General features: G+C 41.7%; 4 protein-coding genes across 9 annotated transcripts; 3 read left to right on the top strand and 1 right to left on the bottom strand.

Annotated features, from left to right (window-relative positions):
* The first annotated feature begins 76,627 nt into the window (after window positions 1–76,627).
* Window positions 76,628–93,981, top strand: vax1 (ventral anterior homeobox 1). Its single transcript, XM_031755032.2, has 4 exons — window positions 76,628–76,739; window positions 87,828–88,088; window positions 89,278–89,465; window positions 92,102–93,981. The coding sequence occupies exons 2-4, from the start codon at window positions 87,875–87,877 to the stop codon at window positions 92,642–92,644; spliced, it is 945 nt and encodes a 314-aa protein (XP_031610892.1). The 5' UTR covers window positions 76,628–76,739; window positions 87,828–87,874; the 3' UTR covers window positions 92,645–93,981.
* Window positions 93,982–108,097: 14,116 nt separating this feature from the next.
* Window positions 108,098–150,837, top strand: atp6v1ba (ATPase, H+ transporting, lysosomal, V1 subunit B, member a). The gene is made up of 14 exons (XM_031755017.2): window positions 108,098–108,311; window positions 124,613–124,668; window positions 124,927–125,025; window positions 129,553–129,646; window positions 130,036–130,113; window positions 131,837–131,976; window positions 137,380–137,481; window positions 142,672–142,769; window positions 142,904–143,027; window positions 146,140–146,290; window positions 146,767–146,849; window positions 147,729–147,833; window positions 147,942–148,071; window positions 149,649–150,837. The coding sequence occupies exons 1-14, from the start codon at window positions 108,203–108,205 to the stop codon at window positions 149,789–149,791; spliced, it is 1,512 nt and encodes a 503-aa protein (XP_031610877.1). The 5' UTR covers window positions 108,098–108,202; the 3' UTR covers window positions 149,792–150,837.
* A 260-nt stretch (window positions 150,838–151,097) lies between these two features.
* On the top strand, window positions 151,098–186,129 carry shtn1 (shootin 1). Of its 5 annotated transcripts, none has more exons than XM_039621519.1 (17): window positions 151,098–151,217; window positions 154,818–154,870; window positions 155,309–155,389; window positions 156,137–156,197; window positions 161,750–161,844; window positions 167,099–167,267; window positions 169,980–170,077; window positions 173,414–173,495; window positions 174,281–174,375; window positions 174,457–174,603; window positions 176,241–176,394; window positions 176,638–176,752; window positions 177,886–177,968; window positions 180,546–180,649; window positions 182,646–182,696; window positions 183,043–183,160; window positions 185,831–186,129. In XM_039621519.1, exons 1-16 carry the CDS (start codon window positions 151,112–151,114, stop codon window positions 183,151–183,153), a joined length of 1,605 nt encoding a protein of 534 aa, XP_039477453.1. In that variant the 5' UTR covers window positions 151,098–151,111; the 3' UTR covers window positions 183,154–183,160; window positions 185,831–186,129. The 5 variants fall into 5 exon arrangements, with proteins under 5 accessions (XP_039477453.1, XP_039477455.1, XP_039477454.1 ...); XM_039621520.1 differs by lacking the exon at window positions 151,098–151,217 and adding an exon at window positions 151,826–151,972; XM_039621518.1 differs by lacking the exon at window positions 151,098–151,217 and adding an exon at window positions 151,830–151,972 and having other exon boundaries at window positions 180,549–180,649.
* Window positions 186,130–198,510: 12,381 nt separating this feature from the next.
* Window positions 198,511–240,199, bottom strand: eno4 (enolase 4). 2 transcript variants are annotated; one of them, XM_031755028.2, is made up of 13 exons: window positions 239,989–240,199; window positions 230,440–230,568; window positions 227,113–227,270; window positions 226,603–226,718; window positions 225,172–225,341; window positions 224,969–225,097; window positions 224,713–224,781; window positions 223,488–223,652; window positions 223,212–223,334; window positions 222,929–223,103; window positions 215,978–216,039; window positions 199,439–199,556; window positions 198,511–198,928 (listed from the first exon to the last, which is right to left on the bottom strand). In XM_031755028.2, the coding sequence occupies exons 1-13, from the start codon at window positions 240,154–240,156 to the stop codon at window positions 198,804–198,806; spliced, it is 1,707 nt and encodes a 568-aa protein (XP_031610888.2). In that variant the 5' UTR covers window positions 240,157–240,199; the 3' UTR covers window positions 198,511–198,803. The 2 variants fall into 2 exon arrangements, with proteins under 2 accessions (XP_031610888.2, XP_031610889.2); XM_031755029.2 differs by lacking the exon at window positions 230,440–230,568.
* Window positions 240,200–248,487: the final 8,288 nt, after the last annotated feature.

Raw genomic sequence — 248,487 nt, 5'->3', positions numbered from 1 at the left:
ACAACCATCCTCTCATATTCATACCTGTACAATCACAAATAACTGCATATCTTTGGCCTGTGGGAGAATGGCATCAGAAAGGCAAGAGGTGGCTCCCAGCAGCACATTCAAAACACTGAGGTTCAAACAAAAACTATTAGATTTACAGGGCAAACTGTGACGAAGTGAAAGACTCGATGGTTGTGGATTTACATGACAGGATCTGAAAGAGGAAGGACATCAGATTTGACCACATGAGGTGGCTGAAAGTGAAACCAACTAAAAAAACGAATGTGCAAACTGTTGTACAAAAATGGGGCGGGGGGCGGCTGAGGGAGGCAAACTGGAATATGAGATGACTGTGGAGAGCAGGCGGGCAGGTGAGCGGGCAGCAGGTGAACAGGGCTGCCAGGCGGGTTAGTTCGGGGAGCAGAGAGCTGCCACATGACGTCCTTCTGAGAGTCTGACTCTGCGGCTCCCTGCTCTTTTGCGCTGCGGTTGTGAATCCAGCATAGCGGACAGAGGACAGTGGGAACGAGACCTCTTGGTCTTCTGCTTTCTGAGTGGCTGTCCTCCACTCCTGTTCCCTCCACCCCCAAAACTCTCACCCCCTTCAGCTACAAGTGTGAGTTCTGCAACACATTCACCACAAAATGTCAACAAGCACAAATTCATGAATTTATGACTTGAGCTGAGCTTTTGTTCTCTGATTCCAGAGGTCACACCTGTGGTTGTAAGCTGTAAATACATTTTAATTTTAAAATTTTAATTTTAATTGTAATAGATTATAACTTTAAATAAAAGTCTTGCATATTCAATAGTTCTTTACTGTTGACATTCTATTCACATGTCTAAATGTAATCCATTACATTTACATATTGTGCAAATGTAATGGATTACATTTCAGAAATGTCCAGAAAATGTCACTGCAATTACAATACACCGTTAGGTACAGATCACATCAAGTACAAATTATTCAAATATGTGTTGTATCTGTAGTGCTGTATTTCATGGACATGAGCCTCGAACGATTTATACGTACAAAAATACTACAATACTTTAAAAAAGTTATAAAATGTCCTAATACTGCTCAGTACAGTTCAACTTCAAATCCTCATTTCATGTTAATAGAGAGAAGCAGAACAATAGACTTCCATGCCATTGCATGAAAGAAGTTTTTGATCCACAAGCAAACATGATCCATCATTTGGTGGAGAAGCCGGTAGAAGCCCAGTGGTAACACATTTCTTGTAGTTGGTCACCAGGTTTGCTCACTGCTCACGAGGGGTTTTGGCCCACTCATCATCACAGAAACTCCAAATCCATCAGGTTTCTTGGCTGCAGCTGGCAGCACAGTCCCTCTACAGATGATCTACAGAGTTCTTGGTGACTCTGGCCCTAACTGCTCCCAGATACTTAACAACCTCCTCCTGTGTGTGTTTGGGCGGATCCACCAACACTGTCGTGGTCAGATACTTACAGAAAACTTACAAATTTGTCAAGGAATCAGATAATTATATTCTGCACTGTAAGCTATTGTGACACTCTCTCTTTTTTAAACTCAGATGTACGGGGCTGTCTGCAGCTTGGTAGGTAGAGCAGGGTAGGAACTAATTAGAAGGTTGATGGTTCGATCCCTGGCTGCTCTAGTCCAAATATCCTTGGGAGATATAATGGCACCCGTCCATGAGTGTGAATGCTCGATAGAAAGCACTTACAGAAACCAAACACTTGAGCGTAGAAAACAGCGCTGGTATGAACAGGTGGGTGAAGGTGAACACAAACGTCTCCTGAGGAAAAAGCTCTAAAAAGTACTGCATTCTTTGATTTTTTTCATTTAGACAGTCAGGGTCAAGTTACGTACCCGCCACTGTTTGAATGAAACAGTGTGCGTTTCATACATGTAACACTCACCCTTACTTATGCTGCAATAGGCCAAGGCTGCTGACGGCTTCCCATGATGCACTTTGTGTTTTTTAATCCATTCATCTCTTTTCACTCTCCGTGTATTTATACACGCCTTTTCATTTAGTCATTAGTTATTACTAATCTGTACCACAGCAGAGAGCTGTCTTTGTCCTGGCTCCTCCCTCGGCTGCTCCGCCCTGAGCCAGGTTCTGCTGCTGGGTTCTCGTGGTTTGCTGTTCCTTCCCACTCCCACTTGTTGTCCCTGGTTGTTCACTGATTGCTGAGGTTTTCTCTGTATTGTTGGAGGGTCTTTACCCTACAATATATCACTCTTTGAGGCGACTGTTTTCATGATTTGGTGCTATAAAGATAAAATGTAATTGAGCAGCTATGGTAGAGTGGGGTTTTGTTTTAGCAACAAACTCTATGGGCACATGCTCAGAAACTGTAATATGTTGTCTGTCCTTCATTTTGGCGGTTCTGTTTCCTGTTTTGAGCGTATCCCCCCGAGTGTCCCAAACTGGAGAAAATGTGATAAAAAGTGAAAATGAATGTATTACCCTGAACGTCTTGCCCTGCGAGGGTCTTTGGTGGATGTTAAGTAAAAGCACTGTCCTTTGCAGGTGATGACTGATTGGAGCTATTGCACCTATGTTGATGTTGACATTATTCCTGTTCCTGTTTCAGGATTTAAGACGTTTATTGTGTTTCCAAGTGTTGAAGTAGCGTGAGAAGCAACAGTATGTAATGGGGGCCCTGTGAGACAGTATTATAACAAGCTAAACAAGTAACAACTGAAACAGTGATAAAATGTAAAATACAATACAAATTCAAGAATATGTATGAGATAATTCAGAATAGTCCATTTTTAAGGTGAAGTGGTTGTTAGCGTGTAAAAGGGCCTCGATACATATGAGGATGAATATAAACTCATGTTAAAGGTTCAAAGCACAAACATCACAGCTGTCAGATGTGATGTTTGGATGTTTGAGTTCCCTTCCTCCCTGGAGCACAACTGCGTTGTTGCATTATTAACGTCACTGTAAATAAAAGCACTGAACTTTGAGTCCAACCTGCCTCGCTGGCTGTAACACACAGGTGTCAAACTCCAGGCCTCGAGGGCCGGTGTCCTGCAGGTTTTGGATGTGACCTTGATCCAACACAGCTGATTTAAATGGCTAAATTACCTCCTCAACATGTCTTGTAGTTCTCCAGAGGCCTGGTAATGAACTACTCATTTGATTCAGGTGTGTTCACCCAGGGTGTTATCTAAAACCTGCAGGACACCGGCCCTCGAGGCCTGGACTTCGACACCCCTGCTGTAACAGGATGATCTAACAACAAAATGGACTCATCAGCTCTCAGTGGTTAGGTGTGCCCTTGGATCATAAGAAGTGCTGCTGGAGCAGCAGATGCTTCGCTACATAACCGGAGAACTCGGCGCGATCGCTCAGTAGATCGCAGAAGTTAAAGGTCCCCTGGAGCACAGTCCCACCACTGTCTTGTTGTATCATTAACATCACTGTAAATAAACACATTCAATTTTGATGTTCCAAGTCCTGAATCAGAGTCCAACCTGCCTCACTGGCCGTGTCAGAAAAGCTGTATATTAATTAAAAAGTACAATAAAACAGAAACATTAATTTAATGGAAAAAGAATCCAAAGTTCAGCATTTTAGGCAATGTTTCCTGGAAGTACGAGCTGCCACGAGCAATGCGAGCAGATGCTGTGGGATTTCTATATTTAGTGACCCATGTGAGAACCAACTGTGTGTCACAATCAGACACCAACTGTGGCCTCTTTCTGTGATAGTCTGTCAAACACAGTAAATACTACTTGGAGTAAATTTACGCAGTTGAGCGAATCACAATCGGGTATGAAATATTCATTCCTATAAATAATCAGAATCAGAATACTTTATTATTCCCTAAGGAAATTATGTTGCTCCAGTACAGTAACATTAACACAAACAAACTAGACTATTTATCAATACAATATGTTAAGAAATGAGGAATAGCACAAAATATACAATATATACAAGTCACCGTGTCATAAATATTCAGGGTTGACAGATGTGATTATAAATAAATATCAAGAAATTGACAGCAACATTACAGAGTAAGAAAGAGCGTGTGTAAAAAAGGTGTAGCTATTGCAGTGTTTACAGTGTATTAGATGGATGAGTTGCACAGGGAGATGGACACAGGCAGGAATGACTTCCTGTGTCGTTCAGTGGTGCTTTTTGGTAATCTCAGTCTCTCACTGAACATGTTGCTGTGACTAGTCAGCACCTCATATAATAATGACGTAATATAATAAAGGTCGTTTGTAATTTAGGCTTCATTTTTTCTTTTTTTTGTGCTTTAACACTACAGGGAGTTGGGCCAAAGCTACTTTCTGCAGACCCTCACAACTTCAGCCACACCACTGCCTCAGTTTATCAGTATTTTACATTCATTATGTTTAAAAAGAAAAATCACATTTCTGAGCCACAGCTCAGGATTTATTTTATACACAATTTTTATGTTGGGAGGTGGTCAGATACATTTGTTTAGAAGTAGTTGGAGCGGATGGTGGTTGCACAAAGCACCTGACCTTCATGCAGGGGTCAAACACATCTGTGGTTTAGGGAATGCAAATGATTCAGTGAAGGTGAGGATTTAGGGGTTAGGCTCCAGATGTAATGTTTGGGAACAGATTGATGGTCTTGTGTTGTTGTTACACTGATTATCAATCACAGTGACATTGCAAAAGTGTAAAAGGATTACATGATAGCCACGGAGAAACCAAATGCTAACTATAGCTAGGACACAATCTAGTTTAGCCAAGAGGATCTATTGAATCTTGATTTTAAACATCTTTAGATTTGATTTGTGTAAGTACAGTTGGACAGATTGTAACTAAGCAAAATGCATCATGTGCTAGTAAGGCATGTGAAAATGTGGTTACAATGTCTGGTTACAGAATGCTAGTGGTGTATGGTAACACAAAGACAATATTCAATTCATTAAAAAACATTTATGAACTTTAACCAGGAATGTGTGTAATTTCCAGGGAAACAGTAACGGATAAGTCTTAACTGATCATGATGAGGGCTCTGTGTTCACTGCTGCAGTGACACGATATCATTAGGGCAGCTACACAATTCATTTATTACTCATTTATTTTCAGTTTTCATGTTTAAGCATGCTCAACTATGTGTCTGACCAAACTGACAGAACGATGTGTGTGTGTGTGTGTGTGTGTGAGTGACAGAGAGAGATTACAATAATAATAAACCCTTGGTAGACATAATGATACCAGACTTTTGCACATGTGCTGCCACCACGGGTCTGTCACTGAGTCGCCTTCGCTGTAGAAATGACTCAGGGTTCTAATACCGAGGTGACTTAGTCCCATTTGACAATAAAGTAACATTACATGTATATATTCATTTTTCATGTCAACAAATAGTTCAAAAACTGCTTGTTTATATATAAATGACTAAAAGGTGTTTTAGTTTTAATGTTAAACTCAGGTTGCACTGAAGCCCATGTCTTTATTATCATCTTGTGTCTCTTGTGATTATTATTTGTAATGATCCCCAAAGGTTGCTTTGATCTCAGAAGATGATGATGATATCTGTCGTCTATTTTGGCTGGACAGTTTTAGTTAATGTAATAATTACCATAATTGGTGTACGACTGGCAAGCTACAGCACCGGGGACGTCCCGGGAATGTTGGCTCCTCTCTATATGATGCTGTGCTCGGACGGCCCTTCTATCTGCTTAGGATCAGTGTAATAAACATTTGACTGGGATCTGACAGGTTAAAAAAACACCAGTCAGAATGCCATGGCCTCTGCTCATTACAACACTGAATAGTCACGCCATACCAAAGTATGCAAACAATGAAGCAGAAGCGCACCGTCTGGGGTCAGACTCCACATCGTACACAAAGCTTTTAAAGGCAAGCGAAGTCAGCTGTGTTTGTGTTAATGTGACTTATTTTGAGGTAAACTTGGAGACATCCTCAGCCATCCTAAATCACTGGTGAGTATGTTTATAGTGAGGCTAATCTTAAAAGAGCGTGCTCTGTGTCTCAGCATGAGCCATGTTGTTCATATTGGAAACTACTGATCTAAGAGTTCATGGCACATTATGAGTGCAGATAGTCACTGAAGATCACTGGCACCATATCTTCACGGTTAAAACAGAGTTTCCGAGTCATCCTTCTGGCACACAACATGATGATTTCATTCTCTCACCTGCCAAATAAGGAGAAGGAGAGAAGCCAGTCGTTCATCAAAAAATAAAAAGATTAAAAGAAAGATTTTAAAAAGCCTGCTATGCTGGCATCAGCCTTTTCAACACTAACACTGGTCCATAGGAATTCAGACACTGTTCCTTGATTTGCCAGTTGCCAGACACACAAGTCTGCAGTAAGTTCTGTCACAGGTCACCAAGAATCTGGACTCAAATGCAGGACACTGACAGAAAAACTCCAGGCAGACGGAAGCAGGGAGTGAGGGTGGGACAGAGGACTGGATGGGAACGGCTACAGCTGGGAGACGTGAAAATCCTCAAACATCTAGGAAGCATTAAATGAGCAGACACAGGATTAATCATGGAGTGAATTTTAAAATAAACAATAAAGTTTGGGGAAAACTTCTTAGACTCAGTATGTAATTGGATATTTCTAGTGGAAATCCAGATCTTTTGACCAGGATGGTAAGTGGAAGGTGGAAACCAGCACTGGTCAGCCAGACGCTGGTTCTCTTCCAGTGTCCTCTGCCTCCAGCTCCTGATTTGCCGCCCTGTTTACCCATTAATCTCATTGTGAAAACCAGAACAGAGACTGATTTGTACTTCAGTGGTGGAGCAAAATTCTTTCCATACCTTAGAAGTAAATTCTGGTCCTTGGTCAGAGACGCTGTCCAGAGTTATCCTGAGGAGATGGATTATGTGGTCTATGAGGAGGTGCTTGGCCTCCAGTGGGTATTTTTATTTTAAAACTAAGCCGCTGGAGGTGAATGAAGGGCAGCAGGAGTGCGCAGGCTAAGGAGGTGAAACACCAGAGAGTAGAGGAATGCAGGCAGTGGGGCTTGGAAAGCACTCAACAGTGGGCCAGCAGGTAGGTGGGTGATGAGCAAGCAGGGTGACACTGGAGAGTCTGAGGAACAGGAACCATGGTTGGAACAGTGATGATCACACAGAACCAATCAGGCCACAAAGTTGTTCTCGGTTAGAAACTGCCACCGTTCATGCTTGTTGTAATGTTGGCTGTAAATGTAAATCTATAAATTAATAGGAGGGTTTTCACCTCAGCAGGTCCAGTGATGGTGGAAGATGGTTTTATTTTCAGTAACAAGATAAAACAAGAAGGATAAAGAAACCTGGCAAACAAAATGTTTCTGTGAAATGTGCTTTAAGCTGTGGAAAATCTCTCTTTAAACTGTGACTGGAACGTAGAAATAAAGGTGCAGAAGTGGGTACCATGTGTGTAGTGTAGTAACAAAATTCAGTGTTGGTTTGAAGTAAGTATGTAGTAGACTATCAATAAAAACTGCACCTGTAACCAGGGGGTTAAGTGGGATCTGTGGGTTCTGAGGTTTCCTTTGAAGATGTAGCACATTCATTGTAACACATTCACTACACCATGGGGTATCGAGCGTAAGGCTCGTGGACCAGAAATGGCTAGCAAAGACTGCTGGACACATTTAGAAAATGTGAAGGAAGTCACAAAGTTTGGACTTTTAACTGTGTTTTTGTAAGTTTTGTCGCTTTGATAAAGACTTTTCACCATGGCCACGCATACTACAAGGTAGTTACAACTTACAGAAAAGTTCAGTATTTACAGAAATTTCAATAAAAAAAAAAAAAAAGTTTCTGTGAATTAGAAAGAATTAAAAAAAAAAAAACACTGAACAGCTACCAGAACCTTTGCCGCAGTTGTATACATGTACACATGTGTAGAACAACTGAGACGTGTTGTCGAAATCTTTAGCTTATATTAGGGCAGAAATCATAACTCCTGTTCACAATAACAGTCACCTCAGTTTGGTCTTTAAATATGTCTGATTAAAGTCTCCAGCTATGATGTTGGCTCCACTGGGATATGCTGGGTGGCATTTGTTCACAGCACTGTACAGGCGTTCAAGGACTGTGCTAATGTTAGCATCTAGAGCAATGTTAACAGCTGTAACAGCCACTACTGTTAGCTCTTTCAGCAGAGTCTAATGGTTACTAAATGTATGGTCACTTCTATGTTCAATAGCTCTAGCTATGTGCACAGGACAAAGCCAGAATGTAGCACATGAAAAATGAACTTGGACAGTGTGTGGTATTAAATAATTAGGGAGTATATTAGAATATTATAGTTTTGTGTTTTGTGTCAGATACAAAAAGCAGGAATGGTCGTATAGAATCTGATTTATTCTCATTTAAAATATGAACCTTAGCATTAAATTCATTTTAAGAATAATTTCATGGGGATCACAGACAGTAAACCATTATTTCATTTTTATGACAATTTTAATATATATTTATGAATTACTCGTGGTTTAGATTGACAGAGAATGACACATTGCAGAGAGATGGCTCATAAACAATGTTTCTAAGGAAAAACTTAATCATGTTACAGTGTAATTCTAGATTTGAATGCAGAGGGCACTGATAGCAGATCAAGCTTTATGTTAATGGCTTCAGGGTGTGGCATAATCTAATTCTCAGTTTCTTCTCTTCACTTAGTGCTAATATCCTGTCCTTTACCACTCCAGGTCCGGTTGACTTGGGACAAATGTCAGACGCTTTAATTTTGTGTGACTCTTGGCATAACCTTTTGCTCCTAATGGTTTCTTGATAGTGTGTCTCAGCCTCTTGTCTGCCTTGCAGACGACTATAGGGGAGGAGAAATAACATAGTCCAGCATCTGGAGAAATACCAGGTGTTTGTTATGTTTTTGCACATCTAGTATGGTGATAAGCCCTCACTGTCCAAAATCCTGGGATGTGATCAAGTTTTGCCCGTGAATCTTGCAGGAGCGGTGTCCTCTGTACGAGTGACGGAGAGACGAGTTATTGGTGAGCACAGAGAGAATGTGAGCATGATTAATGCAGGGAGGAGCGTGGAGTGAATGCTTGCGTGTAAGACGGTGAGCAAAGGACCCTGGAGGGAAGCAGAGTTGCCAGGTGAGCGCCAGTGAGAGTAACCGAATGAAGAAGGATTAGATTTCCAACAGCAGGCAGCAACAGTGGATGCGTGTTTAACCTGTAATGGACCAGCGTCAGTGTGACAGTCCTAAGTACAGCCTGGTTGATTGCTGCTGATGCACTGCAGGTGAAGAGAGGCGGACACGGAAAACAGGAACACCCAGGGGTGGAACTGGAGCGTCAGGAGCCAAGGTGGAAAAATACACCAAAAGCACTGAACACAGCCTGAACCATGACAGGGGCCTGGGTCTTTATTCAATGAATTTCTATTGTATCTGTGTCTTTACTTGTTCTATTGTCTTAATACAGTGGTTCCAAAACTTTTTTTGCCAGGCCCCCCTTTGTTTTACAAGAAAAATGTTCGCGCCCCCCCCCCCACAAACGCATCCTCCAAACACACACACCCATATTTTGTTTACAAACTCCATTGCGGTTTATTTCACACCTCAAACATTTAGTAAATGATTAAGCAAATACAAGTAAACAGCAATAAATTACAGGTAGTAATAAAATATACTACTAACTCCTTTACGCTGCGTCCACACCTACACGGGTATTTTTGAAAATGCAGCTGTTTCTATGCGTTTGGGCCTTTCGTCAACACGTAAACGGCGTTGCGATTCACCGAAAACGGAGATTATTTAAAACTCCTTTTTTGCGTTTACGTGTGGACGAGGATTACAGAGTTCGTCACGCAACGTCAAAGGTATGTGCCTCTTTTCACGTCACGCTGTGCGCCACGTTATTGTTTACATGAGATGAATGGCAGATAGAGACAAAATACTGTTAATCTGAGTATCTGCAGGTTTTACACGCTTACATATACACACGCAGTTACTGTCCCTCCATTTAGAAAGGCAGAGGCGTCACGCTGTGATTATTTTACGTGTAGTTGTTTTTTTTTCCTGTGTAATAATTTTCAACATTGATGTCAATACATTTTTCAAAAAATGTCTCTCTGTGCAAAATGGGTTTAAACACAAAAACAGCCGTGGGATCCTGTTTGTCCGTGATTTGAACCGGGGAACAAATTACGGCAGGATCAGCCTGATATTATTTGTATCCCGCTGTAACTTTACTGCATAAACTAATTTTGCAGGGGATCCTACCTTGGCACTTGTGCAGGTGAAGCCAAAGGGAAGATATGCTTCACCATATTTTCCTGTCTTTGGCTTGGAAGGAAGTTGGTTTGGAAACATATTTGGCGATGCTTCATCTCCTGCTTTGCGTTTATGTGGGAGCCCCGTCAACAACCTGTCCACAGTGTCCAAGCGCTCTTTTTTTTTTTCTTTCTTTTCATACCGCGCCCCCCCTGCAATGGCTCTGCGCCCCCCCTAGGGGGCGGACCCCACACTTTGGGAACCTCTGTCTTAATACATGCTCAATCATCCAGGTAAGGAAACATTTCCTTATTCATCCAAATGACAGGTTTCCCCAACGTTATTAAGAATACATTTACATAATGACTGAAACTAGCACCACTGACGAACAATGGGCTGGGAGGTCATGGTCATTGATCAATGGTCATGATGAGTTGAACATTCAAGAACTTGAGCCCCATTCACAGAGAGTTGGGGAATGGTCGCAATCACAGCAGATGGAGTAAGATGGTGAATGGACCTTTCCCCATGAGCTGTATTTTTAGTAGCTTCTGCTGCCCTCTTGTAAAAGAGATTTTTATATTAGTGAGACTTTTAGATTAATAAAGGATGACTAAATGAAAGAAGGTTATTATACATAATACACCACTGGTAGTTCATAAAAAATACAATCAAAGTTTAATGTGACACAAATAGTTGCAGAGATAATGTGACAAAGAAGGACAAGATAACAGGTCATAAATACAGTACAATAACATACACGTCTTCCTACCGGGAGACTTACATGCTCATGTAGGAAATGGATGGACGTGACTGGGAGAAACGGCCTGCCTGATCTGAGCCTGAGCAGTGTTCTGTGATTGGACTTCTGTGTTCATTTGTCCACAAACAGAAAACCTCTTAGAGAATATTTGCGGATGTGTGGGGCCGAACCAGCCCACATTTGTTTTGTGGACCTGGAGAAGGCAATCCTTGCGTCCTCCAGTAGTATCCTGTTGGGTGTGCTTCAGGATTGTGTTATAAGCCACTCGCTGCAGGATCTTGGTGCTTTGGTGTTAATAAGTCAGACTCGTTCCTGGTGTGTGTTGGACTCCAACAGGACTGAGCTTTGTTACCGACTCAAAGGTTTTATGGGCAGACTTTCTAGGGATAGCCAGGTGGTGGGAGGCTTCCACTTTGGTGGCCTCAGAATCTCATCACTGCTTTTGCACATGATGCATTTCTGCTTTGCTTCATCAGGTTGTGGCCTCCAATTGACGATGGAGCGACTTGCAGCTCCGTGTGAAGCAATGGGAATGAGAATCAGCACCTCCAAGTCTGAAACCAGAGTGGAGGGGACGAGTTGCTGACCCAAGTGGAGGACTTTCAGTATTTCGGGCAAGTGAGGGGAGAGAGGAGCCTGAGACTGACAGTCAGATTGCATCACTGCAGCCACGATCAATTTACATGGAAAGGACTGTTAGTGGTAGAGCTTTGAAAATCTCGTATTTTGGTTTTAAATAATAAATGATGGTGTTGTGCTTACGTTCCTGGAGTTTATAATGATCATCTTTTCTCTCTGACTAGTTCAGTCGACGACAGGTTTGTTCATCCTTGTTTGCATTTCCATTTTGTCCCTCCAAAGTCGTCTCCCCGTTTCACTTTTTGTCTGTGTGTCACGTTATATATCTCACTCCTGGTCTCAGTGTTAGTCAGTTCCTGTGTTATTTTTTGGCGACCTCTTGTCCCCTGTGTGTAGTTCCACTCCCCTCATTATTCTGTGATTAGTTTCAGCTGTCCTCCCACCTGTTGCCTGTTCCTTCATCATCCTCTGTGTGTTTACATTGTCTCAGTCTTGCCTTGCTCTGTGTTCCTCCTGGTTTTTCTTGGTAGATTGATAGTTTCTGATTTCCATGTTTTGACCTGTATTATTTTACACTTTGTTTAATTTCAGCAATAAAGCTTTTAGTTTATCACTTGTTTCTGAGTTCTGCATTCTGGGTCCTCCATCTGCCTGCCATACAGCCAGCATTGACAAATAGATGTAAATAAAAGCTTTTACTGCATTAGACTAATCTTCAGTGATTATTAGGTAATTTAACTTAATTTTAAAAACACCATGCTTTATAGAAGCAAAATAAGAGAAAAATGATAAGATTGTAATGCAATGAAATGGGAGCAACAGTGAACTGGAACAAAAAACATCAATTAGCATGTACAAGCCTACCTACAGAGTACATATAAGCTTTGTAACACACTCTGAATGATCCTGTCTGTGTTATGAAAAGACACAGGTTAGACCAGGGGTGGGCAATTCCAGGCCCCGAGGGCCGGTGTCCCTGCAGGTTTTAGATCTCACCTTGGGTCAACACACCTGAATCACATGATTAGTTCGTTACCAGGCCTCTGGAGAACATCAGGACATGTTGAGGAGATAATTTAGCCATTTAAATCAGCTGTGTTGGTTCAAGGACACATGTAAAACCTGCAGGGACACCGGCCCTCGGTGCCCACCCCTGGGTTAGACTCACACAGGGCTCCGGGTCAAAGTTCACTGTGTCTATTCACAGAGAAAAAGAAATGTTTCAAGAGACCAAAACAATTACACCACTCCCACCATTGCCCTCCATAGTTTCCAGACAATTTCCAGATTCTCTCCCAGTCCAAAGACTGCTCACCACTCTGTGGCAGGGAATTCTGGAAAAAGCTTTTAGCTTTGAGTATTTTTTCTTCACTCACTGTGTGTTAATAGACCTCTCTGCATCGAATCATATCTGTTATTAATCTCTGTCTCTCTTCCACAGCATGTCTTTATCCTGTCTTCCTTCTCTCACCCCAACCAATCACAGCAGATGGCCCCGCCCCTCCCTGAGCCTGGTTCTGCCGGAGGTTTCTTCCTGTTAAAAGGGAGTTTTTCCTTCCCACTGTCGCCAAAGTGCTTGCTCATATGATTGTTGGGTTTTTCTTTTTAAATGTAGGGTATGTAGACATTTTCTCTCTGGACACTTTTACTGGGTCTTGGCCAATGACCAGAAAGACAGGTTTCTGGACTATTGCGCTCCTGGGATTATTATTTTGTTCCACGTCTTTCCATCCTGATCTCATGGGTTTGCCTGGGAAGCCTGGTGTGAACAGTTTTGTTCTGGGGACCCAATTTATTTGTTGTCATGGAGAGCACTACTCAGTCAGTCCCTCTGTGGAGTCTTTGCTGTTCTAGGGATAATTACTGGTATAAATATAGTCACTGGTCTAGAGGGCACCCCAGCTGTTAAATGTGTTACACTGTTTGACTTGTGTAAAACAATTAAGCTTTAGATTTTCTATGTGTGAAATTCTGCATTCTTGCCACTGTTGAAACTCATCTAATTACAGTGTTTTCCACTCACTGGTGGAAAACACTGAAAACAGTCATTAGTCTTCAGAGGAGTAAACATTCCAGCGAGGGATGTGGGTGTTTTTTTGTGTGTAAATAAAAACTGATTCATATTGGTTCATATACTGTCCTGATATTTAAAACCTTATATTTGACAGAGAATGTACATCTTTTTACCATTACTATATATGTATGCATGCATTTATAAGAAAATAAAAATTGAAAATCTTCTGAATAGAGACCTATGGATTAGAATTCAACTTTACTGTCATTACACATGAGTGCCAAATAACAGCAACAGTCACCTCAAGGTGCTTTATATTGTAAGGTAGACCCTACAATAATACATAAACATAAAAACCCAACAATCATATGACGCCCTATGAGCAAGCACTTTGGCGACAGTGGGAAGGAAAAACTCCCTTTTAACAGGAAGAAACCTCCGGCAGAACCAGGCTCAGGGAGGGGCGGGGCCATCTGCTGTGATTGGTTGGGGTGAGAGAAGGAAGACAGGATAAAGACATGCTGTGGAAGAGAGACAGAGATTAATAACAGATATGATTCGATGCAGAGAGGTCTGTTAACACATAGTGAGTGAGAAAGGTGACTGGAAAGGAAAAACTCAATGCATCATGGGAATCCCCGCAGCCTCACGTCTATTGCAGCATAACTAAGGGAGGATTCAGGGTCACCTGGTCCAGCCCTAACTATATGCTTTAGCAAAAGGAAAGTTTGAAGCCTAATCTTGAAAGTAGAGATAGTGTCTGTCTCCTGAATCCAAACTGGAAGCTGGTTCCACAGAAGAGGGGCCTGAAAACTGAAGGCTCTGCCTCCCATTCTACTTTTTAAATACTCTAGGAACAACAAGTAGGCCTGCAGAGCGAGAGCGAAGTGCTCTAATAGGGTGATATGGCACTACAAGGTCATTAAGATAAGATGGGGCCTGATTATTTAAGACCTTGTATGTGAGGAGCAGGATTTTGAATTCAATTCTGGATTTAACAGGAAGCCAATGAAGGAAGCCAAAACAGGAGAAATCTGCTCTCGCTTTCTAGTCCCTGTCAGGACTCTTGCTGCAGCATTTTGGATCAGCTGAAGGCTTTTCAGCGAGTTTTTAGGACATCCTGATAATAAAGAATTACAGTAGTCCAGCCTGGAAGTAATAAATGCATGAACTAGTTTTTCAGCATCACTCTGAGACAGGATATTTCTAATTTTAGAGATGTTGCGCAAATGGAAGAAAGCAGTCTTACATATTTGTTTAATATGTGCGTTGAAGGACATGTCCTGGTCAAAAATGACTCAAGGTTCCTCACAGCATTACTGGAGGCCAAGGTAATGCCATCCAGAGTAAGAATCTGGTTAGATACCATATTTCTAAGATTTTCAGGGCCGAGTACAATAACCTCAGTTTGATCTGAATTAAGAAGCAGAAAGTTAGCGGCCATCCAGGTCTTTATGTCTTTAAGACATTCCTGCAGTTTAACTAATTGGTGTGTGTTACCTGGCTTCATGGACAGATAGAGCTGCGTGTCATCTGCATAGCAGTGAAAATTTATGCTATGTCTTCTAATGATGCTGCCTAAGGAAGCATGTATAATGTAAACAGAATTGGTCCTAGCACTGAACCCTGTGGAACTCCATAATTGACCTTAGTGTGTGGAGAGGACTCTCCATTTACATGTACAAATTGGAGTCTATTAGATAGATATGATACAAACCACTGCAGTGCAGTACCTGTAATACCTACAGCATGTTCTAATCGCTCTAATAGGATATTATGGTCAACAGTATCGAACGCTGCACTGAGGTCTAGCAGGACAAGCACAGAGATGAGTCCACTGTCAGAGGCCATAAGAAGATCATTTGTAACCTTCACTAAAGCTGTTTCTGTGCTGTGATGAGCTCTGAAACCTGACTGAAACTCTTCAAATAAGCCATTCCTCTGCAGATGATCTGTTAGCTGTTTGACAACTACTCTTTCAAGGATGTTTGATATGAAAGGAAGGTTGGAGATTGGCCTATAATTAGCTAAGACAGCTGGGTCTAGAGATGCTTTTTAAGTAAAGGTTTAACTACAGCCAGCTTGAAGGCCTGTGGTACATAGCCGATTATTAGAGATAGGTTGATCATATTTAAGATTGAAGAATTAATTAATGGCAGGACTTCTTTGAGCAGTTTTGTAGGAAACTGTGTTTACATATGTACAGCAATATAGCACATCTGTATAGCATACAGATGTGCTATATTGCTGTACACACGGGCAGATATACAGGTGTACCATGAACAAATATACAGATGTGCTATATATATACAGATGTAGTGGTGTGAGGTAAACAGATCTACAGAGTGCTATGAATATATCTACAGCAGTGGAAGCGTAGCGCTCTGAACAGACTATAATAGTGAACAGTGTAGGCACTATAACAGAGACTATACTATGTCAGTGTCCTAAAACTATAGCAGTAACCAATGTGAGCATGTGGTGAATGTTGAGAATGAAATGATCACTGTCACTGGGAGGAGGCGTGTAGAAGGGTTAAGTGAGTGTGGATGGAAAGGCTTAGCGGGTGACTGAGTTCAGTAGGGTGACAGCTGTGGGGAAGAAGCTGTTCCTAAACCTGCTGGTTTTAGTCTGAAGGCTCCTGTAGCGCCTTCTGGAGGAGAGGAGCTGGAAGAGTTTATTGGCAGGATGAGAGGAGTCCCTGAGAATGATGCGTGCTCGGCATAGACATCTCTTCTTGTGGACATCCTCAATGGCAGGAAGTAGAGTCCCTGTGATGCGTTGGCCTTGTGGTCAGCAACAGAGCAGTTCCCATACCAGACTGTGACACAGTTGGTCAGGATGCTCTCTATCGCACAGCGGTGGAAGTTAACCAGTATTTCAGTAGACAGGTGGTTCTTCTTCAGTGTCCCCAAGAAAAAGAGGAGCTGATGGGCCGTCTTCACCAGGCTGGAGATGTTAGTTGACCAGGCTAGATTCTCAGAGATGTGGGTCCCCAAGAACTTGAAGCTGGAGACCCATCCAATCATGATGTTGTGTCTGGGGAAACCACTCTTCATGTTTAGGGGTTAAAGCGGCTAATCCTCCTATTAAGACATGCTATTAAAAGAAAAAAAGAGGGAGGGTTCTTTACCTCTGTAACCAAGTGCTAGGAGTCGTCTGATTGTTGGGGTTTTTCTGTATGCAATACAAAGCACCTTGAAGCAATTGTTTTTGTGATTTAGTGCTACATTTATTGAATTAAACTGAACTGAAGTGAATCAAAGCCTCTATGTTCTCCTTTGATATTTAGTACTTCAAGCTCAGAGTATTCCCCCCGCTAGTATTTTACAAATTTATTATTTCTAATGAGCTTTAAATAGTAATGTCATTAACATCTATGACCACTTATGGTATACTGCGTATACTGGATTTAGGTTTTTTTTTTTGTTTTTTTTTTGTTTCTTACGTATTTATTCTGTTGTGTTAGATGATTTTAAGTCTTGCTTTAAATGCCCAAGGTGATCTACACTTAATGCTAATTACATTGACAACAGTTTATGTCAGTTTTAAAAGAAGTGTGGCACTTGGCACTCACCATAAGTGCCTTTTAAAGCAAGATAAAGAAACTTCAAATAAAAGAGAAATAATAAATCCTATCAGCTACTTCCTCAGCGTATTCTCCATGGCCTTGCACAGCAATTCAAGGATGCTCTCCTTGTTATTTAAGATTGTATAGGTGGTCAGCCAGAGACTCAGAATCCTCTCTTGAGCAGGTCATAGTTTTAGTACCGAATAGAGTTTTCACTGCTCATATGCACCACAGTGGCTCATTTGCTTCTTGCTTCCAATGATTAAAGCATAAAGAAATACACAACAGAAAAATATGTGTTAGTCTTAATGGATCCATATATATTTATGAGGACTAGTACATGTACATCTATTTTCTATTATACTGTTGAAAGAATCCAAACATTCCTTTTGCCCAAATCTACAGTTTTGTCCGTTTTATAACAACTTAACAGTTTACACATATGACTCTGGTCAGCCTTAAAGCCAGGAGAGTGGTCAGTCTCGTTGGTAGGTATGTTGACATGGACAGCTGAAACCAACAGCTGTCAGCTTGTCTAACATCTGATTGGTTACCGTGCACAATAAGTCAAGATGATCCTAGATAATAGATTGCTATGAATTGGTGGTAGTGTGGACTTGGGGCAGCCAGGTATCCCAGAATGCATTTCAAATCACAAAGGTGGTGGCGCTCTAAATTGTCAGCAAAGTCTTAAAATACCCTGTTTTTCTGTCTCAAACTACACTTTTAATATTGTTTATTAAGGTTGTCAACGCATGTTTGCAAAAGCGCTCTGATGTTTTCTGAGATGTCGCTAGCTTCACTAAGTCAGCTGACAGAGTGTACACCGAGCTCAAGTTTCAAGTTTTATTGTCATGTACAGATAAACAGTGTAGCCACATTCAATGAAATTCTTTGTCTTGTGCTCCTCAGTTTTACATGAACATATAGAAGTGTGCAGTTATATTAAAGAAGACAATAATAATAATAACAACAATAATACAAAAACAATACAAAAACAATAATACAAAAAACATAAAACAACAAAATAACAAAATACTAAAGTATAAAGATTATTAGAGATTTTAAGATAAGTTGATTGGTATTACACTATTGTATTATATTGGTATTGGTATTGGTACAAAAGTTCCTGAGATAGGTGTTTATCAAAGCGTGCGTAGAAGGTGTTAAGCTCATCAGTGAGAGAAGCAGTTGCCTCCCTCACTCTGCCGCTCTGCAAGTATTCCAGGACTCTGGAATACTTGGCACTAATAAGGATCATTTTCTGTGGAAGAATATGGATATGACCAATGAATTAGATTCATAAATGATCATTAGATCCACTGATTTGATCCTGGCGACGCTTTCATCTGACCGAGCTGGGAAACCCTGGGTTCACTTAGAGAGCTGATAACCAGCGTGTGACGGTTTATCCTGGTCTCAGAGTTAGGGTCAGTGATTCCAGAAAACGGAAAGATATCCTGGATATGTTGCCCGTGGTATACAGGGCTCTGAGACAGCAGCTGGACTGCCTGTTTAGCCTTATGATTAATATTTACAGTGAAAATATGAGTTGAACATCCTGTTTCGTAGTGTCTAACAAACCTGGTAGAGTTAAACTTAACAGTTACTACATGATGGAAACATCAAACTAAGTAAAGGAAGTCAGTGTTGAACCTCCAACAGGTGACAGTCAGGGATGGGACCTGGACTTTGTCGGCTGTACATGAGTCCGACCGCTTGTGATGCAAGCAGGTCAACCACACGCTTTGCCACATGATGTCAGAGAGTGATGTCAGCACTCTCTATCATCACAGCAGATGTCAGAGAGTGCTAAAGTGGGGAAACGTTGAAGCCAGCCTGATAATTATAAACGGGAAAAATATAAAAATGATACTTACAGAAGCAAATTGTCATGCACCAAAAGGATCCAAAAGCAGACTCAAATGCGAGCAGGAAAAAACACTTTATAATTATTAACAAAAGGTGACCCGGGATAACCAGAGAAGCAAGCAAGGAACTGAAAAACCCGGGGATGATGCTGGGATGATGGGATGGGATGATGCTGGGAAGCCGAAATCGGGACCATGGGAGGGATGGGAGTGGAACCGTGGGACTCGGGAAGGGAGTGTGAAAGTCCGTGGAAAGGAAATCCGTGGAGTCAGTGATGAGGCCAGATGATGCACCGGGTGGTCCATGCAAGCAGGAGGACAGGCAGGTGGCAGATGCAGGATGCCGGATTGAAATCACAGAGAGGTGATTAACGGACTGGTGTGGAGCATCCGTCAGCGCGGGGTTAAATAGTCCTACAGGTAATCGCCCCGGATGGAAAGCAGGTGTGCCAGTGATGGCCCAGCCCTGGGGTGTGGCCACCAGGGCATCCCACACACACACACACACACGCACACACACACACACAAACACACACACACACACAGACACCTCAGACACAGGACCATGGACCATGACAGTACCCCCCCCCTCAAGGGTCGCCCCCTGGCGACCGACCGGACTGCTGCCTGCAGAGAGAAGCATGGAAGTCAGCGATGAGAGATGGGTCCAGAATGAAGGACCGCGGAACCCAGAGACCGTACCCCTCCCAGTCCACCAGTTACTGCTACCCCCGCCCGCGCCGGCGCGCATCCACGACCCGCCGGACCATATAGGCCGGATGACCGTCGATAAGCCGGGTGGAAGGAGGGGGCTCGGACGGAGGGCACAAGGGACTGTGGCGGACAGGTTTAATCTGGGAAACGTGGAATGTGGGATGTATGCACCACGAAACAGGGAGCTTGAGCCGAACTGCCGCTGGATTGATGACTGCCTCAATTTCATAAGGGCCGATGAAGGTGGCCAGTTTCTGGGATGACACACGCAGAGGGACATTTTTGGCAGCTAGCCAGACTTTCTGCCCCGGCTGGTATTTGGGGGCAGGGGTGCGCCAGCGGTTGGCATACCGTGTGTGTCGCTCCTTCCCCTGCAGGAGAGCTTGGCGGACCCTGCGCCAGATCCGCTGGCAGCGCCGGAGATGATGCTGTGCGGAGGGGACTGCGAGTTCGAGTTCATTTTCAGGGAAGAGCGGAGGCTGATAACGAGGGAATCTTCGAACGGGGACAAACCAGTTGAAGACGAGGTAAGTGAGTTATGAGCGTATTCCACCCAGGGTAAATAGGTGACCCAGGAGGTGGGGTTTTGGGACGCTACGCATCGCAGCGCAGCCTCCAGCTCCTGGTTAAGCCGCTCAGTCTGACCATTGGATTGCGGGTGGAAACCGGAGCTTAAACTAACTCTAACTAACTAGATTCTTATGGTCGGTCCATATGAGAAAAGGCTGGTCTGCTCCCTCCAGCCAGTGGCACCAATCTTCCAAAGCTAGTTTTATGGCCAACAGCTCCCTATCTCCTACATCATAATTTCTCTCGGTAGGAGTGAGCCGGTGGGAGAAGTAGGCGCATGGCTGGAGCTTACCTTGAGGCCCAGACCGCTGAGAGAGAACAGCACCGACTCTGGTGTCGGACGCGTCCACTTCAACAATGAATTGTTTGGTGGTGTCAGGATGAACTAGAACGGGCGCCGAAGTGAAGAGTTGTTTTAACCTAGTGAACGCTGCATGGGCCTCCGGAGGCCAGGTGAAGGGTACCTTGGAAGAAGTGAGACGAGTGAGAGGCGAGGTTACTTGACTGTAGTTTTGGATGAAACGTCGGTAGAAGTGTGCAAACCCGAGAAAGCGTTGAAGCTTCTTCCGCGAATCTGGGATTGGCCACTCCAGAGCTGCCTTGATCTTCACCGGGTCCGTCTTCACCTGCCCTCCTGCTAATATATAGCCTAAAAAGGAAATAGATGAAGCGTGGAACTCACATTTCTCTGCTTTGACATACAGTCTGTTCTCCAGTAACCGTTGCAGCACACTCCGAACGTGAATGCGATGCTACTCCATGGTCCTGGAAAAAATGAGGATGTCATCCAAATACACAAAAACAAACACATTTAAGAAGTCCCGAAGCACATCATTAACCAGAGTTTGGAAGACCGCAGGGGCGTTTGTTAAGCCGAACGGCATAACCAAATACTCAAAGTGACCCAGTGGAGTGTTAAACGCGGTCTTCCATTCATCCCCCTCTCTTATCCGAACCAAATGGTAAGCGTTTCGCAAGTCCAACTTCGTGAAAATGGTGGCTTCCTGGAGAGATTCGAAAACTGAGTTAATTAGTGGAAGAGGGTATTTGTTTTTTACTGTAATGTCATTTAAGCCCCGGTAGTCTATGCACGGCCGCAATGAACCATCCTTTTTCCCCATGAAGAAGAAGACTGCAGCGACTGGGGAAGAAGAGGGCCGAATAATACCTGCCGCTAGTGATTCTTGGATCTAATGCTCCATCGAGTCCCTTTCGGGGCGAGACAAGTTATACAATCTACTAGAGGGCAGCGGGGCTCCAGGTAGCAGGTCAATGGCGCAGTCATACGGACGGTGAGGCGGTAGGGAGTGAGCCTTGTCTTTGTTAAACACTTCCTGTAAATCATGGTACTCGGGTGGGATGGAGGAAAAATCAGGTGCTTGTGAAACGGGTGGGGACGGATTCGCTGGTGGAGCGGGGACTGCCGATCTCAAACAATTAGCTAGGCAGAACAAGCTCCAACTGGCGATTTTACTCCCCGCCCAATCAATGTGAGGATTATGTTTTTGTAGTCACGGGTAACCTAAAATGAGCGGGGTGTCGGGGGACGGAAAAGTGAAGAATGAAAGTGATTCGTTATGGTTCCCGGAACTGACTAACTTTACTGGCGCAGTCTGATGGGTGATGAAAGCAAACACTTGGTTATTCAGAGCAGAGGCAGGAATGGGAGGTTCTAGCAGAGTGAGTGTTAATTCTAGCTCTTTAGCCAGCTTCTCGTCCATAAGATTCTGCTCCGCCCCGGAATCCACTAATGCGCTGCATGTAACAGTCCTATTGTTAGTCACTATGGCAACAGACAATACTAATCGGGGTCTGGTAGAACTTAATGTGCTGCCCACCCGTATCCCCGAACCTACCGGTGGGCTGATTAGTTTGGGCGAACCGGGCAGCTGGCGATGCGGTGTCCTGGCTTCCCACAGTACAGGCAGTCCCCGGCCCGAAAACGGCGTTCCCTCTCCTCCGGCGAGAGCCGAGAGCGCCTGATCTGCATCGGCTCCGGCGGAGGAGGTGACGGTGAATGAGCGCTCGCCGCTGCGGGCCCAAATGGGGACAAGGACGGTAACACGCGGAACTCCGGGTGCAACACGGGTTTCGGCGGTTTGGGCCGCCGTTCGGCCTCTCTCTCCCGTAGGTGCTTATCTATTCTACGGGCAAAGGAGACCAAATCCTCAAAGGATTTAGCTTCCTCGTGAAATGCGAGCTGATCTTTCATTTGATCATTCAGAGAGTGTAAAAAAATTCCCCTTAGGGCCGAATCGGGCCAGCCCATGGCGGCTGCCACCAAATATTCCGCAATACTATGCCTGCCCTGGCGGAGCGCCAATAGCTTTTGAGCGGCATCATCCTCGGAAACCGGAGGAGAGAAGGTTGCTTTAAATTCTCCGAGAAAGTCATCGAAGTCGCAACTATGTATTGGATTGGAAGATAAATATGCTTCATGGGGAAGGCCAGTGGCGTGTGACTGAAGAAGAGAGTACACTGAAAAAGGAACCCCCCACACTGGTCCAATTCGCCGTGGAAGAGTTCCGGCGGCGGAGACGTTATACCATGGTACGCCGGGTCGGGTTGTTTTTTTGGGTTTTTTTTGGTTCTTTTGCCATCAGAATTATAGTCTAAAGGCGAAGAAAGATGCCCAACGGATTTACTTTACCAAATGGACCATCCCAGCCTTGCTGTAATGGTCTATTTGATTCACCTTTTATTGTTTATTTTAAAAAAAATTTTTATTTTCACTTGCTAGATACAGGACAGACTTGAATGAGGAAAACAAAAGGGAGAAAGAAAGAGGGGGAAAAAACAGCGGAGAAGAGGCACGGGGATAACGGGCAAAAAACAAAAACCAACAAAATAAGCAGGCAAAAAATACATATATCGATCACCTGGATCACCTGTTGAGAAAGAAAAAAGAAAACAAGCAGAAGAAAACGAGAGCAATAGAATAAACAACATCATCGCGATGATCTATGTAAATATAACAGTAAATACTAAATGTTAAATATTATTGTGCAGCACGTAAGATCGACAGCGCACAGTGTGCTCTGAGGTAGGAGCCAAAAAGGGTGTAGTATGTGTGTGTGAGCACCCGTGTGTACACCTGTGAGCATGGACGCGCTTGTTTTTAAAACGTTCCTTCATGTAATGGTCTGCTAGAGGGTGTGGGGGGGCCACAGCCCCGTCTTCCAGGGCATGAAGCAGGTATGGAGGAGATCCAGGCTCCAGACATCCAGAGGCCCCCAGAACACAAGAGACCAAAGAAGACCAACAGAGGGGCAGCCGCGCCACTATCCCAGAAAGAGCTGAGGAGAGTCCCAGATGAGGGGTCACTCAGCAGCCGCAGAGCAGAAGCCGGGGGGTGGGGGTGGGGGGTTGCAGTGACGTGCCCGTGAGCTCCGCCAGCAGCCAGCTGTGCCAGAGTGGACCGAGCCCCGGGCCGAGAGGCCGAGGGCACCCCACTCCCGAAGTGGCCCGAGCGAGCCCCAGGCTCCAGGCCCCGACAAGCAGCCACCAAGGAGTGAGCCGGTGTGTACCTGGACGCCAATCCCCGGACACAAAGAACCACCAATGCACCGATGTCTGAGGGCGTCTGCCACTGGCAGGGGAAGTGGTGGGGGGAGATAGGCCTCCATACCTTGGAGGGCCTGAGATGTCCCCAGAGAGGTGGCGTCTGATACCCAACCTGACATATAGACACAGACATACAGGCACACACAGATACAAACATCCAGGTGATTAATGGACTGGCGTGGAGCATCCATCAGTGCGGGGTTAAATAGTCCTTCAGGTAATCGCCCTGGATGGAAAGCAGGTGTGCCAGTGATGGCTCAGCCTGGGGGTGTGGCCACCAGGGCATCCCCCCACACACACACACACACACACAGACACCTCAGACACAGGACCACGGACCATGACACAAATAATCTGCATTATTTGTTTCAGCTTTCCCTTTTCTGTTGTTTCAGATTAAACATTAGATAAAACTTTGTCCAAGAAACAAATTATAAAGATGAGCAATTTTAAAAAAAAGTTTACGAACAGAAGAATGATAAAGTAAACGTCTCTCATATTGAAATGAAAATCAAAACAGAAAATCATCAAAAGCAAACTTAAGTTGTGCAGAGCCTCACACACAAAACTGTTGTTCTTAGTGACACTGTAAACTATGTGTGGTAAATACAAGTGCAGAAAGAAAGGACCTGGTTTTTGGACATATTTTATCTTCGGTGTTCTTTAATGCTATTAAGTCAAAGACAGTAACAGTACTAGTTTGGATGGCAGAGTCATAAAAACAGTCTATATAGAAACTAAGCATCCTTGGTACCTGTTCACGGTCACTACATAACAAGGTGAACCATGAAAAGAAAAGCATTCAACTGGAAAACTATTCTTCTTAAAACATTGGCTAGACTCTATAAACTTTATTGAATACTGCAAATAAAATCATCACTGCTTGCAGCTGCGTTAGCGAAGTGTTCTGTAATATTGATTGATTGATTTTTATTGATTAGCATACAGAATACAAAATAAAGATTACCAAAAAGCAAAAAAAAATCATGAGACAAGGCTAATCAAAGGGTATTGGCTGAAGCATTTGCTTATTATGCCAACCCTTTTAACAAAAAATCTTTTGCATGCAGCTCCTGTACACAGGGCTCGAAGCAAAGAATAAAAGCAAAGCAAAAACAAACAAACAAACAAAAATTTTCCACCTTAGATAATTACATCAAAGCAAAACAATCAAGAGTTTCAGAATTATTATTTTTGCTCTTTTCATTCTTGATTAATATATTTTTCTAATACTCTATTTTTAAACATGTTTTTAAACAAGGAAAATGAACTACACCTTTTTAAATCATTGTCATAACTATTCCACAGGTTAACTCCTCTAACAGAAACACATCTTTGCTTTATGTTTGTCCTTATCTTGTTTGTTTTAAAGACATCTGTTCCCCTTAAGTCATATTGACTCTCTCTGACTTTAAACAGCTTCTGAATACTGCGGCAAAGCAAGTTATTTTGTGCTTTATACATTATCTGTGCCATTTTATATTCGACTAAATCATAAAATTTCAGGGTATTCAGATTAATAAACAAAATGTTAGTTGGTTCTATATAGTTTGATTGATTTATAATTCTTATAGCTCTTTTTGTAACTTGAAAATAGGAAGAGTATTTGTTTTATATGCATTACCCCATATCTCCAGACAATAAGTCATATATGGAAGCAACAGAGAACAATAAAGTGTGTATAATGATTTTTTGTTCAGGACATGCTTTGTTTTGTAGAGAATAGCAATGGTTTTTGACATTTTTGTTGTCACATGATTTATATGAGACTTCCAGCTCAGCTTATCATCAATTAGCACTCCAAGAAATTTATTTTCGAACACTCTTTCAATTTCAATTCCATTAACCCTGATTTTAGATACATTTTTCATTTGTCTAGTGCCAAAAATAATCAATTTTGTTTTCTTTATATTTAATGATAACTTATTTACATCAAACCAGTTTTTAATATATTTAACTCCTTTTCCACTGTAGTCAGAAGCTGTTCTAGGTCTTTACCTGAGCAATACAGAGTGGTATCATCAGCAAACAATACACATTTTAACAGTTTGGAAACACTACATATGTCATTTATATATGAATAATTTAGGGCCCAGCACAGAGCCCTGAGGAACACCACAAGTTACCTTCAACTGATTAGATTTTACATTATTGATTTCAACATATTGATATCTGTCATCCAGGTAACTTTTCATCCACTTATATGCTATCCCTCTTATACCATATCTCTCTAGTTTATTCATTAATATAGAATGATCAATTGTATCAAACGCCTTTTTAAGTCTATAAAAACACCAACGGTATATTCCTTATTATCTATTGCATTAGATATCCCTTCTACAAGTTCCATCACTGCCATCGAAGTGGACCTTTTCACTCTAAAGCCATATTGGTTATCACTTAGGAGATTATGCTTTCTATATATTTATCAAGTCTATTAACAAATAACTTTTCTAAAATTTTTGAGAACTGTGGGAGTAGTGATATTGGCCTGTAATTGGTAAACTGACATCTCTCTCCATTTTTATGGATTGGAATAACTTTTGCTGTGTTTTCATTTGTGAGGGAAACACACCAGTTCGAAAGGACAGATTACAAATGTATGCTAAAGGTTGCACTATATATTCTATAATACTCTTAACTAATTTCATGTCAATACCAAAACAGTCAGTGGACTTTTTATTTTTGAATGTCTTCACAATGTTAATTATTTCTCTATGAGTTACAGCACCAATAAACATGGAGGACACATTCTGAGTAATATGTTTATTTAGGTCGTTATTATTTCTTGACTCTGGAATTTCTTTTGCTAAATTAAAGCCAACATTTACAAAGAAATCATTAAATTCATTTACAATGTCTTTAGTTTTATCAAGCACAATATCTTTATCTTTTTAAAATAGTCTGGATAATTCTTATTTTTGAGCCCTTTTGATTATACTATTTAATATCCTCCATGTTTCTTGTGTGTTACTTCTATTTTGCTCCAATAATGTTTGGTAATATTCTTTCTTACTTGTTCTTATAATATTTACTAATCTATTTTTATATAACTTGTACTTTATTTCAGCATCTTTTGTCCTCAGTTTTATGAATCTCTTATATAGATTATTTTTCATTTTACATGCATCTTCTATCCCCTTTGTGATCCATGGCTTATTTGATCTGTGATGCTTTCTGGTGATTTTCATTAAAGGACAATGTTTTTCATATAGTGAAATTACAGTTGATAGGAATGCATCATATGCACTACTTGAATCTTCATTTGCAAAAACCTCATTCCAATTGTGTTCCTTTAAGTCCGCCTGGAGGGCAGCAATGGCTCTTGTTGTTCTATGTCGTATCATATCAAATGTTTGATTCTTTTTTTTTAGTTTTAATCCCAAAATAATTTTGAAAAATTGCAAAAACAGGAAGATGATCGCTTATATCAGTTATAAGAAGTCCACCTACTATTTCATGGTCAATTTTATTTGTGAATATATTATCTATCAATGTAGCTGTATCAATTGTTATTCTACTTGGTTTTATAATTACAGGAAAAGGCAGTTACTATACATTGTACTGATGAAATCTGTTGTTTTCTGATGTCCATTTGGGTTTAGCAAATCTATATTAAAATCACCACAAATTATTTGCACTTTTTTATCATTTAGGTTGCTAAACATAGCAGCAAGTTTTTCATTGAATGTGTCAAGGCATGATCCTGGTGTCCTATAGATGCAACTTATAATTATATTGCTAGCTTTTTCAACATGGATTTCAATAGTAACACATTCCAATACGTCGTCTATGGTGCTTGACATACATTCAATCAGACTACATTTCAAAACTTTATCTACATATAAAGCAACACCGCCTCCTTTTTATTCACCCTGTTCATTGTAAATAATTCGTATCCTTCCAGTCCCATTTCACTAACTTTCTCATTATCGAGCCATGTTTCTGATATTGCAATTATATTAAACTTTTTAACTTACTTAAACATTCCGTAATTTTAGAGAAATTTTATACAGGCTTCTACTATTGAAATGTATGACTGACAATGCATTTGCCATTTTAATATTCATATTAAATTGGTCATCTGTATAGTACTCACAAGTACTATTATTGTTATTGTAGAAGTAATTATCTGGGTCAATGTTAGTTTCAGGGTCATGCATGTTGTGCTCTGCATAGTTAAACATTTTGAAGTTCATCTTCTCAGCGTGTGTGGCAAAATAACCTCCTTGACAGTCCTTCTCATAATCAAAGTCTTCCTCTTCAATATCTCTGAATGGAAACCTATAATCTGTGTCCAAACTTGTCATTTATGTGTTTTTGTTGTTGTTTTTCCCATTGTTTTTTTGAGCCATAAGGCCAGAAACACTTTCCATACCCATTGTTCATTATCCAGTCGTCACTTTTCCAATAGATTCCATAGCAGATTCCTGATTATTTATATTGCTCCAAGTCTTTGAGTTCTCTTATCATCACAACTTTCGCTTCTTCTGGAGTGCCATTTAGTCTTATCATTACTTTGCAGTTCCTCGTCCATGTCGCTTGTATCTTATTTTGTTTTCTCAGGCTGCGTGCCTGTCTTGCAATTTCAGCAGTCTTTTTGTTAAATGTTCATTTAAATACACACCGGTCCCTTTTAGCTTCTTACCCTGTTTCAGTAACTCAATCTTTGTTTTTTGCGACTCACAAACCGAAGAATAATTGCTGGCTTTGTTTTACTGTCTTTTCTGGGGAGCGTGTGACATGCTGCGATATGATGGCTCTGAATACTTACATTCTTCGTTTGAAGGAATTTTATCACTTGCTGTTCAAGCGTTTGCAGCTCCTCAACCGGGCATCTTCACCGTCTTTACCTCCGCCAGCTGTTACTCTGGCATAGGTTCGGTGTTGCGTCTCCAGTCCACTTATGACTAAGTCATCCATTCTTGTGTACTGTTCAAGATCCTCGAGTCGCCGTTCCAAGTCGTCTATTTTCTTGTCCTTCTCCTTTATCAAGTTTTTTAGTTGTTTTATTTCATCCATTAGGTCATGTAGCATACCTTGTTGTTTAGCCACTTTGCTCAGTTCATCAGACATGAAATTAAGTGATTTCCTAATCTCCTCCAACTCCTCTTCAACTCCTGGGTTTGCTTTTTTAGGCGGCATTTTGACAATGGTGAGATTGGTATTACCTTGTGATGGCCCGTTGAAGTCACTGTCGATTTACTTGTTGGTGCCTTGCTAGAGGAGCCTGGGCCCAGCGGTTGCTGGAGGATCCCGGGCCTGGTGGAGCAGGAGGATCCTGGGCCTAGCAGCTGCTGGAGGATCCTGGGCCTAGCAGCTGCTGGAGGATCCTGGGCCTAGCAGCTGCTGGAGGATCCTGGGCCTAGCAGCTGCTGGAGGATCCTGGGCCTAGCAGCTGCTGGAGGATCCTGGGCCTAGCAGCTGCTGGAGGATCCTGGGCCTAGCAGCTGCTGGAGGATCCTGGGCCTAGCAGCTGCTGGAGGATCCTGGGCCGAGTGGCTGCTGGAGGATCCTGGGCCTGGTGGAGCAGGAGGATCCTGGGCCTAGCAGCTGCTGGAGGATCCTGGGCCTGGTGGCTTCTGGTGGATCCTAGGCCTGGTGGAGCAGGAGGGCCCTGGGCCTAGCAGCTGCTGGAGGATCCTGGGCCTGGTGGCTGCTGGTGGATCCTGGGCCTGGTGGCTGCTGGTGGATCCTGGGCCTGGTGGAGCAGGAGGGTCCTGGGCCTGTCACTGCTTTTTCTCCCGTCAATTCGAGCCTGTCATCAAGGTGATGTTTGTTTTTTTCAGAAGCTCTTCATCCTCCTCATCAGCCTCATCTTCTCCACAGTCAGTTGTTGCTTCTCAGTAACTGCTCAGGTGTGTTTCCTCTGTGTGTTCATTACCTGTGATCAGTGAGGAGGCATTCACTGTCTGTCGGGTTTTCCTCTTCCTGCTTTTAAACTTCTTGATTTCAAACGTTTAAATATAGAAAACCTGCTTCACTTCCTGTTTCTGTGAACAAGGTGAGATAGACACACACACACACACCCCCCATGCTGAAACATGGCTTTAGAGTGTTCATGTCTTTATAACCTGTGAAGGGAAGCGAGGAGATTCATTATTCTGTGTGAGAGAAAGTGCAGGTCAGTCTTAGAGTTTCACGCGCTGATTGTAACACTCTTATTTTAAGAAAAGTCCTTCAACTGAAGTTTTCATCAAGAAAAATGTTATTCCAATAAAGCACACACACACACACAGAGTGTCTAAGGGAAAGTGTGTATTCTAATAATTCTGTATGCAATGGAAACCAGTGGAAAAGTCATAACAAGATCTGGTGGAAGTTTAGTATTTACATTTAGTAACAGTTGAATGACAGCACGGCACTGAGTGGCATTATAACCAGGAGTGTTTTTAGCCCATTTTTAGGGGGTGCTGAAGCACCCGCAAAAATGAATCAAAGCACCCCCAAAGATCTCTTACTTTTTTGACGATATTTGCTGTTTGTGTGACACACTACTAAAAATAGTAAAACCATACAGGACTTGGTTGAGACGTAATAGTTTAACAAAAGTATAGAAATCAGCGACATCTGACCGTCCTGTTGCTCCCAGTGAAATTTATACAGCCTATTTAAAATCTGAAACTTAAAATTGTCCGTAGCTGCTGTTGTTACCACCGTCCTGTTTGAAATGTAATGAGAGAAGCTGCTTATTTTGTCATATGTTAAACCCAAGGTACTAACTAGCTAGCTAACTGGATTCCCATTAACCTTATAACACCGTGTGTGCGCGCGCACACAGAGAGACAGCATCTTTTATTAGATGTTGTTACGTTCCCCTGAGGGGTCTAGGCGGCGAGGGGGAAGTAACAAAAAGTGTCCGGGTCAGAAAAAGGAGTCAAGGAGGCAAAGCGGTTAAATTAAATAATTTTATTAAGGTAGCTCAACTAAAAGAGACAGACAAGCCGCTATCACCATTTAAGGAAAACAAACAGAACTCAAGCGTTGGTCAATAAAGTAAAAAGTAAGTCAAAAAGAGAGAGCAGCTCGCTAGCTGCAACCACACAGCTCGCTAGCTGCAACCACACAGCTCGCTAGCTGCAACCACACAGCTCGCTAGCTGCAACCACACAGCTCGCTAGCTGCAACCACACAGCTCGCTAGCTGCAACCACACAGCTCGCTAGCTGCAACCACACAGCTCGCTAGCTGCAACCACACTAATGGCACACTGGCCCAGAGCTCACCTTTCCCTGGGCTTAAATACTTTTAATTACTGATGAGAGTCAGCTGCACAAAAGAAAAAAGGTGGCAGCTAAGGCAGGAGAGATGGTCGGACACGCCCACACAGACAACTTCAGGAGGCGGCCCTGCTAGGGCCGTAACACCCCCTCCCATAAATACAAACCCATGGTTTGTCACATGATTATGATAACCAAAACAACTAGTCAAGTCCGTAACCGTTGCATCACCAAATTGCAGGCTTTCCTCCTACCAAACCCCATAGCAACGGTTAGGCATCGCCTGCGGAAGCTGCCAACCCCATCTCAATGGGTTCAAAATACTGACTGAGGGTGGCCGCAGACCCTCAAAACAATGTCATGTGACAGCCAGGGCTTTTTTGAGCCATCACATGTGGAGAACACAGCAGGCAGTCAGAAGACCTTACTGCAACAGTTTTCAGACGATTGCTCAGGTCACGGGTACAGGCGTGTTTGTTAGTCAGGGGTGCAGGTCTGAGTGGTGGTGTTATACATGATCTGGCCACCTGCAGGTCATTTTGAGGAACTGGGACATTGTCAACCAGCAGCAGCTCAGGGCTAGTTGACCTCTTACACTGACTACAGGGCGCTACGGAGCAATTGTGCTCCAAGTTTAGCCTTTTAGTAGGCCTGGCAACCTTGTCGGTTTGAGAACCACGACTGACCTTTCTCAAAGCAGGCCCTTTTTGCTTTGAGTGGGCTTTCTGTTTGAGTATCAACTTCAAACAGTTAGCAACGAGGTGTCCAGGTTTGTGGCAGAAGAAACAAAGCTTTGTTTTGGGTCTCGAAACCATAACTTTTTCACCCTTGTTAGCCGGCCCACTCTTACCTCTCCAAGATGTACTATGGCACAGAGGGGTATCACATTCTACAGCATTTATTTTATGACTTAGGGTAAACTCATCTGCCAGTGTGGCAGCCTGCTGTAATGTGGAAACCCTTTGCTCACTTAAATAACAAGCAATAGACTCAGGAACAGAGTTTTTAAAGTCCTCCACCAGCACAAGCTCACGTATGGACCCCACATTGTTAACCTGGCTTGCAGAACACCACCTATCAAAGAGCTTTGCCTTCTCCCTAGCAAAGTCAAGGTAGGACTGACCCTGTGCCAACTCCAAACCCCGAAAATGCTGCCTATAGGCTTCAGGTACAAGTTCATAGGCCTGGAGGACAGCACTTTTAATCTCTTCATAAGCTAGGCAGTAATCCCTAGACAGACTGGAACAAGCTTCCTGAGCCTTACCTGTCAATTTACACAGCAACATCACCCCCCACACGTCTTGAGGCCACTGCAGTGCAGCTGCCATGCGTTCGAATACACTGAAAAAGCTTTGAACACTGGATTCACAGAAGACTGGAACCAGGTGGAGGTTATTGCTCACAAACGAGCCTCTAGACACCTGTGCACTAATAGCTGTGTCACCCATTTTGGGGGCGGAGAAGGCTCAGCAAACACACCCTAATTAGGACACCACCACACCCCTCTGCCAACTCAGACTACTCAACAATAACCAATTAATGGAAAACTACAAAACTTACTTTAACTGACCAACTTACCTCTTGCAGCATATATATTAACAAATACAACTTACCCAGTTCCTAAGCACACCAAACTATACCTACCTATCTTTTGGAGCATGCTGGGCAAAGGCAAAGCTTCAGCGACCGGAGCCCTGAATTGCCTACCCCCAACAGGGAACTTATCCCCGCCCAGGATTACTCCGAAAATAAAAAAGGCAAAACAACAAAAGAGTGCCCGATGGAAGAACTTAAAAAGCTCAGCTGGACACTCACCTAACCTAACCTAACTTAACTGGGAAGTTGTGGTTCTCAAAAGGTGACAAAGCAAGATAATCAAAAACCAAATCCAACTTGAAACTCCCTTTTCAAAGATCCCGGACGAGCCCCCACTTGTTACGTTCCCCTGAGGGGTCTAGGCGGCGAGGGGGAAGTAACAAAAAGTGTCCGGGTCAGAAAAAGGAGTCAAGGAGGCAAAGCGGTTAAATTAAATAATTTTATTAAAGGTAGCTCAACTAAAAGAGACAGACAAGCCGCTATCACCATTTAAGGAAAACAAACAGAACTCAAGCGTTGGTCAATAAAGTAAAAAGTAAGTCAAAAAGAGAGAGCAGCTCACTAACTGCAAATACACCAAACACACAGCTCGCTAGCTGCAACCACACAAACACACAGCTCGCTAGCTGCAACCACACAAACACACAGCTCGCTAGCTGCAACCACACAAACACACAGCTCGCTAGCTGCAACCACACAAACACACAGCTCGCTAGCTGCAACCACACAAACACACAGCTCGCTAGCTGCAACCACACAAACACACAGCTCGCTAGCTGCAACCACACAAACACACAGCTCGCTAGCTGCAACCACACAAACACACAGCTCGCTAGCTGCAACCACACAAACACACAGCTCGCTAGCTGCAACCACACAAACACACAGCTCGCTAGCTGCAACCACACAAACACACAGCTCGCTAGCTGCAACCACACAAACACACAGCTCGCTAGCTGCAACCACACTAATGGCACACTGGCCCAGAGCTCACCTTTCCCTGGGCTTAAATACTTTTAATTACTGACGAGAGTCAGCTGCACAAAAGAAAAAAGGTGGCAGCTAAGGCAGGAGAGATGGTCGGACACGCCCACACAGACAACTTCAGGAGGCGGCCCTGCTAGGGCCGTAACAGATGTACATGTGGTTTGGTTATTTGCCTTTTGGTTGAAAGTAAAGTGGACTTTTTATTAGTGATCTTAATAGTATTTTTTTTCATATTAATGTATTTTTTTCATTAATTGAATACAATCTATTTGTGTATGATTGTCAGTCCAAAGAGGGAGGGAGGAAAGAAGGAACGTGAGGAGAAAGTACAAGGTCAGGAAGAACCAGGTAAGGAAACAGACAGGGAACAGTGACAGGCACAACAAACTGTTAACCTGGCAAAGAAAAAAAACCCTTTTTAGTCACACAATCTGGAAGTTGTGTTCTCCCGATATTAAAGCTGCTATACAGAATCTGCAAAACAAGCTGGGTTGAAACATTTCTGACCCTCTTTAACAACATTCCAACATAACATTATCATTGATTGGGGAAAATAAAATTAATGATATATTTTTATGTGGTTCAGCCACAACTCTACTAAAACCTCAGCCAGTAATAGGTTAGCCAACTTTCGGACTGTCCAGTTGTCTGTATGACTGCCGCAGTACGTGCACCACATTTGCTCATCAATTTCCCTGCCATCATTGAGTGCCTCTCCGCTATCAACACACCTATTGCGGTGGGATTGAAGGCAAAACTCAGTAAATTCTCCTCAGTGTATTTGCTGATTGTTTTAAATGATCTACTGTCTATAACTGCACGTTTACACAGATACCTACAGAAGGAGACCATACATATTGCCCAGACACAGACATACAAAGATGCGGTGGTTGAGACTCTGAAGCAGAAGCGCAGTGATGCCACTACTATAGATCTTCATGCAAGAACAAAGGCTATGTGTGAGGCAAACCAGATAGCTGTTGTGGAGCAGTCTCCTGGACAGAGGCAGAAAAAAAGAGAATGGATGGATGTGTTGTTGAGTCAACCTGTGGGGCAGGCAGTGAAGTCTGTGGCTCTTCTGTGTCAGAAGAGCTTGAAAGGAAATTGTTGTTTCCTTGTCTGGACAGAATGATCTCTGAACTTGAATTTTTTTTTTAAAATATTTTGTACATTTGTACATTTCAAGGACTCTTCTATTTTTGGAGTGTATTTTTATGTATCTGTATTATATTATACATACACATTAAAAGTGAATCTCTGTCCAAAAATGCACTCAGTTTACTTTTACTCATTATTTACTCATTATTCTCCCCCAGTAATTAAGGTTAGGATAAGTATTTTTTTTATTCCAATCCATTGTTCTTTTGCAGCATTTAAATAACCTTTATCAGATTTGATGGTTTTGTTACAGACTTTTCAAAAAAGTGTTTTGCTTTTACAGATGTGGGATTAAATTGTGTTAAAATGTACAAAACAGTGATGTCATGTTTTGAGACGAGGACCCAGGCACAGAGAGACTTGATGAATTTAAGAATCTTATGATTTAATAAAGAAATTTGCAGACTTGCACAGAGAAGGTAAAATTATGATGACTGATAACGAAGATGAAGACAACAGAGGATGAGGACAGGGAGGAACAGGGGTTTAAATGCACCGAGGAGACAGTCAGAGAGAACTCGGGACAACTGGAGACAATTAAGGATGCAGGGACTGACAGAGACGGGGAAGAAGTCTCATCGTGACGAGTAAAGTTTATCTTGCCTGGCTGTGCAGCTCTCTGGGTGCTCAGCACCCCCAAAGCTCTGATCCTAGAATCGCCCCTGTCTGCCATGCATTGCTTACACTGGTGCCGAAACTCAGGACTGGGGCATGGCAGAACCACGGCCGGGCCAGGCAGGGGAGGCACTGGCCTAAATGGTGGCTGAGCTCACAGCCATGCGGATGGAGCAGGGGGTGATGTTTTGCCACCAGCGGGAACAGCTGCAGGACCGGTGTTCTGACAAACCATCCTACTTTGGCAAAACGTCCTACTTTAAGTAGTTTATGCATATGTTAATTCTAAAGTCTTTCTGATTCTGATTCTGACATTTCTGCTGTCACAGAGTAATTCCAGCAGAAATTTAAGTAGGTATGACGGTTTGCCACTTAACTTTGCCCATCAGAGAATACTTGTAGCTCATATTCATAAAGCCAGGATGGTTTGCCACTTCATTTTACCCATTAAAGTATGCTGGTAGGTCACATTCACAAAGGTAACATGGTTTGGCACTTAATTTTACCCATCAGAGTATGTTTTTAGCTCATATTCACAAAGGTAGGACGGTTCGCCACTTAATTTCGTGTTGTGCGCTTGCGTAGAAACAACAGGTAGGATGGTTCGTCAGGTAGGATGGATTCCCAGAACACCTGAGCCTCGGTGTTCTCGTTTGCGACTGCTGTGCTGCCACCGCTTGCCACCGCTTGCCACGTGGATCAACTGGGTCCTGACGTTGTTGTTGGTGGTGGTAGTGGTGTGTGTGGCTGGCAGCTACAACGCTGCAGCTGTGTCTTAAAGTTACAACAACCATAATAAAGAGAAGTGTGTAAGAGCTAATATGTGCTGAGGTCTGCCATGTATTGTTTACAAGGAATCTATGAGACAATTTGATATATCATGGATGCACTACAGAATCGATCAATGACCAAACATATAAACTGATCAAACTGTGCTGACGTGCAGTTTTTTGTCTCTTACTCATTTCATTTAGAAATGCTTACTCAAGTAAGTAATTTAGGACGTTACTCAGTTAACGTCCTAAACGTGCTCTTTATCAGGTAAGACTGATAAAGAGGTTGTATGCTATAATGTCAAGTTGCAGGTAGAAAGTGCGGGTTTATACTTAGCTGCTGCTGGTCTTTATTGTAAGTTCAGAGAGCAGCAGCCTACTGTTTGGCCAAACAAAATGGACTGTTTGTGCTTCCTGTCTTTTATTTTGACAGCCTTCTGTAGTTTGATGCACTCTACCTGAAAGTCTTCACCTTTCTGCACTCTTGCTGAAGAATTGTAGAATATTATTACTTCTGTAGTTGTCATCTAATTATGTTGTGCTAGAGGAATTTGTTAGTAAAAGTAGAAATAAAAAACTATTAAAGCACCTCATGACACATACAATTGTTTTATTGGCAAATTGTACATAAGTCAGTGGAAATCTCCTCACCTGTCAATTAATATGTGCAGTTTGAGGGGATAGGTTAATTGGATAATCCAAATTGTCACTAGGTGTGAATGTGTGAGTGAATGTGAGCGTGAATGGTTGTCTGTCCCTGTGTGTTGGCCCTGCGACAGACTGGCGACCTGTCCAGGGTGTACCCCGCCTCTCGCCCTATGACAGCTGGGATAGGCTCCAGCGCCCCCCGCGACCCTGGAAAGGATAAGCGGAAGCGAATGGATGGATGGATGGATTACTGTGAACTTGTGGCTGTAGTTGGATATCGTCATTTAGAGCTCACCTCAATCTAACGGAAAACTGAATTTTTTAGGGTCTTCTCTCTTTAACAATGACTGAAGCTGGACAAGCTTAGAGGCCAGTCACTTTTTCTGGTGGTTTGTGCACTGTGTGGATAAACTGCAGGTCTTTAAGGGTAAACTGAGAGAGTGTGAGCCAAGCTGCCACTGACTCTTTCTTTACTGCTCGAAGATCCATCATGATTTGCACTTTGTATGGAAACAAAGCTAACATGAGCAATTAAATGAGCTTCAGTTTTCCTGTTGTGAACAAGTTTGGCCAGCATGTGTGATCCAAAAAAGATTGCCTTTCTGTAAAAGTCACTGTATGTCACATAATTATCAAAACTAAAAGTAAGTGGAAAAAATGTTCCCCACCACTGTTATATGGGTCAGTATTACAGGTGCAGATGTTCAAGGCTGACCTCATTTTAAATGCCTCATATTCTCTTTAACATGTGCTTTGAGTGTTCAGAGTAGAAAAGCGCTATATAAGAACCAGCCCGTTTACCATCCAGTCATAGTCAATGAAATCATGTTTGCACTGGCTATGTGTGAGCTGTAACAGTCACCACACACCACTTACATAGGTTATCAAAACTAAAAACAACTATTCTGCAGCAAAATGTTCCTCACCATCATTGTGTGGGTCGGTATTACAGGTACAGACATTCAAGGCTGACCTCATTTTAAATGCTTTATATTCTGTTTAATATACAGTCATATTCAGTGAAATCATGTTTGTACTGCTATGTGAAAGGTACACAAATACTAAAAAAAACAGCAACAATAAGTTCAGAAACTCAGGCCTGCATCTTAATTAGAAAGAAAATAAATATATTTATAGTGACTTCCTTATATTCCTTGATCATTGTTGTTCATGGTTTTGATTCTCATTATTGTTTCCTGCGTATGTTATATTCTCAGTTCTAGTCTTTAGGTTTCTGTTAGCTTGCCATCCTGTGTTCCACGTTTCATGTTTAGTTACTCTTGTCTGTGTGCTCCATGTTCACTCGGTCTTCCCTATCAGCCGTGTCTCCTCGTCACGTCTGCATCTCCGTGCCTGTCTGTATCTCCGTGCCTGTCTGTTACGGAGGACCCACACGCAGGACTCCGAGGTCAGATGCACACTAGAAAATTAATTTACAAAGCTCACCGGGTGTATATGCAACAGGTGCAGGGACAGTGCTACATACAAAAGGTGAGGGGACAGGGCTCCAGGGAAATCCAGGGGAAAAGCACTTCTTCTTCTTCAAACAATCCACACATGCGACCAGTCTCTTTCTCCAACACTCACCACACAGGAAACAGTCCAGGGACTCTGTACACAGAGAAACGCACGTTAATACAAAGACACAAGAGAAAACTTTCTGAGGCTTGACTTCACTAATGCGAGTCACACACAAAGATCCAGCGAAGAACTGCAGTCGCTCCCTGGCTTAAATGCTGGCCATACTAATGAGGCTCAGGTGTTTCTTCCTCCGAGGGGTGTGGGAGAGAGAGAGAGAGAGAACGAGAGACAGAAAGGCAGAAATTGCTTATCCTCCAGACCATGACACTGTCTTGTATTTCCTGTTTTACTTTGGCGGTCTTATGTCCTGTGTGAATGTAATCAGTTTTGCTTCCTCCCTGTCTCGTCTTGTCAGATTTGGTTCAGCTGTGTCATCCTTCTGTGATGTGTTTCCTCGTTACCCTCTGTGTATATATAGGGTGTGTTTTCCTTTGTCCCTTGTTGGTTTGTCTGTGTATTTCCCTCATGTTTCAGGTTTCTAGTTTCATGTACTGTTTAGTTCTCCCAGGATAGGTTTTGTTAGCTCAGTGTTAGTTGCTCTATGATTTTGTTTGTTGTTCTGTTCCGCTAACATAAAGGCTCACTTTCTGTTCAACATCCACCTTCATCTCCATTGTCTGCGTTTCAGTCCAGTGTTACCAGCAGACCAAAAGAAATGCACAGCGACAGGGATTGGGCACATAAAATAGTTGTGAAGGTCTTGGCTTTTTCTCAGTATGCGTAATTGTGTGTACCTGTGTTCTTGTGAAATATCATCAGTTGCTGCCCAGGTACTGTTCCCATTCAAAGTACGCATCAAATCAAGTACGCTCAGCATGCCCAGATTTGATCTCACTCTTCCTGTGTATCCTAGGTGCAGCCAAGTATCCCAGCATGCATTTGGTCCGAAATTCAAAAAGCAACAATGGTGGATAAAGCTGTACGTGAAGTTTGAAATACTGTTTTTGTGACTCAAAGTAAACTTAAGATGTTCTTAGTCAAGAATATAGATGTCTAAACTTGATTGATGAAGACATTGGCTAGTTTCTAGTTACGGGCAAATGAAGCACTGATGCTTGTTTTGAATTTAAAGAAAATTATTATTAATCCTGATGAAAAGGTCAAATCTCATTTCCAAGAAAGACCTGGCATCATGGCTGCAAAAGTCAAAATGCATACAACACACAACATAACAATTAAAAACAAACACAAAATTCTTTACAAAGATGTGAAAAATGTACAATAGCAGATCATTAAAAACAGTCACACTGACTAAAAGAGTTTTTCTCTCCTTCTTTTAAAATGGACTTAAACTCCAACACACTCCCCTTTGGTGACATCTGGTGGCCAAAAATATGAAGAGCAGCTTGAACCTACGAGTTAAAATGAACTTTGTCATAATTGCCCACTCTACAGCGCTCATATTGTGTGATAGTTCTGTCTGATATTGGGATATTGGTCCCCTTTCTTAAAGATGGGGAGTATTCCTTCCACTGCCCGACAATTTTCTCAGTCGAAGTCAGCAGCACTCCACCCGCACTATACACAGTGCAGGTAGAACACTGCTTTCCCCTCCTGAGTTGCCTGACAATTTGCCAGAATCTCTTCAAATCTCCGTGAATCGCTATCTTATCGTGGTGGAGGGGTTTGTGTGTCCCAGGGATCCCAGGGGCTATGTTGTCTGGGGACTTTTGCCCCTTGGTAGGGTCTTCCATGGCAAATTGGTCCTCGGTGAGGGACCAGACAAAGAGCGATTCAGAAGACCCCTATGAAAAGACCATTGAGGGAACAGTTCACCCTGCCCGGGATAGGGTTACCGGGGCCCCGCCCTGGAGCCAGGCCCGGGGAGGGTGCGCAAGGGCGAGCATCTGGTGGCCAGGCCTTAGTCCATGGGGCCCAGCCGGGCACAGCCCGAAAAAGGGACATGGTCCCATCTTCCTGCAGGCCCACCACCCGCAGGAGGCACCGTAGGGGTCGGGTGCAATGTGAGACGGGCAGCGGCCAGGAGCAGAGGTCCTGGCGGACCGATCCCCGACTACCCAGACTGGCAATTGGGACATTATATAGCCATGTAAAAAAAAAAAATGTATTTATGAACAGGCAGAGAGTCCTCACTTGCTTCACTGGCTCCTTATCCCTCGCACAAAATCACCACCTAAACACACCACAAATCCTGCCACTTCCTTATAAACCATTGAATCAGGTACTGAAGCAGTGATGTACCAAATGAACGTCACTGCTTCAGTACCTGATGAACCAAGCCTCCACATGGTGTTTCTGAAGCGCTGGACTATTCCTAGTTTTCAGTGATGTCCGTTAACACTGATCTAACAGCTTTGTCTAACATTTCAAAGATGTTCAGCTATTTTCCAACTTTGAAACATCTTCTGTGTGAATTTCAGCTTGTGGCTTCAGAAACACCACCTGTAGCCTGTAGTCATAGGACTACAGAGGAAGCGTAGCGGTCTAAATAGTGGCGCCGGTGTGCATGGCTCACCTTCCACGGCTGTCCGATCCACTTTTGCTCTGCATGTTTTTATTGTTTTTGTCACTTTTATTGAACCACGCTGACTCTCTACTGACCTACGATCATGAAACTCTCTTAAATATTCGACTTGCCACAGAGAATCTGGTAAGGACTAGTGTTGATGGACAGGACTTTTTCAACCTCCGCTACTATCTGGAGTACCGGATCACCTGGATTACACCTCTACCCCATCTCATAAGAAGAAGGGCTTTAAACGTCAGGCAAAACACAGTGGACTGCTCGTGAAACTGAAATCATATTTGGCTCTTTCATCTGGCAGTAACAGAACAGTTTCCCAATGCACTGTGGCTGAATTCAGACCTTTGCACCGACGTTTTGCCTCCCGTCGCTTCCTGGAACCTATTGGCACCTGGCTGGTACCTGTTGTCGGCTCGGCTGAGGAGATCCAGCATCCCCGCCTTCTCTTACCTCGTCTTCGCAGCAGTGGAGCGAATCCGCGGAATCTCCATTGAAACAGGTTCCTTGGATGACTGTCACCGGTCCGATGGACCCTACCAGGATTGCCTTGGTTAACGCTAGGTCATTAGCAAATAAAACATTCATATTGAAGGATTTTTTCACTTCTCATAATCTGGATTTCCTCTGTGTGACAGAAGCCTGGCTAAGTGACGGTGAGTTAAGCTCTTTCTCAGAACTATTACTGCCAGACTGTTTGCATTTTAACTCACCGAGGACTATGGGGCGAGTTGGAGGAGTGGCAACAGTCTACAAAAATACTTTTCACTGTTGCCAACTGTCACTTTCTCCAGTTTTGAACTGAATATGTTTGAGCTTGGTAGCAGTCATCCTGTTCTTTGTGCGGTGATTTACCGTCCACCTAAATAAAACAGGAACTTTGTTAATGACTTCTCTGAGTTCTTGGCTGAAATAATGCCAAAGCATGACAAGGTCTTAATCCTGGGTGATATGAATATTCATGTGTGTTGTCCTACTAAACCATTGGCAAAGGACTTTTTAAACCTACTTGATGCTTTTAATGTTCTGCAGTCTGTCACTGGTCCCACTCATAAATATGAACACACTCTGGATCTGGTTTTGTCTCATGGTTGACCTGTTTATAACCAAATTTATGATGTCGTCTTTTCTGATCATATGCCTGTATTGTTTAAAACTTCTCTTCCCTGTAATATCACTACCTGTGGCCCTCCTACTGCTTCTCGCATGTTTAAACCATCAAGTGCCGCTCAGTTTTTTACCGCCTTTAATAAGGCCTTTAATGTTGATGCACAGCTCTCAACCTGTGCCGACACTGAGGAACTGACTGCAAAATTTTTCTCTACTTGTCAAAACAGTCTGGATACTGTTGCTCCTCTAAAGGTCAGGCGGCCTAAATTGAAGTCTGAGCCGTGGCTGATTGACATCACTCGGGCTGCTCGAAGAGAGTGCAGAAAAGCAGAACGCAAATGGAAAAAAGACAAGCTACACGTGTCTTATGATATCTTAAGAGATAGCTGGCATAAATATCAGAAAATTGTCAAGAACCAGAAATCTGCCTATTTTGCAGGTGTTATTAACAACAACTGCCATAAGCCCCGTGTTTTATTTAGTATTTTAAACTCTGTTCTTAACCCTCCCCAATCCAACTGTACAGAAGCTTCTGCTGAAACTTGTTGACAAGATTTTATCTATTAGAGCACATATTTCACCCCCTTCTTATGACCCTTCTGTTATTTTTACGCCTTTAGCAGTTTTTAGCCACTTTGAACCTGTGTCTCTGTCGTATCTGGGTAAAATTGTCACCCAAATCAAGTCTGGCTCTTCCACTGATGTCCTTCCCCCTCGCTTTTTTAAAGAAGTTTGGGGCACTATTGGACCTTATATTCTAAGGCTAATAAACAGCAGCCTGACTTTAGGCGATGTAACTTTTAAACAGGCAGTGGTCCAGCCTCTGCTGAAACGCCCTGGCCTGGATGCCTCTTTGTTGTATAATTTCAGACCTATTTCAAAGCTTCCTTTTGTTTCTAAAATTTTGGAAAAAGTAGTGTGCTCACAGCTGCAGACTTTTTTAAAGAGTCAAAACATTTTTGAGGTATTTCAGTCAGGTTTTAAAGCCCTTCACAGCACAGAGACTGCACTTTTGAGAGTTTTTAATGATATCTTACTAACTGCTGACTCTGGAAATTCTGTTTTAGCTGTTCTTTTGGATCTCACAGCAGCTTTTGATACAGTAGATCACAACATTTTAATTTCTCGCCTAGAACATCATGTCGGAATTAGAGGCACTGCCTTGGACTGGTTTAGGTCATACCTGTCTTACAGAAGTTTCTCTGTCTCACTTGGTAAATTTTATTCATCTTCCGCCCTCCTCCCATGTGGAGTGGGGCCCCTTCTTTTTAGCATTTATTTACTTCCCCTTGGACATATTATTAAAAAGCATAAAGTTTCATTTCATTTTTATGCGGATGACTGTCAAATTTATCTACCCCTGAAACACAACAACCTTAACCCCCTCAGGCCTATTTTAGAATGTCTTAAGGATATCAGAGCATGGCTGGCTCTGAATTTTTTAAATTTTAATTAAAAGAAGACTGAAGTCATTATATTTGGGCCGAGTGGACCTGGTGTCCCTCCATCTGGCTTGGGTCCTCTTACATTATGTGTCAAAGCAATTGTCACCAACCTTGGAGTAAAAATTGACACAGCTCTTAAAATGGACAAACAGGTAAATACAGAGGTGAGAAATAGCTTTTTTCAGCTGAGGCAGCTCTCTAAAGTAAAACCTTTTATTTCTTTTTGGGACTTGGAAAGAGTTTTGCACGCATTTGTGACCACTCGCCTTGATTATTGTAATGGACTTTATATTGGTATTGATCAGGCTTCACTATCACACTTGCAAATGGAATTCATTTTAAAATGTTATTGTTTGCTTTTAAAGTTTTAAATGGCCGGGCTCCTTCTTACCTGTCAGACCTTCTACACCGATACACTCCACAGAGGTCTCACAGATCAAGTGACCAGTCACTCCTTGCTGTCCCCATGTCGAGACTGAAACACCGGGGGGACCGAGCTTTCGCTGTTGTGGCCCCAAAATTATGGAATAAACTGCCCGTCCATATTAGGTTGGCCCCAACACTTGAAATGTTTTATCACTTTTAAAAACACACTTTTTTTCCAAGGCTTTTTAGGAGTAGTGCCAGAGTCCGCTTGTAGTCAGTTTTAGTCAGCTGTTGGTCCCCCCTAATCTTTTTGTTAATTTTATTCATTGCATATCTTATTGTCTATGTTACTCATGTTTTCATATTTAATATATATACTGATTTATTTTTATGTTCTTTTTCATTTATGTATTTATTTTATTGATATTTATATTTATTTCTTTGTCTGTTTTTTAACTGTTTTATTATTGGAAAGAACTTTGGTCAGCTTTGTTGTTTTTAAAGTGCTATATAAATAAAGTTGGATTGGATTGGGATTGGAGGATATGCGCTCTCTGTTTATAATATCCCATTCTGTACGTTATTCACCAGCCATCTCCTTCAAGATCGATCAACTTAGAAAAACCAGTCAACTAACATTAGATTCCTCTTCCTGTGGACGTGTTTGATTGTATTTTTCTCATTTAACACTTCTAGATTTTTTTTTAATATTCAACTTTACTCAACAAAACATTATCATGTATTTCAATGGGGAGACTCTTCCAATCATTATTCAACGTAGTCCTCTTTAAACTCAAACTACCTTCACATACATTCACCTTCCTCAGTTCCAGTTTAAATTTCATGCTTTCTTTCACCCATTTCAGAGTTTATACTGAGTGTCTATGGGACGGAATGTTGGTCATTTCAGTGAGAGGGCCAGCTGTCAGAAATAAAACAAAAATATTTTTCAACTGCTGCTATGTCCAAAGCCATCATTTTACCCTCAAAACGTAGCCATTGTTGTCCACTCTCCACCGTGTGTGTGTGTGTGAAAGGGCCCCAATCGTGGGGTCACCCAGCAGCCACGGAGCAGAAGCACTGTCAGCAGCCAGTCGCAGCAGAGCGGAACAAAGCCTCGGTCCCAGATGCCCGAGGTCTGAGGGCTCTCCACCCCCTGGAAGTGGCCCGACCCGGCCATGGGCGCCAACCAGGTCCCGCCAAGCAGCCACCGGGAGTGAGCCCGGTACATATCTGAGTGGCCAGCCCCAGACACCGAGAACCACCAATGCGCCAATGGCTGAGGGCATCAGCCACCGGCAGGGAGTGTGGTGGGTGGAGACAGGCCTCCACACCTGGGGGGGGGGGGAGCGCTGAGATGTTCCCAGAGAGGCAGAGGCAGAGACTCGACCTGACCCATAGACATAGACAAACTGGCACAGACAGACACAAACATGCATTCCAACCCTCATGCACACAAATACAAATACTCAGCACTCGCCCAAAATGAAGACAAATAGAAATGAACACTATACACCCATTCACACTCCCCAAACATACTCTATACTCCCAGGTCCAAGTATCACCACCCCCAGGGGGGCAATCAACCCCCACACCCAGGAGATGTTACCCTTTTCCCTGGAGTGGAGGCAAGCAGACTGTCCCCGGCTCAGCAGCCACAGGGAGGCCTAACGTCCCAGACCCCGGAGTCAGACTGTCAACTGCTCCCAGCCCCCTTCCCCGATGCTGTACAGAGAATGGGGGTGTGAGAAGGGAGTGTCTTCTAACCAGCCCATAAAGATAGGTTTTCAGCAGGAAAGACCCCACTTTTTAAATCGCTCCTGTGACCCCCACCCATCACCTTCACTCAATACCAGGTTCAGATGCAAATGAAGAGACTCCACTCAGGCAAGTCTGCTGGACCAGACGGAGTGAGTCCCCGCGTCCTCAGGGCCTGTGCCCCCCAGCTGTGTGGAGTCTTTCATAAACTGTTTATGCTGAGTCTGAGTCTGCAGAGGGTACCAGTGCTGTGGAAGACATCATGCCTCGTCCCTATTCCAAAGACGCCACGTCCCAGTGGCCCCCAGGACTACAGGCCTGTGGCACTGACCTCCCACATCATGAAGACCCTGGAAAGGCTCATCCTGGACCAGCTGCGACCCATTGTCAGACCACATCTGGATCCCCTTCAATTTGCTTATCAGCCTCGTCTCGGAACTGAGGACGCCATCATCTACCTGCTCAATCGTGTCTACGCCCACCTGGACCAGCCGGCGAGCACTGTGAGGGTCATGTTTTTTTACTTTTCCAGTGCTTTCAACACCATCAGGCCGACCCTCCTGGGTGATAAGCTAACAGCGATGCAGGTGGAATCTTCTCTGGTGTCCTGGATTGTTGATTACCTGACAGGAAGACCACAATATGTACGTCTCCCACAGTGTGTGTCTGACAAGGTAATCAGCAACACAGGGGCACCACAAGGGTCCTCTCCCCCTTCCTCTTCACCCTCTACACCACAGACTTCAGCCACTGCACAGAGACCTGCCATCTTCAGAAGTTTTCTGATGACTCTGCGGTGGTTGGATGCATCAGCAGGGATGATGAGACAGAGTACCGGGCTCCTTTGTCACGTGGTGTGAGCAGAATCATCTGCAGCTCAATGTGGCAAAGACCAAGGAGTTGATCGTGGACTTCAGGAAGACCAGGAAACACTTGACCCCTGTTTCAATCCAGGGGGTCAGTGTTGACATTGTGGAGGACTATAAATACCTCGGAGTACACATTGACAATAAACTGGACTGGGCTAAAAACACCACAGCACTTTACAGGAAGGGCCAGAGTCGTCTCTATTTTTTGAGGCAACTGAGGTCCTTCAACATCTGCCAGAAAATGCTCAGGATTTTCTACGAGTCTGTTGTGGCCATTGCGATCCTCTATGCTGTTGCATGCTGGGGGAGCAGGCTGAGGGTCGCAGATGCCAACAGACTCGATAAACTGATTCGTAAGGCCAGTAATGTTGTGGGGATGGAGCTGGACTCCTCAAGGTGGTGTCGGAGATACTGTCCAAGGTAAAGACAATGTTGGATAACACATCCCACCCACTCCATGACATGCTGGTCAGTCACCGGAGCACGTTCAGTGAGAGACTGAGAGTACCGAAAAGCAATTTAAATTCAATTCAATTTTATTTATATAGCGCCAAATCACAACAAAAGTCGCCACAAGGCGCTTTATATTGTACAGCAGATCGCACAATAATAGGTACAGAGAAAAACCCAACAATCATATGACCCCCTATGAGCAAGCACTTTGGCGACAGTGGGAAGGAAAAACTCCCTTTTAACAGGAAGAAACCTCCGGCAGAACCAGGCTCAGGGAGGGGCGGGGCCATCTGCTGCGACCGGTTGGGGTGAGAGAAGGAAGACAGGATAAAGACATGCTGTGGAAGAGAGACAGAGATTAATAACAGATATGATTCAATGCAGAGAGGTCTATTAACACATAGTGAGTGAGAAAGGTGACTGGAAAGGAAAACTCAATGCATCATGGGAATCCCCGGCAGCCTCACGTCTATTGCAGCATAACTAAGGGAGGATTCAGGGTCACCTGGTCCAGCCCTAACTATATGCTTTAGCAAAAGGAAAGTTTGAAGCCTAATCTTGAAAGTAGAGATAGTGTCTGTCTCCCGAATCCAAACTGGAAGCTGGTTCCACAGAAGAGGGGCCTGAAAACTGAAGGCTCTGCCTCCCATTCTACTTTTAAATACTCTAGGAACAACAAGTAGGCCTGCAGAGCGAGAACGAAGTGCTCTAATAGGGTGATATGGTACTACAAGGTCATTAAGATAAGATGGGGCCTGATTATTTAAGACCTTGTATGTGAGGAGCAGGATTTTGAATTCAATTCTGGATTTAACAGGAAGCCAATGAAGGAAGCCAAAACAGGAGAAATCTGCTCTCTCTTTCTAGTCCCTGTCAGGACTCTTGCTGCAGCATTTTGGATCAGCTGAAGACTTTTCAGCGAGTTTTAGGACATCCTGATAATAATGAATTACAGTAGTCCAGCCTGGAAGTAATAAATGCATGAACTAGTTTTTCAGCATCACTCTGAGACAGGATATTTCTAATTTTAGAGATGTTGCGCAAATGGAAGAAAGCAGTCTTACATATTTGTTTAATATGTGCGTTGAAGGACATGTCCTGGTCAAAAATGACTCCAAGGTTCCTCACAGTGTTACTGGAGGCCAAGGTAATGCCATCCAGAGTAAGAATCTGCTTAGATACCATATTTCTAAGATTTTCAGGGCCGAGTACAATAACCTCAGTTTGATCTGAATTAAGAAGCAGAAAGTTAGCGGCCATCCAGGTCTTTATGTCTTTAAGACATTCCTGCAGTTTAACTAATTGGTGTGTGTTACCTGGCTTCATGGACAGATAGAGCTGCGTGTCATCTGCATAGCAGTGAAAATTTATGCTATGTCTTCTAATGATGCTGCCTAGGGGAAGCATGTATAATGTAAACAGAATTGGTCCTAGCACTGAACCCTGTGGAACTCCATAATTGACCTTAGTGGGTGAAGAGGACTCTCCATTTACATGTACAAATTGGAGTCTATTAGATAGATATGATACAAACCACTGCAGTGCAGTACCTGTAATACCTACAACGTGTTCTAATCACTCTAATAGGATATTATGGTCAACAGTATCGAACGCAGCACTGAGGTCTAGCAGGACAAGCACAGAGATGAGTCCACTGTCAGAGGCCATAAGAAGATCATTTGTAACCTTCACTAAAGCTGTTTCTGTGCTGTGATGAGCTCTGAAACCTGACTGAAACTCTTCAAATAAGCCATTCCTCTGCAGATGATCTGTTAGCTGTTTGACAACTACTCTTTCAAGGATGTTTGATATGAAAGGAAGGTTGGAGATTGGCCTATAATTAGCTAAGACAGCTGGGTCTAGAGATGCTTTTTAAGTAAAGGTTTAACTACAGCCAGCTTGAAGGCCTGTGGTACATAGCCGATTATTAGAGATAGGTTGATCATATTTAAGATTGAAGAATTAATTAATGGCAGGACTTCTTTGAGCAGTTTTGTAGGAATGGGGTCTAAAAGACACGTTGATGGTTTGGAGGAATTAATTATTGAAGTTAACTCAGAAAGATCAATTGGAGAAAAAGAGTCTAACTTGTGTTCTGGCTTTGCGGAGGGCTTTCTTATAAAGCAGCAAACTATTTCTCCAGGCTAAATGATGATCTTCTAAATTTGTGACACGCCATTTCCTCTCCAGCTTACGAGTTATCTGCTTTAGGCTACGTGTTTGAGAATTATACCACGGAGTCAGGTACTTCTGATTTGAGGCCTTAGTTTTCACAGGAGCTACAGTATCCAGAGTCGTACGTAGTGAGGAGGTAAAATTATTAACAAGATAATCGACCTCTGTTGGAGTAGCGTTCAGATAGCTGCTCTGCTCTATGTTGGTACAGGGCATTGAAGATGATAACAGTGGGTGGATTATATTCTTAAACTTAGTTACAGCACTTTCAGAAAGACATCTACTTTGATAAAGTCTACTCTCCACTGCTGTGTAATCAATTATTGTAAATGTAAATGTTATCAGGAAATGATCAGACAGCAGAGCGTTTTCAGGAAACACTGTTAAATGTTCAGTTTCTATGCCATATGTTAAAACAAGATCTAGAGTGTGATTAAAGTGGTGGGTGGGTTCTTTTACATTTTGAGAGAAGCCAATTGAGTCTAATAACAGATTAAATGCGATGTTGAGGCTGTCATTTTTAGCATCTACATGGATGTTAAAATCACCCACAATAATTATTTTATCTGAGCTGAGCACTAAATCAGATAAAAGTCTGAGAAATCAGAGAGAAACTCTGTGTAAGGCCCAGGTGGACGATAGATGATAACAAGTAAGACTGGTTTCTGAGTTTTACAGCTGGGGTGGACGAGGCTAAGCATCAGGCTTTCAAATGAATTAAAAGTCTGTCTGGGTCTTTGGTTGATTAATAGGCTGGTGTGAAAAATTGCTGCCACACCGCCCCCTCGGCCTGTGCTTCGAGGTTTCTGGTAGTTAGAATGACTCGGGGGTGTTGATTCATTTAAACTAACATAATCATCCTGCTGCAACCAGGTTTCTGTAAGGCAGAGTAAATCGATTTGTTGATCAATTATTAAGTCATGTACTAACAGAGACTTGGAGGAGAGAGACCTAATATTTAATAATCCACATTTCACTGTTTTACTCTTTGGTTCAGATGTGGATACTGTATTGTTCTTTCTTTGGGATTCTTTATGTTGAAGTTGTTTGTTGCTGGTTTTTAGTTTGTTTTTTGTCTTTTTGGGAGCTGACACAGTCTCAATGGAGATGGGTTTTTGGGGGGGTAGCAGGAGGAGAGAAGCTGCAGAGAGGCGTGTAAGACTGCAACTCTGCTTCCTGGTCCCAACTCTGGATAGTCATATTTTGGGGGGTTTAATAAATTGGTCCATATTTCTAGAAATGAGAGCTGCTCCATCCAAAGTGGGATGGATGCCGTCTCTCCTAACAAGACCAGGTTTCCTCCAGAAGGTATCCCAATTATCTATGAAGCCCACATCGTTTCTGGGACACCACTCAGACAGCCAGCAATTTAAGGAGAACATGCGGCTAAACATGTCACTCCTGGTCTGATTGGGGAGGGGACCAGAGAAAACTACAGTTTTTCAAGCACCACTGAATGACACAGGAAATCATTCCTGCCTGTGGCCATCTCCCTGTACAATTCATCCACTTAACACACTGTTTACTGCAACAGCTACACCCTTCTTGCACATGTTCTATTTCAGCTATTTATTAATAAGTGACTTTTATGTATATAAATGCCTGTATATATTGTGCTATTCTTAGTTAGTGTATTGTCTGTCTTTGTTAATGTTTGTTTATAATGGAGCACTGTAACGAAAAATAATAATTTCCCCTAGGGATAAATAAAGTATTCTGATTCTGATATTGAGGCCACAGCTCCTTGTAGCAGCCTCAGGAATGGAAGTCCAGAAGACTGTCATTCAGACTTAATGTTCTCATCCTCCCTTGAAATGCTGTCAAAGTTTTGCCTTGGGTGGGAGTTGAAGATCTCCTGGACCAGGGCCTCTTCCAGGTAGTCCTAGTGCACCCTGACAATACATTTGGGGGTGGCAGGTCTGTCCAGCATCTTCCTCTGCCACCTGATCAAACTCACCAACATCTGATCAGTTGACAGCTAAGCTATAGAAACTACAGAGGGATGAAGTTGATGAGCCATATTGTGAATCTATCAGAAAGAGTTTTTTGCATCGCCAAGAAACACTACCATTGGACTACCGAAGACTGGAAGAAGGTATTATAGACTGATGAATCAAAATTTGATTCAAATTTGATGTCCCACGGTGAGTAGGGGACATTGAGTGCGAGTGCCGACGTGAGCGTAAATTACTCGCCAACTTGCCACTTGGGGAGTAATTTAGAGCTAGAAGAAGGGAGTAATACAAGCACTTTGTCTCCAGGTGAAAATTGCCTGAGTCTAGCCTCTGTTATACAGGCAATGCTGTTGAGCCTGGAGCAAATTCTCCCGTGATAACCTCCCCAAAGTTTGGAGTTTTGGCCTCAGGTCCAGCACTTACTGTATCTCATTATTTGAGGGGCTCAGACCATCCTCCCAGCTTTCTTTAATCAGGACGAGCACCCCACGTGGTTTCCTGCCGAACAGCAATTCAAAGTGGGAAAATCACTTGGAGGCCTGGGGCACCTCCTGAACTGCAAATAACAGAGGGTCTAACCAGCGATCCCTATTGCATTTGTCCTCATGAATGAACTTCTGAATGATGGGCGCAGGAGCGCTTTTGGAATGGCCCGCTGGTTAACCAGCTGACATCCCGGGCAGGACACACACCATTGGCGCACATCCACTTGGATGTGTGGCCAATAAAATTGGGTCATTAATCGCTCCAGAGTTTTATCATATCCCATATGCCCTGCCATGGGGTTGTAATGAGCCGCCTGGAAAATTATTTCCCTGCGGCTTTTATGAACCAACAACTGGGTGTGTGTTTCCTCTGTGCGGACCCATTGCGGTATTTCCACTGGCAGCCCCTCCACAAATTGCTCCAGCACAATCTTGTCCAATATCCAAGCCTCCCCTTCCGATGGTCCAGGCTGCAGCCATCGCAGTATAGCCTCTACAGAAACTGAGTTTGACTTCTTCTCTAACCCCTCTCTTTTTATATCTTAGTGTATGTGTGTCAGGGCATTTTGAATTTATTTTGTATTTTTTAATTCCTCATGATGCATTAATTTAAAGTTCTAGTGTGTTATTAGCATGCCTTTGTTAGGTTTTGTTTAGTTAAAGTTTCATCCTTGCTCCCTTGTTAATGTGTCGTTTTCTGTTTCCTGTGTCTTGTCCTCTATGTTTTGTCTGTGTCTCGTTCCCCTTACCTGTTTCCATGTTCCTCTCCTTCTGTATCTTTCTGTTTGCCCAGGCTGTTATGCGTTTCATGTCTGTGTGTTCCTTGTCTTATTGTCATGCTTGTGTTGTCACAGTCTACGTTTCTCCGTGTTTCCTGTTTTATTTTGAAAGTCTTGTGTTTCCATGTTCAGTGGGCGTTTATCAATATGCGTACTTGTGCGTACTTGCGTTCTCGTGTACTCGTGATACGTCATCAGTCGGAGACCAAGTACTGTTCCAATTGGCACGCATCATGCCGAGAACGCGAAAAAGTCCCGGATGTGTTCTCGCCCGCCCGTTTTATCGAGCATGCATCGGTGTAGACTTGGTACAGCTATATATCCCAGAATGCATTTCGTCCAAAACTCAACAGCGGACTCCCGGCACATCGTTTTCAACCCCCGCTCATGGGTCTTCTCACTACTCAGGTTAAAGAAACCCCAGCAGCTGTCTATAGTATTGAGTGTCCACTAGAATAGAAATAAAAGCGTTCTAACATCTCACCTGCTTGTTTTATTAAGGTATGTACACGTATGTACATGTACACTATTTTTATTAATAGAGGTTTCACTACTGAGGTTAAAATGATATATAAGTCACTTAGATCACTTCTAAATGTTAATGTTTGGTTTATTTCAGTGTTTTATTTGTTCCTGAGTAAACCGGTTTGGCTGTGATTAAAGTTAAGCTTCATCACGTTACTCACAGTTAAATTAGGAGGGGACGGCAGTAAAAACTCCGGACCTGTGACATCATCACATACGCAGGTGTTCCAATTGTACATATCGCGAGTCCGTGCTCACGTTCTCGGCGGGTATGCGTACTCCCGTGCGTTCTCGGCGAGTACGTACTCACCGAGAACGCGAGTACGTACTCGCGTACTTGAGAATTGAGAAAAGGCCAAAATGAGGGTACCACTTTAAGAGGTGATAAATATGAGGAAAGATGGACAGCCTGCCCAACCAATCAGAATACACAGGTTGCAGTATGCTTTGACCAATGGGAAAGCATGCTGCCGCTGTGTGTCCCACCCACCTGCTCTTTGTTCGTTGCTACTGGATGTAGTCGCGTGCTGGCAGGAGAAAAGAGAGACTGAAGTTTTTGAGTTGGAAAGAGTGTTAGATATAACTTTGCAACCAACTGTGCTGCACATAAGTTCGCTGTTGTGTAAACAGGCGAGTGCAGTGTTGCCAACTTAGCGACTTTGTCGCTATATTTAGCGAGTTTTCAGACCCCTTAGCGACTTTTTTTTTCTAAAAAGCGACTAGCGACAAATCTGGCGACTTTTTCTGGTGTTATTGGAGACTTATTTATGACGACTTTTTGACGTGAAAACGCGTATCGCTCTTACTCTCAACAAGCAGCGGTGCTGCCGCGGGCACCTCGCCTGTGCCAAAGCGCTCACAGGCGGAGGATAGTCCTCCCCCAGCTGCTATCAGGGCAGGAGATGTTCACACCTATGCCTCCAAACGGCAAATAAATTGTGCATGAGCGAAGCCGCTGCTCCCGCACTGACTGTAACGCAGTCAGTTCTTCTTTTACTGTTATGCTGTTTTGTGGATCACAAGGTTTAAAACTACTTATAAACACACACACACACACACACACAAAGTAACTCCACCAGAGTGCCAATTTCGGGTCACTTTTGCCGGTCCAAACCCGGATAAAGGAGCAGGGTTGGAATTGTGACATTAAAAAACAATAATTACTAAAAGAAATTTAATTTGTAGTTCTAAATAAATTCTAACTGCATTTAGGACGTTTTTTACTCACTTTATGTCTCTTCCATGATGTTATTTCTCTCTCCAACAACATAGGTTACAATTACATTAGCGTGACCAATTATGCAAATTAGGCGATGACGTCATTTAGCCACTTCTAGAGACTTTTAGGACAGCCAATAGCGATTTTCCTTACTGAGGAGTTGGCAACACTGGGCGAGTGCTGCAGTTTTCTGGTGACTTTAAACAGTACCGTGTGGAGCTAAACTGTTAGCCTTCATTAGCTCTAGTTGTTATCAACTGCCTTAAAGTTCATCTCAGTCTGCTTCCAGAAGTAACGTAACACTTAAAGCACAAGTTATGTTTATTTTTCTTCACGTTAAGATGCCGGATTACTGTCATTAGAGAAAAAAAACAAACATATCCTGTTACATTATTTAGAGCCCCGCATTTTTCGACCGAGAGACACCATACCATTGTCTTCGGCCGTGATGCACTGAGATCGGTGAGCACATATTGTATGTCTCAGTTTTAGTCTGTTTTGCATTTTATTGTTGAGAAACCGAATTTATCGGAATTGTTTGATTAATAATTGTCGCATATGCACTAACTTAGTTGTATTGTAAGTTTGAATGTTTTCATAATGTATTTAGAAAAATGTTTGTATTACAATTTTTTTTAAAAGCGTGTTGACAATGTATTGCAGTAGTGCATAGTTTGTGTAAGAGAGATGTTTTATTTTGCAAATTTGAGTATTTTAATTGCAAATTGATGTTGAATATGGTGTCAACAAAATTCAAAGTTGTGAATTATAGCTGGAAGAGCATAATTATTTTTTGAATTGCTCTTGTGACCCTGTCTGTTGACAAGTCAGGGGTTTTTTTGTATGCCGGGTTGTTCCTGAAGTGGATTCCTCCAGTGAATTAGATGACGAGCCTTCCCACCTGGACTTAGAGAGACTGAGAATCCCTTCTTTTCCACTTGATGATCTGCTGCACCTTGTGGTGTGGTAAGACTGTAACACTCAGACATATCACACACAGCTGGTTATACATAAGACCACTGACTGACATTTTCTCACCCGTATTTTCTTTTACACCCTGGGAATTTTTTGGACTATACCCCTTGGACATTTTTTATTTGGGACTTTGAATAATAAGCTGTCGTGTAGAACATACTCCACATGTGAAAGGAGTGTGAGATTTTCATTTGAATCGACATTGAACTTGTGTAATCTGTTTTCTACAAAAGTTAAGGAGTCAGGTTACTAGGGTGCACCCAGTATTGAAACCCAACATTGAAACCCAACCTTGAAACCAAAAGTAACACTTGGCCATAGGGCTGTGCGATATGACCAAAATCTCATATCCCAATATTTCATTTCATATCCCGATATCACGATATAGTACATTTTAAAATAAGTACATTTTCTTTGTATTCAGTGAATAGTTTATATAATCACCACTCCTTTTTTTTATTTAAATTAGAAAATCAAAAATGAGAAGTACTCATCAATTTGTAATTATTTCTTTTCTTTTATTTAGGACATTTGAGCAAATGTTTGACTTAGAATGTAAACATAAAATGTTAATGTATCAAATATAAAACACTTTTCAAAAACAAATGACTAAAGGCCCAATATAAAATACTGCTATATAAAATACCTGACATAAACAAAACGTGAACTGTAGCAGCAATAAAAGTCTCACAACATATATTAAATATAAAAAGAATCAAAACACTAACAACTAAACTATATAAGGCCAATAAACCCTTTAAACAAAATAAATACAAGCCTAACATTAACTGTCAAAACCAAATGTAAACATTGTACTTCAAACTGTAGCAGCAATAAGGCTTACGACAAAATTATATTAAATATATAAATAAAAGAAATTTCCAGGTTTGAATTTTAGCATTATATGAAAATAACAGTAAAGACAATTCAAACAAAAATAAATACAGGCCTGTCATATATATTAGTGTATAAAACCCAAAATGTAAACATGATTTTTTTTCACGCTTAAACTATAGCAGCAAACTGAGGTTGACAAAATAAATATATATAACCTATAACAAGCAAACAATACATCCCAAGAAGGAATTACAGCATACAAAACTAACTTGGCAAAACAGTGCTTCAAAATGTTTGCCCCATCTTGCTGAATCTCAGGGAATTGCCTTTAAAGGTTGAGAGCCAGGAGTACAAGTTGATCTACTCTTTCTGGTTTAAGTGCAGACCTTTGGCATGTTACAGTGTTTCCACTTGGACTGAATGCCCGCTCTGAGGGTGCACTTGTGGCAGGAATACACAGGTATTTTTTAGCCAGCTTAGCCAATAGTGGGAAATGTGCCTCATGTGGCTTCCACCAATCCAGAGGGTTTGTTTCTGGGCAAGCTTCAAAGGTTCGGAGATATTGATTGAGCTCCTTTTCAACTGAATCTCTAGTTGACAGAGGGGCTGTTTGGCATTGTGTTGTTTTTTTAAAGTAGCTGCTCAAACTCTTCCTTTGTCTCTTAGCACAAACCTCTGGATCATCTTTAGAAGCTCCAGCTGATGGAAGGAGGGCTGCCTCTGCTGATGATGTCTGTTCAGCCACCAGGTTCTCCAGTTCTGACATAACTCTGGTCTTCATGTTCGCAACCTTCTCCTCTTTAATATATGTTGTTTTGAAACGAGGGTCAACAAAGGAGGCCATGTCAAGCAGCTCCTCTGTGGTTTGGTCATCATGTTTGTCTTTTAAATAATTCAGGATGCCCTCTTTGATGGTGGTGGTCAGCTGTGTGTCGTCATCCTGAGGCTTAAGCACTTGAGTCTTAAAAAGATGGAGGACTGCTTTCAAGTATGACACACTGGTATAATGCTCCCCAGATAAAGCATCTGTAAATTCCGTGAGAGGACTCAGTGCTTTATTCAAGGATTCAAGAACATCCATGTCCTGCCATGTTAGGACTAGATGTCTTGTTTTTTTGTCTGCACGGAGAACCTGTGAGAGTGCTTTCTCTTGCTCTATAACTCTGTTAATCATCAGTTGTAGGGAGCTCCACCTGGTAGGGGTGTCTGTGATAAGCTGATGAGCAGGTAAGCCCACTTCTGCTTGAACCTTGGCCATTTCACGTTGTCTTTTCCATGAATTGGAGAAGGCACTCACCAATTGCTTGGAGACACCAACTGCTCGTTCCACCTGAGGTAGTTTCAAATTCCTCTCTGTGTAAAAAAAATATAAGATACATATATTTATCGGTTACACTTTAAGGCAGAAGTAACATTTTTTTTAGGCTACATTCTAGTAAAATGTTAATTTGCACATCGTAGTGCGGCAAATCTCCGTTAATGAGTTACAGCGGATCGCCCTGTGCGTGGGGCTGGACCGCGCTAACGTGTTGACGCCGTCCAGCCCCACGCACGGGGTGATCCGCGGTAACTCGTTAACGGAGATTTGCTGTGTTAATGCAGTTGTGGTTTAAACGTCATGTTAACGAGATTAACGCTGACAGCAAACGCTGCAGGGAAAATTATGCCTTAAGCAAATTTTTTTGGTAGCAATTAATCTTCCAAGCTTTTAACATGCTCGTTTAAATAGTACCTCCAGAACTGTAAAATCCTACGTGGCCTGCTATGGTTTATTATTACTGAAATATAATTTTGCATTTAGACACTCACCAATGGCTAGGTGGAGACGGTGACCAAAACACTGTAAGCGTGTCCACTCATTCAGCTGAAGTGCAAGGGTGTTGTTTGCAGCATTATCCGTAGTGACACACACTAGACGATCCTCATGCAGTCCCCACGACTCAAGAGCTTCCCTGAGGCCTCTGGCTATCATTTCTCCTGTATGGTCATGAGGAAAACAACCTGTCTGCAAACATCGACTGTAGAGTGTCCAGTCTCGGATGAAATGCACTGTCAAGCTCATATATGGATGCGTTGTGCGGCTCGTCCACATATCCGTTGTTGCAGCGTAGTATGGAATGTTGCGGACTTCATCCTCTACTTTGGCCCTACACTTGTAATATAAACGAGGCAACTCAACTTCTGTGAAATGTTTTCGGCCGGGAATTATATACCTGGAGTCGAGCAGTTTTATTAATGCGCGAAACCCCTCTTTCTCAACGGTGTAAAAAGAGAGCATATCTTTGCACATGTAAGTTGTAATGGCCGCTGTTATGTCCTTCCATCTTCGCGAGTCTTTCTTATAAGCCGTCCCATGGGTAAAAGCCTGTTCTAACGTTTGAGTCCGTGGTGTATTTTGAGCACCTGACAGCTCTTTTTTGCTTCTCAGTTGTAAACTCTCTGCATACTCGCTCACGTGCTTTTTGCGGAGGTGGTAGAAAAGGTTTGGCGTGTTTGAGTCTGTGGTGGCGATCGGTTTGCAGCATAATTTGCACTGTACCATTTTCTGGTCCGTGTCAGACTCTTCAAATCCAGACCATCTCCATACTACAGAGGTAGCCCCTCGTTTAGGAACAAGGTCCTTCTGTTTGGAGCTACCTGGTGTTGCCTCATCTTCATCAGCCACGCTAGTGTGTCTGCATCCACGTGGTGACCATCAAAACAATGAAAAAAATATTGCCGTAAACAGTTTATTTTGCGACAACACGAAACAAACGATAGCGTAATGTGCAACGATAGACGTTTTCATATTGTCATCCGATATATATCGTTATATCGAACAGCCCTACTTGGCCAAGTCATTATCTTAGTAGTTTATGTGGTTTACTTTTCTTTCATTTTTTGTACGTTTCCTTTCTACCATTGTAAAGTGCCTTTAACCTGTGCTTGTCAAACTTTTGGTTTATTTCACTAAAGCCGGCTGGTTCTTTTGAGTTGCATTCTTGTCTCTGTGTCTCATTTAAACACTCCCCTGTGCTCCTAAACTCGAACATATTGGCCCATTGATATATTCTTTTCAACAATTTCCCTTACTGTGTTACAAGTGTGTTTAGTTTTGTTTCCCTTGTGTCGTCATGTTCATGTGTGTCAGCTGTGTTCCCCATGTGTTTCCACTTCCCTCGTTACCCTTCTGTGTTTTTAAGTCCTCTCCCTCCTTCTGTTCATTGTTGGGTCATCTGAGTCTTTCTGTTCCACGGATTTCATGTTGACGAATCAAAACCTGATGAAACCAGTCTTGGTTTTGTCAGCTTCTGATTCATGCTCGTGTTTATAGTTAGTGTTTTCCATGTCTAACTTTAGCTTTGCCCAGTTCAGCTTATAGTTTTGTTTTGCCTCAGTTCACCTTTGCCTTTTGAGTTTTTCATCAGCCTGAACAAATGGCTCGCTTTTTCTTAAACATTAGTCTGGTGCCTTGTGTATTGTGTGCTTTTGGGTCTCCTCTTCAAACGCACCGGCCATCCCAGCCCTGACAATGTGTCCATGTCTCCTCAAACGCCCACCTCCTCTACCACCTGTAGTTTTTCTCATTAGTCAGTGGATGAAAATAAAGACTATGTAAACCCAGTTTTTCATGATCTTTGTCTATTAGGTTTAGCTTTCCTCTTCTTCTCTTTCCTAAATGTGTGAATAACACAGTTAAGTCTTGCCTTGAGTTCCTTGAACTTGTGTCTATGAAAATTTCTTGTATCTACAATGATACCTGTTCCTTCATGGTGATGAAGATGTAATGTTTTTAATTTTTTCTTTTTATCTCAGTGTCTGTATTGTTCGTCTGCTATGTTGCTTTTTTTGTTCAGACAACATCTGGCTTGGAAAAGAAAGCTTTGTCTTTGTCTTCTTGAAGTTTCTGTAATATTTTCTCTTCATCTGAAAGCATCTAAGGACTTAACGTGCTGTACAGGATGTGAGGCTTCTCGAGAAGCATTGGTGATTTGTAGTGTTGGGCTAAAAAACTAATTTCTTGAAGCAGCGTGGCTGACATATTTCATATGTGTCTTGATAAAAGCAGCTACTGCCCAGTCTCAATAAAACAATGAGCTGGTTTAACCTTTCACTTCTCTTTGCTATTTGGGCTGATTGGGACCTGATGAATGTAAAAACAAAGAATCACCAGATTTTTTTTGTTTTTTACCTGATTTTTGTTTCTGAGAAAAAGGAGATCCACATATGAGGACATTCGTTTTGAATTTTGATAGAACAGTGGCAGTATAAAGTCCTATTTTGGTCTAGACAACCCAAAATATGATGTCCACATAAGTGGACGCCAGGTCCTAGGAGGCTAAAATAAAGGATGCTAAAGCTTGCAATATCATTTAGCTGAAGTCCTGGTTTGGAGTCTTATTTAGTGTGACTGTGTAGCAAATTACTGACATGTGTAATACATAGCGTTAAATGTTGTGCACCTCCATAGGCTGGAATTGGATGATTTTCAATTTGAAAAAAATATTGAAATTCATTTGTGCATAATTGGGCACATAATGATTGTTGTGGTCAAAACATTTTGAGGAAAACGTGTAATTAAAAAACAAACGTTTATACTATAGTTATCTACATGTTATATAGAAATTATTTTGTATATTATTTAACTGACTTGAAGCTCAATTTCAGATTTAATTGTTCCCTCAATGTTTGTTTTCTTTCAAATAAATAAACACAATTGATTGGAAAATAAGACTCAGAATTTTACAATAATTTAAAAAGAGTTCATCTCAAAATGTTTCATTACTCAAAAATGGCTTGAACACAAATTTTTCATTTTGCATTCAAAATCATACTCACAGGGTGAAGAAAAGATTGTGAAGTTGAGCTCAGTATACAGAAGTTTAGTATTGTGGTATTTGTAGTGGTTTTACATGAGCTATTCTTTATCTGTATTAAAAACTGTGTTAACAGGCATTTCATTCTGTAACATTTAATTCTACATCTATCAGGCCTCCAGCAACCTTCCAGGGTCAAAGGCTCCTGGTAAATTAATACACAACAAAGCAAATATGAAAACTCCATATTTAGCTATTCTAAGGTCACTTGCAACTATTCCACCACCAGCTCACTTAAATACAGCTTCACTGCTGAGCATTCATGAACGCACACAAAAAACTGTCAAGACATCTTTTCAGAACATGTTAGACAAAACTATTCAGCTGCATTTATACTCAGATCCTGCTTTATTGTTGTATATAAATTAATTTTCTTAGAGACGAAACAACAACAAATTAATCTTCACTGTGCAGAGGTTGTGTTTTATCTAAAGATCTTTTCCAAAAGCTTCTGGGAGCAAATTTTAGCAAGAAATTATCAATTCAAGCATGAACAAGTTTGAGGGTTCAGGAATAACAAGCATAGTTTGTTGAAGCTGAAATCATCAGTGGTACAAATGAATTTTACTGGCGTTCCCTGCACAGAGTTCTGTGCTCAGACCACAACACCATTGGTCTGCATGATAGCAACATACTGTTTAAACACAGCATATTGAACATCAATACAAATATACATAATGAAAATGGAGCAATTGTACAGTACAGCTTGATCACAATGCAAGAGCCGTTTTTTAAACCAATATACACACGTGTGTTTGATCAGCTTTAACATCACACGTCTGTTCTCTGTTTCAATGAAAGCAACTGTTGTTTGAGATTTATTAGCTCCACGTCCAACATGAATTATGATAGTAGAGAAATACAGCATCACCGGGACACAAAGATCAATGCAAAAACAACAGTTATTATTTTCTCCCAAGACATATTCATTAATGAAACTACCTATCTAAATAGAAAATATCTATAATTACAATTATTTAAAGTTACTGAGAAAAAATATAATTGTTGAAAATGCAGTTTGACACGGTAATGCCCCGGAGAACATACAAAGAGCCATCGTTACATCAAAGTGGCTGGGAACATGACGGACCCCAAATCTGCTTCAAAATCTTAGAGCCCAATTTAGGAATTCAAATGGAAATCAAATGTACTCAGTTAAGTGCAATGGTTACATTATGTTTTAGACTTTTATTTTATATTTTAAAGCACCCTAACACTACTGGGTAATTAAATATTATTCTTTCCGATTGATTAATAGTTTGTTCTTGATGTTCTGGGGCTTTGGCTGACCTTTGCTAATATACCTGCAGAAACCACATGGGGGCCTCAGAGGCTTAACAGTCACAGCAAGCGGCGCTGACAAAATTTCCCAAGGATTTAATACTACAGAGTCCAATACTCTTCTATCTAATGCCCCTGGCCCAGGCTTCATATGCTAATCTGTGACTGACAGCACCGTAATTCCCGGTGGTGAATTGGGCTTTTGATTATGGACTGGAACAATAGCAAATCAGAATATGATTACATGTAAATCAAGCAAGATGTTTGCTCAACCACTGCAGACTTAGACGGAGCATGGAGCAAAGGTTTAACCCTGTAACAAAGTACCAGGTTTCTGTTTCAGAGAATATTGTGCAACGCTGTGTTCAGGGAGAAAGGATAGGGCCAATGAATCTGGTAGGCAGGAAGATTTCACTATCTTTATGTTTTAGGGTCAGGGCAGCAGCTGATACTGATGACATTTCATCTTCCATCTTAAAATCTTCAAATATATATAACTATAAACATTCCCCTAGAATTATGTGCAGTTAGTGGTAGAGGTAGTGTGGAGCCGCTAACACAGCAGATTTACAGAAAATACAAGAATACAATAGCAAAAGGGAACTGCCACTCTGCTGTGGCCGTGGGTTTGTGCGGGTTTGTGTTATATCTGTCATCATCTAAACAACATCATTTTAACATAAAGAGCAGTCACATTGTTAAGAACACATCTGGCATTAATGTAATAATTATGAACTTTAATATTGGTTCACACAATACGCCTTTCTAAATGGTTTGATATGTTTGCTGGTAACAATAAAATGTACAAACAAGAAAACATCCTGTTATTTTGGAGCTGGGACAGCAACTATAAATCACTTTTATGTAATTACTCATATCGAGGGATTAAACAACGTTCTTTGTGTAAAAGTGCCTTTTAAATATGAAACATATATTTTGTTACTTGTGTGTCCTCACTAGCTGACTGAAGAACAGGCAGTCGTTTACATTTCAAAGATTTTCCTGTGAATGCCTGACCGGACATTCTGCTACATAGATGCTGTATGCATTACTGGCATTTTCATAATAATTCTTGTTTGTCTTAATTATCATTTATAAAAAATTTTGAATCAGCCAACCTAAAATCATAGCACTGTTTGTTTTGTAAGGACTAAAAAATAATCTGAAGCTTTACCATTTTTAGTAGGCAAAAAACTACCAGCCATTTAGGAAGTGACACATGCCTTAAACTGCTAATTAGGGATTCTGAAATAGTTATTAGGTAGAGTAGCTTTCAGATCAGGAGATAGTTATTTAGATCATTGTGAATAATGAAGAGAAAGAACATGAGCTACCATCTAAACTTTTGGAATCATGCCTAAGTGCATAGTCTTAATAAGAAATACATGTCAAGAGGTACTTAGACGTTATGCACACAATGGTTTATCACATCTGCAAAAACAGATTTTTTTTTCAATACTGAAAGTTAATGAAGCTCCAAGGGCATTTTTTTGTATGGCAGAAGTGAAATGAAATGGGTGTTTTGATTAGATGAGACATTACCAGACTGAATGACTTTCTTTTGTTTTGGCTGTATGAGAATATGTGAATACTTTAGCTTGGAGATCGACGACAGTCTAAAGGCATAAAGGATAATAAATGTGAAATACGTTTTAAAGCAAAGTCATTCACATCTGCTGACTGTGACTGCCTCAACCTTTTCTTTCTACATTTCCAAGTATGATTCCTTTTCATCTCTCGGTAAAACTGTGATTTCTCTTTGATGCAAGCAACCTGACAGAAAAAAAGAGTCTTAAACGTCCCGCTGACTGAGGAATGCCATCTTGCAAAACACTTGTCAAAGAAGTTGCTCCAATTGAGAAAAACAAAAACAGGAGAGATGAAGGGCAAAATTCTTCTCATACCTCATTTATTCATCTGGGTATTCATTGTGCCTTTATATGACTGCTCTGTTTTGTTTGGTGACAATGTGCTGCTGTGTACCTTTATTGACTATCTCGCTTTCATATGGGAAGATTGACCGCTAGTGAGCCCAATTATATGATGCTGAAAGTACGATCATTTTTTTAAGCAGTCCTCATCTTTTTTAATTGATGTGTAGCCTTCTATCTGGGCGTTGAGATGCTGCAGCCTTATTATTGGTGCATACAATATAAATCTCTTCACACAAATTTCAACACTTAGGCGTAAAACATGCCCCTACAAACACTGAGCCAGCACCATTTTAAATTTGTTTGCATGTGGCTTTGTTTTCATTATCTATGGCTCACTGCAGCTCATTGTATTTATCCCATTCTCTCTCTTTAGATTTGCTGTGCAGCTGTGTTTGCTTAACACATAAGACACCCCCTCATTAATTGACTGTTGATGTTCTGGGAGCATACTTAAAGGCTCCAAAAATGCAGAGACAAATCTTGATTTGCTTCAACAGCAGAGGGTTTGGGATACATATTCCTGATTGACATCTTTTCCCTAGTTTCTTACAGCCTGGACATATGGCAGTACTGTAGCTGGCCAAACAAAGCCTAAAACCCCGTCGCATATAACGAGTACTCCAGTGGTGGTCATCGCCGTTCATTGTTCACCGAGGCTTTTTTCAACAGGATATGTGCACATTGCCACAAATGAAGGCATTTGACACTTTATTCAAGACAATATGGACCAATCACGGTCAAGGAAAACAGGTTGTTCTAAAATATTTTCAGAAAAATTTTGTGCAAAAGTAAACACTGAGGCTTCAAATAAAACAGGAAGATGGCATAAAACTGTTTCATTCAATGACATGAGTACATTGTGGAGGTCGGTGGCTCCGCTGCAGAGCAGAGGCTGGCAGGGCAGCTGTGACCAGTTCCCTATGTCAGTGTCAGTCCCTAAGTTTTGTAGTGAAATAAATAAATCATCACTCTTCCTGCAAACACACTGTGGATTACTGCTGGCGGGTCTGTGCAGCAAGATGACGGCCCATTTTTTCTGAACTCTCTCCTCAGGTCCTGGCGGCCCCTGGTGCTGCCTCTGCAGGGCGCCACACAAAGACCAAGGCAAGAGTGTGGGCTGCCGTGACACCTGTATCGGGACTGCCTGTTGATGGAGGAGGGGCATGTGTTCCATGTCGATGGGGCTCTGGGACCTTTCCTCAGTCCGGGAGGGACACACGGTGATCCGGTAAGGTGCCAAGGGGGTATACACTATGGTGGACTCGGGCTGTTCACAGACCATGGTCCACCAAACCCTGATATGGTCGGGCATTGCTGTAGGAAGACTTGATGGAGGTTTGGTGTATGACACCCACAATAATCCCATAGTGCCGCTGGAAATTTAATATAAGGGTTTAATGCTGCAGTTAACCTCCACCTGACACCTTGCTTCATTCTGGGAGCAGATTGCCCAGGGTTATTGGGGCAATGTGTGGGGATGCATTCATGACTGCTAGGGACTGTCTAGGCTGTGTTCAGTAGTGACGCGAGATCATCTGATGCTGTTACCATAGCGTACATGGGATGGGGTATGATAAAACCCTGGAATGAATCATAGCCACATTCTTTTCAATCTACATTTGGAGGGATATGCACCAGTGGTGTGCATCCTGCCCGAAATGTCAGCTGGTTAACCAGCTGACATTCTGAAAGTGCCTTTACATCCATTACTGTTAATGAAGGGTCCTCTTTGGTGCCACTGATGATGAATAGGCGATATCACTCTGTATTAGTTCTGGTGGCTTATGCCACACAATATCCCGATGCATGATGTTGCAGAGGTGCTGTTTTAGCCACAGGCATTGTTTCAGGTCATCTCCCCAGGAGGCGTGCCAAAAGAGACACTGACTGACCTGGGCCTTACACATTAAAGGAAGTGTATGAATTATTGGGTATTAAGTCTGTTTGGACGAGTGTTTATCATCCTCAGACTGACGGGTTGGTGGAGCGGCTGAAGAAGAGTTTAAAATCCACCATTCATAAGTTCATTCATGATGATGAACGCAACTGGGAATGCTGGCTAAACCCTCTGTTGTTTGCAGTGTGGGAGGTGCAGCAGGCCTCCCCTCAATTTTGTCCCTTTGAGTTACTGTTCAGCAGGAAGCCACAGGGGATGTTCGACCTGATTAAAGACAAATGAGAGGAAAGTCAAAGCCTAGGTAAGAATGAAATTCAATACATTCTGGACCTGAGAGCAAAGCTTCACATGCTGTGGAGGTTATCGCGAGAGAATTTACTCCAAGCCAGGAATGTCAGCAGTGCCTTTACAGCTAAGGGCTCAGACAGTTTTCACCTGGAGACAAGGGCTTGTATCCAGTTCAGAGTTATTCGACAAGTAGCAAGGGCCCTTTACTGGAATTGGCCCATCTAATTCCAGCACGGAATTGGCTACCATGCTGGAAATGGGGGTGAAAGACAAGTCACGCAGTTCCATTGTTCTTGTGGTGGAGAACGACTGGTGGATACAGTTCTGTGTGGACTATCACAAGGTGAATAAGGTATCTTAATGTGATGCTTATCCCGTGCTCGGGTTGATGAACTTCTGGACAGACTTCCCCACTCTGTGTAGCCACAGCAAACTTTAATTTCAAAATTGTAAACAAATACAGTTTGAAACAGTGCTTATGTTGCTGTGACACTGTGACACTAAGGAACTGGAGAAAGACTTACATTGTCTTGCTATAGGCAGGGGTCTAGCTGGATAGGATGTGCAGCAGGATACGTTAATTAAGGACAGAGATGGAAATGTACTAATGAGTGAAGAGAAGGTGTGCAGAACACGGACTTTGGAGTTGAAGAATGCAGAAAATATGAGGGAGGAGGACAGATGCAGGAAAGTTAGTGAATCAGGAAGTACAGTGGATTAGTAAGGAGGAAGTTAGAGCAGCTATGAAGAGGATGGAGAGTCGAAGAGCAGTTAGTCAAGATAACATACTAGTGGATTTATGGAAATGAGCCAAGTAACTCCTCACACTATCTCTGCTGGACCGGCTCTCCTGAACCTGGGAAGGAGTAGTCCAAACATAGCGAGGAAGAGCGAACCCATTGCTGTGGCGAGGTGACAACTGGAGAGCTGGAAGGCTGGTGAGTCTTGCGCTGGGAGGAGCCTCAGGGTGCTAATCTTAATCACCTCGGGACCACGAGGCCGAGGAGGTAATGCTAGCTTGCGGGGTTGTCGCTGATGTGGCTGCTGCTGTGGCTGAACAGAAGTCACAGTTTCCGCAAACTGAAGCTCCTCAGGCGACTGTCTAGAATAGCGCTCTCTTTTCCTGGGAGCTGGCTGCAGCGCCGACTGGGAGGCGCTGGAGGACATCATGAGACACGCTAGTTCCTGGGCCCACAGCCCATTATCTTCCTAAAAGCATCGATTATGGCGGGTGAATCCACGGACTGGAGGAGGTGGAGATCTACATAATAGCCTCGGCTATGTTAACCATAACTGCCATGCTCTTCAAGTCGGGAGCCATGAGGGCACGGTCGAAGATCGCTTGGATCCTGCTCACTTCCTCCTCACCTCCGCACTCAGACAGAGATGAGTCCGCTGGATCCATTGTACGGTCGCGATCTTCTGTCATCTTTTGTTAAATGACTGAGGGTAGCGGCAGTGGGTAACGGTTATTTCAGTGACCTCTCCACTACAGCTTTAAATTTATCCAGATTAAAGCCAATCACAGTACTAATCAGTTTTTTGATCTACTGATGTAACCAATTCCAGTGCTGCTCACAGACCACAACATACTACGTTGTAATCATCACAAATAAATATAGATAGAAAATTTCCAAAGTTTTCAAACACTTTGGTTACACTGGGAAAGAAAAACTACCTTTTAACAGGAAGAAACCAGGCACAAGGAGGGACAGCCATCTGCTGCGACCGGTTGAGGGTGAGGGGATGAAGACAGGACAAAGACATGCTTTAAAGAAGGGCCAGAGATAAATAATAACTAATAATTAAATAGTGAGTAATAATGAGTGACAAAGGTGACTGATGACGAAACACCCAGTGCATCATGGGAATCCCCGGCAGCCTACGTCTATTGCAGCATAACTAAGGGAGGATTCAGGGTCACCTGGTCCAGCCCTAACTATATGCTTTAGCAAAAAGGAAAGTTTGAAGCCTAATCTTGAAAGTAGAGATAGTGTCTGTCTCCTGAATCCAAACTGGAAGCTGGTTCCACAGAAGAGGGGCCTGAAAACTGAAGGCTCTGCCTCCCATTCTACTTTTAAATACTCTAGGAACAACAAGTAGGCCTGCAGTGTGAGAGCGAAGTGCTCTAATAGGGTGATATGGTACTACAAGGTCATTAAGATAAGATGGGGCCTTTCTAAGATTTTCAGTAACCTCAGTTTGATCTGAATTAAGAAGCAGAAAGTTAGCGGCCATCCAGGTCTTTATGTCTTTAAGACATTCCTGCAGTTTAACTAATTGGTGTGTGTTACCTGTCTTCATGGTTATCTGGCTCCTGTCTGAGAAATCAGACAGATAATAATAATAACAACAACAACAATAATAATATTATAATAATAAATTAATAAATAATATAATAAATAAATTTGTCCATATTTCTAGAAATGAGAGCTGCTCCATCCAAAGTGGGCTGGGTGCCGTCTCTCCTAACAAGACCAGGTTTTCTTCAGAAGATTACCCAACTATCCAGATTTTTGGACACCACTCAGACCAGTGAAAGCTATAGAGTCTGACATTGTTTTGTTACACATTGACTCAATATTAATTTTAGTGGCCTTCAATTGTTGGAACCAGGTGTCATTACTGCTGACTTTAATCATAATTTTACATTACATGGAGAAACCTTTTGAATACAAGGGCGCTCATGCACACAGGTGCTCACAGGTGCTCACAGACACAAACTATTTCTTTCTTGGCTGCTTCCTCAAAGCACATTGTGCACTGTCAGTCTTGCATGCTGCTCAATAACATTCAATATTTAGTATTTACTGTTACTTACACGTATCTAGATTATTGCTGTGGTGTTGTGTTTATTGTGCTGCTCTCTGTTTGCTTGTTTTTTTTCTTTCAACAGGTGATCCAGCTCATTTTTTGTCTTCTCTCACTCTCCCTTTTCTTTCCCTTCCTTCCTATCCCCCAGCCATGTCTGTCCTGTCTGTAATAACAAAATAAAATAAAACAAATTAATAAATAATAATAACGAAGGTCAATCAAGTGGACCAGTACAGCAAGGCCAGTATGATCCACTTGGTGAGGTAACTCCGTTGGATATCTTTCTTGGCCTTCAGACAAAAATTCAAAAATTCAACAATTTTAAATTTCCTTCAGTGTCAACTATCGCTCCTCAGACAGTCACCTGTTTGCTTTCTTTCTTTCTGTTTTTTTTGCTATACTGTCTTCTGCTCATACAATAAGTCATCCTTTGAAGACCTGGAGGGTGTGCATTAAGGATATTCAGATATTGTCATAATCAGTCCCACTTTTTACTTTTTACTTACTTTTCTTGAGCAGGTAAGTTTGAACCAAGCTGTTACTGATTGATTTAATGATGTATTCTGTCATTTTCTCAGAAAAAGCAAACTAAGATTGCTAATCACTGTCTCCATGTCAGATGTTGTGTTGTCAGGAAACCCCTAATAGGGTTATAGAACAGGAACAGCCTACTGTCATGTCAGGTGCAGTGTGTTTTGAGTTGCTGGCCACCTATATAAGAAATGAGACGTATTTTAAGTGTTAACACTTGTCTTTTTCACAGTTTCTATAACTTATTCAGAGAAACTTCAGAGAAAGAAAAATATGGAGATTGAGGATTTAAGCATTAATACACATGTAGGTCTTCCTTTACAACACGCTGGTGTCTAACAGGTGTCAACACTGTATGCTACAGTTGTTCCAGCATCAATATTTGCTGTATTTCTGTTGTATTTCTGGCATCATAATCAAGGATGTTAAACAGAGAGAGGCACAGCCTGCTGTGTTTCTAACCACTCCCAAAAGATTTGTCCTGGTTAAAAAAAAAAAAAAAAACAGTCCATCTGTGTTTTGACAAATGGTGGGCTGAGTGTTGAGAGGGGAAACGATACAAAAAAACCCCACATGATTTATTTTCAAAGCTTTTATGATGCTTTTCCATTGTTCCCCGCATGCTTTAGTCTGGATGCACACTATGACTGCCAATGGGGACGAAACTGTTGCAGAGATACAAAGGAACTGCTCAAATTACACCTGTGACAATTACTACAGCAAGGCCCGCTGTCCATGGGACAAAAGAGTGTTATCCAAAACTACTCACAAAGAATGTACAGAAAAAAATCAATTACTGCTAAGGCTTTGTTAGGCTGTCTGGTATGTCAACAGCAGATTAGTACAACAGCACTGAGATATTTTCAGTCTATAAAATGGCAAAACGTCATTTGGTGCCAAAAATACAAATGACCTCTGAGCTATACATTAGTAACTTTGCTATTAACATTCATTTAACATCTTTATTCCACACAACTATTGAATAAAAATGAGATAAATGGCCTGGGACTAGCTGAATATACCTCTATCTCTCTTTGTGGTGAAGCTGAAGAATGTTGAGATAGTCTTTCTTCACTGTTTCAGTTTCACCAAAATAGCCTCAGAGCACGATGCTGCCACTACCATGCTGGACAGCTAGTATAATGGTCTTTGAAGACCAGCTGGCTGTTACACCACGGTGTCCCAAACTGAGAGGAGGAAACTCATCTGCTGGTCATCGCAATATGAGGAGTGTGTGTGTGTGTGTGTGTGTGTGTGTGTGTGTGTGTAATATCTGTGTCCCTGCAGTTACTAATTACCCCTCCTTTGCCACTTGTCCTGGATGTGTTCATGCCAAACTCGCATTCATATTTGATAGCATGATGTCATGGCTGGTTTCAGTTCGTTTTTAGTATTTGCTGAAAAAATATATATATTAAAAAAACAACATATGACTCCAAAATGCAACCACCAGAGATCTGGTCTCTCTTCCATAGTTTGTCTATGCTCCCTCTTTATGTTTTTGCAGATCTCACTGGCTCGGGATGTGGATGTTTCTTATCTGCAGGTACTGATCCTTCTTTGTTTTTCCCTCCTCCCTCCTAAACTATTGTAGTCTGTCTGCTTTATTGTGCAAAGTGCTGATGATACGGTGCTCTATAAATAATACTGAACTGAATTACTGAGCTGTATCATCTGTTGCACATCAGTCGAGAAGTTAACAATAAAGTTGTCATGGGCCCATGAGCTCCAGCACCACGCACCAACCCGCAAAACAATTGATCCTAATTATTAATTCAAGTGTCAAACCTGCTCAAACTTAGGTTAATTAATTAGTTGCAAAGTTTGTTTTTTTAGAATACCATCAGTAAGCAGAAGCACTCCATATTTAAAAGGTGCAAGGGATTTAAACAGAATAGAAAAAAGAAAAAAAAAATCCACACACAGTATAAACAGGGATTAAAAAAAATTGAGCTCAGCTGCCAGCATAGCCCTCTGCCATAGATAGAAACAAGCTCTTTATCTGGAAGGTTCAAGAACAGCTTGCTCTCTTACTGTGGAACATAATCACCACATTTGTAAACGTAAAGCAGGGCTTTCAATGCAGCCATTCATCTTGAGTTACCATGTTGTCATTCAAACATCAAGGCTGCACTCTTCACAGCAACCTACCGTGTGTTAGAGAACCAAAAAGGCTTTGCCATAAAGTGCCAAGTAGTTCTGAGTCCTAATAACAGGACCGCTAAAAGCCAACTTATAGCAATTATAGTGAGGATTAATAGAGCCATAAGCAAAGGGTTGTTTCTCCAGTTTGCGGTACTGTGTTAAGTCACTCTGTGTGACACAGTCATAGAAGAAGAGCAGGCATTATAAACATGCTGGTATCTCAGCAGGACCCATTACTAAAGTAGCCATTTCCTCTGTAGACATAACTTGAAATTTCACCCCCTCATTCTGTCTGGCTGCTCTGAACAGTTAAGGGTGTCATTTTATTTCCACAAATGTATTGCTCACAACACATTAAATATATTCAGAGAATAACTCTAACTTCTAGAGGTGAAACAATGAAAAGGAAATGACTGGTTTGGCAGGGGGGTCACATTAAAACACAACACATTTCACAGCATTTTAAAGAATGTCAGTGAAGCCTGCCATGTTAAAGTGGTAACTGGAATAGTGAAATCACCACTGGTTTTTGGGATTTGACAGTGTGTGTGTGTGTGTGTGTGTGTGTGTGTGTGTGTGTGTGTGTGTGTGTGTGTGTGTGTGTGTGTGTGTTCCCCAGCAGTGATGGTCTGATCGTGTTAAAAGCCCTAGAGAAGTCTAAGAACATGACCCTCACAGTGCTCCCAACAATGTCCAGGTGAGAATAAGCCTGGTCCAGCAGGTAGATGAGGGCGTCTTCCACACTGATACCACTGATGTCCCACAAGTAATGTTAAATACCATCATAAAAGCTGCGTCTGGGTCTCTGATAACAATTTCTAAAGTTGGAAAACTATTTTCCACTATTCTAGGTTATGTATAGATAAATAAATAATGTGATTAATTTCATCATTGTGATCAATAAAGCCAAGAAATTTTGTAACTTTTTGTGTGTTAGTCAGATTATGTTGTGACTTATATGAAGTTCAAACTAAACGTAAAGTGAATAAGTTATTATTATTATTATTATACAGATATGATAATAATATTAAATTAAAGTCATACTTTACTTCATTACTTTTACCTCACTAGTACACTGGAACCCCTTTTGCCTACAGAGCTGCCTTAATTTCCATCCATCCATTTTCTTCTGCTTATCCGGGTCTAGGTTAGCAGAGAACCATTGACCTTCTTCTCCCCAGTCACTTCCTCCAACATATCTGAGGGAACACCAATGTGTACCCAGGCCAGCTCTCCAGCATCAAACCACTCCAGTGCGAACTGGAGGCAATCATCTGATGAAGCCAGAAGAACAACATAATCAGAGGCCAGTCGACCCATACTCTTGAAGCACCCCCCACAGGAGTTGGTTAATTACCTCAATGATCTCACTCCCATTGATGGGAGTCAACCTTCTTGTCCCAGACCCTGCTTCCTCTACAGAAGGTGTGTTTGTGGGATTAAGGCAGTGCTTAAAATATTCCTTCCACTGCCAGAATATGTCCTCAGTGGAAGATAGGACTACTTCTACAAATTGATGGCTTCTTTCACCTTTGGTGTCCACCATCTGGTTTGGGGATAACCACCACGACCTGCACCAACCATGATGAAGCTGCAGCTTTTTGTGGCAACCTCAACAATGGAGGTGCAGAACATGGTCCATTCAGACTCAATGTCCTCAGCCTTTCTTGGAAGCTTTCAAAGCCCGAGGGGGACTGAAGATATCTCTGGCTTCTGCCAGGCATTCCCAGTTTACCCTCACTATACATTTGGGTGCGCAATTCTGTCCAGCACCCTCTTCCACCACCTGATCCAACTCACCAGGTGGCGATAAGTGGGCACCTCAGCTCCTCTCATCACTGGAGTGGCTGGGCATTTTGTTTGCTTCGTCTGGGGATGTGGTCCAGGATGTCATCGGTAACTGCTATCAATCCCTGTCCGCCTCTGGTGTTGTTGCTGTCCCTCATTTTCAAGTGTATTTCATGACAAACTCTGAAGCACAGACACTCACATGGTTGCTCTCTCCCTCTCTCACTCACTCACACACACACACACACACACACACACACACACACACACACACACACACACACACACATCACAGCAAAATTGTTTCTGTTTGTGTACGCACCTCTGTTTTGTCTTGCAGCATCTGGAGAACCACCACAATAAAGTAGCAGTCCTCAGTGTCACGGCCCTGGCTCCTGTGACCCAGCGCTTTGAGTTTGTATATATTTTGATGGTTTATGTTTAAGTTAGCTCTTTCTATTTTGCCTAGGTTGCCGTTTTAGTTCAATATTTGTTTGATCCCTTTGTGTCATCACCCTCTGAGTTTAAGTCTCCCTCATCGGTTGGACATGTCTGCGTCTCATTGTGTTTCACTTCCCCTGTGGTGTCATTATGTTAATTCTTATCAGCTGTTTCTCCATGTGTTTCCACTTCCCCTGATCACCTCCTGTGTGTCGTTAGTCTGTGTGTTTTCATTTTTTCCTCATCTGGTCATCTGCTATGTTCATGTCATGTTTCTAGGTTTTCATGTGTCCATGCCAGGTCTTCATGTTCATGTTCTTTCATGTTTTGATCCCAGTCTAGGTTATTGTTTAGTTTCACCTTTGCCCTTGTATTTTGTATTGTTTTACCAGCTTGTGAAAAACAGCTTGCCCTTTGTTTAAATCAAGTTTAGTCTTCGTGTGTCAGCACTTGGGTCCACCTTCTCACTTCCACACAATCTGCTTCAGCCAGACTGTAACAGTACGACCGGAACATGATGGACCCAGCGACGCCATAACCCCTCAGACGAGTTCTGGAAAATTAGTTCAAACAGCCTATTGTTCATTCAATGGGCTGATTTTAGTTATTGTCCAAATGTACTGTTTATAAGGTTGGGGAAACCTGCAGTCAGCTGAAGAAGTCACTTGGATGAGTGACGAAATGTTGCTCCTGTGGAAAACGCCACGTCCAGATGAACAGAATCAACCTTTTGGGATTTACTTACCTGGATGATTGAGCATGCATCAAGATAGTTCACACAGTGGTGGATTTATGCAGTGTGTGGTTAAAGCTCTCTGGAAAAGAGGCCCTGGAGGAAAAAGTTTACCAGCTGCAGGGATGTTTTGATGCATTTCCCTGGGTATGGGAGGCAGTACACCCTCTAATAGCGGACTTTCTCCACACCACCCTCCAACTCCATCCACAGCAGCAGCTGCCCAGCATGCAGGCTGGATCTCCCCAGCCCTGCTGTGATGCATCTCTCCCTTCACCGGAAGTCGGCGCATTAAGTCTCTTGCTTGTCCCCATGCCCAAGCGGACAAGTGCTGCGTTTTCTCCACCGCAACCAGTGGCTGCTTCCAGCACCACGTTCACCTCAGCCATGGTGGCGCCTGCCTCCATCACTATGACTTCCAGGAGGAGGCGGTGTCCGCATCGCCAACATGCCTTACAACAGCTTGAATCAAGTGACTGTGTTTTTGCGCCTCATGTTTTTTCTATAGAAGAGATTAAATCAAATACTGATTTGCAAGTTTATGGGCTATGAAAAGACTGTTCATGTTTATGAAGTAGCTCAGACTAAAATAGTCCTGCCAAGACACTCATGGGTGAAAGAACTGTTAATGGGTCAGCTAGCAGAAAGTCACAGAAGACGCCTTCCACGGGCTGTTTGGTTCCTCAATTACCTAGCTTCCCTGTGCATCGCTCATTCTATGTTCGACCGCTGAACCAAATTTTCAAACTGTTTCATTGTGTGACTTGGAATCAAGTTATGAACATACTGAGAATGATTTCATTGAAACTGACTATGAACCTTTAAGTAATGTGCCCAAGGATGATGATGTTAAGAGTGTTTTCCATGTGGCCAAACTGACTCATTCCGAGACTGAAACTCTGTCTGAATCATGCTCCAAGGCTGAAAAAACTGTGTCTAGCTATTCAGAAAGAGATTCTAAGAACAGTTCCAAAGATTCTGTGAAACCAAGGAGTGTTTCAAGTGTTCTTCACCCCAGACTCTGTTGCTCCCAATGCAGCTTATTCAGACACTGCCTGTGTTAATACTCCTGTTTTTGAGATTGTGTTTTCTGAACCTGCTCCTCTGCCTCACTGTGTTCCTGTTCCCAGGGCAGCTGTGGTCCAGTCTTACCCTGCGCTCGTATCAGTTTCCCGGGTGAGGGGGGCAGGGGCTCAGTTGGTCTCTGCTCCGGTTTCCAGGTCTGCTGAGGTTCTGCTAGTCCCTGTATGCGTACCAGCTCATCAGGTGGGGACAGCAGCTGCTCAGCCATTGCTGGTGCCTGTACTGTCTCCCAGGGTGAGGGTAGCCGTGAACCAGCTCGCTCCTCCAACTGTACCTACTCCTCGTCTCCACTGGGGTCTCTGGTGAGCCGCTCCAGCACTCAATGGCTTCCATGCCGTTGTCTGTTTCTGCTGGTGACTCAGGAAAGCCCGTCCAGCCATCAGCTCCACCTACTGCATAACCACCAACTCACCCGCCTGTGGCAGCCACACCACCTTTGGCACAGACACCAGATCATGCACCACAAGTTTCCATGTCACCTCCAGCTCAACCTAAAGCTTGCGGCTGCCACACCGCCAACTGCTCAGCCGTCTGTGGCTGCTACACCATCATTTGGTCGAGCTACATCGCCTGTGGCTGCCAAGCCGCCACCGGTGCAACCACCTGCGGCTGCCATGCCGCTGTCTGGTCCTGTCTTGTCTGATCCTGCGCATCGGCCACCTGCCATGGTGCCCGGAAATCATCATACGTCCATGACCTGCACTGCCTGTCAGTCCACGACCAACCGCCAAGCCCTGTCCAGCGCCTGCCAAGCTTTGTTTGCCGCATGCCGAGACAGCCCGTCCATGGAAACCCACCAAGCTACTAAAGGCTCCTCTTCCACATCCATGCCACAGTAGTCCACCCACCACGCTGCCCCAGGGTCATCGTCCACACCTGCTGTCACCGCCTTCTGCGCAGTGGGCCTTCTGATCTGCTCCGTCACCGGAGTCGGCCCTCTGATGGGCCTGATTATAGACTCTGTGCAGTTAACTGTGTTTTCGGACTTTGTTCACCTGGAATCCGGGTTGGCCACCTGAACTGCTTCGCCCTGAACTCTTGTGCCATCGAGCTCCGGGTCAACACTGCGACCTCCAAATCGACACTTACAACACTGCAGCGTACAACAGCTTGAGGTGAGTGACTGTAGAGAGACCAGACAGACATGATCACAAAAGAAAATCTACAATATAGACCACCAACAGGTGGCATGATGAATAGTTAATCATTGTCAGTGTTGGGAAGGTTACTTTTAAAATGTATTCCATTACAGAATACTGAATACATGCCCCAAAATGTATTCTGTAACGTATTCCGTTACGTTACTCAATGAGAGTAACGTATTCTGAATACTTTGGATTACTTAATATATTATCGTGCTGTTTACAACTACGTGAATGTACTATTGCTGCGATTTATTACTGTTACTCAAGGTCCGCGGCTCCGAACCGTAGTAAAGGGACCTCTGGCTAATACGGTGGGTTCCGTGTCGGGCTGGTAGCCGAAAAATAGCTTTACTTTGTTGTCTGGGTCAACTTTGCTTGCCAGAGACAGAGAGAGGCGTTGAAAGGCTCCAACGGAACTTATTTTTTCCGGAGGAAAACACGAACACAGCGTACAGTTGAGTCTTAATAGCTTACTTACAAATGGGCTCGTCAGGCACTCTTCTTGGCTGCAGTGGTTATTATTATATTTACATGCTTCCAGCTCCCGTTTTTGCCCCGTGACAGCTCGGACTTTTCCTTTCTCTCCCTCCCTCGCTCACAGACACATAACGTGTATGGTAGTCCATTCTCCCTGCAGCACGGACTACACTGCCCATCAGGCTACATTCTTTAGGGCCATGCCTGTAGCATTCTGTCTATTAGCTTAGCACAACAACAACAACAAAAAAGCGCTCTCTCACCCAGGAAACACGCAGAGAGAGAGAGCGTCACCCTGTAACCATGGCAACCGTAACGCTGCCGCCTGGAACAACAGAACATAGCTGTCAGACAAACCCAAATAATCCTGACCCGCGACAATATGAAACAGGGAAGTACCGCCGTGTAATCCATTTATTTCAACAAAGTAACTGTATTCTGAATACCACCTTTTTAAACGGTAACTGTAACGGAATACAGTTACTCATATTTTGTATTCTAAATACGTAACGGCGGTACATGTATTCCGTTACTCCCCAACACTGATCATTGTTATTCAAAGCACCTGTCTGTAGTAATACTGTCATGCCTAATCTGTGTATATGTCTGTATGTCTGTGTAGATATGTTTAAATTTACTGTATTTTGTTTTTATGTCAACATATTTTTTTCTGTTATTTAAATTTTATGCCCCATGTGAAGGAGTACTGCCATAATGTCATTGCTAGAATAATGACAATAACAGTCTTTAGTCTTTAGTTCCCAAAAGGCATTCTGTCTGACTGATTTTTCAAGCCCTGCCAATCCTTTTGTATGGCCTTTTTGGTGTCAGAACTCATTTGACAGAACCAAGACTCATTTGTGCTCCACTACTGGCTGCCACTGATTTTGGATAACATTGTATTTGTTTCATAAAATTCCTCTCTTGTCCCTACGGGCGGTTTATCCTTCAAGCTCGGGTCCTCTACCAGAGGCCTGGGAGCTTGAGGGTCCTGCGCAGTATCTTAGCTGTTCCCAGGACTGCGCTCTTCTGGACAGAGATCTCCGATGTTGTTCCCGGGATCTGCTGGAGCCACTCGCCTAGCTTGGGAGTCACCGCACCTAGTGCTCCGATTACCACGGGGACCACCGTTACCTTCACCCTCCACATCCTCTCCAGCTCTTCTCTGAGCCCTTGGTATTTCTCCAGCTTCTCGTGTTCCTTCTTCCTGATATTGCTGTCATTCGGAACCGCTACATCGATCACTACGGCCGTCTTCTTCTGTTTGTCTACCACCACTATGTCCGGTTGGTTAGCCACCACCATTTTGTCCGTCTGTATCTGGAAGTCCCACAGGATCTTAGCTCGGTCATTCTCCATCACCCTTGGGGGCGTCTCCCATTTTGACCTCGGGACTTCCAGGTTATACTCGGCACAGATGTTCCTGTACACTATGCCGGCCACTTGGTTATGGCGTTCCATGTATGTCCTGCCTGCTAGCATCTTGCACCCTGCTGTTATGTGCTGGATTGTCTCAGGGGCATCTTTACACAGCCTGCACCTGGGGTCTTGCCTGGTGTGATAGACCCCAGCCTCTATGGATCTTGTGCTCAGAGCTTGTTCCTGTGCTGCCATGATTAGTGCCTCTGTGCTGTCTTTCAGTCCAGCTTTGTCCAGCCACTCTTAAGATTTCTGGATGTCAGCCAGTCTGCCGGTGGTACATACCGTGCAGGGGCCTGTTCTTCCATTATGGTTCCTCCTCTTTCTTGGGTTTCTGCTGCCTGAGGTATTCACTGAGCACTCAGTTAGGGGCATCTTTCTGATGTATTCGTGGATGTTCGTTGTCTCATCCTGGACTATGGTGCTGACACTCACCAGTCCCCAGCCTCCTTCCTTCCGCTTAGCGTACAGCCTCAGGGTGCGGGACTTGGGGTGAAACCCTCCATGCATGGTCAGGAGCTTTCTTGTCTTTATGTCAGTGGCTTCTATCTCCTCCTTTGGCCAGCCTATTACCCCAGCAGGGTACCTGATCACGGGCAGGCGTAGGTGTTGATAGCCTGGATCTTGTTCTTTCTGTTCAGCTGACTCCTCAGGACTGTAAGGGCAGGGATAGCCCAGTAGGTAGAGTGGTCCCCCCATGAACCACTACCCTGAGGTACCCTGATGTACCCCTGGGCGCTGGATTGGTGGCTGCCCACTGCTTCACTGAGTGAATGGGTTAAATGGGTAATTTGATTACGGGGATTAATAAAGTATACATTACCCTCTGCAGGTACTTGGTGGTTGCAGCTTTCCTAGCGGCCTCTTCATGGTTCCTATTGCCCTCTGGGATCCCCAGGTACTTGTAGCTGTCCTCTATGTCTGCAATGTTGCCTTCTGGTAGTTCGATCCCCTCAGTTCTGACTACCTTTCCTCTCTTTGTTATCATCCGACTACACTTCTCCAGCCCGAACGACATTCCAATGTCATTGCTGTATATCCTGGTGGTGTGGATCAGTGAATCGATGTCTCGTTCACTCTTGGCATACAGCTTGATGTCATCCATGTACAGGAGGTGGCTGACAACTGCTCCATTCCATAGTCAGTATCCGTAGCCAGTCTTATTAATGATCTCACTGAGGGGGTTCAGGCCTATGCAGAACAGCAGTGGGGACAGAGCATCTCCTTGGTAGATCCCGCACTTGATGCTGGCTTGTGCTATGGGCTTGGAGTTGGCCTCCAGTGTTGTATGCCACATCCCCATTGAGTTCCTGATGAAGGCTCTTAGGGTCCTGTTGATCTTGTATAGTTCTAGGCATTCCAGTATCCAGCTGTGGGGCATTGAGTCATAGGCCTTCTTGTAATCAATCCAGGCTGTGCACAGGTTGGTCAGTCTGGTCTTGCAGTCTCAATTTACTGCTCGGTCTACCAGTAGCTGGTGTTTTATTCCTCTGGTATTCTTGCAGATTCCTTTCTGTGCCCCGCTCATGTATTGACCCATGTGCCTGTTCATCTTAGCCGCTATAATGCCTGACAGGAGCTTCCATGTAGTACTGAGGCAGGTTATTGGTCGGTAGTGGGATGGGACCGGTCCTGTCTTGGGATCCTTGAGGATCAGGACTGTCTGGCCTTCGGTTAGCCATTCCGGGTGTCTCTTGTCAACTAGCAGCTGGTTCATTTGTGCTGCCAGACGCTCATGGAGTGCAGTCAGCTTCTTTACCCAGTAGGCGTGAACCATGTCGAGGCCTGGTGCTTTCTAACTCTTCATACTGGAGACCCTTTCTTGGATGTCTGCCACTGTGATTATTACTGGACCCTGTTTAGGGTGGTTGCTGTGCCACTGAGCATTGCTGTTATGGGTTGCGTCCTTCTCCCATATGCTCTTCCAGTATTGCTCCGTCTCCAGCCTTGGTGGTGCTGTTCTCATATTGTTCCCTTGCCACTGAGAGTACACCCTTGCTGGTTCAGTGGGGAACAGCTGGTTTATTCTCCTGCCTTCTATCTCTCTGGTGTACCTCTTCAAGCGGCTGGCCAAGGCTGTGAGTCTTTGCTTGGCAGTTTCCAAGGCCTCAGGTATGAACAGCTTGCTCTACTTCTTCTTCATTTTTCTTCATTTTTGTGACTAAGAAATAGGGATGGGTACCGGTTTCCGGTGCCATGATGGCACCAGTTCTGACATAAACAGTAGTAACCAGACTGAAAAGCAGCGCACATTTCGGTGCTTTATTTCGGTGCTTTTTTTTTCTTGAGATGTCATACACTTTGGATTCTAGCCAATCATTTTACCTTTACAAGGATAGTAGGCGGGCCCAGGTACGTACGGTCTTTTAGAGCAGAGCTACAGATTAAAAATGCCCAAGGCAAAGCGGTCAAAAGTCTGGCTGTACTTCACAGCAAAAGATGCAAACTCAGCAGCCTGCAACAAGTGCTTTAAGCCCCACGCCCGGTACCGCATGAGCAAAAGGAGGAGATCACGTTTAATCGGTTATAACACAGGGTGAGAAATATAAGTCCAGACATGTGTGGTATCCACAGAAACCTCTGAATCTCAGCTAAAATGTCATATAAACCATTTCTACAACCACCAAACTCACCGAAAACAAGCCATGATTAAACGAGCAGTTATGTGAATGCGCAGAAGTCCGCTAAACAAACAAGGTGAACCAGAAATTCTACAGACTTCATGTAACCAGCTAAAGAAAAGCTGGTTATCTTCCAGAGCTATCACCAATTCCAAACACCAAGTTTCACCACACTCTGACCAAAATTCACTGAATGAGCCGCAAAAGAAGACCACAAAAACACACAGCGGCGCAAATGTGCTAAGACAGAAATTGGCTTACCGTCCAGATTTCCTCCGTTATTTTCGCCGGTAGCCGGTAACCACGTGATTGCCGGTAGTTACCATGCCTACCTAGCCGCATCAGAGTCATTTTCCGTCAACAACCTCCATTTTAAACCCACCTATAGACACGTGACTGGACAGACGTCACATGCAGTAAATTTGGGCCCACGTGGGTTTTGGCATTACAACGTCTGATTGGTTGACGTAACGTGAACGTGGCATCGTTACTGTGATTCTATTGGCTCAAACAATTAAAAAGAGGTGTCAATCATGCAAATTGACCAAAAGAAACCAAAGTTACAGCCCCTCAGAGTTTAAAGGGCCAGAGGCCAATTAAGCGCTCCATGGCAGAAAAGGCCCATTACCATGTAAATGTGTGGTTAATTCTTCAAAAATGCATTTAAAAAAAAATCATTTTTAGGCATGTTAATAAAATTAATTAATGACTGCTCTTAAATACCTAAAAAAAATCAACTGGCATGGTGTCCAATTGTGTGCAAGAATTGGACATTTTTGTACAACGTCTGGATATTCATGTATTGACAGCGCTGCAATTTTTCACTGTTTCACTTTAAAAACATAAATCTTTGCACAGATGATGTTTATATGTTGTTACGGTTCTTATCATTTTGCAGAAAAAAAGAGACTGCTAAAAATAAAAACATGAGAGGTTTTTGGACGAAGTTTGTGTTCTCCATTCTTTAAGCACCGGTTCGAGCACCGTTTAAGCACCGGCACCATTTCAAAAGTACCAATTTGGCACCGGTATCGGATAAAACCTAAACGATACCCATCCCTACTAAGAAATTCATGTTCAAGTATTCTACATGCTTTACTTTGCAGTTTTGCGAAATTCAACTATAAGCTATTCAGAAATCATTGCTAGTTGTCATTTGTATTTATTTATTTATTTATTTTTGCAGTTAAAAAAATAAAAATAAATGAGTATTCAAATAGGGGAGTTCTCAAAAGCCAAATGTGTATCTGAGTCTAAAAATAGATTAAATGCTGTGTTGAGGCTGACAATTTCAGCATTTACATGGATGTTAAGATGTGATTATTTTATCTGAGTAATCTCACCACTAAATTAGTTACAAAGTCTAACAAATGAGATAGAAAATCTAAGTAAGGCCAGGTGGACGATAGATAACAACAACAACAAAAAATGGACAAGGTTAAGAGTCTGGCTTTCAGGAGTCGGGAGTGTTGAATCATTTTAAACTAAGACATTTATCTAGTGGTAACCAGGTCCTCTAAGGCAGAATAAATCAGTAGCTGGGGGAAATGTTTTTGGCTATACAAAAAAATGAAATATGTAAAGCCAGACCTACCAAATTTTCCCCACCTCCAGGAGAAGTAACAGATCATTTAAAACAAATGCTTGACAGTGGCATTATTTGACCTTTTTGTAGTTGTTTCTGCAGGAAAAGTGGTGTGGTCTCAGTTTCTGTGTTGTGTATAGAAAGTTTAATGATGTCACCAGAAAGGATATATATGCCCTTTTAATGAAAGATATGAGATATGCCTGCTGGTTGTCCGCACTTGATTTGGCCAATGCAACAGAAGGTTAATCCAAAATGCTTTGAAAACATTACAAGGATTGTTTGAATTTAATGTTTTGAATTTCTGTACATGAAATGTACTTTCTAAAGATGGGTGGATTTCATACTTGCAGATTTGCAGTGGACAACGTGTTTGATGTACTTTGATGATATTATGTGTTTGGACGCACATTTCAGCAGCAGGCCAATTTGAAAATCAAACCCTGTAAATTTGATTTTGTTTACTAATTGTCACATGTCATGTCCCATGCAGAGGGGTTAAGGTAGACCGTGCTATGTGGGCTGCAGTCAGTGAGTTGCCTTCCAAAGCAATCAAATTCAGGCCCACAGCTATCTCAGTTTAACATCCTACTGAAGGTGTTTTAGAGAAAGTGGAGTGTTTTTAATGGACTGATGATTGTCAACAAGTAATAAAAGGTAAAATGAAGGTGGTGAAGTGAAGGTGGATGAGTTTAAATATCTGGGGTCAACTATCCAAAGCAACGCACAGTGCACGAGACAGGTGACAAAGAGAGTGCGGGCAGGATCAAGGGGGTGCGGGGTGATTTGTAACAAAAGGATACCAACAAGAGTGAAAGGGAAGGTTTACGAGATTGTAAAGAGACCTGCTATGATGTATGGTTTGGAGATGGTAGCACTAAGAAAAAGATGAGAGGCAGAGCTGGAGCTGGACAGAATAGCTTGCTAATTTTCAGTATAAGAAAATACATCGTCCAGGCAAATTAATGCAAAAGCATCCAAAATGGGATGGATGCTGTTTCTGCTAACAGGACCAGGTCTGTACTCGGAAGTTTCCCAATTATCTGTAAAGCACATATAGTTTTTGGACACTACGCAGGCAGCCAGCAATTTAATGAGAACAAAGCTTATTAATAACTAAAAGACTAATTACTAACTAGTTTACTAACTACTGACCAGGCAGATTGCATGCAGATGCAATCCTTTCAAGGTTACCTGCTTATGGTGATCCAAAGAAAGTGAGGTTGGAGCCACAAGTTGATGGCTCGTGCCTATCCCAGCCGCCATAAGGCAAGAGGCGGGGTACACCCTGGACGGGTCACCAATCTGTCGCAGGGCTAACGCAGAGACAGACAACCATTCACACCTATGGGTAATTTAGAATCACCAATTAGCTAACCCCAACTAACTGCGTGTTTTGGATGGTGGGAGGAAGCTGGAGTACCTGGGGAGAACATGCAACCTCCACACAGAAAGGCTCGGGCAAGATTGTGGAGTCAAACACAGCACCTTTTTGCTGTGAGGTGACAGTGCCACACCCCATTCTGACCCGGCAAACCAAATATAGGTGTTTTGTTGCCTAAGGTTCTGGTGCTGTTGCCGTCAGAAATGAATACCATTTAGGTATTTAGAAGTTGCAATGAAAGGTAAAAGATAGGCTTCATTGGCCAGGCTGGTTAAGCAACAGGTTAAAAGTGGTGCAGGTTGTTCTTCCCATAAGGCCTCTGCTTGCTCCCTTGTAGCCATCCATCACATCTAGGCCCAATGAATGGGTAGCATTGGACATATCGGGGCCTCTCTATGAAACTCCTAATCTGAACAGGTACATCTTACAAAATGGACTAATCATGAAGCTAAGGACTGTATTGTTTTAGTGTTGTTTGCAGTATCCATTCAGATCAAGGCTGAAATTTTGATTTGACTCTGTTTAAGGAACTGTGAAAACTTTCACATATTTGTAAGTTAGGTACCTTAAAAGTATAACTTAACTGCATCTCATTGTCTGTGTTCTTGCTTTGTGTAAACTGCAGTCACTTAAACTTTGAGACTTTGGTTAGACATTGTCCAACAGAAAAGTCTTTATGACTTTAAGGCTAAGTTCTAATTTTATTCTGAAGGAGAACTGGTCTGGGTACAAAAAGCTGTATTACTCAGGTTAATGCCTCTCTATGAAGGCCCTGAATGTGTGGCCCATTTAGATTAACCCATGTATATCTTCTGTGGTAGCAGCTGACCTAAGGTCCTGAAGGTGGACCACCACATGTCCCCTTAAAGAAGAAAGACCAGCATTAAGCAGTTCAGCTGTTGCCACTGGAAACTCCTCATGTCATCAGAGGTCTCCTATTTCGTCTCAGGATGATCAGATGTAGTAACTTGTAAAGAGGGTAATGTGACTGGGATGAACCCTGAACTCACCATCATTGGGATACGTTGGTCCAGGGCTAATGACTTATATCGAGCGTGGCTATCTGCGTAGCTAATGAGACTACAGATTTTGATTATGGATGAGCAATGGGCATTTGGTGTGTGTATGTGAGGAGCAGGACATAACGTGGCATAGGTGTGTTCATCATTCGCGGCTGATTTGTGCTGCCAGGAACGTTGACAGTTAGCGAGGGGGTTAGCTATTCCTGTGTTAGGAGGGTTTCTTTAGCTAGTCCAGCTCAATCAGAGGAACGCGAGACGCTGTCATTGCTCCTCAATGTGCTGCGGCCTCGAACGCTTCAAGCATTATTTAATGTGTGGCTTCCTGTGCACGCCAGTGGAGTGAGAGGACCCCACGAGCCCAGACCCTGGGATGGGGTCTCTTTTCATTTTAGGGATGGATATTTTTATCCCCCCCACCTCCACCCAATGAACCCTTTTATGAAGTGTAACAGTTGGAAAGTTTAACATCACATTCAGTGTAATCACTGTTTATTTTGTCAACAAATACAACCCAGCTTTAAACCTGGAAACTGCTCATTATAGCACCTAAACATTTATGCTGGTGTAATTCTCGGGTATAATTATCTGGTGCTACGTTGCTTTTAAAGTCTTGATCTGGATTAATAAAAGACGCATTTTTGAAGGAAAAGATCCACAAATGAAAAATCAGATTGTTCAGATTTTCTGTGGACTGCAGGGTGTTTGCAAATTATTATTAATTACTTACATTATTTAAAATACAGTCTTGTTGACTGACTACTGGACAATGTGTTTTGCTACATACGTTACCTGAATTCTCTTTTTTTTTGGGACGTTGAACAGTTGCTATTTTTGAGGATGTGTAAAACTCCCCTCTTAGCCATTGTATGAAGCTGAGAGGCCAAGACCATGCATCCTCAATCAATTTCCCAGGCTGTAGTTCTGCAACCCAGCTTGCAAAATCCAGGTCCCCTTTAGTCGCTCCCTTTTTATCCTCCTTTTACCTTTGTCAAACAATGGATCCTTCCCTATTTCACACTGAATCCCCTAAACACTGTGTGAATAAAGTTAGTCCAACATGCGGCCCTAAACCCACCCTGAGACTGCTGCGGGCAGCCACACTCACAGAATTGTGTGTTAATAGTCCAATTAGATAATTGCCATCTTTCACTCCTTTTCCTCTCTGTTTCCCATAAAGGCATGAATGGCACTCAGGGAGGGGGGCAGCCTGAAGAGGGCTTCTGGCCAGCTAAGGTGACAAGAAGGGCCAGAGAATGTTCCTAGCACTAGCCCGCTGGTTTGAATTGAATCTTTGTGGCCTAATCAATGGTCTTATTGGATTACTGGCCACTGCTGTGTTCAGAGATATTGTTTCACTGACAATGAAAATAGCAAAGAGTTGGTGGTTGGGTGGGTGGGTAGTGGGTTGGAAGGCGAGTGGTGGAGAGAGGTAGGGGCCATTTCAGGGGTATGCGTGCATGAGAGAGAGTGTAGGCAGCCGAAGCACTAATGACAAGTTTTGTTCCCCTTTTTTGTCTCCTTCAAATATGCAGGTTAAGATTGCGAGAGCTGAAGATGGCTTTTAGGGTGCAATCATTTGAATACTGAAGGATGTGGCATTAGCGTCCGGGACCTCGCTGGGGTTTTCTCTTTGACCGAATCACATGATGACACAGGAAACTTGAACACAATTCTCATTTAAGAAGAGCCCAGCATTGTTGTGGTACTCCAGCTGGCTAGGTCATCATTGCCTTCATAAATTTTGCTATGTGTGGATTTTTTCATTACCCTTTGTTAGCTATCTCTCTCACACTCTGTCTCCCTCTCTGGCTCACTCCCAGTTTCTCTTGCCTACAATAGCGTAGTGACAAGATCTGCACGTTGCAGAATTCCATTGATTGGAGAGAAAGCCAAAGGGAAAAACGAGATCAAAGTTCACTGACAGGCTGCAACAACACGGTACGCTGTAAAAAGTCAGTGGGACAAAATAACTAGCCGTGTTCTGGCGCCGGAAGAACGACGTGCCCGGGAACTTTTTTGGGCTCCGGTCGACTCGTACCTCTGCGATTGTGTGCGGGAGGCTTGGTTGCGAGACAAGACCAATCATTTGTCTTGATACCCTGCACTGAGAGCAGGCAAACTGAGGGGGACGGAACGAACAAACCCCTCTATCAAGACCTGATCTATTTCCCCAAACAATTTTGTGTATTCATGAGGTTACGCAAATGTGGAGGCAGCAAAATTACCGTAATCAATTGAAACAGCGAGTGCGCATCCATGGCTCTGATTATTTGGAGATCATCTATCAGCCTGATGTCTGTGTAACGAGGAAAGGGGGGCATTGAATTACTATTGAGATTTACTGAGAAGTCCATGATCATTGGGCAAGGGAGTTTGGTCAGTGATAATAGGACTCCTTGGTCTGGCGGCGGCGGAAGTATTTCTCCAAACATTAGATAGCTGACACTGCACTGCTGAAAGGTGCTGTTTTGAAACTAAAACCCACAGTGTCCGGACAGGCTGGTGAGCTGCATTCTCCATAATCTCCTTTTTTTCCCCCACCTGACAAAGGAAAATCAGAGGTGGACAAGCGGCGGCTCTAAGAGGATAAACTGAGCATGGAGGTCAGATACAACCAAGAGACTGAAGGGATGGTGCTGAAGAATGGACTAAAGGAGGGAAAAGATGGCAAGGACTCCCAGGGCAGCCTGACCAAAAGCTTCCTCAAGGACCAGCAGGACTCCTTTCCCCCCTCCGGGACCGTGGACACTTGTGACAAGAACAGGGGGAGCACAGGGGACCCAGACTACTGTCGGAGAATACTTGTTCGAGGTAATGTCTGTCCTTTGATTTTTAAGCTGTTATCAGTCTGTCGCACTCAGCTGCATTTGACAAATTTGAAATATGAGATTATCTTGAAAAAAGTTGTAAAACGAGCTCCGTAATGTCACAGTGTGGTCGTTTAGTTCATAAAGAGGAAGCTGACCGTTCATCAGCCTTTGTAGATTGGAAGCACTTTACTGAACTTTAAAGTTAACACCAAAAGGTTTTCCTTTTTTAAAATATAGTTTTAATTAACAGCCCTTTAATAAACTCACTTCTTCTTATTTTATTGCTCCAGAATTACAGCAACATAAAAATGTAAGATAACTGAATTATCTGCTGTGTTACGTGCACATGCTTTTTAAAGACAATGACAAAACGTTTAGAATTTATATTTTAAGATTAATTATTACAACAATTTTAGGATTTACTGTTAAAATAAGCAGATTTAAAAGTGCTTTACCAGGTATATCCCCTATATTTTCAGAGTTATAAAGATCATTAATCAGAGGGAAAATACGGACACACTTTGTTATTATTGCTGTTTAACATCAACAAATGATGCATCGCATTAAATGCGTGAGTGAACAGCTGAGTGTGTCATCTGTGTGTTTTCTGTCACCCATCACGAGTGTTTGAAAACAAATTATTAATATAATAGCTACACAAAACCACTTGTTTAATTACTCAAAATGTAACAAGGAAAATGTGCATCAAGGTTTTCAATTAAAATATTTTACTCTAATATTGAATAAAATTATACAGTAATTATTCATTCATGTTTTCACAGCATAATTTAAAATAATAGCAAACATAAGCAGACTGTAAAGATATAGATATAACCATTAGCATTTTATTCATTTGTCTTTTGTGCCAGGTCGTGTGAATGAAAAATAAATAGGCTCACTTTGATTTAATGTTTTTTTTATTATAATCTTCACTTAAACTTAAATTGAATTTTCAGTTTTCTGCAAAGCATTTCACAGTCACACTGATGAAAATAAATCATTTGGAGTACATCACGTCACACTTAAAGGTTACTCAGAATAGACCTCCACTACTGTGGCTTTATAAAATATAATTCTAATAATAATAAATTTAATTATATTAATAATTGAGATGAGATCAAATTTGTCTACATTGTGTCCTGGTTGTGATGTTGCCACTGTGGTTTGAATTATTTTGCTTCTTGTTGCAGATGCTAAAGGCTCCATAAGAGAAATCATTCTGCCCAAAGGTTTGGACTTGGACCGGCCGAAGCGTACCCGCACCTCCTTCACTGCAGAGCAGCTCTACCGTTTAGAGATGGAGTTTCAGAGGTGTCAGTATGTGGTTGGAAGGGAACGCACAGAATTGGCCCGTCAGCTCAACCTCTCTGAAACTCAGGTATGCACTCAGCAACATCGCCATGAATTTAAACAAAGTGTCTTTCTGCACGAAACCATCATCTATTTGGATTTCACATAATTCTGTTAGTGTTTTAGCCAATAGGAAGGTGGATATAACCACATAATTAAATTAATTTCAGTTCATTTTGAAGCACATGAATAATTATGTAGGACTCAGAGGAGGCCATTTACTAACTGTTTATTTAAGTTGGAAATATTTTGTGTTCACAGAATTTTAAGGAGATATTTTTACACATAATTACACTTTGATTTTGAAACATGATTTTCATGCTGATCACTGGTTTGCATGCTATATGGAAAAAAAATCCTCCACCCACAGCAATCATTAAAAATCATATCTCAGCGGTTGTAACTTACTGTTTTAGAGAGACCCCAAAATATTTGATTTGAGCTTCTAATAAAAATTTAAATTGAAATAAAGCAATCATGTGTTTACTGTCTGACTGAGATGTGTGCTGGCCATAGAAAAGCTCAAAATTTGTCTTCATGCTGTACATGTGGGGTCAGCACAGGTTCATGTAGTGGGTGAACTGTGTTTGCTCTTTGTACCAGATTCCACAGCGAGTCACTCCAGTGATCCCAGCTGCCTGTTTCAGCTCCTGTGGCCCGTTGGCTTCTCTGTGATTTTTAACACTGGTGCTGTCGAGACCTCAGTTTGCAGTTTGTGTTAATGTGGGTTTCGCCACAGATGAATGAACTTGACCTTGAGAAAAGGCCTGCAAGAGGTCATCTAAAGACACAACTAACAGCAACGGCTGTGCATGTTTTAACCTAGCTGTGTGTTAACATTTTAAATGTTTTACATTTTCATTAGAGCAACACAACCGCTGTTTCCCCCACACTGCAACTGTTCATTTAAAAGTCGGACAGAAAACCAACTTTTCAATGTCTAGTTTTCATCTGAAATGTAAGTAGTTGGATTGAGACTCCTCGGCCGTCATGTGTAATCAGCAGTTTGAAGATACCAGTTTCACATCGTCAACTTTGCACTGAGTCCACTCAGGAGACCACCTCGTTCATTTTTGTAGTCTTTATGTTGCGGACAGAGATTATTGGATAGAGCAGTGGCGTTTCTTCACTTTGTGTGAAGAATATAGCGAGGAGATAAAAGTATTCAAATGTGATTGGAGTCTTTTTTAAATCTTTTTTCTTTTACTATATATTATTAATATTTTGCTCTTTACTAATTTTTACTGTACCATTCTGCTGAGTGACTGTCTTCTGCTCGTCAAATAAATTTCATTGCAATGTTGATCCTGTGCTAACTTGCATATGACAAATAAAACTGAAAACTGAAAACTGAGTAGCCCCCGGACTGAGCTGCTGATGATTGGTACATGTATATTTTGTTCCTTATTAAAATAGTCCCGTGTGTCTAACAACGACAACAGCAGCTATATTTCACATAAAACCTCTTTCACTTTTGACATATTTTAAATTATACCGCTAATTAAAATTGAACTATTAAAATGTCACATTAAATAAAATGATGGATAAAACATGTAAATATAATAAAAATTTACTGTTTCTGATGAAAGGTACAACATCGAGCCTATATTAAGCACATCGAGGTAAATGTTGCGCTACATAAATAAAACTGAATAAAAATTGAATACTTGTGCTAGTTTAATCAGTTACAGCAGTAATATCCTCAGGCATGGAAATAATTTCTTCCCTGCTGTATATTTCACTTTCACAGTTTTCAATAAATCTCTAAAATGTTAGAAATATATTTTATTATGACTAATTTATTTAATTCAATTTAAGTTTAATATTTTCTGTTCATCAGATATTATTTTTAAGGAGCAAAAAGTGTCAATGTCAAATATTACATTTAAGATTTTTTAAATTTGTCTGAGGATATTTTGTGAAGTTTAGCCTTCATTTCCAGGGTCGGTAAATCCTGTGTTGGTAATTTAAAAAGTCATTGCAGTTATTTATCACCACTCTGAATGAAGATACGTAGAATACAAATATGGAATAGACCAGGTTTACTGTGAATGTGGTATTCAGGGTTTTGTTTCTAAAGAAATATGTTGAGATTTTAAGATCTTAATGTTAATAGGAGGCTATTTAAAATAACACAAATGCTGGCGAGTCATATTCAGGATAAAGCAGCTGGTCATTAATCTTTGTGGATCATTTAATTTTCCAATAAATAACATCACACCACAACAATCAGACATAAAGTCCAGATTCCCATGTTTTTGTTTACTGATGGCTCTGTTGGATCGTGTGTGGTTTGTAACGGGTTTGACTGAACTACTTTGCTGTCAGTTAGTCTACATGACTTAATGAAATCACTGTATTTTATGGTCAGTCTACTCTTATTAAAATGTCTGCACATATATAGCTGTTAGTACGGCTCTGAAAGAACGCTGCATCTGCACGGGGGAAGGGAAGGCAGCTGTCGCTGTAATCTGTGCAGACGAGCTGAAGCAGCAGGTATCAGTGAATATAAAATATTAGTCTTTTCTTAATTTTATACCAGCACACAAGATTTATATATTCATACACAGGATTTGGATCTGTGAACACGCGCTCTACGGCAACAGAGGAACTACATATGATTATTATTTCTCTGAAGGCTCTCTCTTATGTGTTTGAATCTAGGTGAAAGTCTGGTTCCAGAACCGCCGTACTAAGCAGAAGAAGGACCAGGGGAAGGACTCTGAGCTGCGTTCGGTAGTTTCAGAAACAGCAGCCACCTGCAGTGTCCTCAGACTGCTAGAGCAGGGCCGGCTGCTGACGCCTCCTGGCCTGCCGGGCCTCCTGCCTCACTGCGGCAGCAGCACTCTGGGCTCTGCCCTGCGGCCACCCTCCATGGCCATGGCCAGCAACGGCAGCAGTAGCAGCAGCAGTAGCGGAGGAAGCACTGGCACAGCAGGCGGCAGCCCCCCGCTACCCGCCGTCACCAGCTCAGGGACAGTGGCAAGCTTGCAAAGCTCACCGGCAGCTCACAGCCTTTTCAGCTTCCCTATGCCCTCCTTACTCAGTGGCGTCGCCACCCGCATTTCCTCCAACCCCCTCTCCATGGCGGGCTCCCTGGCTGGAAACCTGCAGGAACTTTCTGCACGCTACCTGAGTTCCTCTGCCTTTGAGCCTTACTCGCGGACCAATGGCAAAGAATCCATGGACAAGAAAATCCTGGAATAATGCTTTGTTTTTACATAGATGGAGTCCTGTTTCCTCAGGACACGTGCCGGTTATTTTCCTTGGCTGTTATTGTCATTTTTTTGTTTCGAGCTGTCTCTTTCATCTGTCTGTGTCATGTTTTGTAGCAGTTCATGTATTCCAGTTGCGCATCTGGCGCCTTGTACGAGGAAGCAAACATAAGCTCGTCTTAACAAAGAAAAGGTGGCAGTGGGGAGATTTTGCACAAGAAGTTCATAAAGGACTTTATAAAAGAGAATTAGAGAGATATACACTGAGGAGAGTAGTAACAGATGTCTTTCTGTTAATAAACAAATATTTAGTCCAAAAACCAACTATATACTAAAGCGCCTAGAGAATACAGCTGCTACTGTGGTGCATACAGTCTACAGCAGGGCGCTGAAGGCTGGTGACAAGAACTGTAAAGTTATGGTAATGTTGTTGAACTGTGTTCTTTGATTGTGATGGGTAGGTGCGTGTCAGAGCAGTGAGTAGATATAGACAAACAAGATGAGACGTCAAACACCTGAGCAGCAGTTTGTGTCATCCGACCGGTAGATCAGTGCTTTTAAAATTTAACGTTAGCAAGGCCAATTTCCTGAAACAGAACGAAAGAAGGGGTCGAGTCTGCGATTACAGGCCAGAGTCAAACCCAGCGATCAGAGACGTGATTACAGTTTGCATATGCAGATGTTTCATAAGAGCATCTTTTGTAAATCTGTATTATGTTTGAACCAAACCAAAACAGAATCCAGAACAATGTCGTCATACAGTATGAGAGTTGAATTGTTCCGTGTTCACACACACACACACACACACACACACATATGTGTGTGTGTGTGTGTGTGTGTGTGATTGTAATTCCACTACGAGTTCTCCAGGTTTTGGTGTACAGTTTCTATTGCGTGTTGGAGCTAAGCACAGGTACGAGCTACTGAAAGGGAGAAAAGCCTTTTCAGCTGAAACTGTTTGCTTTGTTGAACGCTACAAGGTAACAGCTTTTTCAATCATTAAGACAACCTTTCCTGTGCAAAATTTCTTAAATCCACAGCCTTCAGAAAAGATTAAGGCCGATGATTCTTGTGGAGACTGAATGAAATTATTGTAGTACTCAAGTACTGGAAATGCAAAATGTACCTTAAAGTTGTTATTTTATTGTAAATTATTTACTTCTGTAATTAATAGATTATTAGTATATCTGGAAAATAATGAATGAATGAATGTATTAGCAGGGTTCAATCAAAAGCTCTTTGGTGCTGTTGTTGTGAAATATCTTGAAATTTGTGAAATGTGTGGTTCAAATGTTGATATATATTATGTATACGGCTGCAGACAAAGACAAGTGTGTTTTTTTTTCTTCCATACATGTTGCTATAAATTAAGTTATGATAAATTTCATGACTGTCATGCCTCCTCTACACGCGCCTGATGTGTATGCTTGCTGATGTTATTCCCACTCATCCTTTGACTGGAGGGAACAAAAGCTATGAAGCAACAAAGTGGACTAACGTGTTGCAGTGACAGCGTAATTGGTTTAAAGGACATTTTATTAGGGCTGTACAGTTATTTATATAAGCAAACATTTTATTCATTTTGTACTATAAGAGACCAGAAACAGTAGGAAAAAAACTGCCTTTTTTGTTCCTTTTTCCAAAATCTAAAACAATGAAATCGACAAAGAAAGGCGCGAGCAGATGGTGGAGTCAAACTCAGGATCTTCGTGCTGTGAGGCGACAGTGCTAACCACTATCCCACCATGCTGCCCCGGTTCGTACGTTCTCCCCGTGGGTTCTCTCCGGGATAACGGTGTAAATTCAGTTGAGACATTCGTTTCAGTTTTCACAAATCTGAGTTTCTGTATTTTCTGACTAAAATCTACACAACAAAAGACAACAGTTGACTACAGCGTTGGTTTCCACATCTGGTTCGCCCTTTTGTTTTCCTATGAACTCGAAACAAAAACCTTTAGGGCTAGCAGCCAGTATTCTGTTTTTTCACCTGCTCCACCAACTAATTAGTCGGCTGGACGAGAGGCCTGCAGCTTCCACCCAGTCCTCCAAACATACTTTAACAAACTCCTCCTAAAAGTTTCTGTCAGTCTAATTTCAAGTTATTTTCAGTAAATTTGAAGAAAAAAATTTGCAAAGAATCTTGTTTTAAGTCATTTAACACATTTACATAAATGAATATTAGAAATAAAAGTAAGACTTCCAAAGACCTCTTGTAATCATTGGTCTCACTCTCTGTTGATGAAAACATGGTTAAACCGTCTTGAACCTCTACAACTCCCAATAGCAATGAAGACTTATAATAATATAATAGTCATGTTTTCTGATATAATGTTAACATAGCACTGCAGCACACAGTGGAGGTTTGTCAGACTGCTATGAAAACTCTTAGTTTGTTTGTTCTCTTCTGAGTTTAGCCCTGCTTGTTTCTGCAGAATAATAACACCAGAAATGCAAAACTGAGGCTTTTTTGTTCACAGAACCAAAGAAACCAATCCTTCCCACTGTGTCTTGGGAATCTCCCAGAGGAAAAAATAAAGGTTACATTTATGCCTCCTATGCCTCTCAACCCCATTCTGGAGGCCCCCATCCATTCTCTCCCTTCACCCTTAGTCCAATTAGAAGAAGGTCGGGGAGGTTTTTGTAAGTGTGCTGGGTTTTTGAAGGGGTATGTGTGTGTGAGTGCATGTATGTCTGTGTTTTTTTATGTGCAGACCACCAACATATTTTCTCTCATTACATCGTCCTGTCTTTAAACTCAGGTCTTAGGAGATGACAGAAAGCCTACATTCTGTCCTGTATTTAGTATCTGTATTTTGCCTTCGGTGAAGCTAGTACATCTCACTATTCATCACTCACTGAAGACAAAAAGAACAACCCCTGGTTTCTTTTCAGGCTGGCGAAGAGTCAGAGTACTAGCCAAATATTTCTATAACCTTAACTCGGAATGACTCCTTGAATTTCTTTACAAATAAAATTTTAGATTATTCCTACCTGTCCCACACACGTATCATTAAGTACAACTTTAAAACTACTCATATTTATTTAGACTTTTTTTCTCTCTGATTGATGTTCCTCAGTTAACCTCAGTTATTATTTCCTCCAAACCATCAGCATATCTGAAGCACATTTACACTCAAAGAAGTCCTACCATTAATTAATGCTTTGATTTTAAACATGATTAATCTATCTCTGTTATCGGGGGGTATGTACCACAAGCCTTTAGGTGGCAGTAAATAAAACAATACTTAAAAACGCCAGCCTTTGACCCAGCTGTCTAGCTGATGATCTGCAGAGGAATGGTTCATTTGAAAAGTTCTGTCAGCATTCAGAAACAGCAGCAGTGAGGATAAAACATGATTTTTTGATGGCCACCAGATCCCCACAAATAAGTCCAGGCCTTTCTCCAGTGTCTGTGTTCCAGGACAGGTAAAACAATCCCTCGTTAAACTCACAGCAGGGGTTTGCTGAGTCTGGATATGTTCATGTGGCGTCTTGCCAAACCACTTCAATCTATGTAACATCAAGTTGAGCGCTGTGATTAAGTTGCACTTCTTCAGGTTATTCAATTTATTTCAATTCCATTCACTTTTAATGTCATAGCAGCAAAGCACAAAATTGCCTGGAGGTGCTTTAGACCCTACAATAACAGAGAAAATCCCAGCAATCACATGACCCCCTATGAACAAGCACTTAGCAACCGTGGGAAGGAAAAACTCCCTGAGCCACCAGCTGGGGGTGAGGGGAGGATACAGGACAAAAAACATACTGTGTAGATAGATTAATAATAACTAATGATTAAATGCATGAGTTATTGTTAAAAAGGTGGGTGAAGAAAAAACATGCATCATGGAAAGCCCCAGCAGGGCCTAGGCCTATTGCAGCATAACTAAGGGAGGACTCAGGGTCACCTGATCCAGCCCTAATTATATGCTTTAGTAAAAAGAAAGTTTCAAACTCAGTGTTGAAAGCAGAGGGTGTATGTCTCCCAGTGTCTCCTGAATCCAAACTGGGAGCTGGTTCCACAGAAGAGGGACCTGAAAAAGTAAGTCGAGTAAGCCAGCAGTCTGAGAGTGAAGTGCTCTATTAGTGCGATATGGTACTATGAGGTCTTTGAGACAAGCTTGTGCGTTATTATTGAAGACGTTGTGTACGAGGAGAAGGATGTAGAATTAAATTCTTGATTTAACAGGAGCAGCCAATATGGGAGAAATATGTTATCAGTACTCTCGCTATAGTCAACAGAAGGCTTTTTAGGTTGTTTTGGGGCAGCCTGCTAAAAATGAATCACAGCTGTCCAGCTAGAAGGAATAAATGCATTTTTTAGGCATCACTCTAAGATAAGACATAAGATGAGATAAGATTTTATTGATCCCACAGTGGGGAAATTCTTGCTGTAGATAGGTTTTTCTTTGCTATGTCTTCTAATGATGCTGCCTAAGGGAAGCATGTATAATGTAAACAGAATTGGTCCTAGCACTGAACCCTGTGGAACTCCATAATTGACCTTAGTGTGTGAAGAGGACTCTCCATTTACATGAACAAATTGGAGTCTATTAGATAGATATGATACAAACCACTGCAGTGCAGTACCTGTAATACCTACAGCGTGTTCTAATCGCTCTAATAGGATATTATGGTCGACAGTATCAAACGCAGCACTGAGGTCTACAGTGATGGGAATAACGGCGTTACAAGTAACGGCGTTACTAACGGCGTTACTTTTTTCAGTAACGAGTAATCTAACTAATTACTATTCCTATCGTTACAACGCCGTTACAGTTACTAACAAGGAAACGCGGTCCGTTACTATTTTTCAACAAACAGACGGTTGAAACTGTGTTCAGCTTACAGCATCTTATATCAGCTGCAGGAAGTAGCTGTAAGTAATCTGGGCGCTACAGCTTTAAGCAGCTGCGCGCTCCCGCGGACGGTAATCACGAGCACTGTCTAGCACAACACCTGGAGCTCAGGAGGCAAAACAATCGAGTGCTGCTGTTTGACTGAGGAAGAATAAAGTAGTCGTGGTAAGTCAATCACGTGACCACTTAAAGACAAAGCAACAAGGTGCCAGTTTTTAAATTGTGTTGATAGGCCACGTAAAACCAGAGTCATGATAAACAATGTGTACGCGGCGTTTTTTCCTCAATAGTTTCGCCACGTTAGCGCTAGCAAGCACTCTCTGCTTATGAGCAAAAAACAAAACAAAACAGGGGAAGTTTTAGGAGTGACGTCGAGAGAGAGAGAGAGAGCAGAAAAAGAGAGCGAGTTTTGAGATGTGAGATTTGTGACGTTTAGCGTGTTTGGAGTGTGTAGTTAATGTGTTGTCTTGTGTAGTTAGTGTGTAGTGTTGTGGATAGTCTTGTGTTGTGTGTCAGAACAATGAGGCGACTGCTGTCTCCAGGTAGAAACAGCAGTGATACACCTGCTGCTGTCAGACCTGCAGGTATCAGGCTGTGATGTTCTCCTTTGTAGTGGACAGAAATGATTTTTTTGGAGTGGCACAAATAATTTGTGTGGCATCTTATTGAAGAACAGCTGATTGTTCTGTAAATAGTTTGAAATGGTTGTTTAAAAAATCAAGGTAAATGGATGCAAATAAATTTGTTGTTTGCAAAACTTGTGCATAGGATTTTAAAATTGACAATTAATATTTGCATTTAAAGTTATGAAATATGATTCATTAAACATGTTTGTGGTTGTTACAGTAAAAATATAACTTTTTCTACTCTGATTTTATGGTTTTTGTCTGATTTTAGATCAATTCTGGTTATACAGTATGACAAAATGAGAACGTAACTGTAAATTCAGGCACGCGAGGTTGCGCTAAAAAGAATGATACCAAACAAGGCAAAGCAAATAGTTTTTAAAGGTAAAATGTGGAGGGAAAATCAAGAGTAGTAAAAAAATGGCCAATTATACCCTGGACCCCAGGGGGTTAACTGTTCTTTGTTTTTTTTTAAGTAACGCAATAGTTACTTTTTCAAGTAATTAATTACTTTTAGAATATTGTAACTCAGTTACTAACTCAGTTACTTTTTTGAAGAAGTAACTAGTAACTATAATTGAATTACTTTTTCAAAGTAACTTTCCCAACACTGGAGGTCTAGCAGGACAAGCACAGAGATGAGTCCACTGTCAGAGGCCATAAGAAGATCATTTGTAACCTTCACTAAAGCCGTTTCTCTTAAAGACATAAACAGCTGGATGACCTAATTTCCTACTTCTAAATTCAGACAAAATTGAGGTTTTATCAGTTTCAGCCCTAAAAATCTTAGAAACATGGTGTCTAACCAGGTACCAAGATGCTGCAGTGAGAGTACTGACAGGGACTAGAAAGAGAGAGCAGATTTCCTTTCTTCAAGACTGGCTTCTCTTCATAAGCTCCCTGTTAAATCCAGGATCAAATTTAAAAACCTTCTCTCCACATGCAAGGCCTTGAATAAGGCCCCAGCTTCTCTTAAATGGGAGGCAGAGCCTTCAGCTTTCAGGCATCTCTTCAGTGGGAGACAGACACTCATGCTGTGAAGCTTTGTGGGTGTGTATGTATGGTGCTGCTCTCTCCAGGACCCTGCGTTTTTGCACCAGCACCTGGGCTCACTGAGCAATTAGTCCTCAAACATTATGAAGGCTAGGTGAGGTCCACTTGCGAGAGTTGTGGTTGTTTATCTGTCTTTCTCTTTTCTCTGTTTTCTAGAGACTCAAAGAGTCCTGCATTTTTGATTTTGGGAGCAGTGTGGATTTTTCTGCTACTGTGAGTCTGTGAGACACAGAAGTGCATTTGGTTGTTGGTTACATTTTCCCTTCCTTCAGATAGTTTGTGGTCCGATGTTTCTCTTTTTGTTCTCTTATAGATATAGCAGCATTGCCTTGTCTTTGTGTTGAGACCTTTTAAAATAAAGCTTTTTTTAAAAACCGTTTCTAATGTTTTGCTCCTTTTTTCTTTTTGAGGCTCTACTTATTGTTGCTCCCCACACCCGTGTACATCATCTTTGGGACATAACAATTTGGGGGCTTATCCAGGATTTGCAAGATGCTGAAACAGCTGTGCTAATGGTTGTGGTAGCTGTCACTGATGTGTGTCGTTGATCATTTGCTTCTTCTCTGGTGTATTTGAAATATTCTTCCCAGACAGCATAGCATATCTCAGGTGGTAAGGAAACATATCAGAATGTTGCCCCATCGACAGATCAGACTGTAGCACCGTCTGTGTCTACACCTGTCACTCAGGTGCCTGAGGACAGGCCGGTGACACTGCCTCACTTGGATGTATCTCATTATGGTGCGAAGCAAAAAATTCATCTCCAGAAAGAGAGGAACACAAAAGGGAGTTTCATCTGAAGAAAGAGATGGAGGCACCATTTCTCTAAGCTGTGTTTGGGTACAGAGCGATTTAGTAAGTGGCTATGTGCTCATTAGGGGTGTAGACTTCATTATGGGGAATGATACTACAACCTGGTCTACCTGTTGGAGCGTGCTCACTTTTGCCTGGATGATAGAGGTGGCATTGTGAAAACCATGTTTTTTTTATTTTTCCAGTGCCTTTACTACCATCCAACCACTTCTGCTGATTAAGAAGCTGCTCAGAATGGGTGTCACCACTTCTACTGTCTCCTGGATTGCTGTAATAAGGGTGGGAAGGAACTGAAGTATAGGGAGCTGGTGAGGAACTTTGTGGAGTGGTCCAGAAGAAATCACCTTCTTTGTAATGCAAAACAAAAGAGCTGGTGGATGACTTCTGGAGCAAAGAAACTGCAACTAGGTCAGTCACCCTCATGGAAGAAACATTGGAAAGGTACTTGAGCATTCATCTGAATGACAGACTGGACTGGAGGACCAACATGATGCTGTGTACTTTCTATCTATCTGTCTGATTGAGCCAGCTGCTACGTCCAGAAGGCACTCTTTACTCTCACTATGCACTTGTGCTCACTACTCATTCATGAAGCAGATGTGAGGAAGCAGTTCAAGAGTCTGAATGCTTGAAAAGCTCCTGGCCCAGACGGTGTGTCTCCTGCCACCCTCAGACACTGTGCAAACGAGCTGGCCCCAGTGTTTTCTGGCATTTTCAACTCCTCACTGCAGGCATGTCATGTGCCTGCCTGCTTCAAGTCCTCCACCATAATCCCTGTCCCCAAGAAACCAAGGATCACTGGACTAAATGACTACAGACCTGTGGCTCTGACATCTGTGGTCATGAAGTCATTTGAGCGCCTGGTTCTCTCCTACCTCAAGACACTCACGGCCCCCCCCCTGGACCCCCTGCAGTTTGCATACAGAGCCAACAGGTCTGTAGACAATGCTATCAACATGGCTCTACACTTCACCCTGCAGCATCTGGACTCCCCAGGAACCTACGCCAGGATCCTGTTTGTGGACTTCAGCTCTGCCCCAGACCATCTCCAAGGCAAGCTTTCCCAGATGAATGTGCCTGATCCCATCTGCCGGTGGATCACTGACTTCCTGACGGACAGGAAGCAGCATGTGAGGCTGGGAAAGAATGTCTTGGACTCCCGGACCATCAGCACTGGCTCCCCTCAGGGCTGTGTTCTTTCTCCTCTGCTCTTCTCCCTGTACACTAACTGCTGCACCTCCACCCACCAGTCTGTCAAGCTAATCAAGTTTGCAGATGACACCACCGTTAATGGACTCATCTCGGACGGGGATGAGTCTGCCTACAGGAGGGAGGGTGAACGTCTGGTGTCCTGGTGCAGCCACAACAACCTGGTGCTGAATGCACAGAAGACAGTGGAGATTATTGTGGACTTCAGGAAGCACACAGCCCCACTCCCCCCCATCATCCTGACTGACACCCTCATCACCTCTGTGGACTCATTCCGCTTCCTGGGTACCACCATCACCCAGGACCTGAAGTGGGAGCCCACCATCACCTCCGTCATAAAGAAAGCCCGGCAGAGGATGTACTTCCTGAGTCGGCTGAAGAAATTCAACCTGCCAACACGGACGATGATGCAATTCTACACCGCAATCATCGAGTCCATCCTCACCTCCTCCATCACCGTGTGGTACGCTGGAGCCGCTATCAGGGACAAACAGAGACTGCAGCGTGTTGTGCGCTCTGCTGAGAAGGTGATTGGCTGCAGACTCCCATCTCTGCAGGACCTGTACACCTCCAGGACACTGGGGCGTGCAACTCGGATCACAGCTGACCCTTCTCACCCTGGACACAGACTGTTTGACCTGCTCCCCTCAGGCAGGAGGCTCCGGTCCATTCGCACCAGAACCTCTCGCCATAAGAACAGTTTCTTCCCCTCTGCTGTTGGACTCATGAACAATAACCACATGACTGTTCCCACCACAATCACATGACCCTACACTGTGTTCACTGCATCATTCCATGTTTGGCACTGATCACCACCTGCACTCATGTATATATCTATCTACTTAGCACTTTTAAGTTTTATTTTTATGTCTATTTAAGCATTATATGACAGTATGTTTGCACTAAGTACCGCAGCAATTTCCTAATGTTGTAAACCTGCTCAACATTTGGCAATAAAACCCTTTTCACGCTTTTCAAACCCTGGCTCCAATACTGTGGAATGGTTTACCCTCCCCACTACGCACCATCGACACTGTGGCTTCTTTTAAAAAACAGCTTAAAACTCATCTGTTTAGACAGGCATTTGGGTAATGTTAGTGCGTAATATGTTGTTTTATTCTATATTTATACTGTACTATTGCTTTGTTTGATATGCTTTTATACTTCCTTTATGTTGCTATATTGTTTGTTTGACATGCCTTCATGTGAAGCACTTTGTAACAGCGTTTTGTCTTAAAAAGTGCTATATAAATAAATTTTACTTACTTACTTACTTTCTGATTCTGATTCTACTCATGTTACTTGTGGTATACCACACAGTTCTACTGTACGTCCTTTACTTTTTATCCATCTATGTTAGTGACATGTCTCAGGCTGTTTGTGCTGACTGTTTTCTTTATGTGGATGATTCTGCTCTTATAGTTAGTAGAAAAAATCTTTTTAGGAATTATAATGTTTTAGCCATCAGCTTGAAGAAAATAAACTTCCACTTCCTGCACACCTGCTTTTCATTAGATGGTACAACACCAAGCTCCCTCTCAAATGAGCTGTGACCAGGACTAATAACAATAACATCCAATCAAGAATCAGAGCTTATACAGGACAAACAATCGATAAGTGAAAATATACAAATGATGTACATGGCCTAGAAACAAATCGGGAAAACAAATGCCTGAAAAGAAAAAAACATCTACACAAACCAAACTGAATAAAAAAGAAAAACACAAAATAAAAATACAATATCCCAAGGAGTATCTAACAATGGACACACACACAATAATAACAACTCAATAACTTAACTTAATAAACCCTTTAGTACATTAGCAAGGAACGCTGTGACGATGATAGAGAGGGGACAGATGATTTTTCCAAATCCAGTCAAGGAAGCTGACAAAGCACAGGCTGACGAGCAGTTTCAAATGATCATTTATGAGACTATGTGAATATTATTAGTTGCACCTAACTGCACATTCAGCTAATTTTTGAATTCTTTATTAATATATTTTAACATACTAAAAAAACAAGTTATAGGCCTGTGTTTCTGAGCTCATGAACAACAGATTGTGTTCATGGATTTGTGCTCCTCACAGGACAGCAACTATAGACATGATTTATAGAATATGATCCTGGACACTGGACATGCTTTTAAAATGAGCTAAAAAATGAACATCTGTTAAACAGTATTACTATTAATGCATTTAACACTGAGAGAAAAGTAATTAGTTTTACTTATGATGGTATGCCCAATTTACCAATAATACAGTTTCATATGCAGTGGGGTGTTTTTATGATGTTTTATTTAAATCATTTTTTTATCCTATGGCGTGTAACTTTTGGTAACGTATTTATGTAATTATATCTTCTATTTGAGGTGTGTATGGTCAGTCTATCATCTCTGCACATCACCACACACACTACTGCTCCAAGGGATATATCAGAAGGTACTTGGGGTTAGGGCCAGGGATTGAACCGGCAACCTTTCAGTTAGGAGACGCCTGCTCTACCTCCCGCCCTGTCCTACCTTAATAAACTCTAAGATTATGACAAACGTGGAAAACAAAGTGACAACAACAAAACATAGCACAGCATGACAATGCACAACATAAGGTGACAGAGTGAATTTTGGTTAACTTTATTCTCCAGTCGCAGCATGTGAGGTTGACGGGACTGCATCAGAGCACTGGAAACAAATGTTAGTGATCATTTCTCCATTTGTTAAAAAAACGATAACAGTAAGATTATTAGATACAACAGTAACATAGTTTACCACATTATTTGCAGTAGTTTGTTACAATGCAGTTTACAATTCAGGACACTGTTTGAGCCCTTCAACAACATCAACATGCAAAATAATTGCATGAGTATTTTGACACCTATTTTCCTAGATGGGTAGATCTGAGGAGTTTGAGGGAAATCATAACACTCTGAACTCATCATAAAAGACTCAGGGGGGGAAAATGGTATTTCTAAAATGAGGGCAATGCTCCTGTAGGCAGAAGCCCTTCACTTGCATTAATTTGCTATTTTTTGCATGCGGCCTGAAACATTTTGATGAGCTCTCTAGGGGCTGCTGTCAGCCTCACCATGGCAGTACTTACCACTTCAATCTGTAGTGCTTTTCTACTGTGAGAGAGCTGTGTAGATGTGTATGCTCTGTGCAACTGCCGGTGCGTTGATTGTGAAAGGGCCATGGTTAAAAAAAACACCTTCAGTTATAGCTACTGGACAGGACACACAGTGAAAAGGAGAATGGATCAGAGCTTCCAAAATGAGAAAACAGCAAAGCAAAAAATTTTAAAGAGAAAATGTGTGCAATCATGTCATTTTAGCTTTCACTCAACAGTACACTCAGCAGGACATTGTGCTGCCGAATATGTGTTTGTGGACGTGAGTGTGTATAAGAGAGAGAGAGCGGTAGGGAGATGAAACACACGAAGAGCACATTAGAAACAGCTGTTCTTTAAGCTGCGAGCCAGTTTTCATCTCTATCACATTTTAAATATCTCATGAACAATGTCAGTGCTGGAGGGACAACTGTGACACTGAGGTGAAATAAAAAAGGAATCCAGTAAAAACGGTTAAAAAACACAAGAAAAGGAAAACCAGAACCCACTGCAGCAAACAGTCTTTTTCTAAATGACAGAAATCATTAAAAGCTTGCAGAGGCTTTTTGTACCAAGCTAACACTCTGTTTTTAGTGGGTGTAAGAATCGCACTGAATATAGAGTGTTTTGGCCAAACGCGATCTCTGCTCACATCCACGTGGGCTTCCATCTGATCAGCTTCCCAGGACACACTGCACATTTGTGATTACTTTGGTTTTAAACCTACATCTGGGTTGGACAACAACAAGGATAATATGCTTCACCACTCTACTTGCGAGTTCCTATTAATGCATCCTTTTAAGATGAGTTTTACTTTCAAGGAAACAAACCATTTCATTAGAAAAATAAGATGTCAAAGACAAATGGTGGTTAAAAAAAACACATGTATATAAAAACATTCCCCGCTCACCCCTGTGGGCGGTCTATCCTCCAAGCTCGGGTCCTCTACCAGAGGCCTGGGAGCTTGAGGGTCCTGCGCAGTATCTTAGCTGTTCCCAGGACTTCTGTATCACTACAGCTGCTTCTTCTGTTTGTCTACCACCACTATGTCCGGTTGGTTAGCCACCACCATTTTGTCCGTCTGTATCTGGAAGTCCCACAGGATCTTAGCTCGGTCATTCTCCACCACCCTTGGGGGCGTCTCCCATTTTGACCTCGGGACTTCCAGGTTATACTCGGCACAGATGTTCCTGTACACTATGCCGGCCACTTGGTTATGGTGTTCCATGTATGTCCTGCCTGCTAGCATCTTGCACCCTGCTGTTATGTGCTGGATTGTCTCAGGGGCATCTTTACACAGCCTGCACCTGGGGTCTTGCCTGGTGTGATAGACCCCAGCCTCTATGGATCTTGTACTCAGAGCTTGTTCCTGTGCTGCCATGATTAGTGCCTCTGTGCTGTCTTTCAGTCCAGCTTTGTCCAGCCACTGGTAGGATTTCTGGATATCAGCCACCTCCTCTATCTGCCGGTGGTACATACCGTGCAGGGGCCTGTCCTTCCATGATGGTTCCTCGTCTCCCTCGTGTTTCTGCTGCCTGAGGTATTCACTGAGCAGTTGTCAGGAGCTTTCCTGTATTGCAAACACATTTAGATAATGAAACGTACTTTTAAGCATAACATAATAAAAATCCCAAAATCCTAAAAAATCTCTTCACAGCAGTGTTGGGAAAGTTACTTTGAAAAAGTAATTAATTATAGTTACTAATTACTTCTTCAAAAAAGTAACTGAGTTAGTAACTGTGTTACAATATTGTAAAAGTAATTAATTACTATGGAAAAGTAACTATTGCGTTACTTTAAAAAAAAGGTTAACCCTCTGGGGTCCAGGGTATAATTGGCCATTTTTAACTACTTTTGATTTTCTCTCCACATTTCACCTTTAAAAACTGTTTACTTTGCCTTGTTTCGTATCATGCTTTTCAGCACAACCTCACGTGTCTGAATTTACAGTCATGTTTTCATTCTGACATACTGTATTAACACAATTGATCTAAAATCAGATAAAAAACATACAATCTGAGTAGAAAAGTTATATTTTTTACTGTAACAACCACAAACATTAATGAATCATATTTCATAACTTCAAACGCAAATATAAATTGTCAATTTTAAAATCATATGCACAAGTTTTGCAAACAACAAAGTTATTTGCATCCATTTACCTTTTACCCTTTTTTAAATAACAATTTCAAACTATTTACAGAACAATCAGGTGTTCTGCATTCAATAAGATGCCACACAAATTAGCAGTCACCTCATTGTTCTGACACACAACACAAAACTATCCACAACATTACACACTAACTACACACTCCAAACACGCTAAACGTCACAAATCTCTCACATCTGAAAACTCAGTCTCTCTCTCTCTCTCTCTCTCTCGCCGTCACTCCTAAAACTTCCCCCTCTTCCTAAACAACCAAATGTCATGTTGCCATATCATTTTCTGATTGGTCGACATGGTACAATTTTCCACCAACACAAACGGGCAGTTTTTTGTTTTGTCTTTTTATTTTTTGCTCATAAGCAGAGAGTGCTCGCTAGCGCTGTCCTTAGACAGTAAACGTGACGAAACTATTGAGGAAAAAACGCCGCGTATATCTTCTTTATCATGACTCTGGTTTTACGTGGCCCATCAACACAATTTAAAAACTGGTATATATCACCTTGTTGCTTTGTCATCTTAAAGTGGTCATGTGATTGGCTTACCACGACTACTTTATTCTTCCTCAGTCAAAGAGCAGCACTCAGGTGATTGTTTTGCCCCCTGAGCTCCAGGTGTTGTGCCAAAAAGTGATTGTCTGAATGTTGCCCGTACTGAAAAAAGTAACACCATTACTTATAACACCATTATTCCCATCACTGTCTCTGATCTGATGTATTTGTGGATGTTCTTTGTCTCATCCTGGACTGTGGTACTGACACTTATCAGTCCCCGGCCTCTTTCCTTCCGCTTAGCGTACCCAAGTCCCGCAGCCTCAGGGTGCGGGACTTGGGGTGAAACCCTTCATTCATAGTCAGGAGGTTCCTCGTCGTCATGTCAGTGGTTTCCGATGGAATATTGAGTCATTACAGAAACACATGAAGAACCAGGCAGGTTTCTGGCTGTGCAGAGTAGTTGGGGAACCACAAATAAACCTAGTAGAGTCCAGAGTTTGGAGAACTAATCTGAAAAATATGATAGCATGAATAGTAAAACTAAAGAGGTTAAGAAATGCAGACTGAGGAAGAGTAGTGTGATAAGAGAGGCTGCTGGCAGATATGGATAATATGATAAATTTGAACTTTTTCCCTTTTACAATCATTTATTAAAATCTTTTTCATATTCAGTTGTAGCCAGCCGTCAGGTCAGTTTTACAATGTAGGCAGTGATTTCTTCATTCCTTCACAGTGAGCGCTGTTTTTATAAATAATAACTAATATCACATTTTATCCTAGTTTATTTTTTAACTTTTTCATAATGTTTTTCTTCTGCAATAATTATTTTAGGTATTGGATTTGTTTCCTAGTAGGTTGTAAAATATATGTTACCTTCACGATCTGTAATGACATGATCTAAATTTAATCTTAAATACTTAACGAATCCAAATATCCCACTGTGGAATCCTACACCTACAAAGAAAATGCTTTCAGTTCAAGTTAAACAGCCTTGCTGTTAGCTTTTCTTTCCTAATCGTTTGCTACTTACTGTACATTCATTACGTTTCTGTGAGAAGCAGCTACTTCTCACTGTTTCAGCTTTGCGCGCACCCGCTGACTCCATGGCCTTTACCAAACATCCGTTTCCTGTGTGTCACATGACTCGCGCTCTGCTGTCATTCAGTAGCTCTTAGCAAAGCACGTCAACCAGCGTCAGATTTCTTAGGTTTCCGTACCTTATCCGACAATGGCAACACTGGTGGCAAACAGGGCGATGGATGTGAACGGCCTGGCAGCGGCTTCGAGGACACATACCCAGGCTGTGACCAGGAACTACATCTCTCAGCCCAGGCTAAGTACGTTGCTAATGCAAACTAGCAGCTCTAAAGGTGTAGTTGCGGTAGGATACGGGATAACTGTGACCCAGTGAATAAATGTAGCCTTTAAAATGGCACAAGGGACAGTATGTTGACGGACTCGTGCAATAGGTGAATGTGTAGCGTGAAAATATAAACGTTTAAGATTGTGCTTAATCTTGGACATCCCATTGAACGGGGACGCAGCATTAGAGGGCATTAGCGTTAGCTAACTATCCACCTATGGTGCTGTACACAGGCTGTTAAACAAACCAGCTTTTGTTTTATAAATATTAATAATTAAGTGCGAGTAATTCGGTAAATGGGCCTAACTGCTGCTGTACATGCTGCGTTTGAGAATATGTCATTTCTGTCAAACAGCAGTGTGCCACGCTAGCATGCTGCCTTTCACTAATGTCTCGGAACTGTATTCATTAGATGAAATGAGCGTGTGCGGAGATATGTGGTACACTCAACTGGTCACGAATTTAAAATGTCATATTTGCGTCTTTGCAGTGTTTTACAGCCAGTATATTACACAGCTTATTGGTCGTATGGGCCAGATGGATGATCTGTCATGTGATCGGGTCACATGAGTGAGGCAGCCCGTGGTTAGGGAAGCTGACGTTCATGCTCTCATGACAAGAATTTCGACATTGCTTTGTAATTTTTATGACATAAAACTGTAGAAAATGAAAAGATTTACAGAGATTTTCTAAAACATTGACTCTTATTTGTCACCTGTCTGTTATGGGTAGGTGTGGTAATACAGTATCTATACAGGGGACCTAATATTGATATGTTTTCATTAAATTAAAATACTGTGAGAATGTTACAGACAGGAAGGCAACTGCAAAGAGATTCAGTCTGGCTTGGACTGACTGCAGTCACTGTTGACATTGTCAAAGGTTTGCAAATGATTTCAAAATCATTTTTCCATCCACACATTGTTCCCATTAGTCTGAGGCTCAGCTGGCTGTCAGCTGGTTGTGCAAATGTTAAATGTGCCTGATAAATAGTTAATAGTTAAATGTAAATTTCTGTTAAATGTAAATTTCTGTCTATGCAAACAGCAACACATTTGTAATTTTCACAGGTTTATGACAGACGATTACTGTATTATTAGAAACAGACTGCATGTAATTGCCAGCTTCACCCCATATAATTGATGAGTGATAGCAGACTCTGTCTGTGGCAGGTTTTAGTCACAGTCTCTCGATGTTTGACAATCTTATTGTCAGCAAAACACTAATTGAAGTAAGATAACTTGACCTTATTGGCTAAAACAGATATCAGCAAAGTTTACCTTTGAAGAGATCATTTTCAGTGGAAAAAGGTGATCAATACCAATTATTACAGCACGTGGCATATCACAAATGTGACAATAATGTCATATTGTGAGTGAAATATGATTAAAAAATTTTATTATTGAGTGTCTGGTGATTCCCATCTTTAATGTGTATAGTTATTTGCTCTTGTATGGTTGTAACTAAAGGTGAAATTTTTATCAGCAGCACATCTGTTGCATATTTAGTTGTTTTAAGTTATTAATCTCACAGAAAGAAAATGGAAACAATTGAACTGTCAGTCCATTTGTTGGTAATTCATTTTTGCTAAAGTCAGGATTTTGGTGGAGGCCTATTTAAAGTGACAGCTCAAAGTTATTAAAAGTGGGATCGTGTTCTTCTCTTTGTGGAATTTCCCCCTCAGTCACCATCCACCCGGCTGGCTGTGGCTGGCTGGGCTGTAGAGGAAACACAGGGACAGTAGCACATGCAGGTTGATGTCGTTACTTCATCAGAAGCTAAAGAGGACAAATCCAATATTACAATAATTGATTTCTAAACCAAGTTGTGAACTTCAAGTGTTCTGAAATGCTGCTTTTAGTCATCTTCATTAACATAGTTGAATTAAACAGGAGTGGAGGGTGAAGGTAACTGTCACAAAACGCTAAGAACGTATAAGAACATTTAAATGATAGCAGAAATCTCTATGAACACATTAAAGTATGGGGGTTGGTAAATGCTTTAAATTAATTAATTAATCGTTTACATCAATACTTGATATGTTAATATTTAAAAAGTCTGTTTTCCCAAACAAAAGTGCATTTAACGCACATGTGCTCATATTTTAATAATATTAACTGAGAAAAGTTCATCTACAGTACAATAAGTCATTTGAAACGATACCTGGGCTTTACCTCATTATGCTGGATTTCCTTTACGTTAATGTAGACATTTCCTCTATAATGTGACACACAAAAGCTGCAAATGGGTGCATAAAACTAAGATTCCTGAACAAATGCCTCATAAGGACGACCTAACCCACACTAACTCTTATTATAAAATGTTGTCACAACTGCAAAATGTCAGTTATTGATCATATACCTATTGTCTTCTGCTGATCCGTATCAGGGTTTGGAATAAACTACTCGGGGTTCTTTGCTGTAAGTCCAGGCCTGGTTGACAACGGTTAAATTCTGTGAAGAAAAGCTTAAAATGTTCCTTGTTCTGTTCTTGTTGTTGGCCGAGCATTATTAGAGTTAGGGCAGCAACTATCGATTATTTTAGTAATGAAGGAATCGATCGAGAATTCCGTCGATTAATTGAGTAATCGGATAGCAAATACTTGTCTCTTATTAATATTCAGTCTTTCAGAATGAAAGACAATATTTATTATTTATTACTGCTCATTGGTTTCCATTTTAGGAATTGCAATGTTTTTAAGTTTAACTTCATACAACATCTATAAAAAAACAACTAGAAACTTTAATTGCATGTACTTCCCATATTGAAATGTAATTTTATTTAAAGAATAGTTTCTTAAATGCACAGTATATATATATATATATATATATATATATATATATATATATGTGTGTGTGTGTGTGTGTGTATAAAAACCCAAAACACCCAGCGCGCCCCTGCGCGGCGGTTTATCCTTCAAGCTCGGGTCCTCTACCAGAGGCCTGGGAGCTTGAGGTCCTCGCAATATCTTAGCTGTTCCCAGGACTGCACTCTTCTGGACAGAGATCTCCGATGTTGTTCCCGGGATCTGCTGGAGCCACTCGCCTAGCTTGGGAGTCACCGCACCTAGTGCTCCGATTACCACGGGGACCACCGTTACCTTCACCCTCCACATCCTCTCGAGCTCTTCTCTGAGCCCTTGGTATTTCTCCAGCTTCTCGTGTTCCTTCTTCCTGATATTGCTGTCATTCGGAACCGCTACATCGATCACTACGGCCGTCTTCTCCTGTTTGTCTACCACCACTATGTCCGGTTGGTTAGCCACCACCATTTTGTCCGTCTGTATCTGGAAGTCCCACAGGATCTTAGCTCGGTCATTCTCCACCACCCTTGGGGCGTCTCCCATTTTGACCTCGGGACTTCCAGGTTATACTCGGCACAGATGTTCCTGTACACTATGCCGGCCACTTGGTTATGGTGTTCCATGTATGTCCTGCCTGCTAGCATCTTGCACCCTGCTGTTATGTGCTGGATTGTCTCAGGGGCATCTTTACACAGCCTGCACCTGGGGTCTTGCCTGGTGTGATAGACCCCAGCCTCTATGGATCTTGTACTCAGAGCTTGTTCCTGTGCTGCCATGATTAGTGCCTCTGTGCTGTCTTTCAGTCCAGCTTTGTCCAGCCACTGGCAGGATTTCTGGATATCAGCCACCTCCTCTATCTGCCGGTGGTACATACCGTGCAGGGGCCTGTTCTTATACATACATATATATATATATATATATATATATATATATATATATATATATATATGTATGTATATATATATATGTATGTATGTATGTATGTATGTATATATACACACACATATACATATACATATATATATGTACATACATACATTCACTGAACCAGCATAGTGTACAGGAACATCTGTGCCGAGTATAACCTGGAGGTTCCGAGGTCAAAATGGGAGACGCCCCCAAGGGTGATGGAGAATGACCGAGCTAAGATCCTGTGGGACTTCCAGATACAGACGGACAAAATGGTGGTGGCTAACCAACCGGACATAGTGGTGGTAGACAAACAGAAGAAGACGGCCGTAGTGATCGATGTAGCAGTTCGAATGACAGCAATATCAGGAAGAAGGAACACGAGAAGCTGGAGAAATACCAAGGGCTCAGAGAAGAGCTCGAGAGGATGTGGAGGGTGAAGGTAACGGTGGTCCCGTGGTAATCGGAGCACTAGGTGCGGTGACTCCCAAGCTAGGCGAGTGGCTCCAGCAGATCCCGGGAACAACATCGAGATCTCTGTCCAGAAGAGCACAGTCCTGGGAACAGCTAAGATACTGCGCAGGACCCTCAAGCTCCCAGGCCTCTGGTAGAGGACCCGAGCTTGAAGGATAAACCGCCCGCAGGGGCGCGCTGGGTGTTTTTTTTTAAAAATATATATGAAAGTCCATATAGGATTTATATGCAGTCTAAACTAAGGCATAAAAATATATCTTTATATTTAATATGTCTTTACTTTGTTTCTGGAGGTTCTGTTTCTGCTGAAACAGATGTTATGATGGTGCAGACATTAATTAATATTCATGATAAATCAGTGACCAGCCTAAAAAAAGAAAAAAGTGTACCTGGCCAGTGGACATTTTTAATGGCTTCTAAAAGCTTTTATTTTTATATTTACAAATATGAATGTAATGTAATTAAATACAGTATTTTATATTATTTGACTTTTAAGAATGTTACGAAAGCCTCGAAATGTTGATGGTCTGGTACAACCATGCCCCCCTTTAGACTCAGCCCTGTTTCCTGCAGGTATGGCTTCCATGTAAAATTGGACGGATGCCATCAGCCTTTAGCACATTGTAGAATTTAAAGGTGGTGTCACATTAGGTTAACAGTTCATTTGCATGTTTGAATACAACGTGTTGTTGGTTACTGCGGGTTTTAACACACAGTGGTGGATGGAGCAGCTATAAAGTTTCCTTTCTTCAAGTCAGTTTGTTGATCAGGAGCTTTGATGAAGGCGTCCCGCATCGAGTTTATTTATAATCATATTATTGGAATGACTCGATGAATAGTTGCAGCCCTAATTAGGAGCAGAGCATGGTGTTTTAAAAAGGTTTGTGCTTCTTCCACTTAGCTGTGTGATGTTGGGTCTTGGCTGGGCTGCTGCAGAAGCCCTGAGCCATGAGGCCAGTGATGGTTTTTTTCTTTCCTGCTCTTTATGCAAGTGTCAGAGAAGCAAACATGGACTAAAAGCCTCTCAGCAAACTGGAAGGAAATGACTTAATGGCGCTCAGGCCATCTGAGAGCTAAGCAGAAAGGATGCAACATGTGATAAAACCCATCTTCTAAAAACATTGAACAATCCTGCTTCTGAAATACTCTAATTTTGCCGTCTTTTTTGTCTCATCAAACACATTACCAAACAGCAGCAGTCCACACTTATGATGAGGCAGCAATTTAGAGCTAAATGATAATCTCAAGTAACTGTTTGGAAAAGTGTGTTTCTCAAATAGTGCAGGTGCTGCATTCACAGTGTGTAGTGTGTCTGTGTAGCCCTGCTGGGGGCTGGAGGAGATATGTGTTTTGTTTCCGTTTGTCTTCAACATACTGCTTATATTTGGGAAAGGCAAGGCCTTTGTCCCAGTCTAAAGGTAGTGTGTGAGATTGACTTTAGTACAAAACCATTGAATTTATACATCATTTAATGTATATGAGTTCCAGTAATATAGGCCCATAAAATAAACCTTTAGTTTCTGGTGTCCTCTGCAGTTCATTTAAAATCCTGGAATTTGAACAACATGATAGTGGACCTTGGACTCAAGAGAACAAAGAAGCAAAGAAAGCATAATTGGCGGCATGGATGGGCCAACTGTAACTTGGTCTGTTGACGAGCTTCAAAATGGTGTCGAGATGTCTCTAAAATAACAGTGAAGGTCTTTCATGTCATCGTTCTTCACTTTGCTACACAGAACTATCTGAGAAGTCTTTGAAAACTGCTGAAAATTGGAGGTGCTTTCAAGAAAATACTTGGCAGATGATGGGATTAAACATATGTCCCTTTTTACCATGGGCTGACTTCAGCCAATCGGATAAGCTAAAACATGGGCTACAGACATTCAGTTTCAGGACTTACGACAGTTAAATAAAGCCATCAGTATACTCAACAATGCAGTTGGCTTGTCATTAAATTATTTTTTGTCACTATGTAAGGAACATTAACTGTCACTGTGTAAAGCGTTCGTCTAAAACATGTCCATGAGTAGTCCAACTGTGAGCACATGGCTACCTGGTAAGACGTAATCAGTGTACTGCAACCTTTGACATCTCACAGATTCCGATGCTGCAGGTTTCGTCTCTCTCTGACCAAAATTCACTGAACCAGCAGGAGAAGATCCAAACTATGCTTCACGTTTGGATGAATTCCCTCTGACTTTTGCTGTTTTGCTTCCACCACGATAAAATCACACTTCCTGCACAGCTCTCTCTCTCTGTGTATGTGTGGGTTATGCTTTTATACTAGAATATATTTTACCATGGGTATTGGTAAATTGGATCTGTGTCTCAAGCCAGTTTTGACCAAGTCTGTAGGAGGGAGCTAAAGAAAAATCATTTTTGTCACTCTGCCATAAAAGCCTAATGGGGTATTGTCATTATCTCACTGGGTGGGTGGGCAGTGTGGATGCTTGCGTTTGTAAATATGATGGGAGCAAACCACTCCAGTGTGAGCTGGAGGCCACCACTTTATGAACCCAACAGAGCCACATCCACATAAGGCAGAGATGGCATCCTAAGGCCACCGAGGTGAAAGCCTTTCGCCATGTAGCTTTGCTACAGCCTTCAGAGGTACAACACCCACTGATAATGAGTCTGACTTACCAGAAATGCAGACCAAGCTCTTACTATGGCTGTACAGTGACCAAATAGCTTGCACTAACTGGATACCTCATACTATCGAAGCACCTCCCACAGGAGACACAGTTGAATGCATTCTCAAAGTCTGCAAAAAAAACCAAAACCAAAAATAGACTGGACAGACCCCCATGCACACTTTTTGTCCTTAATACATCCTTAGGGGTGCAGGAGCGCAGCATAAAGGTTAAAAAAGGGTGTCCTGTCTCAATCCTCAATGGCCAATTCACAGATAAAGGTGAGGTTATTGTTACACCAGTCGTACTAAAACTAAAAGCAGAAACTTCTCCGATGAACAGTATAAGAATATATGGGCACTTCACCCCTTTGAGGCCCAGGGCAGGTCTGCTACTTCTGCCAGTTGCCAGCTGCTGCCAACTGCTGAAGGACGGGGTTTTTGAAGTGACCAGTTGAGCCAGTCTCCATTAAAGATGGCAACCACTACCCAAGTGGTCATTCTCATTTGTTGTTGCAAAGCCATGTGAATCAGAACAGCCCTACAACATCTAGGGCCGTAAGGAACTCGGAGTGAATCTCATTTGCTTGAAGGACCCCAGGAGTCCTTCAAGCAAAACGTTCTTTAACCATCCTAATGATGTCGTTCACAGTGATGGGCGAGTCATCTCCTATGTTTCTATACTCTGGTATAGGAAGGCATGTTGGTGGGATTGAGGACATCCTGAAAGTATTCCTCACATCACCTGACTACATCCTTTGTTGAAGTCAGTAGCACCTCACCCACACTATACACCACGTGAGTCGAACACCGCTTTCCTGCTTGGAGTTGCCTGATGGTTTTTGCCAGAATTTCATCTACAGGGACTGAAAAGTCATCTTTTGAGGTTTTGCTTCACCTCAAGAACTTCACTCCTCTTGGAACGCTGGTACTGGGGCTGCCACAGACTAACCAAGCCTAATAGGGCTCCCATAGAGCCTCCCTGAGGTGTCTGGTGTCCACCATACCACTACAACTGGCACCAACCATCTTGCAGACACACGTCTGTTCAGCCGCCTCACTTTGAAGTCAATGTCCCCAGCCTTCCTCAAAATGCTGTAGAGGTTCTGTTGACGATCCTAATTAAATATCTTTTGCACCGGGGCCTCTGCCAGGTGTCCCTTCCCCCAAAGCACAGGGGTTCAAGAATAGACTCAAGAATAGAGTTCAGTTCCAAACCGGAACAGAGTCCAGCCCCTCTACTGGAGACTGATTCATTCATTGAGCTGGCGTTTCTTCCAGTGACCCAGTTCAAGGTTCGTACTTGGCCACAGTTGAGCTTTGTTAGTATTAATGGTAAATGGTAAATGGCCTATATTTGTATAGTGCTTTACTAGTCCCTAAGGACCCCAAAGCGCTTTACACAACTAGTCATCCACCCATTCACACACACATTCACACACTGGTGATGGCAAGCTACATTGTAGCCACAGCCACCCTGGGGCGCACTGACAGAGGCGAGGCTGCCGGACACTGGCGCCACCGGGCCCTCTGACCACCACCAGTAGGCAACGGGTGAAGTGTCTTGCCCAAGGACACAACGACCGAGACTGTCCAAGCCGGGGCTCGAACCGGCAACCTTCCGATTACAAAGCGAACTGCCAACTCTTGAGCCACGATCGCCTCTTGAGCCACGATCGTTACTGAATCTCTGTCAGTAACCGTGGGAACATCAAGAATGATACCTAAGTTGACAATATTATTGAAAATAGGAAAAAAATCATATATTTTGGCTTTTTTTATTTCCTGCTATTCCAAACAGTTACTGAGCAGTAACTCCAAAACGTACTGTACTCACCAAATCTTGAACATACTCAGAATCACCCTTGCTCTTAGTTTAAAGAAAAGTCCAACATCACTATACTTTGAACAACGTCCAAGCAGTTTAGGTTAGCATTTCAAGCCATCAAGTAGTCTATAAGATCACAGTGTTGAGCTGGTTTTCCACTGCGATACCGACGTGACAGAGCTCTAAGAGAAGCAGCTATTGAAAATCCACTCAGAGATGGAGCAGGAAAATAAACAAATAAAAAGGATTTCTCATCAGACCAAGTCCTTTCTTTTAAGAGGCCTTTGTCTCTCTCATGTCAAATGCGACAAAAGCTATTAGCCCATGAAATGGCTTGTCTTTGTTTTAGTGGTGCATTCTGTCATTTAGTGCTATGAAAAGACATGGAGCAAGGCACTACATTTCTTTGTGAAGATTTAATTATTGGTAATAATGTAGTCACGATAAACAAATGTCTCATCTGTCACTATGAAAGTAATTTCTATAAAATCAATGTTATTTTTTGCAACAGTTCTATAATCCACATTCTAATTAGGTTTAAGCAGCTAGCTTGTCAGTAGGAAAAAAGACTCTTGCGTGGGCGTTTGCCATTCTTTTCATGAAAGAACATTAAAATGTACGCTAAGGATCTGACACCATTTCAGTCTGTTGCAAGAACAGAAACCAATCAGCACACACTTGTTTCACTGACCACTGATGGCTCACTTCCTGAAATTCCTCACCTTAAGAACTGGTGGCTCTTGTTAGAAGAAATGCGTTTCCTAACGCAGGAAATTCTCCATTACAGAACTTCCCATAAACCTAGGACTGTAAGATTAGTGTGATTTTGTTTAGTTTTAAACACCCTGATGATTAAATGTGCACTGACTCGAGTATCTTTGTGCCCCAGGTCACAGCAGATCTTTACTGTTTGCAGGTCCTTCTTTACGAGTGTGGCCTCCTTTGTTCTCTACTTGCACTCGACGTTTTCTGTTTATTGATCAGTTCAGTTTCTGTTTCTTTTTGGTCATCACTCATTTTATTGCACATGATTGCTTTTCAAAATACTTAGAGTTTTGAAACACGCTGCTTCTGTTTCTTGTTATTCCATAGCAAGGTCATTTGTTTTGACAGAAATAGTAAATGTGTATATTTTTCATGTAATGATCCCTTAAAAGATATAGCCTGGGATATGACAGCTGTCATAGAATAAAGTATATTTGGCTTAGCTTGATGTTATAAAAGCGTGAGGGTGCCGCACATAATTAGCATTGAATTCTGTGGGAAACCCGTCTTTGTCTACAGGATGTATTTGGGGAACAGCTTGTGAGGGCTTCTTTGTTGGACCGCTCTAAAGCCTCTGTCCCAGACCCTATCTTGAGTCTAGTATGGGACTACCCCGCAGGATGTGTTGATGTATTTTAAATCTTTTAATTCATTAATGCTTTTTTAAAAAAGGATTTCTTAAGTTTGTGTAAATTGTCATTATTTGTACCTGCTTATAATGATGAATTGAATGGATAAGCTAGCACAATAAAATGCTCTTCATCTGCTCCAAATAGCAAGAGGCTGTTGCTCTGTCAAAGCCCAGGCGTCGAGCTATTGTAAGTAAAGCACTAGGCTATCTGTGTAATAACCAGCTGCCTCTCTGTATAGTCACTGTTTTTCCTCTACTAGCAAAAAGACCCTGCATACAAGAGACCCCACTCTGTTAGAAAATTTGCTCCTGGTTCATGCCTGATTACATTTCCTCCCAATCAGTGCAGTGTGGTAGGAAGTCATCTTTATATGGAGTACCTGTGCACCTGCAATGTTAAAAGCCTGGCTCATTTTCTAGTGGTGTCAAACCCAGGTGCTGCCGACATGTCAAAACACAGATTGTGTGCTGATTGGTTGGTGAATATGTGCCTGTGCCTGCTGCTGTTTCTGACACCCCCACCCCCTGATTTTAAAATGTTTGTATTTTTTTTATTTATTCCAAAAGTCTATCATTGGTTAACAAAACATTCAACTTGTCCTTCATCTGTTTGGTTCATTTTAGTTGCACAATTTCATTTTCCCTCTCTCTAATGTTGAAAGCACAAAGTAGTTTGTGCAGGATAAAAATAATGTCAGGATATTTTTCCAGTGCCATAACTGCATCACGGCACAGTTGGATGAAACATCACATTCAGATCTATAGAAGCAGACGTTGATTCTATTTCATGATGCAAAAGCCAAGCAAGGCTTTCCTCCCAATGTGAGGACTTGTAGTTACAGTGACTCCTAACTCTCAGCTGGTTGTATTATAAAGGGCATAAACAATGTCAAGTACTAATTTTGGCAAGATCTACTGATTTGGGTTTTCTCTTTTTGTTTGTTTTTTTTGTTTTTTTAAATCAAAGGGATAATGTGCCAGTTATGCTAATCGTCATGCTAAAGCCCGAGTCGCTCTCTGATGCCTCCGTCAGAGTGAATGTTAGTGTATGAATGAGGCAGAATGAGGTTTGGCCTGAAACACGAAGACAGGAAACACTGCGTCAATTCGGCTAATAAAGTGTATTTTAATGAAAGTTCAGCAGTGTTGTTTTTTGGTCTTTGATATGCAGTTCCATGATCAGCGGACAGGCTTGAGCTCCACCGTCTTAGACTATGGCTGGCAAAGGTAGATTGCACTCTGCTCTACAGTCTCGGTGAAGCCAGCAGGACCACCTGTAGCACGTTAGGCTAACCCTCCAGGTCACAGCTGATCTCTAGAGCAGGAAGAAGACTGCTGCAGCTGCTGTGGACCTGAATGACATTAGCAACTGTTAACAACAGCAACCTCAGAATAAGGCATTCAGCTGTTTATTTTGATGTGGTCCATCAGGTGTAATCTACGTCTGTAAACAACAGGTCAGCTGATTCAGAGTGACAGATGTTTTTGGTAGATGTGCTGGCAGTCTGCGTCGGGCCTACTTGTATAAATACCATTAGCTGAGGGTTGTCTTGTCATTTTGTGTGTGTGTGGGAGAGCTGGTCGTAGGTTTTAATCAACTAGCATTCCTATGTCCAGTGGGGCTGTGGGAATCCCGTGAAGTAGAGGCTAAGACGTGATTGTGAGAGTGCACATCACAGCAGCCACTGCTTTGTAGCCCTCGTTTATTGTCAGAATGATGATGCTCCCCCATTTCCATCCTAGGCCAGACTCCCCCTTTCCTCCCTTCTCCTCCCTTGAGTTCCCCCCTCTTTCTGCTGGGAAATTGAATTGTGTTGGAATGCTCTGTGCCTCTTTTCTCTGGCACTTGAATGGGCTCTTTAGTATTTCACACCAAGGTGTCCTTCAGGGTGCGAGGTCAGGCTACCAAAACAGCTTCTAGTGGCGGATTAGGACCAATTAACATCTTTGTACACAAAGGGCTCTGGCAGCTGAACAGGCTGCAGGGTGACCCACGCTGCTGTTGCATGCCAAACCAGGGGAACGCTGTACTTGAGCTGAAGTAGCAAAAGAGGGGTGGAGAAAGTTTTCTAAACCTATTGGGAAATGTTGCTACTTCACACCTCATGAACATATAGCCCATTGATGAGTCGTTACCTTGTGAAATGAGAGAGCAAACCACTTATTTTTTTTCCATCATCACAGTTATACATAAGAGTGTTCCCTGAACTGTTGTCTTTTTTTTCTTCCCCTTTCATGTAATGATGGGTTAGCGTGTTGGGCCAGGGTTAGGCCTTTAATCCGACTGGAGCTGCTCATTCAGAGCCTGTACGCACTTTAGACTTTGTGCCACCGAGGCATCCATTTGTTGTGATCGATGAACGCCAAAAAGGCTCATTTTAACGTTATGTTAATACTGATACAATTTATTTCAGCACTTGGTAAAAATATAAATTTGATTAAAATACTCTGACTTGCAGTAACAGCTGTTTAACTCTGTCTAAACAATGTAGGTTGAGGTGAAATAACAGGATCATTCCTGGATCGTTACTCTTTGACACGCTGTGTAACTCCAAAATGTCTCTGAAACAATGCTGTGATTGTTAAAGAACGATCACAGCGAGCGACTGTTTTACCTGATATGTCTCAGTTACTTTCTGCTCCAGACATCGACCATGACGATGACCAGACATAGTAACATTTTCCTTGCACCATTATTATTACCTCTCAGTATAATTACCCTGATGTATCTCTTTTGAGCCCTGTTAGGAATTTCTAGTTTAAGTGTATGCAGCGTGTTCATAAACATGGCGAATCTGTTAGGGTAATCCTGATGCTATGAATATTCACTGGAATTGTCAAATAAAGCATTTTTGTTATGTAACTGTTTGAGCTTTAAAGTATAAACATGCCAATTATTCCAGGAATGATAATCTAAAATCATTCTTGGAGCTGTCAGTCGTCCTTGTCAGGCTACAGATTCACCTTTTGATGTGCTCAACAGTTGTACACATTTTAATTTTTTTCTCTCTTTTTTTAAAGTTCTGGCTGTGTAGTTACACACTCTGCCATCATGCATGTGTTTCAGAAAAGCATAATGACTATACATAGATCCTGCATCTCTGTAAACAGAATATTATTTTCTGCTGTCAGATTATCTAGACTCTGCGTGAGCAGCAGGTTGTTATCACAGATACATGGTGGCTAGTATGCACTGGATGCAGCAGATGAGATTCAAATAGTTGGTTAAATGAGGCCACATGTTTTAGCTATAAGGGTAATGAAGAATGCCTTTAAGAGACTGTGTGCAGACTTACACAGAGTATCAGCGTTTTGGAAACCCCTTCAGTGACATATTTGAGCATTTGGAAGCATTCCTTATATTAGTGTTCATTTCTATGAATGTGTGTTATAACTTTGCCTGAATATTTCTCTTTATTTTCTACACCAAACAATATGAGCTGGAAACCTTTCCCACCTAGAAAATATCACTGCTGTTTCTTTGTATTTCAGTTCAAGTCTTTTTGTGTTATGTGTCAGGTTTACATGCAGATATCAGACTTGGTTGATCAGCTGCAAACACCTGTGCTGGCTGTCAGGATGGCGGGGATATCCGTGAGGTTTGATAATACTGGTATTGTTGGTATACTGGTTCAGTGTTCTTTTATTACTTGGTCTTTGGCAGAGTGGTGCTTTTTCATGTTGTTTAAGTAAAGCTGTATGTTAAATGATGAAACCATGAACTTCCTGCCTGTCAGTGGAAAATGAGCAAAGCAAAGGTCATCTATAAATGCCCCCCCCCCCCCCCCATTCGCACCGCAGAGCAAGGCCTTGTAGAACAAACAGAGACAACTTGAGTCATTCACTGGAAAGTGGACCCTGAGGCAAGAACTGAGATAAAGGCTGTTTAGAGTAAAACACATTTTATTTTGGAGAGGAAATTTTATTTATTTCTTTATTTTTTGTGTTTGTCCTGCCCTTGGTTTTCATCATCACACTTGAGCCATCTTTTATCGCGCTAACTCAACAGTCTGTGCCCCATCCTCCCAGCACCACCTCCCATTCAAACCTCGCGTTCAACACACAGACGCACACAGTGTGTGTCTGACTAATAGAGGGTAAAATGCAGGTGTGTGTGGGAAATGGCTGCAATACTGTAGCGCATTGACAGGTTATTTTGTTGGCCCCTGCCTAATTAGTGGCATAGTGGATGCACCCCGCTAAGCTTTAGTGCTTTATGTTCGTAGCAGTCTGCTCTAATTTCCCCGAGCCTTTGATATCAGCCCAGAGATTGACAGTTCACACATAAAGAAGAACAGCAGACCCTGATAGAAACAATGCCGCCACCTTCAGTCCCCCACTCCAACGCGCCCTGCATGTCTGCATTTTACCACCCAGCTCTACAGATGTTCACAGCTGAGGAATGGCTTTGGCTGAACATTATTTGACTTTAACATTTGCAATGCACATTTTATTGCTTACTTCACAGAAACCAGGACACTGTGCTGACCTGCTGTTCTTGTTTGGTCTGAAAGCAGTTCTGTTCAACAGAGACTGAACCTTCTTATTTAGACTTTTTAATATTACTGTCATTTATGGCTTTCTTTAACTTACTGTCTGTTGCCACAGCTGAAACAGCAGTTTAGTATACTCCAGGTTAGAAGGACAGGAAGGGCACCTATAAATAGCTATAAGATGAATATGATGTGGTGACAGCAATTTAAGGAAGGTTGCTGATGGAGTAGAGTCAGCCTGCTTTTGGATTTTTAAATCCAGTGATCATTTTTAGGTGCAGCTCTGCAGGAGAAACTGAACGACTGTAGTTTTAATGAACTCGCTGCTTCCAAAAATATTCCTTTATTGGGTGTTTTTGATAATAGTGATGGAGAATAGTTTGCAGCACAGTGCAGAGGGTTTCACTTGAAATTAACCGAGTCTAAAGGGCGTAGAGTACAGTGAATATGTGGACAGTTATGCACAATCTGCTGTTGTACGTGACTGCAGTGGATATGTTTTTATTACATTATTAATTTATTGTAATTTATTATTATTAATTTATATTATTGATTTTGTTTTTATTATATTATTAATTCTGATTAGACTGAATTTATAGTAACGACATCAGCCCTGCATTTGCTCTAAATGACCTGGATTCTCAGTCACATTGACCTTCATCATTATCATTATTATTATTATTAGTATTAGTATTGTTGTTATTATTCAGGGGCACAGCGCTAACAGGTAAGCACCTTCATTCCCACACCAGATGGAGACCCGTCCTTGAGTCTGTTGGAGGTTACTTCCTGTTAAAGTTCCAGATGCTGCTCACTAATATTCTACAATCGTCTTACGCTGATGAGATTGTTATGATAAAGATAATGGGTAATTGAATTAATTACAGGTGAGAAAGTGCTTGCGTGAATGTGTGAACGAGGTATGCTGTGTACAGTAAAAGGCTTGAGTTCAGCATTGTCCATTACTGTTGTACTGATGTTACTCTGCAGTCGCACACATTCAGGGATATTGCATTTTTTTTGTTTTTATAGGATACTCTGATGACTTCACACATCACCGTTGCAAACAGGCACACAGCTCCTCACCTCACTAACAGCTGAAGTATTTGTATCACACTTTAGGAGGAAAGTATTAAACACTTATCATTAATGTTTACCTGTCCAGTTTAACTCTAACAGCTCCGTGAGCCGTCTTCTTTCGTTAACGTAGTGGACTGTAGTTAATAACTGGAAAAATTAGTGCGGGTGTTTTTGAGATGTTTGCTATTCTCATGTTGCAGGATGGGATCAGAATCTTTCTTATGGTATCAAAGATGGTATCGAGTATTTTTGCGAATATCAGTATCGAGTTTGAAATTCTAATATTGCGATAACCTAAATATCAAGTATTTAATGTATATTTTTGAACATCTGCTCCAGTTCCCAAGAGTCTTTAGTTTTGATTGATTTGTGTGATTGACTGTGTGACGGTGTAATCGAACAATGTAAAATTCCTCCATTTCTTGACCTGACATTTGGCTTTTTGTGACATTTTAGGGCTGAAAGTGCAGTAAAGTTGTTCTCACAGCAAAAGGTCAGCCTGTGGTGATTAGCAGTTTTGGCTGTGGAGAAGTCTGCTTATTGCACTGCTGATAGGTGGCTTGCTCGCTGCAGAAGGAAATTGAAGTATTGTGTGTTATTTTCCTGTTCTGCTGCCTGTTGAGGTTCAGAAATGAGTAACCTGTCTCTCTCCTATTTCAGCCTACTCCACTGTATCGGGTGTAAATGGACCCCTGGTGATCCTGGATAATGTGAAGGTAAGGCTGCAAAGAAATTCTGTTTTTATCAGGCTTTCTGTCTGTGGTGCTGCTAATACTTGTTAATCTATTGTGCAGATCCTTTTACAATATGTATTAATTAGGTTGCAAATAGTAGCGCTATCGCACGGTAAACTCCAAATCTTTGTAGAAGTCAGTATAAATCAGCACTTTACTGGCCGATGTGCTCATTTATAATAACGATAAAAATGTGTTTTTCTGTTGCTGTAGTAACAGTGTTGAATTTCTTTGAATTAGTTCCCCAGGTATGCCGAGATTGTTCACCTGACCTTGCCAGATGGTACCAAGAGGAGCGGGCAGGTCCTCGAGGTGATTGGAAGCAAGGCAGTTGTTCAGGTAAGAAATAGTGAGTGGAAACTAAAACGTATCATTGGAGAGCCTCTGTGCTATAAGCTCTGTGCACTGTGTAATTGCATTATGCTATCCTTACTTGTGCCCAACCTTATAGAAGAAGGAAATTTTCTATGCAGAGACCAATAGCACCTCATACAGCTTTGCATGGTGGTTGGTTGGAACCAAACAATCAGCAGATATAAAGAGGTTATGGTTGGAGGTATCCCACCAAATAAACATAAAACTGAAAAAGAGCCTGGCACAGCCACCACATAAATCTAGAAACACAAACATGCACCGTGAGTGCACACAGGCACACAAAAGAAGGGATAGCAGACAATAGGTCAAAATTGCTAAACTGCAATCTAACTTACCATTGATAATTAGAGCAGGAGATAACAGTTGTAGGTCTTTGATCAGTGTGCTGCAGTTTCATTTTAGCAAATATGTCAGTGTAGAGCAGCTAAAACAAAGGCTGCGCATATTTATTTGTTCAAGCAAACAGTGACTCTGATAAACCAGCACTGTTTGCCTAAAGTGAGCCTTCCTATCCATTTTTGTAGTATTTGCATTTATTTATTTATTGCCTTTCCTGTCCGGCACTGTAGCAATCAGAATTATTGTCTGAAGGCCAAGAAACATGCCCAACAGATTTATTTTCCGAAGTAGACCATTACGACTTTGCTATACTGGTCCACTTGATTGTCATATTTCATTCGACCTTTATTATTTATTTATTTTTTTACTTCTACATTAAAAAAAAAAAAAAACAAGCAAAAAGAGAACAACGCTGTAGGGAAACCACAGCAACAACCTAGATAAGCATAAGTAACAGTAAATAATACATATTGAATGTTACTGAGCAGCACACAAAACCGACAACGAACTATATGCTTAGAGGCAGCAGCCAAGGAGTTCACAAGGTTTCTCCATGCAACTGTGTGGGGAGCCATAGCCCTGCCCCCAATGACATGAAGCAGGCATGGAGGAGATCCAGGCCCCAGACGTCTAGAGGCCACCCAGAGCACAAGAGCCCCAGGAGGACCACCGGAGGGGCAACTGCAGTACCCACCTAGAAAAGAGCTGAGGAGAGCCGCAGACAGGGGGTCACCCAGCAGCCACGGGGAAGAAGCTAGCTGGCTATGCCGGGGTGGACTGAACCCCAGGCTTAGAGGCCTGAGATCTGAGGGCCCCACACTCCCCAAAAGGAGCCCGTTCGAGCCACAAGCGCCAGGTCCCGCCAAGCAGCTGCCGGGAGTGAGCCAGTACACACCCGAGCCCCGGACACCAAGAACCACCAACGCACCGACGGGTGGTGGCATCAGACGCCAGCACGGAGTGTGGTGAAGTCGCAGCAGATGGCCCCGCCCCTCCCTGAGCCTGGTTCTGCCGGAGGTTTCTTCCTGTTAAAAGGGAGTTTTTCCTTCCCACTGTCGCCAAAGTGCTGCTCATAGGGGGTCATATGATTGTTGGGTTTTTCTCTGTATGTATTATTGAAGGGTCTACCTTACAATATAAAGCACCTTGAGGCAACTGTTGTTGTGATTTGGCGCTGTATAAATAAAATTAAATTGAATTGAAAATTCCTCCTCCCGGCCCCCCGCCCCAGATTGCGAACAGAGAACGGGGGGTGTGAAGACCCCATACCTCACTCCGCCCGCTGATATGTGGCGTTGCTCATGGTACCCTCTGCCGCTGGTGTCAGCACAGGCTCTCCCGAGAACTCTCAATGTCTACACGTATTTAAAATTGAGAGGTGGGCACCGGCACTGGCGGTGAGGCTGAATAAACAGACCGTCCTCCGGACGCCGTTTGCTGTGCCCACTCCCAAAGCCCTATATGTGTATGTGTGTGTCATGAGAGTGTAAGTAATGCAAGTGTGTAAGTTGTAGAATAAAATTGAGGCCCAGGTGGCCAAGAGGGGACAGAGGAGGAATGCCTTCCCTGCACCTCAGTGACGCACCTGTACCTCTGCATGTGTGGTGGTGTGATGGCAATTCCGGATGGCGAGGGAAGGATTGGGGGGGGGGCACAGTTCCCCATCTTTGGAGACCGCTCCTCCGCTGATCCCGGTTGGCACCCCCAACATTCAATCAGCTCCCAGACTACATAAGACTATAGACACCCAGGTTGAGATTATCCTACACCTCAGCTAGACCGTGCCCCCATGCACGCATCCACCCACAACCCCGGCAACACACCAACCAGGACCCAAGCCCCCAAAGCCCCAGCCAAGAGGCGGAGCACTCCCAGAACCCCAAATCCCCAAGCCCACCCCAGACACACCCAGGGGCAGCTAGGCTACCAGGTCGGTAACCTATGTCTGCTGACACAGACCCTCCCCCAGCTGTGCTGCACGCAGGTGCCAGAAAAACACCACTCAAGAGCCACCAGAGTCCCATCCAGGTCATGACCACAGCCCCTGGGTTGTAATTGTCGGGTGTATTGCCTTGACAATGTGAGCAGTTGTTAGAAGCCCATTTTCAACATCCATTGACTGTATAGTGCACTCTATGTAGTATTTTGTATTGTATTAATTGTAGACTGGGATTTCTAATCAATTTAAATTCAAAGGGAACTCGTCCCTGACTCGGAGTGGGCGATCCATCCATTTCCGGCTGAGGACCATGGCCTCATATCTGGAGGTGCTGAATCTCATTCCCACCGCTTCACACTCGGCTGTGAACCATTCCAATGCGAGCTGGAGGCCATCACCTGATGAAGCCAACAGAACCACATGATCCGCTAAAACGAGAGATGAGATTCTGAGAACACCCTAGTGAAAGGCCTTCGACCACTGAGCTACACCCATAAATTCCATCCATAAAAATTACGAAGAGAATCGGTGACAAAGGGCAGCCGGGCAGAGTCATCACACACCAGGAACGAGTCCGACTTATTGCTGGCTATGCGGACCAAGCTCTTGCAACGGTTGTATAAGGACTGAATGGCCCGTAGCAATGGGGCAGACACCCCATTACTCCCGAAGCACCTCCCATAGGACACCCTGAGGGACACGGTCGAATGCTTTCTCAAAGTCTACAAAACACATGTAGACTGGTTGGGCAAACTCCCATGCGCCTTCAAGTATCCTTGAGAGAATAAAGAGCTGATCCAGTGTTCCACGACCAGGACGAAAACTGCATTGTTCCTCCTGTATCCGAGGTTCGACTAACGGACGGACTCTCCTCTCCAGTACCCTGGCATAGACTTTTCCAGGGAGTCTGAGGAGTGTGAGCCCAACAACATCCAGAGCCTTCAGGAACTCAGGGCGGACTTCATCCACCCCAGGGCTCTGCCACCAAGGAGTTGTTTAACTGCTTCAGTGACCTCGCCTCCAGAGATAGGTGAGTTTCCCCCTCGTCCCCAGACTCTGCTTCCTCCATGGAATATGTGCCAGTGGGATTAAGGAAGTCCTCGAGATATTCCTTTCATCACCTGACAATGTTCTTAATCGTCAGCAGTGCTCCACCCACACTATACACAGTGCAGGTAGAGCACCACTTTCCCGTCTGGATTTGCCTCACGGTTTGCTGAATCTCTTCGAGGCAGTCCGAAAGTCTTTTTCCATGGCCTCTCCGAACTCCTCCCACACCCGAGTTTTTTGTCTCAGCTACTACCGCTTGGCCTGTCGGTAACTATCACCTGCCTCCGAAGTCCCACAGGCTAAACAAGCTCGATAGGCCTCCTTCTTCACCTTGGTGGCTCCCTTCATCTCTGTTGTCAAAGGACTGTTGCTGCTACTACGATGACCTGGATGACTGAGAACCTTCACAGACTTCATCTCTGTTGTCTACCATTTAGTTCAGGGGTTACCACCACCACAGGCAACAACCACCTTGCGGCCGCAGTTCAGTGCAGCGGCTTCGGCAGTGGAGGTGCTGAATATGGTCCATTCAGACTCAATGTCTCCAGTCCCCCTCAGACTGCTGTTGAAGCTCTGCTCGAGGTGTGAGTTGAAGATCTCATGAACCGGGGCCTCTGCCAGGCATTACCAGTGCACCCAAACGTATACTGAGGGTGCGTTGTCCGGCATCCTCCCCCGCTACCTGATCCAACTCACCACCAGGTGGTGATCAGTTGACAGCTCACCCCTGTCTTTACCTGAGGGTCCAGAACATGTGGAATTACTCATTGATTCTAATCTTATCATTCTCTAATAGCAGCAGGCTAAGATTAATGTGAACCTAATGCATAATCCTGAACATTTCAGCATGTAGCAGCAGCTTATTTTGAACCATGTATCAACCTTCAGAGACTACTGTGTAGTGTCTGGTTAGTGAGGGGAGGAGCTCAGCGCCGGACTGTCTGCAGCTTAGCCATGTAAAGTCCCATGTTGGCTGACGGGGGCAAATACAGCACTGTTGTATTAATTCATATATTGATTAATATGGGAGCATTGAGGGATTTGTTAATGAATTAATTTTTTTGACAACCCTGATAATCACTATCAATAAACATGTAACTAGACGTGCTGAGGATGTGTGTAGACAATGTGTCAATCTTTGCTACCTTTCTATGTTGCTTTAGGTGTTTGAGGGAACATCAGGTATTGATGCCAAGAAGACGGCGTGTGAGTTCACTGGTGATATCTTGCGTACCCCGGTGTCAGAGGACATGCTAGGTATGATCAGCATGATTTAATGATTAAAATCCTATAGCACGCTGAATTAATGTAGTCGGCATTTTTTCTTGTTACGCTAATTTCTAAATAAACTGTAAAATCAAATAATTAAATCAAAGCTTTTATTTGAATGTTCTTGAATCTCTCAATCACTGTGATTTTCTCAGTACAACACAAGGTTACATACATTTGAATAGAAGCAAAAAGTAGAGCTGATTTTGTTTTTTGAAGTATCCGTCATCACTAACATTAGTTTATAATTGCTGGCACTTGTTACTTCAAAGTAGCTAAAGTAGCACAAAGTAGACAGAATGTTCTTGCAGGTCTCATCTCATTAAACAATGATGTAATGTCTAAATGCCTCCTTACCGAAATATTTTCTTTTATAGGTCGTGTGTTCAATGGTTCAGGCAAACCTATTGATCGCGGGCCGACTGTTCTGGCTGAAGACTACTTGGACATCATGGGTACGTTAACCTCATATTTTCCTGCTGCTAAGTCATATAAGAATGCAATGTCATAAACTTATGAAATAACTTATGAAATAATTCAGGTACAATGTCCTAAAAAATCACCAGATAGTTATTGTTAGGGTTTTATTTTTATTATTATTACTTAATCTTGACCAAAGCTCACTCAGCAGTGTATTCTGAACTGTTTTACTATCCCAGGTGTGAACTTGAGTGATGAGTGAAATACACAGTGAAATACCACAATAACATTAATAATGTCTTCAACAGGAAATGTTTTTATTTTGAAGTACAGGAAATGATCCTAGCATTCTGCTACTCGCAGAATAGGAAGTAAATGTTCAAATGTTGAGTACACAACAGACATAAATGTCAGTCTGCTCTCATTCTGCAATCAATCAATTTATTTATAAGCACATTTAAAAACAACACGGGTTGATTAAAGTGCTGTACATAGTAAAAAGGTAAAAAGTAGAACAACCACACACAAAGAACAATCCAAAGCCAGTGAGTAAAGCTGTTTCAGACAGGTTTTAAAGATGTCGAGTGTTGGAGAGATCCTGATATGAGGAGGCAGACTGTTCCAAAGTTTGGGGCCGGTCTCCTCTGGGCTTTAGTCTTATCAACTTATCAGCTGACCCATGTGTGTCAGTTTTGATGGCTGTTTTGGCTGAGCCAATGTATTTTAAGTTGGCTCGGCTAACGTTATGTCAGGTTGGTGCATAAGATGAGCTATCGTGTTTATGAAATTCCCAGAGTATTTAAATTTATGTAATAAAATATCGATACTCCGTGTCCGTGTGTTGTGTTCATAGGTTGGATAGCAGCTCGGTAGGATTAACCCTAACCCCGGTCAACAGGACAACGCCCAACCACTGCTTTTCTTAATGGTTTATATTTGGAGCTGTGCTGCAGCTCGTGGTCACACTAAAGGACCACAGTGGCTCTAATCCTGTGGCAGCTACACGGTTTGACATGCTGTTGTGAAATATTGATAGATTAGTGCCGGTGAACCACATGAGTGAGAGTTCCTGAGAGCAGGTCTCTGTGCACATCCTTGGATAACCCCATTCAAAGTCACTAATGAGTTGTGACTAATTCTCTGCACCCCTCATTGCTCACGACGGTAGACCAGGTTATCCATTAATTGAAAGGCCTGTCAGATGTTTTCTGTGCCAGATACTGACCGGTGTAAGGTGTCTGTCTTTGACTTTAAGCAGGCAGTAGGACTATGAAAGTGCTCTATAAGTGCAGTTACCCTTTGGTCATATAGTAAGCAAGCAACGGCTTAATTGGCAGAATTCCTAACAGTCATTTGTCTAATGTAGCTGTTGTCCTTGTACTATTATTTAATTACTGCACCTCAGAAGAGCGTGTTGTAACTGTAATAGGAAATATTTTCATTGACTCAGTATGTAGCCACTGTAACTAGAATGTAAACTATGCTCAGCAGTTTTATTAGAGCACATGAATGTGCAGTGTAAGTTAGCTTCCACAATAACATGATATAATTGATTCTGATTGTTCATGTCAAATTAATAATCTCACTTTCCATTTAAGCAGTTGCACAGCCTTTTGCTCTCTATCACCATTTTCTTATTACGTTTTTTCTGTTGCGTGTTTTGTCTGGTCAAGTCTGTGGGACTGACCTGTATGATGAACAGTGAAGTGTGCTATTGCTTCCTTTGTGTCCAGCTGAATACATGTTTCTGTCTCCCAGGTCAGCCCATCAATCCTCAGTGCCGTATCTACCCTGAGGAGATGATCCAGACTGGCATCTCGGCCATTGATGGCATGAATAGCATTGCTCGAGGACAGAAGATCCCCATTTTCTCTGCTGCTGGGCTGCCCCACAATGAGGTGAGATCAGCATACCATTTTATTTCTTTAGTGACAAAGCCAAGAAGTCTCAATGCTGGGCCACTAGGTACCATTGGAAGCACTGAATATCTCTGTTTATCTTTATGGAGGATCAATCCCCATCGTAAACACCAGAGCATACCTGAATATTAGCTGATATAAGTGTGTTCAGCATTATGTTCCTGTGTAGTGTTTGCTGTGTCTGTAGTGGCTTCAGAGTGAACTCTGATAGCATCTTCACATGATGCACTCGAGTCAGCGTCAGTTTAGGCAGAAGACTGAAAATAAGGTGACCCTTCCCATTGTATGTAGTCTGTTGTAACAAGAATAACTTCATTAAACCAGTTGCATTACTTCCTGTTCATTTGGTATTGCAAGCAGATTTTGACAAGGAAGAAGTACATGGAGTAAAAAACAAAAGTAATCTGCCTCTATCTGGTCTGTAAGTCTGACATCATTAGCTGTTTCTGGGTCCTAAACTCCGTCCACTTCAGGTCCCAAAGTCAAACGAACACTGCAGCATCACTGAGAGTTAAAAACTGTCTAAATTCTTTAATCTTTAATAAAATGATCAGTGTTGCTGCTTTACCAGGTGTAACAATTAAGTACTTACCACATTTAACGGAGTTAGAAGTTAGCAGGAAGTTAGCTCGCTAGTTTCCACCTAAGCATGATATATCATGTTCTGACTGAGAGATTTCTGACAAAATTCAAACGTACAGCTCTGCTATCACTTCCAACATAAATGAAGACAGAAAACTAAACAGGAGTGATGTTTGTAGGGTTACTGAAGTTGGGCTAGCTGGTATATAATGATGTGCTACTGGATCGCTAGTGACACAGCTATGTTAGCGTAATATAAACAGTGAAGCTGGAGGATGAACGCTAACTTTTTTCCACTCGATAAACGTTAACATGAGGGTTCCCGATGGTTAGGGACAAATGCAATCGCATGGCAGGATGCTGTAAACGGACCAAACTTCAGTCAGGAGAACAACTGAGATAATCCATCCACAATAGAGATTGACAGACCACGTGACTTTCGCGCATTGCATGCCGGGCAATGGTGGCAAAACAATCAAAGCAATGCATCAAACGCAAGCATTTGCATCACCGCAAAACGTTCATTCTCCGGTTCCAATACCTTCTTGCTTTTTCTTTGCCCCCCAAAAAGGTATGTACAAAAACGAAGGAGAACAATGTCGGTCCGTACAAAGACAGACTTGATGAAAAGTCAAAAAAAAGATATGAGGAAAAGATCAAAGGAGTGAGAGGGTCAGACCCTTACGAGCACACAGAGTGGACAAAAGACGTCAGCGTGCTGCCCAACTTTCACCACGCTCAGATTTATAATTATACGGTTCTTGGAGTGAGTGCATACACTCATGAAGGTTTTAGTAACTTCAGGTCACTGCAACAAGCCCGGGTACAGTTTACCGACGGATGGGTACAGGACCTTGAAATGCACCGTGTAGAACGAAAGACCATCGTACGTATCGTAAGTTTACCAGTCTCACATATCAGCGTCATAAATACACATTCGTTAACCGTTTATTAATAGGACCTTTGAGCTCAACGGTAATTAATTAGTAGTGGAAATAATTTCTGGTAGGCATTACAGAAATGTAGCAGTGACAATAATATTGTATGCTGTAATCGTACTGGGCAATTAGTGATACAAAAAAACTGTTTTATCCTGTGAATAAAATGTTTTTGTCAATGTACCGTGGTAATAACAGAAGCGAAACGCTGATTCTGTCAGGACAATTCACTATTTATGCACAATAAATAAAGGAGCATAGCACGACAATTTCTGTTCAGCGCCAGACTTGCTTGTAACCTATATCACCAATTATGTTATGAAAAATGACGTATTAACTACTACAAAACACTGACCTTTGTGGGAATGCTTGGAGCAGACTAACATGTGAGCTGGAGTGTTCTGGGACGTTATATTTGGTCTTTGAATGGCTGCAATCCAGGCCGTCCGTCAGCTCTTTGTTACTTCGGAAACATGGCTCGAACAATTTCTCTTCCACGACGTAATCCGATAACAACTGATCTCTTTACCCGTCGGCTTCCCGTGGCTGTCATGCGACCGGCTATTGCAGTTAATAATACAACAGCTTCTTGCCATTTTTTGTGTTTCTTTTTATCGCTGTGTGACTGATTTCAATTGAAAGCCTGCGTGCGCTAGTACCTTCTGCCCAGAGTTCCCAGAATCCTTTGCGGTTTTACCCCTGAATGACGTCACATTTTCAATCTCTATACGAGGTTAGTCATTAATATACTGCTGCATGGGCTGGGCTGTAGTTACATCAGAAGGTTTTAAAAACTGGGCTTTAAAATGAACAGTGATGATAAAAACTGAGAGAGGCCGACAGTGATCACTGACTGTTTTTAGGGGCTTGTTCAGATTAAATAGAACAAGATACAAAACATTAAAACATGTTAAAAACACAACATCCTTATTAAACTCAGAGAAGTTTGGTTCATACGTCATCACTTAAAGACCAGATATGGTTCGGACAGTCTGCTCCTTAGTTTGCCAGATCACCAGAGACCAGAGGGGGTTAAAGTAGTGCTATCCACCCACCTAATTCATGCTCTGTGGTCCAAATAACAACTATAAAAAAAACCCAACCCACACCAGGGAGTTTATGTCCCACTTCCCGCATACAGAGAAAGAATACGATACTAGTGGGAGAGCACCATTTATATACAGTGATGGATGGTTTATCATGGAGTGGACAGATATTACAGATACATTTGCAGCCACTTACATAGTTTTTTATTTAGGTGTGTAGTTGCACCGACGCATTTTAAAACTGTGTTCGTGTGTAAAGGCTGAGGAGAGGAGATAAAGTAGAATTTACTTCAAACAAACAGAAACAGCACTTTGTGTTTTCTTCTCTTTATAGATGAGAGTAATGGATCCTCCTCATCCTCACTCATGTCAGAGTTCAGACGTGGATGTGACAGCTTGTGTATATGAGCACTAGCATGTATGCTGACATTAAACCATAGCAGGGCAGATTACATTTGTTACAAATGTAATGATAGTGATTATTTATTACATTACTGGTAAAACAAGATAAAAAGAATTGACCTCAGGCTCCTGGTGAGCAGTCACCAATCATTAGTGCAGCCCTCGTCTTTAGGCTGTCATTTTAAACCTTTGTCTCTTAAACTCATAGCTTTAAACTAAACCTTTTTCATCCCTATACTCTGGGAGGTGATACTCTTACTAAACTGTTGTATCATACCAAGAACTCACAGCTGCTCTGGAGCCATTTTTGAATACACCAAAAATGTTTTGCTAGCTCAAAGGTTTAAGCTACATGCTCTGGGATATGTTGAGGTCCAATTTTGTGGAAGTCTTTCAGTGGAAATGTTTAACATGAGTGAGTGGGATGATTCATGAGTGGTAGCTGTGGTCCTTCTGTGTCATATGACAGCTGTTTTGTTTCCTTTTTGGAAGTTTTTGTGCCTCACAGTGGAAATTCATGACTCAGTGTGTTCAGACACTTTACAAATGTACTACATCCCCAAATATCCCTCGGTGTATAAAGCTGCGTCAGGTTCAGTGTGTTCAGCTCAAGAGCACCAACTTTATTGTTTGGATTTGATCATCAGCCTAATTTCTGCTCTTTGGATATATGAGCTCTGTTTTCACCAAATAAACCCATCATTCAGAGCCGTGCTGCGAAACAGGTACAGCACTTACCATAGCACAGCATCTACAGCGTCTACAGCGTCTGCAGCACCACAGCGTCTACAGCACCACAGCATCTACAGCAGCGGTCCCCAACCTTTTTTGCCTCACGGACCGGTTTATGTCCGACAATATTTTCACGGACTGGCCTTTAAGGTGTCGCGGATAAATACAACAAAATAAAACTAGTACCGGTACCGAAAAAAAAGAAGATTTATTCATAACACACGTGAAAAGACCCAGGAAAACCGAGTTAACGATAGAAACGATAACAAAATAACGCTGAAAACCATACATTTCACACCTGAGCCTCAACTCTCGTGTCCCGGTACCAAACGACTCACGGACCGGTACCGGTCCGAGGCCCGGGGGTTGGGGACCGCTTGTCTACAGCACCACAACGTCTACAGCGTCTACCGCATCTACAGCACCACAGCGTCTACAGCACCACAACGTCTACAGCGTCTGCAGCACCACAGCATCTACAACGTCTACAGAATCTACAGCACCACAACGTCTACCGCGTCTGCAGCACCACAGCATCTACAGCGTCTGCAGCACCACAACGTCTACAGCGTCTGCAGCACCACAGCGTCTGCAGCACCACAGCATCTACAGCGTCTGCAGCACCACAGCGTCTGCAGCACCACAGCGTCTACAGCATCTACTGCATGTACAGCACCACAGCGTCTACAGCGTCTGCAGAATCTACAGCACCACAGCGTCTACAGCATCTACAGCACCACAGCGTCTACAGTGTCTACTGCATCTACAGCACCACGTCTACAGCGTCTACAGCATCTACAGCGTCTGCAGCACCACAGCGTCTACAGTGTCGACAGCATCTACAGCCAGACGCCCTGTCGCTGTGCATTTCTTAAAACATAAAGAGCAGCTGCTGCTTATGGCAATCCTGTTTATCTGATATTCATAACCATTATTATTGTAGAACAGATCAAAGTGTTAACAGTTCAAACCAAAGCAGTGCTAGAGTGAGCGAATGAATCATGTGACCACAAACGCACAGATGCTATTTTTTTTCTAAATCTGTCAGCAGGTACTCTTGGAAATATGTTCCAACATTTGTTTCCACTGTGCCCACAAAAGGATCAGCTGTTCATAACTGCACCCCAGGATCATTTTACATGATCAACGTGCTGCAGAAGCGACCAAACTAACATGCAATGTGTTCTCCACCTAATTATGGCCTGTTTGGTGTCATTGTGTCATTAAGCACACGTGACAGAGCTCATCCATCTAGTCCTTTTCTGTGTGGCCCAGGTGGCTGAATTCAAGGTGCACAGAGAGGTCAGGGCCGTGATCATTTCACACATTCACTACAGTGACACAGCGTCTCTGCAGTCTTATATGTAATGTAGTGGTTTATGTAGGGATTGAATGTCAGATATGAAAAGGTAATAAGACTGAGTCCTGATGGAGAGGCAGCTGCAGCCATGCATGCTCGGTCACAGTGTGAGTGGCTTTAGTTTCCTTGGTGATTGTCTCTTCATTAATAATGGCAACTATAGTCTGTAAATAGCACGTGATAATTTTGAACCTCAGGTGAAGCTTTCGTAGGGATTTGACTCTGCATTAGTTTACATGTTCTTTGAGAGCCTTTTGTTGACTGTTAGCCCTCCTGTCCGTCCGTCTGTGTGTCTGAATCTGTTTCTTGTTGGTGCTTTCAGATTGCTGCCCAAATCTGTCGTCAGGCTGGCCTGGTGCAGAAGTCCAAGGATGTGATGGACTATAGCGCGGACAACTTTGCCATTGTCTTCGCAGCCATGGGGGTAAGCAGACAAATTGCAGCATTCAGCTTTTCAAACTCTTCCCAGCCCATCTGTGGCTTTAATCCCCCTCTTAACCTTGATGTGACACCCTGTTCCCTCCTCCCGCCCTGCATTTTGTCCTTTATTCACCAGGTGATTTAACCTTTAAGTTCCTCTTGTTATTTCTGCACCTCTGAGCATAGCCCCCAGCCATGTAGACAGCTTAGTAATTCAAAGGCCACCGTCAGCCTCCCGTATCAAGTTCTGTGTTCCTCAGCTGCTCCTTCCATCTGTTGTAATGCTCAATTGTGATGGCTTGACCTCCGAGGAACACGTACACGCACACACTTACACACACACTTGCTTCACTTGCTAAATGTAATCCTTCATCCTTTCACCTTGCACAGTTCACATCCCACGGTGGTTGGTGTGTGACGACTGTGGATAAGCAGTGTTAATGGCAAATTCTATAAGGCAGTATTTTAACACACAGAGTGCACCATCACAGCATCAGAGTGAATCCAACTGAGACTCTTGCTCCAGGTTGTCATCCTAAAGCACGGTCGGCGACCGGCTGCATGGGACTCATTGTTCGCTGTGACGTTTAAATATCAGGAGTTATTTTTATCTTGGTCTGTTACTTCTTAAAATTTCACTGTAAATTTTTAAGATTACGGTGATTTTGTAACATTAAAATGGACCACTCAAACGATGTGTGCTAACTGCTGATGTGTGATGCCTGGGTGTGATTTTCACCATGGATGAATCCAGGAAAAGCAAAGTTTCTGAAAACACCTTTAATGCCACGTGTGCAGATTGATTTGTTTTCACTGCTGATGAAAGTGGTTTCCCAGTGTGCTAAACAACAACAAGTTTATGTTGCAGAACATTCCCAGCACAAACACAAAGCCTTTGCTGACAAATCTGTGGAAACACCTGATTCAGAAGGCTGAAGGACTGGAATTCAACTACGTGTGCTAGTTTGGTGGCTGCTCAGGAAATAGTCAGGAAGCTGTTAACAGCAGGACAGTATATAAAAGAATCACTGATCAAGATTTCAGAATATCCTTGTCAGACTTAAAAAACAAGTGAGATTGTGCAGAAAATGAGAGATGTGTCTCTCTGCAAAGACTGTAACAGACAGAAGCATGAAAATAGCAGAAACGTCTCCAGACAGCAAATTAAAGACATCAGCTTTGGCAGACTCAGTGGTCTGTGATGAGTCCAAAGACAAATCACAGTGTTCTGCTGGTATGTGAGCTCTGCTGGGCCACAGAAAGAATCCCACTGACAGACCAAACACAGGTGGGGGGCTGTGGTGGAGGGTTCAGAAACACCTGGTGTGGGTGGCTGCTGATAGGACACCGAGTGTGACAGAAGAGCTTTGTAGCTTCACTGCAGAAGTCACTGGGCAGAACATCGCTGATGTTTCACTACAGCCTGCAGTAGAGCTGGGCGATATGACCCAAAATTCATATCTCGATATTTTTTAGCTGGATGGCGATATAAGATATATATCTCGATATTTTTTTAAAGCCATAAAGTAAGAACAAAAAGAGAGTTCTTAGTCAAAGCTGTGTCCCAGATGTCACACAGGCACTTTTATTAACATACAGCATAGATGTACATGAATTATGAGCATTTATTAAATAATGATGCTCTATAAATAAAAGAAAACTATGTTGTTTTTGTGCATAACAAAGAGCAAATTGTGCAGTCAAAATGTAAACTAACAGACGCTGAGCATAATAACAAAGACAGATTTCACAGCTGCTCTGTTCCCAACTTCTACTGCGTGACTGACAGCCTGGAGTTTGAAATCCGCTTCGTAACCGTGTCTCTGAACAGGAGCCATTTATGGTCCTTATACACACACAGTACGGTAATATTACGTTGAAGCACAGTACGTATCACTCCGCGAGGCTCCTCGGTAGCCGTAATGCTCCGACAATCCATCAAGCGGTGCGGCTCCGTAGCTTAGCAAAGTCGAACTAAAACATTTATTGACAGATTGCTGAGCGCTGTGTATCACATAAAATCGGTTCGCGGTCATCAAGCACAACTAGAATTCATACAAAAGGCGCGCAGTCAACTTTTGAGAAGATGAAAGGATTTCAGGCCGTGCATGGCGTTAGCGTGGCTAGCTCGTTAGCGTGGTTAGCTCGTTAACACGTTGACGTCGTCCAGCCCCACTCACGGGGCAATGCGCAGTAACTCATTAACGGAGGTGAGGTCGCGTAACGTTGCGTAAAGACAAAAGTGGACGAAAGAGAAGCAAACTTGCGGCTCCGCAACTATAATTATAACGTAACAGACTATATCGATATAAAGGATATTGTCACATCTTATATCTCGTATAAAAATATATCGATATTTTTAAAAATCTCGATATATCGCCCAGCTCTAGCCTGCAGCTTTTCCCTGAGGATAAATGTTGTCATTCAGATTGTGACCAAAGTCATGGCTACAGGTTTAAACCACTGTCAGGTCTGTTTCTGGACGACATGGACATCCTGCTGAACAACAACATCTGACCACGGGGGAAGTGCCAAAGCCCTTTGCTGCGTGTCTGGAAGAGGTGAAAACTTTCCTGGGAAGCAAAGGGATCACAATGAGCTGGAACAGCCAGAGTGGTGGAAAGCTACACATGGTAGATATGGCAGTGCAGCCCGGCACAGGCTGGAGGAGACTTTGGCAAGTTGGCAGTGTTTGCCAGAGACTTACAGTGAGGTGCACTGTGTCACTCTGTGATAAGTTCAGAGTATCTGCAGTGACCACAGTGCAAACATGGATTCTGTGAGTTCAGAGAGGAAAACACCACATCATCCTTTCCTGTCCCTGACCATCCATCCATCCATCCCTGTTCAATACGACTGCATTTGCAGGTGTAACTGGCCGACATCGCCGACAAACATATGTCCAAGTTCAAACTCTGGACAGCTGATCTTGAAGATGCTGCCTGTCAGAAGGCCATTCTTACTCAAGAACAGGGTGATACTGAAGACTTTCCCAAACTCGTGTTGAAACACGGAACGCCATCCCCGACGCTTATATGAACATGAAAAAATATGGATTAGGAGTCCTGCTGATCTTTGGATCCACACACATCTGTGAGCTGCTCTTCTCCAACATCGCTCACGCCTCACAGACGCCATCTTCCATTCCTGTGTGTGTGCAGACGCTGTAAGCTGAGGTTCAGGAGCAAAAATCATATTAACTAGGCACAATAAATGTTTTCATTGGCTATTATTTTGCAAATATATATTTTACATTGTTCAGGGACTTTTTAAATTCCGGTTGACGGCTGACTGCACGCTGAACGTGCGATAAAATGCTGACGTTGCACAGATGCAGACACATTATTGTCAACCCAGCGTCTTTTTTTCCCTGTTTGTTCCTGTTTTTGTTGTGTGCAGAAATAAAATGTTTTCTCTGTAGCAGCGGATTGATTTCATAAATGCAACACACCATAGGTTTTAACACACAGCATGAAAAACACTATATGCAGTGTTGACTTCATTTTACATGTCAAAGGGGTTTGGTGGTTCCCAGTGTTTTCTTCTCTGTGGGAAACTGGTCGAAACAGCTCTTTGAGTACTCAAGGTTGCCGACCCCGTCCTAGACTCGAGACCTTACTAAACAATATTAACCAATCAGTCTATAAAGTGACAGACCATCTGAAGATTTCTATGTTGTTGTTTGTCTCTCTGACTTCTCGATCATAAACCTTTTTGCTGTACTTCAGCTCCTTTCAGACACGACTGTAATACACTGTTAAATAAGTACTGAAGTCTGGGTTTTAAAGTAAAACTCTTAAAGTGAGAATATTCAAACTGTTACTGAGACATCTGTTCCTTTCACAAAGCTTGATTCTGGTCCAGACGTGTCTGTGAAGTTCTTACACTTTGTTTTAGCTCTTACTTCAAGGCGGTTACTCCATGACACAAAGTGTTTTTAAATATTTATATAAATACTTTGTGGCAGATCTGGAATATTTGAATGAAATCAATGTGACATTTACCTGTATAAGACACAGTTAGTTTAAAATCTGTCTGTGGCATCAGTGAGAGTTAAGTAGCTCGCTAATTTCAACCTAAAGATGACATACCATGTTCTGACTGAGGGATCTCTAACAAACTCAAATGTATGGTTCTCCTGTCACTTAACAGACAAATGACAGCAGAAAACTAAACAGCAACAATGTTTGTAGGCTTATTAAATTTGGGCTAGTTGGCATATGTTTAGCTACGAGGTGGCTACCTGCAGCTCTATGGTTAAAATAATATAAAGACATTGGTGTAGTGAAGATGAGGACGAGTGTCAACTTTCTTCCATACAATAAGAGTAATTGTGAGGATTTCTGATGGGCAGAGCTAAAACAATCTTATGGCAGAAAAAAGATGCTGAAAACGGGCCAAACTTCAGTCAAGGGAACATCTGAGGTGGTTTACCCACAACACAAGGTTAGTCATTAACATGCTGCTGCGTTGTTTGGATGACTGGCCTAAGATTCAGCTCAGCAGTTTGTATGGTGCCCACGTGCTTGTATGCATGAATAACAGTATGAGGGCGTGCTGCTAATGACATGACAAACATGTTATTAGGAGCACGGCCCGCCGGAGGGCGTCCTCGGCACTGCCCGCCGGAGTGCGTCAGTGTGTTTCTGATTGTTTTGGTCAGGCTTTGCAGTGATCTGGTTACGGCTCTGGCAGTGCTCATCGTGTCTAACAGTATAACGTCAAGTCCATTAACGAACTTTGACTCAGTCGTGGTTGAATGTGGTCCTCACAGCCATTAGTCTTAGTCACATGTGCTGTATGGTAAATAAAATGTCTGTGTATTTTGCTGACAGTGAACTACTCACCTGGGTACTAATGTTGTGAACCTACCACATGAAACAGCATTCAAATTTCCATTTCTGAGTTGAAAATGTAACTGAAGGAAGGCGGATCATGAACATGTTTATATTAACGATGTAAACTGAACTGTAAGTCTTTATGTGGAATTTTATTTATCCACCTCGTTAGCTTGCATTACAAACATCACTTTCCCTTCCTTAATGAATGGCTTGCTCCTGTTCTTTTCAGTATCTTTCCTTCACACCTTTTCTGCACCCTCAGACGTTCTTGCATCTCTCTAGGACACCTCACAGTTTTGAAGCCACTAGTGTTCCAGAGATGATTTCTGAAATGCTTATGGCATCTGTTTCAGGTCAACATGGAAACGGCCCGTTTCTTCAAGTCGGACTTTGAGGAAAATGGCTCTATGGACAATGTCTGCCTTTTCCTAAACTTGGCCAACGACCCCACGTAAGATTCAGAAATGATCTCAAGTAGTAGTCTGGCTGATGTTCTACATGTGGGCTGCTGTGTTTACTCGTAATTGTTTGTCTCATGGACTGAGAGCTACTAAAGATCTTGACCTTTCTCTTGCGGCTAACTAGCATCGAGCGTATCATCACTCCCCGCCTGGCACTGACTACAGCAGAGTACCTGGCCTACCAGTGTGAGAAACATGTCCTGGTCATCCTCACTGACATGAGTTCCTACGCTGAAGCTCTGAGAGAGGTACGACTGCTCGCCTTTACTTTCTTTGGCTCTGCTAATGTTTAGGTGGGTGGTGTTTGTCAAAATAGCATCAGCATAAAAGCCAAATCCCAGTGATTCCAGTCACAACGCTGCAATATAATGGTCTGTATTAAGGTCATTTACTCTACCGCTGGTTTGGTTTTGTTTTGTTGTTGTTGTTTTAATGCAAGTGTGTTAAACAAATCCAATGACTCCTTATACCCGGGGTCACAGTCGTCATGGTTACGGGTTTTTCTTTTCTTTATAAAAGAATCTACTCATCAAAGATTGATACATTTTATTCTCAACCATTACTTATACCATTCTGATCTGAAGTGTCTTTGGGCGAGAACACTTAAACACTGCTTACATGGTGACAACATAGATAGCAACACATTTTTCTGGCACAGCTTCACTTCCGAGGTGCATGGAGAAGACAAAGAGCTGATGTCGTGGACACTCCAGTGACACTTACAGGATTAGGGAGCAGCTCTTTATTAGGTGACCAATGTGTTTCAGCTTGTGTCCTCATTGCAAGATGTCAGACTGTTTGTGTTTAAATAAAGGTTAATTGGTCAGCTGGTTTATTTGTGAAGCTGTGATTGGTCCACTTGGATTTTTTCTGTTTCCTATTTTTTATTTAAAGACAAACTGTTTGACATCTTGCAATGAGCCAGATGAAGGACACAAGCTGAAACACGCTGGTCACCTAATAAAGAGCTGCTCCCTAATGCTGTAAGTGTCGCTGGAGTGTCCACGACAGCATCAACTCATGTCATCATGCTGCTGTGCATAAAAAGGGGAACATTTTGCCTTTAGGTAATCACATTTCCATGGCTGATATTTGTTGGCGGAGGCAATAAATGCCTCTGAAGGCAGGCTTTTTACTGTGTAATTGCATGCAAGTTGTACCTCTGTGGGTGAAAACAAAAGCCAGATCTTCATGGCTGTTGGTGGATTATATATCCATTGTGAAAGAGGCTTTGCTGAGCAATGTTCTGCAGGAAACCTGAGATGCTGCCATATCCCAGGTAAATATAAATGAGCTGAATAATCCCTTCAGGCTCAACGTCATCTGTAGAAGAAAGCTAACGTGGGCAGGGAGTTCTAGGATTTAATACTGAGAAGAAGTTGTTTTTAAATGTGTCCTTTTCCATCTGCTCTCTCACTCTGCCACACACATATATATATATATATATATATATATATATATATATATATATATATATATATATATATATATATATATATATATATATATATATATATATATATATATATATATATATATATATATATATATATATATATATATATATATATATATATATATATATATATATATATATATATATATATATATATATATATATATATATATATATATATATATATATATATATATATATATATATATATATATATATATATATATATATATATATATATATATATATATATATATATATATATATATATATATATATATATATATATATATATATATATATATATATATATATATATATATATATATATATATATATATATATATATATATATATATATATATATATATATATATATATATATATATATATATATATATATATATATATATATATATATATATATATATATATATATATATATATATATATATATATATATATATATATGTATATATATATATATATATATATATATATATATATGTGTGTGTATATATATATATATATGTCACATATTCAGCAGTGTATGGTAAATACTGAATCCTCTCTCAAGCAGCACCCAATTTAAAACCTCAGCAACATTAGCACAAAGGTGATAGACTCACTAAAGTCGTGAGCTCCTGCTGAAAGGGAGAATAATGTGTCCTTCAGTCTACTAGGAAATACCTTAACTTCATTATTGTAGGTCTGGCTTTAAAAGGAAATGGACCCCCCCCCCGATCCCCACTCTCCTCACACCCACTGCCCTCCTTTCTCCTTGTTGCGAGGAGTCGGGTCCTCTCGACTCACTCTTTTGTGTCTCCGTAATAATCCTTTTGTGTTGCACAGTTTGCTGTTTCAATATGTTGGCACAGCACAGTGTGGGTTTTTAAAGGGTGCATGTGTGTTTGCTGTCCATAACCTTGGCACATGAACGGCTGCACCAATAGTCAACTGAGCCTCGGGCAACTCGATGAGTAATTCAGCATGTACAAAGAGCCGGGACATTAACATTTAACTTCTGTTTCCATTCACAAGCGTGAAGGTTGAATTTTGCATTGACTCTGCTGTTCAGAATAGTGTAGACTGCCCATCAACCTTTGAATCCACAGATGAATAGGATCCATTTTCTTTCCCTCTTGCTCTGAATCCGGTTAACTTTTAGAACAAAGATTTGCTTTGGTCATTTTTGTAGAGGGTCTCAAAGAGAATGGCAACAATTCCAACCAGCTCTTTGCCTCTTTTGTAACCAAAATGGAAGAGTTGGCATCACTTGACTCTGCAGAAGTAAAGGCTAGTGTTTATGTCTTTGTTTTGAGTCTTACAATAATTTTATGTCTTCAGTTTGAATGCCAAATCCTGTTTTGCAGCCCCTTTACCCTAAGGATGAAAGCTGCAGAATGATGACGTACCAACCCTGAATTTGTTTCAGACCAAATTTAAATCAGGTGTGTGTGAACACACTCATATAGCAGCTATCAGTTTTTAGAGTTTCTTTTTCCAAACATATTGGACTTGGAGGGGATCATTCCCTGACCTTGGTCCAGGGTCACAGTGGTGAGCAGCACCACCGCCTCACACCAACAGCGTTTCAGACCTTGGAGTTTGTGTGTTCTTCCTCTTCCAGTCTACTCCAGCTTCCTCCCATAGGCCAAAGACACACACATTAGGTCACCATGGATGTGTGGTAAATAACTGCAGATCCATGGTTAACTGTAACCAGTCTAAAGTGTTTGGACTGGCCAGTAAGACCAGTAAAGACTAGACTATGTCCAATACCAGTGACCAAAATAAATGACACAACTTTAACATTTTTCCCAGATGTGATTCAAATATAAAGCAAATGGGAATGTGTATTTACAGCCTTTGTCTTGCTTCCCCCAACTCCTCCTCACCTTTAGGTCTCTGCTGCCCGAGAAGAAGTACCCGGGCGTCGAGGGTTTCCTGGCTACATGTACACCGATCTGGCCACCATCTATGAACGCGCCGGCAGAGTGGAAGGCAGAAGCGGCTCCATCACCCAGATCCCCATTCTGACCATGCCCAACGATGGTGAGAGCACACCGCCTGCAACAAAAGCTGCCATAGCTCTGAACCTGAAGCGTATTACTCATTTTTCTACCTGTGTGTGTTTTGTGTGTGGTCATCACAGTCACCCACCTTATATGATAATTCCCTGTCCTTAAATGAATTAATCTGTCCACGAGGCGACTGAATTAATGGAGGAGGTATCTAAAATGGAATGAGTAGACATTTTTGATGCCTTCAGTTACCATGGGAACGTGTATGAAGAGCCTGCTCCTGTCTGGTTGAACACGAGCCCCCCCCATTACAACACTGCAGGGAGGGTGATGGTGTTGGCTTTTACAAAACACTGCTGGTGTTTCCAAGGGCTCTCTGCTCTGGAGTAACACAGACTCTGTGCTGGTGCAGTTTGAATGGCTGACAGTCAGCGAGTTACATATCGTCTTCATATTCATCGTGTTCCAGCGAGTACGTTCAACAAATGCATTTGTCTCTTTGAACAGACATCACTCATCCAATTCCTGATCTGACTGGATACATCACAGAGGGCCAGGTGTATGTGGACAGACAGCTGCACAACAGACAGGTATGTGTCAGTCAGGGCTTTGAACCTGTGGTTTCACACGTGCCTCACTTTAAAACCTGAAAAACTATATCAACATAATGATAACTGGCCATAACTGGTTCTCAATATTATTCTGTCAGATACATTTGGCCAGGTCCTCCGTGTCCACCTGAGACGGCTCTATCACATCTGTCACTACAGTAATCAGTCTTTGTACCAAGAGCACATGCTCACTACACACATGTAGATCTACATGTTTGATGGACACTCGACCAAACAGAAACATGTTTTTTTTTTAAGTAAAAGTTGTTTTTTAACGTTGTCTGACAAAGTCAGTATGACAGGAAATGATAACCTGCCAGAAGGAGAGTCTTTGATCCATGTGCTGCACATGTGGTTTTTCCTCAAACGTTGATGTGTTTCACGTGAGTCGGTCTCCTCTAAGGTTACGATCCAAGCTCATAAACCTAAGCTAGACTGAAGACTCTTTAGTTTAGGGGCAGCTGTTCCAAACTACATGATCCTGTACATTTCAAAGTGAAGACTCATCAAACTGTAGCTCTGCTCTCCGTGCTGTACCTTTCTCAGGTGATGTGTTTTTGGACAGCAGCAGGGACACTTGGGACTATGAGCCGTGAATGTTAGAGCACAGCTTGCTGAGGAGTTTGTCCATATCTTGTTCCACACCCAGACTTTTCATCCCAGTTAAATCTGACTTTGGTCAGAGTTGTTTGGACAGGTCTGACCAAAGACATCAGACTGCAGTGTGGACACAGCGCAGAGCCTTTGAAAGAGCCGGCCTGTTTTTCTCTCATTTGGAACTGAACAGTTGCTACAGTTGCCATTTGTGCTTTTCCACAATATCCAGTAACACCTGTAACCTCATTCTACGTCTTTCAGATCTACCCACCTATCAACGTGCTGCCCTCTCTGTCCCGTTTAATGAAGTCTGCCATTGGAGAGGGCATGACCAGGAAGGACCATGCTGATGTGTCAAACCAGCTGGTAAACAGTCTCACACGTTGCACCATGAATAATGTGTATGAAGAGGGCAGCAGTGTTTGGTATGCAGCAGTAATAGTTCACACAGTGAGTGTGTGTCTTTGTCTGCAGTATGCCTGTTATGCTATCGGTAAGGATGTGCAGGCCATGAAGGCCGTGGTGGGAGAAGAGGCGCTCACCTCTGATGATCTGCTGTATCTGGAGTTCCTGCAGAAGTTTGAAAAGAACTTTATTGCTCAGGGTAAGAAAAACCATCTGCACACCTACAGACTGGTTTACAGCAGCTTTGTATTCACACTGTGTGTAACAGGAATGTGTCCGTGACACTGTAACACAACATTTCATATACAGCATTTTATTCACATTGTTTTCTCCTACTTTCCTTCATCTGTCACCTCATTAACACCTTTATTAGGTTCAATTTATGGGTTCGGTCAGGAGTTTAACGTATTTATAAAAGGTTGATTAGAACAGCTGAAGGAGGAAAGCAGGGCAAGATGAACTGCTTCAACTAACTGATAGCTTTTATTTTTAAAGTTTCACTTATTTGAAGCATCTTGAGAGACTAAGGGCCTTTATTTTGAAGGTGTGTCTCCTCCCTCCTCCTTCATCGTGTGAGTCAGCTTCCTCGTAGTGCTGGATGGTTTTTGTGACTGCACTTGGGGACACATTCAGAGCTGTTCCTCTGTCCCTTCAGTTCTTAAACTAATGATGGACGGTGGTTTGTCTTTACTTGGCTGGTTGGTTCTTCATGATCACCACCTGGGACCCTCAGCCTCGTGTGGAGGATCAGCTGTGCTTCCGGTCCATTGGACCCTGCTATGAAGCTCAGCTCAGTGTTTGCACTGCAGTCACAGTGAAGGTTGTGTTGTTGCTCAGAGTTATTCATTTTGAATATGATTTGTAACATTGTTACGTTTTAGCCAACAACAGATATTAAGTTATTATCTCACAGCAGTGAGGTCAGCCTGTAATCAGCATGTAAAGTAATCTAAGAATGAAACTATGGGCTGTTTTTCTTCTCTGTCAGAGCGCTCCGCTGTGAATACCTGCAGTTATTTTGGCATTTATTGTATGTCTGAGGTTACGTTTGTTCCTGGAAAATATTGATCTGCGAAGGTTCCTTCTTTTCTTCCCTTTGAGTGACTAACATGTTAAAATGGCGTAATCTTCTTGGTAAATACTGTACATACAGAGCCTGATTCCTCTTTTCAACACTAATAGATTCGAGTAGTGCAGCAGAGAGAAATATGTTCCCCTGTGCGTCCCGACAGCAGTATCCAAAGCATGTGGGAGACATAAGAGCAGAAGCACACGTCAGAGTTTATATGGAGGTGACGACGGCTCTGCAGATGTCAGTGATGGGGCTGAGACTGCTGCAGGTTACTCAGGGCTCACTGATCATTTCAGCACAGACACTTTCAGTTATTAGCTGCTGCTGAGACGGTTTGGATAAACTGAACTTTGGTTAAAAAATTAAAGCACGATGAAAAGGCGTGTGACATTCTCCAGAGTACTTCATCATGGAGTACACACCACACATTACATTTCCTCATGTCAGTGTTTAATCAGCGAGTAACTGACGTGCTCTTTGTGTTATTGTAGGGTCTACCTTACAGTATAAAGCACCTTTGTTTCTCTATAAATACACCTGACATTAATAAGAGGCATTTTCATTGTTGTGTTCACGTCACGTTTCTATTTTAAAGAAGAAAACTGCACCTTCTGATAAAAGCTACCTGTAGGGTTACTGCAGTTATAACACTGGATGTGTTGGTGTGTTTACTTTTTGCTAACTGTGATTGCTCTGTGTCTCAGGCCCATACGACAACAGGACGGTGTACGAAACCTTAGACATCGGCTGGCAGCTGCTGCGAATCTTCCCCAAGGAGATGCTCAAGAGGATCCCTCAGAGCACCCTGGCAGAGTTTTACCCCCGAGAGTCTGCTGCTCGTCACTGAGGCACACTTCACCATGCTCTGGTTCTGCTAACACACCCTGTTTCCATGTCTCAGTAATAATATCCCCCTTCTTTAGATTCACTGTAGTGTGTTCGTGTATGAAAAGTGTCTGAGTAAAGAGTAAGCGTATCCTAATCGGTCCTTATTTATTGTGCTGTTATATATCGAGATATCTTCTTTTTCAAATAAAGCCCAACGAAAGCAAAGCAACAGGTTTCCTGTAGAGACCCATGATGATACCACCATGTTCTAAGAAATCCCTTAAATTACAATCATCTTTATGACTGATATTAGCACAGATTTAATATCATAATTTAGTAACTGTACGGAAACAAACGTTCAGGTGCTGGAGTTTGTTTTAAGAGCGGTCAGTCCTCTTTACTCTCCGTGTTACGTGGACCTGGATGCGTTCTTGTCTCTGGACCTTCTTGCTTCTTCTCTGCATTTACATTTTGGTGGTGTTTTGATTTGTCTTGCAAAAACATGAGTGAGTGTATTTTAAAGAAATCACATCTGTCTGCAGAAACAGTTTATTGTGCAACCATGGTTCTGTGAGTTTACATTAAATTATATGACATATGAAATTATATGTTGTGTGTCCTGGATCATTGTCCCCTCCTGCCAACATCTGAGCTAATATATCTGTTACTGGCTGTAACAAAAGTATAAATATGTAACTACAAGGCTGCTGCATACTTTCTTTGTTAGAGCTGTGAACTGTAAATCAGCTCTCCTAGTTTCTGCTGAGACACCCAGTGTCCTCTCTCACTGCCTTCATCAGCTGTTAGCATCAGATGAGCCAGTGTGACAGTTAAGCTAACATCATCCTGATACAGGTCACAATGTGCTGCACACAAGAAGAGCCAGAGATAAATGAAGGCTTTCTGTTTAATGTTGGTCTGGTTTCTATTTAATTCTTACAGAATGTGTTTGAATAGAAAATTAATATGCAAAGAAAAAAACCAAGCAGCTGTGTGAGGTCACTCTATGATAGTCGAAGCCACGGTTCATTTATTGTGACTGAAGTGAATAAAAAGTGGACTAAACGGGCAGCATCGTTATTCTGTTGCATGTGTTTGTTTACTTCTGCTGTTGATATGTCTTTGTTTAATGTTGATGTCCGCGTGCCAGAATATTTATGGGCCGGGCTGAAATCGGTCACCGAGTATTATTATTATCATCATTATTATTATTATATTTGTTGTTTTTGTTCTTTTTAATCATTTTGAGATTAAAGTGGAGATTCTGGTTGTCCGGAGACGAAGCTCCACGGTCAGTGAAGGTCGTGCTTCAGAGCCGGTTTTTATTACAAGGAAGGAAATGATTTCTGTTCTCGCACATAAACACAGTGAGGTGATAAACACAAGGATGTTCAAAAGGAGAGCTGCTCAGGTCACACGGAAACCCACACAACCGTTGTGCCAAGGTAGGGGTCTGTGGAAAGGACATTTCTATACAGACGAGCTTTTAAGTTCTGTTTTCATTGTTTTATATTATTATTCATATTTCTGGTTTTATTGAGGAGCACTTTGTGACTTTTATCTATGAAACGTGCTGTATAAATACATTTGAGTTACATTTAACTAGACGTGTGAGTAGTGACGTTTAGCGAAACAGCGAGAGATGAGCGCCGTTACGTTACCGACAGAAATGACACGTTTATCATTGTCACGTGGTGTCGGACGTTTTGCCTGATTATTTGTATCCTCTGTATCTTTACTGCATCTTTACTGTATAAAGAGCTAAGACCTCCAAAGCTGCAGGAGTAATAAGTCCTTGTAGGAAGTGTTTGGGAACTAAAAATCAAGAATGACAGATACAAGGTTACATCCTCGTACAATAAAGACGCCTGTTTCATGAAGCCATCTACACTAAGCTTGTTGTAAAGGGTGCAGCAGCCGTGCAGTTTGTCTTCAATCAGCTGTAATCCGCACATTTCGACTTTATTCTCAAAATAATCAATAATATTGTTCCTAATCCTAATGTGGCCCTTATGCTCACTCCTAGCGTCTCTTGTCTGTGCTATCTCAGCTGCACTCTTATCTCGTGCCGTGCGCCAGTGTCCACCTGGGCAGGTGTGTCTTGAAAGAACACTTCCTGTTGAACTTTGGACAAGGATTTTTGTCATGGCTGCGGAGGAACTCGACAGAATTAATGTTATTACAAACCTGTCGAATCAGGGTAAGTTTCTTTTCTGTTCCCTGCCCTGTAACAGTGTTTCCAGTAGTAACACTGCATTTTACTACAGTGACATCACAGCCCAGCAGTTGTAAGATCCTGAAGAGTGTCTTTAAGATTTACTGCTTGCCTAGTGTCGAGGGCTGGATTATCACATAGCTGCTTATTTGCCTTCTCTAAGGATTTTGTTTCTATGGCCAAAGGTGTGTGCAGTAAGATGCTGCTTTAACTTGACATAACAACTCTGCCAAAGTCTAACGTGGCCTGTGGATTAAACACCTAATCTTAAAGCAAGCCTGTGGTGAAAAAAGAGGTTGGACCCCTCATGTTATACTACGTAGAGCATACTTTGGTTGTGACAGCAAGAGAAGGACACATGTTAGGCAGGATAATCCATTTAGATGACCTCCTTTTGGGTTTTGCGCACGCTTGCTCACTGTCGTGGCTCACTGGGCTACTTGATGAAACTTAAAATGGGTCCCAGTGGGAGAAACGTTTCGTCACTCATCCAAGTGACTGTTTCAGTCACTAAATGCAGGTTTACCCAACATTATAAACAGTTTGTATAATGAATGAACAATGGGCTGGGAGGTTATTGATCAGTAATCTGCACTTTGTCATGAACACTGACCAACGGCCATGAGTACCATTCACAGAGAGTTGGGGAATGGCTGCAATCACAGCATTGTAAGATGTACCCTTAGGCCCCCTCCTCCATTCAGAGATGGTCTTTCCCTTTTCACGTAAATGGCCTCCTTGACTCCGCCCTCAAACCAGCGTTCCTCCCTGTCCAGGATGTGTACATCCTCATCGTTGAAAGAGTGTCCACTGGCCTGTAGGTGTAAATAGACTGCAGAGTCCTGGCCTGATGAGGTCGCTCTTCTGTGTTGTGCCATCCTCTTCGCCAGAGGTTGTTTGGTTTCCCCGATGTATAAATCCTGGCACTTAACAGCGTACACCATGTTACTCTGTTTGTGTCGGGGGACCCGATCCTTGGGGTGGACCAGTTTTTGGTGCAGCGTATTTTGGGGTTTAAAAGCCACAGAGACTCGGCGATACTCCTGACACGTACAGGATCACTACAGGTTTTCGCTTAGGCAGCGGTTGTCCTTCTCTCCTGGATCGGCTGGAGCTTTCTTTAGGAGCTTTCTCTGCTTTGACAAAAGTCCAGCTGGGATAACCACATTTACTCAGGGCCTTCTTGATGTGCTGTTCTTCTGCTTCGCTGGCCGCTGTGTCTGTGGGGATGGTGTTCACTCTGTGTTGTGTTGTAATCTGCAGTCAGCTCTGACTCAGCTCTGATGCTATCTAATTATGTAACATATGTGGAGAATGACTCTAGACAGGCTCAGCTGGCAGTTGGACGTGCTGCTTTGTTAGCCCGGAGATCATCGAGATGTCAGAATCAGAACACTTTCCCAGAGCAAACACGATAAGAACTAACTAAACTAAATAAAAATAAATATATTACAAAGTTACAAAATAGAACTAATAGCTCTAATTATAAATATGCCAGTACAATACACAAAGTGAAATGTATAAAGTTGACATTGAGGTGCCCCTCATATTATATTGGCTTACAGTTTGTGATATTAAGGGTGTGTAATCATTACAGTGCGTACTTGTGCTTTAAATGGAGGAACTGTACAGAGAGAGATTCACAGGCAGGAGTGATTTCCTGTGTCTGTGAGTGGTGCGTTTGGGTAATCTCAGTCTTTCACTGAACGTGCTCCTGTGACGACAGCACACGATGGAGTGGGTGGAGGTATCCAGCTTTGTCCTTAACCTGGACAACATCCGCCTGGCTGACACCACCTGTTGGATGGCCTGAATCCAGTGATGGTCTTCATGCAGACCGCTCTCATGCCGCTCTCTCGAGTTCCTGCTCCAGCTTTCTCTTATACTTAGCCTCTCTGAACATTCTCACCTTCTCTCTTCTTGTCCTTGAGGAGGGCTGTGATGTCCGTAGTCACCCACAGCTTTTTATTTGGGAGCAATGCACAGTCCAAGCTGGGACAACGGAGTTGGTGCACAGGGTTATGTAATCATTACGACCAGTAATATAACCTGGCCCTTGTCAGAGCAAAGATACATAATGATGTTTGAGGCATGTTCTGAAAACACTTGGGTTAAGTGTGTTTTTTTTAGTATAACTAAAGTTAAAACGTGATGTTGTGACAACGTCACTCGACATAATTCTGCAATCGGCTCTGTGACTGATTAACGGGACAAAATAAAAAGGACGACGTTCCTTCTGTTTTCACGTGTTTTTACTGTCCGACTAAGAGAAAGTGAATCAGTGAGTGAATCAAACTCCTTACCTGTGTGATAATAAGCTTTCCAACAAGTGTATTGTACGGTTGTGGTCAGACGTTTATGCGCACTCGTCATGAGCACAAATGTCATGGTAAGATTTTTCCAGGATGGAATGACTGTACTGCACACATGTTTGATGGCTGTAAGAAAAACAGGAATAGGATGCACACACAGAAGACCGTGTTGTACAGATCAGATGGAGTAAAGCCTTCCTTTAATTCCTCTTAAATATAGTCCTATTACAAAGTAGCACAACAATCTATTTCATTTTTTTCTTTAACGCAATTTATCTACACATGTATTATGGAAGGTAGTTTCCTGCACTACGTACACGTAAGCCAGTTATATTTAGACGGTACTATATTCGAAATCGCGTGCTATAATAGTCCTGTGACACGACATAAGCGTGACAGGATGAGACGTTATCACATGCTAGAGAAGCTTCCACAGGACTCTTGAAGATGAAATGAGCACGTTCTTTACTGTGACTGAGTGATGGCGATGGCTTACTGGCACCCTTTGCTCCCCACAGCCCTGCATGAGTATGAGGACCTTCAGAGAAAGCAAGAGACTACAGCCATGGAAGTAAGTGTTACAATCTAATATTCACAGTCTGCAGACCTGGATCAGCTCTGACCATCTCTGATCCAGGTCACCTACAGTAGCAACAAGTGTAACAGCTGTGATAGATGAGAACAGTTGGTACTCGCAGTAATAGAAGCCGGCCGAGCAGCAGGGCAGCAGGGTAACACTTCTTTCTTTGTTTATTTGAACAATAAAAACACCATTAACAAAAATATTTTGGTTTCAAAGTGATTAAAAAGCGTCGAGCTGATAATAACCTCGAGCAGGTCCAGTACTCAGTGTTGTGTTAAATAGCTGCCATGATCACATTTTTGTTATTGTCTAAAACTAAGCAGATTGATTAGCAGATGAGAGGTCAGTGTGTGTGTAATATTTGTCTTTAACTGTTTCTAACACTGAGAATGAATGATGGCAAAAAATCACTTTTATCTCTCCAAGCTTACTTCCTCTTATCATTGCTGCAATATTTTTGTGACTGTTGCACACTGGAAACAATCACAGCAATGGAGCTTTTCACAGGTGAGCCTGAGTCACCTGCCAAGCTTTTGTTTCCATGCTCCATTTCTTAAATGTTTTCACACTAAGATTATCCTTCAAAGCCTGTGCGATTCCTCACACAGAACACGGATCATGATCAGGAATGGGAGAATTAATATAGAATTAGAATCAATATTGACTTCCATCCTGTTGTGAAGCTAATGTTGGGCAACGTAGTTAGACCTTTAGTGGTTAGGCCACGTTTGAACATTTCCCCTATTTCAGCAAATAGCATGGCGTCCAGTACAGGAACAATACTTGTTCATGAACATTTTAATCTACACAGTGTTCCAGGAAGTAATATCACTAATGTTGTACAGTACTGTTTTATTATGAGCAGTGACGGATTAAAAAATGAACTAGCTGCTATAATGGTGTCCATATCCTCCGTAAACACCTCAGTGAACTTAAGCTGAATACACCGTGTTGATCTTTAGCATTAAAACCAAACTGGATCATCTGTAAAGCTGAGTTTAGAAGAAAGTTTGACCAGATAATGATTTACTGATATTTAATGACAGAAACAACAGTGACTGAGGACTAAACATGGCTGCTAAACCAAAGGTCTGAGGTGCTCACAGAGACCATCAGGGGTTTTTCCCTTCATGGTCTTAATATAAACATAGTTTTATATATTTTCATTACATGACCTGCTTTTCCAGACTCTGAGCTGTGGCATTGCATAAAGGTTAATGATGAACTGAAGCTACTCTATGTGTCTTACATAAGTTCAAGAGGCTGGAAGAGGAGCGAGACGAGGCGATGAAGAAGCTCTCTGAGTTCCAGCAAGGTAAGTTCACCTGTGTCCAAAAGTGAGATCCCCATTGCACCAACACGTTTAACTCACTATTGTTTGCACATTAATGCTTAATACACATATCACAGATCTGAGCATGTGTCATACGTGTCCATGACGCTAACACTGGGTAGAACACACTGCATACAGTAGGTAATCCCAATCTAAGATTATGAAATTGTCCAGCATCTGTAGCTTTTTCTTTAGCACTCTTCCTGTTCTACATGTCAAAGTCTGTTTGTTGGCCAGAGAGTAAACGATGAACCTGGAGGCTCTTTGGTTTGGATTTATGTTTCTGTGAACAGTTTGAAAGACATGCATAGCTGACACATACGACTAACAGGAAATGCCTTTGGGCTTTTTGACAAATCCATATTCATCAACGTGTCATTAATGAATTACTTACAATGGAACTACAGTAATAAATTCACAAGCAAAAAGTAAGAAGTACAGTATGTATGTAACACAATAACTATCAAACTATCATAAATTAAACTGTTACAAAATCAAACTGCAGCTACATAAATAAAATCTGCACATACACCGATTGAGTGGTTTTAAAACACTAAATAATTACGTTTACAAGACAAAGATTAGTGCTTTTTCTCCCACGTGGAGTTTATTTCCTCCCGTGTCCCTACATTTAGAGAAGCTCAGCTACATTTGTGCAGTCAGCCAGCTGGATCTACAGCAGAGTAAGCCCTCGTCTTCATTCCTGCCAAAGCTTTTTCAAGTCAAATGCAGCGATCCAAGGACGTTCTAGTGTTGGTTTGTGAACCAGGTTTGGTTGCAATCATGCTGCTGCTGGAAAGTCCAGTAATTATTAGGCCTCCATCTGCACATTAGGACGATCACATTGTTCTTCACAAAGGATTTTAAAGACTCAAAGACCTGAAAATCAGGTTTCATCACTTCTGTGGCTGAACCACCGTCTGATCTCACACTGAGCTTGTGAAGCTCGTCATAAACGCTGCTGTTGCTGAGTTATAATTCAAAGCTTATCAAGTATAATTTCACTGAACAAGCAGACTTTATGTACAACAGTTTGTACATATTCCAGGTGACTTTTACACAGCCTTAAAGAATGAAAGCAGTGAGTTGTCTGGAAAACGAAGTGCTTGCTGGTTCAGTGTTGTACCTAAAGACTTCATCAGTGCTCCAGTAACTCTTTGGCATTTTTCTCTCCTGTATTGCTTTTAAAAGTTGAGGTCATTTCTCTTGTGAGGAATATTAATGGTGCTTCCACTCACAGTAAGACGTGCTACTGTTATGTGCATCCACTGCTGTCTGTGTCTCTTAAAACTTCTGAAGTTTGAGTCCTGTTATCATGTAAAAAGTGTAGGATTAGTTTGATTCAGTTGGGCTTAATAATGATCTGGTGGCTCTCTGGCCTCCTGTTGGTGTCACTTACAGCAGGCTTTTTAGGAACCAGCTGATTTTCAGAAATGGGAGTTTTGTCAGATTCCATTTCTGAACCTACAGGTATGATATACACAAATGTCCCCTCGATGTCTAATTATTGTATGTCTGGGTAATTTTGTGTACATCTATATGACCTGAAGCAGTAAAAGGTGCATATTCAAAACATTTCTTTTAGATTTTAGAGCAAAATCTCGAGACAATCTGTCTCCTGATATAGCTTCTAATGTAATTTGTCAAGATTTATTTTAAGATCAAGTTAGCATGGTGCTATATAATGTTGAATTGTACCATGCCATTACAGCAGTGTTTCCCAACCACTGGGCCGCAGCACATAGGTGTGTCAGGTGATCCACAGGTGTGCCGTGGATGGTTATCTGGTTCCACCTGATTGGTCCTCTAAGCTATCGGCGTGAGTAACGGGCGGAACAGTGATATTCTCTTCCACTAGAGGGCAGTACAACTACCTGCTCTAATTAAATGGGTTGCCAACTGCCAGTAAAACAGAGGAAGACGAAGGAGAAATGACACAATGCTGTGAGATGATGCAGCGCATAATGGCAATAGATAAATATTTGAAAAGTAGTCAGTGTGACCTGGTCCTGGAGAAAACTCCGGCCCAGGTGAAGGCCCTAGCATGAGAAGAAAGCAACAAAGCTATACTGGGGACAAACCAAGCTAAGTCTGCTATACCTGGTACTCAGGGAAAAATAACCCATATGCTGTTTGTGACATTGTTGTTTGGTGGTGTGCCGTGTGATTTTTCTAATGTGAAACGTGTCGTGGCTCCAAAAGGCTGGGAAACAGTGATATATGGTACAAAATAGTCATGACAGGTTGAACATTAGTCTCTGCAGGGATACAGTCATTTAGTGGCAATCACACACACACAGCATTACAGTGAGAAGTTGTTTACATTGTTTGTATTATAATATGACACTAAAAGCATAAAAAATCTGATCACAGAACAAAGATTGACGACAGATAGGAGCACAGTGAGGTATGAGACATGAGCAGGAACATGATATCACTCGCACTTGGAAAAGTTAGCTGCAGGCTAAACTAACGTGCCTATTTAACGGCAAGATGGCGCGCTGTAATAAATGTACATTGAAAACGATGGCAGCTGTGGAAATACGAGCCTGGATACAAATAATGGCACGTGAGCGGCACCGTTGCAGCTCCAGCTCCTTTTCTGAGCTTTTATCTGCTTCCTGGGATTGCAAACACATTTCAGGTGCTCCGCTGCACCATTCAATTGATTTTCCTTACAGGTTGCTATGACCACTTTAGTGGAGACAGAATTTGAAATGGGGCACCACATGTCAAAGGATGGAGCAAATAGTTTGTCTTTGTAACCATGACAGTTGTGTGGATTTTCATCTGAATAATTCTGGCCTGTACTCATGTATTCAGTGATTCTCCAGCCAAAACACATATTGTGTTTGACTTACGCGTTAATAGAGGCTGCCTCACTGTGCCAAGCAGCTGCATATTAGGACCTATTACGTGATTTCATAGCTCTTAGAAAATTGCTCCTATTCACAACGAAACGGCTGGGGGTGGGGCAGAAGTGTTGGGTGGGTGGTGGGTGGTGGGGAGCGGGGGCTGTGGGAGGATGTGACGAAAAGCCCCCAACACACAATCGTGCCTTTTCAATTGGCGATGGCAAGGTTGATGACAACATGACCATTGTGTTATAATGATAACACCACAAAGGCATCTGCCCCCCTCATCAAGGCTTCGCAGCGGCTGCAGATACAATTTAATTCACTGCTCCGTTGACGGCGCTGATACCATTATGTAGCACGTCGGCACAGGGGTAATCACTGTCGCTCCTGAGAGCGGGATGAAAAAAGACAAGCGTGAAAAAGAGGGGGGAAAGATGGAGGGACGATGATGGGGAGGCTGAAACTTACAATTAAGAATGCCAATTGTGATGTGTCAGAGCCCCCTGTGGACTCGTGCTCATATACTTGCAACGCTTCCAGCGCTGTTTATTTACCATGGCTACCAGTAATTATAATTAACACGTCATTTAGTTCGAGGCACCCTCTCGTAGGTTGCCGAGTGTGGACAGAGACAGAGAAGAGGCTGAGGAAGAAAACTGGCAGCTAAGTGCTATTGAGCGCCTGATACGGAGGACGGCAGAGTGGATATCGCCGAGCGCTGACGTTCATCAACTTCTTAATTAGGTGTCACCGGGGGGAAGGAATTGCCCACGGCAATGGCACTAATGCTTAATTTCTCCCTCACTCAGCCGTAATGTTTAATTAGTTAAGTGGCAGGGCAGTCTTTAGGGTGTTCTTCTCCTACCGAGGTACGATTGCAGCTCGAAACATTGTTGCTGTTTGGAAATTTTGTTCCCAGTGTTTTAATAAAACTGCTTTAATCACAGTTTTTCATATTAACGGTGAATCGGACCGCGGCATGTTCACAGTTTCACTCAGCTCCAAGAACCTGTTAGATTCTCAGGAAATAAACCACCTTCATTGTCTTTAGTAGTGCCAGGGTGTTGTCACTGGGTTTATGCTCTGCTGTACAGGCTCAAACTTTTTCTCTACATCTCTTTTAATCGATGCCTTCCAGTAATCTAACCTTTACTATTCATCCATACTTTATTTTTTACTGCCTGGAAGCTTTGAACACACAACAAACGTGACAAAAGACAGACGCCCAGCAGGTTTCATGTAAAACCTTAAAAGTAAGACTAAAATATATACAGTGTGGGACACAAAGTAAAAGTCTCGTTTTGGGGGGTTGACACATTTCCTGTAATCATCCCTGCTGTGGCCAGCAGCAGGCAGCTTCTGCCAACTAAAGCTCCCACAGACCCTCCTGACTCTACATCCAGGTAACTGTCGACATGTTTACATTATTCAGAGCTCAATTATATTTGTAGGGACGAAAACTTGAAAAGTCAAAGGAAAAAAGTAAGTGTGCTGAGATAGTTTTTATTGTTTCTGGCTTGTTTTAAAGACTTTGTCTCACAGATGTAACAAACCAGACATGATCAGAAAACAGAACAGAAATAGAAGAAGAATAAAACGCCAGCAATGGTAGCATTACTGCTATTATTACATAGAAGCAGTAATAATATAATGGTTTCAAAGTGTGCAGTTAAAGCTTTCCCACGCTCCTCTCTGCTGTGTGAGCTCCTGTTTTCTCCACCAAACGTGGCCTGTGTGGATCTTTACATGAGTCGGGACCAGAACGCAGTTAGCGGTAAATGTGTTGGTCATGTATTTCCTTTACCATTGTCATAGGTAATATCAATTAAAAATCACTTCTTGTCACATTGCAGAATAAAAATGTTCCCACGCAGGCTGAAGTGTAGCATCACACTTCATGACTCCTAAAGAGAAGCTCATGTCCACCCTTGAAATACTTGCACAACACTCGCCTTTATTAATACTCTTGCTCTTTATCCTTTTCCTCGTCTATTCAATCAGACACGGATGAAGAAAATAAAAAGCTGGGTAAATAATCTGAATATCAGCTCATAAATAAATATGTAGTTCAGTGTAAAGTCTCGTTCTAATGATGCACACAGGTCATTCACTGCTGAGGTGACTGAGTGTTACGGCGCTCTCGTCAGCTGCAGGAATGCATCGTCTTTTAGAAAATCCTAATTATTTTCTTTGTTTCCATCGTGACCTTTTGTTCACGAGTTGATGTTTAAAGTTCTTATTCACATGAATACAGCCTTTCATATTTCATCAGTCAATACTAATGACTCGTTTGTAAAATTAACACATATGATTTGTTTAAACACTGATTTATGTTTTTTAATAACCTGTTGTCCTAATAACCGAGTCGTTGTGAGGTGCTGGAGACAGCAACGCCCAGAAAATATTTAGAACTATTAATATATTTGAGAGTCATAGTATTTAATACATACACTAACTCTAACATAAAAAACTGAGGGTGAGATTTTAAAACAGAGCAACAGAGAATTTAACAACCACGTGTAACACTGAAAAATATTAGTCATGAAGTTCCCTCACATCAGTGTTGTAGGATATGATGTTTGTCATATTTTACTATTTTTATTTGTTCTGTAACATGATGTTGAAAAAGCCGTTTCCCCTCTTTCCTTTCATCTTGTCTTTTTTTGTGTTTTCTAGTCTCTCAGATGGTCATTGAAGAGGTCAGCGCCATCCAGGAGAACCTGGAGATTGAGCGAATGTGCAGAGAAAGTGCTGAAGCGCTGGCCTCCAAGGTACAGGTCACCTTTAGTTAAATCAGGTCTCAACTAGCAGTCTGTGTCTTTCTAATGTCCTATACGCGCTCAGATTCAGTTTCACATTTACTAAAACTGTGTCATTAAAATGTAACAAGAGAAGAATAAAGTAATAACATAATGTAATAATGATGTGTTGATTTAGAACCAGCTTGCCTAAGTAAATGTTAAAGAGTCCAGTCAGTCATTTGTGATGACATTATCTGAGCGCAGGGTTACAATCACAGCGCTCTCTGGTCCTCTGGCGCCGCTGCTGTCCCCACGGCTCTGTGTAGAAAATTGCGTTGGATTCTTCTGATTCACAGCACAATTTTTGGAGTCCTTGCCAAAATGCGAGTTGTGATTGAAAGTGGGGGAGCCTGGCACATAGTGATTTTGCAGCCCACTGGTGCTGAACTTATCACAGTAATCATTTCTCATTCAATTTCTGCACAAAAGCCCTCATAGTCCACCTGGTTGGACGTGAGTGTGGACAGTTGGAGACTGAGGAAGAATTACGGTGAAGGTTTTCATCAGAGTAGGTCATCTGCTAATCGGGAGGTTGGTGGTTCGATCCCTGGCTGCTCCCCAAATATCCTTGGGCAAGGATAACCCCGAGTTTCATCCATGGGAGTGTGACTGTGTGTGAACGCTGGATAAAAAGCACTTAAGCACAGAAAAGGCGCTCGTATAAATGAGTGTGAATGGGTGACTGCTGCGCTTTGAGTGCTTCAGGAGAAGAATCGGTCCATTTACACACTGATCATCTGCTGACATTATCACTTACTCATTTGTTCACTTAATTACTTAATTGTGTCTCTATGTTTAAAAGGTTTTTAAACCTCTAAACCAGCAAATAACAAATGAAATTATTACTAGTATTATTTTAAGTATTAAAATATTTGATGTTAATGTTACATCAGGTCTATATGTTTATACCAAAGGAGTTTTACTGCACTGAGCAGTAGACAAATATTCTTCTATTGATCATAGAAATCTTATGTTTCAGCAGTGGCCATGAAACATATCTGACTCATGTTTCCTGACCCCCGCGTGCACAGCTACAGTGTCACAGACAGAACTTCTTCCACACAGTGGAGTCCTGCTCGCCTCCTCATGAGTAGCTCAGGGTGGCAAAGATATGCTGGATGATATTTTCCCACCTCAGATGATCAACAGTTCCTATGATTAAGGATCAGCTCGCTCTTCTGTCAGGACTGTTTTGATGTTTCATCTGCTGTAACAGGCCAGCTCTGCCTCCCTGCTAAATCTTTACCAAAGATGACATCAGCACCCCCCACAGGAAGCTCCGGACGCGCCCTACGCCCCCTAAACTCATCTATGCAACTATTGAATTTTTGCATTAGTCAAAGATTCAATAAAAGTTCAGAATCTTCCGTCCGTCTTTACGTTGACTGGAGCGTCTTCTTTTATACTGACTTTAACAGTCCAGCTTCAGTCAAGAATCAACCTCTGACACCTTCTTTTGTTTCCTTAGTTATAAAGTCAACAGTATTGAGATAACATACGACAACATTAGAATATTATAACAAAAGTACCTCTGTCCTGAATAATTGTCAGGCCTCTGTACGACTGTAGGTAGGTACAAGATGGACAATTTTTTATGCAATTAAATTATAAATTATTACGTAATTTATTAGAAATGTATCTTTACTGTTTTTAAATAGCCTTTTTTCTCCAGATTCATGAAGCGCTGTTGATTGACAGACTTCTATAACTTTACTAGTCACATGAAATAAATCTAATACAGCTGCATTTACCAGCAGTAACCAGCAGTAACCAGCAGTAACCAGTAGTCCAACTTTAGCAAGTTGAGATATTTACAACCATTAAATTGATCAAGTAGGCCGACGTGAACCTCGAGCCCCTCCCAGAGTAGAAAAAGGTCAAGTGAGTATGAGGTAATAGAAGGTGACTGTTAGTGTCTGTTCACATTTTGAGAATACTGCCATGTCTCCACACGAGCTACGAGGCTTAAGAGCAGCTGTGTACGTAGATTTCCACTGCAGTATCTGAAGTAGGTGTTACTCTAAGTAGTCGTGTACGAGCTGCCTTTCTTCCTAATTTACTTTTTAAATTTTGTTTTGTAAAATAAATTTTTCAAAGATGAACAGCATACTTTGGAACCGATGACAGAGAATCAGATGTGACAAACTGTATTTGTCTTGAAATGTCGTCGAGGATTATTTTGAATCCCACTTCCAGCTGACTGAGCACAGAACAGACATCATGTATCAGGCTATGTCCAGTGAAGCAGCTGCCTGCAGGTAGCACTGTGCTATTTCAGGCCTGACAGTTGGAATGAATTATGATTTCCTAAGAATACTGGCTAAAAGGCTGCTTGGTGGCAGTCTAAGTAACTGCTCTCCTTCAGGCTTTATTTGATGTCTTCGCTCTGCTTCACTAACGGTTTCTTTCTTCATATAAAGCAATGTCTATAACCAGACACTCCCTGTGCTGTGGGTGTGGGGGGCAGACGGCAATAGTCCTTGATTAGCTATTTCAAAGAATAAATCCATTTATTAATTATTAACTTACTTATGTTAAAAGCATCACATTTGTTCACCATAAATCCATAAGCAGTGTGAATGGAGTACAGTCTGAGTATGAAACATTACGCTGGCCTTTCAGCAGCAATACTCCAAAGTCACAGTTCCTGTGCACACTGTGAAGGTGTTAACGTGGGTTTATTACTCATTTGCATTTAAATCAGACCTGGAACACACCAGGACGGCAAGTTAAACTCTATGTTAATTTCTGTGTCCCCAATGATGGTAATTTTGCACAACAAATATCTCCAAGGCTGCTCTGAAAGAAGTTTAGAGCAATTCTTTAACTCGTCAACATTTTGATTTAAAAGAAGCTGGAGGGGGTTAGCAATTTACAACCAGTCAGAGGAGAATGTGGTTTTGATGCTTAATGTTTTTGTGTTGCTGTATGATCAAGGTAAGATGAAAGGCTGTGACTTTGTAATGGTGACCTCCAACGAGAGCGCTAGCCGACTGTTATGTCAGCCTCGATTCATCTAAGTATGTAATTTTAGATGTACATCTTTCACCAATTGTAGATTATTATCAGAAGAATGTGATTCCATGTTATGTATTGTTGATTGCATTTCAGAAAAAACGATGTCGTCTGAAGGGTGTCATCAAAAGATGGAATTGCTGCAATCCGCTCTCACCGGGATGCCATTAATAAATGCTTCTTTCATGGCTCCTGTTTTCTATTTCCTTTACTTTTTTTCTTCTCTTTAGGGACTTTTCTTCCTCCAGATGACATCAAGAAGCGTGCATAAGAGGCATCTGTCTCACTGCCATGGCTTTCATTCATGCTTTACTTACCAGTGGTCTCCTTAATTAGATAGATAGATCGATCAAACACTAATCAAACACTAAATGTTTATACGTGTTAGAAGCAATAATCGATATCACAGAAATGTAAATACACGTCACCACAAACGTGGTTTTACAGGATCTAAGAGGAGAGAGACTTGCTGCCTTTCTGTTTGCACAACTCTAATGATGGCTTTTTCCACACCTTGCATACATCCTGCCATTATGCCTGATTGCAGGTCCAAAGAAAAGAGGAAATCAGAGCATCTGATCTGCCCTGTTTTTCCACTCAGCTGCCTCGTTTCTTTAAATGTTGTGGCTAACTAGAACACATACATGCACAGATCTGGGAAACGATGAAAGCTCTTTCAGTTTATGTTGGATGCCATCTTTCACAGAGCATATCCTGAAAATCCTATAAGCAGTTTTTTCTGTTGCAGCATCACATCGTCTTGTAATGCGTTGTGGTAAAAGTGCTCAGCCTGAACAGCTTTAGCTGTTTTTAACCAAAACATTTGCAAAGGACTTCATTTCAAAGATTTTAATGTTAGTGGGGTAACAACAGGTGTGTACAGAAGTAATAATAGGGAAGTAGTATTATCAAAGTAGCTACCAAAATAAGTAATGATCTTTTATCAACAGTAGTTACAGCTGAATAATATTACATTGGAATTCATGTAAGTGGGTAATAACAGCTTTGTAATATTGTTTCTACTTTGTTACCCCAATATTATTAATAAGCTGTGTCACCTGTCCAAAGAAATCTAAATTCTAAATAAAGTATGATGCTGCATTTCAGTAGAGAAGCACACACTCCTGCAGGAATGATTATAATGGAGTGTTAAAATATTAACAGCTAAAATGAATTGTTATTCCTACTACAGTAGTAGTACTGCCATGTTGTACTGCAGTTCTGTGAGTGGACTGTCCGAGTTGTGTTGTGTAGCTCTGCACAAGCTTATGTTCATTAGATGTTGGTGGTCTACAGTCTACTGTCTACCTTGTATAAAAATCCATGAATGCTTTGTTACCAGGACAGTTTACTTCAGCTAGGACATACAGTACATTAGAAGATATTGTTTTAATAGCAGTATCAGTACTTTGGTGAAAACAAGCAAAATATGATTTTAGCTTCACTTCGTTTCCTGGAAAATGAATTTGCCACAGATTATGTGAAACAATGAAGACGTGATTAAAGTGCAAATGTTCAAAGCATTGCTACACTTTAGCATCAACTGTTGCATTTATGGTCTCTCTGTGGAACTTGGTAATCCTTGAAAATGTGTTCTTGAGTTGGTTCGATTTTTCTTAACTAAGAGAAGAATTTTGCTCTAATCTATTTGAGCTGCCTCCTGTGGTCTCAGATGTTTTGCTGTTGCTGAGTTTGGCACTGCATTCCTTCTTTTTCAGAATGCCTGCAGATCTGTGTTTGAGCCCAGCCATGGCCTACTTTCATTACATTGAAAAGCCATGAAACAGCTTGTCAGTCAGTCCAGTTACTCTTGAGAAAACATGAAACGATGTATTCAGATGACTGTATTTCCTAAATATAATAATATATTCCTAAATATTCAATGCAATACTTTTGTTAACACCCCCGAATTAATGCTAAAAGTCCACTTTGCTAGTGTGCAAGGGCACAATTACCAAAAAAATGTACTTCTGTCCAAAAACTTATGGACTTGACTGCAGGTGTGTTGAACTTCAGTTGGTGTCTTTATTGGTTTATGCTTGTGAGAAACCCAGATGACATGTTGGTAGATGTTTGCACACTTTGCATAGAAAGTGTTGGTGCCAGTGTCATTTTATTCATTTGGTCAAATAAACCATGAATGCTGCTTTATAACACACACTTATTCTGACAGTACATTACATTTCCTTTGTTTGCCTGAATGCTACAGCTGGACAGGCAGAACCGCTCTCTGAAGAGGAAGAGTATGATGTTGCTGTCTCACATCAGCCCTGAGACCATTGCAGATATCGACCTTAATGATGAAGCAGAAGAGAGTGAGGACCTGCATGCATCGAGCCAAGACTGCCTCTCTCCTCAGTGCTGCACCTCCATCTCAGGTACTGGCTCCTCCTGCCATATAATGTAAAGCATACACTGTATACTACACACTGTACTGACAGACCTCACCTACAGCATTCATTCATTCACCAAAGAGTATTTGAACACAAGAATGTATTCACTGGTCACAAGGAGAGCTGTGAAAGCACTTGTGCATTGGTACATTTACTCTTTAACCATCTGCTGGCAGTGATAAGTTACTGCATTTCTGCTTGTCCTGGTTACACATCAGTGAGAGAAACTCTGGGTTAGAAGATGGATAAATGAAGAAGGGAAAGTACTACTGAGGTGAAATCTAGTTTGGAAATGGATCCATGAGCTTTGTGTTTGACACTTCATTTTACAAGGACTTTACTCAAAGTCTGCACATGGCACATGATTTACACTTTGAGTTTCTCACATATTTGAATTAGTGGAAGTCAAATTATCTGGATTCTAGAAGTCTGTAATGTTTTGGTCTGGTCGGTGTGTTTATGGAGCGGACCCAAAAGCAGACACGGGAGCACGGCAGACGAAGAGTAACGAAGGGCGAGCCATTTTATTGGACTGAATACCAAAAAACAAAAACACAAAGCGAAACAAGAGACCTGAACTGGGAAAACTAAACAAACTCTGTAAACTGTGGAAGGAGACATGAAACACGTAGCCGGGGAATAATCCTGAGCATGAACAGTTGTAACAAAACACTCTGAAAACAGACGACCCGACACTGAGGACACACAGGAGGGGAAGGAGGGAAGTAGAAACACAGCTGACACAAATGAAGCATGACACCACAGGGGAAACAAAACTAAACACACTGAACATGGAAACACTAGACCTTTCAAAATAAAACAGGAAACATGGAGACGCAGACACAAAAAAGCGACAAACATCAACCAGACTAAAACTCAACTAAGACAAACTAATATACCAGAACTTATCTCATTAGTAATCAGAAATATGAAATAACTCAACTATATCCTTAAAAAGAATAAAACACGATTCTAACATAAGAAGTCAAGAATAGAAAAAATAAACTCAAGATGCTGGGTCTCAGACCCCGACAGGTTTAAGCCAGTCCCTCGGTCCATCACAGTGTGATTTTTAGCTTCATCAAAAATTCAATTTACAGATGACATTAAGAGTATAACGTACACACCCTTAAAATAAAAAATATTCGGTGTGTTGCACACATGTGCATAAAATAATTGGCAGCTCCAGTTGTCCTGAGAGTTTTCAGCTGTCTGAAGTTCAGCACTGCAGATTTATTTTTGCTTCTCCTCCAGCTGCCTCTGGCTAACGTCACGGTCAGTTCCTTTAGTCAAACAGTAATTATACCTCGGGTGATAATGGATTTATACTCAATGATGCTTTTCCATTCATGACGTGGCATTAAAAGGGACAGATAATCATGTCATTTGCAAATAATATGCTGTGATACAGGCAATACTGAAATAAGTTGACTTTTGCAAAGATTGTGGGCTTATTATCTTGAAAATTCATAATTGCATGTTAATGGACAGCTAGTCAAAGCAGCTACTGTGATGAAACACCAGAGATATTTGGCTACAGACTTCTGTAGATCCCAGCCAAACACACCAGTTCTCGTAGGTTCTGAGCTAAGTACATCACACAGATTGTGTTCATCTGTTCAAATCATTTTCAGTATTTCGTTTGAAAATTTTATGACACGAAATCCTCGTTCTACTCACCAGAAGGCAATCCATCTGTCCCTGAAACAGCTTTTGGTGTCAGCAACCTTCTTCTGCTTAAGTACCCTGTTTAAATGTCTTAGACTGTTCCTGCTGTGAGCTGTTTGTATTAACACGTCTTTATTTCAAGATTTATTCCATTTGTCACATTTTTGGACACGTACAGTTCTTAACTAACTTATTAGCACAGCACAGGTTTAAGCCACAGCTGCACTAAATTAAACTAAAACTGTATTTATTTTTATGTTTCTTTAATGGTTAAACTCACCACTAAAGCTCAACATGATCATTTTAATGCTGAAATATGTTATTTGTTGTTGTCCATGAATTTTAAGATTTATTGCTGTACAAAAAGTGGAAAGTGGAAAAAATAAGAAAGCATATATATGTAGATATATATATATATATATATATATATGTACTTATATATAAATAGCAAAAAAGAAGTTTCAGTGGTTAAAACGCTAAAGTCCATGGCACCGACTCAAAGAAGCTTTCTTATTTGACTCATAAATTCCAATAAGTTTTCGTTTCAGAGACAATTTTGACAAAGTTTGAAGTATTTGTGTTTTCTTGTTTGTATGACAGGTGGTCTCATACATTTGTTTGGCACGGTGTATAAACGCAAACTAAAAAACGAGAATGTAACGGCTGTATGAATGAATTACTCTGTTTCAATCATTCTGTATTATCAAAAAGATTAGAAATAAGCCGATCAGTGTTTCAAAGAGGTTTGGCACTACATAATAAATGTTCTTACTTGAAGAAACAAAGACAGGGTGGCTGCTAATAAACAATGAAGAGATCGGTTCTTCCTGAGAATGAGGGGACAGTTACTATCAGCCATTTTATTTAATGCTACAGGTTAGTGACTGGAGAAATGGTGAATTAGTTCATGTAATGTTTCCCAGACTTTGGTGTGAAAAATAGTTACAGTCTCAGTCTCAGAAGGTTAACCCACAGACAGTTGTACAGTCAGTGCACCACAACATTGTTTAACTGTGCTGCTTTTTTTAGTGCTGCAAAATAAGTTGGAAATGACAGTTAAGGAGAAAAATCAAGCACTCTCTGATCTTGAGGCAGTAAGAGAACAACTGAGGGCGACCAAGGAGGAAGTAAGTATTTAATATTTGTTTTTCCCTGTTGTTAATACTTTGAATTGAGATTCCCAGTTCTTACTAGTAAATATGTGCAAAATGTGGCCCTGCATTGTTGTTTCCTAACAATAATAACAGTGACACATGAGCACGGAGGACAGAAAGGGACCCACACTGTGTGTGCAGCTGCACTGTGCATGGCAGAGGTTTGTCATGTGTCAAGTTAAATGTTAGGACTGACCATGTCTGTGGGCTCAAACTGTGGTCATAAATATTTTGTGCTTGTAAATCAAATGCTTCGTTGTGAACCTTTAAACCAAAACTGTTAGGATGCCTGGGTCGTTGACCCAGGGTTTTTGGGTTTATTATATTATTTATAATTTCTAGTCTTTGGTTTCTTTGAGTTCTGTCTTATGGTTTATGTCTCTGTCTTCTCTAGTTGCTCTGTCTCCCCTGTCAGCTGTATCCCCTTGTCTAGTTCGCGTTTCTGTGTATCCTTAGTTGCTATATCCCCATGTCCAGTCAGTGTCTGTGTCTGCCCTGGTCCCATGTCTCTGTTCCCTCTGTTGTAGTGCCTGCCTGTGAGTCTGTGTCTGTAAGTTCAGTCTGTGTTATGTTTCCTGTTTTATTTTGAAGGTCCATGTCTTATGTTGATATATCTGGTTTTGCTTCCTTGTCTCGTTATGCCTGATTTGCCCCAGCTGTGTTTCCCTCCTGTTGCCCATTCCCTGATTGCTCCCTCTGTGTATTTAAGCCCTGTGTTTCTCTGTGTCCGTGTCGCGATCTACCGTTTACTATGCTGTGTGTTTCTGTCTGCTTGCCTGAGTTTATTTTGCACTTTGGAAGTTTGTTACTTTGAGTTCAGCATTAAAGCTGTTTTTGAGTTCACCTTTTTGCCTCCGAGAGTCTGCACTTTGGGTCCTCCTTACCACCACTCCTGCCTGCACACAGCCTTAACCTAACAAAAACATGTGAAAATCTTTTGTTTGTGCATCTATAGATGAGAATTTGTGTTTGTAAAAAATATTTACACAAGTTACAGTTTTGTTTGTTAAGGTCTGCTTACAGGTGCAAACAAAAAACTACATATAAAAATCTGTGCTCTGGTTGCCTGGCTGTGTGTGGATTTCAACTTACAAGTACAAATTTTAACCCAATTTTTCTTCCTTTCAGCTGATTGGTCAATGTCATGTCAATCACAATGAAACAATCCAATCAGAGAACAGATGGATTTAGCTGTTGGAGGGGTGCTTTACAGAGCTTCAGGTCCTGGAAGGATAACTGCCCCTTTACATGCCAGCCTAGCATTTTCCTTCATCACCACGAAGGAAAACAGTCTGTGCGTGTCCGAGTTCGGTGAATATTTTGTCACAGGTTTACGTGCTTTATACAGGGACCTCCCTCCAGAGCCTTTTCAGTGGCTCTGTGGACCTCGAGAAGGAGCAGCGTTGTGGAAATGACACAGTCTTCACTAGTCGGGATAGTTACAAAGCTTTCTTCGTTGTGAATTAGCGATACATGTTTTTATTGAACATTTGAAGATAATACAACATAAACTCCTGTAGAGGACATAAAGTCAGAGAGATACGTGCTTTGAAACGACAAGGAGCAGGCGCATCTAGTACATGCAGAGCTGCAGCAAAAAAACAGCCAGCGCAATATACTTTGGATCCTTCGCTCTTAGTTAACAGTGAACGCGTCCACTGTGAAAGGACCTTCATGCTGCGCACTGTGGCTCACAACAATGGTCCCGGGTCAGCCCTGACTTTGTGTTATAGTGTTATACTAAAGTAGTAATGGTATTTCTAACCACTGATATACCACAACTTTATCCTTTCAACAGCAACCAAAAGTTAGGAGAATTAGCTTCTATGGGACATTCTTATAGAGATTCTCCAGCTTCAAACTGTACTACCCTTCCACAACCTGAAGCTCAGTAAAACACCCCTCCGACAGCCAAGATCTTCAACTCACACTTCCGGCAGAGTTTCAACAGCATTCTGAGGGAGACTGAGGACATTGAGTCCAAATGGACCATGCTCAGCATCTCCATTGCCGAAGCCGCTGCACTGAGCTGTGGCCGCAAGGTAGTTGGTGCCTGTCGTGGTGGTAACCCCGATCCAAATGGTGGACACCAGAGGTGAGAGTAGCCACCAAGCTGAAGAAGGAGTCCTACCAGGCCTGGTTAGCCTGTGAGACTCCGGAGGCAGTTGATATGTACTGACAGTGCTCCACCCACACTATACTGTGTATAGTGTGGGTGGAGTGCTGCTGACTTTGACTGAGAAAATTGTCGGGCGGTGGAAGGAATACTTCGAGGACCTCCTTAATCCCACTGGCACGTCTTCCATGGAGGAAGCAGAGTCTGGGGACGAGGGGGAAACTCACCTATCTCTGGAGGCGAGGTCACTGAAGCAGTTAAACAACTCCTTGGTGGCAGAGCCCTGGGGTGGATGAAGTCCGCCCCGAGTTTCTGAAGGCTCTGGATGTTGTAGGGCTGTCTTGGTTGACGCGCCTCTACAGTGTTGTTTGGAGATCAGGGGCAGTACCTCTAGATTGGCAGACCGAGGTGGTGGTTCCTATCTTTAAGAAAGGGGACCAGAGGGTGTGTTTCAACTACAGGGGAATCACACTCCTCAGCCTCCCTGGGAAAGTCTACTCCAGGGTGCTGGAGAGGAGAGTCTGTCTGTTAGTCGAACCTCGGATACAGGAGGAACAATGCAGTGTTCGTCCTGGCCGCGGAACACTGGATCAGCTCAATATCATCTCAAGGATACTTGAGGGTGCATGGGAGTTTGCCCAACCAGTCTACATGTATTTTGTAGACCTGGAGAAGGCATTCGACCGTGTCCCTCGGGGGATCCTGTGGGAGGTGCTCTGGGAGTATGGGGTGTCTGCTCCATTGCTACGGGCCATTTAATCCTTATACAACCGTTGCAAGAGCTTGGTCCGCATAGCCAGCAATAAGTCAGACTCGTTCCCATGAGCTGCGTTTTTAGGAAAGGTAGCTGTGCATATAAACAATAAGCTTGTAAATATGATAGAAAAGGTTGTCTACCAATCAGATGGTTTGTCCCCGCCCCCTGGTGTATCCCAGTGATGTGTGAATGTTAGATAAAGTGCTTTGGTGTAGATAAGAAGCACTGTATGGATTTGTGTGTGATTGGGTGAATGAGACATGTCGTTGAAGGTGTTTTCAGTGTTCAGCCTGAGTAGACAGGCACTACATAAGTACCAGTCCATTTGCCATTTCCTTATTTTGCCATCTCCAAAGTGGTTATTGTAAAACAGAAATCATGAAACCTGTTTTTATGCTGTGATGTGTCTTTACTCTGTCCCTCGCTGCATTTACAGCTGCTGAAGGAGAAACATGATAATACTGTTCTGATTGCGGAGACACTTCGGCAAAAGAAGCTGCTGGGGAAATATCACAGAGGTTCGAGTGCTGCATTTTAATGTGGTGTTTTTACTGGTTTATTAATATAATGCTAATTATTAATCTACTGGGTACAAAGAGTCAGTGTAGCATAAGTATAATTTGATACAAAGTAAATACAAAAAGTGTCCTGATTAACTGATCGTTGATACACTGACAGGAAAATGTATTCATAAAGCACAGTTAAATACACCTTCTATTGAAAAGTGCTATACACACACACACACACAGGCACACACACACACACACACCCCAATTCGGAAGAAGTTGTGTAAAATCTAAATCTAAAACACTGTGCGGTGATTTGGAAATCTCATAAATCCATATTTAACTTACAAAGTGAGTAACATCAAACTGAGGACATGTCAAAGAAAGGCTGGTTGGTCCCGATTTGTTTACGTTTGCTGATAGGTCAGAAGACCTGGACTCTTAAAAGCCTGGCTGTTGTAATAGCTGCAGTATGTGGTTTAGCGTTGTCTTGCTGAAATGTACAAGGTCTTCATAGAAGACGATATTTGGATGGGAACACATGTGGCTTTAAAACCAATGTGTGAAAGCTGTCACTGCCATGGGCGCTAATGTGTTTGAAAGTTGGATAGAAAGCACTTATGCTTGTGTGAATGAGGCTGAAGTTGTGTAAGTTTCTGTGTTCTGTTTTGAATAAAATGTAGTTTTTATGAGAGTTGCAGATCATATCTGCTGTTTTTATTTACATTTTACACAGTGTCCCAACACTTTGTTGCCCAAAAAAGCACAAATCTCTCCCTGTGGAAATCTTCTTCTAGTGTCTCAGTTAGCTGTGGAGGAATATGAAACTTTACACGACACCTTCAACCTGGAGCGAGATCTGAGGACAGAGGCAGAAAATTATGCCAGAGCTGTGAGTTTTTGTTTGTTTGTTTGTTTGTTTGTACAGTCTTCCATGTTCTTATTCTCCATCCTCTTCATGGTGTTTTCCCAGATGGTGGTCGAGCAAAAGAAGCTGAAGAGACAGAGTCAGATCCTGATGCAGAGCTCCTCACCGAGTCAGGCTCTGCAGGATGCCCTCAGCCAGGTGACCAGACTGACAGAGGAACTGGAGACACAGAGGCTGGAGCACCAGAACCAGGTCTGGTATAGAAGAAGTTTTGTATGTGGCCTGAAATAGTCTTGTTAAAATAATGAATTTCTTGTTTTAAAGAAAGTTCTGAATGTTGAAAATCTGAACTCAGATATACTTATTCACTAAAAACTGTCTTCTCCACACAGATGTGTAAAAGGCAACAAAAAGATGAGTAGCATTACTCACTGCTCCTTGGCTGCACTATTTAAAGCTGGTTGGTCAGATAAAATAACCTCCAGATTAGCAGACATTGTGTGGATCTGATGGAATTTCTCTGTGTTTTGGATGCCAGCCTTTAGTCTTCCTACACTGAAACAGTTCAGCTGTTCTCAGTTAGCCTGCTAGTGCATATCTATGTTTTTATCATGAAAAAACAGAACTTGGATATGTTTCTATTAGTTTCCATCCTGGCTCATTCTGCCAACAATGCAGCGATAACCATGTAATGAACAGGAATGATATTTTGCCACATTTGAAAAACAAGCCAATTAAATATGAATAACAGTATAAAGAATAATAGAAGTTTAAAAATACAAAGTAAATAAAAATAATGCTGTGTATTAATTGCTGTGGTAGTTTGTATTAAAGACTGCAGAATCTAATCTATACCTAAGAACAGACTGTGGTGCCAGTCAGAAATAACTCTTTAATGCTTAAAACAGAAGAAAAGTGTTAGGCAGTGAAGGCAGCGCATCTCTGTAATTTGCTTGGACAATGCTTTTAATTTGTATGCATCCAAACACGACTTATTTAGCTGACTAATTACATAGAGTGGAAATGCCTGGTGAATTATCATGAGCCATGGCAGTACAACCACAGGGCCACGACCTGCCAGATTAATAATTAAAAGCAGCTGAATAGCCTCCTCCTTTCTCCCTCCTCCTCTGGCTCTGATGGAGAACAATTAGAGCTGAGAGGGATCACTGATCTTTTCTGGTTCTGGGGTGGAGGTGAGCCATGCCCTTCATTTGAGGAACAATTAAAACACTGGTTAAGGAACTGGGTTTGTGCAGCAGATGACTGAATGTCAACTGGCAGCTGTCCAATGAGAATTATGAGAAATTAGCAACACGGGAGCTGTAACCGTGATATCCAGCACTATGCTGGCACTTGGTTTATCAGAGTCATCCAGATTCTTTTCTTTGATGGATATTCATTTCATAGATTTGTGTGTATCTATGTGTGTATTTCTTCATTGAGGAGAGAAACAATTTCAGCCGTTGGACTAGTTTGTATTATTATATTATTATCTGTAGCTGTAAATGAAAGCAGGAGAACGAACAGAAAGTCCCAGAATGTAAACACCAGTGACAGTAACGCACAAACAGCAAAGCATTGAAGGCCATGACCTCATGAAGCTAGCTGCCATAACGGCGTATTATCAGAGGAGAGGTGGTTTCTTCAAAGTAAACTTTTTTCAGTTTGTCTGCAGTATTATGCTACAATGTAGCAAATCATTTAAAAAATGAGACCCAAAAATTCATTTTAAAGCCAAACAAACTAATAATATTCTGTCAGTCGACATGTACAATTCTGTCTAAAATGTAACCAAATATGCTACGTGTTTAAGGTTACGCTGATTTTAACTAGTGTGCATATCTTTTGTAGCAAAAATATTTTCTGTGTGCTTGGGCCATCTTCAGATAAAGACGATGGAGGACATGCTGGGGAACAGTGAAACTCAGAGGGAGCTTATGGCATTGAGGCAAACACTGGAGCTCTTGGAGGAGGAGAAGAAGGAGTACAGCAATAAATGCTCCAAGGCTGAACTGGAGGTCAAGGATCTGAGGTTTACAGGTGAGGTCGAACAATATTGGAAGGGGGCATAGTGGAGAATGGAAACAGCACTAACAGTGTCGAGAGCACACTGTGTGTGCGTAGGTTTCAACAGAAGGACACAACTGATTTAAAGTGTGACCTTGAAATTCTCTTCGTGGCTTTTGCCAGCTTGGAAGATTATTAGTTGTTTACTATAATAGTTAAAAATTTCTGTCCTTGGTGATGTGTTGGTACTGTAACTGGATGTGATTGATGGGCCAGTTGAAGAGCTCCAGAAAAAGCTTCAGGCAGCTACCAACCCACCCCCAGCTCCAACACCTCCACCACCACCTCCTCCACCTCCTCCAGCCCTGCCTTCAACCACGAACCCACTCAGGTTTGACCACATACAGTTTACTCTTTACATCATCAATGTGTGAAAGTCTTTGAGTGTGATGGAGTAATTATACAGTAAAATGACTATAGGGAAATAAATTGTTGACTGAGCTGATCACAGCAACCACACAGAGCAGGTAATCCACAGTGTAAAGACAGGAGTGCAGTTGTTGAACATACTGGCAAAGCTCAAAGTGATTTTTAAATGAAGTGAATAACTTGGAGCACAAGCCAGACCAACCATGGGAACTTTCCTCTGCAATGTGTTTGTTGGACTCTTGTGAGGACCTCAGCAAAGAGACATGAACACCCTGTCCAGGATAGGGGCACTGGAGTACACTAATGAGACCCTATTGGCCAGGCTAGGGTCAAGCTAAATTAACTTCAATGAACCATTAAGGTGAGGTAGATAAAGGACTTCAGTAGAATATGTAAGTCTAGAAATGCACTATATAGAGTCCATCCATTGCACTCTTTGGTGCATGACTCTGGTCCCAGAACCAGGTTTCTGGAGAGGTGCTGAACTCATTCCACCTTGGAGTTGGAAACTATACGTGTGTGCCCTAGGATGAAGGTTTCTTCAGTGAACAAGAGGGTTTATTTGATTCGGGGAATTTTAACATTTTAAAGAGCAGAGTCCTTTTTGAAATCTTTGTTGGGCACCACACATGGGCAATGACAGTAAAGCCTGGGGGCTTTGTTTGAGAGGAGTAGCTGGCTTGTTGCTAGCACTGATGAACCATCACCTAAGAGAAAAGTAGTGACTGAAAGAAGATCACAGACACAAACAGTCTAAATAAGCTTCCTCCAAATGACGTTGGCCACTCCTTTGCATTGAAAGGAGCCGTTTCCAGTGATTCTTGCACACCTCTAGGTGAGATGTTTCAAGCATCTCCAGCCGAGCTGACACTGAAGGGTAGTCCCAGGACACACTGGAGGGGTTATAGCTCTCAGCTATCTCAGGAATGCTTTGTTTACCTTGATTTGAAATCACTACCAGGGTGTTTAATATGACCGCTTCTTTCACTCACTTTTAGATTTGAGCAGTACTTTCCCTAAAGTGAACAGTTTCTGGAAACTTTAGTAGCCTAAATAACAACTAACTGAACAATGTATTTGTGTCTTTCCATATAGCACACTGGTGTCACTGATTCGAAAGAGAAGAGGCATCAGAACCGACATCCCGCTGGTGGAACAGGACTCTGCCAAGACACCAGGTACACGTCAAAGACAGTGCTGTACTAACTTGTAATCACTTGTAGTCACCTACTAATCGTAAGGTTGGTCGTTCGATCCCTGTCTGCTCCAGTCTACATGCCAGATATTCTTGGGCAAGATACTAACACCAACTTGCTCTCCGATCCAGTCACGTCTCTGTGTGTTGCTCTCTCGTCCCTTACTTTCTCACTAACTTAAACACAGCTTTATTGGTGGAATGCCAAAACTACACTTACACGTCCTGGAAACTAAACAGCAGGCAGAACACACAGTCGGAGGGTAAGAGAGACTGCGACACAGGACAGACGGTGATGTGGACATAAATACACACAAGGGCAAATGAGGGAACAAGCCACAGGAGGGAACACAGCTGAACGTAATCACACTAACTAGACAGGAGAAGCAGGGCTGAACATGGAACACACAGACTGTCAAACTAAAACAGGAAGTACGAGGAACACACACACACAGAGATGATATGCACAAACCCAGGGAACAGAGGGAGGAGAGGGAGGGGCGAGAAGGTGAGGGGATGACAGAGCTGGAGGAACAAACATGAAGACCAGACAGACCTAACCACGGGAACACTGGTGGAAGGACACAGAGATAAAACAAAGACATGATCACGACCAAATAACAACCTAAACTATAAATACTGCAAAAACTCAAGCTTTAGCAAACTGAACTAGGAAACACAAGATACACAGGGAACATAGTGATGAATAAACAAGACTCCAAAACACAAAACACTGGGTCAATAACCAAGGTACCCTAACACTGAATGGCTTAAGAAAACAAAATAGAGACTTTAGACTGGCCTAGTCACAGTCGTGACCTGAATCCAACTGAGATGCTGTGGCATGACCTTAAAGGTTGTTCATGCTCGAAACGCTCCACTGTGGATGAATGACAACAATTCTGCAAAGATGAGTGGCCCAAAAATCCTCCACTGGTGCTGTAAAAGACTCATTGTCACTTATTACAAATGCTGCATTGCAGTTGTTGCTGCGGTGGCCCAGCACGTTATTAGATTCAGGAGCAATCACTTTTTCCACACAGGGCCGTGGAGGTTTGGGTTTTTCCCTTTAATTATAAACATCTTCATTTAGAAACTGCATTTTGTGTTTACTTGACTAATATTTAATAATACGTTTTCACACCACTGTGTATATGGCCAAAGATCCAGAAAGGCCTTGTTCTGTTTGCTTTATATTTTGATGCATGTCAGTTAGAACGATTATTCTCTTTATCTCCTGATTGCCCTGATTTGGGAAAATCTCTTCTGTTTTTTGTGCGATGCATGTTCATTTTGTATTTCATTCTCTTTGAGACTCTTTGTTTCATGTATTTCAGGAGTTTTGAATTCTGATTTTGCATTTCAGTTTTTTTCCATATTAACCCTTTTTACCACACGTCACTCACACATTAGAAGAACAAACACATATGCCAAATGGTCCATGAGAAATGCAAACTCTAAATCTTCATCATTGGCCTTTTAGGTCAGGAAGTTAAATTCTTTAATTTGTGCAAAGAAATTGAAAGCCTTGACTTGTTGGAGCAGGTAGGACATCTGTGTTGCCTGAATAGGCTTAAACTGTGCCCTCATTTTTTAAAAATAGTTTTTGAATATGTGCTGGCTGAATTGAGCACTGCACACAGGGAATTTGTTGGAATTGCATACAAGGCTGAATAGGTGCAACCCAAGGATCTTCTACTCTGACACCTGAATAATAGTCTCTCTTTGAGTACTGGAGAAAAATATTTTACGATTACTTTAACACAAAATAGTCTTTGTGTGACATTTTAAAGACATCTTAAGTGACAATTGTTCCATTGTGTGTGCCACTGAATGTTTGATGTTAGAAAATTAAATATTCACATTGCTTTGAGAATGGACTCCTTTATTGTAGAATTACACTTTTTGTTGTCCTTTGAAAACTTGAGGATGAAAAATAGTTGAATAGTGTGTGTTTTTACACAGAGAGTCAAAATTGATTCCAGAGTAATTCTGGTACTCTTACACACTACAGATGTCCTGCGTGTACTTTGAATACTTTGAAATTAGCAGCCTCAGTAACAATTATTCATCATTAGCCAAATCAACCTCCACAATTCTCAGTCATGTAGGACAGACTGATATGTGTGCAAAACAAACAAAAAATCATCAATCACTCCTGATTGGCTTTTTAGTGTTTTTAAAAACAACCTGAATGAACTTTATTTCAGTTGCAGAGCTAATTATGACTTTGATGCATTTACACCATGCTAACATGCTTCTAAAAATCATTTAAACTCACGGTGTTCCTAACCTACTGCTGCTAAAATCACTAAATATGATTCAATTCAGTTTTATTTATGTAGCGCCAAATCACAACAACAGTTGCCTCAAGGTGCTTTATAGTGAACAATCTATGCAGGTGTTTTTGCCTCTGTCCTCAGGTCTTGCTCCAGGTTCAAGGTGTTTTGCATTTCTCCACAGCTGAGACATTATAAAAACATTGTGTGTGTGTGTGTGTGTGTGTGTGTGTGTGTGTGTGTGTGTGTGTGTGTGTGTGTGTGTGGTCACTCACTGCCAGAAGTGGATGTCAGGCAGCAGGCAGTGGAGGAAATGATGCAAAGGATTAAGAAAGGTGTTCAGCTTCGACCTGTGAACCAGTCACCTAACAGGACCAGGAAACAGGTAACCTAACCCTGACGTGGTCCATGATTTGCTGTGTTTTTGATTTTTAAAGCCAAAGTCAAAGTCAAATTTATTTATATAGCACATTTAAAACAACAACCATTGACCAAGGTCCTGTACAATTAAGATAATTAATTAAAAGAAATAAAAACATAATGAGACATGATAAGAGTTAAGAAAAAGAATCTTAAAATTAGAAGATTTGAGTGAGAAATAAGATAAATAAAAGTAATAAATCACATTCACTCTGATTTAAAAGCCATGGAATAAAAGTGTTTTTTCAGACGGGTTTAAAAGTGTCCAGTGTTGGGGAGGTCCTGATGTTCATTCCACAGTTTAGGAGCAGTCACAGCAAAGGCCCGATCTCCTCTGTGCTTTAATCTGGACCTCAGGACAACCAGCAGCATTTGATCCGCAGACCTCAGTGGAGGAGTGTACTAATGTAACAGATCAGAAAGATATGAGGGTGCCAGTTGATGGATGCTTTTAACCTCCATTTTCTTGGTATCATCCATCCATTCGCTTATCCTTTTCAGGGTCGTGGGGGGCGCTGGAGCCTATCCCAGCTGTCATAGGGCGAGAGGCGGGGTACACCCTGGACAGGTCGCACAATGTGCGTACACTGTCACAGGACTAACACACAGGGACAGACAACCATTCACAGTCACATTCACATTATGGCAATTTTAGTTTTTTCAATTAACCTATCCCCACTAACTGCATGTCTTTGGTGATGGTGGAATTGAACTCAGGACCTTCTTGCTGTGCGGCAACAGTGCTAACCACCGTGCCACCGTGCTGCCCATTTTCTTGGTATTAGATCCCAATAGTATTTGGTAATACTGCAGCACTGTGTTGGCGGTGTTTTTCAACAATGAAACACTGTTTCTTATCAGTTCTTGTGTTGACTGCAATTTCCTGAAGCCTTCTGTAATTTGTGGTAATTATTAGCTCGTGCATAACTATGTAACAAGGTTGCTTCTGCTGTGAGATTCACTTTTTCCTTCCATACTGTCAGACCAAAGTTTTACCCTCAGATTTCTTTGCATACAGCATGATGACATGATCCACTCTACCAACAGAACAGCCACAGAACTACTAGAACTACTGTTTAAGATCACAAGTTAGAAAACAGAGAGACGTGATTGTAAAGTGGGTTATAAAAGATGTATAATAAACTTGGTGTGGAGTTGACACTAAGGTCTTTTACATAGAAAAAAGGATCCGCAAAGACTTGATGATACTGTTTCATGATGGAGCCATGTTGAGATTAATGCTGCGTCGTTTGAGGAGTTAAACTGAGTTTATAATGTCAGCAGCTGACACACAAATGTGACCTCTGTGTCACTGAAAACTGGTCAACTTTTTATTTGGACAAACGAAAGAGTGGCGCCCACACAGACATTTCACCAAGCTAAAGACAGAATATACAGGACACGGGAACATGAAAGGGGAGCACGGTGGACATACGGCTGGAAGGATGATGGACACATGTGAATGTGGCAGAAAACAACTTCTCATCTTTGCTAAAATTGCCAAACTGCACCGCTGGCTGCAGGCGTCCGCTGTTCTCAGACCTCACTGAGATTTTGTACATTGAGCATATATTGTTCAGGGCTCTCAAACCCATCAGTGTGGGGAATTATCTAAGAGCGTGTTGTTTTGATAAAACATGACATATGGCGAAGACTTCTTTTAGTCTGCTTGTTCCTCCGCCTCAACAGCTCAGCCAAATTAGATAGCATTAGGACCTGCTCTACAAGGTAATTATAAATAATGAGGATGGGAAAATTGACGTGACTCAAAATGATTGTGTGTTGACATATTTGCTTCTTGTAGAAAGCATACTTCCTTGTGCTTGCCTACAGTGTCTCGTCTTTGTGGTAAGAGGTGCAGTTTAGCCTCTAAGTGCTGAATGAGGAAAAATAAGTATAATGTGTCAGACTGCTGTTTATTTACCAAACCCATCTTTTTCCTCCTATTTTCCTTTTATCAGATGGAGAAGCTGCCCTCTAATTCTGCTATTCAGGAACTTAAAGGAATCATGGTAATGGGGCTTTAAAACAATCAAACGTCCTCACAAGCCATATTTTACTAGTTGAACTTTCACTGTGTTTTCACATCTGAAATTACTTGTTTGTTTTTCATGTCATACAAAGTTGTGCTCAGAATACAATTTAACATGAAAATACACTAAAGTCAGAGATTAGAGTACCAGTGCCACATTTAAAGAGGCTACTTACATGCTAAAAATACAACATGAAGACTAGAAGAAATCCTAATTATACTTCCACTGTAGATAATGTTAACAAGACGCAGATACGTGTTTGTAATGCAGCTGCTTCTTTTCTTTGTCCTGATCTGTATTACTGTGTTTGGTTTGAACTGACCAGGAGAATTTTAACAGAACTGTACAACAACCAAAGGCAGCGTCTCCGACAACAACCCGAGACGACGAGCTGCAGAGGATTCTGCTGAGGCGGCGGGACGCGCTGGACGCCTAACACAAAGGTGGGACGCTGGACGTGATCGATACTGATAAGTCATTTATCTGGATGACTCGTCTCTCCACTCAGTTTGTTTTGAGCAGATCACCAAGAGCCTCGTTAGCTAAAAGAGGACAATAGACTGAAGTAGTGCTGGGCGATATGGAAAAAATATTTATCACGATATGAATTATTTTATATCACGATAACGATATATATCACGATATACCACCTGACCTGTGGCCATCTGGAAAGTATGCAGTCTGTAAACAGCGAGTGGAGAGGGTGCAGTCTTTGTTTTGAGTTACCGTAAAGTATGTCACAAATCCGGGTGCACGTAAAGCAGCACCATGTCGCAAAACCACAAGATGGAGTTTCTTTGCGAAAAATATAATTTTTTTATACTTTATTTTCTCTTGCATCAAGTTAAGAGTATGTATAGTGAGAAGACAACACTAATATATTTGCCACAGGCTATTTAACCCTTTAAGACCTACCATAGAACCAAGTCCGCCAGAGCTTATCTTTACATTTTACATGCTGTGGAGCCATTTGTGGGAGCATTTCAAGTTGCTATACATCAATACAACCGTTACAGCCCAAATTTTAATAATATGTATGCATTAAGTCCATAGTAACTACATAAATTGCAAAAAAGTGCAATAAACTACAAAAAAAATTGAAAATCGTTTTTGTTTTGTTTTTTACATATGAGGCTTATCCCTCAAAACTGTAAATACAAAAAAGTTGCACAAAATAGTTTCCAACCACGAGAAATTTATTTTGAGTGTCTTCATAGTTTTATTTTTGAGATACACTAATTTTTATATACTACAGGAAAAATGAAAATAAATAAATGCAAATTTGCAAAAACACAGCATGTGCATCAAAATAAACTATTTACAACAGTGTAATTTGACTTCTAAGCCTCCCAGAAACTATACAGAAAAGCATAAAGTCAAACATGACTTTTAAAAACACCAACATAGGTTTTGAAGCTAAAAAACTACATTTTCCGCGACAATGACGTCACTTCCGGTTTCGGACAGGTAATGGCGGACATGCGATAGTTGCGCTGACTTATATTCCAACGTAGGAAGTGTTATGAACAGCTGATCGGATCGGCAAAGCCTTTTTTCTGGAATATTATGTTTTTGTTGCTGGAAGTGCTTTTTATGCAATTTTTGCAAAGCTATATGTGGGAGGAAACCGTGACCTAGGACAAGCTAATGGAATAAGATGTAAGTACAACTCCTCTGGTTTCATATGCAAAAAAAAATTATTGCGCTACCTTACCTGGTTCCAGTTCTACAGGGATTAAAAAAATAGTTAGGCAAAATGGAGCGTGCCTGCTCCGACCGGTTGTAAAGGGTTAATGATATATTTTATGTAATAATTTATAAAATTAGGGTTAGAAACGATAGAAGACAAATGGCACGATAGACACTTTTCTATCGTCCACACGATATATATCGTCATATCGCCCAGCACTAGACTGAAGTGTGGCTCCTCCGAGAACATCTCAGATTATCTCAGTCGACCAGAAATCAATCAGGCAGTCTGATTGTTACCAGATTTAATTCAGCATACCTATATTTTTTATCACACTGTCACAGGGCTGAGAGTCAGTGTGTGGTACATGTTAACAAAGTCTTTGTCAGGCTATGACAAACACAATCTCGTCAGCCATCGGTGGTAATCTACTGACACCTGTGGGCTAGTATATAATTCACAGAGGTCAGGAAAAAGTCGAGCATGTCAACAGAGTGTGCGTGCAGAGACGCTCCAGTGTTTCCCACAAGGACAAACTGGTGATGCAGACATGCTGTGGTGCACCTTCATGTTCATCATACTGTCCCCCCACACATACATCTACAGTCTCTCTGGCTGATCTGAGGCATTTCTGCATGTCTGCAGGCACCTGTGATTTTTAGCAGCTATGTAAGACTTCTTCATTCAGCTGCGGTCATCATGGAGACCTTCTGATCAAGAAGCATTCATCTTTGCCTTAACGTTACAGACAAAAGCAAGAGCACTACTGTTACTTAAAAACAGGTGCTTCATCCAGTTTAGCTTTCTGTTTCTTCCTGGGAACATTTTGGATCTACTTGACCACACTTATTGAATATCACCAAGCACTTTAATGCATAATCCTTACCACTGTGAACAGTAGAGAGGAATTTCAAGCTGATTTCATCTGTGCAGCTGAACTTCTCTGAGATGTCCAGTGTAGCTGTGATTACACAAGACTAACATTCAACCACTAAAACTATTTTTCTGTTCAGAAACTGTAGCTGTAATTTGGCATCTTAATAAAAGAAATATTAAAGTGCTTTCTTATCAGTATTTTGAAAATGAATGGCTAACTTTAATAATTCGTTTTTAGCATTAATAAAGCACTTGCACATTACTGTTAACTGTTGCATAAACCTTATATTTGATGAGCACTGTAGCACTCCAGGTATCTTTTTTTATATGATGAGAGCGTCGATCCTTTGTTTCTTATCTAAATGATCCCACTGTGTGGTCACGCTGGCCTCACCGACAGATTCTCAGCTGTCCTCCTTACCTGCTGTAGCCTGACAGAGGAGACACTGCTGATTGGTTTAATGTGTGTGTGTGTGTGTGTGTGTGTGTGTGTGTGTGTGTGTGTGTGTGTGTGTGTGTGTGTGTGTGTGTGTGTGTGTGTGTGCAGGTCAGTGTCCTCGTCTCTCCCCGCAGTGTGATGCCACCTGAGCTCAGGCCTCACCTGAGTATCCATGTGTACAGAGGATGCGAGTGACTGAAGACTAATATGGAGTGTTATTACCCAGCCTTTTGTTCTATTACATTAGTATACACTTAATAACCTCTGACTGTATTAATGAGAATACAGTCAGATGGATTCCTGGTGGGTTTCACCGTCAGAGGCAAAGTCAGACATGTTCCTGTTGCATCAGTAATTCCCACTGGACTGTTTGATTCCAGTAAAATAAAGGCATGTATCATACACCACCTGGGTGCAGTTCATTCAGCTCCTTTTGTAAAATACCACTTCATCGTTATGCACAGTGACACTACAGTCGCCTCACAGCCTCGAGCTTTTGCTTTTCTCTGAATTGTTCCATGTAGACCAGTGTTAAACTTGTAGCCTCCCAGTAAGCAATCACAGTGATAGATTTAGTTTTCAATGGTTCTCCTCACTCACTCAGACATATTTTATTTGGGGGAACAACTCCTGTTTTCTGTGTGCACCCTCACTCGACTTGTTGACCCTTAAGATCAGCTTATGGTCACTTCACTTCTTTAAAACACAATTCCAGGAATTTATTTGACATTATTTGAAGAGTGTGTTTGATGTCCAGTTTGTAAATTATGGCCTCCTTACAGTCATAAAGGAGGATACAGCAGATTACGCAGTCTGCAGTGTCTCTGATTCTCAGTCATTCAGTGTTTCACACGGTGGAGTGAAAATGCTCAGCGCGAGCCTCACAGTAACCAAAGTGTCATATCAGTGGATACAGCCATCGTTTACTTACAGTTTGCATTTTTGTGGGGGATTTAAAAAAAACAAAACAATCAACAACCTCATCACGGTTAAGGTTCGAACTTATTGAACATATTTAGGGATCAGTTTGAATGAAAGTGTTTTACAATCAGATAAAAATGTGTTCCAGTGTTTTTCATTTGGTCGTCACTAAGCAGCTCTTTAATGCTCTTGGGATTAATATTCACTGATTTCCCTTTAAACTTTATTTGATCTCTTATTGTACAAACTAGGGGTGCAACGGATCACGGTTTATCCGAAATCCGAACCGATCCCACTCCACGGTTCGGTACGCACGTGATCCGAAGATTCGAAAAAGAAAAAAAAGTATGTGTATGGTGCGCGTCGTCAGTCTGTCAAGCGGTAGCGCTAGCGGTCCAAGTAGCGGAGCAGAGGAGTTTGCGGCATTTAAGCAGCCCTTTGCTGCCCAGTCCGACCGGGCTAAAGCTAAAAGCTAATGGGGTGTTTAGCTGCAGACGGGAGGCCGTCGTCTGTTGTGCAAAACAAGGTTTAAACTGTGATGAACGTGCTTGAGCCACGCTATGATATCTCGTTGCGCGTCCACTTCAGTGACAAGATCCTTCCAAGCATGTATGAGCAGGAGAAGTTTAAAGTTATGGCTGAACTGTCCCAGGCATCTTCTGTTGCTCCAACTACAAATGGGTGGAGCTCCAGGGCAACGGAAAGCCACGTGACCGTGACCGCCCGTTATATCACAGCGGAGAGGTAGATACAAAGCCCTGCACTGCCCTATAGATTACATTAGATTAGAAGAAACTTTATTTATTTCTCGGGTGGGTTCCTCCGGGAAATTCAGTTTCCAGTAGCACAGCACCCACAGAAGTTGCAGAATGTGAGCAGAAATATACAATGTTTACACATATATAAATACAGAGTATACAAAAGGGATAAATAGAATAAATAGGAATAAGGATACAAGGGAACGGCACATTTCAAGTATTGTGAGTCTATTGCACCGTTGGATATTAACAAAAACTATTGCACAGTGAAAAGGCACTACAGCTTACTTGTTCCCCCTCCTCTGTCCCGTTTCCCCTCCAGCGAGGAGTTAAACAGTTTGATGGCGTGTGGGACAAAGGACTTGACTTTGGGAGAAGCAACCTGTCACTGAACAGACTGTTCTGGTTGTTTATGGCCATGTGCAGATGATGCAGAGGCTGCCCAGCATGGTCCATAATGTCCATATTGCACCTTAATTTGTTTTTATATAAGTGCGTGGAATGAGTCTTCAGTTGAATGTTTTTAATAGGCAAAAATACTTAAATAAGTAAACGCAGTAGTAGAATTTTTGTCTTTTTTTTTCTATTTTTGCTGATCCGAAAATTGATCCGATCCGTGACTTTAAAACTGTGATCCGATCCGAACCGTGAGATTTTTGATCCGTTGCACCCCTAGTACAAACCATGTATAAGATCACTTTTTTTTTTTAAAACCCACAAATAAGTTAATGTGTTATATCCTGGTTTATTTGAATACACGTTTTTGCTGTTAAAAAAGCAAAGTACCATTTTTTTTATTTGTCAGTGGGAAACATGGTTTATTTAAGCTTGTAGCGTTTTCACAGCCAGAGAGGCTCCAAAGAGCGTGAAACACAGGACGAGCCTGAGTCGTACCACCAGCCTCTGTTCTTAGTCCTGAGCTCCCGTTATGTTATGACGGCACGCAGCAGTTATTTTCTCCTCAACTCATTTAATTAAATGTTTTACAAAGTATCTGAATAGAATGTGTTGGACACGAGGTTTGCTTTGACGTGTTTGTTTCAGTCTCAGCTGTGCTGTACCTGCAGCCCCTCTGCAACGCCACCATTGTTTTTGACTGGCTGCAGAAACAATGGTGGTGTTTTTAATCTGCACACTGTTGTATTTTTTTTACAAGACGGAAACCATCGACCTTTTCACAGAGTCCAGAAATGCTGAACTTTTCCCCACTGGCTGCTTTGTACCAGCGTCTGAAATCTCCAGCAGGGCCAGGCACGGATTGATTTGACCACATGGCCGAGCCGCTTCGGTGTTTTGTTTTCCCCAACACCTGCCCACATTTCCCACACACTTTCTTCACTGAGAGAGTGAAACATGAGAGTTGTGAACTATGGCTGGTGTCCATCACCTATTGTGTGCTGCTGTTCATTAACGCTTTAGGCTTCATTTAACACTGAGGTGCAATTTCCAGCCCCTGACACAGTGTACAGGAAATGTCATTGTGGATCAAAGTCTGTGTTCTAACCAAGTTCATCAGCAGCACTGCTTCAAAGGCTTCCCTTCATTCTTTCATCAGTCTGCTGAAGCACATGTTGCAGAGGAAGTCCTGGTTAAGTTTATTTACCAGCACGTTGTTAGGAACAGGAAACAGTCTCTCAGCAGATTCGACAAACTAATCATTGGTGTAGACAGCTGACAAAGCAGCGTGAGGATGTGTGGGATTATCTAGTTGGAGGTTGTCAGTGTCAGTGTGCAGTTGACCTGCTTGAGCGAGAGTAAATGAAAAAAGAGATTTATGTCTCTACCTCCTCATATCTGTATCTAAAGAGGTTCTTCTAGTCGAGGCTGTGTGGGCGCAGCTGAATGCCGACATATAGTTTTGCATTCAAAGGAGGAGAGACGCTGGTGTCCCTTGGATGCACTGCCTCCCTCTTCTTTTCCTCAGCAGAAACAACATCAGCACTTTGGTTTCTTTCCTCTGCCTTAGCTCAAGCTGCTGGACTCGCTGATTCCGACTGATGGACGGAGCCGACATCGCAAACTAAGGCAAAACATGCAATTACCCAAGCCATGTGATGTCCTTTTCTTCCTTTGGTCTCTTCTCAGCACTGTGTTCCCTCAACATCACGCCGATACAAGCTAATGTTTTGTTGTTTCTGTGTTTTTGTTCCTTCAAGGAGCAGCAATTAGGGAGGTCCTGTTAGTGTGTGTGGGAAACACTTAATTTGACCTATTTTGATCATCATTTCATGCATTTTCAAAAATTGCCTGCTGGTGAGCTTCAGATGAGTGCTGCTGTGTGTCCAGCCCCGGTTTGTGTCTGCACATTTCATTGATTAGAGGCTGCCTTTACTCGCTGATAGGGATGGGTACCAGTGTCTGGTGCCATGATGGCACCGGTTCTGACATAAACGGTAGTAACCAGACCGAAAAGCAGCGCACATTTTGGTGCTTTATTTCGGTGCTTTTTTTTTCCTGAGCCAATTCTTGCCAATCATTTTACGTTTCCGAGGATAGTAGGCGGGGCCAGGTACGTACGTTCTTTTAGAGCAGAGCTACAGATTAAAAATGCCCAAGGCGAAGCGGTCAAAGTCTGGCTGTACTTCACAGCAAAACATGCAAACTCAGCAGCCTGCAACAAGTGCTTTAAGCTGATACTGTGATACTGTCAAAGGAGGTAACACCTCAAATCTGATGAAACACCTGGCGACACATAGCGGTTTTTTTTTAAAGCCGAGAAATCCGCCGTGTTTGATAGCTTGCTGCGAGACCTCACACCGAGCACATCTACTGCGGGTGTGGTGCCTGTTATTGGACCCGGAGTTAGCAACATCCCCCAAAAACCCGAAGAGTAGAGTCCTGGCCCCTAGCCCTGTCAGCGTAGCAGAAATGATGAGGATGATGATGGCAGCAGCAGCCGTTCTCCTCTGCGTGAGTAGCTTCATGTTGTTCGTGTGTAATTTACGTTGAGTAGGCTAACCACATTATTACATTGATGCATGTAAGGTGAACTAGCAAACACCGTCGTAGTTACATAGTAAGTGTCTTCTTGTTTGATGGCAGATGCTCCCTTCACCCTGGCCAAAAAGGCTAAAATGACCAAAGAAAAAGTGGAAAACAGTTAAACATGAGAGGTTTTTGGACACAGTTTGTGTTTTTTCCATTTTTTAAGCACCGCTTCCAGCCAAGAGTGAGACCATATATGCCCTATAGCTGCAGAAAAGGCTAACATTGTTATCTTTTTCCAAAAAAAACAGCTGAACATGAGAGGTTTTTGGACAAAGTTTGTGTTCTCCATTCTTTAAGCACCGGTTTGAGCACCGTTTAAGCACCGGCACCGTTTCAAAAGTACCGGTTTGGCACCGGTATCGGATAAAACCTAAACGATACCCATCCCTACTCGCTTACATTTACAGCAACACTGGGTGTGAGCTGCCAAACAAATCACAACAGGAAGAACTTTCTTTTCGTTTCATTCTTCTTTCTTTTCACACTCTTAATATGTTTGTTTAAAATGCATGTCATTTAAATACTAAATGCAAAATACATCTGTGAAGTAGTCAGACTCGAATGTCAAGGAAGGTGGTAGGGAAGCAGACTACGCAGACATTTCCGGTTTCCAGAGGTGAGCAATTTATTTACAGCGAACTCCATTTAATGTGTGTCAAAGAATTGTTTCAGCAGGCAAAGAAAGACAACTCAAACATGTATATACATGGGTGATCTCAGTGGAGACTCACACTGAGACATCAGTTCTCTCTTTATTTATACCCTGCTCCTTCCTAAAATATGTCATGGCGGCGCCCCTTGTGTGTAAAACAACTCCTTACAAGGTGATAAGCATGAAACATATGTTCAAACTGTTAAAAATAGTAACCGGTCAAGCTTATCTCAGCAAACTCAGCAAGGGTGGAGGCACCTGTGGTATTCTCTCATGCAAGCTTTGTCATGAAACACAGTGAAATAGGAGATTTAAATGAAGCTAAACAACTACGGGTTTTTTAACTACAATAGAGCAGAATACAATCAAAAAATCCTATAACAATGTGTAACTTAACAAAACTTCTCCCCAAAGTAACTCAATTAACAAAACAGTACATGCAACACAGCTCACCTCTCCTCCCTCATCTGAGTCTGGCAGAGACTGGCTTTAAATAGGGCCATCAATTTCCCTTCAATTAGCCCAGCCAGTACCACTCACTTGAGCTGAGGGATCTAAAACTCTACACAGATGATTAAAAAAGACACAAAACCCCCTCGCACTTCTAACTAGCACATTTACACAACTAAATGGCGGTATTAATGAAAAGAAAAGATTCAACAAATCCCTTCAGACCTTGACACAAACAAAAGGAAGCATTTCTATGGACAAAGAAACCCCTCCACTTGGTTCGACCTGCTGATGTCATGTGTGACATCAGCAGGACTTTAAAATGAGGAAATGCTAGGCGGGCGTTTCCCCACACCTGAAGTAAGTATAAACAAATGACTTAATCTGTAACACAATAAAATATAAAGAAACATGTAACTGAGTATTTGCCTAAATTTGGAGAATGTTTGATTTGCCGGCAACAGAATGCTTACACAAACAAACCCGGGATAGTGAGTGAAGCAATGTTATTTGACAAACAGCAAATCATAGCAAATAAACAGAAACCGAATAATGTGCAAATAAAGGTCAACACATATGGGACAAATGGAGAGCATTGCATCTGCTCATCCACTTTGTCACAACATCCTTATTTAACCCTTTGAAACCTGAAGCATGAAATAACTGCCAGGAATCTTTAATTTTATGATAATGGAGTGTTTGTTGTACCTTTATACAAAAATATATCAAATTTCAATCTGCATATATATGATTTTTAATTTGTAACACATTTGCTACATACGCCACATTTTTGTAATTTAGTCATTAAAAATGTGTCATGCAATTTATATCATTTTTTGAGGATAAAGAAAAGTCACGCCGATGATGTAGAAGTCTCAAAAACACACAAAAACACATGTATCACATACAATACGCTGGGCTTTAAAGGGTTAATTCGAGTCCATTGTGAGTTCTTTTTACTTTTGCCCAGATATTTAAAACATGCTTGCTTTTGTTAGTTATTTGTACATTTTTTTTTACTATAGAACATTTGTACAATTCCAGACACATTAGTGTTAGTGTTAACCTTCAGATCGTTTAGTCTAAGGAGGTTGGAAAGAACGCAGCTGGACTTCTTTAAGTTTCTTGCAGACGTTTCACTTCTCATTGGAGAAGCTTTTTAATTTCTAGAACCAAATGGTGGACAGTCCCAGGTACTTAAACCCAGATGGGCAAAGTGTGTTGCTCATGCTTCCAAGGACACCTGAATAATATAAATACATATAAATACATGAAAAACCAATTAAACTGAGCCATGCAAGACTATAGTGAGGCAGTTCAGTGTTCCAACATCAGGTTAGGAGGGATATATATTCATCCACACACTCTAAGAACAACTGGTATATTAAAAGCATTGAATGCAAGAGCAGCTGAACTGATAAAGAATATCGTGGCTTAGCTGGAAACCTGTACTCTCATTCTACTGAATGCAGTATTACAGACAATCCCTACTGTGGCCATCACTGAAACCCAAAGATCGAGGCAGCACAGAGGAAAGTTAGAACAACAAAAAGGTGTGATGAAGAAAATAGTCCCTAGGAGGCACAACAACTGTTCACATCTGAGGCCTTAGAAGCTGTCATGACTCACAGACTTGGCTAACTGCTAGAAGAGGTATACCAGAGACACAGAACATAAAAGAATAAACCAGACGTTCTCCACTGAACCATCCAAGGTGGACTCTCTGTGGCACCGTCCATCAGTCAGCATCAGCGAGTCCAGCAGCGTGTCCAGATGGCAGAGCCCCACTGAGGCTGGAGACTTTTCTACTGGAAGAGTAGAAAAGTGACTAGTGGAGCTAAGAGCAGATCACAGCAACCTCCCTAAACAGGAACCAGTAGCCATGACAGTGTCAAACATCCAATAAAGAGTCTCAAGCATGAAGAGTTGGACAGCACCAGGCCCTGATGTGTTTCACACCTACTGGCTAAAGAAGCTAACTGCACCCCATGAGCATCTGCAAGCAAAGCAGTTCTCACTCAGTGGTACCGTTAGCTAACAGTTAATAAGCTAGCACTTAATAAGCTAATGCAGCAACTTCACTGAGTCCACTGCTGTAGCTGAACTTAGTGAGCACTCATCTCTGTGCTTGTCCTGCTAGACCTCAGTGCAGCGTTCGATACTGTTGACCATAATATCCTATTAGAGCGATTAGAACATGCTGTAGGTATTACAGGTACTGCACTGCAGTGGTTTGTATCATATCTATCTAATAGACTCCAATTTGTACATGTAAATGGAGAGTCCTCTTCACCCACTAAGATCAATTATGGAGTTCCACAGGGTTCAGTGCTAGGACCAATTCTGTTTACGTTATACATACTTCCCTTAGGCAGCATCATTAGAAGACATAGCATACATTTTCACTGCTATGCAGATGACACCCAGCTATATCTGTCCATGAAGCCAGGTAACACACACCAATTAGTTAAACTGCAGGAATGTCTTAAAGACATAAAGACCTGGATGGCCGCTAACTTTCTTTTCTAAGCCAATGATACATCAGTTGCCACACTCTATACCAAAGACATCAGAATGTCCTTCAGACTGAAGAAAATGTAGTGAGATGATAAAAAAAAAAAGGGAAGGAAGGTAGTCACAACTGAGGAGATCCAGAGATCATGGAAGTATAAGAACAGGCACTAAGCACCAAGCATACAAAGGCTCACAGTCTGCACATTCACTATGTGTTTGTGCAACACTCTGCATTTAATCATTAGTTGTTATTGATCTCTGGCCCTCTTCGTCTTTGACCTGTCTTCCTTTCCTCACCCTCAACCAGTTGCAGCCAATGACTGCTCTTCCCTGAGCCTGGTTCTGCCAGAGGTTTCTTCCTGTTAAAAGGGAGTTTTTCCTTCCTTCCTTCCTTTCCTTTCCTTCCCGCCAAAGTGCTTGCTCATAGGGGGTCATATGATTGTTGGGGTTTTCTCTGTATTATTATTATTTTCTAATTTCACTTTTATTTATACAGGTAAATCTCAATGAGAAACAAGGTCTCATTTTCAAGAGCGTCCTGTTTTAAAAAACCATACAAAACTACAGCATGTTAAAACTAGAGATGGACCGATCCGATATTACGTATCGGTATCGGTCCGATACTGACCTAAATTACTGGATCAGATATCGGAGGGAAATAAAAAAATATAATCCGATCCATTAAATATCAAAAAATCACCTCACAAAACTTGCGACACGGCGTAACTCGGCTCATAACCGTAGCACGTCGGAGCAGTGTGCGTCACGTGATTGAGCGGCTGCGTGTATTTGTAGCCTCGCTACCAAACCAGCATTTCATCTCCGAGGAAGTTATCCCAGAGAGAAGTAAAGCAAGTGTGTAAGTTCATCTCTGAATGTTTGTAAAGCGTTCCCATGTTAAGCTTAACAACCGATATATGGAGCGACTGCCTCTCTCTCTCTCTCCTGCTGCTACTTCAATCGTGAAACTGCTTAACGATCAGCTGATCGGCTTTTCTGTCGCGAGTCCGTCTCTCTTCTTTGTTTTTGGCCCACTTTGCACCAGAAAGAGGAAACCAGCGGCTGAACAACAGCAGCACGTTTAAGCTTGATAAGCTGTTGTTAGAATGTATTTAATATTACTTTCTACACCAGGATCCTTTTCTACGTAGCTGACGGCTGGTAACTGTGCAGGGGCGGATCTAGCAAAGTGTAGCCAGGGGGACCGACAGGGCATGAACAGGGAAAAGGGGGCACAAAGACATACTTTTCTTTCTTATTCTCATTTAAAATATCTCGCTTTTAATAAATAATTATCTGAATCTTACACCCAAAGTTTTAATCTGATGTAAAATGTATAGAAGTCCATTACTGTATATAGTAACTGTTAAGTCTAATATACCCTAGTAAGCTATAGTACTTTTTCCTTTGGGAAGGTACCATCTGTGAATTCTGCAGTTCCGTGCATTTTTTTCACCCTGCATCAAATTAAAGTTGATTACATCGATTAAGCATCATGAGGTGGAGGGTGGGGGGTGGTTCCCTATTTCTTTTTTTGCTGGGAGTTTGTGTGACAGGTTGAAGGACTACTGCATATAAAACTGTTCACTTAATACTAATTCATATCAGTTGATATAAGGACAAAAATAATGCAAATATGGCAAGAAAATGGTTAAGAGTTTATTATTTTTCATGTTATATTAATGGCTTTCATGTTACTTAAGAGAACTGCAATCTATACATCAGTGATCGGCTAGTAAGCCTTTTCTGGGATCGATTAGTAGTGTCTCTATTCTCCACTAGGGGGCTTTCGCGCGTTCTCCTCACTGCAATAAACGCTGCATGAGAGACGCAAGTCAAAATCACTCTCGTGATTCTTTTCCCCCTGTTTTCAGGGGTGTAACATTTGCAACCCTATTAGTTAGGTTGCTTAATATTTCTTTTAAGTACTCTTTAAAATACCAGAATAGGGAGGATGGAGCAGGTTTAAGTTTATTAGATTGATCAGTGTTGCTGAACTATGAAATATTTTGGGTGCAGTGTATTTTTTACATACAGGTATAACAGAATAGTTTTAGTGTTGTTGTTTATTTAAACTCGAGTATGAACTTATACAAAATGCAGCAAGATATTAAAAAAACAGTTTTATTGATTAAAAAACACTATATCGGATTCATATCGGTATCGGCAGATATCCAAATTTATGATATCGGTATCGGCATCGGACATAAAAAAGTGGTATCGTGCCATCTCTAGTTAAAACACACTATAGTCATTACAATTCATATAACCAATTAAAATAAACGTAACAATAAAAGATTAAGAGAAGAAACAGCCATCCGATGCTCCATTGTCCTTAGAATTTGATTGAAACCCTTCAGTCCTGTTGTGCTGTTGTAATTTGTTCCAAGCAGAGATGGGCAGTAACATATAATTTGATTACTTTTTTCAAGTAACAAGTAAAGTAAGGGATTACTATTGCAAAAAAGTAATTGGATTACACCCGCCCCACTCCTGCTGAACAGGTGACAATAGATTTAAGAACTGCTGGGTCTTTATTTTTTACCGTTTCACTTGCATCTATCAAAAACCTATTTGATTTTATATGCTGGAATATGCAGAAAATAGGTTTAAATGTTATACACATTTCTTCCAGTCATAGACTGTTGCATATAATTTAATTTTTGCTGGATGCATAAAATTAAAAGATTAAAACTCATAAAACAATTTTAAAAAAGAGACTTTTTCATTTGATTACAATTCATATGATTGGCTGAAAGGTCTGTTGCTTTATTACACATTCAGGTTTTGTATCATGTTTTTTAAAAGTAACTAAGTAATGGAGTAACTAATTACCATTGAAAATAAGTAATCAGTAAAGTAATGGGATTACTTTCTTGGAGATGTAATCAGTAATTAGTTACTAATTACTATTTTCAAGTAACTTGACCAACACTGGTTCCAGGTATAAGGAGCACTGTCTTGTTCTGTTCTTGGGAAAAAGGGTCATTGTACAGTCTTTACCTTACAACATAACTGTTATTGTGATTCGGCGCTATTTAAATAAAACTGTACTGAAACTATCCAGGACACAGCAGCAGATGAGAAGCTGGGATGGTGTACAAGAACATCTGTGCTGCATGTGGAGTAGAAGCCTCTGATTCTTGTTGAGAACGACACAGCTGAGGTCCTGTGGGAATTCAGTGGTGGTTAGTGGTGGTTTCCAAAGACAGATGTGGCCATCCCAGTGGACAGCCACATCAGGAGCATGCATACTTTCTTTCCCAATTCTCGTTACTAGTGTTTTGCTTTTAAATCACAAAAGCTCTGTAGTACTGTACAAGAGATGAATGGGACGACAGTGCAGTGTCTTCAAAACTCATCTTAGGATTCACTGTTTAAAGGTTTTCTTCACCGATAAAGTGATCCAGAGTCAGGTGTCAGTATTAAAGCTTATCCCTTTCCTTGTCTTCTTCCTCACCTGTCCTGTCTTTGTCTTTTTCTACCTCTGAGTGAACCGAACCAAACAATAGCCCACTTTAACCCCTGACTGTGGCACCATAAATTGTGCATGAATTATAACCCCTGGTGATCGGTACTATGTTCAATGATAAAGTGATGTGACAGACACATTGATGCAGCTTTATGTGTCCGGTCCATACAGCTCCTCCACCTTTGCAGGAGCTACACCTCTGGGTCTTTCCTCTTCTGTTGTTACACACAGACACAGTCACTTCCTCCACAGGATGGGAGCCATCAGCGGAGCCGACAAAGGTGCTGCCCAGTTTCGAAGCTCATGTCCCATGCTGACAAGGGGCAGGCAGTGTTTGATAACGCCGTCAGCGCTCTGTACTTGTATATGTCTGTTTATCAGCCTTTTCTTTACCCAGCTCTTTTAAAGCTTCCACAGGCACAGCAAACACGATGACTCAACAACTGTCACACTCTTAAATCAGATTGCTAACAAAATGTGTCACCGTCAGCTGTGACATTAAAAGGTTTCACTGTGGTCTCGTCTTTTAGTTCTTTAAAATTAAGACTGCGATAAATGAACCTCTTTTCAGAGCTGTGAAATTAATTCCATTAATTCGATTTTCAGTTAAATCTTTTACTGCCTGGAAGATATTCTGGATCGATGCACATACAAACCTGCAGAAATGGAAGACAGCAGGAAAACATGCTTTTGGGCCACGCGTGATCATTTTCTCATTTATTTGCTGATAAATGCAAACACTGAATACACACTGACACTGAATCAAAATCTAATTTCATCCCATTCACAAGATTTTCAGAAAACTTGACCTCTGACCTTGAGGTTGAGGTCACTGAGACACAAACCTGTCTGAGATTTTTAGTACATAAACCTGACACTGATGACAACACACCATCATTCTTTTACTGCTGAGGAGTAAAAATACAAACGTTTCCTTCAAACACCATCCAGCAGATTTAGCAAAGATATAAAAGCAAATCTTCCATGTGGAACTTATTTGGGGACTTGAACTGACATGAACTTCTGTCCCTTAAAATCGTTCTGGTTTTTATTTCAAATTAAAATGACAACATTGTACATAGCACTGTGTGTGATTTCCTCCCAGTCTGAAACTCAAAATGTTAATATATTTGATAAGAACTCATATTTCAAACTGTTAGAGACACTTTTCTCAGAGCTGTAAACGTAGCAGAATGGCGCTGACACACTGGTGACCCAGGATCGATCCACAACGGTTATAATCACCTCAGCAGATTATTACAGGTGGTGTTAATTGCAAAACTGAATTGTGAAAGGTAAATATATTATATTATCATGAAGACACCTTCAAAAATCTGTCTGAATCAGATGTGAGCTGTGTTCCTCCAATCCAGACCTTGCTCCCTCTGTGGTGCCTGAATGCGTATGTGGGCTGTCAGGGAACAGTGGAGGAGGGTGCTTCTCCTTAAAGACTGGATGAGACAAAATTAAATAAAGTGAATGTACAAAAGCTGGAGCGTAGACACCTACGACAACTGGATGGAAATAGCATTTGTACTGCTGCAGCTGAGGAACGTTAACCCTTTCACTTTGTGTAGAATGAACACAAACATTAAACACAGATAAACATGCTGAATAATGTCGGCTTATGGCAGCTGATTACACAGACATGTACTCATCTCTCATTAACCCTCTGCTGCCCCTGCCTGCTTTTTCTGAAATGATGGATGGGAAAGTATTTGTCCTTGTGTGTAATTAGGTGGCCAATTAACAGATCCAAGGTAGGGGGTTTTCACTCTTCCACTCACACTCACACACACACACACCGTGTCCTTTCATATCCAGCAGTAAGAGAGAGACGTATTCCCAAACACAGACACTACTACTACCGTTCTCTCTCTCTGGCTTTGTCTGGCCTTGTTTCTCTGTCCAGCCAAAAAAAAAATCACAAGGAAGGCTGATTTAAAGAAAAAAAAACCTACCAAGGATTCCCTGTTGGGCCAGTTCTTCTTCTATAGAAATCAGCCGGTTGTATTTAGTCATCCTCTCAGCCCCACTTAGACCTCCCAGTTTGACATAGTGTAGGCCCAGACCCACAGCCTGAACGAGAAGAAAAGCACAGTCTGAGACACAAACAGCAATATTTAATCTATTTACACTGCTTGTTAATCAAAATAGATGAACAGCTCCACAGCAAATGGATGGATAGTCAGGGTTATTAGTGGCCCTTGTACAGGTCCAGTTTTTTATTACTTGATATTTGATCTCCTTATCTTAATAAACAATCCTCCTTGCAATTGTTATCTGAGATACTACTCATTTCCATGAGTCTGCTTAAAATGGAGTTCAGAACAGCATCATACAATAGATACAATAAAATGCAGTTTGTGGTCCAATGGCAGTCTCTGGTCACTTTTTGTGCAGCCAACAATTCTCTTATCTACTTTTTGTCATACTGTAATATAACAATTCTGAGCTTAACCAAAGGAATTAACTGAACATCGAAAAACTCTTTTGTTCTCGTCATCATAGCAAACTGCATCTTGCTAACATTCTCAAATACATCTGATGTTAATAATAAATGGTAACATGGCTACCTATATCCATTACTCTGAAATTAACACAACAATAACCTTTTTATTTTGTTATGATTAATCACTATTAGTCATCTAAACTTTGAAATAGACAACATTACATGAATGCAAACACATAAATAGACTAAAACAAAGACAAAAAGGTAACAAGAAGCACCCAAAGAGCACAAACCTCTGCCAAGGCAACTCACGCTCCAGGGAGTATTTACAAAGCCCAGACTTTTATTGTTTCACCTTTTTTTTCTTGACAATACACGCCACACTTGTAAGAATGATAGTTTCTAAATTATTTCTAAATTAAGCTTTGTTTCAACTTTAGACTGATAAATATGTAGCTGACTTTGAAGACCTTGGTGGACATAAGTCAAATATCAACTGATAACTGATGTAGTGTTTTTCAGTGGGAGAAACGTTTTGCCACTCATCCAGGTGACTTGTTCAGTCTCAGCTGACTGCAAGACTGAAGAAGTCACTTGGATGAGTGACAAAACAGGATCTTAGCTCGGTCATTCTCCACCATCCTGGGGGCATCTCCCAGTTTGACCTCAGGACTTCCAGGTTATACTCGGCACAGATGTTCTTGTACACTATGCCGGCCACTTGGTTATGGCGTTCCATATATGTCCTGCCTGCTAGCATCTTCCACCCTGCTGTTATGTGCTGGATTGTCTCAGGGGCATCTTTGCACAGCCTGCACCTGGGGTCTTGCCTGGTGTGATAGACCCCAGCCTCTATGGATCTTTTGCTCAGAGCTTGTTCCTGTGCTGCCATGATTAGTGCCTCTCTGCTGCCTTTTAATCCAGCTTTGTCCAGCCACTGGCAGGATTTCTGGATGTCAGCCACCTCTTCTATCTGCCAGTGGTACACACCGTGCAGGGGCCTGTCCTTCCATGATTGGTTCTTCTCCTTGCTCTTCTTCTTTCTCGGGTTCTTGCTGCCTGAGGTATTCTCTAAGCTCGCGGTCGGTTGTGGCCATCTTCCTGATGTACTCATGGATGTTCATTGTCTCATCCTGGACTGTGGTACTAACACTCACCGGTTCCCGGCCTCCATCATTTCGCTTAGCGTACACTCTCAGGGTGCTGGATTTGTCTTGAGGTCAGTGGCTTCTATCTCCTCCTTTTGCCAGCTTATTATCCCAGCTAGGTATCTGATCTTTGTATCTGATAGGGGGGGGGATAGATCTTGATAGCCTGGATCTTGTTCTTACCATTCAGCTGACTCCTCAGGACTTGCATGACCCTCTGCAGGTATTTGGTGATTGCAGCTTTCCTAGCGGCACCTTCATGGTTTCCATTCGCCTGCGGGATTCCCAGGTACTTATTATTGCCCTCAATGTCTGCAATTTTGCCTTCTGGAAGTGCGATCCGCTCAGTTCTGACTACCTTCCCTCTCTTCGTTACATCCGACTACACTTCTCCAGTCCGAATGACATTCCTATGTCACTGCTGTAGATCCTGGTGGTGTGGATCAGTAAATCGATGTCCCATGCACTCTTGGCATACAGCTTTATATCATCCCGCATGTTGTTCGCCACATCCCCATTGAATTCCTGATGAAGGCTTTTAGGGTCCTGTTGATCTTGTACAATTTTAGGCATTCCAGGATCCACCTGTGGGGCACCAAGTGATAGGCCTTCTTGTAATCAAGCCAGGCAGTGCACAGGTTGGTCAGTCTGGTCATCCAGTCTCGGGCGACTGCTCTGTCTACCAGCAGCTGGTGTTTTGCTCCTCTGGTATTCCTGCCAATTCCTTTCTGTGCCCTGCCCATGTATTGACCCATGTGCCTATTCATCTTAGCCGCTATGATGGCTGACAGGGGCTTCTGGTACTGAGGCAGGTTATTGGCCGGTAGTTGTACGGGACTGGTCCCTTCTGGGGTCCTTGGGGATCAGGACTGTCCGGCCTTCAGTTAGGCATTCTGGGTGTGTCTTGTAGAGTTGGATGTCTCGAGACCGGTCTTTGGTCTTGGTCTTGTCTTGGTCTCAACGGACTTTGGTCTTGGTCTTGTCTTGGTCTAGGATCCCTCGGTCTTGTCTTGGTCTCGCGGTCTTGGTCTTGCTGTCTCAGATCAACATAGTGGTCGGGAGATTTGGAGTCAACAGTATCCATGACACACAACGTAACATTCGATAATGTGTCATGCGCAAAAGCATCAGCTCTAAGAGCCGTGCTTAGAGAGTGCTTTGTAGTGAATCAGATGAGTCGACTCCCATTGAGTGAGAGCCGGCTCCTCACTTAATTTCCTTTCACTGCTCAGCTCTCACACAGTGGGACACAGTGGCTCAGCTATGCTCAAATCCCTCCATATTGTGGCATATTATTATTTCGCCTTTCACGCCCTTCAAATACAACAAAATGCAACCTGTTAGATTGAGCAGTAAGCCAGGTCAGTAAGTTACAGAAATGTCAGCGACTTTGTCTGTCATAAAGTTTGCGTTCACAGAACACAAAGAGTTTTCGGTAAATGCAAAAAAGAAGCATTCGGCAAAATGCAGATTTTGCAAAGTCTCCTTGACCGAGACAGCCGGGACTACCTCAACCTTCACCAGGCACCTGCAGCGCAAACACCCTCAAAGGTAAGCTAGCCAGTAGCCATCTATCCATCTTCAAACTCTTCTACTTACTTTTCCAACCTCAGATGACCAGGTCATGTTTATGTAATATTGTATGTATAATGTGTTCTTTGCGCGATATAAACTATTTAGGGACAGATTTTTTGCAACTGTCTCTGCAGACTTAACTTTTCTTGTAAAGATTGTAACTAACATTACATGCTAAGTACAGGTAGCTAGCTCTAGCAGTGGCTATCAGCTACTTAAACAGTTTTCACTAACTTTAGGTATTTTGGCGAATTCATTGAGCAGAAATATATCGAAACCGTTTCAGTGAGCACTTTAAGGGCTGGTATGGTGTGGTTTGTTATCAACTTTAATGGGCATATTTATGTGGTTGCTGACTCGTAAGGAAGGATGGGCGTTTCAAGAGTGTCCCTATATCATTGCTAGGCTAACAGCGGCATTCTCAGTTATTTTGTATTTGTGTAACTTCAGACTTTACTGAGTAGTTCATTTCTTGTCAATACAGCTGTGTCTGATAGCTGACTGGGATGAGGAGACTTAATGCAATATGCAAAGTTAATACACAGACATTTTATCTTTTGTAGATTCCATTCAACTGTTTTTCTGTTCTTGTTATTTAAGGTCTTGCAACCCTGAACACTCCAGTATTTTCATTATTACTAGTTGTGCCTAATGATCTATAAATGTGTCACACTGGATTGGATTAGGTTATTTTGTATGCAAAGACCTGCCCTCATTGATAGGTTTAAAATTACTGTGCTTGTAAGATACAGTAGTTTGTTGTGGTTGAATAGAAACAGATGTCTTACAGATTCCTATTTCCCTGTTTTGTAGGTACTTGGAGTACAAAGCAGGATCTGCAACATCAGTGATAGCGGTCAATCCCACACAGCCTCAAATATCATTGTTTGCTCCAAGCATCCACTTATTTTCCCCAAATTCACCCAGGCAACAGGCTATCACCCAGTCCATCCTCCAGGACCTTATAGTTGGATGCTCTCTCCCCCTGTCTATCGTTGAGAATCCACATTTTAGACACTTCCTGAATGTCCTGGATAGCAAATACACTCCTGTGTCTAGGACCACCTTGACAGAGAAGCTGATATCTCACCTTGTCACTAAAGTGAAGGGTGACATAATCAAAGCCCTGGAAATCCAGCCAAATGTAGCAATAACAACAGACCTCTGGTCTGACTGGAGGCTTCAGTCTTTCCTGGGAGTTACCGCTCATGTTGCCTGCAAGAACAAGGACTCTTACAGTTTACAATCATTTTTGCTTGACTGTAGGCGTTTCACAGGGAAGCACTGTGGCGAACGAATCGCCTCAGCATTTGACAACATAGTTGAGGAGTATGGTATTGGGCATAAAACAAGCTACATTCTGATGAATAATGCATCCAATATGAAGCGAGCCTTTAAAGTCAGGATGCCAGAAGTAGAGCACCCTGAAGGTGACAGCAGTGATGACCTCGATGATGAAACAATGTGGGAAGATCAGAAGATTCTGATCCGTGGTCAACCGGTGAACGTCTTTCTTGCTTTGCCCACTCGCTGCAACTCGTAATCAATGATGGGATGAAAGAGGTAAAGGCAATAGACTCTGTGCACCTTATCATATGCTACTTCCGGTGGGGAAACTCCTGTAGGGCGCTTCGTTTCCGGTGTGATATTCGCTCCTTGTTTATTGCCGGTTTTTCCAAAACAAGTCAACCAAATGGATGAATCAAGTGGCGATTTACATTTCTTGAGATGTCTTGGGCATTTACGGAATATATATGTAGATGCTGTTCATAGACCTGTCGATATTTTTCCCCCGCGCCTCAGAGAAAAACAGAGAAATGATTCGATTCAAATTCTATATTTCTCAGTATTTGTAAACAGCAGTCCCTCGTTTATCGCGGGTGTGTTCTAAAAATAACCAGCGATACGTGAAATCAAGTAGCCAATTTTATTTTTTGACGATTGTTGGGATTTAAATATATATATTCTTAATGCTTATTTGCTGATTATATTGTTTTATGTATTTTAATGAGAGGGCCAACTTTGAGTGTAAACTAGGTCAGAGGGTGACAGGTCGCCCTGGCAACAGACTTTAGAAAGGGGAAGTTTAGTGCAGAGCTGCACAGGAAGTAAGACACAAAGAAAGAGGAACTGGTATTATATAAGGAGTTGTTTTGATCGAAACTATATGTGACGTAGCAGAACTATATATACACATGCAGCTTGTAATGCTCTCAGAACTGTGAATGCGTGCTTGTGCTGCAGTTCTCCATTTCCGGAAATGTAAAATAAAGATCATTTTTTGAGCTTTGACCACCCTGGGCCTAGTCTTTCTTTGCCGCCAAAAGAATGAAAAGAACTAAATTTAATAATTGGTGCCGAAACCCGGGATTCTTTTGCGGCTGAGAGGACAAATTCGGCGCTTAAGGTTGGATCTGATATGAGGTGGACAGGACAACGGTCTAAAAAGATTTAAAGGTAGGCACAAGCCTGTTCAAAGAAAATGCAAATTTGTGCACATTGGATGAATTCTAAATTATCTGTGCGCCGAGTGGAAGATCTAACCGTTAAATTGGCTCAGGAGTGGTGAAATTAAAGTAAATTATAAAATCTGTTAAGTAGATTTCGGGTGACATGTCCATGGTAATTTTGAGTGAAGTAAAGTAAAGTCTGGGAATATTTGATGAAAGCTTATGTTGTTAATGATGGGGTGAAGTTTAAAGTTGATGTGTTGAATATAATCTTTTCAGCCAAGTGAAAAGAGATTAGAGAGTAGGTAATTGGACATTGGTTTCAGGGTTGGAGTCCCTTTTGGTCAGAAGGCTGGGCCTGGACATCAGTAAACTGGGTGTTAGAGTCCCCAGTGATGTTTTAAAAGTTATTTAAATTAATCTAGGACGGGGGTGGGACCCCTAGGAGTGCACACAAGTTCAGAGGTGAGAACCTCCCCCTTCGCTCCGGACCCGGGGCAAGGTCCTGCGGCGTCAGGGTATCTCAGTTGACCACACTGCCAAGACTTGGGACCTTGGTTAATGGTCAGTGGTCAGGGACCACTTTAGTGCGCTGTTTGGTTGAAGAAGCGGGGCTTCAGGCGTGACCACTTCAACGTGGACTGACCGGTAAAGCTTTAAGTAAAGCTTCAGGCAGCAGTTAAATACTGGACGCTAGTTAAGTGGAGTTTTTGGTCAAGCTGCGGGGAGCGCTTTTAAATTAACATAGGACTTAGAAATCTGGCCCCTTTGTCCCAGACAGAGAAGGGTGAATCGATCAGCAAGGTGGGCGAACCTGGGCTTAGAGGCTTTTAAATGAGTCACAACAGTAGGATGACTAGCACTACAGGAAGATGATGTGAAATTGTGATATGGAAATGAAAATAATTTATCTTGGCAGTCGGTGTCTTTATAAATGTGTGACTGTATAGATGAAGTGTAAAATTGTTATTTGAATGAATGATCAAAGGTGCACATTGTTTTGAAACTGTGAGAGAAAAGGGTGTGACGTGTGTGTGTGTGTGAGGCGATTTTCTTTTAAGGAAGCTCAGGGAAGTGTGCAAAAATGCTGATGAAAGTATGGTGTGGATTGTGCTACAAAGCTGAGCTGAAAGAATGGTGATCTGTGTGGAAAAACTGAATTGTGCTGAGGATTTGTGCCAAAAGAACAATGTTAAGTACGCTGAAGATTTTGATGTGAATGCTTGCAAATGCAAAGAGTATATTTGTGTGCGTGTGTGTATACTGAGGGTGCATTCTTTTTATATGAAAACTTCGCACAGTTACATAGGGTCTATAGACTGTAAATATAAAATAAGAGTTCGGTTAGGTTGTAGAAACAGATGAAAATCCAGTGAAATAAAGAGTGTGTGGGTGTATGAAAACTGCTGTGTGTGTGTGTGTGTCTGGCACGAAGTGTCTGGCAGGAAGTGAACAAGTTTGCATGCCCATAAAAGGAAACTGGCTGATGTGTGTAGTGTGCCTCGAGTGAGAGAGAGACGTGTTAAAAATCTAGATAGAGGAAGAGAATGAATGTATTAAGAAATAGTAATGAAAATGATATTAAATAAATGTTTTAGTGTGTTAATCCAGGTGCCCATGGACTTGGCTCAACCTGAAAACACGAGTACAGCGGCAAAATAATAGATTAACAGAATCGGGACGAAAACAGGCCAGGCTTTGGCTTAAAATTTGACAGCTTCACCTCTCATTCTGTCCTCATCCTGAGAAGAAGCTTAAAGGACAGCCAATCTCCTGATGAAGACAGAAGACAAACACAGCAACACCATGTACTTGAAGAATTAACAGCAGGCAAAAAGAGCAACTGACCTAAAACACTGAAGGGTCAAGCAGAATCTATGAATACAATTGTGGATGGAACATGCACTCAGAATTACAAGCTGGGAAATTGAACAGCAAGATAACTGTGTGAAAGCACTGGACAGCACTGTGCACTGAGTTTCATATTTGCCATGCTGAGAGTTGACCTCCAAGAAAAGACTGAAAAGATCAAGAGAGAAGGAATGGAGAGAAGAAACAGCTGATTTGGGCCTGTGTTTGATCTGGGAGGCCACACAGGACACTGTGAGAACAGGGACGAGGACCAGTGAGAGGTGAACCTAGACGTGATACAGTGAAAGCATATGGGAAATTGGATTGAAGATTGAGACTGAACTCATGGAGGTTTAGAAGGGTCCAGAGCATCACAACAGAAAGGCGAAAAAAAAGAGAGAGAGAGAGAGAGAGAGATAAAGAAATAAAGTAATAATTACATGAATGAATAGAAAAGACACACATACAAATTGTCATATGTGAAATTATTTATGGAGAGAATCAGAAGTGAGACAGTTTGAATCCACAGCTCAGTGCAAAGATGCATGAATTAAACCTGATTATAAAACACATCGAGGCAATGAAGACCAGCTTACACTCAATATTAATCTGAATACAAATACATACACGCAATGAAGACATGCTTAGATTCATGAATGCGAATGCATGACATAAATGTTAGATTTAACACACTTAAAGCTTGAAGTTGAGGAATAACTCAGGGAAGTTCCATGACAATAGAGTGATTTCTGTGAAAAGGAAAAAAGATAAACCAGTGATTAAAAGCTTGAAGTAGTTTTTAGAATAGTGAATTAGAAGTGCTCTTGTGCCGATTGACCAAAAGAAGTGATTACTGTAGAAAATAAAATAATTCAGTAATGCGGTAATATTTTAAATATGCATTTCTCTTGTCAAGGCAACTTTTTCTGAGAGGAGTATGTAAATTCGCTGAATGTGTGGCAACAAGAAAAAAAAGAAGAAGAAGAACTGAAGCTTCCTGTCTGGCTGTGTGAGTGAGGCTTGCACTGAAAGGAAACATGTCTGTGACTGAGAAGAATTGCTTGGTAAAATATATAATGGTAAAATACAGGATAATTAAATAAAGTGGTCAGGTCTGTGACTAAGTCCAGGAGTCCAGAGTTGGAAAATAAATTTAGAATTCAGTGATGATAGATTGTTATAATGTTTTTAGAAAGGGTTTAATGGGAATATTAATGTTGTGCAAACTGTGTGGCTTTTAACAAGATTTTCTGTGTATTTAGCAGATGAAATTATGTCAGTTGACCTCAGAGTCTCAGGATGCTGAAGAACCTGAGGCCAACCACTGAATTATGAGGTGGGGAAAATGAACAGAGGGAGTGATTTTAAGTCTGATTTCAGACTATGTAAGTATTAATTAAGCCAAGAGTCGGGCAAAACCTTTGTGGCCCCGAAGTTCTAATTCCCACAACATATTGTCAGATTAGGGTTAGTAAGCAAAACTTTTCTGTGATTAAGATTTTTGGGGGTTGTTGTTTTAGTGATGGGTTGATTGTGGCAGTTAGGTTTGGGTTGTTTTCTTATTTGAATAGAGGGAGTTTTACTAATCATGGATATGTCTATAACTGGGCCCATTATTTTTGTAACAGTGCACTTAGAGAAATCCTGTCAGGTGACGATGTTTTGTGTTTTGATGAGCTAATAATCAGCTCTCTTTTTCTCATTTTTGTTATAAGCAGGCCTGCAAGATTGAATTAACAGCGCTGTAAAAATTTTCGGGAGAACAAATATAAGGTGACCTTTTCCAGATTACAATGGGCTGAGGAGAAGGCCATGTGTGGGGACCTGATCAGGTTGGAAGAGCATAAAGAACTCTTTTTTCTAAAAACAAAAAACAAAACAAAATAAAACAAATGAATGAGCTCATGTTGCTGAGGGTGGAGAATCTGATTATTTGCACAGGAGTCTCCACTGTCGGCAAATATCTTGTGTGAATGCATGTGAGTGAATCTGTGACTGAACTGTAATGGAATGACAATGTGGACTTAAGTTTTGACTGACTTGACACTGAGACAAAGACGGGACCAAGGTTAGGATGAGTAAATGTTGACAAACAATTCACCACGTCGGGAAGAGAAGGGTGGATGCTTTGCTTTGCCATGAACAGGAGGGGAAGAGGGAAGTTTCACATGAGAGTGTGGAGCTGCAGACTTAATCTTTCGGCTGCTAATGTTGGGTTGCTGATGTTTGCTTCAAGGAAATTCTGTTTTATTGACTGGGTTTAGATTATGGTATTACATTATATTGTTGGGAAAATGCCAAATGCTCAAGGGGAGAAAATTTTTTGACGTTACTCATGTTACCATTAACCAAAGCAGGCCACTGTAGAAGTCAATTAAATTTTATGGAGTTATATAGGGGATTGGTAGATTAATTACATTCAAAATGCAGTTATAGAATAATAAACACTTGTCCAAGTGACCAAGTTTTTTTCCTTTAAAATAGTAAATTATTAAAATAGCAAAATCAGTAAGGGTATGTGATACTAGCCGGTATTGGAGGGAGACAGGAGCAAAGTAAGGAAAGTAAAACACATTTTGGTTAGCTCTGATAAATTAAAAATGAAAAGAAGTACCACGAGACAGAGAATCAAAATGAAATGAAAAATATGGAAATTTTGTATGACGCACATGACTGATAACTGTTCTGTCTTAAGTTTTGTGTGGTATAACACAGATTGGATCATAAGTGCAGAAGGAACTGAGTTTGAAATGTGAAGTTGACGTTAACACACAGGTTTTGTTTCTAGGAAGTTTCGAGGATGCAGGCTCTGGGTGGAGCCAGGAGTTCAAAATGATTTGGCATGATGATTAAACTGATTTTATTCCTTAACCCAGGTTTGCAGGCCCGGAGCAAATATATGATTTTCTGGGTGTTTGATAATTTAGCTATGGTAAAACTTACGCATAAGTAATTGCTTGTATGCTTAAACTTAATTGATTGAAAATGTTTGTTTTCTCTTTGATATTTTGGTAGAATAAGGGGTTATAATGCACGCTTACGGACACAGATATTACGTAGATTCGTTTCTAGGATAGAGGTGAAACACATTTTGCTTTGTTTTTGCTTAGCAAGCAGTGATGCAGAAGGTGTGAAAGATAAGCATGCCCTGAATAGGTCGACAGGAAACATCTGGAGACTGAGACAGCCATATAGGGCAAAATGTGGTTGAGCTTGTAACTGACTGTGTGTCTGCAAAAGTAACAGTTTTGTACAAGGCGTGCTTGAGATGATCAGATAAGAGAAGAAGAGAGCGAGCAACAGGAAACACCTGGAGGGAAGACGGTGAAAGTGTGTTCAAGGTTGTCAAAAGTGTCGCTTACACAAATAAATAAAATTGAAGATTATATATGTATAAATGATAGACCCTAGAACATGATAGGTTGAACCAAGTTTGAATAATTAAGAGAACAATTGATGAACATAATAGGTTATGGAGGCGTAGCAGGGAGAGGCGTTTTGTTTATCCTTTACAGGAGAAGATTTCAGGACCACAGCGAAACCACGGAGGGATTGGCGAGAATCCAGGAACCAACCAGAGAAAGGGACATCCAAAAGAAGCACAGAGAAACCTCACAGAAGAGTAGTTGTTTAGATTGTAAAGAAGATTAAAAGCTTGTTAGACAGAGGTTAAATGTGAGCATAAGTAATGAAGAGTAATGAGAGGGACTTTAGTAATAGTTGGTAGGATTTTTATTTTATGTCAACTGCCCAAACACAGTGTTAAGGCCAGATATGCGCTACCCGTTAAAGGGGGTGAAGAAACCAAGAGTAAATATTTGATAGAGGGAACAGGTTAAACAATAGAGACTGTTTCCAGAGAGTGACAAAAGTAATGTAGGATCTTTTATTAGGAAAAGCTAATTATATCTGATGGGATTTTACAGTGAGTACTGAGGGAAGTTAGAAGTGGGTTTAAACTGGGATTCTAGTTAAAAAGGGGGTAATACCTACGGTAGGACAGTTCACAGACCGGCGTAAACGCGAGGTGCTATCTAAGAGCTTGATTTATTGGTTTGATTTATTTGTTGTGGATAGAAGTAATTATGCCAATATAATAAGGGAACATTGAAAACATACGACCCGTTGAGGGGACGGATGACCTATATGCTTGGACTATGGAAAGGTTTTATTTTTCGGCATGATTTGTTTTGTTACACTTTAGTTATTATTCTCACATAAAAGTAAAATTGATGGGATAGATCAGGGGTTGTGTCGTCTTTTAAAAAAGACGAAAAGGGGGTCTGTTGGGATTTAAATATATATATTAAACGTTTCGTCGACATTGTTGTGTTTGTTGGGGAAAAAACGTACAAATACACAGTACTGCACTTCAGAGTCACACTGCTAGCAATCGATGCAGCGATTCTGTACTGTACAGGAGAGACGGCACGGAGGAGATCGACAATGGTCTGCAGCCGATCAGAACGCAGGACACAATGTGATGTAAAAAAAAAAAAAAAGCATGCAAACTTGCACTAAAAAATCTGAGAAACAGCGAGGTGAAAGGTGAACCGCGTTATAGCGAGGGACCACTGTAATTTTGAAGGTAAGTCACAACATACCCTTCGTAAATACTAATGTATAGAAACCCTCACCAGCAATCGTTCATATTTTGTGTGGCTTTTTTTCACGGTTTGTTAACATGCTGTGTAGGTGTGTACTTGACTAGCTGATATCGACATAACGGGGGAAACATCTGGCTTTGACTATTCTTCACCTGTAGTTTGAATTGATCATTAGATTTTTTATGACACAACAGTGGTGAGTGTTCCCACCTTCTGCTCTTTGTAACTTAACGCGATCTTTCCGTTTTCGTGTTTTGGACATGATTTTGGAGTACATCTTCGCAGTAGCGATTGACCGCAAAGTAAAGCTACCGGAAATGTACAACCCTGCATCCGGTCTCAAACCAGGAAGTTAGCATTTTCTCGTGCCCAGGGTCTATAGCTAGAGCCATTGTCAAACCCAGCAAGTTTACAACCCTGCAGCACAGCAGTAGTAACCACAAAGACTTGTTTGAGGCACATTTTGGCTCCAATTAGTCCATCCCAGCAGCAAACAACACCTGCTGGAATAGCACCTACAGACAGTTAAAGGCTCTGCTCACACTTGACCACAAGGCCATCACTGAAATGTGCAGCGATACAGAGAATTTAGTGTTTTCAGCCCGAGAGTGGGCTCAGCTGAAAGACCTTTGCACTTTGCTTGAGCCTTTTTCTGAGGCAACAGACCTTACAGAAGGTGATCATCAGGTGACTATTAGCACGGTGGTCCCCACTGTTCTGGACTTGAAGAATCATCTTATAAAGATGGAAGTGCAGATGCCCCAGGTCGTAACTATAGACAGGACACTGAAAAGATCCTTAGAGAAACGGTTCTCTGGAATTTTCAGGCAGATTTGCATGTACAAAAAGGATCCAGAAGAGCCGTTTAGCCATCGGATCTACTTCCTTGCCACCATGCTCGACCCCCAGTTTGGACTGACCTGGGTAGATTTAGATGTCAAAATGGGGAAACCGGACCAGCACTAAAGAGGTTCAGAGCTGACCTTAAAAAGTCATTAATAGGTGGCTGCATAATAATTATTATTTATTGTTATTGTTTTTGTTGCACTTATTATCACTGTCTTTGGTTTTATAGCATCATTAGAAGCATCCTGTCTAATCCTGTCTGTGTGTGTGTGTGTGTGTGTGTGTGCGCGCGCGCGCGCACCCTTTTCCAGACCTTTTGATCACAGAGGTAGACAGAGATGCACCTGCAGCACCAACAGAAGAAGACACAGAATTATCGGATAGTGACTCAGCGCCACCCCCAAAACGTCTTCTTTCATGCTACAAGGCATTTAGGTTGCAACGCAGCACAAGCCAGGACTCGAGCACTGATGCACAAATAAGCAAGTACCTAGACAGCATAAATGACTGTGACTGTGATGCACTCACCTTTTGGTCAAAAAACAAAGAGCGTTTCCCCAGTCTACACAGTGTTGCCTTGAAGGTCCTCTCTATCCCTGCCTCTTCTGCCCCAGTTGAGAGAGTTTTTAGTAGAGGAGGCATTCTAATGAGACCTCACCGCGCATGGCTGGTCTATAAGATGTTGCAATCTTTAGTTTTCTTGAAGTGCAATCAATCACTGTTTTAAAATGTGAACTGTTTTCTCTCCCTCCTCTCTGAAAATATGCTGTTTGTTCATTATATATTTGTTCATAATAGTTGTTCATAATGTCTGTGTTCTATTGTTCCTGCCCTACTGACCAACAGGCTTGATTTCATTGGCAGTGTGTTGTAATCACATGCCACTGAAGACATCAAGATGTCAGAATCTTTTAAGCACTTGTTCATATTCTTATTAATGTACAATTTTTATTGGTATGTAATATCTGAAGTTTGCATCTGATTCATGTGAGGTGTGCGCATGTCTTTATATTGTTTGATTACAGAATTTTACTTAAAATGGTGTTTGACTAACTAAATGTGACCATTGACTTTTAAATAACATCTGCATATTACTTTGTGTTGATATCATACAGTGTAATTTGGCTAGTACTATTACAATGGGACATAATGCAATTTCAAGTTTATAATCTTCAGTTTGATGTTACAATTTTATCTATATATAAAGTATAACTGAAATCCGTTACATATTTCCCATTTTTTAGAAAGTTATTGGAGGTGTTCGCTCTTTTGTCAGATGACTTTGGGGCCAGTCAGTACCGTCATGTCAGCCCTCAACAGCACACAAAAGTTAAAGTCTTTTTGGTCTTGGTCTTGGTCTCGGTCTTGGTCTCGTCTCGATCTGTCTTGGTCTTGGTCTCGTCTTGGTCTCGATACCCTCTGGTCTTGGTCTTGGTTTAGGCAGTCTTGACTACAAGTATAGTGTCTTGTAAATTAGCAGCTGATGGAGTACAGTCAACCAGTAGGCGTGAATCATTTCAGGGCCTGGTGCTGTCCAACTCTTTTTGCTTGAGACTCTTTCTTGGCCCTTGTGGTGGTTACTGGATCCTGTTCAGTACAGTTGCTGTGGTCTGCTCTAGATCCACTAGCCACTGAGCATTGTCAATGCCAATTTCCCTCTGTGCTACCTTGATCTTGGGCTCTAGTCTCCTTCTCCATGGATGGTACTGCTCCTTGTGGCTTATCATTTTGAAACCAAGCATCTCACTCATCACTGCTGCCATGGTGTAGATCAGCTGGTTAGTCTTAGTGATGGTCGCAGTAGGAATTGTCTGTAGACCTACACTCCTATCATCTAGTAGATCTTCAGAGGGCACGACACGTAATCTTGGTAACCGGCTACGGAGGGCCCAGGTTTCAAGCTGGACCCTCTGGGAACTTGAGTAGGTCACTTGAGCAGTGCCAGTTTAGCTCAGTGGGTAAGCAGTTGACCAAAGTCCACATGACCAGAATGCAGTGGTGCAGGTTCAAGCCTGACTGCAGAAACCGCATGGTGGTGTCAGTGTTGTCAGTTGTGGCCCATGGGGTTCCAACTGGTGGACCGCACACCAAGAGGCAAACAGTCCCCAGCAAAAGGAGGAGGCAGCCCTGGTGGGTTAGGGTTAGGCAATTTGTTTACTCCCTGGAGGCAAAAAGGTTGACGTCTGCCCTTCCAAAGTGGCACCAGATCTGGTCGACCATCTGGGCTCGGGCCAGGGTAGTGCCCCTGCCAGATAGGAATCTGGAAGTAGGCATACTTCAGCTCGATGGTGGCAAACCAATCCCCAGCCTGCCTCACCCTGGGGTTCATCAGCATCTTGCATCTCAGGGGCCGAAGATTTTGGTTAAGACCCCTTGAAATCCAAAATTGAGTGAAGTCTCCTGTCCCGCTTAAGAACTAAAAAGTAGTGGGAAAGGAATCCAGCTTATTAGTACTCAGCATCCACTTCCTGTATTTTACCTTTCCCCAAGAGGGCCGAGTTCTTCCTGCAGTATCTGGAACTGCTGGGGGTTGCTCACTGAGGCAAAGATCGGGATGGTCATCCAAGGTCTACAGAAGAACAGCAGGTATTAGCCCTCGGTCATGGTAGACACCAACCAAGGGTGACCAAGTCGTCCTGCGCTGGGGAGACAGGGATGGGGCTGGCTAGCTTGGTCCGAGGAAATGTCTGGGACTTCAGAAGTTGGCTGATGTGCGGAAGCCCTAGACCTTCTAGAACTGCTAGAGTGCCTGGAGAGGCCCCTTGACACCTCCTTGGCACAGCAATGACTATCTCGGGCCTGCTGTGGTAGTCCAGCTGCTTCCAAGTCAAACATCGCTGCAGGGTCAACAGGGAGTCAATAGTCTTGGTCATCCTGTCGGAGCTGGGACTGAGACAGCCAATTTCCCCAATTCAAATCAATTTTAGTTTGAATAAAGCGATATCGATTCATTAAATCCCGAATCTAATTTTAAATATAAATGTATTTTGCCAGAATCTCAGGTTATAGGGCATATCCCTGGACCTGCTCTCATTTGCTCTTTTAGCTGTTTGGCAAGTTGTTGAAATAGTTTCCTGAGCTTTAAGATAGATATCCCTTTATTTGCACGTGAAAAATAAAGGGCTAGGTATCTGGCCTAATCTTAATTTATAATATTTGAAAAAAAAATTATAATGATTTGGAAATGCGGAAAGATTGCCATGACATGGAAATCATTCTAAGTGAGTCTGTGCCGATAAGCACAATACTTCTGAAACTGGTCAGTGCAATAGTGTGACTCAACTGGTTACCAGCTGGTTGCATTCTGGTTACACACAAAGCGAGGCTGCTAGGCACGTATCATTTTTCAGCTAAGTCACCACCATGCAGAAATTCTGTCACTATTTGTAGATGAATATCTGTTTTAAATCTATGAGTTTGGCTGTACTTTTAATTTAAGTAGTTCATGTAAGTTTCTATTTAATGTTAATTTCTGTTCCAGTAGACGTCTGCCGTCTGCTTATACAGAAATTCACATTGACACTGTTCGCCACCATGGTAGCATCATTCAGAAACCAGGAAGAAGACTTACTATATCTGACAAAGAATCCCCATTGCATGGCTCACTGCATGTAGTTCCCATCAACACAGAACCTGTATGTCAACAAGACACAAACAGACAGTTAGCTGCTATAGCAATGCACCATAGTGGCAATATTTTCCAATATTTTTATAGACTTATAGACTCTCAAACAGGTGTTACAACATTTGCTGGAAAACCGGCTATTTGTTAAAGCTGAGAAATGTGAATTTCACATGGAAACAGTCTCCTTCTTGGGCTTCTTTACTGAGCAGGGGAACATCAAACCGGACCCAGTGAAGGTCCGAGGAGTACTCGACTGGCCCAAACCCCCAGATTGGAAGCAGCTCCAATGCTTTTTGGGTTTAATTAACTTTTATCGCAGCTTCATTTGGGATTCCAGTAAGACTGTCTCATCTCTCACTCACCCTGACCTCTCCCAAGGTTCCCTTTCAGTGGGATCAGTCTGCTCAGGCTGCTTTTAATCACCTAAAGCAGCGTTTCACCTCAGCCCCTATTCTATCTTTTTTTTTTTATAACTTTTTATTTATTAATTTACAGTATAAGAATACAAAACATTAGGTCAGCATGGAAGACGTACACAGTCTCAACATTAGTATATACTTACATCAAGGTAATATTCAATTATTCAGTACAAAGGGAATACACAATCCATTTTTCCCAGAGCTTCTTGAATTTCTCAAGCTCAAGTCTAAGGACAAAGGTAAGTCTCTCCATTCCAAAAATTTCTTTCACTATCCCATGCCACTGGGCCAGAGTTGGAGGGTCTGCCTTTAGCCATCTTCGGGTTATGCCCTTTCTGCTGCAAGCCAAAAGTATTTTCAATAAGTAATTATCTTTATGTGGAAGCGCCTTAAGTAATTTGCCAAGATACAACGTATCAAATGAATAGTCTATTTTTATCCCGATTATTTTGTTTATCTCAATGGTTACCTCCCCCCAATATGGCTGGATTCTTGGGCAGGCCCAGAAGACATGAAAATGGTTTGCCATGGGGGTACCACAACCTCTCCAACAAAGGCCCTGGCTCTGTGAGCCTGTTTGCTGAGCTGTTAGTTTAGGAGTGATAAAAAATTTCACAACATTTTTCCAACCAAACTCTCTCAAGGACCTTGAATTTGCAGTGGTAGCTTGAGACTCACATATTCCAAACCAGCTGTCCGCTGATATTTGTGAGCCTGATTCCCTCTCCCAGTTTTGCTTAATATACAACGTAGTGTGATTTTTAGAGGCTTGTATACATCCGTATATTTTTGAGACCAACTTATTAGAGTCCTTTTTTTTGTATGCATCTTGAAAGATATGAATTAGATTGTATTCGTTTTCATCTCTGATTAGTAGCGTCTTGTTGTAATAGTCTCTAACTTGCAAGTATCTATAGAAGTCATGCTTTTCCAATCCGTATGTATCTGAAATAGTTTTATAGCTTTGAAATCCCCTGTTTGTTGCTAGTGAACAAAAAGAAGTAATTCCTCTCTGAGTCCACTGTTTAAAGGTCCCATCCAGCCTGGCAGGGACAAATTCCGGGTCATAAGCTATCCAATTCAAGGTCTTAGCCTGTTTTTCTATTTGTAGTTTCCACACTACCCTGAACCATAGTTTCAGGGTGAACCGGATCAAATGGTTCAAATTTTTGTAAAATTTTTCAGCTTGGTTTTTATTTCCTAAAAGAGACTGTAATGGGACGTCTAATTGAGTAATTTCCATGGTTTTCCATTTAGCTTCATAATTTGGGGAACACCAGTTTACCAGGGGTTTCAGTTGTGCGGCATAATAGTAATCTTGTAAGCACGGCAAAGCTCTCCCTCCCTTCTCTTTTTTCAATTGCAACGTTTTATACTGGACTCTTGGTCTTCTGCTGTTCCAGATGAACCGTGAGATCCATCCATCCCATTCGTCAAATTGTTTTTGGGGTATCTCCAGGGGCAATGACTGGAAGAGATAGAGAATCCGAGGCAGAATGTTAATTTTTATTATTTCTATTCTATTACTCATATCTAGGGGGAGGAGAGACCACCGAGTCAGGTCAGATTTGATCTCTTTGTTGAGGGGGCCATAATTGATTTCATAAAGTTTAGACATGTCTTTTGTTAGGTTTACTCCCAAATATTTTATTGTGGGAGAGTCCCATTTGAAGTTAAGTTTCTTTTTGGTTTCCGTTCGAGGTATATAATTGAATGTAAGGGATTGAGTTTTTTGAATATTCAGTTTATAGCCAGAGTAATGATTATAGACTTTTAGCAAGGTCATCAAATGGAACAAGCTTGATTCAGGATTTGTAATAAAAAGTAGAACATCATCGGCAAACATACAAGTCTTGTGTTCTTCTCCCCTGATAATAATTCCTTGTATTTCAGAGTTTTCTCTAATAGCCTGAGCCAGAGGTTCAATGTACAAGGCAAACAGGGACGGGCTCAAGGGACAGCCCTGGCGTGTCCCTCTCTTCAAGTTAATATTTTGAGACAGGTGTCCATTAATCCTGATCCTGGCTGTTGGAGAGTAATACAGTGCCTCAATACCTTTAATGAAGCCATCCTTGAATCCGAATCTTGCTAGTACCCTAAATAGATATTCCCAACCCACCGAGTCGAAAGCCTTTTCGGCATCTAAACTGACCAACATTGCACTAATATTTTCTGATGTTATACGATTCATCACTTGTAGTGTTCTCCTCAAGTTATCTTGAGTCTGTCTATTTGAGACAAAGCCTGTCTGATCTAAGTCTATCAGCTCCGGAATAACTGATTCCAGTCTCTTGGCTAATATTGAAGTAAATAATTTATAGTCCACCTTAAGGATGGAAATTGGCCTATACGAGCTGCATTCTTTTTTATCTTTGCCTTCTTTTGGGATAATTGAGATTACTGCTTCTCTCCAAGATTGTGGGGCTACTCCTGTTCTTAATGTGTGATTAAAGCAATTAAGCAGCACTGGTGTTACTTGCATTCTAAATGCTTTATACCATTCGGACGGATAACCATCTGTGCCTGGTGCCTTATTCGCCTTCAGCCTTGAAATGGCTTTATGGAGCTCTTCGGCAGTTATCTCAGCCATGAGTTTTTTATTTTGTAATTCTCCTATAGATGGTAGGTCTGGTGAATTTAGAAAGGCATCTATCATTGTAATTTCTGCTTTGGGAGGTTGGGTGTATAGGTCTTTGTAATACTGTTCAAAAGCCTGTTGAATATCATCTAGTTTACTGCAGATAATTTGTGACTCAGGGTTCCTGATTTTATGAATTCTGTTCCTGTTGTTTTTGTAACCTCCACGACAGAAGCTTCATCGCCCTAGGTCCCGTCTCATAATACTTTTGTTTTGTAAATTTGAGTTTTTTTTCAATTTCCTCGTCGTAATGCCATTTATATCTTGTTTAATTTAGTTCATTCTCGCCAATATCTGGGGATCTTTTTGGTCAACGTGTCTAGTCTCTAGTGATTTCAATTCCTCCTGTAGCTTCTCAAGTCTATTCTGCTTTTCTTTTTTCCTGTAAGCTGTGAGGGCAATAATCTTACCTCTAATGACGACTTTTGCTGCGTCCCATAGAGTATTTGGAGATACCTCACCATTGTCGTTATTTTGTAGATAAGTTTCAAATTCCTGTTGGATTTGTGTTTGTACTGATTTCTCATTCAGAATACTGGTATTGAATCTCCAAAGTGTATTTGTCCGTTGTTTAGCACGGTGCAGGGTTAGGTACACACCTGAATGATCAGATAAGTCTCTGACACCTATTTTACATTCCTCAACCTTATGCCAGTCTGATTTATACATAAAAAAAATAGTCAATTTGAGTATATACTGAATGGCACGCAGAGTAATAGGTAAACTGTTTATCCCCTGGATGAGAGGCTCTCCACACATCAATCAAACCCAGTTCTGTAAGCATGTGTTGGACCATAACAGCATTCGAATTTTTCTTTTGCCGGTGGTTGGATGAATCTAGTTTTGGCTGGAGTTGAACATTAAGGTCTCCACCAAAAACCAAAACTCCCCGTGTTTCCAAAACCACCAAATCAAATAGCTTCTTATAGAAGGATTTGGAGCTTCCTGGCGGGGCATATACATTAAATAATGTTACTTCCTCCTCTTCTAATTTAACCTTTACCAGAATGAACCTCCCTTCTTTGTCCGTTACCTCTGAATACAATTCAAAGTTAACAGCGTTGGGGATCAGTATAGCTACTCCTCTTTTGCGGCCCGATTTGTGAGACGAGTAATAGGTATTCTGGAATCCAAGTTTTTTCAATTTTTCATGTTCTAAAGAAGATAAATGTGTCTCCTGCCAAAAAATTACATGCACCTTCTCACGTTTTATTTTGGCTATTATTTTGCTCCTTTTAATCGGATTATGTAGCCCATTTACATTTAGCGTGATTATTTTATTTTCCCGATGATGCATATAACTTTTTCAGTCTGTGGACCTTTGTGCAACATCACCCATGCTAACCAGAACATGAACAAGAACAACAAACAAGTAAACCAAAAAAACAAAATCAAAGGCTTCCAAGTCCGAAGTTCAGGTGAAACCTCGAGTTGAGAGGAAATCCTCGTGCCAGTCGAGGGCCTCTCACCAGTGTCAGGGAAAATACCCAGCACCAGTATCCTTGTTTTAAGCCAGAATTGCCCAACCGGTACTAAGTTCCTTCTTTAACAGGCTTAGGGAGTAACTGTAAAAAAGACTCTTCACAGAATATTTGGAGAGCAGAAGGACACATGTCATTTGACCACTCAGAAGCCTAAATGTATTCAACCCAAGTAATAATAAAAGTAAAATAATCACTTTAGGCAGGGTCATATATGGAATACGTGGTGAACAGGTAGAAATAGTAACAATAAAAAATATTTTTTTCCTTAGATATAGAGTTCAGCTTAAACTGTCCTGTGCAAAACAGTTTTCATATTGTTGGTAGATTTGCTAAGGAACAATATTTCATCCTCCTCTCTGCATGAGAGCAGGATACCTCACTTTAAGGCTCCAGTGGGGATGTGACGACCCTCTTGTTTTCACTCGCCGGAGTCGGACGTTCCCGGAGGGGCCCGGTGGAAGCTCCGTAGCTTCTCTCTTATTCGCCGCTGGTCCACCGCCTGTTTGTGTCTGAATATTCTTCCAAGGGGATTATTTCCAACCGGCAAGGAGCCGTAATTTTCAAGCAGCCATTTGCTATAGCGCCCAACCGGAAGCCTCCAGCCCCTATTCTATCTTAAGCAGATCTCTCGGAAGTAGACGCCTCAGATTTAGGTGTGGGGGCTGTTCTCTCGCAGCAGTATGAAGGTAAGCGACATCCTTTTGCTTACCTCTTTCGTGAATTCAATGTGGGGGATACAGAACTCCTCCTCATCAAGTTAGTTTGTCTTCGAGATTTCACCTGTAGACTAATGGCCAAACCGAATGTACCTACCAGGAGTTGGAGGCAGCACTTCACTGTGTCACCTCCACCAACCAGAGCACCTGGAGTTCTTACTTCACTTGCATCAAATATGCCCTAATTAGCCTCACGTCTTCTGCTACCGGGCTGTCGCATCACAGGGCTACCAACCTCCGCTGTTCCCAACAGTATGGTTTCCTCTGTTCAACATCATCTACGCAGGCACCGCCACATCTGGAGAGCCACCTGAGCACCAAGGAGCAAAACTGATGGACTGCTTTCAGCAGAGTACGTTCCAGTCGGAATCAATTCCAGGAAACTGGCTCCCAACTTCAATGGGCAGTTTGAGATTGACTCCATGGTCAACCCTGTCTCAGTCTAGTTGAAGCTTCCTCAGAGCATGCACACAAATACTCTTTTCCATGTGTCTCAGCTCAACCCTTACATGTCTAGTCGGTATGTTCTTTACTGGATTGTCCTGTTGGATGAACGTGAGCGTGAGTGGATTTCAGTGTGGAGTGAGTTTGTGAGTGTGAATGGTAAATGGACTGATTCTTATATAGCGCTTTTCTACTCTCTCGGAGTACTCAAAGCGCTCTATACAACATGCCACATTCACCCAATCACACCCATTCGCACAGGCACTTTCTCTACATTGAGTGCTTTCTAACTACATTCACACTCCAATGGATGCATCGGAGAGCAAACTGGGGTTAGTATCTTGTACAAGGATACTTGACATGCAGACTGGAGGAGGATCGAACCACCAACCTTCCGATCAGTAGATGAGCTGAGCTACAGCCACCCCGACAGCGTGTGAGTCACAGACTGTGTGAAGAGGAGTGTAGACGTGTTACCCTTGCCCTGGACCTCCCCTGGTTGCCCTGGATCCCCTGGAGCCATGATCCTTCATGACTGTACATATGTATGTATCTTACCTGGTGTTTCTGTAAAGAAACCTTCCTTGACCTGTATGACTCAGAGTCCTGCATTCAGTACAGCCTGACCAGCCGTGACAGCAGGATTAGACCGCTGTGAGATTGGTTGGTTTTGTACAGGCTTTTTATTTAATCCAATCTTCATTTAGAAAGATGCTATATTGGGTCATAGCTGTACATGTTGAATTACACCAAGGAGCATGTAGTATGTAGTATTTTACATGTATATTACATGTTGAAAGAGAGAATATGTTGGATCAGTTCTTTTTGCAACAAGTTACTATATATTACTCAGTTTCAAGTGTAAGAGAGTAAGGTCAGCAAATGTTTTAACAGTGAACCTGAGATGAACATCCCTGTCTGCTGTGTGTAAATGTGTACCAGATGCATTGTACCATGAATTATACAGGTTGCGAAAGAAATCATTTACTGTTGAAGAGGAAGCACAAGGAATACTCCTATTGCAAACATTTCATTTTTACAACTAACTGAGTTGTTCACTGGTATTTGTACCTGATGTAACTGGTAAATGGACTGGTTCTTACATAGTGCTTTTCTACTCTACCTGACCACTCATTGCACTTTATGCGGTTTGCTTCATTCATCCATGTGCCATCTTTCTCTTCTCCAGCTGTTACCTTGTTGCTCTGATGTCATGTGGATCAGGTCACTGACTGTTGTCTCATTGATATGTTTTAAGATACGGCCTCTGACTCCAGGAATGGGAGGTTCCTGTGAGTTGTAGGAGACGTCAGAGAGCAGTGAACACGAGTTTCCAATCATACTGCTCAGCTTCTCCCACTGGGCTCTGTCCTTATGAATTAACAGACATAGGAACATGAATACACAGCAATGATGAACATTTTGTTAATAGCAAAACACACAGAAATAATCCGAGATTTATTTACTAGCTTTGCTTACCTCTTGCCTAAATGGGTCTATTAAAGCCACTGCTGGGTATTTGCTGATGAGGGTTTGGTACAGGTCAACTAACTCATCGGGCGATTTCAGAACTCCAGCTGCAACTTCATACTTCCCTTTAGACTACAAGAGATTAGAGAATCCAGCAAGAAGACAATAAATCTTGTTGTTTTTTTAAACTGATGTGCTTATGATGTATTTGCTTTTAAAAAGTTTACAAGAACATGTCAACACATTATTTTCCATAAAGCGTTTGACTATCTTTGGTGAACTTACAGGGTCCATGAGCTCATGAGCAGCACAGTTCAAAGCTAAATGGATCTGTGTGCCCAGTGGAACTCCAAGGTTGGTGCAGGCTTCAGTGATCAGATCCAGAGGCTGCTCTGGTCGCTCGTGGCTTACAGCCAGGGCTCCGCTGTCACATACAAATGCTTCGCTGGCCTTGGAGCAAGCACATGGTTCACATAAGTAAATATTATATATACATTAACACAAGTCATGAGACACTTCATTAGGCACACCTACTCAGTAAAGCTAATCAGTGGCACAAACTCGCTGCATTTAGGCACGTAAACATGGTGAATAGAACTTGCTAAGGTTCAATTGGAATGGAGACCAAAGCTGATTTTATTGAATTTCAACATGGCATGACTTTTGGTGCAGACAATCTGGGGAATTGTTCAAAGAAAAAACATCCAATGCAGCTCTTCTTTGAAAAAAAAAAAAAGGTTTGTAGATGGCAGAGGTCAGAAAGAACAGCCTGGCTAAAGCTGACAAAAAGGCAGTAGTAACTATAATTAGGCACTTATTAAAAACATGTAAGCAGATAATGACTACATGTCTGAATTCAAAACGAGTCCAACTGTGGAGCAAAGGATGAAGAGAGTGAAGCTGCAGTGAGCAAGGTGCTCATTAAAATTAGACTAGATCATCTTAATATAGACTAAAACTACTGACTTGCTTTCAGCACCTTACTGAAAAATAAATGAAATAACTGTGAGGGCAGAAGGCGGTCCAACCAAACCTGGCACTTGTAAAGTGACAATGTTGGTGAAAGTATTTTTCTGTTTAGATATTTTTGCTGCAAAGTACCTTAGCTGAAGCTACACCTGGATGACAATAGACAAGTATATATTAATACTGTATATCTGAATGAGATAGTCCTCATTGCAAGGTTATTAGAAGCCAAGAGTGTCAAACTCCCACTCTCCACTTTTCAGTTTTTTAAAGTTCTCGGGTCGTTCAGCAGGGCTGAAAATGAAATGCAGCATAATCCACTCAAAGGTAAATAGAGGAATCATTTAAGAAGCATTTTGATTGATCTTTAGATAAGCATAGATATATTAATTTCAAATTTAACAATGAACAGTGAATACAATTCTCTGTTATATTTTTCAGGAAATCTCTGAATCCTGCCTCCGTCGTGTGCATTCTCTGCCCTCGTACAATCTGCTGAATTCAGCTCCTACTCTTAAAATTAATAAACAGCAATGTCCCTCACCCCGCCATTTGTTAAAGTGTTCATTATTCTCATCATCTCCTTCTGTACCTCAAGAGCCATTGTGATAATCTGTGGAAGAAGTTCAGATTTTAGTATGTTTTATAAACTATAGAGTGAAAAATTGAGAATATAAAGAAACCAAGGTGACTTACTGCATCAAAACAGCAACAAACAAAACAAGGAGATCTACACAGTCTACAATTTGTGAAGTAAGAATCTACAAGTAAGAAGTAAGCCAAAGACTTCTGTTTTGTACTTGTTTGACTTGTTGTCCCACTTTGGGGATCAGGATCACTTCCTCCAGTAAATTCAGTTTTCCCGGCGAGGTCTTGCCACAGCTGAGCAATGTCACCAAGGAAACAGGGATGTGAAACTGTGTCGGAGGCTGAACAAAATGTATAACATTATTATATGTTGTTTCCAGTGTTGAATATCCAGTATGTGTTTTTGTTATCAAACCTCTTGGTTCCTCAGAGCTGCTATGTATTCGTACAGACGGATGCCCTGTATCTGTGCCCCAGTTTTGGCCACAGCCAATGACACTGAGCCAATGGCCAAGCTTCCATGTAGGACTGGCTTTTGTGGCTCCACTGGAGGAAATGGCTTCTCCACGATACTGCTCTTTTTGCCTGTAATATGAGGAAAAATCCCAAAAGAGTTTGGAGGAACATTTTGGGCTTGTAAAAGAGAAAAAAAACTAAGATTAATCAGAGAAAGAACCTTAACCTCCACAAGAGCAAGAAACAGTGGGAGAAGTAAAACTTCGGGTCTTGTTTTGAACTCTTTCACAGTTTCTTTGTTTTTAATCTGACCACAGTCGTGATTTTATACAGTTTTTATAACACAGTGACCAAAACATGGAAAGTTTTAATTTTAAGGTAATGCTTCAAAAAACTGGACCAAATAAGACCCCAGAAGTGATTCAACATGGCTCAGAAGGTGCAGGAAAGAACTTTAATTTTACTGATCGCTCACAAACTCCTGTTTACACTAAAAGACAAGTTGAGCACACAGTCACGTGCTGATTCGTGGTTTTCTTGCCTGCTATAAAAAGCCAGGCCAGGAAAATCTCCTTTATGTTTTTCAGTTACTTTGACACAAAGGCCTCTGCTGTGATGCTCACACCTCTGATGAACTCTCACAGTGTCAGCTTTGTTTTATACACAGATATAGAATATGGATATGTGCTGATAAATGATAGAATTATGATATTTCTGACTGTCTGAGTCAAAATTGAATCATTTATAGAAATCAGTGATGATACCCAGCCCTAATAAGCCCGAGATTGGGTACCAAGCCCCAAGTGCAATAGGAGAAGGATCGTTGAGTGCGAGAGCAACTGACCTGAAAGATAGTAAATGGGAGACGCCCCCAAGGGTGGTGGAGAATGACCGAGCTAAGATCCTGTGGGACTTCCAGATACAGACGGACAAAATGGTGGTGGCTAACCAACCGGACATAGTGGTGGTAGACAAACAGAATAAGACGGCCGTAGTGATCGATGTAGCGGTTCCGAATGACAGCAATATCAGGAAGAAGGAACACGAGAAGCTGGAGAAATACCAAGGGCTCAGAGAAGAGCTGGAGAGGATGTGGAGGGTGAAGGTAACGGTGGTCCCCGTGGTAATCGGAGCACTCGGTGCGGTGACTCCCAAGCTAGGCGAGTGGCTCCAGCAGATCCCGGGAACAACATCGGAGATCTCTGTCCAGAAGAGCGCAGTCCTGGGAACAGCTAAGATACTGCGCAGGACCCTCAAGCTCCCAGGCCTCTGGTAGAGGACCCGAGCTTGAAGGATAAACCGCCCGCAGGGGCGTGCTGGGTGTTATGTGTACGTACACATTCTATGTCTAAAAACAGGAAGCTCAGGGCAGGACTTACCACTCACTCACCTTTATTAATGACCTTCTTGTCTTTAGTCTGTGGAGGAGATGAAGAGGGAATCACCTTAGGCCTCTCCCTGTCCCAGACCTCTTTTTCCTCCAGGCAACGGTCCATAAAGAAAGTGCTACATCATTTCAGATGAGCAAATAAAACTTGGTTTAATCGACATAACAATCCCTAACAAGCCTGATTCCTAAGGAAGATTTTCAAAAAGAGCAAATGTTTGTGGTACAGCTGACAGTCTCAAGTATTACACTTAGTGCAATATTATCCACAAATTACTGAGAAGTACAGCGTGAATGTCAGTAGACTGCAGTCAGCTCTGTTTCTCACACCTCCCAGTTCATGTCCATGATCCTGGCTTCAGTGGCCACTTTAGGACAGACGTGTTAAATGGTTTTTGTTTTGTTTTTTAACTCTGTGACTGAACATGATATGACATGTGTTCTTTAAGTTGACGGTTAGCACTGAAAAATACTACTAATAAAGTACTACCAATAAGTAGTATCAAATGCTACCTGAGTATATCGTCGATTTTTAACTGGTCACAAGGATTTTGGTCTTTCAGCATGCTGTTCAGAGGTTCATTGATCCACAGCACAGCAGCCGTCACATGTTCAGTCCTCTCTTGACTGTTAGGGACCAAGTGGCTCGAAACAGCAGCTGATGACATGCTCTACACACACAAACATGAAGGACTCCTTCAGAAGGGTGAAAAAGGTGATTTACTAGTACAAGGTAAAAGTTCTTATGTTGCAGGGTATTTACCTCTCAGTATAAAGTGCTAGGAAATGACATCATCTACCTTTTCCTGTCATTTGGTGACATGTAATGTAATGTAAATGAACTATATACCTGATTAGCAAAAGGCACCGCTGTTCTCAGCATCTTGCACTACAGAAAAAATCCTCCTGACTAAGCACAAGCATATAAGCCCTCAGGTGTGGGGACAGGGAACTGAGCAGGGTGCAGCACCACCCAAGTGAAGCTGGAAGCCCACGTCGAGCAGAGAAACACCAGGTGGAATGAAGAGAATTACTGAGTTGGGCAGCACTGGCGCGAGCACGTGAGTGAGGGATTTGTTCAGTAGGTTTGGTTCACAGTGCTCTCCCTGGCATCCAACGTACAACAGTTACTTTGTAAATTCTGTTTTATTTGACTCTAGTTATTCCATATTAGAAAAAACAAAGTGTTTCCTATTTTATTGGTATTTGTTTAATAAAACCTAACATTTCATTAATGCTCTCCAAACACATACTTGGAGTGCAGAGTGATAATACCTACAGTGGCTGCAAAAGTATTCGGGCCCCCTTGAACTTTTCCACATTTTGTCACATTACAGCCACAAACATGAATCAATGTTATTGGAATTCCAGGTGAAAGACCAATACAAAGTGGTGTACATGTGAGAAGTGGAACGAAAATCATACATGATTCCAAACATTTTTTACAAATAAATAACTGCAAAGTGGGGTGTGTGTAATTATTCAGCCCCCTGAGTCAATACTTTGTAGAACCACCTTTTGCTGCAATTCCAGCTGCCAGTCTTTTAGGGTCTGTCTCTACCAGCTTTGCACATCTACAGACTGAAATCCTTGCCCATTCTTCTTTGCAAAACAGCTCCAGCTCAGTCAGGTTAGATGGACAGCGTTTGTGAACAGCAGTTTTCAGATCTTGCCACAGATTCTGGATTGGATTTAGATCTGGACTTTGACTGGGCCATTCTAACACATGGATATGTTTTGTTTTAAACCGTTCCATTGTTGCCCTGGCTTTATGTTTAGGGTCGTTGTCCTGCTGGAAGGTGAACCTCCGCCCCAGTCTCAAGTCTTTTGCAGACTCCAAGAGGTTTTCTTCCAAGATTGCCCTGTATTTGGCTCCATCCATCTTCCCATCAACTCTGACCAGCTTCCCTGTCCCTGCTGAAGAGAAGCACCCCAGAGCATGATGCTGCCACCACCATATGTGACAGTGGGGATGGTGTGTTCAGAGTGATGTGCAGTGTTAGTTTTCCGCCACACATAGCGTTTTGCATTTTGGTCTCATCTGACCAGAGCACCTTCTTCCACATGTTTGCTGTGTCCCCACATGGCTTGTGGCAAACTGCAAACAGGACTTCTTATGGTTTTCTGTTAACAATGGCTTTCTTCTTGCCACTCTTCCATAAAGGCCAACTTTGTGCAGTGCACGACTAATAGTTGTCCTATGGACAGATTCCCCCACCTGAGCTGTAGATCTCTGCAGCTCGTCCAGAGTCACCATGGGCCTCTTGGCTGCATTTCTGATCAGCGCTCTCCTTGTTCGGCCTGTGAGTTTAGGTGGACGGCCTTGTCTTGGTAGGTTTACAGTTGTGCCATACTCCTTCCATTTCTGAATGATGGCTTGAACAGTGCTCCGTGGGATGTTCAAGGCTTGGGAAATCTTTTGTAGCCTAAGCCTGCTTTAAATTTCTCAATAACTTTATCCCTGACCTGTCTGCTGTGTTCTTTGGACTTCATGGTGTTGTTGCTCCCAATATTCTCTTAGACAACCTCTGAGGCCGTCACAGAGCAGCTGTATTTGTACTGACATTAGATTACACACAGGTGCACTCTATTTAGTCATTAGCACTCATCAGGCAACGTCTATGGGCAACTGACTGCACTCAGACCAAAGGGGGCTGAATAATTACGCACACCCCACTTTGCAGTTATTTATTTGTAAAAAATGTTTGGAATCATGTATGATTTTCGTTCCACTTCTCACGTGTACACCACTTTGTATTGGTCTTTCACCTGGAATTCCAATAACATTGATTCATGTTTGTGGCTGTAATGTGACAAAATGTGGAAAAGTTCAACTTACTTTTGCAAGCCACTGTATGCAGAAATTGCTGCGCCTGCACAATCACCTCTACCTGCCCTGCCTCCAGCAGTATGGTGTTAGGGTTCATATCATTTCAACCATTTCATTCTCCTCACTAGGAGGTACGAGGTTGCAGGTTAGCCATGTGGGTAACATTCAGTATGACTGGCAGTGGGTACACTGAGATGTACTGCTGTACTGCTGTATTAACCAGTACCAGTTGAGTTTAGATGAATGTCAGGCTTTCTAGCACTATCACACAATGAATTCCTCTTAGGTCAAGTCAAGTGGCTTTACTGTCATTCCAACCATGTGCAGTGGCACACAGTGACTCCAACACCACATATGACAGACAGCCTACACAAGTGCAAGTGTGCAAAAATGGCAAAAACCAAAACAAAGACAGTGCAACAGAAATGTGCAAAACTCAAACCAGGTAAACTCATATGTATGAAAATGCTGGTGGCCACGAGTGCGACCCCTCAGACTTTAGTAAATGCATGTTTGAAAATCCTACGTGACTTCCTTCTTGAGTTATTGCAATTACAAGATTTTTGGAAAACTTGACCTCTGACCTTGAGGTCAAGGTGACTAAAATTCAAACTTGTCTGAGATTTTTAGGCGATGCCTCAGTGGTATGAATTTCAAAATACTAAGGCGCCTTGTTGTCAAGTTATCAGTGCGGGGCCACCGGGCAGGGTGACAGCCTGGCTGAGGGTAACAATCAATTTTTCTGTTCACTAAACTGAGAGCTCAATGTAAAGGTCTCACAAAGCATTCACACGTTAGACGTGTCCGTTAGTTTGGGGGGTACCAACTCTGATCCTGATTTAAGGTGTTCATACGTCAAAGCCACACAAGTCCCGCTCCTGCACTAGTGAAGAACATGTTCTTTGGCTTGTTCTCCAAACTCATCCATATAACATTCAACCACAGTCAAAGCACGTAAGAAAGCTCTGAGTTCACCAGTTAAAGGACACAATGAGACAAATGACTTTTACCTTTTCCTTGTTGTGAACAACACAGTAGACCTCTGCCTCAACAGAAAGTCGTCCTCTCGCATCATAAACCTGCCGTCCCTTCACTCTGCTGATTCTTGGTGGTGCCGCGAGGTTTGCAAAGTAATCTGCCTGAAGGGATGGTTATGATTAAAACACCTCGCAGTATCTGAGCCAGAGTGACATTATTTAACTAATTCTGTTTCCTCCTTACTGTCAATGATAGTTTGGGTCAGTAGTTACAGAATAAACACAACATGTGTAGAAAACATTAAAAACACATTTTAATGACATTCTAAATTCACCTGTAAAAGCAGCAGTGACATTTTGAATGCTGACCAGTGGCCACACTCTCACAGCCAAGGAAGTGCTCGCACACAAAATAAATCATGTAGCCAAACCACAATTCATGCATTTTTTACAGAACCAAATATGCACAGTGTGCCTACAAATATGTGCAAGAACACACATAAAGCCACATTACTAATGTTACCAGGTAAAAACACCAGACTGTTTGTAACTGCTCGTTATCACACACTGAAGTTTTGTTTGGGAAGATTAACTGTAAGGTGATAATGAATATTTACATGTGTCTTTTTATGAATACACTGAGGCTTCAGTGACTTCAGCTTGTTCTACACTGTGGTGGTCTGCATGCCCTTCAAAGCCAACAGCACAAAAAAAGTCTGACAACTTGGAAGTTCTTAAAAAATTATCAAAGCTGACAGAGGCGACTGCAGATACTGACACAATCTTCGACCTCCTTCGTAAAGTTTACTGCTCCACAGCACTGAATCAACCTTGGAGTGTTTGCAGTAACCTTATTAATTCTGTCAATGATATCAAACTAACATTTATGACAGGATGTGCTCTTACAGGCCTTTGAGATCTGGGAGCACGAAAACAGCAGAGGAAAGGGGCAAACACTGTCATTCCAAACTATATTTGTGCTCATAATGTTTGTTGTGTTTCCACTTTGGTTCTTTCAGGTGTGCGATGTGGTTTCCAGCATGCTGCCTTAGCTGTTAAATGGCCACCATGAATCAGACTCTTGTAGAGATGAATGAGTCCTTGTCATTGTTCATTTGTTGGTGCTGAAATGTTAATAAACCCAACTGTGAGATATGCATGTATGGTTTAAGACTGTCATGATACGGAAAAATGAAGTGTTGTCACAATGACCACATCAGACGTGCTCAATGAGTTGAGTTTGACAATGAAGCTACAGAGTCACTGGCTAATGGCTGTACCCAGGCTAACCATCCTTTCTCTTAGACTGAACATGATTTACAAAATCACATCATGTTCTATTCAATATAACTTGAAAGTAGTGAAAGAACAACTGTAATCTCATCTGAGAACAGAACAAAGAAGCCTTTGGACACTTGGGTACTAGTGTCTGTTTTTATGTTAATCTTACACTATAATAAAAACTGAGATTTCTGTCTTTTAACACATCATGTCAATATTGCAATAAATAAACCAGGCAATAGTACGGTGGCCCTGAAGTGCAAACCACAAAAACAAATCACAAAACGCACAACAAATTGAAAAGCGCAAAAACAAATTGAAAAGCGCAAAAACAAATTGAAAAGCGCAAAAACAAATTCACTTAACGCAAAAACAAATTGAAAAGCGCAAAAACAAATCACAAAACGCACAACAAATTGAAAAGCGCAACAACAAATCACTTAACGCAAAAACAAATTGAAAAGCGCCAAAAACAAATTGAAAAGCGCAAAACAAATTCACTTAACGCAAAAACAAATTGAAAAGCGCAAAAACAAATCACAAAACGCACAACAAATTGAAAAGCGCAACAACAAATCACTTAACGCAAAAACAAATTGAAAAGCGCAAAAACAAATTCACTTAACGCAAAAACAAATTCACTTAACGCAAAAACAAATTGAAAAGCGCAACAACAAATCACAAAACGCACAACAAATTGAAAAGCGCAACAACAAATCACTTAACGAAAAACAAATTGAAAAGCTTAAAACAAAACAAATTCACAATTAACGCAAAAACAAATTCACTTAACGCAAAAACAAATTGAAAAGCGCAAAAACAAATTGAAAAGCGCAAAAACAAATTCACTTAACGCAAAAACAAATTCACTTAACACAAAAACAAATTGAAAAGCGCAAAAACAAATTGAAAAGCGCAAAAACAAAAACCAAACCGGAAGAGGTAGGTACCAATGCTGCAACAACAGGCATCACTGATTGGATGATGGATCCGGTAGCCTTTTGAACCGGAAGTTGTTCTGTTCGGAAGTTTGGTGACTGCTCTACCAACTTTTTTCCACAACTTGGACAAAACATGTTGGCTGTATCCCAATTCAGGGTCTGCAGCCTTAAAGGCTGCATTTTAAGGCCGACACGTCACAGCGGCGCGCGAAGGCTGTCCCAATTCAAAGGCTGCTCGAAATGCGGCCCTCAAATTCGGCCTTCATTTCCTGAATTTTAAGGCTGTGGCGGTGTAGACTTCGTGGCCCAACATATCCCACAATTTATAGCGCGGCAGTCACTGTGGATAATTTTGCCGCAGACGGCAGAAGCGTAGCGACGAAGAGTAAACTGTTAAACGTAAGTACTGAATATGATGTCACTTTTTATGTGCAAATGTTTAATAATGAGGAACATTAAAACATTACTGTTGGCCACATGTCGGCAAAGTTATTTGCCATTAGTGATGTTTGTACTTTCAGCGTTTACTTTGTTTTAAAGCATTTAAAATATAATAATACAATAGTCGACCTTAATCTTACAGAGAATGTGATGATTTTATGGATAATTAAAGTCAGTCATATATCCACAAACACAACAAGCTGAAAGTCAGTGATGCTGCTCGGTTTGCAGTCCTGAATATGACGGCACAAGCAGGATTCACTGCACTGTTAATGTTAGCTATGTTATATTGCTGCCTCTGTTCGGTGGTGTCGAGCCAAACGGACTTTAACGTGTGTTTGAACGAGCTGACGGTTCACTCGTTAAGCTGAAAGAAAGATGCTTTAATCACAGGAGTCACACATGTGTCCACTGGACCATCTGGGAACTCTTCTTGTTTAGCACTCGTAATAACACAAACACTAAATCCTCCTTCTCTTGTGCTGTTTTGTAGCAGTGTGTACACCTGAGACTGTCACCTGTCTGTCTGTCCTGCACTCTCTCTCTGTTTCTTTCTCTCTGATTGTGGAATAAAAGTATGAACATGTATTTATAAGTTACACTTGTGTTTGAATCCTGCAGCTTATCACACATTTGATTTCCATGTGTGACGACTGCAAGTGTCCAGAGTGAGGACAGACTGAGGGACCCACTGCTGCACATCATCTGTGAGGCTTTGCACCCTGATGATCCACCAGGACAAACTCAGCAGTGTGTGAGGAAGAGGAGGAGGAAGAGCCAGCAGCAGCTGACAGATGGAGAGAATAGACATACTGTTCCCTGTTTGTGAAGGACTGCTAGAAACATTTAAAATAACTAATTATCTGTCCTGAATCATTATTAGGTAATGTTCAGATAATTTGATCATTCCAGTGTTTTCAGTGTGGGAGAAAGTACTCAGGGCCTTCAAGTTACACACTATGAAAGGCAGCAACAAGTTTAATATTCAGAAACCTAAAGTATGTATCAGCAGCAGAATGGAGCTAAAATAAATGTTTGTTTCAGTTCTATGAAGCTTTGAGTATTTTGGATTAGTAGCACTGCTGTGTTTGTTGCATCATATTGCTGTAATTGTTTATATGCTTTATATATTCTGAGGTAAGTTGATCTATAGTGTTACATCATATTCTATATGGATGTTATGTGTTTGTATACTTTCTGCCCAGTTTGACCCATTTAGCAGAAGTCAGCCTGTTTAAGGCTCTGATATCTATTCTGTATGACTTAAAGCAGTTATGACATGGTCTGATTTTCTCACCCAATAAAGGGATATTTAATGTATCAGTCTGATCTTCATTCTATCAGACACAGTTATCACAGCTCGTACATTTTCTTTTTACATATATGTAAGCATTGAGCCAAATTTAGTAATGCCAACATATTACACGGACAATATTTGTCTCTTATATATAATACATCTACATATACACTGTCAAAGATACTTGAGTGTCTTTGAGTGAAGATTTAAGGTGATAGGACATATAAATAACTGCAACTTGAATCTTTACTGAAGCTCAGTATTAGACACAGAGTTCACTCACATGAATTTCACTCACATGTGCTGTACCAGTGTACCTGCACATGTGATGTGACAATAGAAGTGATTTGATTTGAGAGTTCAAACTCACTGCTGTAATAACTTATGATTAATATAATAACTATAATGTTGGCCATATCATATTTACACTGACTTTAGTCTCATGAACAACATTAGCTAATTGTTATTTACTAGCTAATCTTAAATGACTGTTCAGTACAGATATGAAGGCCAGCAATCATATTTTACAGTCCTGTGGTCTCAGCCTCAGATACGTATTAAATCACACAAAGCTCGTGTAGAAACAAACACACGAACAAAATATGTTCTCCTTCATTTCCGTCAAAGCTGTATGAAACGTTTCCAGCGGTTGGTGTTATGGTTGCTAGGCAACCTGGGCAGCATGTGACGGAGGTTAGACCGTCCCATTTCACAAGCCTCGCACTTCCGGCCTTAGCGGTCTTTGAGTACGCGGCCCTTGAGGATCGTTGAGGCTGCGTACTTAAAGGCTGCAGACCCTGAATTGGGATACAGCCGTTGACTGCTCTTTCTCATAACCACGTTCGGCAGAACAACTTCCGGTTCAAAAGGCTACCGGATCCATCATCCAATCAGTGATGCCTGTTGTTGCAGCATTGGTACCTACCTCTTCCGGTTTGGTTTTTGTTGTTGCACTTTTCAATTTGTTTTTGCGTTAAGTGATTTGTTGTTGCGCTTTTCAATTTGTTTTTGCGTTAAGAGATTTGTTTTTGCGCTTTTCAATTTGTTTTTGCGCTTTTCAATTTGTTGTGCGTTTTGTGATTTGTTTTTGCGCTTTTCAATTTGTTGTGCGTTAAGTGAATTTGTTTTTGCGCTTTTCAATTTGTTTTTGCGCTTTTCAATTTGTTTTTGCGTTAAGTGATTTGTTGTTGCGCTTTTCAATTTGTTGTGCGTTTTGTGATTTGTTTTGCGCTTTTCAATTTGTTTTTGCGTTAAGTGAATTTGTTTTTGCGCTTTTCAATTTGTTTTGCGCTTTTCAATTTGTTTTTTTGCGTTAAGTGAATTTGTTTTTGCGCTTTTCAATTTGTTTTTGCGCTTTTCAATTTGTTGTGCGTTTTGTGATTTGTTTTTGTGGTTTGCACTTCAGGGCCACCGTACAATAGTGACATTTTCTAAGTTTGCTAAACTAAAGTCGCATACACTGCATTTAATTTATCATTAACCTCCTAGAACCTGGCGTCCACATATGTGGACATCACATTTTGGGTTATTTAGACCAAAATACTGAATTTTGCTTTACAAGGGCCTGATACCCACTTACGAGGAGATTATACTGTTACTGTTCTATCAAAATTTTAAATGAATATCCTCATATGTGGCTCTTAATTTTCTTAAAAACAAAAATAAGGTAAAAAAAAAAAAAAAATCTGGTAATTCTTTGTTTTTACATTCATCAGGCCCCAATCAGCCCAAATATCAAAGAGAAATTAAAAATGCATGCCGTGGAAGAGTTCGGGTCTTAGGAGGTTAAGTGGTGCTTGTTAGCCAGGAGCTAGCCAGTTAATTTCTGTGCATTCAACATGATCCAGTTAGCATAACTTGTAACTCCTAAGTTCGTCTTCCAGCTCATGGGGTTTTCTTTAGGGGACTAGGTTTGTTAAGTAAAGATGGGTAAACATAACTTGCTGCAAGCTGCAGCATCTTCACCTGTGGAAAATCTCTGAGCTTCTGCACTGATGTATCATTTAAAAGGCATTAAAAATAGACCTGACTGTACACTCAGGGCCTCACCTGGTTGCAGGAGTTGCATCACCAAGTATATTTGCAAAATTAGAGAAATTGAGCGGTGCACAACTGAGTGGCATGATACCAGTGTGTTACCAGTGGATGTTAATAATAATGGGAAAGCTGATTCAAAAAGTGGGTCAATAGACTCCCATGTTCAAATGGCCAATTTTACAACCTGAAAACACCTTCGTGTTATTGGTATTTGAAGCCTGGCACAAAAACAGATCGGGCCTCTAAGCACCATATTTCTTCTTTCATCTTAGAGGATACTGGAGTTATGGGCATAGCTGCTGTGTGCTATGTGTATGGGCAGAAATCTGTGCCATCAGAAACTGAATTTGAATAAGTTAAATTTGAATTTGAATTACTCGGATTGAATCTGAATTGTAACTTGAATGAAAGCTTTTGAAAACTGAATTTGAATTAGTCTAATTTGAAATTGAATTTATGGTTTGAAACTGCATTTTATCCTTTAAAAATTCAGCTCTCGAATAATTTCACATTCACTTCTCACCATTCAGTTTCAGTTCTACAATTCAATTTCAGTTCCAAAATTCAGTTTTTGGGACTTACATCCGTTCGGTTCAAGCGCAGATTAATAGAACTACAGACTGATAGCGTTACTGACGGAATCTACAGCGTCTTGAGCTGAATTAAGACTTCAGAAGTCATTCGTCATGTCGAATGACCAGCGGATAAACTCTCAGGTTGGTAATAAATGTATTACATGTATAAGAACAAGCGTCATGTTAACAAATGATAGCCGTACAGTAACCTTTATGCTTATTGTAGCTGCTAGCTAAAATCGCTAATTTAGCCTAGTTTGCCCTGGATTCAGCTTTGACAAACAAATATGATCGACTGTTTCTAGTAGAATTCCAAAGTTGTCATCTTGTACCCTCTCAGAGCCCTGTATGCTTGCAGAGACCCCTACAGTAGGGAAACATGCAAAACGCTGTCCAAACCTTTGTATTTGAGCTTTATTTATGTCTTACACAGCATCCCAACTCTTTAGCGAACTTAATAACTTTAGCTAAAGTGAATAGTTAGTCTTATTCATTAGTGCAGCGTTACTGGATCACCTCTGTTTGAAGTGATATAATATGATATACAACTATCACTGTGTTTAACTACCATAATAATTCTTAGGGTACTGAGTGCATGCTTAATTAGATTTTTTTTTTTTTTTAAACATACTGCTCCATTGCTATGTTTGACAGGCTGAAGTTGTCGGGTCACCTCCTAAATCGACCATCTTTTACAGGTGTTTTGTGCCAGAAATGGAGTGTCCACTGAAGACTGAAGATACTGAATCTCTACGCTGTGCCATTGATCCCTCCTGTGCCTTCATCTAGACAAGAGACATTAACTTAACCACTCTCACATGCTCTGTACCTACATCACCTTCCCTGACAGTCGTAGCTTGGCTCATCTGAGGGTGAAATTATAAGAATGTGTTATTTTGCAAAGTGCTCTCTAGGGTTCCTAAATAAAATATGGCATTGAGGTCATTTCTTTTGAATTAATCCTTCTTCTGAAATATAAGAACCTCTCCTGGTTTAAATGGCACTTTCTGTTCCTTACTTCCTGTTCCACTCCCAACCCCAAATAGATGCTGACAAGCTGACACAGTAACATGGAAGAGGGAAAGAAGCTGGAAAGGACTACTACAAATAAACCCAATGCCTAACAATGAAAAATGTAAAATAAGAACAATAATAATAATAATAAAGATAAAAGATGAAGTAACAAGTTTTTTGTTTTTTTGTTTATTCCAAATGATCATCCAGATGTCTGTGACATGTGATGACAAACACCATAATGGAAGGCCTTAGTCATCACATGCTTAAACTCATCATATATTTTTGCATATGCTGAACAGGCAGTCAGACATGCTGTAACTGTGGGTAGAAAACTGCATGAACACCATACGACGGGGTCTCAAACTCCAGTCCTCGAGGCGCATGGAAAAGTTGCATGACACCGGCCTTCGAGGAATGGAGTTTGAGACCCCTGTCATATTCCATATGACAGGTGTGGTTGAACTTCATGAAGACTCTGAAGTTTCTCTTCTCTTCTGGCAGAACAGGAATGTCGCCTTGTCCTGTGAACCACCGTAAGGATGTACTTAGAGTAGAACTGGACTGTCACCGGCCTCAGGCTCTTCACCTTTTCAAAGACAAAGCAGTCATTTAGATAAAATATTAGATATTGTTTACCTGTAAATGCACAAAGAGAATTTAGAAATGTAATTATTGTCAAGAGTGAACAAGCACTGATAGTGTAATCTACAGCTGTGGCCAAACGTTTAGAGAATGAGAAGTGTTGTTTATTTACAAAGTTTGCTGTTTCAGTGATAGTTGTATATCATATTATATCACTTCAAACAGAGGTGATCCAGTAACGCTGCACTAATGAATAAGACTAACTATTCACTTTAGCTAAAGTTATTAAGTTCGCTAAAGAGTTGGGATGCTGTGTAAGACATAAATTAAGCTCAAATACAAAGGTTTGGACAGCGTTTTGCATGTTTCCCTTACTGTAGGGGTCTCTGCAAGCATACAGGGCTCTGAGAGGGTACAAGATGACAACTTTGGAATTCTACTAGAAACAGTCGATCATATTTGTTTGTCAAAGCTGAATCCAGGGCAAACTAGGCTAAATTAGCGTTTTTAGCTAGCAGCTACAATAAGCATAAAGGTTACTGTACGGCTATCATTTGTTAACATGACGCTTGTTCTTATACATGTAATACATTTATTACCAACCTGAGAGTTTATCCGCTGGTCATTCGACATGACGAATGACTTCTGAAGTCTTAATTCAGCTCAAGACGCTGTAGATTCCGCCAGTAACGCTATCAGTCTGTAGTTCTATTAATCTGCGCTTGAACCGAACCGGATGTAAGTCCCAAAAACTGAATTTTGGAACTGAAATTGAATTGTAGAACTGAAACTGAATGGTGAGAAGTGAATGTGAAATTATTCGAGAGCTGAATTTTTAAAGGATAAAATGCAGTTTCAAACCATAAATTCAATTTCAAATTAGACTAATTCAAATTCAGTTTTCAAAAGCTTTCATTCAAGTTACAATTCAGATTCAATCCGAGTAATTCAAATTCAAATTTAACTTATTCAAATTCAGTTTCTGATGGCACAGATGTCTGCCCATATATGTGCTGTCTGCTTCCCAATAGTGGGAACAGTACTGACTTGGATTAGTCAACACAATTGCCACCAGTGGTAAAATATTTCAACATAGTGTTAAAATTCCACCTTTCTGAATCGGGTGTGTTTACTGAAATAGTCACACAAACGTCACTAAGAACTAATTGATTCATGCGTCACATGAAACCAACAGGTGACGTCAGGGGGCTGGGGCTATCTTTTATGTACAGTCGTTTTGTTTGCTAGTTGTGGCTGACTGTGACACACCGTCAGGGTTCCGTGACAAACAGCACCTCAAATGTCGTTCAAACAGCAAATGCCTTCAACAGAAGAACAATAAATAAACTTCTGTTTCTGTTTGTTTGTTTTCTAGCACATCACAGAGACAGAAAGAGGCTAACAGTCCTACCAGGTACCCATGCAGGTCTGCGGGCCGGTGGAGGAAGAGCTCGTGGAGAGCTCGCTCTATGTCCCGGGGGACTCTGCTGACTCGATAAAACTCCGCGGCGGCGTTTTTCATTTCGTCAAAGTCCCGCTTCTCTTTGCAAACACGTTTACTAAACGCTCGGTGAGACATTTTTCGAGCCTCTTCGCTGTCTCTGCATGGTTTGTGGTTTTTGTTACCATAGAAACGTTGTGTTCACGTGACAACGGAAGGCTTGGAGATATTTCCCCGTGACAATGTTTATCTGTGAGAGCTCGTCCTGCAGACTGGGGATGGCTGTAATCATCGATCAGTTAATCACTGATTACTTTGTGTTCCCCACTGTAACAATATGCACAGTACACTAATATTGTAGTACCATGTCTTATGCACCACAGTCACACAGTTTACAAATGCTGTTCAGTCTCTGTATTTCAGTGTGAGACCAGAACAATTTACAAATCTATTTAGTTCAATATCTGTAATCTTTCTGTGTATTTGTGGTAAACTGACACTAACAAATACAAACATGTGATTTGGGAGATTTTCAAGTCTCAATTTAAATTTCTCAGTTTCATTGATGGAGTGCAAAATCACAACAACAGTCACCTCAAGTCCCTTTATAATTCCATGACGGGCTAATCTATTATTATTATTATTATTATTATTATTATTATTATCATTATTATTATTATCATCATCATATGGGTTTTATTTTATTATATACAGTAACTTGAGGTGACTGTTGTTGTTTGGTATTTGGTTGAGTGTAAGGAAAACAAGCGTGTGTCTATTTCAGAGCAAACATGTTGAATTAATTCTTTTGTGTGGCCTGTTTGATACATAATCGATGACAAAATATTATCCCACCAACTTTGACACGCTAACCTGTCTGCATGATACTCAAACTGATAAAGTTTTGATTCATTTTTACAACGTTTTTCAGTAAATCCAGCAGCAAAAGCTGAATTTGTCTTCTGGATTTGCATGGACCAGCTGCAAAGTCTGCTCTAAAATAAATCACTTATACAAGAATGTGGAGAGTACGTACAGGATAAGCTAGGTCACAGTAACTTCTATCGGAAAACTGGCCAAATAAACTATTAGAATGACCAACAAAATAGTTTTGCAGTTATCTGTATAGATGCAATTTGTAATGTTTTTGATTATTTTTCCTAAAAATCTTATTAATTAACATCGGGGTAAGCTTTAATTTTTATCAATGACATCATGCTTGCTTGGTTAGAAAATAAAATAGATTTGACATTAAATGACACAATAAAGGCAGTCTAAGAACAGGAGCTGTTTACAGTCACATCTCACACAAAGAAATATCAAACAAATAGCTTTTCATGTTGGATTGAAGGCAGCGCACCAGCACGTCAAAAATTCAAAGAAAACAAGCACACATTTGCTACAAACTGTTTTGAGCAGATATGAAACTAAACCATAAAATAACCTGGACGTATTGACAGGCCATATAGCAGCTGTGCCAAATGAAGCACAGGGCCGCTCTTTCTGCTGTTGCTGAATTGTCTGAGCTGAGTTCGGGAAGTGTTAGTGAGAGTGTCACACACACTGGAGCTGCCTCAGCTCAGTCAATGCTGCAGAGGATGGCAGTCTGCAACAGGAAACCTGCAGCCGTTCAAAGTGAAAGGATGAGCATGCTGAGAAATGGTTCAGTGCAAAGTGAAAAACAAACAATATTAGTGATCAGATAGACTTACTGGAAAAAACGAATATTAGCCTTTGACGCATGACGTAATCTCTTCGTGTTTCTGCCTCCTTAGGAAAATGAATGACCCCAACAGGATGGAAGAAAGCAGCTGTTTCTGTGAAGAATGTGCGATATAATACTTTCATGTTAGATTGGATTGTCCCTCCCTAAACCTGTAAAAAAAGAAGTGTTCCCTTCCCATCTCCCCCGAAAGTAGAGGAGGTCAGCTATGCACCATGGTAAACAAAAATAACAAACAAACAACTTCATTAATTAATTAAATTTTTAATCGGAATATTGCTGAAGGATAATATTCTAAGATTTTCTTGCGGTCTGGGAAATGATCAGGACAATATTTGGAATGAGGCCTTAACCCCAGCGCGTTTCATTACGCCCAGTGTCAAGTTATTACCGGCTGTGAATTGAACTCGCAAACATTCAATCTCACCACTGATGCCAACAAGGCCATATAGGGCCGGCAGAATTCCTAACATCAGAAATATTTGACAACAAAAATACAGGAGCAAATGAAAAAACATATTCACAATGGCCAAGTTATGCTGAAATCTCTGCTGGCCTCTCCCCTCGCTATTGCTTCAACTTTATATTGAAAGCGCAGGATGCAGTAATCATCACCATCATCACTGTGGATCTGTAGTCGTGCTCGTCCCACACTTCCACAGTAAACTTTGGATTTGAAATCCCATTGGACTGATACTTTTCTTTGAACGACCGCCTCGGGGGTTCGCCCGGGGCTCGTTTTCTCTTTGTATTCAACATTTTGATTCATCATTAAACAACAAATTCAGCTGTAGACCATGTATTCCGCTAACAAACAGAATCCAGTGTGAGCTTTCCATTAGACGCTTCTGTTTTGAAAAATGTCAAATTTGGTTTAATACAGGGAGAAACAGGGGGGACTTTTGTGCGTGCATCGCAATAAACACGCAATAAGCAGTGACATAAGATCTGACAGGTTCCGCCGATACTGTGTGCCGCCGCAGCTCGTGGCTTTGTGGCTTTGTGAGCCAACGTGTCTGCAGCGACGGCCAAGGGTGACATTTCCAGCAAGTGGCGCGGATCATTTCCACATAAATAAGGAAGGATCAGAGAGTCAAGAGCTCCTTCATGGACACAGAATGAGGTTTACGGTTCAACTGCTGTATACATAAAACACACCTGTCCCTGCCTCTTACAGTATGCGCTTCATAACTCGGTCCACGTCTAATCACGTCTAATGTCATCTCTGTTATAGATTACAGATTACCAACAAATCACTCACGGTGCATGAAAGACTATAGATACAGGTGTGTGTGTTTGTGTGTGTGCGTGTGTGTGTGCGTGCGTGTGTAATTTCTTAATTTCTTTTTCTTTTTTTGTAAAAAAAAAAAAAAAAGAAGAACAGAAAAGACAAGAAAAGGAACAGAATAAAGAGATCAACGATCATTTATTTAGTTTGATTTTTTGGTGTCTTTTTCACCGGACGGTCCGGGAGTCCCCTGTGGCAGCTCCGCTGGGTCAGCAAAGGGCCGCCTTAGTTCCCTCACCGAGCACATCCGGTGTCCATGGTACCGGAACTGTATTTATGCCACCTACAGCAATTATGGAGAGATGGCATCGTGTCGTGTTATAAAGCCACTTCTCTGCGGATAAATCATTTGAACCTTTTACTTCTGCTCATAAAAACATTTTCGTTAAATCAAACATCAGCTCTAAATCTGTTTTAGGTCAGGTCTGTTCTTCAACTCAAACGTACTGATTTCATTGCCCTAATTAAAAACGTGTCCTCACTGAAAATCAGAAACTCTTTAGTTACACTGCATACTGCCATGAATCTCAAATGTTAAATACCTCATCTACCAGGCCTGGAGCGAAACCTTTAGAAGTAAAACAAACTAAAACCCACCCAGGACTGTCAAACTGAAACACTTTTAACACACCAGGTCCTAAAAATGTCCATCTCTGTGCCCATGAAGCCGAGCCTGGACACTCTCACATCTGAGACTGTAATAGGCCCATCATTCGTTCCTTTTTGTTCTTGTCCTCTCGGAGATGGTAGGCTACATCAGCAGGGTGCCTACGGGCTTATAAAAAAGAGATACAACAGCAGCTGCCACGAAAATGATTCGCGTGTGATGACTAGTTTGGGCTAAGTGACACAAATGGCATATGAAATTGTGCTGCGTGAAAAGTGTCTGGCGCTCATTTGTCACTTAGAACTCTGAATGTGTTTTTTAAAGTGCTGGCGCCCATTGAAATTGTCAGCTCGGAGTTACTGAGGGGGCTCTGGGTTGGGATTCCTCACACGGGCTTTGTTGGCAGGATGAGGAATATATTCTTCCCCGGAGGTTTGGCCAGAGGATGGAAGTCCTACCCAAAGTTTCTTTGAAAATCACAGTTTACGCCAAATTTTGGTGTGTTTTAAAACGAATTAAATGCTCGGGAATCTTATCTTGTGTAAAGAAAAAACGCGCGCCGATCTTTCTAATGTTAAACTGTGCAAGTGTTCTGTCTTTCTCTGCCGATCGCCGGTCATCCTTTCATACAGGCCATTCAGAGTCGCACAGACGACTCACCCCATCACAGTGAATGCGATGGTAACTGTTTATGTCAACAAACACGGATCATTCAAACGAATTCCCGTTTTAATTATCAGAGTGCTGACGTTAAACAGCTTACGCAGGGTCTCCACGGGTCACACGAATAAAAGTCCGGCCTAATTAGCGTATTTTTCCCCTCCAGCCTAAAAAAAGAAAGAAAAAAAGCAGGGGGCTCGTCCAGCTCTCTGCATGGTCGCCTTCTCTAATTGCGTCTAATTAAAATCCCCTAGTCATGTTTTCAAACTTTACCAGGTGTGGCTTGAATGGGAACACTGGTGAGCTTCCACAGTCTCAGGCTGATATCTACACAAGAATCGTTTGTGGTGGTGAAGCGCAGCGCTGATGTGATGCTACACTTTTCCTCTGAATGTTGCTGTGTAGGAAAGTACACGAGTGTGTGTGTGTGTGTGTGTGTGTGTGTGTGTGTGTGTGTGTGTGTGTGTGTGTGTGTGTGTGTGTGTGTGTGTGTGTGTGTGTGGCCAGCTTTCTGCTTTCTGGACATGCAGAATGAAGAACAGCAAAACAGCTATTTACAGTCACAACTCTCAAATTAGTGATCCTCATCAGTTTGATGCCAACACATTCAAACTTGTCACGGGTTCAAATATTCTGCGGCTTACGAAATATTTTAAACGTGTAATAACTCAGCAGTTTTTCCATAAATGTTATAATTCCCATGAATTATGAGGCAACTGCAGATTATCAAAAGGCTTACGAGTCCACAGACATGTTTTTAAAAATTAAAAAATTAAAGTTAAATGCAGATTTTTTGAACCACTGTAACACACTCACATGTCGTCATTTATCAGCCGTGCTTTCTCTGCGTACACACCTATGTTTTCTCCACGCGTGCTTAAGCTGTCTAAATCCCCTTAATCGAGGATATGGGATTTTTGCAGTTGTGTGTGTGGGCTGAAGCGAGATGCAGATAAAATGGATTCACGCATATTTATATCAAAGCTGAAACGTTAAGTGGGTGTAGTTCCCTGTTTTCACAGGTGCATCCAGAGCAAGGCAGCCCGAGCTGAGTGCGGGTGGCTGTGCCGGCCATAGCCCTTTATTCAGACTGCAGCAGAGGCCGACCTGTTGGGGAACTGTTCACCAGCACGCTTAGGACGACGATGTATTCAGCACCGTCAGAGACGACTCAAACGTTTGTTTGCACTCTATGGCACATCGTTCTCTTCTATCTCTATCACACACACACACACACACACACACACACACATATATATATATATATATATATATATATATATATATATATATATATATATATATATATATATATATATATATATATATATATATATATATCCTATAGGGATGTTTTATCCAATGTCATAATGAAATACTCCCTTCAGGCCAGCAAGGTGTCTCTACTTTCTGCACGTACCGCCCTCTAGTGGCGCACGCAAATACTTCTTTACCGTCATCCCATAACATAGTGTAAAGTCTGAAGTGCGGGTATAAAAACAGGGAGAAGATTTTTAGCCTCCCCCACAAACTCACACACACAATGTCTGTCTTAATATTTGACACACACACACACACAGTAAAATTATATATACACAAACACACACACACACACACACACACACACACACACACACACACACACACACACACACACACACGTGTGTGTGTGTGGCGTATATATACGTTTGTCTATGCACACGTGTGTGTGTGCATAGACAAACGTATATATACGCCTCTTTGTCTCAGCAGACAAATATTAAGGCAGGCATTTTCTTTGGTGTTACAGTGTAACACTTCTTTATGAGAGGAGGATTTACCTCATTTCACACACACAAAATTAGTTATAATTTCTTTTTTTCTGGTTATATTATTTTGTAAATGCACAGAGCTAACAAAATCCACTATCTAAAATCAAGTAACCTGGGCTACTTTATGAAAAGATTTTTAAAATGCACGATCCTATTTGAACCATGTTGAATTACAGAAAGCAGTAGCAATGAAAAAGAATATGCAGAGTTATAAAAGAATATTTTCTATATTGTTCTCTTCTTCATCAAATATAACCTGCATTATAAGGTTAACACAAGTCAATGTAGATTTAGTAAATTGTATTGTTGTGTATTTTTCAAATGTGTTTTTTTGTTTCGCTGCACTTTTTTGCACGTTGGCTTTAAAGTGGTGTTTATTTTATAATGATAATGTAGAAACATGCTTGTCAATTTAAAGACCATTTTAAATAAACCACTGCTTTAGTTTTGCAACGAATGGCATGAGATGAAGGGTCCATTTGTGAATATCATGGTCACTGTCAGTGCTAAGCTAAAGGTGCTTTATCGGTATGATAATACTGTACATGTGAAGTGTGGTGTGGTGTATAAAGACAAGTCTGACAAAATGTGCAGAATATTACTTGCAGATTTTTTTTTTTTTTAATTTTACTACACATTTTAGGACCTTGTCTATTTTTTCTTCTCACAGAGAGAAAATCCAAAATTCAAATAATAGAAACTTATTTTTAAAGAGCTTAAGAAATTAAAATAGGCCAAATTACTTTACAAAATTAAATAAACACACACACACACACACACACACACACACACACACACACACACACACACAAGAAATCAGTAAAAACTGCAATAGCTCAAAAACCGCTAACAAGACATTTATGTTTTCAATATTAATTAAAAATGTAATAATTCTATAAACCTTAAAAGTGTAATTGAAATTTCTTAATGAACTGGGTAGCTCTCTATAAATGAACACATTATGATTATACTCAAATCATGCACGTGAGCGAGCAAAACAAGTCAAACTCACTTACCCTTTGTGGAATCAATCCTGCAGACAGTTTTGGTTTTATGTGCAAGGTTTTTTGGGGGGATGTCGCCCTCTTGAGTTTTTTGTTGTAACCCCAATTTACTACTCAAAGCATAAGAAAATTACAGTTTTAAAAAGTGTTTCCATCTCTCTGGAGAAGAATGAAGAAAAGACAAAAAGTCATATTTTCACTGGAACTGTCCTTGGAGTGCAAAGCCAAGAAGCAACCTCTGCCCTCTCTGTTTTCAAGTGTACATCAAATGAACTAAAGTTTCTGTCATCTGTCCGCCACAAGACATCAAGACATAAGGCAGTGTGAAAAAATACTGGAAGACACAAGTGGGGGAGGCCTAATACTGAGCGGCCACTAGATGGAGTAAGATGCTGAGCATTATGTGAAACAAAACTCATCCTCAAATGATGCCAACCTCAAACTTTGGAAAATCCCGAGGATAAAACACAAACAAGCACACAAAACAGAAGAAGAAATACAGCAGGTCCTACTGATCTCACTTTAGTGGTGCGGTGTAGTGGAGGTCTGGGAGCTTTCTCGAGCACTTGTGACCATCACTTCATTTCTCATTCTGTTGATTTTTTGGTTTTTTTGCACTACACTCTTTGAAAACATTTAATATTTTTAACGTAAAAAATTAAGCCTCAGTTTTATCAGAGCTACAATTCAATTTGATTTAATCCTGTCTTTTGTTAGGGGGTTAACCTGTCTAAATGTGCACACATTTGTAGTTTGTGGACTGAAAAGGTCGTACGTGAATAAGAGGTAAGTTTTGGTCTGGGAGGTCCACGAGGGCAGCAGGAAAGTCTCCAGAGGTAGATTCAGGTTTGTCCTCCTTTTTCCATGTTTGGCTTTGATTTATTTGTTAATTTAAGTCAAGTATTTATCTTTAGCAGGATTTTTTTTTATATCTGTGCACACACACACTTGTGCATCATATTTATTGTTTGTTTCTGTGTTTCTATAGACTGAACCAAAACTCGTGAGAATGTGTTGGAAAAGCACATCGTTGTGGGGAAGGCCGAAAACACACATGGTGCAGTGAGAGGAGACACAGATGGTCTAATATGGGCCATAGGAAGCATGCAGCAACACTACGTAGCAATTTGTATGTCTGCATGATTAAGTAAACTGATAATATGTTGGGCTTGCTAATGTTTACTTATGCCACATAATTATCTAGTAAATTTTACACTGTTGTGTAATTTTTGTGCATGTTGTTGTGTTTAAGTGACACTGGTGGTGTTGCATAAACACTTGTTATCTCTGGGCCATGACACAAAGAACAACATTGTCCTATTTGTGGTTGGTTTCTTATTCTTTGTCTCTGATTGTGTTTATTGTTTTTTGCACAC

This window comes from Oreochromis aureus, linkage group 13 (assembly GCF_013358895.1).
Source record: "Oreochromis aureus strain Israel breed Guangdong linkage group 13, ZZ_aureus, whole genome shotgun sequence".
In the NCBI taxonomy this organism is placed as follows: Eukaryota; Metazoa; Chordata; class Actinopteri; order Cichliformes; family Cichlidae; genus Oreochromis; species Oreochromis aureus.
The sequence above is the reverse complement of the archived record's forward strand: the minus strand, read 5'-3'. Positions and strand labels throughout refer to the sequence as shown.

Coding starts and splice junctions, on each gene's coding strand:
- vax1 (XM_031755032.2), top strand. CDS start 87,875: ATGGAGGTCAGATACAACCAAGAGACTGAAGGGATGGTGCTGAAGAAT. Junction 88,089..89,277: donor TCGGAGAATACTTGTTCGAG/GTAATGTCTGTC, acceptor TTCTTGTTGCAG/ATGCTAAAGGCTCCATAAGA. Junction 89,466..92,101: donor TCAACCTCTCTGAAACTCAG/GTATGCACTCAG, acceptor GTTTGAATCTAG/GTGAAAGTCTGGTTCCAGAA.
- atp6v1ba (XM_031755017.2), top strand. CDS start 108,203: ATGGCAACACTGGTGGCAAACAGGGCGATGGATGTGAACGGCCTGGCA. Junction 124,669..124,926: donor TGATCCTGGATAATGTGAAG/GTAAGGCTGCAA, acceptor TCTTTGAATTAG/TTCCCCAGGTATGCCGAGAT. Junction 125,026..129,552: donor GAAGCAAGGCAGTTGTTCAG/GTAAGAAATAGT, acceptor ATGTTGCTTTAG/GTGTTTGAGGGAACATCAGG.
- shtn1 (XM_039621519.1), top strand. CDS start 151,112: ATGATTTCTGTTCTCGCACATAAACACAGTGAGGTGATAAACACAAGG. Junction 174,376..174,456: donor CAGAAAATTATGCCAGAGCT/GTGAGTTTTTGT, acceptor GTGTTTTCCCAG/ATGGTGGTCGAGCAAAAGAA. Junction 182,697..183,042: donor AGGAACTTAAAGGAATCATG/GTAATGGGGCTT, acceptor TGAACTGACCAG/GAGAATTTTAACAGAACTGT.
- eno4 (XM_031755028.2), bottom strand. CDS start 240,156: ATGTCTCACCGAGCGTTTAGTAAACGTGTTTGCAAAGAGAAGCGGGAC. Junction 230,569..239,988: donor CAGACCTGCATGGGTACCTG/GTAGGACTGTTA, acceptor CCATCCCTTCAG/GCAGATTACTTTGCAAACCT. Junction 223,104..223,211: donor TAGACCCATTTAGGCAAGAG/GTAAGCAAAGCT, acceptor TTAATTCATAAG/GACAGAGCCCAGTGGGAGAA.